Source organism: Clarias gariepinus, chromosome 9 (assembly GCF_024256425.1).
Source record: "Clarias gariepinus isolate MV-2021 ecotype Netherlands chromosome 9, CGAR_prim_01v2, whole genome shotgun sequence".
Lineage (NCBI taxonomy): Eukaryota > Metazoa > Chordata > Actinopteri > Siluriformes > Clariidae > Clarias > Clarias gariepinus.
Window position 1 is genome coordinate 13,262,501 of NC_071108.1, and position 258,857 is coordinate 13,521,357.

At 39.3% G+C, this 258,857-nt stretch overlaps 9 protein-coding genes across 22 annotated transcripts; 7 read left to right on the forward strand and 2 right to left on the reverse strand.

The window, feature by feature from the left end:
* Positions 1-15,837: 15,837 nt before the first annotated feature.
* Positions 15,838-49,323, forward strand: abl2 (c-abl oncogene 2, non-receptor tyrosine kinase). Of its 5 annotated transcripts, none has more exons than XM_053503981.1 (11): positions 15,838-16,334; positions 41,892-42,056; positions 42,810-43,105; positions 43,212-43,484; positions 43,582-43,666; positions 43,794-43,971; positions 44,251-44,435; positions 44,560-44,712; positions 44,901-44,990; positions 45,376-45,582; positions 46,984-49,323. In XM_053503981.1, the coding sequence occupies exons 1-11, from the start codon at positions 16,109-16,111 to the stop codon at positions 48,660-48,662; spliced, it is 3,537 nt and encodes a 1,178-aa protein (XP_053359956.1). In that variant the 5' UTR covers positions 15,838-16,108; the 3' UTR covers positions 48,663-49,323. The 5 variants fall into 5 exon arrangements, with proteins under 5 accessions (XP_053359956.1, XP_053359952.1, XP_053359954.1 ...); XM_053503977.1 differs by having other exon boundaries at positions 45,376-45,555; XM_053503979.1 differs by lacking the exon at positions 15,838-16,334 and adding an exon at positions 27,220-27,332 and having other exon boundaries at positions 45,376-45,555; positions 46,984-49,322.
* A 5,615-nt stretch (positions 49,324-54,938) lies between these two features.
* fnbp1l (formin binding protein 1-like) lies at positions 54,939-109,522 on the forward strand. 2 transcript variants are annotated; one of them, XM_053503922.1, is made up of 15 exons: positions 54,939-55,153; positions 83,471-83,586; positions 91,569-91,619; positions 92,952-93,099; positions 95,535-95,597; positions 96,679-96,783; positions 97,186-97,314; positions 97,424-97,570; positions 99,642-99,845; positions 104,713-104,822; positions 105,003-105,135; positions 105,918-106,012; positions 106,990-107,132; positions 107,262-107,420; positions 108,145-109,522. In XM_053503922.1, the coding sequence occupies exons 1-15, from the start codon at positions 55,130-55,132 to the stop codon at positions 108,150-108,152; spliced, it is 1,635 nt and encodes a 544-aa protein (XP_053359897.1). In that variant the 5' UTR covers positions 54,939-55,129; the 3' UTR covers positions 108,153-109,522. The 2 variants fall into 2 exon arrangements, with proteins under 2 accessions (XP_053359897.1, XP_053359896.1); XM_053503921.1 differs by having other exon boundaries at positions 107,262-109,522.
* A 1,950-nt stretch (positions 109,523-111,472) lies between these two features.
* bcar3 (BCAR3 adaptor protein, NSP family member) lies at positions 111,473-184,075 on the reverse strand. 6 transcript variants are annotated; one of them, XM_053503880.1, is made up of 13 exons: positions 183,944-184,075; positions 175,652-175,766; positions 152,557-152,881; positions 141,795-141,834; positions 120,972-121,100; positions 116,307-116,746; positions 115,760-115,860; positions 114,546-115,273; positions 113,316-113,431; positions 113,053-113,224; positions 112,797-112,908; positions 112,439-112,645; positions 111,473-111,951 (listed from the first exon to the last, which is right to left on the reverse strand). In XM_053503880.1, exons 1-13 carry the CDS (start codon positions 184,031-184,033, stop codon positions 111,776-111,778), a joined length of 2,751 nt encoding a protein of 916 aa, XP_053359855.1. In that variant the 5' UTR covers positions 184,034-184,075; the 3' UTR covers positions 111,473-111,775. The 6 variants fall into 6 exon arrangements, with proteins under 6 accessions (XP_053359855.1, XP_053359857.1, XP_053359856.1 ...); XM_053503882.1 differs by lacking the exons at positions 175,652-175,766; positions 183,944-184,075 and adding an exon at positions 167,394-167,572; XM_053503881.1 differs by lacking the exons at positions 175,652-175,766; positions 183,944-184,075 and adding an exon at positions 160,612-160,833.
* A 17,657-nt stretch (positions 184,076-201,732) lies between these two features.
* Positions 201,733-205,299, forward strand: paox1 (polyamine oxidase (exo-N4-amino) 1). Its single transcript, XM_053503648.1, has 8 exons — positions 201,733-201,832; positions 202,828-202,983; positions 203,090-203,513; positions 203,619-203,812; positions 204,121-204,370; positions 204,442-204,554; positions 204,663-204,820; positions 205,048-205,299. Exons 2-8 carry the CDS (start codon positions 202,830-202,832, stop codon positions 205,195-205,197), a joined length of 1,443 nt encoding a protein of 480 aa, XP_053359623.1. The 5' UTR covers positions 201,733-201,832; positions 202,828-202,829; the 3' UTR covers positions 205,198-205,299.
* Positions 205,300-206,871: 1,572 nt separating this feature from the next.
* Positions 206,872-210,681, forward strand: mrpl55 (mitochondrial ribosomal protein L55). Its single transcript, XM_053503651.1, has 3 exons — positions 206,872-207,052; positions 208,908-209,109; positions 210,415-210,681. Exons 1-3 carry the CDS (start codon positions 207,009-207,011, stop codon positions 210,565-210,567), a joined length of 399 nt encoding a protein of 132 aa, XP_053359626.1. The 5' UTR covers positions 206,872-207,008; the 3' UTR covers positions 210,568-210,681.
* Positions 210,682-211,406: 725 nt separating this feature from the next.
* On the forward strand, positions 211,407-220,929 carry slc5a9 (solute carrier family 5 member 9). Its single transcript, XM_053503647.1, has 13 exons — positions 211,407-211,535; positions 211,668-211,739; positions 212,069-212,173; positions 213,026-213,190; positions 214,559-214,664; positions 214,745-214,825; positions 215,393-215,598; positions 216,967-217,102; positions 217,213-217,320; positions 217,931-218,081; positions 218,992-219,160; positions 219,932-220,147; positions 220,292-220,929. Exons 1-13 carry the CDS (start codon positions 211,407-211,409, stop codon positions 220,619-220,621), a joined length of 1,974 nt encoding a protein of 657 aa, XP_053359622.1. The 3' UTR covers positions 220,622-220,929.
* Positions 220,930-222,235: 1,306 nt separating this feature from the next.
* On the forward strand, positions 222,236-232,220 carry gclm (glutamate-cysteine ligase, modifier subunit). Of its 2 annotated transcripts, none has more exons than XM_053503649.1 (7): positions 222,236-222,465; positions 223,884-223,949; positions 224,560-224,647; positions 224,757-224,813; positions 225,490-225,692; positions 229,910-230,024; positions 231,580-232,220. In XM_053503649.1, exons 1-7 carry the CDS (start codon positions 222,337-222,339, stop codon positions 231,747-231,749), a joined length of 828 nt encoding a protein of 275 aa, XP_053359624.1. In that variant the 5' UTR covers positions 222,236-222,336; the 3' UTR covers positions 231,750-232,220. The 2 variants fall into 2 exon arrangements, with proteins under 2 accessions (XP_053359624.1, XP_053359625.1); XM_053503650.1 differs by having other exon boundaries at positions 224,563-224,647.
* A 1,392-nt stretch (positions 232,221-233,612) lies between these two features.
* dnttip2 (deoxynucleotidyltransferase, terminal, interacting protein 2) lies at positions 233,613-239,488 on the forward strand. Of its 2 annotated transcripts, none has more exons than XM_053504109.1 (8): positions 233,613-233,705; positions 234,732-236,620; positions 236,717-236,855; positions 238,246-238,341; positions 238,444-238,608; positions 238,763-238,872; positions 239,064-239,164; positions 239,307-239,488. In XM_053504109.1, the coding sequence occupies exons 1-7, from the start codon at positions 233,631-233,633 to the stop codon at positions 239,161-239,163; spliced, it is 2,574 nt and encodes an 857-aa protein (XP_053360084.1). In that variant the 5' UTR covers positions 233,613-233,630; the 3' UTR covers position 239,164; positions 239,307-239,488. The 2 variants fall into 2 exon arrangements, with proteins under 2 accessions (XP_053360084.1, XP_053360083.1); XM_053504108.1 differs by having other exon boundaries at positions 239,390-239,488.
* Positions 239,489-239,609: 121 nt separating this feature from the next.
* Positions 239,610-258,431, reverse strand: spata6 (spermatogenesis associated 6). Of its 2 annotated transcripts, none has more exons than XM_053504112.1 (12): positions 258,329-258,431; positions 257,725-257,862; positions 256,726-256,774; positions 256,557-256,598; positions 256,103-256,224; positions 255,798-255,878; positions 250,287-250,523; positions 249,302-249,397; positions 246,888-247,054; positions 244,531-244,627; positions 243,400-243,476; positions 239,610-240,125 (listed from the first exon to the last, which is right to left on the reverse strand). In XM_053504112.1, exons 1-12 carry the CDS (start codon positions 258,416-258,418, stop codon positions 239,942-239,944), a joined length of 1,380 nt encoding a protein of 459 aa, XP_053360087.1. In that variant the 5' UTR covers positions 258,419-258,431; the 3' UTR covers positions 239,610-239,941. The 2 variants fall into 2 exon arrangements, with proteins under 2 accessions (XP_053360087.1, XP_053360085.1); XM_053504110.1 differs by having other exon boundaries at positions 256,103-256,227.
* Positions 258,432-258,857: the final 426 nt, after the last annotated feature.

Consider the following 258,857-nt stretch of genomic DNA (forward strand, 5'->3'; position numbering starts at 1 on the left):
TTTAGCTTTATGTTGTATTAGAGTATGGCTTTCAATATCCAAGTACAACAGACAATTTCAACCTGGAATGTTTCGTAATGATGAAATAGAGCATTTCACTTAACAAAGTAATAGTCATATCATCAATTATGTTATAGTACAGTTCAGATTACATTGCTGCTACAGAGCACCATGTTATAGGTCAATCCAAACAGCCTTTGGAGGTTAACTTAACAGCCAAACCACGGCATTAAATATCTAGTACTAAAATAGCTAGCACTTTTTTATGCAGTGAAGTCATCACGTTTTGCGTTAGTGTCGATGTTTATCTGTGTTAGTTCCCTTTATCGGGTGTGAGACTAGCCCTTGTTACCATAGTGACAAGCAGTGAAGTCATGAATGGGTAAGTGTGTTTGTGTGTCTCCTTAGAAAAGGAGACAGGGCAACTCTTTCACCCTGCAGCTGTATGTTATATCACACATTCTCTCGCCTTTGCTCTTTCACTGTTACTAACGTGTGCACACACACGCACACATTTGTCTTACTATACTGGTACGGTATAAATGTAAGGTATATATAATCAATCTAATCCTTACCTTAACTAGTGTAATCAAAAGCTAGTTTTGTCATGGAGACCAATCGGGAAGACCAAAGAGGAGATTTAAGGATGTAGTGAGAGAGGACATGAAGTTAGTTGGTGTGAGAGGAAAGGAAGCAGAGGATAGGATTGGATGGAGGCAGGTGATTCGCTGGGGCGACCCCTGAAAGGGAACAGCCAAAAGACAAAGAAGAAGACCAACTAGTTGTTGTTACATTGAAAAATATGCCAGATTTTGTGTATCCTTTTGAGGCCATGTGTCTTTTACATGCATATGTCTATACATGCAGAGCCAACAAGCATTTTCCTATTTAGACACTATTCATAGATCTTTATCATACATTTCTTCAATTTGCCCCAGACACACTTCACGAGTAAATAAGGCTTGAGCGAACCTGTTTGGAGTCTGCAGTGCCAATTTACGTCATTGTAGAAATTACTTTATACACGAAATATTTTAGCTTGCAAACAAAACATTACCAAAACAAACAAGCGAACATCTCAGTTTATCTCATGTGTTACTGGTATATGATGTATCATGGAGAGAAACATACTTTTAGGACCATTTCATTGTCTTTTCTTAGTGTATTTTGTGCATTCCGTTAACAGTGTATTTAAGAGTAGGTTGACTGATATTTCTATAAGAAATATTTAGTTTGTGACTGCTCCTATTATTAAAAGTTGCTATCATGTTTTTAAATGGTACATAGATGCAATTTTAATGACATGAGACCAACTTATCTTTTTTCAAATGTTTACAGTTGTATTTATAAAAAAAATAGGACAGAGGATCGTTTTAATGGTGTTGATATGCCTTTTTATGCAAGGGACGTTTTTGCAGCGTTATGGAAATAGCGCATATTAGATTTATTACTGTTTTGCAAAAACATTTAGTGAAGATGTATACTGCTTCCATCTAGTGGCCAAAAGATTTCAATGCAGCCTCTATTTCCGAACAACCAGTGTCAGTTTAGGCACAGCACTTTATTTCTCAAACTGTACAACACTTAACAAGCAATCATCATTATAGTTACAAAATAGTGGTATACATGCAGCAGATATATATGTACAGTACTGTGCAGGTCTTGAGCCACCCCATAGATTAGATTAAAGAAAGGGGGACAAATGCTTTACTGTGACAGACTGCAATGTGCCTAAAGATACTGTACAATATAAAAATGTATTTATGTAACGCAGCACTCTGATTTCCTCTCTCGTCTGTTCCAACCACTCAGCATTCAGCATCATCAGCATACTAATCACCGGCCTGAACATCTGTCATCATCTGCACTTGTTTTACACTGGTTCATAACTCTGAAACTTGTCATGTACAGGGACTGGACTAAAAATAAGAGCCAGAAAGTATTTCAGGAAGTCTGGAACTATTCTTACTTACTATGTAAGACTACAACAAAAATACATGAAAGCCTGGCTCTTCCGAAGCAAGTTATGGAGAAACAGAGGGGGCTCAATACTTTCGCAAAGTACTGCATATAACAAATGAATTAGTGCACACAAGTTCTTACTTAAGAAAAGCCCATGCATTTCCAATGTTAAATGATTTTTTTCTTGTCTTTCTATCAGTTGTCTTTTGTTTTCTGAATTCACTCTCAGTATATTTGCACTTTTTTAAGCGCATGCAATTATTAAGGTAAAAAAATTCAATAGAATAATTCAGTATAAAATATTTACTATCTTATTATTTTAAAAAAAATTGTGTTATGTGAACAAATAATAATTTATTTGGTTATGTAATTATTTTATTTAATTATCTTGTAATAACTTTGCATAAAAATGTTAAATTCAACTTTGCCCACACACTCCAGTTTCCAAACCTCAGCTGTTTAGCAAATAAATTGGAGCTTTTAGTGATGTCTTTACTGTTGAAAACACTGATTATGTTTTCTGATTAAGTATGCTTCTTCTAATGTTTGGTGAAATTCTGACATTTTAACAGCTGCACAATACTGCACAGAGAACTAACTCAGGTCTCTGTGACATTAGAATTGATTGTTGAAAACACTAAGGCTGAGTAATTTTGATACTAATACACAGTATAATGTTTCTCAGAAAAGTGGGTAAATTAAGATGGACCCATTAGACCGCACTCCTGACTGCTACATAAACTTGTCATTTTGTAAATAAAGTACGTTTTTCTCAAGTTACAAAGCTTAATATTTTTGTTATATGAAGAAGCACTTCCGCAAAAGAAGCTATACATAACAATTTGTTCTAAAGCAGTGGTTCTCAAGAGGGTCCCAGGAAGCATAGCCAGAGGGTCTGTAAATATTTTACACTGGCGAAAACCACAGGACACTCCAATAATTGGTTAGATCACCAATTTATATGTAAAAGATTCCTTGTGACCCCAGAACCACTCTTTGACAAGTTAAGTAAGAATTATTCCTATGGCATCAAAGAAAAAAAAATCAATTGGTGTGGCCAAGCATTGCCTGCAGACAGAGAGAGGCAGGTAAAGCCAAAAGACAAGGGCGATTCTAGAGTATGTTTAGCCCTAAGGCAAAGATTTGCAGAAAGACTCTCCAACCAGCATTCATCACTATTATGTAATGAATAATAAATACGTTTGTCAGCCCTTGGAGACCTCAAGCAGTGGTCTGTCTTGCCTGTTTACAAGCAGCGTCTCTGTTATACTTATTCGCATTGTCCTGTGTCAAAAAGTCAAAAGACTGAAAAATAAAATTTATTTCAGCTCTATTCGATATCTATATATACTCAGCAAAAAAAGAAACGTCCTCTGACTTTCAACTGTTTTTACTTTCAGTAAACTTAATGTGTAAATACTTGTATGAACACTAAAGGAGTCAACACCATAAGACATAAACTAAAAATGTTTCACAATGTGTCCCTGAATGAAGGGAGACTCAAAATCAAAAGTACCAGTCAGTATCTGGTCTGGTCACCAGCAGCTTGAGTACTGCAGTGCATCTCCTCCTCATGGACTGCCTATTGCGGACAGTCTGAGCACTGATGGAGGGATTGTGTGTTCCTGGTGTGACTCGGGCAGTTGTTGTGGCCATCCTGTACCTGTCATGCAGGTGTGATATTGGGATGTACCGATCCTGTGCAGGTGTTGTTACACCTGGTCTTCCGTGGTCTATGGTTAATTGAACATGCATAGAAAACATTGTTTAAACCCTTTACAATATTTTACAACATTATTGTTGAAATACACAGGCAAAACCTGGTCATTCAGTACCTTATGCTTGTCAGCTGACTTCATTTTATTACCACATAACATTGCTCAGTTGGTCAGGTCTTCAATTAAGTCTAGACCTGACCAACTGAAGCAAACCCTCCAGAGGCTTGTACAGTGGACACTATGCATGATGGGTGCATCACTCTGGAAATATGGTCAATCTGGACTCATCAGAAATGACCTTTTCCATTGCTTCAAAGTCCAATCTTTATTCTCCCTAGCAAACTGATTAGTCTCTCTGACAAGCAGTTTTCTTATGGCTACACAGCTGTTTATTCCCAAGTTTTTATTGTAGCATGTGTGGAGATGCTCTTTTTTTTTACAATTACATTTATGCTGCCAAATAAATAGTTCAACACTATCCTTCCAGGTTTTAATAATTCATCAGAAATAAGCAGGCCTTATTTATTTGAGTATAACATGTCTTGCCAATTGGTAGAGAGTTCATGAATAAAAATTTTTATGCTTTCAGTGAGTAGAGAAAATGTGAGCGGAGATATAAAACCGAATGGCATTTACAGAAGACATCAAGCACCCTATGGTGATAAGACTTTTTATCTTTAAAGAGCGTTCTTTAACTTTTTAAAGAAGGCTGTAAATCCATGAATGATGATCCCAAGGTGTTTTGGAGCACACTGCAGTCGTTTCCATGGACATTCAGTGAGATTTACATGATCCTTAAAAAATCCACTGTTAACTTGCACATTACAATTGCAAACATTACTTGCTCATTACATATTGCCACATCTCCGTACAGTGCTGACCTCGCTCCAATCGATTTCCACATGTTTGGCTCATTAAAGGAGTTCCTTGGAGGCCAGCATTTCAGATGTGAAGCAGGCTATCTGATCATGGCTCTGGCATACTGAGAAAACTTTTTACTTTGATGGTATCCAAGCACAAGTGAAACACTGGGATAAGTGTGTTATTGTAGCAGGGGATTATACAGAGAAATTGGAGGTGGCTGGGAATCAAACCTGGACCCTGGAGGTGCAAGGCAACAGTGCAAACCACTAAGCCACTGTGCCGCCCCTGAGGTGTTTCAAGCATTTTCAATGTATGTTACATAAAAGCAATCATCCTTTTTCAAGTTCAGTATGCAAGAGGAAAGTAATTTTTTAATTTAAAAACTGGGTTTTCTTTAAAGGACCAAATGTCCCCACAAGGCAGACATATCCTTCTGGAGACATTTGCATAAATAACATTAGTCACACTTTCATTGATCTAAATCAATCCCCTTATCCCCTCATTCTTTTACATCCCTTCACCCTAACCCCTCTAAACACAAACAAATTGAGTAAATCGGAGGAGTAATTTGGGCTTGATCAGTCCCATCTCTGGAGGAACACCACATTACAGCATGTAAATAAGGCATCACTGAAACAAGCAAGCCAAGATCTCAGTTGATTTACGACCATTTCATTGTGCTTTTCAATGTTACATTATCAAAAGTAGCACGTGTTTAAATCCTTAGATTCGCCTTTTTCTTTAAACTCTGTATGCAAAAGTCTGTCCCGGAACACGCATGTTAGAATTTGCACATGGCCGTCTGCTCACAATTGCACAACCCACACACAAGACTTGGGAGGAACTTGTGTTGTTAAAACATTGCTGTTTCTTTAAAATGCTACAGGTGGTTCACCCTGAACTATTCACAAACTGGCATCAAAGATGGTAGCAGTAAATTTTTCGCCAATTTTTTTTAATAGAAATAGCAATTGACAGATGACTCTTGGTTTTTAAGTGAGAAAATGAATATAAAGTACATTAATTACATTGTTGAATACAAGGGATAAAGATATAAAACTTTCAAATTATGAAAACCTTTTTAAAGAGTCTAGGTTTTAAAATTGTAACACAAAATGTAATATTGAACTGCAAAACGCAATATTAATTAAATAAGTGGTTAGCGTTGTCGCCTCGCACCTCCAGGGTTCGGGTTTGATTTACTGCCAGGTTAAATTTCCGTCCTTGTGTGGACAGAGTTTGCATGTTTCCCCTGTGCTTTTTGGGTTTCCTCCAGGTACTCCGGTTTCTTCCTACAGAATAGGCTAAATGCGTTCCCAAAATTGCCTGTAGTGTGTGAATGAGTGTGTGTATTTGTGTGGAGTGTGAGTAATGGACTGGCACCCTGTACTTGGGGTGTACCCTGCCTGAAGTCTCCAGGGATTGGCTTCAGGCCCCCGCGACCCTGTATACAGGATTAAGCGGTATAGACGACAAGACGAGACGAGACGAGACGAGATCTAGCTATCGTCATCAGGTGGTGATATCTGGTGGTGACTGGTCATTTCCATCCCTAGTCTCTATACTGTTTTTGAATTCCATATGTTTGTAAGACTGTAATGCAAGATTGGGCTGACTAACATATTTGTGTATCTAAAATGTTGTTAAATGATACACGTAGAGACAATTTCTAAAAAAAAAACTCTTCTTTTTTTCAAATGCTTACAGCTGAATCATTATAGTTGAAGAATATAGTTTTTTGGACTGAATAATGTTTCCATCTAGTGGTCAAAAGATGCCAATATTCTGTATTCTGTAGTTCTGTACAATCTAAACATCAGTTCAGGCACTGTCCCTTACTTACTTCATCCATATTCAGTTAAAAGACAATGTTCTGACCCTAAATATTTCATATACTGGTGGGAAAATAATAATGGAATAGTGCTTGTTAGCTGTATTTAGAGAAAGTGGGTTTGAGGATTGGGCTTACAGCATGTGTTTATGCATTCCATTTGTTTGTAAGTTGGATATGTTTGTAAGTTTCATATGTTTTCAGTGGATATTAGGTTGCTTATTTCATGGTATTGGTGCTAAAAAGTGTCTCACACAGGTGAAAAAAGAATTTTTAAATAGGATCATATGAACTCATTTTTTATAATACTTTTATACTAGATAAAAAGAGACACATTTGCTAAATGCAATGCCATGCCCTTTTATATAGTGTCCGTCACATTTTTAATTCAAATCTTTACATTTCTTAGCTGTCATTCAACTTGGCTGATTTATATTTCACATGTAAAGACATAAATCTGAAAAAGTATATTATTCTAAAATGCTAAATTGTTAAGACATTGCAACATGAATTTGACATGGTTACAGACACTAAAGATTTTTTTAAGCTTCTTCCAAAAACCAATTTATTTTTAAAGGTCATTTTTTACAGGTCATACGCTTCTAGAAGTTCAAACCAATTTTAGTGTCAATACTCCAAAAAATATGAATGTTTTGCATTTTTAAATATTATTGTTTGAAGCGAGACAATATAACACTGAAAAAATGTCCATTTTGGAACAAATGATTGGTCATATCCATGTTGCATAAACTTCAGAATTAGCTTCTTTGACACACACATTTTCTATATTATACATATAACATAAATAATACTACATAATATTATTAATACCATTATAATTAACACATAATAATAAAATTAATACCAGTACGATGGCTTAACCCACAGATCGGTAGCTTAGTGGTTAGCACCTCCAGGCTCTACTTGCACCTCCAGGGTCTGGGTTTGATTCCCGTCTCTGTGTGCATGGAGTTTGCTTGTTCTTCCTGTGCTTGGTGGGTTTCCTCCGGGTACTCTGGGTTTCTCCCACAGTCCAAAGATTAGGTAAATTGGCAGTATAGATGAGAAGTAAGTGAGTGAGAGACCAATTCTGCATTTTGACATTGAGACATGTGTATGTCTCATTCCTTTTGACTGTTTTTCACTAAATTGTAGAATTTCACCTCTGAGTTTGCCAAAGTTCCTTTTGAATTAAACACACAGCACTGTTTACGGCATCTTCAGGTGTTTTACTTTTTTTTTATTTGGCTAAAGTGGTTCACATTCACTTTCTGGCCACATTATGACAGTAATTCAAATTCAAATTCAAATTTTATTTGTCACATACACAGTCATACACAGTACGAAATGTAGTGAAATGCTTATACGACTGCCAGTGACCCTAAAAGAGAATTAAAGTTTACAATAAGAAATAAATATAAATAAAAGAAATACGATAGAAAAATTAAATAGAAAAATTTAATTAAACTAGGAAAAATAGAACTAAAAATAAAAATAGAAATATGCTAGGAAAAATAGAACTAAAAATAAAAATTGAAATATGATGTACATAAAAATAGAAATATACTGTACAAATTGAAATATACTGTACTGGGTGTGCAAATATGCATAGAACAAAGTGTCTTTGTGCAGAGGTTATTAAAGTGTCTTTGTGCACTGGTCCAGGATGTAGACGTAAACATGTTGTGTAGTTGTGAAGGTAGGTGTGCAAAGTTATTAAAGTGTCTTTGTGCAATGGTCCAGGATGTAGACGTACGACATGTAGTGTTGATATGAAGGAAGGTGTGCGTGTAATTGTCCATAGTGTCCATGGATGTAAAAAGATTGATTGATTGATCAATTATGAAAAGATTGTGTTAGTACTGGGTTGAACCTCCTTTTGCTTTCAAAACAGGCTTTATTTTGCTGCTGGAAACATTCCTTGGTCCATGTTGACATGATACCATCACGCAGATGCTGCAGATTTGTCGGCTGCACATTCATGATGCTAATCATGTCGTTCCACCACATGCCAAAGGTGCTCTGTTGGATTAAGATCTGGTGACTGTGGAGGGCTTTTGAGTATGGTGACCTCATTGTCATGCTCAAGAAACCAGTCTGAAATTACTGTGACTAGCAAAACTAAAATCATCTCAGACTGTAACTATGGACATGGTCAGAAATAACACTCAGGTAGGACTTGGCATTAAAACGATGCTCAGTTGGTACTAAGAGGACCAAAGTGTGTTAAGAAAATCCCCCCACACCATCAACACCAGCCTGAACCGTTGATTTAAAGCAGGATGAATCCATGCTTTCTTGTTTTTGTGATGGCAAATTCTGACTGAATGATTATGACCGAATCCGGATGCTGCAGCAGAAATCAAGACTAATTAGACCAAGTAATGTTTTTCCAATCTTCTATCTGTCCAACTTTGGTGAACCCATGTGAATTGTAGCCTCAGTTTCCTGTTCCTAGCTGACTGGAGTGGCATCTGGTGTGTTCTTTTGATACCTCATGGTTCGACATGTTGTGCATTCAGAGATGATCTTCATGATACCTTGGTTGTAATGAGGTGTTATGGGTTACTGTTGCCTTCCCATCCAACTGACCATTCTCCTCTGAACTCTGCAATCAATGAGGCATTTTCGGGCCATTGTCTCAGTCTCTTCAAATACTACAGTACACATCACTCTGGTTATGTACCTCATAGACATGCAGAAATGAAGTACTAAGTACTGTACTTCATTTGTTATAGGATGTTGTTGAGCAAAAGTGAAAAAAAGTATACACTAAGAAAATTACTTATGTAAAGTACAGATATGTAAAATATGTACTTAAGTACAGTAACTTAGTTAAATTCCACATATATATTCCAATCTATACACTGTGGATATCTTTTTATGAGACGCAGAAGTGTTTTTTGATATTCACCACCCTACTTCAACTAACCTCAGCATAGTTTGAATCCAGAGACAATTCCCATTATTTTCTGAAAGAATTACAAGTCCACCTTAGCCAATGCCTTAAGCAAATTACCAGAACTGGTCTGTGTGCATGGAGTTTGCAAGATCTCCTTATGCATGGTGGGTTTTCGCCAGGTACTCCAGTTCCCTCCTACAGTCCAAAGACTTTTTACTAAACCATTGGCTGCTGTCATGAGATGCAGCCTGGATTGTACCGATTGCAGGAATTAGCCGATGTGGGGGTACAATCACACCAGTCAGCCTATACCACACATCTTTGGACTGTGGGAGAAAACCAGAGTATGGGGAAAAAACTCATCAAACCATGAGGAGAAGATTCAAACTCCACACAATCAAAACACCCTTATCATTCATTCCAACGGGCTATATTATAAATATCTGTGATATATGTCTAGCTACAAGATTCTGACTCTAAATAGGAAAAACAATTAAATAATACCTTGGAAACTACTTGTCACTTTAGTATACAAGTATACAAATTACCTTTTCACATGAATGAAGAGTTTATGTAGAAATAGAAATAAAAGTGAGTATTTGGGTGAATAGTGTAGGCAATCTTATTAATATATATAATTATATATATAATTATATATATATATATATATATATATATATATATATATATATATATATATAAATGTAAAAAAAGAGATGTTTTTTTGGCGTCACAGGGGCTTAGTGGTTACCACTGTCGTCTGTCTGGGTTCGATTCCCACCTCTGTGTGCATGCAGTTTGCATGTTCTCTAGTACTTCAGTTACCTTCCACAGTCCAAAGATATGCCAATTAGGCTAACTGGTGTTCCCAAAAAGTAGTGTGAGTGTGTATGTGTGTGTGACCTGCAATGGATTGCCACCCTGTCCAGGGTGTAGCCCACCTTGTGCCCTAAGTCTCCTGGAATAGTCTCCAAGGCCCCGGTGATCCTGTATACAGTGATTGAGTATATATACATATAGTGAGTTTTTGCTAGCCAAAAGATTTTTCTCTTTTCAAAAGCCTTTCATGTGACGCACCTCAATGCAAAAATCCACTGTAACTATTTACACAGTAGTATTTTACAGTTGATGCAGAAGAATTATATAAAAAAGGGCTATGTATGGTGTATAGAGGTATACCATTTTATACAATTTTCTTAGTCTAATAAAAAGATAAAAAGTCAATTAAATAAGCTCCAATAACTGCAACACTAAATTTGCTTTTTTAAAGTCCTTCCTCCTAGTTTTCCCCAATAACATCTACAAAGGATGCTGTTGGGAAAAAGTAAAAAAATAAATAAATAAAAGTATCCACTAATAAATTTACTCAAGTAAAGTACAGATATGGGAAATATGTATTTAAGTACAGTAATGAAAGCTCATACAGTAATTTAAATGGATCCTGTAGATGATTGTGCAGCCTCTTTTGCTGCCAACAATTAAATAAAAGGGTATGAACAACTTTACCTAATTCTAAGCATGACCATGCACAAAATGTATAAATATTTTCCGTTTGGTTTTACTGTAATGCTGCTTGTCCAGTTCATCAGTTTGGAAGTTAATTCCCCAGTAAAGCCCTTATTTTGAGTGAGTGTCCTGCGTAACTTGCTATTACAGATCATTGATGACTGTAGAGTAATGGTAAGTGAGTGTGATTTGGCTATTATCTGATCATGCTTGGCTTTTACTTGGTCAAACGAGAATCGAAGACACTAATATCAGTTCCAAAAGGAAATTCCCAAAGGAAATCCCAACGGAGGCAAATGGGGGATGGTTCCCGTCCCCCTACTCCGAGGCACTGTAATGCATGAGCTGACAGTGATGTCCCTGGCACTGCCTCCCCTGCCAGAGTAGAATTATGCTGCCACGTGACATCATAGTTGGCCCCCACCCCCCACTCAAGGGCCATGTCATCCTTATACATTTGGCCCCAAAAATGCATCACAGATTTCTATGACTGTTTATACACAAAGGCTTACTTTGTCAAAACACTACACATAATTCACATAACTACAAACATGAATAGCAGAACACCTGATATACTTTGCAAAATGATGCTGAAGTTTAAAATTATTTATAAATACACAATTATGTTGCCATGCGGTTTATCGATCTAAGTCTAAAACAGTTTTTTACTTTCCAAATGGTAGTCTTGGTTTGTTGTTGGTGTTTCGGCTGCTCCCGGCAAGGGATTGCCACAGCAGACAATGTGGTATGCACATACAAGCATGGCACAGGTTTTTACGCCGGATACCATTCCTAACGCAACCGTCCCATATTATCTGGGTTTGGGACCATTACTGCATCCAGTGGCAGGGGTTTGGGCACTGGCTGATAATCGAACTTGGGCCTTCTGCAAGGCAGGCAAAACACCTACCACTGGGCCACCAGTGCCCAAATGGTAGTCTTGGTTTGATTTGCAGATATAATTAGAATAAGATTGACCAAACACACCAGTACGGCACATTGATGAGAATATTTATTCTACAACCATTAGTACATTCATGCATTTACAGAGGTTGATTTTGCTACAGTACTACAGTAGATCAGGTACTGTATCTCTACCTCCTCTCCTTCTACCTCTAACTGCAAAGTTGGTTTCCATACCTTCATATCTACCTTACTATACCTCCTAGAAATCACATAAAAGTGACATCATGTCATAATTTCTGTGTCTAACATGGCGTGTTTCATTTTTTTGGATAAGAATATGGGTTTAGTTGTGCCAATTAGGGCTGATGTTTTGCTCCTTGCATGTTAGGGTCCACTAACCTTGTAAAAGTAGATTTTTTTTGGGGAAAAAATAATAATATGGGCACCAGCAGATATTCACACAATCATGCACCTCTAAATGACCGGCCACCCCGATGCCCAAGTGGATGGCATTTGGGAATCTACCACTAAATGGATTCACATAGTTGTTCTGGCTAAAAAAAAACATGTGATAAACTAATCCACCAGACTGAGAATTCCTGCATCTCTGCCAGCATCCACCACAGATGGGGGTCATTGAGGTGCTTCACAAATATGAACTGCAGTGAACGTGTCACCAATATTCCTCATGAGTCTGTCTGACTTATTGCAGTTCTGCTTTCTTCAATTGCTTTCTTCACGCTCTGTTACTCTAGCTGTATATGCAACGGGAGCTCCTGGGTGGCAAATTTGGCTTTCTCTGACAGAAAGAGCAGGAGTCACAAAAACTGATGATATTGGGTCCAGGAACTGCTTAAGAATTGCTGGGTTATTGTGATGCTTTCAAATTGTAGCTGGTGTTCATGGCGCAGGTTGTGGATCATTTGGAGGTTGGAAATGATAATTCCATTAAGCGAAGGGATTTCCATCAGTATTTCATCAGTTATCATCACAATTGTGAAACCCTGCTTGTGTGAGTGTGTCTGAAAGAAGTACTTGGAAAGAAGTGTTGTTTATCATGTCTAACATAATCAGTTGAGTCATGCAAATGCAGGTCGAGACCTTCAATTAACGTTCACCTCAAACATTGAGTTGGAGGAAAAAAGATCTGGTAGTGGTTGGCAGATGAACTGGTTGAAATATTTCAGAAACAGCCGATCTCTGGATTTCCGTGTAATGAATAATACATAATAAAAAGTCCAATGAATCCGAACTAATAAACTCCTTAAAATATGTCTTTATAATAATATAATGTTTGTGCCACCAACCTGTCTGCCCTGTCTTTAAATTTTTTCAAACAAGGTTTAATTTAGATTTCAACCATTATGTCACCTCAAATCTGTGTGTATCAGCATAGCTTTCTACTGTCAGCAGTGGGGAATGTGAATTAACCACAATCACTTAATCACATACAAAATAGATTTTTTTGGAGCATACTTCTAAAAGATGTGTTTGGCATACAAACAAGACAGCTTACCATCCTAAGAACATAATACCCACTGTAAAGCATGGTGGTGGTAACATCACGCTATAGGAATGTTCTCTTTTGCGTGGACTGGGTTTATAGTCAAGATAAAGGGAATCATGAATTGCTCCAAATATTAATCCGTTATGGCACAAAACCTGTTAGACAGCTGAAGATTAGGGAAAATTACTCCTTTCAGGATGATAATGACTCAAGGCACAAATCCAATTCAACAAATGAATGGCTTCAGAAGAAGAATATTAATGCTTTGTAAAAGCCTATTCATAGCCCAGATATAAATCCTATCAGAAGCCTGTGGAATGATTTGAAGAGGGTTGTGCACAGAATATCCCTTTACAATATAAAATATTTGAGTCTTTATGGAAGGAAGAGAGGAACAAAATTGCCCAAACAAGATGTTCTACTCTTTTCTTTTTCCTTAAACCACTTTTATATGTTTTTCCCTTTAATTTTATTTGTTGCTATAGTACTGAAGACAAGAAAAACAACAACAAAAAAAACTAAAATGATTGATTTTTTTTTTTTTTTTTTTTTACATCATCTGCCATTTTAACAGGGGTTTTAACAGGGGTATGTTGATTTTTTTTATATTCTCTGTATAATACAAACATTTGTTTATTCTGAAGGAAGCACATGCAGATATTTTATATATATAAAACATACATGTTCTCAAAATGTCTGCATGGGGTTCCTTTAGAATTTTTTTTTTCCCAAAGAGACCCGAGCAAAAGTTAGTGGCCAGCACTGCTGCCTCGCACCTCCAGGGTTGAAGGTTTAAATTTCACCTCCTTCTGTATGCTTGGAGTTTGCATAATCTCCTGTGCTTGGAATGTTTCCTCCAGTTTCTTTGGTTTCCCCCACAGTGAAAAGACATGCATTGTAAGCTGACTGGCATTTCCAAATGGGTCCAAATTCCAATATATGCAAGCGTAAATTGCAAGAAAGCTGGGTCCTTACCAAAATATCCTTTACTTACAGCACATTTAATGCACTGATGACTTAAATGAATGGTAGTTTGGCAGCAAAACTTGTAAAAGGTACACTTGAACTTATAATTATTTCCACAATCTAAATTATTCCAAAATCTAGGATCATGTATCATCTAAACTACAGCCATAAGAGTGAAAATAAAAAAGTTAATTCAGAAATAAAGATTAAATTAACTAAATTGTGTGCTCGTATAAATGTTTGCCACTGTACAATAAATACTTATGTTTTATTCTTTCATATTTTGTGAAAGTCACTCGTCTAATCTCTCAGTCAGCTCTAGTCACACAGATATATTATAGTGCTTTAATATCATGGTAAAAATCCTAAATAGTATGTGATTACTGCTTGTGCACAGTATTTAGCCAATGACGCATTTACAGTATAGAGACACATGTCCTTATTATCACAAGGAGGAGAAAAGGTTAGTAATGGCTGTGTGAATAAATTAGGAAATAGGGTGGTGCTGTGTGTAACACAGACCCCCTCACAAGTTCCACTGATTGATCCTGAGCTCAGGTTACTGTTAGTGTGGAGTTTTGCATGTTCTCTTTGAGTTTTATTCAGGGTTTTTATACAAACATATGCTGGCAAGTGGGTTACGCGAATTTAAGATGAGTGACAGCAAGACTGGAGGTGCAAGACTATAGTGCTAACCACTAAGCCACCATGCAGCCTTTTGTAAGGTTGATGTCCTACAATTCTCCAGGGTGTTTACCAGACTTGTGTCCAGTGTTTTTCTCTTGGGCCCCAGAGCCACAAAGAGCCACAAAATAATAAAAACAGGAAGAGGCAGATAGTAAAAAGGAAAAAGTTTGGTAATGCATTACTTACTCACTCACTCATTGTCTATACTGCTTTATCCTGTATACAGGATCACGGAGGGGCTGGAGACTTAGAGCATGAGGCTCTGGACAGGGTGCCAATCCACACACTTATACACACACACTTACTGGGTAATTTAGGAACGCCAATTAGCCCAATCTGTATGCCTTTGGACTGTGAGAGGAAACCAGAGTACCCGGAAGAAACCCAACAAGAACTGGGAGAACATGCAAACTCCATGCACTCAGACCCGGAGGGGGAAATTGAACCCGGACCCTGGAGGCGCGTGGTGACAGTGCTACCACTACGTGCCGCTGTTTTTGGGTATGATGTTCTACAAAGGCATGTTGTCCCATCCTGGGTGTTTACTAGACTTGTGTCCATTGTTTCATGGTTAGGGCACCAGGGCCACCAAGAATTTAAGATAATGTTATAATAACTTTGGTAGCATATTCCTCTTTTGTTTTTTATTTAAGTTATTGACTATTTGAAACTTGCGATCTTACATTTTCATACATAGATAGTCTATTAATGATTTTTGATGTTTTTGGCTTTCCCTATGGAGTTTATATGATGTTTAAGAAATAGGACATCTCGGTTACCTTTGAATAAATGGGCGGGGCATGTTGCGCTTCATGCCTCCTGTTCATATATTGACCACGCCCTGTCATTAAGCCCCTCCCCATTCCCCCGGTCCAAACCGATTCATTGGCCTGTAAACTGCACGCCACTGATTCTGCGGTAAAGATGGCGGCGTCGGAGGGGGCGCGTAGTGGTTTGGGCAAAACACATCGACCCCCTATGGGTCTGTTTTAGATGGGAAAAAAACTCACCAGTATAAGAAATGATATCGAGTAGAGCCGTTAGAGTGAACCTAACTGACTGGTGACACATTGTGCACAGAAGAGGCGAGGTGGGTGGGATCAAACACACACACACACACACACACACAGACCGCTAGCTCCTGGGCTAGGCTATCGAGCAAAGAGGGGGTGAAGAGCACAGTCAATAGGCCGCTCCGCTGTTTCTCTGGAGGGGGGATGTGATCCAGGAGGACGGTGGTGTTTCCTTGCCTCGGTGAAATGGGACAGCAGGTAGGGCGAGTGGGAGAGGGGGCCTCGGCGGCGCTCCAGAGCCCACCGCACGGACACTCGCAGCAACCGCAGCCGCACCAGAGCAAAGCGAGCCGGGGGAGCAGCTCCGGGAGGAGACCGCGGGAAGCGAGCAACACCGGGACACCAGCGTGCAGGCTCGCCGTTACCGCCAACGCGTCCGACCCCGGGATTAACATATTCACTCAGCATTCAGGTAAAGCGCTCACACCGAGCCCTGTCCCGCTCACAGCTGGCTCGTTTCAGGGCTGTCAAATCAGTGCAAGGTCATTAAGGGAATACGAGGATCTCCAAAAAGATGAGTAAAGCTAGCGGAAATGCTGCTCGGAGTTACAGAGATTAGCTACAGAGTGAACAAGAGCTACAAGAGAAATCCTCAACAAACGCACATTTTAAACAAGTCACTCAGCCCGTTGTTGTGTTCAGCGCTTCCTGATGCGGGTGTGTGTTAATAATGTATAATGAATGGAGGGGTTTAGCTGTTAGCCGGACAGAGGCAGTGAGACTGGGTAAGACTTCCTCCATTTGGATTCAGAGAGAGGAAGCATGCTTTTCCTGGCTTGGACTTCTGGAGATTGTTAGAGCCAACCAATGTAATAAGGTAAAAAAAAAATAATGACCTGTGTGTGTGTGTTTGATCGGCCGCTGTGAAGGACTGATCTCTTATTAAGGGTTCATTTACTCCACTCCAGGACCAGACAGACTACTTACACCAAACTACTCAGTGTCCATCATTTCTTTTTCCTTGTAACAGAAACAAGATCTCATCCTTCCTGAATGGAACTGCAGTACGCCTTATTGTATCAGAATCCCTCTGCTTTCTCAAATTTCACACTTGCTGTTTTAAGAGAATCCGTTTCGGTTCACCCATGATTTTAAAGATATGATGATGCGGTGCGCTTATCGTCCTCACCGTCATAACCGCTCATGTTGTAATGATCGTAAACATGGTAGGAGTATCGTACCCAATCGATTGCTTTATTCCTTTTCCCCCCTAAAGTACTACTTTTCTCCCCTTTGGTTGTACATAGATTGCTTGATTTTATCACACTCGAGTCTATTTAAATCCCATTTCGTTGAAATGGGAGGAAACTGTCTCAGGGACGTCGCAGGATGTTATGCGTGTCGCCTCAAATGTACCGTACAAAAAGTCCAAAGATAGAAAGAATATCCTCTAACTAAAGGACTTCAAAGGCTAAATGTTGGTTGCGCAATAGTCAATTCACATGTCTCTTGAAGGCGGCGCACACTGCTTCCCTGGCTGGAACACTTTGAGGCTGGCTCTATCAATGTCCAGCCTGATATCTGAGGTGATGGTGATGGAAGGGAACAGAACAGACGCGTGGTCGAGAGTTTCTTTGCATCGCTCCTAGATCAGAATTATAGAAGGGCCTTTTACATCTTGGCCATGAACCCCTTCAGCTGGAAATGCTGACCCGCAAAGGGCATCACATCTGTTATTTTTACACTCTCATTTCCCGGAAATGTCAAGTGTCCTCCTGTCTTCCTTATAGTGTCTTTCAGGGTAATGGCATGGTATTTCTGTAAGTCTTTTGTGGCAGCAAAGGAATGTCCTTAGCATCATCTCTGAGTGTTATGTAATGAAGATATAAAAAAAAGACCCAGAAAGATTTCTTATAAGAGATAACGGGAGTTATTTGTTAATTTAAATATGTTTGCATTTAAAGTGGTAAAATTCCTCAATAATCCTACAGGTCAACTGTTCACATGTTGACAGACAGCACTATGTGGTAGGAGCAATTTTTTTTATTTGCTAAGCTCGTTTAAAATCGTAATCAATTTTATTGTATCCTAATGAATCAGGATATTTATAAAATCATATTCCTTACATACAGGCCATACTACCTAGGTATTGTGCCGTAATATCAAATTGATTGTTCCCTGGTAATTCCCATCCCTATTTTTTTAGTTTTAGCTTTGTGAGTTACTGACAGGGAGATTTGCCAATTTGTTGTTATTATTTAGGTTTATTAATCAGAACATTAATATTAAACATAATGAATATTTATAATGTAACATCCTATTAGGGGTGGACGAAAAATGTTTTTTTTTTTAATGTTTGTAAAGCTTTATAGATGATATTATCAGATTATCAGAATTGGTATTAAAAATTCACCACCTGTAACAAATATTGCAAACCCTTAGGGGCCACTTCAGTAGAACTTCCTTTATTTTATTCATTTATTTTCTGTCAGTTTTTTTTTTACGCCAGATGCAATCGTTTTGTTTGATCTGGGCTTGGGACTGGCACCACCAGCGCACTGACATGTGCATCACTATCAAGGATTCCACCCTTAAGGCACAAATGGCGCAAACAATGGTTCTATTAAACATGTATATATATATATATATTTTAACATTGTTTGCACTGTTTGTTTCAGATGGTGCTGTACTATTTAAGCACATCATAGTGAACTCTCTGACAGAGTTATCAAGGACCATGTTTTTTGGAACCTGAAACGCTACTGAAACAGAGAAGTCATCTAGGAGTATTCATCTTGGGTTCCTTCCCCTTTTATGGGGAAAATCAACATGACTGCACACAGGTTCAGAAATGAACAAACTAAAACTTCTATTCCAAATCCATAATAATGTGTATATATATAAATGTCAGCGTTAGCTTCCATTTGAACGTGGCAGTGCTAGTTTTCTCACTCTCTGTTCTTGGTTTGTATCTCAAATTGCGTAAAATAGAAAGCTGGTGCACTGAATAGGGAATAAATCCATGTAAGGATGCTTAGGATGTAATGCAGCATTATATTTTACATAAACTGTCCATTATGGTCCAGCCCACTTTGGCACGGCAAAAGAGACGTTAGTTATGCGATGCTGGCGCCAATACTGACCTACAAAAACGTTTACTTTCAGCAAGAAAACACATCTGATAACATTGTCATCTTAAACCTGACTTTTTCTCCTCAGTAACTGATTCTAAATTGTTTCTAAATACCTCTGAACCATCCGTGTTGACATGAGCTACAGCGCTATCTAGCGCTAAAGCTGAATCTTAAATCCTTCTCTAACCCCTGATCAAGGGTACTACTTGTTGTGTAAAATAAGTGAATTTATTTCCTATATAGTGCACAATCATTCTTTTTTTTATGCTATTTGGGATTCAACTCCAGAACAGTATTAGTTAAGGTTACCTTTTTGTAGCTTAAAGGACGCTATATTTCCTAACAATGTCTTATTTGAAACAGAAGTACTAAATGAGCTAACGCTAACAAACATCAGATCCAGGAGGAATCAAATATTTGTACGCTACAAAATACAGCTCGAATTGAATTATCAAGGAAAATGCATATTATCCTAATAATGGTTAAGGGTGTTTTTGCCGTCTGGTATTGCGACTAATGTACAAGGATAATCATGTGCATGCAAAAAGTCTATATGAAACGTTTTGTTATATGCATAATGATATTTGCGTGCTTACATATTTTTGATATCCATTATGCGGTTTGTGTAGTTTAAAAACTGTAGGTCTGTTTTTCGTGCTGAATGTTATGTGGTATTTCCCATGATGGTGTATAGTAAAGAGATTCTCCATGTAAGCAATTTCAGAATTCTACTCCAGGGAAATCAGTATGTGGGCAGTGGAGTTTGTTAGTGGTGTATGTTGGATTAATGAGTTAATGTTTTACCATGATGTTTAGTTTGTTTAAACCATGATTGCACATGTTTACATATTCTGTGCGTATTAGATATTATAAAATTTCGCAAGTTCCATGAAAAGCATTTTAATTTTCCCCCCAATACAAAGATTAAAAACCAATCTGCCAATATAGATGGGAATAATCTTGTCGCAAAGAAAGCTGGAAATATTACTTCAGAGATTTGGAGTTGGTGCGAGTTTGAATGGACAGTTAAACAAGTTTATGTACAACATAATGCTACATTTGACGTGCCTCATATTAGAGAATTCACTGGTTGAAATGACATCATTTTCCATCAGGGCACATTTGACTGACCATAAAAACGGACGCCCTGAATGTTTGTCTAACTATCATGAGCGATGTCCAGCGAGATGTATAGTCAGGAAGCGGCTTGCACGTGGCGTCACATCCTCTGCGCTACACGGAGAGAACTGTTACGGGGGTCAGGAAGTGACTTTCTGCATAGGGAGCACTATAACTAGCTCTCAGTGCATATGTTTGTGGTTGCTTGGATCAATTAAACAGAGAATCCACAAGATGCTTGTCATAACAGGAGGGTGGGGGGGTTTAATGCTTGTGATGGCTATAGATAATGCTTGTGATTGTCCAAAGACCACTTTGTTAAATGTAACAGCTTATCTGGCTATGTTTGTGTAGATATAAACTGTATTTCATGTAGGTCATCTGTATGGATCACTTTGATTGATGGCTAAACTGGCCAGTATGAGACGAAGGGAAGGGATAAGCCACACATCACGCCCATTCTGGCGTAGTGCCCATGAGGATGTTGTTACTAGGGATGGGAAATCACCAGGGACCCGTCGATAAAATTTTATTAAGATACCTAGGTGCTGATTTGTCTTGAATTAAAATTTATTATATTTAATTATACTTATATTTTATATTCAAGTTTGATTTTATAAATATCCATTAAATTTTTACGATATATATATATATATATATATATATATATATATATATATATATTTTTTTTTTACAATTCTAAACATAAACACAGGATGCAGTGCTGCTTGCCAGTGCAGTGCTCCACCTGTAGGATTATAGGGGATAGGGGGACTGCAACATTTTAGAAAAGGGATGTCGCGCATCATAATAGTCACATGATTGCAAACGACCTGCATATTAGATATAAAAAAGCAAATATGCCTGTATGTCAATTGATCTAAAACACATATACTTGAATATTTACGTAGCTGTGAAGTTGAGTTTTCTTTGGCTTTTACTAGTTGCAGGTTGGGAATTACCAGTCCTGACCTTAAGCTGAACACTGCTTTACCTGAAACACTTTTTAGTGCAGTCCCATTATTTGATGAGAAGAGCCCAAACAGAAAAAAACGATTGATGCGTTGGCATTTTATATCTTGAAAGACCTGGTCCTCATTTACTCTTTCCTGAAAGAGTGTTCGCGAAAACAGCAGCAGCACTATCCGTAGCGAACAAAGTGATGGGGAAAGAGGAGTTGATTTAAGTTTGTTTTTTTCTTTCCTTTCAAAATCCGTTCTAATAAATAAGAGAGAAAAAAAGCTTGGAATTTAATTGCATCATTTTTCAATCATTATATAAGGATAAAAACAAAGAAAGAAAGCATAAAAAAAACAAGATTAATTCTTTTAGCAGTATTCCCCAGCCCTAGTTAATAAACACCTCATCAGGATGCAGTCTATTTACAGCTTTGGATTTTTAAAAATATACTCATGGACTAAAAAAGCGTAATAAACACACAATTTATTTCTGTTAAATAAATAAAGTTGGCGGCACGTTGGCGTAGTGGTCAGACCTGTGTCCTCACACCTCCAGGATCGAGGGTTCGATACCCACAGTACCTTTGGTCTCTGTGTGTGTAGAGTTTGCGTATTCTCCCTGTGCTTGGTGGGTTTCATTTGGTAATGCGGTTTCCTCTCACAGTTGAAAGATATGCATATTAGACTAATTGGCATTTTCCAAGTTGCTTGTAGTGTTTAAGTATGTCTGTGCATGTGCCCTGCGATGGACTGGCACCCCATCTAGCATGGGGCCAGGGGTAGCTCAGTGGTTAAGGCATTGGACTATGGTTTGGAAGATCCCAGGTTCAAACCCCACAACCACCACGTTGGGCCCTTGAGCAAGGCCCTTAACCCTCAACTGCTCAGATGTATGATGAAATAAAAAATTTTTAAGTCGCTCTGGATAAGAGCAAATGCCTAAATGTAAATGTATCTTGCTCTGTGCCCCACATCCACTTGGTTAGGCTCCAGGCCTTCCGTGATCCTGTAAATCTGTGTGTCCATCAGCACCAGAAATATAAAATTCAGACGGTGTTCACAATGACGTAGAGTCAACCCTGGTCCACCTTATACGGCCTCCTTGCAGTCCAGCAAGTAAAGCTGCAGCCAAACATCATTGAATGAATAGAATGACTTCTGTCCTCGTCTTGCCGTTGTCACTCTTGGTCTTCCAGACCTTGTGCGATCAGCAGTGGAACCAATTCTTATAATCTGTTCCATAGCCTGGAAAATGATATTCCTGGCAACTCCAAACCGTCTGGCGATGTCTGCTTGCATTGCACCAAGTTGAAGCATTCCGATGGCCCTCTTTCTGTAACGGGGTATAAGAGTGAGAAGACCAAATTCACAGTCGGAATGTTTTCTTTACTTTTGATACCAAGACACGTCAGTTGGACATAATCACATGCGACCCCCTAAGATGTGAGTTCATGATAAGGTCATGCACAAAAGTACTGAGCATGACGGTAATCTTGTCTTACCTGTATTTTTAATGGAACAAGTCAAACATGGTTATGAATTTGATGTGAGGGGTTACAGTACAAATGTTTTGTGTGTGTGGATATAAAAAGAATTTCACAAATACCTGATAATGAGCTTTAAAAACATTATCACTTGTGAAAAGATTTAGCAATGTTACGATTGTGAAGAAAAAACTGTTTTTTTTTATGCATCGTTGCACACCTAGTTAGGATGCCATCTCTTAATGCAATAGCTGGTTACAGCAAGCATATGGGAAAACAAAGTTCTGTGTGAATGGCAGAATCTTTATCTTCATGGTCACTATATACAGTAGCTTTTATCCAGCTTCCTCTCTAGTCACCAGGCCACTTTAGCATCAGCTAGTATTACTTTTCATCTTTGTGATCTGTCTGTATCGGTGTATACAATAAAGAATGTCTGATTAATATCTATGCTATTTGGAATTACGTTTTATTTTAATGTACTCCCATGAAGCTAGCAAGCAGCACAGGTGGCTCATGTGTTGAATGTATTAGCAGATTAACTTTAGAGATGGCAAATCCACTACACAACATATCCAAGGAAAAAGATTTGGTGATATCCAGGTTTGGAAGGCAACTCTAATAACTCTAATAAAGTACACCAGGGGGCACAAGAGAGCCACATCATCGGATAACCGAACATCTCCCGAACCTGCTTTTCATCATACAGTGAGTGATATGAATGATCCTTGTCAGACTCGTCCATCCTCCCCCTTATCCTCCATTCATTATGCCATCCTGCTGTTCCCCAGAGCAGCTCCGCTCGACTCCCCTCATTGAAGTGCGGATTAGTGGGAGGAAAGGAAACGATTTGTCTCTGGTGGGGGGTGGTGATACAGGGAACGCCACTGGTTTGCATGAACCTGCTTCTGCATGTAAACAGTTTTGGGGGTTACAGAGGATAATTGCGTCTCTGTTTAGTACCAGGAACTTTCTCTGGTCCTGTTCCGGTAAAGATGCCTCTAGTATATATACACTGCTTCGGTTTACAGACGGTAATAAAGACATGACTGAGAGAAATGAGAGAGAATCCTTTTTTTTTATTTTCTTTTATCTATACCTTAAGTGTACCCTTTTTAAGGAGGAAAGAAACGTCCTTAGGCTATGTCTGACTTCTTTTTACATTCCAATGTGTCAAAAGACAAGGATCATAGATATAACTCATGGTCGTATTAGGTGGCTGAAGGCTGTATTGGTGTATTTATCTGATTATTTGTTATTCTGCTCTTCTTAGTCCCGCAAAAACATCAAACTAATTAGCCATGAAAATAAAAAGTTGATTACCAGCGAATAAGCTGCCCTGCTAGTGCACTCATGCCAGCGGCCAATGTTTTTGTGTGTTTTATTGGTGATTTGGTACACCCTGGTAATTATTTGTTCTCTTTCTGCGACTTGCCTAACAACGAACAAAACACCACGCACAAACAAAAGTCATACCTTCTCATATTTCATCAGCCTTTCCTTTGAGGCGGCAGAATATTCCTCATCGCTGTTGCTGCATGTAGCTCTAACGGCTGTTCAGGGATTGCGCAACCTTGGATAATCTTTGCCGTCTGCACTCTTTCTAAAATAATTAGCATTAAATGCCAGTCCACCATTGTCGTAACTGGGAACAGACCCAAAATTGTATCGTATAAAAATACGATTATTTGGTGTGTTGCATCATTTCGTATAAAATATGGGTACAGAAGATTAAGATTAGAGAAATCATCAGCAAGAGACTGATTCGTCAACAAGCCCAGGTCTGGCTCTGAACCATTCTCAAAACAGATTTTGACTCAGAAGCTTTCGTTTATAGTTATGAAATCGTTACCTGTACCTATATGTTTATTTAAAATATCAGGTGTCGAGGTACAGCGTTAAGTTTTTATTAGGGAAGGGAAGTGTTGTGGAATGCGTATTCCTGTAATTATGTGTTTATATAATGTAATGAGCACCATTGTGTAGTGTACCGGGTTAAGCCCGTGCACGCTGTGTTATGTACTCTGAGATTCAATAAAACATAGGCGCCCGCGAGGGAACACGACTGAACAGAGTTCTACCCCGAGGTCACCGTGATTCTGGTGTCTGTTTGACTTAACGGCTCTTCTATTCACGCATCACCGCACATTTTTATATGTTATTATTTAAAGTGGTAAAAGGATGCCGTTCCTCTATAATCCTGCATGTTGTGCGCTCTAAACTAATCACATACCACAGCGTTCTACAGTATGTGGTAGAAGGTAGAAGTCCAGTAAGTGCCGACTTGAGAACATTCAAGTTACGAATGTCCACAGATACGAACAGACCGCGATTACACGAACAATGATGGATTCGAACAAATTGCAGAAGTAGCTCACGTGTATTGTGCAAAAAAATTGTATATAATTAGTATAATTAGTAAATATTGTACGTGTGTTGGGGTGCGGGAGAAATGAGTTGGCACGGAAGAAACGGAAGCACGTAGATATAAAATGACTGTCCTGTAAAGCTGTCCCGATGGTGAAGAATCCTAATTTTGGAAATTTGTCAACGAAGTAGAATTCACAGTCCAATACAGCTCTGACACAAAATGCCATCCGTTCAAGCATGCAGTAAACACCATGTAAACAGTTGTGACTGTGACCATTTTTTTTTTAATGTTTTTGCTAAGTTTCTCGCCTACCATGCGGATTGCCTAGGTTCGATTCCCGGTCAATAACCAAACCCCGGCTACGGGATGCAGTGCTGGTCCCTAGCCCGGATAAAATGGGAGGGTTGTGTAAGCAAGGGCATCCAGTGTAAAACCTGTGCCAAGCAAACCGAAAGACTAACACCACCACTGTATTAGTGTCAAAGGTGTACAAGACTCACTTTGTCAGACTTGTGAATGAATCGGACTTACGAACGTGCTCCTAGAGTGGAACTTGTTTGTAAGTCAGGGACTTATTGTATGTTTAGAATGTAGCAAAATCTTACTCTCCCCCTCACTCCCTCATCATCTATACAGGTTTATCCTGTATGCAGGGTTGTTTGGGGGCGCCTGGAGCCTATCTCAGGAGACGTAATTCACGAGGATACCCTGGACAGGGTGCCAATCCATCTAAAAAAAAGTTTTATAGAATCGGGACATTTGTAAAACCATGATACTTACAGAATCGCTATACAAATCGACTCGGCACCTGGGCATCATGATATCGTATTGGGAGATCCCTGGATATTTCTATTCATTATTATTATTAATTAATGTATTTATTTTATTTCAGTAAGTGATGCAGCACTAAATTTAACCCTCCCTTGAGAGCCACTGCGTTAGCTTTGGTGTTTTTACAAGGTTAAGATTGGAGAACTGAGGTAGGAATAATTGCTTGTCAGTGTTGAGTGTGTGTTGGCTCTAACTCTAACAAAGTCCCTGCATGATGCAATTCAGGTGAGTAAAGCGCGCTGGTTGATGAATCTGTTTCCGGGAGGAATGAGCCTTCATCGACTCATCGTTAAAACCCAGCAGTGTTACAGTAGTGGGAAATCTGAGAGCACCTCAAATGCAGAGCCAAGTTATGACTGGAAAGGAAAGCTGTTAGAAGCGGATCGTCGTGGTGCAACAGATCACAAAACTTGCAGTTCGGATCATATCAGGTTTTTTTTTTGTTTGTTTTTGTTCATGTGTCAAATCATTTTTAACATTAGCAAAAAAAATTAATAGGTTATTTTGCTTTACATTTATTAATTATAGAACTTAAAGGACATTTTTAAAGGTAATTATCAGGGTTAAAATGCAGTTTTATTACAGCTTTATGTTGTTGCTTAGTTGAGTTACAACAAGAGATTCGTTAAGTACTAGTTAGTGGTCTCCCAAAAATGGGTTGCGTCGGGAAGGGCTTCCGGTGTGAAACCTGTGCCAAGCTGTTGTGCCGATTGATGGTCCGCTGTGGCGACCCCATTCATGGGAGCAGCTAAATGATTAACACCTACAACAACATATTCTAGCACAATATTAGCATGAAAGTTTCCGAAGTGAAATTAGATAACCATTAGGGTTACATATAATTCTCTTAACTAAGAGTTAAGTTGGGTAAAAACTACAGTATCAAGTATTTTGTGCCATCTGAACTGCAAGTCCGCCCTTTTTTTGGTATACTAGTTAATAAATACATGAGCTATGGAGAAATATTATGCAAAATAATTTCAAAATTCTGTCAGTTAAATTGTTGATGTTGGTCTTTCGGCTGCTCCGAGCAAAGCGTCGCCTCAGCGGACCATCCGGTTTGCACATACGAACTTGGCACAGGTTTTACGCTGAATGCCTTTCCAGACGCAACCCACCCATTTTTTTTTTTATCTGGGCCTGGGACCGGCTGTGGTTCAGGCACTGGCTGGGGATCAAACCCGGGCCTTCCGCATGGCAGGCGAAACCCGTACCACTGAGCCACTAGTGCCCTTATTTTCTTAACAGTAATTACTCGATTCATGGTTAATCCTTAAAATATGAAATGATCAAATGTTAATAATGCCTTAAACTGAAAATCAACTTCATTTGAATTTGCGCATGACCAAAGATCACATGTTCATGATAAAAGTTACTATGCAAATGGTTCAGGGTGGATTTAAATTTTTAAACACACCCACTACTACATGTGCACAGTCTCGATCAGAGAACGTATCGAGCAGTCTGTAATTACGACACAATGGCTGCTGGCACAAACGGAGTTAGATGAGAGAGGGTGCGCTGACTCTCGGTTGTGGACAATGAAAAGACTTTGGACAACCAACCGTGCAGGTACTGTATCAGTGAGAGAGATAAGTTTGTTGCTGGTATTAGTAGTATGCGTCTAATAGCTTTCTTGCCTAAAGAGACCAATGGAAGGAGTGAAAGTGAGGGGAAGTCAAATGTTCTGCTTTTCTAGAACATACAGGAATAAGGAATTTAATCGTGATTGCTTCTATTGATTAGTAGGTAAGATAACGCATGCTTTGTCATTGCCTACTGTTAGTATCTAACTGCATGCCAGTGCTCATGATGTATGAGAGACTCCGCTCTTAAACGAAGAATACACTGATTTTCTAACCAATTTCTCAAAGATATTCAATTCAGTTATAATAATTGCATCTTGTTCTGTTTATTACTTTCAATTAAGTGGTCTTTCTGTATGCATTGACATCATGTCTATAAAATAAAGCATAAAGAATCAGATTCTTAACAACTTAATGGAGCGATCTATTTCTGTCCTTGCATCGGGAAGTCTGCAACTGAAACTTGCTGATCCGCACTTATTTCTCCTAGTTTCCTCTTTCTCACATGACTGGCATCTTTCAGTTGAGTCATGGCAGTAAGGGGAACAGTATTATAATGCTGAGCACTCAGAATGCAAAGCTTCCCCTTAGCAACCATTTTTTTATTTTTTATTGTGTCCTTTGTTCCTGGTGAAGATGATGGAGAACTTTTTGAACAAGCAGATGCAAAACCGACAGCAAGATTATAGCTTACTGTTTTCCACACTTGTCCAGTCTTGGCATTAAGGCAGCAGCATTTGGTCGATTTGGTAGATGAATCAAGTAAATGTTAGGTTAGTTGCTGAACCGACTTGGATGTAAATCAGTGTATTTACGGAACACCATTTAAAGTTCCTCATTTAAATTCTACATTTTTTGACTAACTAACCAAATGCATGTAAGTTGCCATCTTTTAACAAAAATTTCAAGTGTTTTTGTAGATTTGTGTTCTCGCTTGATTGATTTGTTTTCCATTTTTTAAATTATGCCATGGGTGTTCAAGTTAAACCAGGACTCTTGATTGTGCAGAATAACAGTAAAAACTACCTTTATTTTTTTCCCATCCAATCCACTGCTACACTAATGCACTTGGCTTATTATTTCACATTACCATCAAGGGAGAAATCTTTCTTACTACGCCAAAGCCATGGTCAGACTGCCTGCTTCACGTCTATAACGCTGGCCTCCCAGGAATTCCTTTAATTTCCCAAACATGTAAAAATCACTTGGAGCAAGATCAGGACTGTACAAGTGATGTGGTAGTGACTCTCAGCAGAGTTCCTGTAATCTGCAAGTAGTGTTTGCGAATGTTGGCATCAAGTTATCTGTTAATTTTCGAGAATCAGGCGTTCTAATCACTGAATGTTCACAGGAATGACGGGAACAAATATTTTTAAAGAGCAAGATTAAGACTAGAGCTGTGTTTTTTATATATTTATAATAAATAATTAATATTTATAATAAATGTGTTTATTTATATATATATATATATATATATAAATAGTTTATATAAATAGTTTATATAATACTAATATTATAATACTAATAGTATTTTACAAAATATTACAATGATGTCTATTGGTTATTGTTTAAATGTCATGTCAAGTACAAAGTGATGATCTTTCTGTTCCAGCAGCACAATCCAGTTATTTGTGGCGGCCAGCCACAGTATCATCACCGACCTCCACATATTATCATTTATTTTTATGTAAAATAGGTACAGATTTATTTAATTTGGTACAGAGCATCGATTCACTCATGTTCTCTCTCTCTCTCACACACACACGGACTTGTCTGTGAACAGCCCCGTCCCTCCACACGCACACATCTGCTGTGCACATGAAGCACTCCTGAAACGTCTGTGAACACGCGACATTTTGTGCTGCTGAATGTTCAGTTTACTAAGCCTGTTTTTAGAACAACAGCGATGAGTTTTGTGACGGAGCTCTGTTTGAAAATAAAGATGCCGGGAGGGGAAGTGTATTGTAAGCAGGCTGACTCAATCCGGTGTTCATGAGAGGAAATGCGGAGACCCGACTTTCAAGCAAGTTATTAGCATGTAAGGAGCCTGTTTAGTCATCACAGCTAAGCTAATGAAGGTTTACAGCTGTGCTGTCGTTTACCATAAACAACCCTTATCTGTAAATACATTCGCAACGGAAACGTATTGATTAATCTTTCATCACTAAAATCTCCAGTGTCGACCTAATTTGGTTTCAGGGTTCACTTTCACGTTAGCTATGTGCCGACTTTCAACATTCGGCCATCTGTCTTGGACGCGATTTCTGGTTTATTCCCTGTAGGCCAAAGTCTGACCACAGTCGCTATTCTTCATCCAAGATGGATGAGGACGCTACGCTACAGGCACGCCTGAAGGAGGTTTCTCTCGGTTCGACCTTGACCTGGCACCATCTTCACCTCTGTTCTCAGCAGAAACCCAAAACTTGTCTGGGTCAGTCACCGCCAGCTGACAGGCGACGCCTCTACCAGGTTTCAAACCGCCTATGGCGGCCAATACTAAAACATATTGAATCCAGACGAAGTCTTGCATCCAAATGTGGATTGATTGTACGGTGCAAGCACACAATCCTGAGGCTCTAATAATGTAGCGCGAATCATCCTCATAAAATCTGTCTCTTGTGCCAGAGCGCAGGACCAAACAGTCGTCCCCATGCCTCCTGTGGTGACTCCAGCCTGGTTCTGTGTGCCTCTAATTACCCAGAACATGTTTGTATTGGCAAAGAATATGTTGAACTTTGTTGATTTTTAGTAAAATAGCTTGATGTAAAACAAATGCTGCCATTTTACACTTCGGGTAGCGAATCCCAAGAAGACCTCTGTTTCTCAAGATCCTGACTAAACGGAATGGGTTTGCATTTGCAAGCATTTCTAAGTGAAAAATCAATAAAGGAAATATTGGATGGTGCTTATCCTTATGGCAGTTGGAAGCTAGGCATGAGGAGAGGCTCATCCGGGGGTCCATTAAGCTGAGAATGTGAACATGTGGGACTCCTCATTAGTGCCCCTGATGATGTGGGATGTTCAGCTGTTATGAGAGAAGAGCTTGGGTAAATGGCTTTGGGTGCTCTTTCCCATTATATACCCCAGTGCATAACTAGTTGGCCTCCTTAGTCAAATTGATGAGCACTGAATGGCATCATGACCATGCATCCATTTAGCAAACCAAAAGAGGCTCACCACTTTCGGCTGTGCACTTCAGTGCCTTAGGGTTTCCTGACTTGTGTCGCTGGATTGTTTTTTGCAATTTGATCACCTCAGACAGTCCTACGTTTTTGCAAGACATGTAGCTCGTTCTTTCTAAAATATATATATATATATATAAAGCTTTTTCACATTCTTTTGAAGAATATACAGAGCAAGTGCATAGGAATTAAATTAAACTTGGTATGCTTTTTCCGAAAGGCATGTTATATCTTCAAGATAAATAGGGACACGTGAACGGTTTCCTGCTCCTCCGCCGTACCGAACATGTCACAGCTTTTTGGTTGCGCTTTGAAGGGTTAGTGGAAACTGGGTCAGAATGCAATTTGAAGCGTTAAGAGGAAAATCCATGGTGGCGTTTGCCTGCAGGAAAAAAGTTGCTCTGTTTTCTTCATGGAGAACCATAGCTTCGTTGGCACAAAGCAGGCTTTTTCCACTAATCATCTGTAGGTGGCATTAGGGATGTGGTGAATCGTGAATGTAGGTTTTTTTCGATACAGATGCAGAAATGAATAAAATCAAGCTTAGATTATTTGCCATGTATACCTTACAGCACAGTGAAAGAACTTTTTTCCCCTGCATATCCCAGTTAGGAAGCTGGTGTCAGGACGCAATGTCACGGTTAAAGGGCTCTACATTGGCGGCTTGGCAGTGTTTGAACTCCTGCCCTTCTGATCAGTAACCCAGAGCCGGGACTTGAACTACAGTACATACCTTCAGATTAGTGGTGTAGAGTTTAACCATTTCAGCCACTGTAAACTACTTACTATTAGGCAAAAAGAGGTGCTGCAATGCTGCTAGTAATAAACTCTTATTGAATTTTTCTTTTATGTTTAAAGGTAAAATAATCAATATTGTATATTCCTTATATTATTCCAAATAATGATAAGAATGATGTTGAAAGCTTAAAAAAGCAATTGTCTCAAAAGAAGTGTGTTAAGTAACATTTGGAATGTTATGGTAACTCTAGTTGAACCATTAATTTTAGGGTTGGAGTTTTCTGCTTGTTTAATGAGCAAGTCAAATCTCAAATCTTATCCCGTTCCACCCATTTAACCTTTAACCGACTATTCTTTGACAAATCTTACTTAATACACCCCTATGATACTTACTTACAAACGCTAAATGCTCAGAATTTGACTCGTTCCTTAAAAATAAAAACCGCTTCCATTTTCCGTTTCTGCTAATTCTTACTACTTTTGATTTTATGAGCGATTGGTGCCATACCGCCACCTACTGGACTGCAGTGTGGAGCAGAAAAATGGCAAGAAAGGGAAAGATTATCGCTTGATATGGGAAATGACGTTTCACCAATCAATAACGAGTAAAACAGCATTTAAATGCCTATTTAGATACTTTTAGTGGTTTTTAATACATGAAAACCTGTAAGAAACATAGCTGCTTAGTAAACGGCTGCTTACATAGTGAACATAAGTGATGTTAAAACGAATTAAATCAATGCCCCAAAATTAATTTCAATTAATGGTCTCTTTTCTTCCTATGATTCACAGCTCTGTTAGCAAGCTCGGTTATTAATAATAAGCATAAGTAATAATCCCAAACAATTTTGTCACTGTTTATTACTCATTTTGTTTTCCCTGTTAAAGATATGCTGCAAAGTATTATAGTGTAGAAAGATGCCGCACATCCTTTGTTTGATATTTTCCCGCTGCAGATTTTGCAATCTGCTTGGCTTTTGGTCGCCGTTTTCTTTTTTTGTTTCAAAATTGCTGTCATATTGTGTGTGACACCATAAAAATCAGAAGGCACGGATTTGTAACGGTACCCGATACAGTTGTATTTAACGATGCATCTTTAGACATTATATTAACCTTTGTTAGTTTAGTTGTGTGATCATGTGGTGTTTGTAGTGTAATTGTTTAGGCGGATTTGGCCGGTTCAGCAGCACTTAGACACAGAGACATAGCCCACATACCTGAGGCCGTGTCGTCACCCAGCTCAGCTGTTGCACAAGTGACGGTTACAAATGAAAAGAGCGTTTAGAGGGATGGTTTCTCAGACTGTGGGTCTAAAATGCCTGAAGTCATTATAAGACAGAGGAAATAGGTGTTGGGCATAAAAAGTTCTACCAAAAAAAAAAATCTTCAGTTTGAAAGTTTTTGACTGTATGTGACTTTTCCTGCTTTGTGATTTTCGGTGAATATATAGAGTGGGCTATCAGTAGTTTTATTAATAAATCCTGTCTCTTTTTGTTGGCTCTATGCATCGATCCAGCTGTGCATCATTCTAACAAACTAGCAAGCTCCTTCTAAACCATTCATGGGATTTTGACAAAACCTTTATTAGGATTTATAGAGGTTTGTCAGCTATTTTATAATGCTTACTGTAATCTTTCATATTAAACACCACTCAGATGTCTAAGATTCTAGGAGAGCAGCTGCAGAATGAGTTAGCAGGTAAGCAAGAGCTGTGCATTAGGATGTGTTTGACACAACACTCCTAGTTCCCTCCCTTGTGGTCGTATTTATTAATAAGGCATGAATAAGGTCCTTCAAGTGAACAGCGTCACTCTTCCACGGTGGACTTTCTCATCTGGCTCTATTGTCTAAGGGAATCATTGTTCGGTGCTTCCTCTGTAACGTCCCTGTGTGTTTGCAGTCTGGTTATTCAGAAGGTATTTAAGGCCAGATTGTTTATGTATTACTGCAAAGCTAAAAATACTTTGGCTGCATTGTGCTGGTCATGGCTGCATGTTCGGCTCAACACAGAGCACGGTTTTAGATAAAAAAGGCATGCGGACAGGATGTTTGCTTGTCATTATTCCGTACCTCAGCATCTCTTCAGTGCTCTGATAGTATAACATCCTCCCTTCTCACCTCCAAGATTTAGGAACACTTGTGTAATTGCTATAGAATTATAATATAATTGCTTGTGAATGGAATCATATTTTCCCCTTCATTGTGGCTGTTCTGTTTGGTCTGTGATGGACTAGCTTTAATTATACATTTTAACAAAATACGAGCGTGAGCCAAGAAATATCCGCTCTCTGGCTGTAGAATTGATTTTAATTACCTTTTAGAAAAAAACAAATACATCATTTTTGACATAACTTTCCTGCTTTCTTAATACACTTTGTCCATCTGTCAACAAGCTTTCGTATTTCCCTTATTAAAAATGTTTTAGGCTAAGTTACGAGCCACACTATGCACACACAATGCACCGCTGTCTTCATTTCTTTTTCAGAAATCGTCCTCATAGGGCAAAATTATGACGCCCTTGGATAGCAGTCCACTGCGTTTGTTTAACCTGGACTTTACGCTTCAGCATTTTAAAAAGCGTCTCACTGTAACGACCGCTGCTGATTGTTGAACGTTTACAATATTGGCCCAGAAAACTGTAACCATAAATTTTTCACCATTAAATTTTTTAATTATTTAATTATTTTTTTAAATAAAAATTTTCTCCTCTTGATTTTCTCCCTAATTTGGTCGTATCTAATTCCTCCCCGTCACTAGGGGGCTCCACATTAAGGCTACTTCGACTACTCAGTCTGGAGGGCCGCAGACTTTCACGTGTTTCCTCGGAACCACGTGACGTCACCGAATGCATCTTTTCAAACTTCCTCGCTGACACATGTGGGCACAGGGACGGTGTAACACACTCTGAGGACAGCACTATCCGATCCGCTACGCTTTTGTGAGCTCACATATGGCCCTGACTAGCGGTAGAGCTGTAATTAATGTAAGAGTGCCTCCCATCCTACCCCTCTGAGAGAGCCCAGACAATTTTGCTCTATCTAGGTCCTCGGGTGTGAGAGGCTACAGCATCATCTGGGGATCGAACCAGCAATCTCCAGGTGATCGGGCGAACACTTTACCACTGCACCACTAGGGGGCCCCTATGACGGATGACTTTTACATTTACAGACTCGTCGTGATGAGTCCATGTCTTATCACCAGTAATGATTCTCTTTAAGAAACTTTTACCTTCCGTAGAGTAATGGCCCAAATTGTGTTTGCAGATATCCAAACGCTTCCGAATTTTGTTTCTGCACCAGGTACTCCCACAGACCATAAACATACCGCTGGACGCTGCTCTTCTTTCTTAGCGAATCACAAGTGGGTCATCTATTTTTGCTCGCACTATAGTTACAAATGAACTGATGTAACACATTCACACCTACCCAACAGTGACTGGGGGGACAGTAGCCTTGAACAGAAAGCGCTAATATGGAGCGGTCAACAGAAGCTTTATTTATTTATTTATTTATTTATTTATTTATTTTTGTGGATTATTTTTGACTCGCCTTTGTATAAATTATTCAGTTATATCTTCCCCGCTCCCCTCCCCTCATATGATCAACTACAGTGTGTGTGTGTGGATGAGCACTACAATTCCAAATGACTGAACTGAGAAATGTGTCCTACTCTATCTGCACATAGATAATTTTCCCGACTGTAGAAAGATGAGGGCGCGGTAGGCCTTCATCCAACAGATGTACTAAAAATGTTCATAAACGTGCATCAAACTTTTCAACCCTTTTATACTTCTAACCTGCAGCGAGACTGCAATCCTGCAAGTTCTAACTAGAAAGCCTGTAGATGCAGGGTGTTTTTTTCCCCCTCATACGGGTTGTTGCAGAGAAAGAGAGAGCTGTGATGTTATCCTGTGTGATCATTCCATAAATGTCTGCTCTTAAAGGATTTTACTCATTCAAAGCTGGGACCCTCTCTGAAGTGGGTTGCAGGGCTGCCCTGACTTCAAGCACGCTTAGGATCTGTTGAAAGATCCCCCCCCCCTTTCATCAGTCAGTGGAATATGGAACAATACACACACAGCATAGTTTCCCAGCAGTCTTTACTGGTTAATTTGGTCTGGCTAAAGTCATCACGACTGCGGTTGCAATGTTTATGAGTACAGATGTGAGCTCCTACTCAGTAGTGGAGAATTCAGGGTTCGGTATATGTTAAAAAGTACTTAAGCTGTGTTGCTCACCATTTCATCATGCAGGGAAGCTCAGATTGCTGCATTTTGCAATGGTTTGGGCCATAGAAATTTACCTGAGTGTAGTGGTATAACATTTATAAAATGGGAAGCCTTGTGCATAGGGTACATCCAATTGACAACTGCACTATTAAATATTTGTCAAAGAGGTAGCACAGGCTATAGTGACGTCTTGAGTGGTGTGATTTAATCGATTGTGCAGTTTAAATCGATTTTTTTGTTCGATTCAGTTAATTGGATTCTTAGGTCAGATTTTGACTGAGAATCAACTCACTTTTAAAATGATTTCAGTAAACGTGAACGTGTTATATAGTGTGGTATTAACAAGGTCCGTCTTTTGCAAATACTCGCTTTTTGCAAGATTATCGCCGCTTCTTCATTTGAGTTGAGTTTTGGCGCAATACTGGCCATACTGAATTAGAGTGTGCGATTATGTACGGGACATGACATTTAAAAAATAAGCAAAACATATTATACAGCATTTCAGTGCTTATTCGATTTGTTTTTAATACTTTAACCTGCAAACCTGTAGGGAATTTAGCCGCTTGAGCCAAATCGGACAATAAACATTAAATTGAAAATCCAAAAAATTGAATCAAATCACCAGTCTACCCAAGATTAAAAGCTCAGTTGTGATACAGAGACTATGTAAAAATGTGCACGCTGTAGCAATTGGTGTTCTAGGTCCATACTTGGTAAGCTTTGCACTAGAATTTAAGTTGTTGTTGCCTTATTTCATAAAAGCCAATATTTTTTAAAGACAAATTGGGATGTTAAAAAATACCTGAAAAGTGTTCCTGCTTCTAAAAATGACCTTGAAATCAATATCCATATATACGAGGGGCCGTTCAAGTTGCGCTAATATTACCACGAAGCACAAGTAGGAGAAGGCCAGTATGCTCAGGTCTGAAAGAAACATCACTGTTGCTGTCAAAATTGCTAAAAGGTTTGTCTTAAGGCTTTTGTTTTGGTCTCGGGCATCTGGAAACATCTTGTATGAAAGGGATGTTTAAGTCAAACCAGGACTTTCTTGTGAATGAAGGTGTAAAACTGATTGACATTTATAGAAGACTTTAAGCACAGTACGATGAGAGACTCTACCTGCAGCAAAACATTTAAATGGTGCAAATGTTTTAAAGAAAACGATACATCAACGACATTCAGTGAGTGGAACATCTGATGCTTGAAAATCACTGGATAACTTGTCTCCAGTTTGTAGAAGAGACAAATCCTTGTCTGTATGATCTGTAAACACAATCATTTACAAACTTAACATGCACTTACAGTAACTTGGATTTCCCCCCTACACTGCTGACCTCGCTCCAAGCCACATGGTTTGGCCATTTAAGGAGTTCCTGGGGGGCCCAAGTCTGAATATTTTCTACATTGATCGTATTCAAGTACTTGTAAAGTGCTGGGATGAGTGTAGCAAGAGATCATAAGGGAATACAAATAGTTTTTATTCTCATAACTGTCTACCTGGTTTGACTTAAACACCCCTTGTAGTAGGGATGGCCAGCAGTAAGCGGTGTGAACATATTTTGTGACACCTTTGTCAGGTAAATTCACGGTGCATGCTCGTACTGTACAATGTTTTGCTTCTCTACCTTATGCAAGAATGTCTTTCTTAGACAGCAGGGCCCTGGGGTTATCTGATTGTAACAGGGAGTTGGAAATTCCTGGCTGGGAGCAAAACAAGTCTACTGGAAAAAGTTGGAAATAACCAGTAGGCAGAAGCGTCATTATACACATCAACTCTGCAGACATCTACATCATCTTGAAATGTTCAAAATCAAATAGAATAATAGTTAATACATCATTAATTTAAAAGAAATCTTCCACAGAGCAGAGTTTGATGTCTTGACTCCCTCCAGAGAAAAAAAAATACGGCTTTATGGACGCAAGCCTCAGCAGGGAGTCGGATTCCTCAGCCTCGGGGGCAACTAAATCTGAACTTTAAACTGGAAGACGCATCGTAAAATAAGTGAAAAGTCAAAAAGACACCCATCATCTGCCTACCATGCAGTGTTGACGGGTTTATCCTGGTGGTTTGACGCTATTCCGCATTTCCAGCCTGTGGTGTCACATGATATCTTATAGATATGAGTCAGTGAGGATTATCCCACTATGCAAAAGAGCTGATGAAGCCCCCCGGATGTGTGGTGAAACGTCTGCATGACTGGCTGAAACCTGTTAGTGTGACAAAATGTGTTGATTTTAATAAAGGGTTAAAATTGCGATCCTTAAAACGTTCCCATTTTTTTTAAGGGGGGGGGGGGGGGGGGGGGGGGGGGGCGCTGTGCATGACAAAGTCAGTCAAACATGATTCCGTCACACAGGAAGATGTCTGCATTCCTCAGGATGCTGATTCATTTGCATAAAACTTCAGGTGTATAGTGTGGATAGGCCTTGTTTATTAAGCTGCATACGACTTGTTTTTTTTTTTTTCAGTAAGTAAATTGTGGAGGCAGTTATGTAATCAATTTGGTACCAAAGTCTGCACAAAAGTTGATGTAAACCTCTTTAAACGTTTTTTAAATTGTATAAATTGAGCGTTATTTGCAGTGTTATTAAACTGACAATATATTGTGGTTTTTTTAGTTGCGTACAAATTCCATTCATTTTGGATCAATGGCATTTACTCAAGAAATGAAAGCAAGTCAACATTAATCCATATATTAAAACCAAGTCACACCGTTAGGGTTATTCACTGTCTGGCCCGTGTCATAAGGACACTTTGCTTTGGAGGTTAGGGTGTGGGGGTGAACATAGCAAATGTACTTGATGCGTGATGTACTTGGTATGCACAGTAAGTGTAAGGTACAGTAGATGGCACCTATAAACCAAACAATTTCTTTTTTACACAAATCCCAATTATTTCTTATTATTGACTAAAGACATCTAATATTATACTGTGTATATATACAGTATATATATATCCAAGCCAACAGAAATCCATAAATTAAGACAATCATTTATTTGCTTTGGGAGAGATTGGTAGAAATTGCGTTTTTCTGCATTATGTACTTCAAGTCCAAAATCACTTGGATACAATAGAAGGTTTTCTTTACGTTTTTCTTTGTTTTCATGTCAACAGGGCTGCATGATTTGATAAAAAAAAAAAGAAACATTAATTATTTTGACACACATTGCGGTTGAAATTAGATCTGTGATATTTAACTATTTAATGTACTATTTCAAACGTATAGGTCTAGGCTAATAGCAAATAATCTCAATAAGAGGATGTTTAATAATGTTTTAACTCCAGATATTTGCCCTTCAGTTTCTGTTTCACTGGGGAAATCTAGCGTTGGTATTCACTCGCTGTTCCAGCTGTGTGAGCTTGGCCTTTTATGGAGTTTTGTGGGTGTCACTAAAAGCAAACGTTTATGCCCTGGACATGACACAACAAGTGGATCACCTTTTATCAGCATAAGCATGTGAATCAGTGTTTCTGACACTCTTATCTATTCGAACTGCTGCATGTGCTGCATCACAGGGCTACGTGACACATTCATAGGAACGAGCTACAGTAACTGCTCTCTCCCACAGGGATGAGCTCACAGATTCCTGTGATATGGCTTGTGTCACTGTGATGGGCAGCGGAGAGAGAGTATGCCCTCCCTGCTACCTGGACATCATGGGTAGGTTAGAAATGAGAAGACATAAGAGACAGGAAAAACTGAAACTAACTAGCTATACCTGCCGCTCCACCATGCCGCCTTGCTCTATAGAATCACATTAAATCTAATCACGGCATTACTATGCCTACATTTGTGTTTTTGTCGCACTCTTAGTAATGTGTTATGGCATAGGAATGACAGCATGCCAGTGTCTGAAGGATTTACAGAGGTGCTGCTTCAGCTGTCCTGCCCCCAGCAGCTGTGCGAGGGGCTCAGATCAGGAAGGGGATCAATGTCCTCTTTCAGATCAACACTAGCCCCCCCAGCCCCCCCCCTGTCCCAGCTGTCCTGTGTGGCATCTCCTACATTATACCCCCACACATACAGAGAACATTTGCCGGCCAGTACGCTCGCTTGGCACACGTCCTGCCTCGTGTAAGGGTATTACATATATACTGTTTTACATCAATCCCTTACAGAAAAGCCCTTTTAGCAGGGAATAAAACTCATACGGCTTTGGAAATGCCTAATACATATACTGGAATGTGTTTTAAGATCTTTGGCCTTTGGTCAGTGCTGCTGATGTCATTCATCCTTCTTTGATCATAAAACAGTCCATTAGTTTGTTTTGTGAGCGTGTTCGTTATCCTCTCCCTGTTAGCTCTTCAATTATTTTCCATTTTAATCCCTCAGAGGTTTTTTCTTTCCGTACGGTAGGTCCTTTTAAGTTGTCTGGCTGCAGATGGTGTTAATAATTGAGAATCCTGTTCTAGTAAACGTCGGCTAATGTTCTAAGAGCCGGAGATTACAGGAAAACGCATGCTTTAATAAGTGGAAACCTCTTAACGTATTCGTAAATCACGATCAACTCACAAGCCATGGATCTATTCTCTGAGCTTATCCTCTCCCATGATCACGCTTCACACTTGCTCGTGCTCACTTGCTCTCCATTGTGTGTGTGGTTGGAGAAATGTAGACATCTGTCAAGGGCGAGTGTCAACCCCCCACCAGTCTGTGAAATGCATGCCCTTATGCACACTTTTCCTGTAGAGATCCCAAGCAAGACCCTTCATAAGAGCTTAGGTTTCTTCATGTTTGCACTGGAGCGGTCACTATGTAGACCCTGTAACCATCTGGCTTTAGCTTTAAAGGAACTTTGTTGGAAATTCTGAAGTCTGAGCCCCAACAAAGACCAGCGTGGTGCGTCAGGCTCCGAGCGATCTGTGGATTGGTTTTGGACTTTAATGGGACCATGTACTGGGAGCTCTGGCTGAGTCAGGTGAAGAGGAGGGGACTTCATTATGTGCTTCTCCAAAACAAAGGTGTGGTGAGCACTGGTGTGAGCTTGTTCTTGTAGTGCTGATAGATAATATGCACTTTGTCATAGACATATCATTTTTCCTGAAAACGCAGGTAACACGTTCCCAAAAATTTGCTACTTGAAGCTACTTGTGAAATCATTAGGAATTATTGTAAAAATTAAAGTCAGGCTGAAGGGACCTTGGTGCTGTTAAACTGCTTGTTAAGGACTGCATCGGCCTCAACATTATAGTTCATTAGTTTTGCTACTACGGCTAGCCAAAAAGGATATATTTACCTATAAGATGTTTGGTGTGTATGACGTATGTTTGTTTAGAATTGTAACAAAATCTAATTAAAAAAATATATATTAAATATAGATATTTATAAAATTCTAATTCTTATAGAGTTGCAATGCAAATGTAATCAGCACATACAGGTAGGTATCCTGATACGATTGTCTCAGGGGGACCCAGGTGATTCATGACCCTACCTACTAGAGATGGAAGGAAAAAACATATTTTGGTTCCTAATTTCTTCTTCTTTCTTCTTCCACATCTCTATGTTGTCCTTTTTTTCTTCTCCCTGCACTTGTATACACCGTGTCTATAGTGACGGGGCAGCTGCCTAGACATGCTTCCTGCGTGTGTACAGCCATGTGCCTGCATATGTGCGAGTGGCTGGCAAACAGCTGTGGAGAAAGGAGGAGTAAACCTAGGCATGCTGGAAGGGGTGTGGGCAACCGATTGTAGAAGCTCCACCACAGTGTTTTTCCAATCATGCATCCTCGACTCCTCCTTCCTTCAGCACCACGTTACATATATAAATCACCGGCTGAGCAAAAACTTTTTAGTCTCATGTGGCAGCTACGTACCGGAGGTATATGTACAGTGTGTGTGTGTATATGTATAGAAGAGAAGTTCTCAGAGCAGAGCGATGCCTGTGCGCACTTTACCATCTAGCAGCAGCTTCGAGGAAAACAGGAATAAACTGATCGCTACCCAACAGCGGAGCGTGGATTGGTACGATCTCGCAGGTATACTCTTTTATTCCAGAATACGTCAGGTTTAGGAATATTCTCCGTGAGCCATATTTTTATGTATCTTTGTTTACAGTTATCAGTTAATTTGCGAAAGGTTTTTAATTCTATTAGTAGACAAAATAAAATATTTTCTTTTATTGCGTAACTTTTTTTGCATTAAGTAACTCTCCACCCTTTGTTCCATTTATTTTAATCTCCCCCGCATATCTTCACACTCAGTCATTCGTAATCCCTGTTCTTTTTCCCTCCTCACTCCCTCTTATGTCTTTGTGACTCAGTCATCTTAAGCCCTTCCCTGAGGGCTTGGTGTTTGACGTCTTCTCTCCTTTCCACACCTTTTTCAATGAGCTTTTTTTCCCCCCTTACTGACGTCTCTCTTTTTTTCTTTCTTTCATGTTTTGCCTTCCTGGGACAGAAGCCCTGCACAGGCCTTTTGGATTGGACTCGTCTGCTCTGACCGAAGCTGTGCGTTGGAGCTCAAAGGAGAACCTGCTGGGAGCCGCCGAGAGTGACCCCAACCTGTTTGTCGCACTTTACGACTTTGTGGCCAGTGGTGACAACACACTGAGCATCACGAAAGGTACGAGGAATGCAGTCGCCCAGTCAAATTCTTGATCATATTATTAAAGCCTTCATTTTGATTTCAGATTTATTGCACTAAATGCAATCCCCGGACGAATGTCTGTCCTAATAATTACCCATTAACACCGCCTCCTCTTACCAAGCTGCTGTAAATAGGATTAACGTTTGTAGTGCAAGACAGCGGCCACTGCGGACTCTCCTGGTGAAACGCTAATGCCCGAGCATTTCGTAATCCTCCCAGTTGGCCCCATAGCAGGTGGGTAAACATAGAGTGGCGTAATCAGAGCGAGGGAATTAGTGCTTAGTGGATGCATTTTAATCTCTCTATATATTGGCTGTGATGTGGCACTGCCTGCCAGAGCCCTGATATTGTCTGGCTGTTCCTGACAAGGAGAAACAGGATCTGCTGGAGTTGGGTTTTCAAAACGGCCCACTGGAGCCACATAGTGCAATTTGCTGTTATGGAGCTTGAAAATATGGCATCTTAGTTTAACAGCGAAGTGAGATGCTCTCGGCTCCATCATCGGTGCTATAAAAGAGGAGAAAATGGATGCAGGCATAGCAGTGGGTTTGAGGAGCGATGGTAATGCTTTGTTAGAAGCTTTCCACTACCGCAACCATATGTCTTTAACTCAAACATAAGTGTTGTGTCCTTGCACAAAAAAAAAAAAAAGAACCCAAAAGTTTACACTGGTTTTTACCTCACTGAGGTTTGGTTTTAACCACTTCCCTGAATCCTTATGTGTCTCAGGAGAGAAGCTCAGGGTGCTGGGCTACAACCAGAATGGCGAGTGGAGTGAGGTCCGCTCTAAGAACGGTCAGGGCTGGGTTCCCAGTAACTACATCACGCCGGTGAACAGCCTGGAAAAGCACAGCTGGTATCATGGACCCGTGTCTCGCAGTGCGGCCGAGTATCTACTCAGCAGCCTGATCAACGGCAGCTTCCTCGTGAGAGAGAGCGAGAGCAGCCCGGGCCAGCTCTCCATCTCGCTGCGCTACGAGGGCCGAGTCTACCACTACCGCATCAATACTGCCTCCGATGGCAAGGTGGGACATTTCTATACTTCTTTTATTGAATAATTTTTTCACAATTATATCTACAAATATGATTTGCCGGGCACAGAAATGTTTACTTAATCTTTCTTTTCCGCAGGTCTACGTAACTTCTGAAAGCAGGTTCAGCACATTAGCCGAGTTGGTCCACCATCATTCCACTGTAGCGGACGGTTTGGTGACGACGCTGCACTATCCGGCCCCAAAATGCAACAAGCCCACTGTCTACGGAGTCTCACCCATCCATGACAAGTGGGAGATGGAGCGTACCGATATCACCATGAAGCACAAGCTAGGAGGAGGCCAGTATGGCGAGGTCTATGTGGGGGTCTGGAAGAAATACAACCTCACTGTTGCTGTCAAAACACTCAAGGTCTGTCTTAAGGCATTTATTTTCATCTCGTCTATCCGGAAGCATTTAATTAGTGGAGAATATTTACCGTTTTATTTTGTTGGATTTCATATGACAGGAAGACACTATGGAAGTGGAGGAATTTCTGAAAGAGGCCGCTGTCATGAAAGAGGTGAAACACCCCAATCTGGTGCAGCTGCTTGGTTAGTATTAATTCCGATTTAATTCGATTCATATGATGATGATGATGATGATGATGATATAATTCAGGCGTACGATCTCGGACTCAACGGCGTTTCTAACTGAATGGACATTTTCTTGCTTGTTCAGGTGTGTGCACACTGGAGCCTCCGTTTTACATAGTGACGGAGTACATGCCTCACGGCAACCTGCTGGACTACCTACGCGAGTGTGACCGCGAGGAGGTGAACGCTGTCGTGCTGCTCTATATGGCTACTCAGATCTCCTCCGCCATGGAATACCTGGAAAAGAAGAACTTTATTCACAGGTAGTAATCTGACATCACAAAATCAATTTAATAAAAATTAAATAAAGTGTTTTTTTTTTTTATATATATATAAATATAAGAATATAAAGAAGTTGTCCAGTAGGTTGTAGACTTGTCATAGAGAACGTGCCACAGTTCTGCAGACACTGGCTCGCACATCTGTTTCTCACAAGCTCTTGTGTAGCACTGTGACTATTAAATTGCATGTTGGACAAATTGACTTAGTTTTCAGGAAGACATAATAATATGTCTTTCTTTCCTTTACACTGTCTCTCTCAGGGACCTGGCTGCAAGAAACTGTCTAGTAGGGGAGAACCATGTGGTGAAGGTGGCTGATTTTGGCTTGAGTCGGCTGATGACAGGAGACACGTACACGGCCCACGCCGGCGCCAAGTTCCCCATCAAGTGGACCGCACCTGAGAGCCTGGCCTACAACACCTTTTCCATCAAATCAGACGTCTGGGGTCAGTTCTTTTTCCTGCATCCAGAGATTCACACTTTGGAGTAATTTGAGACTCAATGCTGTTTGTCCTGGATTCTCTTTATATTGATTTCTGGTTTCTTCTGGCGCCTGTGCATGTCCTTTAGCATTCGGAGTACTTCTGTGGGAGATCGCGACGTACGGTATGTCTCCGTACCCCGGTATTGACCTGTCTCAGGTTTATGACCTGCTGGAGAAGGGCTACCGCATGGAGCAGCCAGAAGGCTGTCCACCCAAAGTCTATGAACTCATGAGAGCATGTGAGTGCATTTTCATCCTGTCGCCTGTCGTTTGCATGGCTCTGTTAACAATCTGAATTTGGATAAACCTCATCGTAAACACATTATACATCACATCATGTTAAATCATGCTAAATTTAATTTTTTTGAATTCATGAGTTTTTAATTTATTTTTTACTTTGACATGTCTTTTGTCATGCTTTTTTCAGGTTGGCAGTGGAGTCCACTGGATAGACCCTCATTTGCAGAGACCCATCAGGCCTTTGAGACAATGTTCCATGACTCCAGCATATCGGAAGGTACATTTAAAATGATGATAATGATTATTATTATTATTCATATTATTATTTACGATATTTATAGTTCCAAAGGATACGATTCAATTTATCTGTCAATAAACTGATGGGTTCTATTGATTATTCTATTGCTCATACTTGTTGTACATTCATATCTAACAGCGCAATGTCCAAATGGTCATTTACTATTGGTGCAGTTACTTGGATAAATCCTGAGCCTAATGTGAAATAACATAAATATCAGTGTAGATTATTCAAAACAGGGCTGGCCATTAAAATAGAGGTTCTAAATGCCCTACCCTTAATGAGCGAGGCTAATTAATTAGTCTAAAATGATTTTCAGCTGGAATGAGTCACCAATCAAATGCTCACTTTCTTAACTTTGCAGAAGTGGCAGAGGAACTGTGCAAGACTGCCTCTTGTGGTAAGGGTGGGGTAGTGCATCCATTCAGTCACGATCAGCCCCTCGTGCCCTCGAAGTCACGGCAACCGAAGAAGCACTCGGACAATAAGGAGAACACGGAGGGTCTGGAGAGTCGGCACGAGCCTGGAGCTCACGGTCCTTCAGGTACACCAGCTGATGTCCACTTCACACGTCTCCAGCGCAGACTCAAGAGAATGGGAGTGGTGTTTCTCCTAGACTAAAGGAGACGCACTTCAATTGCACACCCACGCAGACACATACATGTCTTGTATAGATACGCACACGCAATATATCAGCAGTATTAGCGGGCACAGATTCTATTTCATTTTCTTATTTTTTCTTATTTCTTTTGTAAAAAGTTTGTAAATATTTTTCAATATACAACTTTAAATGGATATTTAAAATATTAACCATGACAATTATTCATATTATGCTTTAGTAAATTTGATAATATTTTTAGCATTCCAAGCATTTGATCACTACATATTATTCTTTATAAAATAACCTACAGTGTATTCTCTAATAATTCATTTGTTGATTATAATTCTGGAGATTTGTTTGTTTGTTAATGTCGATATGGTGTCATTTAATTGTTGTATTGTCCCCCTTTGTCGCCCATCACTTAACAAGTAACACACAAGCACCTAACAAACCAATACCCCATAAACACCTCAGCATGTCAACCTTATGTTTTAATTAAATGGAATCTAACCTGATTTGTGCAGCATTATTTATGTATAACATTGTACAAATTATTTATGTTTTTATTTATTTAAAGCATGTTTGTGTTTGCCAAAAGCTCATTAACACAATTATTTTTATTTTAAATAAACATTTTAAATATTTCATCCTTTACATGATCACCTTCATGTACACAGTTTTAGCTTGGCATCATTTTGTCCCCATTTCATCTTTATCTAGCAGCAGAGCATTTTAACTCCTACAGTAGTGGCTTCCAACAAAACACTACCACTGTTCTAATAATAATGTCACCCTGATGCATTTCCAGGTTAGGTTTAGAGTTTTCAAACAAACTGGAACGGTACTTTTAAAAAAAAATTTTAACTGCTTTCTTTCAAAAGCAGACTTGAAAGCATGCAGTTTAGGGACCATAATCTCATTCTCAGGCTGTTTGGTCCCTCTTTTTGGTTTCCTATAAATGCATAGGATCCGCATACTTTTCACATTATTGCACCATCACTCCCATTGCCCTAATGCCTGTTAAAGGATTAGAATATGAATAACACACAAAGGTACTGCCTTTCATTAAAGTCAAACTAGGTCATTTACCAATGTACCCAAGCTTTGTAATTAGAGATAAACACAAGGCTCCAGATATAATTAAGTAACTGGCTCTTATGTAATAGAACAAGTATATTTAAGTCAGGGTTTGGGCACTTTTGATTAACCATGCCTTCAAGCCAGAAAAACTTGAATGTGCCAGCTTCTGTCAGACGTGCCTTATTTCTTATTATAGGGAACAATTCAGTACAATTTAGATAGTGTTGGGTCCTTTCGAAGATTTTTCATTCACTAACTTGTGATATGTTTTCTTGTGTTTGGGCTTTTCAGTCACTCTGCTGGCAGGGGATGGTCGTTCCAGCAGCTCTCCGGCCCTGCCCCGGAAACAAAGAGACAAATCCTCAGGTGGCCTGCTTGATGACCCACTGGATGCCACTTTTAATCGTGACCGCAAAGCTGGCTTCTTCAGTTCCTTTATGAAGAAGAAGTCATCAACAACCGCCTCCAGCTCTCAGCCACAGCACAACCTCCCTGTGACCCCCAGCAGCTCCTTTCGTGAGATGGAGTCACAGCCCCAAAAGAAGTATGATCCCACAACTGCACTTGATGGTCCCCCTCCTCCATTGCCTCAGAATGATGGCCTTGGCTTCTCTCCTTCTCATGGTGAAGGAAACCATGTACAGTCACGGTGTTGTGGAGCCACGTTTGGGCAGAAGCTCTCTGGGTCAAACTCCTCCACGGCTACCCAGGTTGGCAGCAGCAGTAGTTGGGCGGGGCTTGCAGGCTTTTTCACACCACGCCTTATTAAAAAGACCCTGGGGTTGAGAACTGGGAAGTCTTCTGGGACTGATGAAGGAGGTGGGGGAGCCAGACCCTTTCCTCGTTCAAATTCTACTTCCTCCATGTCAGCTGGGCTGCCAGATTTGGACCGCATGGCACTAACTTTACCCAGGAATCGTAGCAAGCCACCACTGGAACGCACAGTGTCCACCACTTCACAGCCAGAGAATGGTGTCCCGAGACCAACAGATGCTCCTCCGCCTCGAAAGTTAGATGAGGGCACAGCGCAGATCCGAGACAGGCCCAAAGCTAAACTACTGCCGCGAGCGGTATCTGTGGGCACAGGAGCAGCAAGGGCACCAGGGGTCGGGGGCGAGGCCGAGTCTGATGCTCATACACAGGTTAGAGTGGGGCAGGATGACAGGCCAGTCTGGTCTTCTCCGTCTAAAACAGTAGTTGGCCCACACAATCATAAAGTTCCAGTCCTGATCTCTCCCACGTTGAAGTCCAGCACAGCTGATGCACACCTGGTTGGTGTAGACTCACAAGGCAACCGATTCAAACTGCTGGCTGACAGTGGCAGTGATAGGCCACGACTTATTAAGCCCAAGTGTGCCCCACCTCCTCCACCCACACTGCGTTCTCTTCAACACAGTTTTAGCACAGATGGTGCCGATGAGGGAATCAACATGGGCCCAGACCTGAATGGGGATGGGGTCAAAAGGTCGGGGAGAGGGTCAGGAGGAGCTCGACCGTGCATCCCGCCGCCTCAAGCACCTCCAACACCTGTTGCTTCTTCTGGTAACACAACAACAAGCAAGATGGCCAACGGTGGCACTAACTCTGGTTCATCAAAGCTGACTCTAAGAAGGACCCGGCAACAGGTCGAACGTATACCACTGGAAAAAGTCAGTAAAGAAGCTTTGCTGGAGTGTGCCGAGTGCCTGAGCCTTGCTCTTCACAACAGTACAGAGTCATGCTTCAGCAGCCAGGTCTTGGATGCTGGTCACCAGTTACTCGACTACTGTTCAGGCTATGTAGACTGCATCCCTCAAACTCGTAACAAGTTTGCCTTTCGTGAGGCTTTGGGGAAGCTGGAGCTCAGCCTCCAGGAACTGCGGGCTTCTTCTACGGGTGGTGGGGGTGGGTTAGGTGGAAGCGGGACGAGTCCCGCTCTGGACAACTTGCACTCATGCATTAAAGAGATCAGCGATGTGGTGCAAAGGTAGTTGATGGAGTCACATTAAACCCCACAAACCTAATAAGACTTTTTACAGGTTTTTAAGTATTGTTTTATAAAGGATTGGGGACAGAGGATATTCTCGCAAAAGTACCTCAGTAAAATCACTACAAGTGGTCGCTCCCCCTTGGTCATTGTTTACACTTAAAAAAAACGCCAGTAGGAAACAGAGCTCTAAACTTGTAAATAAGCTTGTTGTCCAAATCAAATCACATACAGTGTCTTTTGCCCAGGTTTGGCTACTTATATTATGATCTAAAGAGCCTACCTTTTAAATTAATAGAGACTAATCAATACAAATGAACCAGTTGTTTATTTATACAAGGATATTAGACAGATTATCGTAGTTGTTTCACAGATTACTTCTACTCACCATGGCTGGAGATGTAAACCATAGAAATAGATTAAGCATGTCTTGGTTGAGCTCTGCACACATTGTTCAATATTAGCAGTACTGAGCCCTCAGCACAGAGGACACATCATGCAGTCACTGTCACCTCTGGTTGATTTCGTACACCTATGTATAGACATTTCAGCATTTGATGGAAGGTCATGGTTCTGTAGCAGTGTAGGCTAATGCCGTTATCTGTATGGCCACTGTTCTTTGAGGACATAGTGCTATTTCATTGTGGCAAAGGAGCAACATACTGAACATGACGCGTCACAGGTGCTCTTTGGTGTCAGGATTTTTAGCTAATGTTAAATTTAATATTCAAGATTCCAGTTATTTGTCTATAAATATGAAATACCGTTTTACCCCCAAAAAACCCCATTCAAACCAAGCTAATTTAACAGGGACAATCATAAGATGCATGATAACAATAGCAGATTATTCCAGCTGATAAATATGCATAGCTTGTTTTTTTTTTTTTTTGGAGCATTGCTGAAAAGAGTTAATGGATAAAGGATAGGTTTATGTCTAGTAGTTACACCAGGCTCTGATATGTCACAAATCATACATGTCACTGTTTTACTGGTATTCCTATAGATATGTGAATATTGATTATAGGCTATGACGTGGAATGTTTTCAGAGGTTACAGGCAGGTTTGGCACCTCGACCCAGCAGTTGAATGTGCTGAATTGGACATAGATGGGCATTTGTTTATCTAGATGGGGCACGGGCACAAGTTTGGACACTGTGTTTTCCCACTGTGACTGTAGACACTTACTGCAGAATAGCGACTTAACTGCAATATTGCTAGATTCAAGTGACACAGCAAACTGCCATTTCTATAGCACATTAATTTGTACTTTTTTTTTTTTTTTTTTTAACTTCAGAATGTCTTCTAAACTTGAATTTTTAAATTATTTCTTATTAAAAAGCACAGGATTTCTTTCTTTTTTTAAATATAGTGAATAAATCATTGTGTCCTACACAAAGCGTTATTTCAAAGACCATCTTTATGTAGCTTTGAGTGGTTGTCTGATCAGAAGGATATCATTCCCTATTGACCTTTTGCATGTGACATTAAGACGTTTGTCTGTCATGGTACCACCTGATCCATCCTGGGTGGCAAAAGAGACGTTACTGTTTAGATGCCAATACCAAAACACATCAATAGGCACTGAAGCACTTTTAACAAGAAAACACAACTGATAATGTGATGTTGTCTTAAACTACACTGTTATCTTAGTAACTGCTTCTACGTTTTTCTGAAATGCCTCTGAACCGCTAAATATCTTGTAACATAAGGCTCAATCCAAATCCCTCTCTAACCCTTGATCAAGGGCATTACTTGTACATCCTGTGTAGTGTCCTACTTCTTTTTTTTTTTTTCTATATTTGGTATTCGACTTCAGAACAGTAAGAGTAGTTAGAATGCCAATATTGGTTAACTGTACCTGCACATCCATTTGTGAAGTGTAAAGCACAGCATATTCCATCCCGGAGTAATCAGATCGCGATGATAACTCAAACTAAACTGCAAATTAATACCCCTATTACCTTCTTCATACATTTTTACATGCTTGGTTCTCTTTTGAATAAGTTACAAAGCCCACCACTGCATACTGTATAGGAAAATAATCAGCGGGACAGAAGCTATCAGTTGCTCAATAGGTTACTTATCTTTGTTGCAGAGCATCAGGTGCTCATCTGATACACTTTATTTTTGGCTCTGGAATACACCTTGAACGAAAATGTGTAGTATTTAATGCCTAATTGTCGGTTAACGGTGTTTCTGCTATCCATAATTGTAATTTGACGTAATGGTGGTCACATGTCTGCAAAAGGTCAATAGAAAATATCGAAGGGTCTCCATCTGATCATCTATAACATGAATGTATCCATCTTGTCAAATGTTGCATGAATTCCTATGGCTTGACCAGATTCCAAAACAAAACAAAAAAATAGGGTGCAATTTCTTTTTCTTTTATTTAAAGCAATGATGTACTTTTTTTTTTTTTTAACACTGGATGCCATTTTAAAGCATAGAGGTTGATGGCCTAAAATCATCTATGCGATGTAGTTTGGAATTTTTTTATTGTCCTTATAATTCATCTCGAATTCATTTTGATTCCTTTCAACCAGAACAGAACGTACATTTCCGTGTATATGTCTACAGAGCAGTTTCGACGCTTGGTGGTTTTCTCTACCATAAGCCGTTTCCACAGTTTACACTGTGCCTTTTTTGGGAGATTTCATAGTCCTGATAGTCCTGATCATTTGGAGGATGCAAATGAGAAGCATTTCCTCTTTTCAATAAAGGTAAAATAATGCATCAGTTTCTACAGGATGTCTTACTTCAACAGAATGCTGCAAATGTGCAATGCTTTTGTCAGGACCGTTTAAATTTTGCTGGTGAGATCAAAATGTTTTGTTCCTTATTCTGAATAAAATGAATGCTAGAGATGGCTAAAAATGAGATGTTCTTTAAAGAGATGTTAAGATTTATTCAAACAGCAGAAAATCTAGTTATTCGAAATTTCAAATGTTTTACAGTTGCATAGCTTAGGGGAAAAGGTTCTGGAAGAAAGGGTTGAAAGGTTTTCCCTAGTGGGAGTGATTTTCAGGGATTTCTTTTTGTTTGTGTGTGATGGGAGAATTTGAAATGGCGAAGTGCTTATGGTTCATTGTCACTGTTAAATTGCAGATTCATGTGTCGAATTGATTTAATTTGCCCATGTAATAATGTGCTGTAGTGCATCATTATGCGTTTCATTAGGGTTTGCCTTTCTGTAATTTGGCCTTTTGTTTAGTTATACACGTTTGTTATGTATGTACCTGTGAAATGGAGAAGCGGTCTAGCAGATTTTCCTGTTCCTGCTCAAAGCCGTCTTACACACAGACATGATTTGCCAGTGCATACAACAAACAGTACAACAGTTAACCCTTTTTCACTCTGTATTTCTATTTTAACACACTGTCGTTTAATTTATTTTTTGGTTTTATTTATGTATTTTTTTAAGATATTGAGTCCTGGAAGTAACATGTTCTTTTGTATGATGAGGTTTCAAATTATGTTTTTTTTTTTTATGTAAAACTTCATTTCTATACCAAAGGCCACCTCTGCAGTCCTTTCAAGTGCAATGACAAATGGAACACTCTTAATTTTAAATATGTGAATTTTAAGAGGGATTTAAAAATGGCAGAGGTTGACAGAATAACAGTATTTTTCTGTTATGTAAAAAGTATATTTTGTGTGATTCTAATTTAAAGCTCACTTTTAATAGCATATTACTGTGAAGTGCTCCCTCAGTGTTACACTTGATGTAAATAATAATTAAAAAAGGATTGAAGCTTATGCTGGTGCACTGTTTGTTTTTTATTAAAGCGATTCTGAAACGATTTGTTCCTCGATGTTGAGACACATCTGGTGGTCCGTTGAAAACCGACGCATACTTGAACACCCTACGTGGTTGAACATTAGTCATCGCCTACTCAGTAAACCTTAAAGTCTAAGTACACATGAGGACAATTGCAGGATTGAATTGCAGAACATTTTTTAGCAAAAAGTCAATATGACCTTTTGCATTATTATTATTTTTATTAATGTTTCCTGGAGAATGTAAACATAGCATAAAGTATAATAACCATTTCAGTCATGCATGTTGCTTTGTACACTTGTACACAGTCATGTTGGAACTGGTGTGGGGTTGTTTTTAGGAGCTCCTTGTCCAACGTCGGTGTCGGACCTCACAAATGTGCTTCTTGGAAAATGGTCCAAAATTTCCATAAACACATTCCTAAACCTTGTGGAAAGCCTGCTTAGAGGAATTGAAGCTGTTATAGCTGCAAAGGGTGGGCCAACATCATATTAAACCATATGGATAAAGAATCAGATGTTACATGGTCGTGGTGTGTCTAAAGCCTACTCCAGGGGACAGGGGTGCCAATCCATCACAGGCCACACACACACTACAGGCAATTTAGGAACACCAATTAGCATAATCTGCATGTCGTTGGTTTGTGAGAGGAAACCGGAGTACCCAGAGGAAACCCACAAAGCACAGGGAGAACACGCAAACTCCACATACATAGACACGAGGCTGGGATTAAACCCCAACCCTGGAGGTGTGAGGCTACGGTGCCGGCATGAGAAAAATTTAGTCGCCAGCAAATAACGAGTACTTTCTTACTTCTTCATTGATGCAAGAACCTGTCTGGGGGTAATTACTTATTGTATTGCCTTGAACTTTCCACCTGTATATTATTGAACTGGTTCTGCTGACAGGGATGTTTAAGGTTTTGCTATGGCTCTGACATTTTCCAGTCAAGTGTTTTTTAATGTTATAATGTAATTAAAAAAATTTTTTCTTCACCTTGATTTGTTTTGTAAAATCTTCCTAACTATTGTATATAATTACATTACAGTTAATATTCACATCAAGCATCAATATGTGGGAAATGTGATCTCTATGACTTTAACTATGGCATATTTATTGGTCCCAGATGGGCTGATGCCTTGAGGAAGGTCTGCAGGCTGAAACACCTTGTTCCTGAGAGAGAAATCACCAGACTGGTTTGAGGTTTTAGTCTATACTTCCCTATACTCTACATATATAAGTCTATAGTGACACTAATACTCAGTCTTTACAACCATGGTAAGCAAAAAAGCATCTCGAGAACGCAAAAAACATCAAATCCTGAGGTGAATGGATTACAACAGCAGAAGACCGCATCAGGCTCCACCTAGCCACTAACAAGAATCTGAGCCATGAGTATAGAGTCACATAAACTGAAAGACTTTTTTTTTCCTTCTGAAGTTGATGTGCTGGAAGCAGAAAAAAATGATCAGAGCAATTCCAAAAGTAGAGCTCTTGTGGGATGCTCCTGGTCTGCAGTGGTCAGGACCTACCAAAGGTGATCCAAGGAAGGAAAACTGTGAACTGGCGACAGGGTTATAGGTGGCCAGGGCTTACTTGATGCACATGGGGAGTGATGGTTGGCCTGTGTTGTCCAATCCAGTAGAAGCGCTTGTGTAGATCAAATTGATGTACTGTATATAGTTGCAAGCGACAATGATTGGGCCCAAGCACCTGTGACATCGCCACCTAGGCGCATCAGAAAGACAAGGGGCACATTGGGCACATGCATTTAAAGGAGATATATCAATACCATTATGACAATTTTAGAATAAGTGTCTATTCTAAATATAATATTTTAAGATCTCCAAAAGTCCCTAGATGCTGGAAAAAAGCATCACACTATGATGTCATCCAGGAAATTATTAGCCACTTTTCAGCATAAGTGGCTAATAATTTTAAAGCGGGCTCTTCATGCATCATGGACACACTATGAGGTAATTTGACATCAGCCCTATTACCTCATCCACACACTATGAGGTAATAGAGCTGATGTCATAGTACTATTACCTCATCCACACACTATGAGGTAATAGAGCTGATGTCATAGTACTTTTGGCCCTAAAAGGTTATTAGTGGGTACTGTTATGGTAGCTGTTATGGTGGCTAAAGGATGGACCTACTTAATCAATATTAGGCAGCTGGTCTTAATGTTATGGCTGATAAAATCCATTAAAAACATAAGATCCTCTAAATTATTTGCATAAAAGTACTTTAATTAACAGAACCACCGACAAAACAAGCCGTGATTGATTGCATTCCGTCCTTGTGCGTGAACACGTGATGATCTGGCAACCTAAATTTTAAACTTTACCGGTGACGTCATAGCACAAACTCGGACTTGTTGTTCCAAACCGTGACCGGTAGAGTGTAGCATTGAGCTAACGTTCGGGCATTGTGAGCCCCCCCCCCCCCCCCTCTTCTTTTCTCACCAGGATCTTAATATCGTTACCGAGTCTCTGCATGCGTGTGTGTGCGCGTGCGTGTGGAGAAACGAGAGCGGTTAGTAGTCGTGCACTGTTCCTGGCTTCACGCGCTCTCGGTTCCACCGCGGCTGCGGCGAAGCGTCTCGCGTGGCTCGGAGTTCGGAACTACAAGCCCTTTAAGTGGACAGTGTGAGTGTGAGTGTGTCTTACCGCAGAGACAGAGAGATGAGTTGGGGAACGGATCTTTGGGTAAGACATTTCAGCTCTTCGGCTCTTTTGTGTGGCGTCGCGTTATTGTTTTAATTGAGGCTCGAGACGGTGCGGTCTCCGCCGGGTTTGTCTCCAGCGCCATTAATAGGACGCGATGTTACCTGGGTTGTTTATTGTTTGCATGTTTGTCTCGTACACACACACACACACACACACACTTGAAGCCTGTCTCAGACTGCCCAGTGTATTCCTCAATCCGGTTTTCACACCCTGTTTTTTCCCGACTGAAGCAGAGCAGAAACAGATTTTATCGCTCTTAAACACATTTAGTTTTTGTCTCCATCATTTTATCATGTGTGTGTTTTTTTATTTTATTTTATTTCTTCTTGCACCTAATTCCGACGCGGCCCTGCGCCGCCCTGTGCCGCTCTGGCAGTCGGTGTTGCTGGGTGCCGTTTGCTGAAACAATGCGGATCCGGTCAGAACTATTCATCAGTCAGATCTCTGTCTGGCCTTCTGCAGCTCTGTCTCTGTCTCAGCTCTGTCTCTGTCTCAGCCTCGACACACAGCCACCGGCTCGATCTCACCGCAGATTCCCGTCTTCCGCTTTAGACTTCTTTAGTCTTTTCCTTCTGTTTACTTTTCAGGTTAAGTGTTTAAACACGCCTTAAACCCACATAAGGCCTGGGTTGTGTCATGGTTTTAGCTTTCAGGTGTGTGTGTGTGTGTGTGTGTGTTTCTTTCTTCTCTCTCCTCCTTGTAACAAAAACAGTCCTGTTGGATCAAAATTTCTTAATAGTCTCGTCCTCAGTTTAGAAATAAGGACAATGAAGTCTGAGGACGAGGTCCCAGCTGAAGAAAGGGGTGTTGGCTGCGGGGTCCTAAAACATGACTCCCTAAACCCGAGCCATGGACGAGATAAGAGACTGAGCGAAGAATGGGACGGCGGACAGGATAAGGATCCTGGGGTTGGGGCAGGCATCAGGGAAAAGTAAAGGATATGATGGGGAATGGGCTGGACAAGGGACAGAGCAAAGGACATGACATGAGCCATGGATGAGACAGGAGACAGAGGAAAGGATGGGACAGGGGGCAGGGAAAATATCATGACAAGAGACAGAGGAAAGGCTGGGACAGGGGGCAGGGAAAAGATTATGGCAAGAGACAGAGGAAAGGATGGAACGGGGGCAGGGAAAAGATCAAGACAAGGAACAGGGTAAGGATCAGAGGATGGGATCGGCAGGGGTCAGGGCAATGTAAATGATTGAACAGGGGCCGGGGCGAAGGACAGGGCATGGGGCATGGGACAGAAAAAAAGGACCTGATGATAAGATTCAGAGGATGAGACAGGGGCCGGGTCAAAATAAATGATGGGGCAAATGACAGGGTAGGCCAAGGGACTGAGCAGGACAAATGACAGGGCAGTAGATAGAATAAGGGACAGGACGGGTCAAGGGAGAGGACAAGGGACAGGACACGTAACCAGCTTTCCGCACAAAATAATTTAAAAAAAAAAGCTCTCCACTACACCCAGTTTATGATGGTGTTTGAGCTTGATATTGAGTAAAAGTTGTGATTTGTTACTTTCCACATGACTTGACCAGTGTAAAGCTTTTAAAGGGTTAAGGCTGATTTCACTGTCGTCACCAGAATTCGCTTATCATAAGAGAAGACTTTGGTCCTGAGCCGAGTCTGGAGGTCTTGGAGCACATAGTGTCATTTCCTCGCTGGTGATTTAGTGCCATTGTGATCAGTGGCGAAAAAGGAATCACTAAGGACAACACGAAGCTCATATGGAGCAGCTAGAGATCTGATAGTGTCAAAAATGTAAACACAGGTTGAGGGACAGAAAGAACTAGGCCTGTAACCTGAAGCTTGCATAATCTTCTAGTCTAGATTGCGCTGATTAATGATGTAGGCAGTTGCTAGGTATTTTCTTTAATTACAGATGTGTTGTTTTATGATCAGCCCTGAAGAAGAGCACAAAACATCTTAAGAACGAGAGCGATTCTGTAAAGAATCTACCGAGTTCCTGAAGACTTCCTGTCGGCTTGTACAGCGAGTGAAAATCCTCAAACTACCCTGTCTGGCATGAACAAGCCTATGATGGTTAAAGGCACTGAGATCATTTTCCATTCTGATGTTTGTTGTCAACGCCACCAGATGTTTTTGGTTGGGTTAAAGGTTCAAGATTTATTTAAATTTTTTTTAAAGGAACTTTTTCTTAAAAAAAAAATTAATGCAATGCTTTGTTAGAGCTTTAGATATTTATCCAGAAGCATAAACTGAAGGCGATACATGGAGCCTCAGATATTGATTCTATATTTAAATCATTCATTACACTTGCCTTAGTTGTTGCTCGCACAGCCCTGGGTCATAGTTTTTTATTGTGCTGCTTGAACTCCTCACCCTCCTTTTCATTAAACGCCGCTATCCTGTCAGGGATAGAGAAAATTGCAAAACAGCGTAGTGTGGAGATATGGGCAACCTTTTGCCTCGTCACCTGCACGTCAGAGATTGGCTAAAGTGAAACTGGTTCACCTCGAAGCTTTTGTGCGTTTGTTTATCCTGGTTTTGTGCACGATGTGGGTGAAAGTACTCGGCCCATGAAACAGCTCGTGCCTGATAGTCTTTTGTGTAATCCTCATAAACCACGGGAAAACCGAATCTCGAGTTGCTGACTCCATGACGTTATTCAGGATCAGGACATTTTGTTCTCTAGTTTCTCTAAAATCCAGTAGATCTAGTTGCCAGTTGTGCGAATACTGCATTACATGCCTAGCCAAGCAATATGTTGGGGGGGGGGGGGGGGAGTATAGTGCAAGCTTCAGTTTCACTCCCAAATCTATACGTCTCTGTCTCACTCCCTCCTGCTAATCATTAACACTGATTTGGCTACATTTAGGAACCATGGTGCAGTCAGTTCTTGGTCATATTAATTGTTGAATGAATATAACTTTGCCTTTGAATGCGGTCACAACAATGTTATTAACTACATTTGTTTTAAACTATACCAGGCAACTGTAAACATATGTAATAACCGTGTATGTGGAATTACGGCCACTTTAGTCATGGACTCGAGTGATGTAGATGAGGTTGAGAAACTGTTGAAACCACTATGGCATTTCAACCTCTGTGGTTTTTAAGGGGGCTTCCGATTGCACGGTTTGTGGGACCGACTCAATATTAAACAGGTGGTCATAATGTCACGGCTGATCAGTGTGTATATCAGGTTTAGACTGCTCCCATCTTGGATTTAAATCTGAATACAGATAATGATATTTAAAGCACTAAACACAAATGTGTACGAAGGCGATGTTCCCAACACAAGCCACATTGTTCAATCCAATTTTTTTGGGGCTAGATGGGATTTGCATATCATGACGGTTCACATTCATAATTACACGTGAATTTCATCCGACCCCAGTGTGACTGTGTCTGTCCTCTGAAACGGCACGTATTTACACATCGAGACATCTTTGGTCACATTATCCTGGTTAAAACACTTTTTTGTGCGACTACTTATTAGTTACTCAGTCTACTACTTACTTAGTCAGTCAATGCAGTTTTAGCGAAAGTATGCTTCCAAGCAAAATTAAGGATTCCCCCCCCCCCCCCAAAAAAAACCTGTAGTGTCTGTAACCATGACAAATTCATGTTGCAATAACGTAATGATTTAAAATTTTTGATTGATACACTTTTTTAGCTTTATCTTATGTCATGTGAAATCTAAATAGGCCAAGTTTCATCTGAACGAAGATTAAGATCATTGAATTAAAAAAAAGTTACAGACACTACACCTTGGTGGGAGACTTTTGCCAACCAAAATCCAGCATGCACACACAGATACACACAACCAATCACACACTACAGGCGACACTAATCAACCTGCAGCGCTTGTCTTTGGGCTGTGTGGGGAAACCGGAATACCCAGAGGAAACCCACCAAGCACAGGAAGAACATGCCGACTCTGTGCACACAAAAGCCATATTTGAACCACTAACCCTGCAGGTTTAAGATCCCATGCTGCCTGTATTTACTGCATATTTGCGATGCACTAAGTTCACAGTTTAAGGACATTTTGTAAACTAGGATTCGACTTTGGTTTTGATATTTCAACAGCTTTGAGTTTTAGCTGCATCTTTGTGACTTTATACTTGCTATTGTTTCTAATAATAAATACATCTGTGTAAACTTGAGACTTAACATCCTTTTAAATGCACTGTTTTCTCACATGCCATAAAGGACACAAGAACTTGGAGAGTAAAATGTTTGTCCAGAGCGAGTTTAGGAAATCAATGCAGATTTTTAGAAAAGGTCTAGCAGGAGACATTGTGGCTTTTTCTTTTCTTTTCTTTTTTTTTTTTGCCCTGTGGGGGAGTTACAGAGACACATCCGTCGTTGTTATTAATGATCAGAAGCTGTGTGCGCAGATGGGTTTAATGCCTAGTTTAGAGAGTGTGTAATCCTGCAGGCGCTGAGTTCAGGAGTCAGAGTGTCTGTGTTCTCCCAGGGGTCTCCTGGAGCCGTGAAGGGGAAACGCGCCTAAGCTCCATCAAATCATACAGAACAAAGAAGTGATGAAAAAACACAATCAGTCGATCAGTTACAGTCAGGAAAAGGACATCGTCATTCTAGACAATCGCAAAGGACGTATGCGAACAGCAAGGTCGGCGTTGTGCATAACTCCTAGATGATCTTCGGTCATGTGTTTTTATTTACTGCCTTGTAACTTGTGTCGTTTCCAAGAAGCAGGTATCTGCCGTAATAATCCGTACTTCACCATAAACCTGTGCAAGGAGTAAAATGAGGTCAAACAGTTGAGGCCTTGAGTGAGTGGTGCTGGTGTAGCGAGGCAGGCCTGATTAGTCTGAAAGGTTTCCTCTGGCATAGACCTGACCGGTTACACCTGTTTAAAGAAATGCAGTGCGAGAAAAGATTTTGGTTCACTTACATGACATGTATGAGATGATAAACAATTAATAGTGTATTCAGGCAGTAAGTACACTCTGTTTTGTTTTAAAATAGCAAGGGCATGACTTCACAATAACAACAACTGCATATGTATTTTTCTATGAGCAAGCGTAGAACCACTCCTGATATTCTTCCATATTATTGGTATTATGGTCATAGAGTATCTTTGTATGGCAGATTGAAAAACACTATATTCTTAGTCTTAGTGGATCCAGAGCCAGTCCCATGACCACTGAATGATAGTAGTGATGGGAAGTTAGGATCATTTTAGTGACTCGGTTCTTTGAATCTTGTTTATCAGAATAAACTTTTTTTTTATTTTTTTATTCACATCTACATAGACGAATTTTGGCTAAAGTTCGAGTAATAAAAATATTACAATGTAGCTAAAGACATAATATTATAATTAACAGAATGAGTAGCTCACCTCTCATATCTTCTGATCCGAGTCGTTCGTTCTTTTGAATCTATCGCACTGCATAGCGTCTATGGGAGTCACTTGACAAAAGAATGAATGTCTCGGACTAGAAGACTTCTTGAGAAGAACCGCTCAATTCTGTTTCCTGTGTACTGCACTGCATAGTGTTTATAAGAGACACATAAGAACGATCAATTCGGACTAGAAGACTCAATGGTAACTAGTCATTTCTGTTTCCTGTCCCAGTAGAAAATGAACTTATCACTCTCTGAAACCACGCGTTCTTCTAAGTCACATCAAAGACTCATTTAAAAAGAAGAAATCGTTCATAAACGACCCATCACAAGGTAATGGAGCACAAGTTTTGGATGGGGAATCAGTCCTTCCCAGACCACCATTTACAAACACATACATTCACATCTTGTATTATAAGGGAAACTGGAGAACCCAGAGCAAACCCAGGCCCCACACAAACAGTCGGGTCAGGATCAAGCCCACGAGCTTCCTGCTGCACCACCGGGCCATCTGCTAGAACGGGCATCTAATCCAGTCACCCTGATCATGTTGTATTATTAGTGCGTACTGCATTGTGTTCATTTGGGTATCTAAACTCTTGCCATAAGTGTAGGTGAACTTTGCGCTGCCTTCAGTTAGCAATCATCTTCAGTCTCACTTCCTTCTTTCCTTCCTCTCTAAAGTTGCACATACACCAAATAAAATGTGTTTATAATAGGCCTGGGAAATATGAAGGTGTTATTGATGGAGAATTAACGCAGGGTTGTGCCAGTATGTTAGTAAACATGTGTCTGTCCGTCTTTCTGTCTATAGATAGATGGACCGATAGATTGATATAAAATGCAATTAAATCAATCTTTTGTTGGCCGATTATAAATTTAATCAATTGTTCAGTTTTCAATTCAGAATCGATTCATGCTTATGACCTTACTTAGGCCAAATTAGGAAAAAATTAGATGATCTAACATTAATGAATTACTTTAAAATAAACCACTATTGATTGCATCTTTAGCAAATACTTGCATTTTGGGAGAGTATCACTTGTTCATTTGAATTTATAGTGGTTCAGTGTGCAGCAGAGGATGGCAGGGGAAAACGGTTTATCGCTTTGTATGAGCAGTGTATCAACAACATAATTCACACAGCAATTCAATGCTTATTAGATACTCCTTATCATTTTTCATACTTCAAAACCTGTGAAATACAGCGTCTCGAAAAAATACAGACAGTAGTTCAACTTTAGTGTTATTGAATCGATTCAAATTGAAAATCATAATCTTCAAAAATCAAATCCACTCCACAGTATACCCATGATGCACAGATTTTCTGTTTCTATCTATCAGAATGTTTGAAGTACTGATTGGAATCTCTGTCCTCGTCTATCCGTCTTTTTGAAGCACCCACGTTGGCTTTGTTTAAGCGCCCAGGTTGAACAGGAGACGTAATCTCCAGTGCCTGTATTCTAAGCAGGTGATTTACCAAGTGTGATGTGTGCCAAGTCTAGAAGTACTGCCAAGTTAACACACACACACACATACAAACTATCCTGGGAAACACAAGTCAGGAACCAGCTTGTTTGAGCCCTAGTTATTCTTTGATTACATACAACAGAATCGTGCATGCCTGTATTGCTCGAACCACTTTTCTTTCACCTGTTGTTGCTGACCTGCTTTCATTCCACTCAATGCAGGTGGTTTCACAAAAGCGTTTTTCTCTTCAGTATGCCTTTCCTCATGCAGTAAATGATCCACCCAGCTATTTTATTTCTTCTGGAATTCCACATCGATGTCACGTTCGGAGCAGCACTACGTCTTCTAGCAGGGACGTTAACTGTAGTTTTGGCCTTTTTTTTGAAAAGCGACTACTTTTGTTTCGGGTCAGGGCACTCCTCGTCGCCAGCATTGAAGTGTTTATGGCGTTCCAGCTTCTCATACTGAGAGTCTTGTCTCTGTCAAACACAAGCGCTCGCTGTTGTGTCTCAGTTCCACACTGAGGCGCTTCACAAGCAGAGCTTTTGTAGTTCATAATCTTCTGTCTTGGCTGTCTGCATCGCTCGCTGGCACTCTGTAAAAGGCTAGCAGCTGGGCGTGAATGTGTGGCTGAATCGCACAACAGAGATTTATTCAGTTTAGATGTCAAAGTTTACATAGACAGAAATGTAGAGTTAAAAACGATGTACTAATTGGATAAATATTAGTGGCGGTTGTGCTGTGGGAGGCCACGCGGCTTTAATGCGCCGTAGCCGTCCGCGCTCTCGTCTGCGGAGAGCCACATGCAAGACGTTTGGTTTCGAATCGGATCGAAAGCATTATTACTCTAGACACAATTTAGAAAATCTAAACAAATTTATGATTCATTTCGAGGAATAAAATGTGATGTGATGCATGCTGGGAAAGGAAAACACTGAAAGACGGCATGGTGTGATAGCAAGCGGAGTTACTCTCAACAGCCTGAAGTTTATTCTTTTCATAACAGCATGTGTTTTATTTCTTTTTACATCACGTATAATTTGCCAGGGTTTATTATTATTGTTATTATTATTATTATTATTTTTTTTTTTTATTAACAACTTAATACAGTATAAACAATTAACACTTGAAAAGAAAGTGTCAAATTTGTAGATCCATGCATTACTTGTTAGTGTAGACATAATGACATAAGAAGAAGTGGAATAATATAAATTTTATTATATTAAGTTAATTCGATGCTGCTGTTGTATAAAATTAAAACTGAAAATTAAATTTCATGCGCACCACTTGCACATTACAGGACTTTAAATGGCAGTTATTTCCACATCCCTCATACAGTCCTGACCTCATTCCAAACAGTTTTCACATATTTAAGGCCAGTACAGGAGCTCCTGGGAGGCCAGTGTGTCAATACTGATCAAGCTTTTTACCATGATGGTTTCCAAGCACCGGTGAAACATAAGTACATTAATGTTGCAGAGGGTTATTTGGAGAAATAAAAGTAGTTTTGACTCTGAAACTGTATTGTTATTCTATAAATCACGGCTTGACTTGAGCACTCTTTATTTCTTGTAATAACAATTTTTTAATTACAATAATTTATTAATGAATGTCATCGTGATTATAGTTACACAAGATCAGATAATTATTTAAGCCTAAGGATAAGTGGATGTCATGGAAAAATTAAGCATTTAATGAAGCGTCTACAAAACGTGATTGTTCCAGTTATCGCGTCACTTGTGCAGCTATAAAGGGTCACTCCCAGTCCAGTCTTTTAATTTAACTGTCTTAATGCAAAACTAATCATGGTTTACTTCCAAGAAAGTTCTCTGTCCTGAAAATGTTCTCAAAGTTTTTCTCAATCAGGGTTTTACTCTGTCTGGAATATAACAAAAAATATATTATCATTGACTATTTAATATTAACCATATTTTATAATTGTTAATTTGTTTATTTTATTTATATTATACATTTATTTTCCCTATATAATCTCTATACAATGCTCTTATCACAGGGTTTCACTAATGCTTGGATACCACCAAGGTAGAAAGTTCTCTCAGTATGCCACGGCCATGATCGAACTGCATGCTTCATGTCTGAAACGCTGGCCTCCCGGGAACTCCTTTAATGGCCCAAACATGTGGAAATCACTTGACATGAGTTTCTGTAATGTGCAAGTGGTGCAAGTGGTGTTCTTGAAATGTGCCCACTGACAAAAGGACCTCTTGGGAAAGTTATCCGTCGATTTGAACGATCAGGCGTTCCACTCAGTGAATGTTCATGGGAGTGACTGCAGCGGGTTCCGAGTCATGAACGTACGGCCTTCTTTAAACTGCTTTCACGGTTCAAATAATTCTTATAATGGAATATCGAGAGAGAACAATACCAAGATGAGAAGGAGGTCAGTAAGCAGACAACCGATAAAGTTTTATTTTTGTTACTTGTATATAGTTTGGTATCAATAACCCGGTCCTTGATGTATTTTACAGATCGTCCTTTACCGTAGGGTCTGCTGGTGTAGGAAAATGTGGCAAAAAGATACCATGCAGCAACTAAAACCTTCAGCCACAAGGACAGCTTTTTTTTTTTTCTTCACATAAAATCCTTATGGGAATTCATAAGAAACCTGTGTGGGCGGCAGCGTGTTGTGTAACTCGCAAGAAAAGAAGAAAAAAAAAACAGCGGATGCTATCACAGGACTGACTCTGATACCTTCCAGGATGTCTTGTAGCCAGGGAATCTTTTTTTTATTTATTTATTATTATTATCATCATCTCTTTAATAATTCATCAGCTTAAGACCTAAGCATTCGCTTTTGCATGGTCCTCCTCTGAGGAATAGGAAAATGAATTCAGGCTGCGCTCAGGCGCTCGGGCTCTTTGGGAATTGGCTGGAGATGTGTGTAGAGGGGTAACGGAGTTCATTGTTCTCAGACTCCCCCCGTACACATTTACAGGGCCCCTCAACAGCCCTGACGGATCACTCAGCCCTGTTTACAGAGAGAGAGAGAGAGAGAGAGAAAAAACACGGAGAGCCGGACTGCACATTTTTTTTTTTTTTTTTTTTCCCTGCTTCACCTTTGTCCAGATGACATGCACAGCTTTGTTTACAGCCAGTGGAAATATTGCCAGAAGCATTTGGTGATTATTTTCTCCAAATGCACAGAATGCATCGAGGAATGCTCATTTATCCGTCTCAGAGGCAGTTTTACGTTTAGTTTTTTAGTTTTTTGTCTCGGTCTGGTAACCTTACAAGCATGAGAAAGTTCGAGCGTCTCTTCGTGACCTGCATATTAACATTTTAGATGTAGTTGTGTGTAAGATGTAGTGGCCTGTTGGTCTCCAGGCCTTCTCTCTACAATGCATATTATTTCTTTTATGCTGTTTTTTTGGTTTAAATGCTTGTCTCTTTCTATGAGGTTGTCTAGGCTCTGTGCTTTTGTAAGCCTGGTATATTTTATAGCCTGGCCTTAAAGTGTTACCTGGCTGCATGTGGAAGCGCCCCGCTGTTTTGGAACCGTTCGTTAAAAATGAGCACGCAAGCAATTTGTGTTCTGTTGTTCAAGACGTATTTATTTTAATTCTAAATCACAATAAAGGCATTTTTTTTTTTTTTTAGTTTTTAGCAGCATGGTGCACACATCACACCGCAAATGCATAACAACACTTTTTATTTATTACATTGTTATTTAAACGTCAGGAACAAGAGGAGTGAAGCCCTAAGAACTGGTGGTTGATGGATTGGCTGAGGAAATCCACATATGTAAACTGTATGGCAGAAAGCTTTGTGGACGCATAACCATTGCGATCACATGTGCTTCTTAGGCACGTCATTCCAGAGTTTGTCCCCAAATTTCTGCTGTTACAGCTTCCAGAGGCTTTATGCCGGATTCTTGAACGCAGCCTTGGGGATTTGCGGTCATTCAGCCACAAGTGTCATATATTGGTAATGGGTGAGGGGTCCTGGTGCAGTCCGCATTCCAGTTCATTCCAAAGGTGTTAGTCTGGGTTCTTCCACTTTTCCACATTGGCAAATCATGTCTTTATTGACCCCCAGTATCGTTATCCTGGAACAGGTTTGCATTTTTTGGTTCCAGTGGCGGTAAATTATTATGCAACAAACACTAGGGCAGCTGAGGCTCTGGGTTCCTGAATGGAGGGTCAGTGTTCCAAGCCCCACCACTACTGCTTTGCCACTGTTGGACTCTTTTGCAAGGCCTTTAACACTATACCCATACGAAATACCCAGTTACTGGAGATGGAGATGCAGATCTTCAGTGCCATTCTCAAGCCTGAAGGAATGGGTGGGTTGCTGCAAGAATCCCATCTGGCGTAAAATCTTTGCATGTAACAGAAAAAAAAAAGCTTGCATGCTTTTAGCTTGGTGGATACAGCTCACCGGTGTCCACATACTTTTGGCCATCATGTTTCTGTTTACCCTGCTAAATTAATGAAGTATGTTACATCTGTTTGTTAAAACCCAAACATTTTTACTCCTACACTCTTACACCACCACCCATTTTACCTGATTTGAAAGCTTGCACTGTTGCTGTAAAATGTAACCCATGTTCTGTTATTGATTATAAATCTGCCCCACACAACATAACAGGGATTTTGTATTCCATGCCGTCGCTGTGTTGCTTGTGCCGCACCACGTGCATACCACATCTGAGTTTCAGGATGTAATGGGAGAGGTTGCTTTCTAGTCCCCGGTCCCTTTAAACAGAGGTTAAATCAGTACAGGAAGGGGGGGGGTTAGTTGTCCCGGCCCCCTGCTTTCCCAGCTCTCCAAGCCGACACCAAGAGGCCGTCTAACGGCGCAAACTGCTGTTAATTAAACGGCCATCAGAGAAGAGTTACAGCAGCAGTGTCCTTCTGCTAGAACCTCTCCAGATGTTCCTAAATCAGCAAGATTGTTCAACTCCTTGGCCTCGCTAATGATTTCCAAATGAAGCCCCTCTCGGGGGTGGTGGTGGGGGGGATAGCACACAGCCTGTTGTTCCCGCGCTACCTGAGTGGGGGAAAAAAAAAACAAGCACAGCAATTTTCACGCAGCAATTTTCTCATTCAGACTGCTCTTATGTCACTGTTTAAGGAATATTAGTGCAACTAGTTCCCACATTAGTCACGGAAAAAAAGGACTCGGAATGTTTGTGTAATATTGAATTTTGGTGCATTGTAATGCCATTGCTACGGTAAAAGCGTAAACACAAAGAGCTTAATGGAATAATAATAAAAAAATTTAAAAACGACATGCAGGCAGGAATGAGCGCAGCACATGGCAGCTACGCCCCACTGAGTTAATACATATTCTCCTTGAAAGAGCCATTCCAGAGATTTAACAAAAAACTTTTTCACATAAAAAAATGTAAGAAAAAACACATGATCCTACTCTGCATTAGCTCTTTCTTTACTTTTAAGAATGTTCTCCATCAAGTAGTACTCGCTAGAGCTGATTTCATTCCTACTCTGCAGAAGGACATCTTTTTGCACGTACATTTGAAATACAAGAGATCACTAGTAATAACTCAGATGGTGGAGGTTAGGCTATAAATGTATTCGTCTTACTTTATAACATAATACATAGCCTTTTTATACAACATAAGAAAATTTTAATAAAGTGTAATAGTGAATTGGTGTTGATATCGTGATATCATATCAGATGGTCCCTGATGAGTTCCACTTTAAAAATGGCTTTATAAAACAACGATCAGCTGCTGGAAATAAAACTACTCGCCTTGTTTTATTTTTCTTTTTTTCTTTTGAGTCTTTATGCTGTGAATATAACCGAAATGTTGTGTATTGCTCTGCTAGCAAGTTTGCAACACATGGTGACTTTTTCCCCACAGAAATCACGCTTTAAAACCTGATAAGATGACCCCTAAACTTCACTTGCATTCAGTCATTCACACTAAAACCACAAATTCCGTGATAAGCCATCTCAGTGTGTGCTTTTAAGCAGCGTGCGTCTTTCAGGGCTCAGAGGAGGCATGACATTTAGCATGACCGCGTTGGCGTCTAGTGAAAGACGTATAACGCATGCACACAATATTGCTTTTAAAATAAAAAACGGGGGTCACATATTTTTTTAAGATGCACCGTGTATACACAGTAATGTAATGACCGACAAACAAACTGAATAACGTTGATTATTATTTATATAATCGATGCACCCAAGGCTTATCTACGTCTGTGGAAGAAGCAATGGCTGGTTCGCTAATGTAGCACAAAATTCACAAACCGATATATTCAAAACTAATGCTGGACATGATAGAACGGCACCAGAACACTCAGTGCATCACAGCCTGCCACGTTTGGGGCTTAGCAGGTAAAGAGTTGTCGAGGTTGTTGACTCGGCTTCCAAACTTGCCAAGCAAACCATGGAATGCAGTGGACAAACAAGTCTGATCCATCAAGGCCACACCCCACAACCTATAGCATCCAAAGGATCTGCCATTAAATTTCTGGTGCCAGACATACTGGTCTTGTAGAGTCTTGTGCCGAGGGACTAGGTCTGCTCTGGTAGCACAACAGGAACAATAGTGGGCTTAATTTTATTGTTCTGGCTGATCAGTGTAAGGTTTTATGATTGGAATGTATATACAGTATACAGTAATGCTTAGATCACGGTGAGAGTGGCGTAGCGACCTAATGGTTAGTGCGCCCAGCTTATTATTGTAAGGTTGCAAATTCGAAACTCGGTTAGCTCTTTCACCAGGCAGCATAATTTGGTACCAGTTTATACCACAATACATTCTACTGAAGGGTATGGAAACAAAGACCAATGGCGCAACACACTCGGAGGAAAGCAGTATCTGCCCTCTTGCGCATACTTGAGCTCACAGACGCCTACGATCGACGCGGATCTCTCTGATCGACAGGAGAATGATTTCTATCCCTCTCACCCACTGAGCGCGGCCCATTTAGCTCTCCAGAACTCCCAGGCACAAACGTCTGGGGATTCAGACTCTTCAGAACACAATGGATGCTTTTCTGTTGCACCAATCCGGAGCCACTTTTAGTGACTGCTTTTACCAAGGAAAGTCCAAATCATGATCTGCAGGCAGCTCAGAGCGGTGGGCAGAGTCAGTAGAAGCTTTGTTCCTTGTAAAATCCTTAGGATTAGCAAGTAGGAATAAATTTATATGACGGGTGATAATGACGGACTGTCTTCACACAAGACAAAAACCAAACCATGTTCATTTTCTTTTTTAGTCTTGCTTTCTCATCTGGAAAAAAGTAGCCCTCGCTGTTTGAATGAGTCACACAGACTTAGCGGGGAAGGTGATAATCAGAGCTGCTTCGCTGGCTACCTACTGTGTGGTACCACGTCTCTTAAAGAATAGCAATTAAGGCTAAGCATGTACTTCATTACTTATCCACTTAATGTCCTGGTGCAAACATGTTCATACGGATGATGTGATTGGGTGTTCATTATGCCTGGAATAAAATTAACAGTTAGCAGATTTTCATCATGGAAAATCAAGTCATAGATTTGCCCTTTAATTCCTCTGGCTAGCAATAAAAATCATTGTTAAAGTAATATCAAGATTAGGTTGAAGTTCAGTTTTCCTTACTGGGATCTGTCAAGGGAAATGTTGTTCTTGAGAAATCCGATTGGAGTTCCCTCCTCATGGCCATGTCTCCAGCGAGCTACGAAGCAAGCGAGGAAGGAAGCCTGTCCCTGCCTCGGCCCGCATGCCAGAGCCCTAATTGATCGCGGATGTTTGGAGCCCCTCCATTTCTTTCTCCTCACAGAGCAGGATCTGTAAATGCAACCCATGACTCTAGCCCGGAGTCATCTGTGCGGGATGCTGTGAGCACCGTGGGGCATTCGCTTAGTCACTTAGTATGTTTGACTAATATTTCCATCTTGGTGTAATGATTAACATTGAAGCCAAACACATACCTGCGTTAATCCCTGTTTAAATAGCACGTATTAGTTAGAAGAGTCATTTGGAAAGTCCCTGAGGAGAAGCGGGAGAAGGATGAGTCGGACGTGGCTCAGAATTTCAGAATGAGACGCCGGATTTGAAGTGAAGTGACTCGATGCTCGAGATGATGAGTGGAGTTTGAATATTAGCGTGCTGTATACTGCTTTCAGAGAGGATGTCCGACTTTAGACTCTGACTCTGGCTTTAGTCTCTCTTGAAAAGTCAGCAACATCCCAGAAGTTATCATTTATATGAAATTCAGAAGGTGCAATGTATGACACAGGATGAAATCAGACATGCTTCTGGAAATAAAATGAGAGTGCGTGAGTGAGTTGGATTTATTTATTTTTCCTCCTTTTGCTTTACCACTAACAAAAATTCATGAGTCCATGCACACAAACCAGCTTTCTTATTCCCACTGCTCTGACAGCATGCTCATCGCTCCAGATTTTATCTTGCGGCATTAGACCAAGGTTCTAAGGACGAATTGATCTTGATTTTAGAATTTTGTTTTTTTTTAAAATTGCTTGTTGCTGTTACAGGCTGTTCTGCTCTGAGACATAATGATACGATGGAGCAGCCAGCAGTCAAGTGGGAATTTAGCAAGACATGATGTAAAACCCCCACATTTGCATTTGAATCCGATGGTCATATACATCGTATACAGTGATGAGTAGGAGAGTCTGTTAAAGTAATTCAGGCTTTGAGGTCTTGGTCCAGTCCTAAACTCACTAAAGGGGATTACCCCTGAAAATTTAATTGATGGTTGAATCAAGCGGTCAGTTCTGTCAAAATCGATTAACCCTTTTTTTTTTTTTGACGAATCCCTTAAAAGTACAATAGATTTATCAGAAAGTACAAACCACTTCCATCTTCCACAATTACACATATTGTAGAAAAGTACGCCTGCGTTTTCTTATGAGTTAATTGGTGGTTTGGTGCAATACTGCCCCCTGCTGTGCTGGAGTGTGGAGCAGAAGGTCGGCAGGATAGATTGACCCTTGTTTGGTATTAGATGTTACATCTATGCGCCTGTACGCGTGTACGGACTGATGTGTACAAACAGGTGATCCCCTAACCAGTCGTCCCAGTGACACCCAAGATCCCAATGGAGAGCTTTCAGTTAGAGCCAGGATTATGTATAAACCTTGAAATAACTCGGCTGGTCACCAGAGCCGCAGGTGGAGAAGTGGAGCACTAACGCTCTCTGTGTAAACCATGTAACTCTGGCATTTAGCCTAAAGCTCATTGTGAAACCGGCCGCACCCGAGTGTGTTCAACGCTGCATTTCCACATTAGCGTTCACTCATATTACCGTTAATGTTGATCTTGGTCATGCGCCATCTTAACATAATGGCCCAGAAATGTAGAAATTGTTTTCTACTCTTAGACCTGCGTGTTTCGTTTGGTGTTAAATTAATTTGTGGGTTTTGTAATGACCGGTGGAATCATTTACAACTGACGTAGTAATCTGACTCCACTATCAGTGACGTGTGATCTGGCGTAGCTATGCGCCGCTCCTTCACTGTGTGGTCCTCCGTCTTTCCTAGCGCGTTCCGCTATCTTTACACAGGAAGATGATTGCCATGCACCCCCCGTCCCTAAGGTGGGTAAATGATTTAACTGTAGTAAATCAGTCTGTGCCTGTGCTGCCCTGTGCCTCAATTCCTCACGACTCCACGCCCTCGCGCTCCTCAGGACGAGGAACCCACGCTAGTCTCCGTCATGCTCTGGCTCTGCAGCAATCATGACCTCACCAGCTCCAGGACAGATGGTGTAAGGGGTCAGCCTCTCTCTGCTAAAGCTAAAGACCGCAAGCACTGCCAACCCGACCGTTTATAGGGCTAAAAACACAGCCCGAGCATATTCCTGCAATCTTCTTACTTTGCCATGCGGTAATTATAGACGTCGCCATGGCACTCGCATATCCACACTGTCTCTTTTTTTCCGTTTATCATAGGAGCTCAGGCTCTGTGCTGCCCTGTATATCAGATGGAACATTTCATTACTGATCACAGTTTAGGTTTTTAGTCAGCAAATAGATTTAGGAAAGAACAAGCCCGGCCGAGTTTATTTTCAGCGAAGGTTCCCTCACGTGGCACACCATCCGCCATCCTGCCAGAGTCGCAGGGTATCTAGATTATATCCCAGGAACATCAGAGGCAGAAATGCTCCCATTTAACATGTACAGAAACACTGGGAGAGATGATGATAACTCCATACTCTGCATACTGAGATCCACGTGTATTGTAGTAATAGTATTTATACTAGAGGTGTTTAAGCTCATCAGCTTTAATGTAATCAGTGATATTATTATTTCAGGTTAAAGCCCACTAGGAAATAACATTTTGTAAGGTTAAGTATCTTCCACCGCGTTTACACTAAGTTGTACTACTTCCTTCATCGCCAGCCAAATACACTCTGTTTAAAGTAGATTATTAAATCTGGCGCATGACTGTTAACATTTTTATCTCAACATTTTGATTTGAGCGGCTAACACTCCCAGTGCGATATTTTACACACCCTCACCTCGGATATGCGTTTTATCTCATAGTGGCGTTCCACATCACTTCTTCAATTCACACCACGGTTTCGCACAGTTCCCGCCTACTCAACATTTTGATTTAATTGATGGTGCAGATTTAACTTAAGGCAAATACTGAAGGACTGGCAAAGTTTCATTAAATTCTGCCCAGACAGTTTTGCGCAATGCTGAAATAAAATCATCTGGACAGACATATAGATATACAGACATACAGACACAATTTTCTTATTATTATTATTTCGCCTGTATGCATATCAGCTGTGCAGAAAACAACCAGCATAAAAATCTGTAACATGTCAGCTTATGACGATGAGTCTTGTAACCCCTGGAAACCTTCAATTAAGCTTTTTTTTTTTTTTTTTTTTTGAACAAAAGCACTTTTTTTTTGTCTTTTCCTGAATGTAGAAAGCGCGTCTTTGTTCTTAGAGTACATGTTGGAGGATGTGACGCTCTTATCACCACAAAACTGTCCTTGTTTTATGGCCCTTGTTGTCCTCAGTTGAATGGCCTCAGCAGACGTGTATGCTTTCCAAACATGCCCTATGACTATAAACACATCCGACGCTCCCGTTTCATCTCTGATTCATGGTTTTCCTCTGCACTCTACTCGTGCCAGCAGTTTCTCAATTTTGAGGTTGCTTAATTTATCAGCTGTGCTTTCATTTGCAAACTCGTTCTCAATCATGCCTTATGTTTCATTGCACAAATGACCGTCTTTTAGATAGCAAAGACCATTTCAAAGGCAGTTGTGTTGGTGCGACGCAGCTGGCTGTTCAGTTAAAGTCGGCACGGTCTGACTTGTAGCGTGCATGTGAGCGAGATGGTACTGGACGGTGATAACTCTCCCTTTCTCCCCCACCAGCTAAGACCACTGCTTGGAACGAAGCATGACAGACCACAAGGTAGTGTTTATCCACTCATCATGTCCTCCCGTGGTCCTCAAACCATTTCCTGTTTCTGATCGTCATCATTTTCAGCCTCAGGATTCCATACACAGGCCAGCTTCTGGAATCTTTTAGGGAGCTGAGTCAGTTTTGTCTTGCAGTGTGAATACTGTACATCACTTAATTCTCAGGCTTGTTAAGGGCTCTGGCTGGAAAACCAAATTCCTCGCCGTGTCGATTAACTTTTGAGAGGGGGGGGGGGAGGGGGGTTGAAAAATCAAACCAGAATTCCACACTGAAATCTTTATTATTTTTTTTATTTCTTGAATAAAGCAGACTGGATGGAAATGTAGTGTATTTTAACCTCAGGGCTGACTTGATGTACTTTATGGTGCCGTGGAATCTGAGCACTGTTAGTTCATGAGACTTCTGTAGCTTTGCAGCAATCGGTCGTAAACTCGACAGAATAGCGACGGGAAGTGACGCTGAATTTTTTTCCCGGAGTCGTTTAGTTAATTTCGTTCTTTTGATCAGAAATTAAATAAAAAGTTATATTTTCAATAAACAGACACCCAACACATCTACATACACACATTTTGGCTGTAGTTCCAGTACTGAAAATGTTACAATGCAGCTAAGGACATATTATGATAAACAGAATGAGCAGCTCACCACTCATATCTACTAGCCTGAATCATTCGTTCTTTTGTCACGTGACTCCCATAGACGCTATGCAGTGCGTTACACGACAAACAGAATTGAGCGGTTCATCTCACGAGTCTTCTAGTGCGAGTCGTTCATTCTTTTGTCATGTGACTCCCATTGATGCTATGCAGTGCATTAGATCCAAAAGTACAAATGACTCGGACTAGAAGGCTCGTTTAGAAGAACCGCTCAATTCTGTTTCCTGTGTACTGCACTGCATAGCGTCTGTGGGAGTCACGTGACAAAAGAACGACCGATTCGGACTGACAGACTCAAAGGTATTTAGTCAGTTCTGTTTCCTGTACATAACCTACTGAGGTGTTGCGATGCGTCTCGCATGCGCGCCCAGTAGAAAATGAACGAATCACTCCGAGACTACTCGTTCTAATGGGTCACGCTAGAGACTCAAAAAGAACGAATCGTTTATAAACAACCGATCACTCCAACAGAAGAAGAAGCGATACGCTCACAAAGTGCGAGTGTTTGTGGAAGATGAGCAGTTTGTATTTCCTGCTAAAGCTTTGGTATATTATATGCTTTTTTTTTATAATTGAAAAAGCAAGAATCCATTCTAAATGGAACAAAAAAACTGATTTGTTTTTGTTTAATTGAATTTACCAACTAAAGATGGATTAAATTGCCTAATCGATGAGATCACACAGCTGTGCTTTAGTCCAGGAGGGAGCAAAGAGGATGTTTTTAGGTCATTACACTGGAACAACCTGGCAAAAGCAACACTAGGAGGAAAGGACAAGCATCAAAGGAGTAATTCACAGTGTAGCCCAAAAGCCCAAGAAAGGATTTAACTACATAAAAACATGTAGAAATTTTGTTGAAAGTTCACAGCAAGGTGAAATGTTAACGTTAATGAGGAGTTGAAATCAATTCATTTATGTGTCGCGATTATGTGTTGCAAATCATGTATCGCCACACAGATTTTTAATTGATTTGTAATTTATCTATGTTTGCATTTAAATGTGGGAAATGTTGCTATTCCTCTATAATCCTGCAGGTGGTGTGCTCTAAACTGGTCCAGTTTTAGATTTGTTTTGGGATATGAAAAATGTATATATAGATATCTAATCAGGAGATTTCAACATTTTAAAATAGTTACTTACGGAATCACAATTCAACACAATACAATTCCCCTGATGACTCTCATCCCTAACTGCTGATAAACATGCTATTGATGCGAGAATGAAGCAGTGCTATGTATAGCTGGACTGACCCGTCACGTCCACATCATCTTTCATCAGGAATTGTCTCAGTGCATGGTGAAGGTTGAATTTTTTCCCCCCCAAAAAAACAAGCTTGACTTTCCCATGTTTAGGGAATCTTTTCTCTTTTAAGTCTTCACACATTGCATGCAGATAGATCCATTGTATTTATACGATTTACATAATCGATTACGTCGACGCCGTTCTATTTCAAGAAAAGCGAGCTTCTTCGTGTCCTAGTGTTTATACTTCCAGCATTATTGCTCTTGTGATCGTTTAGAGCAGAAAACATAAAGGGCAACCAAAGACTCTATTGTCTCAAGAAATAAAACCTGGTTTTCCTGTTTCTGTGCTGACATTTCAACATGCTGTGCTTTTCAACTCTGAAAATTATGGGATGTGTTTTATTAAACAGCTCTCACATGGAGATGTACTATATATCAAGAGAAATATGTAGCTGCTGCTTCCTTGTCACGAGCGAAGCCTGTCTTCGCTACATCACATATGGTGACTCGTCTTATTGATCGTGCTTTAAAATGGTTAGCATTAACAATGAGTGAAAATGAAATCCGAGCACTGTCTGTGGGCAAAGCGTTAACCAAGGGTTTTAATGCCAGGAACTGATCTTAATGATTTTTTTTTTTATTATACAGAAACTGAAAAATAATGCATGCATGCATGCATGCATGCTTGCTGCATTGCCTCATCAGCCTAACCCTAATAGCCCTCATCAGCCTGATTCAGGAACGTGTCCACAGGAATCACGTTAACATTTCATCTTGCCTCAGGCTCCTACATCAACGTTCCCACCAATTCTGACACGGTGACATTTCTCCCCCTGGCCCGTCCTGTGCTCACCAGCTGAGGCTTGTCTGTATGTCCGCTCATCCTAGTTCACCCTGATGTCACGACTATTGTGTCACGCCGATTACTGTTCTTCTCCTGAAGCCATCTGTGCAACTGCAGCCAGGACATCATGGCAATGCGGAAACCCGGATTGCATGTACCATCGTTCCCTTTGACCCTGCTGCTGAAGATTTGTACTAGACATGCACTGTCGTGACTCACTGTGTCCTTTGGCTTGAGTCATGTATGCTGATCTCAATAAGGCTTTGATGCTCCTACTCCTTGTTTGTTTTCACATCCTGTCATTATTCTGCTCGAGGATGTTATTTTTTTGTTTGGCCTTTTTTCAGGTTTTAATTTTAGCCTTCTAGTCACTTAATTCTTCTTTTTCTTCTATTTTAACATTAGATCAACTTTGTTACAGTGAAGGTCAGGTAAAGGATTGCAAATTTTATACCCGTTTCAATGAGCAAGTTAACACTCAATAATGAGTTAGTTATTTATGGTAATGATATGAACATTATTTTTGTGGTGTATTTAAATGTTTTGGCATAAGCCCCAAAAATGTTACCAAATTAAAAATGCTTAAACAGGATGAAATGAAAACCAGTGCATTTAAAAAAAAATACAGTGGCAAATATTGTGCACTGATTGAACCACAAGTGCACTTTCTTGGCATGTACAGGTTAATAGACATGTGATCTGCGAAGAAGTACTATGCAAAACAATCATTTATCAGCATTTATCAATTATATTTTAAACGCCTGTTAATTGATGGATAATGATGATTAATAGGGATGGGAACAACCAGTCATCTCTCAATACCATATAAGGACACTTAGGTAAAGTACGGTTTAATATTACATAAATTCCCTATTTATAATTTTTTTTTTTTTTTTTTTACAATTTTAAAAAAGTTTAATGAGCAATTACATGTAAACAATTTCTTATAACATTACGTTTTTCACTTATGAAAATGGACAGCATTTAGGCAATACAAAATAACCTAATACAAGAGTTCAACATTTAACTGTAGATCTCTGTCATTCGCTATAAACAAACAAATAATTCACTCCTACCTCCACAGGGTGAGAATCTGCAAATGGTTCAGCGTACATCATGTAGGATAGATCTCAAAACTCAACCCGTAACCCGACAGTAAACACGCGAGTGGGTGCCACTTCTAATTCAGGAACGCGGAGCTTCTAATGCACGCAGTTTCCAACTAATTTTGTTTGTGCTGCTTCGAGTCTTAAGTGTGTATAATGAGTGGGTTTGAGACTAATTTGTTCAGAGTCTGGAGGTAAAGGTCAATCAGAGGCCTTTAACGTGCGATTTTTTGATAATTAAATGGCATAAAAACGCGCTTCTGTTGCACCACTTGGAAGCAGCGCTCTGTACAGAATCCTTTAAATCTGATGCTGATCAGCAAACTGGAAACCACTTTTCATAACTTACCGGTTCATCTCTTTTATAAATGTAAAAAATAAATTATATATGAATTATTATTATTTTTTTAATCAATTTTGAAATCAGTGATCCGATACGATTATTTTCCCCTTTCTGTAATTGTTAGCATTGTTAACTGGGTATGATCTACATCTTAAAGAATTTTCCTATACATCTCAGTTATTGAAATGCACCAACTGCATCGTGCAGCGTTAAGGGAGGGACATAACACGCACACACAAAGGAAAGCACTATTCGATCCCTCCAGCTTATCTGAAATCACAGATGCTCACGATTTGATGATGATGATGATGATGATGATTGATGTGGGAGTAGGAGTGTGTCATCCCCCCCCTGAGAGTACAAGGTCAGTTCGCTCTCTCTTTCTCTCAGCTTTTCGTGGCTGCAGATGGCTGTAGCATCACCCGGGAATCAAACTTGCGATCTCCGCGGTCACACTTCCGCTGAACCGCACATTTTTCTAACCCATCTACAGGAGTCGAGTGCTTATAGTTTAAAGGAGAATTGTGGAAAAGTATTTTTTTTAAAAACAGTTTAGAAATTCATGATATCCGTATCACAGCTATATTAATCGAGAAATACATTCATCGCACATTGTCCTGCTTCTAAAATGGCGCTTTGCGAGCGGTATTGGTAGAGGAGCCTGGTTTATTTATTGTTGTTCCATTCACGTTGCAGCAGTTCAGCCCCGTTTGGTTTCCTGCATTTGTAAATTCAATCCCTGGAAAATGTATGACTAGGCAACACTATTTAATGCTGAGACACTACACTACTTTTTATAACTAGCTTTTTTTTTTGTCAGATCAATGCCATTCTGGTCGCTAATTTCAGCCCTCATGACCATATGTCTGATGATGGTTAGCGCTAAGCTAATGGATTTATACTTTGCCATCCTTACTGTAATTGCTGAATTAGCATTTCGAGGTTATTTTTTTTGCTAAGACTGGGGAATGTGCCTTTTTTTGGCGGACCGTTATAGAATTTAATGAGACTGTACTGTGGCAAACAATATCATATTTTTCTAGTCTGGGGAATTACCCAACATGGTGTAATCATGTTCTCCGTAATGTTTCTGAGCTTTGTAAGTGGAAATTGTGCCAAATAAGATTTAGTGTACAAACCTCAGGAATTATCCAACCAGAGCTCAACACAAGCAAACAGCTTCGCACGGTGACTCGATGAGGGAGAGACGAGGACGTCTGGAAAACTAGCAAACTAATAAATTTAAAGGGTCAGACACAATATCTCTCAGCAGAATATGGAAAATTCTCAAGAAGCCAAAAGAACTTTTTCTGCAGTCCAGAAGAAAAGAAAAAAACAACCCCGATATAATCTGCATTTCGTGGAGATCCTAGCCACTGAAATATGATCCTGTGCCTGGCTCTCACTTTTGTCTCAGAGAGTCAGTACAGCAGGGGGTCTATAGCACTCCACAATAGGATCCAGATCATGTGTCCGTAAGCTGAGATCCAGGCTAGTCCATGTCACCCAGCAACCATAAAAGTCAATCATCAAAGATGATACATGTCGTGTTGATCATTCTGAATGTCAGGCATTTGAAGAAAAAAGTGACATAAGAAATGGAACTGGAGACATGCTGAGAATGCCCATCTGCCCCTGGCTTCAAGAGTGAACCACGTGGCAAAATGGTGCCGGGGCAAAAGAGCGAAAAATGCATGCTTGGAATGGTTTGCTTCATTCATACGTACACGTCTCATGTGACATGTAGGATTGATGGAGAGCATTGGCGATTATAATAAATCTAGCTGTTCAGTCTTGCATCGCGTGAGAATCCCAGATTTGTGATTCCTCACATTTAACAAGTGTCAAAAGTAAAGTGGTTGTGATTATCCTCTGTAAGAAACTCGATTCAAGGCTTCAGACTTCAGACTCGTGGTCTGTCATCGTCGTGGATCGAGAGAATTCAGCCACAGACGGTCTCTTTGGGAGGAGCGCTGCCATTTCATGTGACTCACCGTAAAGATGTTCCTGGAAGTGTACTTTAATATATTCAGTCTTGCATCAAGATATTTTTAGAGTATGATGTTTCAGAGCCGATGGAGTCATTTCCACCAACACTCACTCACTCGCGTCACTCTTGTTGAGGTTGACGTCCTTGAGTGTTCGTCTTTCAGTTTATTTAGTCTTTGCCAGGCTGGAGATAATTAGCTGATGATAATAAAGAAATGTATCAATTCGAGGGGGAAAGCAGAGATTATTCAGAGTTTTTGTGATTTAGTTCTGTTGTGACGTTTTAACAAAACTCATTAATTTGCAGTCAGTATTGACATATAGTATGCATTGCACCAGTGATTATACATGATAAACTTCAGGATGCATGAGTGGTATCTCTTGAGCAGTGTGTCTGGTTAAAGGGCAGATGCCAGGCTGTGTGTAGATGATAAGAAAGCGATCCATTATGATGGAATTGAAATAAATAAATTGGATGTAGGATGCTGTGCTGCCTGCCAATGTGTGCGTAGTTTAGCCGCCTGTAGGATTGTAGAGGAACTGCAACCTTTTTCGCCACCTCAAATGTGAACATATATACATTTTAAATGATCGCAATACATTAATGATTGTTCCCCCCTATCTCTAACATCGAATGTAGGCAGAAAGAAATCATAGAATAAACAAATCATTAAATCTTAAGCTTCTCTTATGCTCAAGACCACGCTGCGTTCCACCTCACTCAGACGAGAACAGCATCTCGAAGCGTGGGCGCAGGCAGGCTTGATGAAACCGGACAGTTCCAGATTATAAAAACATGGCCTGGCTTTTGTTCCAGCAGGTATTCCTATGACCGTGGGCGGTGAGTGTGATCTGTTCTATATGATTCTCCGGACTAGTTTGTTGTCTTTAACCAGAGATCGCACACCTGGATCAGACGCACCTGAACCAGAAAACCAGACAATCCTTGACTGTCAGAGTAAGCTCGTTCTGCTTTGACTAAAGTTTCTTTTTCCCCTCAGAGTCACACTTTCCTTTATGTGAAATGTGTGGGTTCAGCTACATAGCAGGTAAATCAGCCTCTCAGGTCAACATAAACCTGAAACTCCGGCGTGTGAGCAGGTGCTTTACAGGGTGGAGCAATCGCAAGCCTTACGAGGTAATGTTGACTTGGGTGACGCAATGCATTAAGCGTGTGTGTGTGTGTGTGCGTGCACAATCACAAGTTAAATGATAGTTAAGTCTGTCCAGATGGCTGACAGAGAGCTGTTTTTCCACTTGACTGAATCACCAGTCTGCTGCTAAAGCGATTTCCGTTTGTCAGATGCAGTAGCTGCAAGGGCCATCACTTACCGCCTCCTCGGCTGAGAATAATGAACCGTCATGGTGTACACACACTGGTACATGTATGCACTTGTTGTCTTTATAATACCTGCACACACACTAGCACTGAGAATAAATCACCTGTCTACCCACCTCTGCAACACGGGATTTTAAAAATCCATGTTTTACACTATTAATTTATGTTTAGCAGATCTTGAAGCACAGTTAAAATGACAGGTTGCGAGCACTCACCCGAAAGGGTCTGACTCGTGAACTGGATCAGGTAGCTATAGCAAATCAAATGTGTTATCTGTTCACTGATACAGGGCTGATATGGAGCTCTCAACGTCTGAATAACGCGTAAAAGAACATAAAAGCATTCGCTAAAGGGTGGTAGTGGACAATCTACTCAGTTTTCTTATCATGGTCTCTTTGTCTTTGTGCCTAACCTGCCCTCTGTCGTACACTCGAGTCGAAAGCAAACAGCAGTACTTAAGCTTGAACTTGGTCAGTTGTTGGCCAGACTTTCATTTATGTACACTTGGATACAAGGTTTACAGAGAGTGGTTTACTGAAAACGAGAAAATATCCAACGAGTGGCGGCTCTTGCGTGAAAATGGCTTGTTGTTTCCAGAGGTCAGAGGAGACCGGTCCCGGCCAGGTTGGTTCGAGCTAATAGAAAGGCGACTCAAATAACATCTTGTTACAGTCGCGGTATTATTATTATTTTTTTATGCCACACTTGGTACAGTTGGGCATTGTTGAAAGTCTTATTATGCACAATAGTAAGCTATCCAATATGAACTTGAGGGCAAACGAAAATTCCTCCTCCTCTTCTCCTCCAATGGTCGGGAAATAAAAGTAAAGAGAGAAACTGGTTGGCCATACATTGTTTTTTCTTGCAGCCCACAGAATGACACGAGTAGGATCCAGATCAACCAGATTCAACTCCTATAGGTTGAACTTTGGTATATAATTTTTGGTACTGCTTTGGATTTCTAATCTTCAGAATGTAAGAGGAGACGTGACTCCCCAGAGGAAACCCAGTACGTGTTGGGAGAACATGCGAACGCTGCACATTCGGACCAAAGGCCGTGTTTGAAGCACCGTCGGCAGTGCCAATCACCAAGTCGTATCTTGGTTTAGAAGTCTGCATGAGCTGTGCTATCCTGAATAGGAAGTTTCAGGCGGAGAGAGTGTCCGAATCCTGAATGTTATTAAATAGATTATTAACATGCCTTTAAATAAAAAAAAACAAAACAAGCTGAAACATTTCCTGAGTGCCGTTTTAATTATTTATTCTAATCGATTTGAATTGAAAATGAAATGAACTTGTAAGGAATGTCACAGGACAAACCATTTAAGCTGCTGTCAATCATGACGCGCGGTGAGACGGATGTAACGGTCAGCGTTGGCTGAGCAATTCGTTCTTCCTGCTCGTCTCATCGTTGATTATCTGTCTTTATCTTTGACTGATATTGGTGTATTTTTCCATCTGTTTGTTGGAAAAGCTAATGTATTTAGTGTATATTTCTACTATAATCTAGTCACTGATCCAGTACACGATGTTCTGCTTCATTACTATGGTGATCCATGCTGCATTGAGGGGGAAAAAAGGCTGTTTTTCGTTATCTTGATGAGGAAATCTGCTGAATCTGTTCTGCCTCAGTGTGTTTCACAGATGCAGTGCCAGGACTGCAACGGAGGAGAGCTCGACCCTGTAGAGCGCACACTTCCTTTCTCTGCATCTCCCCTTTACTTTCCTGTCAACTCCCATCTCTCCTCTTCTCATCTCCGGAAACGGGCTCGCTCTTATGAATATATTTCCTAAAGACTTCTGTTTTTTTTTTTTTTTTTTTTTTCATTTTCTTTAGTCCATTCATCCTTTGTTTCCCTTCTGTATCGTTCCCCCCCCCTTACGTCCTCCCCTATGCTCCTCAGAAAGCGCAGACTTGCCTGTCCGAAGCTGGACGTAGGCCAGCACTCTGCGGCCTGTGGCTTCTTTTACTCGCGCTCGGGTTGCACGGACAGGTTTATAGACCACCGCTTCTCTTTTTTTTCTCTCTCTGACTGGCAGTACAGAAGGTTTTGCTGTAAATTCTTTTCTGGTTTAGTGTAAAAACAATTTGGCACACAGCTGTTTTTTCAAAGGCAGCGTCTGTTGCGTATGGGTTACCAGATTGGTCTTACCGAGGCTGACATCATCCTTCAGTTTTGGCACGTTAATGTAATCCTTGCTAAGGATAGCGCCGGCTTCTTAATGGGCAGATGGGAACCTGTTCATTTTCTGAAAATATCTCTCTAACCGTGTTATCAGGTGACATCATGAGACACCCATTAGACCAAGCTGGAGATTGTGTTAACATACATCATGACCTTGTGTCCGAATTACCTCTGACTTGCCTGTGAGTGGTTAATGTAAGCAAATGAAATTGAATTGGGTGTAACTTCCTTTTAGCTCAGATGTTGTTATATTGCAGTACAGTATTCTGCTCGTCAGTATTTAAGAGACACGTTGTCTTCACTTGAGAGAGACCGAGCTCCTTCGCCTCCTGCTCAGCACTCACCGCCCGTCTGTGAACTGTGTTCTCGTACTTCCTCCCACAGGACCAGTTCGAGAACCTCGACAAGCACACGCAGTGGGGCATCGACTTCCTGGAGCGCTATGCAAAGTTCGTGAAGGAAAGGCTGGAGATTGAGCAAAACTATGCAAAACAGTTGCGGTAAGTATTCAAATCATAATAACCCAGAATCAGCACACGCACACAGGGCCGGGGTGATTTTAATTAACGTTTGCATGCCCTGTTCCTTCAGTCTGTTTTAATTCTGATGATAATTTTTGTGACGACTAGTCATTATTATATCCCTGCAGTAATGTGATGTTCACAAAACTCTGATTTAAAATGCCAGTCAGCCACTTTCTTACAGGACACAGGGCAATATTTGATTCTCTTCTTCACATCCGTCTGGTACATATTTCAACACCGCCAGACGTTTTGTTTTGTGCATATGATTTTTTTTTTTATTAGAAATTTGGATGAACATATTGAAATTGGGGGAAAATGCACACAATTAAAAAAGCAAAAAACACAATATTCCTGAGCTGCTGTGAGTCGCTTTTGTGATAATAACTCGCTCATAGTAGCCTCACTTACACAAACAAGATTTCTTCAATCATTCTGATTAAAGATTTCAACTTAAATGTCTACATGGATGATGATCTGATAAGATGCGTTTGCATTTTTAAAGTAAATGGAAATGTAGCAGGTGTAACACACTCGGAGGACAGCGCTATCCGCTTCTTCCGCCCCTGATTGGCTGTAGAGCCATGATTAATGTGTATTTTTGGATAATTCCCCTTGAAAGACGTACTAAAAATTCTTTCTTTTAGATATTTTTCCTTCAGATATCTTGAAGTAATCAGCCATAAAAACTCGCACACGGATAGCTTAAAAACTAATGAAATGAAATGAAACTGCTTTCTGATTTCTTTATAAATGTACTATTGTATCATGCAGCCTTGGGATTTATCCGCTCGACTCGGGTTTTATTTGTAATGCCCCTCCAGCAAAAGACAAAGCAGCTTCATGGAAACCTGCTTAAGTGCCTAATGAGCAAGCCAGAGATGGTAATGGCAAGAAAAACCTCCCTGAGACGGCACGAGGAGCCGGACTCCAAAGGGAACCCATTCTCTTCTGTCTGACACAGGATACTGTGATTATATAATGTGCACCGTGTTGAGGAGTGCAGCACAGGATATGAAACCTTCAAGGAGCTTTCAGTAGCATCGTTCTATTCCGGAGGCTGAAATCTAGAAATCTTGCATTCAGCAGCTTTAACATTTGAATATTTGAAGGCCGGTGCATTCCCACAGCATGCTTGATGAGCATGATATTCTGCTAACAGAGGTTGTTTGTAGATCTCTGTAACACCTTTACTGCATAGGGAATAAGCTGTCCATGTAACTAAAAAAAAAAAATCAAAGAATCAATCACTTGCTGAAAATTGACTCCAGGAGCTGAGTAGAGCTGCAGCTGCGGCCTCTCCCGTCTCCTCCGTCTCCTCTCAGCCCTCTCCTCCTCTCTGCTTTGCTTTTAAGGAAGTCCGGCCTTCTGCCCTCCCTCTGGGATTTCTGCTGTTGCCTGGATACAGGAGCCGAGTGCCCCCTCAGCCCTGCTAAAGCCTAGGATGGGCAAACTATCACAAAACACACGCGTCATTATACGTGAGATCCGAGGCCTGTGCGGTGTGAAGATTTACACCTGTCGTTGGGACGCACCCAGCTGAGGGTTATTCTGAGAGGGGTGGGTTTTTTAAATGAATGGGAATTGCCATGGAATATTTATAATTTTGTCTCTTGAAGGTTATAGTATGGACCTGCAATGAATACCTGAACCCTCAAACTTTTCTACACAGTTTTATTAAGTCCACATATATACACACACACACACACACACACACACACAGGTGTAGGTGTTTACTGACCTACATCCCCACCATAAATATTCAGCAAGCAGCATTCCTTTGATCTGACACCGACTGGTTAAAGGGCACTTCACACAAACTACGCAATGAACGAGACGAGTTATTGTTTCTCACCGCACAAGGAAAGTGTGATCAGTACCGTCTGTGCAGTGATGGAAATTGTGTGTGTGTGTGATATCTTCTTTTTATTCATAACTTCCCTGCAAACAGGTGGGTTTAACAAACAACCAGAGAAGGAGGAAGTAAAAAAAAAAAAAAAAAAAGATTTCCTATTGGGTTTTGCAGACAAAGAGGTGTCACTTCTGCACTGGCTTGCAGCAGAACTCATTTTCTAGACTGACTAAGTTACCTGGTCAGACAACAGTCGGTCAGGATCAGGAATATGCAGATGATCATATGAAGTATAGCGGATCATGTGAAAGATAAAAAATGTGGCCGCAGGTTTGTAGACGCCTGGTGATGAGATCTGTATGATGATCCAATGAGGCAACAAATTTGGAGGCATATAATAGTATTGATGTTTCTTTCGCAGGAACTAAGCGACCCAAAAGTGTTCCAGCATCACAATGAGAGTTAAATTAAGGCATGAGATCGGTAATTTAATAGTGTTTTGTGTTGCACTGTTTAAATGCAACCGGTGACCTTGACTGATACAGCAATCTGGGATTGTTGTCAAGTAAATAAGTGAACTTGTGAATACTGCATGATCTGAATGCTGGGAAATACATGCAAGTTAATCACCTTCATTTAGAAATGAGATCGCATGTATGTATAAATCGAGATTGTCATTTTATTATTATTTTTTTTTTCTTTATAATTATTTTTTTTGTTTAATCGTAGCTCTATTACTGGTATTAGATACCAGTTCCTCAAACCAGGACTTGTGATGAATGAAAGTGTAGAACGGATTGATGTTTACAGAAGACTTCAAGTACAGTATGGTGATGAGACTCTTAGCCACAGTAAAACATTTAAATGGTGCAAACCGAGGTGGCTCGGAGCCCGCTGCAGTCGTTCCCATGAACATTCAGCATATGGAATGCCTGAGCCTTAAACATCAACAGATAACATGTCAACAACTTGCGGAAGAGACGCATCTGTCTGGGAACTGTACACACATTTATTCAGTCATGCACACTAGTTGCACGTTACAGAAACTTGGTTAGGAGTTATTGCCACAGTTATTGCCCCGCTCCAATCCTGACCTCACTCCTAGTGATTTCCACAAGTTTGGATCATTAAAGGGGTTCCTGGGAGGCCAGGAAACAGGCAGTCTAGGCATGACTTTACAGGACTGAGAAAACATCAAGTGGGGAAGGTTTTGAGGGACGCTGTGTGGAATGTCTATGAGCTGGTCTTCTCATTGCAGTCGAAGAGGGAACAAAAACATCAGTCGAAGAGGGAACAACTCTGTTCTTATTCTTTTTTATTGCGTGCACATTTAAGCATTCCGTCAAATTTATCTTTGTGGTCTTTTTGCATGTATTGCATCATATTGTAGTGGCATCAAGCATGATTAAGAATGGGGATGGCTACAGTTTTGCACCTTCAGCCCGACACACACGAGCCTCGTCTCTTGCCGTTTTAATAAGCATTCTGCGTGCTTATTGACTCACTGATGCTGATGATTCGTGGCTGTTGCAGTTTGGTACCAAATGTCGAGGCATGCTTTGCTACTCGATGGTGCTAGGCAATTTTGTCAGTGCCGTAAAAAGGTGTTGAAATTTAGCGCTCAGCCCTTTGCACAGAGACCTGACCTCAACCCTCAATTGACCACCCCTGGGATAAACTAAAAACGCTGACTGCACACCATACCTCCTTGTGCAACATCAATATCCGACCTTGCTAATGCTCTTGTGGTTAAATGAGCACAAATCCCCACAAGCGTGCTTCGACATCTAGTGGGAAACCTTCCCAGAAGAGTGGAGGATATTATACCAAAAAAGATGGAACAAAATCTGCAGCTCTGGAATATTGAAAATCAATAGATTACTTGTAGAAGAGATGGATTTGTCTGTGGGAACTGTACGTACAATCATTCCACTCACACACTACAGGAGCTCTGCTGGGAGTTATTCTCACCTCCCCCGTGTAGTCCTGACTTCACTCCAGGCCATTTCAACACGTTTGAGCCATTAAAGGAGTTGTTATTATCCCCTTAGAGATGGGACAAAATCTGGAGCACATACGAATGTGATGGTTCGATGTCCACAAACTTGTCGCCATATGATGGCACAACATGCAGTCAGATACATTTTGTTACAGATGTAGGTGGGAAAAGATGGTGAGTGGGGAAATGCTTGATAAGGCCCCCCCACTGGTGTTTCCGGTCCCTGCTTTTTGATTGACTAGATAAATGCACTTCTTTTGAAGGGGCATTCAGGGTCAAGTTAAAGCTATATGCATTGATGCTCTTTTTTTTTTTCCTTAACAAGGCTTAAATGTTGTAGGCCTCATGCTCTAAGCCAATAGGACGTTTAGAGTATGTGTTTAAGGTGTTGTTTATCATTTTATTCTCTATATAATATGTTTTATATGGTGTTTTTAATGTTCAATAATTAATGATGAGATTTAGTTTCTCTAAGACATGGTTAAAGGAATCAATTCCAAATCAATCTGTGGCTTTAATATACTTTCCTATAAATCATTCAGGAGGAACATTGGGAGAGGTGGGTTAATGATCTGTGCTGCAGATTATTTAAGGTATAATGTAATTCAGTGGAAGCAGCCTAGTGACACAGTATATGGGGCTGAAGGTTAGACTATAAAGACTTGCATAACATTATTAAATAATGATTTATAATAAATAGATTGGTGATTTTTAATAAGCGGTTACAGATCTCTTTGATACGAGTCAGATAATTAAAGGACCAACTAAGTCTAATCTTTCAACCACAAATAGATTAATTTGGGTTTTACTAATATTACAGAGTTTCTAGTTCAATATTATCATTTATTTGGCCTATTTGACCATCATGGGATGTTTGTGGTGAGAAAACTTAAACGATAAAGATTCTATAATCATATTACTACTGAATAATATTGAAAGTTATTTGTAAAAGTAAGCTGAATAATTATAATTATATTTCTGTCTAATCTATTATGATTGTTGTTGTTATTTAAGACTACTCAGGCATTGATTCATCTTCTACACTGCTTATCCTGTGCAGGGTCGCGGGGGGCCTAGAGCCTATCCTGGTAAACTCTGTGCATGAAGTGGGGTACATCCTGAACCACAGTCCCAATCCATTGCAGCGCACACACGCACGCACGCACACACGCGCGCACACACATATACACATACACCCTACGGGCAATCTGGTGATGCCATTTAACCTAATCTGCATGTCTTTGGACTATGGGGGGGAAATCGGAGGAAAATTTACCATGCACAGGGAGAACATGCAAATTCCACGTGAACACACCCCAGATGGGAATCAAACCTCGACCCGGGAGGTGCTAGGCCGCAGTGCTAACCACTACTCCACCATGCCACTATTAATTTTTGTTATTAGTATTATTATTATTAACAAGTGTTATTATTATATTCGTGCATCAGTCTCTCTCTTGTTGCACGCCTTCACTCAGTTCATTTCTGCACTGAGCTTAGTTTTTGTTTAGTTTTTTTCCTGAATTCCTAATTCTCTCCGAAAAATCAATCATACACTAATGCATTGTCTGAGTTGTATTTCAGCTGACACTTAATGAAGACTTAAAAAACTTATGCAAACTAGTTCAAAAAGGGGTATAATAACTAGTTAAAGTTTAGGATTTATCAGAATTATTTATCTGATGTATAAAATCTCTGTTTCCGCTGTGATTCTATACAAAGGGTCTATGCTGGTTAATGTTGATATAAAGAACGTGCCTTAATGTTGTGCGGAAATGCAGACACAAGTGTAAGCTGCGGCTGCTGCTCTGTATGTTCATGCACAGAGGAAACAGGACACGGCTGCAGAAAGAACACATACTATGTTGTGTTTCTTTGAAGTACCTGCATCCTCTCTGCATCTAAACTCTGTTTAAACAGTTTGCATGTGTTTTACTAAAAGCACTGACTCCTGTTACGTCTGGTGTAATAGCAAAAGGGGGGAAAAACTGTGCATAATTTAATTAAAGCTCATTTAAATATGACTTTTAAGAAGCAAGTTAAAACATTAAAGTTTTCCATGTCTATGTTTAGACTCATTAGGCATCACCTAGGACTGTATGCTTCTTAAACTGCGTATGCAGGCAATTTATCTTTTCGCACTTAATCCTTTTCCTCAAACCACAGTCTCCATATTAAAGCCAATAGATTCACTTTGTGAGAAAGCACTTAAGCTCAGTGTCCAACTTATTGTCTATCCTCGACTGCACTCGCATGCTTATACTCTACGACACATTTGGTTTGTAAGACGCTCATAGACGTAAAATGAAGAATAATAGGTCAACCTTCACACTGCGCCTAATGTAAGTGATGCTTTTTTTTTGGGGGGGGGAGGGAGAACCCTGTGTTTTTAGAGGATGAACAGTTCGGAGTGTTACTTTACACAAACATACTGAACTAGTCTGGTTTAAGCCCATGTCCTTAGTGTGAAAGCACCCTCAGAGTGAGTTCTGGCGTGGTAATGCATGACCTTCTGTTTCAGCTTTATTAAGCAAGCGTCTTCTAAGCTATATTTAATCATGTTAATTATTGAACAACCACTAAATAAAGATGCAAAAATAAATAATGTGGTTGGTTAAATGATTTTGCAGGAAGTTTATAAAAGCCCTGTGTTGTATGAGGTTGTGTTTATCACCAGTACAGCATTATAGGGGGTGTGGCCAGATGTGTGGCTAAAACTGAACAAGACAGCGACTGGCCAGTCAAAAGGCTCGGTATACGTTTCCACTTGTCCCAGGCCTTTCTATACATCAAACCATGCTGTTAGTCTTTCGGATGCTCCTGTTAAGGGGTCGCCACAGCGGACCAACTGATCCGCACACCAACTTGGCACAGGTTTTACGCCGGATGCCCTTCCTGACGCAACCCTTCCCATTTATCCAGGCTTGGAACCGGCACGGCGCTCCTGGGGTTTTGCGCATTGTCTGGGAATCGAACCTAGGCCTTCAACATGGTAGGCGAGAAACCTACCACTGAGCCATTCAATGCCCCTACTTATGTCAAACCCTGCTTATTTAATAAAATAAAAACCACTGTCCTCAATGGTGAGAGATATTGTTTACAGTGGGTATAGAAAAGGACTCCACCTCCTCCAAAATAATCACATTTTGTTGCTTTGCAGCTTGAAATGAAGACACACAGTTTTTGTTTTATCCAGCTGTATTTACTCAGTGCAACTTTTTCAACGAAATTGAAAAAACGGTCACTGCTTTGGAAAGGCTACTAAAAATGACTTAATCAGTGACACTAATTTGGTGAAACAAGCTTGTTTGGAATCATAATAATTTCGCTCTGAGCACTGCATCCTCGCACCTCGAGGGTTTGAATCCCGTCACGCGCCCGTGTCTTTGCACGTTCTCCCCATGCTCGGTGGGGTTGATGTTGTTGGTACATCCCGCAGTCCAAGGACATGTTTAAAAATTGCCCTTAGTGTGTTCACTTGGTGTGCCCTGCGATGGATTGGCACCCTGTCCAGGGTGTTCCCCTCCTCATGCCTCGAGATGAGCTACAGGATACAGTATGTGCTATAGAGAGTGAGCGAGTGAAAGAGATTCTGTTTTGCGCAGAATGCTTTCACACACATGATGCGTCATAAATCTATTCCATTACAATTGCGCTTTACCCAAAGAGGAAGTCACACGTTTGTCAGTTAGTCAATAATCCTAGGTGTGCTCTGTAGGGGAAGTGTTCGTTTTGACCTGTTTTATACGTGTGTGATTTAGAGGAAGTGAGATTTAATGGAAGTACTGTTGCACAGTACGCAGTTAGGCAGGTGGGAAGAGAACTCAGACGCAGACAAACGCACAAGCATCATCATGTCCCTCAATAGAGGAACGTCCCTAAACGCAGCAGACCCACTTGTCTCAAGAGCTCTTGTTTATCAGAACTCTATCGGGGTTTCTCCTCGCACTTTTATGAAGAAGTGGGACAGAGGGAGGAGAAATGAGCATAGTGTGGGGGTTTCCTCATCACTTTGACCTAGTTTAGCACTCACTGTTTACTCTCACTACTTTTCCTTTATGAGGTTTGTATATTTGTTGCTAAATACCCGTTGAATCTGTTGCCCCACAGGAGCCTGGTGAAGAAGTACTGCCCTAAGCGCTCCAAAGATGATGAGCCCAGGTATGTGTTTTTTGTTTTTTACCCTCACACATCCTCTATACTCCTACACTCACCATTAAAACATTAAATCATTATTTTAGCAGACACGCGCACACATTCCCCCCGGTAAAAAATGTTCCAGCTATTAAGGTCTTGGCTGTGACCGTCGTATTTTCTCTAAATAGAGATGTCAGTTTCTGTGCACAGCAATGTTGAGTTCCCCTGTTATACCCCTTGGTTACCTGTTTACCTCCAACGTAGTGTGCACGAAAGGCCTGTGACCGAGCCGTGTGCGAGAGCTCTGCGCTCAGCTGTAGACGGGGCAGGGAGTATCAGCTAGCCGTCGCCACAGAAGCCTCCCTTTCGCTCTAATGAATTCCTTTAGACGTGCATCATTAACCGTGGAGCGCTCCTGTCTTTTAGAACATTCCATCCCGAGCTACTGGAGCGAGAGAGAGATATGAAGAAGGCTCGATTCAGATGAAGCATACAAGAGCCCTCAGGAACGTTTTTTTTTTTTTCCTCCCTGCTGGACTGTATGTGTTTGTGTGTAGGAGGTTTAATAAAGTGAGCAGGTCACGCTAGTCTGTCTGGCGGTCAGTCAACAAATTTCAGTCCTTGAGAGCTTATGCTGCAGTAAACTGTGTGTGTGTGAATCTGTATGTCGGTGTATACTTCTGTCCGTACGTCTTTCTGATATCTCATCAGTGTGTGTCTAAGACTGCGTGCGCATCTTTCAGCATACAAGTCTGTGTCTGTGTGTCAGTCTGTTTGTCGCAGTATGTATGCATGTCATGTATGTTTTTATCAGTCTGTGTGAGAGCACGGCCATATGTGTTCTGTGTGTTGTGTCTATCTTTCTGCTGCATCGTCATTCTGTCTGTCTATGTTTTCGAGTCTGTGTTTCTTTGCATGTCCATCTGTGTGCTTGTGCGATGGTGTGTTCCGTCTAGCCGTGTGTCTGTGCGCACACATGCCCGTCTGTCTGTCTATGAAACCGGTCCCTGTCGGAGCATAAGGAATCTGCATCTGATTGTTAATGAGCATGTTGTGTGTAAGCCCTCATTAGTGAAGCGAGTGTGTGTGTCTACAGCAGGGTGTGGAGATTCTGCTTTTGGACGGTGAAAGAGTTCCTCTTATTGTTAGACGTGCGTTTACTGGAAAGCTCCCCGTGGTCTCCGCAGTCGTGTTGTAAAGAACTAACGTAACCCTCGTGCTCCTTTTAATACGCCTGATTGCTGGATAATAGAGAGCTATGTGCAGTGTGTAGTGAAACGCCACATGTTTTCAGTATCTTTTAAATAAAAAATGCTGAGTGTGTGTGACAGAGTGCGTGTGGTGACTGGTTTACAGGTTTACGTCATGCCTGTCGTTCTACTCCATCTTGAACGAGCTGAATGACTACGCGGGTCAGCGAGAGGTCGTTGCCGAGGAGATGGGCCACAGGGTGTACGGTGAGCTGCTGAGGTACTCGCAGGACCTGAAAGCCGAGAGGAAACACGTGAGTACTGTTAATTATGCTATCTAGCACAGGCTAGTGTGTTGCATATGCCATATTTGCTTTAGCTTATACACTCCAGCACTTCTATGTTGTCCGTGATGTCCGTGCTGTAGCAACATGGACCACACCAAGACATCTCAAAACATCAGTAGGCCTGATCAAATGTTCTTCTATTCCGTTGAAAACCCTGTTTTAACGCAGGTTTTAAAAAGCCAAAAAAAAAAAAAAAAGAACTTGTCCATGCTTTTCTACAGAATGATTTTAAAGAAGCACGCCGGAGGATGTGTGCACATTTAAAAGCTTTAAAAACAGGTAGTGACGCACTCATGGCCAGGAGGGAACTGGGAGGCTTCGAAATTCCCCGTACCCAGTAGTAAAGATTCTTTTGAACCGCTCTCCAATTAGTAATTCCTACTTGCAAGGTCAATTTTTTTTTTTTTTAATCTAATGTTTTAGAGTCACGAGTTGTGATTCTGCGACGTCACTTCAACATGGCGACACTCTTGGTGGTACAGTAAATGAGAAACACTAGTGTAAAGTCACATTTTAAACATCTTTTAAATTTATGCACTCTGTGTTAATCCCTTCGCCACAGCAGGTTATCCCATCCACATACTTGGCACAGGTCAGATTTCCTGACTATAGAATGTAGGAAAAGAACCAGATAAACCCATTATGATGTACCCGATAGGATTTATTTTTGAAGATCGGATTTAAAGCTCACTGGTCATCGCCATCATGGAAGGAGCTGACCGCCTAAAAGCATTAATGTGTAAATGGGAGGAACGGTGCGACTATTACAGAATAGCTGTGTGTGTGTGTGTGTGTGTGTGCGCATGTTTGTTTGTTGGAACAGGCCTATTAACCTCAGTTACAGGCTAACGTTAATTTATGTGCTACGGTTACTTTGCATTTGATTAAACTGTTATTATAACTCACCCTACGTGTCGTCCCACATCAACTCCTCTGTTTTTTGTGGTAATTTAAACTATAATACTTTCAGTTAGCTGGTTAAAAGTGATGCATAAAAGCTGGTTCAAGTGATGCATTCAACTGCATACAGCTAGCGGTTTGACGCCTGCAATGCAAATCGGCCACATCCCTTATTATAAATACTTTTATGGCTTATAATAATTGTATCTGATGAGTTTATATTTGTCATCCATGGTACTTAGGAGCTCATGACTCAACCCTGTTACTTGTACTAACCTGCGGCATGTTTATTTCTGTTGTAAAGTTGGACACTTCAGTATGGCGCTCTATGGGGATTTACTCAGTTTGGAAGCCAACTAGTTTGGAAACCATCACTATTGGGTTTATGAGGAACTGCATATTTTGGCGCTTTATGTTTCAGAACCGGAGGTTGCCCCTTGTTCCTGACACTTTTCAGGCTTAGGACTGGCACTGCATCCAGTGTCTTGGTTTGGGCATTGGCAGGGAATCAAACCCGGGCCTTTCGCATGGCAGACGAGAAGCCTAGCACTGAGCCACCGATGCGCAGATGGCTTCATGCTGTGTCAAGCTTGACATTGTTTCATGCAATTTTCAGTGCTGTTAGCAATGAATTGTGACATCTACCTTAAAAGTCAAAAGCAAGCAACTCTTAAAGTCCCAACAACAATTTTGTTGTTCCTGTTGATGCCTTTTTCCCCCCTTCTGCTAAACCATGTACAGGTTACTCACTGAATTTTAGACATCCATCTGCTTCAGAATGATTCCACCACATGTCTTTTTTGAGACATGTTGAAGGTTTACATGGTTACAAATCTTGTAATTAATAGATTATTAAAAAGATGATAACCCACCTATGTGGGCTACTTCAGTCGAAATGGCCTCAACTGGTTTATTCTCTTCTGGTTGAGGTGTTTACATAAACCTTTTATATATATACAGTCATGTCAATAATTTTGTCCAGCCTTTTTTTTGGGAATTTTGTGGGACATTATGTCATGTTATGCTTTTTTCCCCCTCCCTTTTTTTGTTTTGTTCCAATACACACACAGAGAATAAACATGTGTATAGCAAAACATGTTAATGCAATACTTTGCTGTGAGAAATACTTGATTTTCTGGAAAAATTTCAGGGGTGCCAACAATTTTGGTCATGAATGTATGTATACGCCATTTATAAACACACACACACATACATACATATATATATATATATATATATATATATATATATATATATATATATATAAACCAGTTGACCTATCGGACGTGTTACCAACAGATTCCTAGAGTGTAGTTTGCGTGCATTTCTTCCTTGTACCTTAGAGGTGTGTCAAGAAACAATTCAAAACCAAACGCTACTGTACAGTAGATACTACATTTTGAGTGCTTATTCTTGCACACTGTTTTGGTTGCTTTCCCTGCCGGATGAAGTCAAGGCTGCGTCGGTTTTAAACAGCGTGTTGTATGTGATGTGTTGTGCAGCACCTCCAGGAGGGACGGAAGGCGCAGCAGTATTTGGAGCAGTGCTGGAAGCAGATGGACAATGTGAGTATTACAGAATAGCTGTGTGCGTGTGTGTGTGTGTATATATGTCTGTCTGTCTGTCTATGTGTGACTAACCTGCAGATTGTCCACCAGCTGGAATGGGATGTCTCTCTCTCTCTCTCTCTCTCTCTCTCTCTCTCTCTCTCTCTCAAATTCATGCGTCTCAATGATTTAATTTAATTTTTTTTTTTTTTGAGAATAAAAACTTTTTTGTCTTTGTTAAGTCCAGTTATGATATTTTGTGTGCATTTTTAAACCAACTCACAGCATCCAGGAGTGACTTCCCTAACGCCATCCCTGACACATTCTCATACAGTGTGGAGAATCTGTGTATCCCACTTTCGGTGCCGTTAATGCTTAATATGTTAAACGCATCAATAAAAGCTCTGTGCACCTGATGAACCCTGCTTTCAGGCTGATTTAAATAATCACCAGGGTTTTCAGGTAAAGAAAAAAAGGAAGAATGATAAAAAAAAAAGTGCAGCATGTGTGCGTATTGAAACATATTTCAATTGAAAAGCGCATTATCATCTGTTTTTTTTTCCTCTTTTATTAGTTTTGCCAAAAAATATTAAATAAAGCCAGTGGTTTACTTCGCCGCTTGGTTTTATAATTAAGAAAACCTAATGAACGAATGCTAAACGGATAAGCGGAGCAGTTAATGTATGCTGTAGTCAAACTGGATTGTTTTAGTGCGAGTGCAAGCCAGCAGCAGCTGAATCTCACATCCAGTGTGACCATGTTGTAATGCCTTAGGTATTCTTCTGTTGTACTGTCACAAAATTAAACGCAGATGTTCTGACAAACTCCGAACATCTAATTTCTTTACCGCTTTTTCCTCCTGAGTGTTTACCGATGTCTTGTATATCTATCAAAGCGTTACCCTGGATTCTTGATTGCCGTCCTTCGAGAGGGAGAAGCTGCTGATGTGAAAAGCAGGGAGCTGACTGCAGGCATCAGTGAGCAGTGATTATTACTGCCTGTGGAATTGAATCACATTCACTAACCTGAAGGGTGTGTGTGTGTTTGTGTGTGTGTGTGTTTGTGTACGCATATGGATTGTCTGGGGTGAATGCGGCAGAGCAAGAAGAAGTTTGAGCGGGAGTGCAAAGAAGCGGAGAAATCCCAGATACTCTTTGAGAGGTTAGACAATGACATCAATGCCACAAAGTCGGAAGTGGAAAAGGTACGTCGCCTGTGCGATGTTTTTCTTAAACACTTTCTTGTTATCTCGCTAGTTGTAAAAATAGATTACAAGCATTTTGTTGTCCTTAAGTATTTTTGTACATTTTACAGGATCTACAGTATATTTATTTGTATTATTTTTCCAGCACAGTTTAAATGTCACAAATGTCTGTTTCCTGCATTCTGATTGGCTGGAAAAATGCACTTCCACAAAGGGATGTTGGGGGATTGTAGCTCATTTAAATTTTAGACTACTGAGAAAAACACAATTAATTTGAAAATGAGTAAAATTAAAGGAACTGCAGGGAGGCTGATTCATAATCCGAGTGATATTTTATCTGGAAACATTAAGAGACACATTTCAGACATTTATTTATGTTTTTTTTTTTTTCTTCCCCCCCAGGCCAAGTCCCAGCTATATATGCGAACCCACATGGCAGATGAGAGTAAGAATGAGTACGCAGCTCAACTGCAGAACTTCAACGCAGAACAGTGGAAGCACTTCAATGTGGCCATCCCACAGATCTTCAAGGTTAATTTCACTCTCCCGCTCTTAAAAGAAAAGAGTCGCTTGGGTGTTGTCGTTAGAATTTCCGACTAATTTCCGTATTAAGGTCTAACTTTTGCGCGTGCTTTTGCAGAGTCTACAGGACATGGACGAGCGCCGGACGGTGAAACTGGGAGAGACGTACCGGAGCTTTGCCGAGGTGGAACGGAAAGTCATCCCGATCATTTCCAAGTGCTTAGAGGGCATGGTGACCGCCGCCAAAAATGTTGACGAGCGCAAGGTGTGCAGTCACACACAAACGAAGAGATTTTTCTCTAGTTTAAAAGAGAAGACTCGGATATAACTGATTCAAACGACATTTTCAACAAATCCTGTTTATATTATACTTTATCCTGTGCACAGACTGAGCGTTACCAGTTTTACATAAACCAAAGACGAGCTGGAACATTTCAGGTTTTCTTTGCATGTTTATCCACAGTAGTGTACTGATCCTTCTCATCACATAGATGAGGATGAGTCATGGAATAATCCTGTTTTGTTCTTGTGCACGTAGGTGTGATGTAACTCTGTGGGGTTTAGGTTAATGTACTGTTTCTGTAATTTAATTGGATTTTATCTGCTCCAATCACATATATGTAGTGGCACCTATATAATATGTATTACATTTGAAGGTCTTGTACAGTACATGAGCACTGTGTGTGTGGTTGCAGTATATTATTTAAGCAGTATCACACTCAATTGATTTAGTCACAAGCACTATTTATTATTAATGGGTTATTTGTATCATTTCCACTAACACGTATTCTTTCTGCGCCTGGTGGAACTACCCAACCTCGACTGGCGGAGATGGCGACCAATACTATAACGGGGGGTGAAATGTAGTTTTAAATTCTTACCAGTACTAAGGTGAGCAGAATAAACCATGGAGTTGGTGGACAGTCCAGGGAAATATAGAAGATTTACTTGATTTTTACTTTGGAACATCAGCTAACTTCTGGGATCCAGGGTTGAATCCCAAATAGCTTTAAATTGAAAGCTAGGGCACTATGTAGGATACAAGTTAGAATCCCTTGTTCCACAAACCAAGTAGTGCCTCTGATCAGAAGTTAGAGAAGGATCTGTGATTTAGTCTTGTGTTAGAAGCTAGTTAGCTGTAAACAAAACAGTATGAATGTTATCAGATGTGTTTTCTTGCTGAAAGTGCTTCTGTGACTGGCTTGAACTTGAGTTTTGGCAGGCAGCTGCTCTCTTCTCAGTACTGCGGACCGTATCGACCTCATTTTACCCACACTGGCAACCAAGCATTAGTGTAATTGGAACACCACAAATGTGAAGTGATGCATATAGCTAGACTTCCCATGTCTATTAGTACCACCTGTGGAAAGCCTCTCGTCCAATCAGATTGCTCGGTTGGAACTACCTGTGACCATTGTATAAAATGGCATTATAGAATTGACAACTAAGAAGTCCATTTGTGATATCAGTAAGTGCCAGTAGAAAATTTTATATTCAGCTGTAGTACTGTATAATTTCAGTCACATGCATGACATTTAAATTGGTAGATAAGGATGTACATTAGAAAAAGAGTATGTCAGTAAAGTCAGCTCTAATTAACCTGCATATATTTAGACCTGTTTCTCTACCTAGAGTTAGGGTTTGTTAAAGGGTTTAAAAAACTCTTAGAACGATTGATCACTAGGGAAATAGTATGACAACTCGAACGGTAAAGTTCATAATGGCAGCCTCTTGATCGTTGCATCTTGAGTGGAAATGTGCTGTTATATCGTCTGTGGCATTTGCTTGTGTGTTTTAAATTGCTTAGAATCTTTCAACTTGCCCTGGGTCATTTCTGGGAAGGAGTAGTCTAGGTATGATAAACACCGTCAGAAACGGGGACGGGGTTAGAGAGGAAGCTCGGCATCGCAGCCAGGATTGCGCAATACTTCCCATGATGCTCCTTAAGCAGTCTTCAGTTGCTCGTTCTGTTTTTAATTGGCTCCGTTTTGCTCTGACTCTATACTTCCACCCACAGACTGGACTGCTTTCCCGCTGTCCACGGAGGCACGTTTGAGTAACGATGACGTGTTCGCCGTTCACATTTGTATTCGTGAGAGGAGCACGTCCTATCCCGAGGGCATTGTTTTTGTTCTTGAGAAGGGCCGCATAGATGATCATATCCATTTACAGAAAACCACACCTATGTGAATGTGCACATGTCCCAGGGACTAATAAACAGGCGTTTGTTCACACTGTTACATTATTATACATGAGTCATGTGTTATTATACACACTGATTGCAATTTCTGTCATCTCGAAACTTTTGTGTTTTTACCTTCATTTGTTTCACACAGGACTCATCAATTGTGGTTGAATCATTTAAGTCTGGGTTCGATCCACCGACAGACTTCCCCTTCGAGGACTTTAGTCAGAACATCCAGCGCACAGGGTCAGATGGCACCATCAGCACTCCCAAAACCGACCCGGGCAAACCTGACCCCAAACACTCAATGGGAAAAGCCAAGAACAAACTCTGGTTGTTTGGGAAAAAGCCCAAGGTGAGACTCTCTCTCTCACCCACACACACACACACACACATAAGCACTACACAGGATCACATGGGCATGCTACCATGCATACCTGGCTAACCTGGAAGATCACTAATGGCCATGCAGCTGTTGACATGATGTTTTAAATCAAGCGCACCTGTTTTCAAAGCATGTTGCGTAAGCAAAGTCTTACAAGCCAGGACAAGACTTTAACCTGCCAGGGCTATAAAAGGGTTTGACATGCAGTTAATCATTAACTTGCTATTTGTGCTATTAGGACTCACCCGTTAGCAGCAAGCCTTTTGTAGTTTCATTCAAATAAGTGTTATTGCGTGATCATGGTTTAATTTTATTTTCATGCTTTTATAAAAAAATAATTCATTTATTTATTTTCACTTACTTTCATAAACACTGATCATCAGTCAGGTTAACTCTAGTACATACAGCACAGTACTTACTTCTATTGCTGATCATCCATAAGACATTTTAAATTTGATTAATTTTTTATTAATTTTTTATTTGTTTGGTTGACAGTTGGTGTTTTTGTTGCCCTAGCTGCCCCCTCTTTCCCCTCCCCCTCCTATTCCTAGTTTGCTTGCTGGACATTTTCAATCTCCTAAATTCCCCACTGAGCAAATATCATACTGTCTCAATGAAATGAGAACAGCTATGTCAAAGATCCAAACATTCCGGGGTCTGAGGAGAGGGGTAAGAGGCGCTGGTTGTCTCTCTGTGTGTGTGTGTGCTTGTATGTGCATCTGTGTGTGTTTTCACAGCGCTTCTGATTGTTGATTATTCCCATTCCTAGGTTTCCTTTGTAGCACTATTACGCCTGCGAGTCGTGCATATTTGTGGCGAAGTCTTTGGTCCACTTATTTTCAGGCACTTGACACACTAAGCTGACTGATGGCTGTGAGATGTTTGTCACCTGACTGCTGTATGTAGTTCTCACAGGATCTCTCAGACCGCTGCCTGGCATGGATCGTCTTGCATCAACTCTGACTAAGTGTTGTGTTGACTGTAGAGTCTAGAAGTGCTGTAAAAGATAAATCAGTCAGGGAGCGCGTACTCTGCATTTCTGCTTGTTTGACGAAGCTACGTATATCTGCAGCATTTACATTATTTGAATGTTTAAGCACACTCACATTGGTGTGAGGATCCCGTAGCAGTTAGGCCTAGTTTTTTCGGTCGATTGTTTTTGTTACATTTTCAAACAAAACAGTTTGTTTGGAATATCCAGATTGGAATCAGTTTGCTTTCATGTAGTCTGAACAGTAAAACATCTGATCTGAACCACATCCAGAGGTGGTTTCGAGTGTGTCTCAGGCTGGATGCTCTACCTGCCGGAATCTGATTTCAAACTTGCAACCCAACGAGCCACACAATCACGTGGTATAGGACAAGGGTTCATGGTGAAAACTCGTTGAAAAATGAGTCTTTAGAGAAGATATACAAGACTGTATTTACAGCGTTTTCGGCCGGGTGGCTGGGTTAACCCTGCAGTTTGGAAATGGAGAACCGTAGTCCCTGGACGTCTGATTGAAGGATGTACTCAGCAAAACTAGAGGAAATGTACAGAAATGGAGAGACATAGGGGAAGAGCACACTTCATGTGATCCTCTGGTGTTGTTTCCACAGTAACCAATGCAGACAGGTCTACAATGCGTCAGAATTGGCCTGCCAGTCTGATCTGAGCCAAAACTCTTCTGATCATTTTTAAATAAAGTCCTAAAGAACAGATTTCTCTGCAGTCCATACAAAGCCCTAAATCACCAATCAATAACTTGCAGCACTATAGGTGTACCTAGTGTACGATTTGATACATTAGTGTTCTGTTTGTGAGTCTAGTTTAATTATTTATTTATTTTCTCCCCCTTGCGGTTTTTATTTCTTGGGCTATTTTTGGACTATTCGCTTCTGGTGAAGTACCTTCTATCGTGTGTGTTTCACAGAGGACATGAAGCAGTGGTAAGATGAAGGCAGGAAACGATTATCAGTCGACCTTGATCGTTCTTCAGTGTCGGCTTGGTGTGTCTGAGACCATTGAGAGTGTTGATATTAGATCTTTTGAAAGTTGATACTAGACCTGGGAGCAAGACATGGCTTAAGATGACGGTCTTGTATATTGGGCTTTGGCTGTTTTGTCCGTGCCTGCTTTCTTTTTTTAGTGCCAAAAGTCAAGTCACCTTTCATTTCTTTATATTTTGCTTTCAAAGAGCCAGACCTTTTTGTAATATTATTATTTTTTTTTTAGGATTTAGTATTTAAGGATTTTTTTTTTTTCTGTTTGATAATCCACACTGTGACCTACAGTATAAATAAGTGGTGGAAACAAACAAGAGGGGAAAGGAGGCTGCTGCCCAGGTTATTGCATAAACTACCAACTTTTAAATAATTATTATTTTTATTTTTAATGAAGGCACTTTGCAGCCTGTAGCTGTAAAATATTTGTTCCCATTTCTTTAATTTAATCTACATAATTTAATATGAAGCAATGAGGGTGGCTTACGACTTTTGCACACTACTTTATATTTGAAGATTGTTTTGCAGTGACACCTGGCTGCTAGTTATATTGTTGTCTGTAAACTAAATATAAATTCTTAATCATCTGTAGACACAGAGCATCAGCAGATTAGCAATTAGCATCCGGTTGCCGACAACAAACCGTCTTCATGACACCCTGCTTAGCTTTGCGCTTGCGTCATTTCCCGAAGCCTGCTGCTGCTTAAAGACGATTGATGAGGTCAATAAGGGTTTATGGACCAACGAGTGTGTACGGACTACTATTACAGTGCTAACAATACTGTTCTGTCCTTGCTGCGTTAACTCCATCTCACCCAGGGGAACCTTTAAGGCATGATGTTTGTGCTGGGTTTCAACCCTGGTCTGATGTATCAGCATGATGCAGTGCTGTTGGTTAAAGTCTAAAGCCCTTCGTGAAGCCACAGAATCGACCACCCACTTGTCATTGTGTGTTTTTGTGTATTTGTGAACGGCTCGGTCTAACCACGACTGCGCAGTGGTCAGTGATGCTGGTGAGTAAGGCAGAGCTTTAGTGTGGAGTGCTGTGGACGTAGCTGTGACTTGGCTTTCGAGCACTTCCAGTTCTTGGTTTCCTGTTTCTTTCAGATGTCCTTCTTAAAGTTTTTCGGTTTAATATAGGGCTGCACCTACCATTCATTAATTAATTAATTTATTTATTTCGCCTAATCTGTCAGTTATGTTTTTCAGTAAGTCGTTAAGTCAACGTGTTTATTTTTATAGTTAATCTAGCAATAATTTTTAGCCTGGATGGAATCATTTTATTAATATCCCTTTAAATAATAGCCATAACTTCAATGTTTAACCTTTTTAATGTTTCTTTCAATCATTTTTTTATGAAAGACAAAACGTTTTATATATATATATATATATTTATATATATATATATATATATATATATATATATATATATACACACTTACCTAAAGGATTATTAGGAACACCACTCATCTCCACTACAAATAGGAAAAAGAGGCTACAATTTGCACGAGCTCACCAAAATTGGACAGTTGAAGACTGAAAAAATGTTGCCTGGTCTGATGAGTCTCGCTTTCTGTTGAGACGTTCAAATGGTAGAGTCAGAATTTGACGTAAACAGAATGAGAACATGGATCCATCATGCCTTGTTACCACTGTGCAGGCTGGTGATGGTGGTGTAATGGTTTGGGGGATGTTTTCTTGGCACACTTTAGGCCCCTTAGTGCCAATTGGGCATCGTTTAAATGCCACGGGCTACCTGAGCATTGTTTTTGACCATGTCCATCCCTTTATGACCACCACGTACCCATCCTCTGATGGCTACTTCCAGCAGGAAGTATCCTATCAGTATGGGCCAACATTTCTAAAGAATGCTTTTAGCACCTTGTTGAATCAATGCCACGTAGAATAAAGGCAGTTCTGAAGGCGAAAGGGGGTCAAACACCGTATTAGTATGGTGTTCCTAATAATCCTTTAAGTGAGTATGTGTGTATATGTATGTATGTATGTATATATAATAAACACAGCTTTCCCTCTTCATGAGACCAAAAAAACCCCATGAAATAACTTTTTATAGTTTCCCCTTTAAATCTCTTATTTTAATCAGAAATCTACGTAGGAAGCATACATTTAAAACCTAAGCACTATGTCTCTTACTTTCAAAAGTCAATGCATGCATAAACAAGCATTTACAACTCACCAACACGCTGGGCAAATTTGTCAGTGTCTGCTCTGGAGAACCTTCCGCGGTGTTGTCTGAAACACAACTGATAAGATTGCATCGACTCCCAGACATCGACACTCAGCAACACTCGCTAAACTCACTCTAATACACACTCACTCTGCTGTCTCATCATTTTGAGGTTAGAGCGAACCGTGTTTTCTTTGGAGATGCTCGTGATGTGTGGGTGTGTGCACGCGCACGCTGTGATGAGACATTCCACTTCGAAACAGCACACAGAGCATCGTTTTATTAGGGCTTTCTTTAAAGACTTGTCCCACAATGTAGATCAGGTTTTTGGGGTGACGTAACGTGAAATAATTCCATCATGCGGCAGAAAAATTGAGGATGGAAGTAAACGCTGCGACGCATTGATGTACTCCACAAAAGTCAATGCATTTATGTAATCGATTAAGTCGACGCCTGGGTGCAGCCCTAGTTAAATACGATGCGTCTAAAGAGCGCAGCAATTATAAATGACAGACTGCTCCTTGAGGACCTGTAGAACTCTAACGAAGGACACCTCTTCTGGGATTTGTCTCCATCGCACAATGCTCGCCAAGCCGTACTTGCGTGAAGGTGTTTGATCACATGTCTAAACATGTAAAGCGGCTAACCACAGAGGTGTCTTCCTAGGCTCCAAACCTCGAGGATCTCAGCCACCTGCCTCCAGAACAGAGACGCAAGAAACTTCAACAAAGGATTGACGAGCTCAGCAGAGAGCTGCAGAAAGAAATGGACCAAAGGTAAGGCCTGCCAAATGAGCGAAAGGCAAGAGCATCTGCTTTCATACCAGACGCTTCCCTTAACGGTGTTCCTGTTTAGGATCTGTCCTTATCATGGCCTTCACAATAGTCAAGTGTTAATAAAAGACAGAGATCATTTTGTGTTGAGTAAATCATTTGTGTTAAAAATCTATCTCGCAGAGATGCATTAAATAAAATGAAGGATGTCTATGAGAAGAATCCTCAGATGGGTGACCCGGGGAGTCTCCAGCCCAAGATCTCCGAGACCATATGCAACATGGAGAAGCTGCGCTCCGAGATACACAAAAATGAGGTAATGTCCCCAGTGAACTGCATTGTTGCTGTGGTCATATAAGGAAATTCAGCATACAAAGGCACATCTGGAGAAGTATCACAGCGCTGGACAGCCCTATGTGCTAGTGACACCTGGTGGAGCAATACACTCAGTGCGTTTCGCCATGAAGTAACTCTGCACAATGTGCCTTGAGTGCCTTGAGGACTTCTAGTTAGCAGAACTTTGGTTTTTGAAGTTGAATACAGGGATATATAGCCGGTTCTATAGCCATATCTATGTTATCTAATTCCTTCCTAACGTTACTTATACAAGCATGGGTCATGTCTTGCAAATAACGCATGCATTGTATAAGCATTTATTTAGCGTTTTCTTGTTTAAAGTGGAGCTATTATGCAAAAATGATTTTTTAGTCATTTTCAGATGTTATCTCAAACAAGCCTATTAGTTATTCCATATCATATAATGACATCATATAAGAAGTTCCCCTCCCCTTGCTCAGCTTTGCTGTCCTTGTGTAGGGAGTGGCGTTTTGGAGGCGCTTTGAATAGGAATAGGGGAAATATGGGCCCTTTAAGACTATATTTTCTGTGTTTGTTTGAAGTGTAACCTGCTTGTTTTGTTTCGCATCATAAAATTGTTTATTTCCTCTGAAAGTACACACAGTTCCCTTTTTCAGATTACACGAGTGATATGCTTGTCAAGGTTGAACAGCACTCCTCGTACATCTGATTACATCGATTGTTCTGCTGCCCGAGCCTTTGTTCCAACGTGTTAATACGTGTTAATGTGTCCGTCTGTAGACATGGCTGGCAGAAGTGGAGGGGAAACAGAGCTCCCGTAGTGAACGGCGACCCAGTTCAGATGTGAATCACCACGCACCTCATGGCAGAGAAAGGTATGCATTTAAATCTCCACATAACCCCACACACAGATCTCATAACTAGCTTTTAATAGGATTGAGCACGTAGTAGTATTAAGTGTAATTTAAACGATCTACGAGGCCTATGAGTTAATTCCTTGTACATGTTGTTGGCCACAGTACTGGTGCTGATTAATTTTTTTTTCATGTTCTATGTATAACAGTATTATGCAACTTTGAAGTGAACAGTCTTGCTTCCCTAAAAATTTCAAGTTGCTAACTTCAGCTGTTTTGGAGATATTATGTTTTTGAACGGGCCCCAAATATTGCCATTTTTCAGCGTTATACTGTCTCGCTTTAAACAACAATTTAAAATGCACAGTTTCAGATTTTTTTGAGTATTGATACTAAAATTAGAGTAAGCTTCTAAAAGCATAACCCTAATCCCCCCAAAAATCTGTAGTGTCCGTAACCATGTCAAATTCATGTTGCAATATCTTTAAAATTTAGCATTTTAGAATAATATACTTTTTCACGTTTATGTCTTATGTCATGAAATTTAAATTGGACAAGTTCCATCTGAATGACAACTAAGATCACTGAAGATTTGAATTGATAAAAGGGCATGAAATTGTCTTCAGCAAATGTTTCTTCTTTTATCTGATAAAAAAATATGAATGTGTATGCCTATTTACAAAAAAATGGATCATGAGATAAGAAGTATGAAAAATGGTGTTAAAATTCACTTTTTCACCTTGGGTAAGACACTTGTTTTTTTTATACCTTTTTTTTTTAGCACCAATACAATGTTTTGTCTGTGTATTAGTAGGTATGCACAATGGGCCATCTGTCCATTAGTAGGTCATTGGAACAGTTTGAAGTAATGAAGCCGTATGCACAACGATCACTTGACTCTGAAGCTCTGTCGATAGAGGTGCAGTCAAATGAAAGACGTAAAGTCTGAGAATCGAGTTGAATCCGTAGGTCTCTGTATTTTTTTTTCTTTGTTTTAGTCCTGAAGGGAGCTACACCGATGATCCCAACCAGGAGCACCGGGCCCCCCCTCAACCGGACCAGCATGAGTTTGACGATGAATTTGAAGATGATGATCCCCTCCCTGCGATTGGGCACTGCAAAGCACTCTACTCTTTTGACGGTACACAACTACTAAAGATTGAACAGGAAGCACCTGCTCCCTGCACACACACAAACATCAATATAATGACAATGACTGTTTTTCTCTGTGTGTGTGTTTACATATCTGTGCTCGTTTGCGTGTTCGCAGGCTCTAACGAGGGCACATTAGTGATGAAGGAGGATGACGTGATGTACGTCATCGAGCAGGATAAGGGCGACGGATGGACGCGGGTCCGTAAGCAGAGCGGCGAGGAGGGTTACGTGCCCACGTCCTACGTCGAGATCACGATGGAGAAGCACAGCAAAGGTGCGGTCACCTACATTTGAGCTCATCTGAAGCATGGTCGCCCAGCCATGCATGTCATGTTGACTCTCAGCATTGGCAGCATCGCAGCCTGCATCATACCCTGTTCACTGTGTGAGCCCATGGACAAAACCATAAACGCACACACAGACACACACACTCACACACAGACACACACATACACTGGGTAAAAAGACCCTGACTATGTTTACTTCAGAGGCAGGTTACTTTCCTATTCACATTTCAGATTTTATTCGCTTTTTTGTAGCGTCTTTGTTCCTTGGATTATAGCTTTATCTGTCATTTTGAAGTGGCCTTTTTATGTCAGCAGTGCGGTAGGATAAAAAGATTTCATTCTTAACAAACAATACCTTATTCTCAGTTACTGAAAGGGACTCGTGAAGCCCGTTCCTGTAAGTCCAAATCATTGGAAGTAAAATTGTACATGTCGAGTACACAAACTTGGAGCTTTTTTATAGGCTGTTTAACCTACACCAGCTTTCTGGCTATGACTTCTCAGGCCTATCCTGTGATTTCCAGGCAAAATTTTTATCTATTTCACATTTATGTGCTGCATCACTAATCCTCAGATCATTATATGATACTGTACATCTCAGGACCTGCACTGTGTGTGTGTGTGTTCATCTCCACATGGGCCCTCAGTCCTCTCTAGCTACAGTATGTTGTGTGAGTGACGGTGCTCTCTTTCCTCTCTCTGTGGCTACAGGTTCCTGAGTGGATGAGTGGGGGCTCTGTGGTGTTGGTGGAAGGGACACGCTGCTCTGGGTCTGTTAGTAGGTAGTGCAAGGGGTTTCGGCTGAAAGAAACAGGAAGAGAGAGAGCAAGCAGATTGCATGTTTGCATGCTGACTCTCATTTTCCATTAACATCATTTCGATTCAGCAGAAGCTTGTGACGTAGATTGGGAGGGGTGTAGAAAAGGGAAGAGGAATAGCGTGGGGGGGGGGGATGTTAAGTGAGGAATCAGCTGCATGGTGTAGAATGAGTAGAAGGCCAAAGAGCTGATCTAACCTGACGCATTTATCCTAGACTGTGCCTGACCCTAACATAACTCCTTGTTGCACTCCATCCGAGCGCTGTCATGGGAATGTTTTCCTGTGCCATCCCTCTTGCTTGCCTTAACATGCATGACGTGAACATGTCACTCCCTCTCACGGGGCTGCCCTGTCAGCAGTACCTGATGATCACATATAACCACTTCTAATCCTTCATTACCCTATTTCTGTAATGCCTTGTTTTATACCATCATTGCATATTTCTTTTCTCCATTTTGACTGCATCCACCCAGAATAACACATCCATCATAAAAGTATAGCACGAATGAACCAGAGTATGCACAAGACTGGACCACAGCAGCCCTATCACCGATAACCAACATAATTAAGACTAACTGCCAGTTCTCCCGATGTGTGCTGCGGATACCACAAAATACCACCTGGGACCAACAGAGGGTGACACGTCGTCGTACAAAACGGACCGAAAGCCTGGATCTGTTAGAAATGCAGTGCAGTGAACACTCCAACCATCCTTTCAGCCAATCCTAACACCTTTTTATTCTCTTCCAGCTTTTAATATCATGCTCGAAGAACTCCGATAAGCGTCCTCATTATCCGAAAGCGCCTGCGTTATCTTTGTGTGCGTATGTTTGTGAACGTGTCATGCATATATTGAAACTATGTGTATGCATATGTATATACCTAGTTAGGTTTTATTACTGATTTCTAAGTATTAACAACTTTTAATTTCATAATGAATGTGTTTTTACCATGTCTTTTTATAGGGTTTTTTAATCGTACGAATGATTTTCACCTCTTTGACTCTCTACGTGCTGTTTTCTGTTTGTAATCAGTGCTTTTTTCATGTCTGAACACTATTCTGCATAGGACTCTGGTCTTAACCAATGCACTTTTCCTCCCCCGATTTCATTTAAATTTAAATTGAGTGAATGAATGAATGAATGAGTGATGTTGGCTCTGACTGCTACTTTTTTTGTATAAATATATTGTACAGTAAGACAACAGTGACCACTATCTCCTGGGGTATTTGATCAAGAGCAAACAGGAAATAAATGCTAAAGTCCCTTTGTCTCATTCTTTCTGTGTCTTTCTGTATAAAATGAGAGATTTTTAAAATATTTGTATGAGCAATAAAGACAGCTGATTTTTAATAGTCAATTCGATAACTGAGAATAATATGCTGACCAGGGATGAGCAGAATATTGTTATAAATGTAATTTATTTTACATGTATTTGACAACTGTTTTATAATGAGTACAAATCTGATCTGAAGCAGCTGACTGGAAATTTTTGTCTATGTAAGATGACCAATGCATAATAATATTGATGTTTAAATACTGGATCTTTAACCTGTTCAAATGTACAGTTGTTTTCTTTGAATATTTTTAATATAATATTTACTGTTTAAAAGTATAAAATTGAGTAGCTACACTGTCTGCTCAAAAAAGGCTTTTTAGATGTGAAAACACTGGCCTGCGCAAAAGCATCATCTCAGGCGATCTGAAATAACTTGAATTGGGTTCAGAAATGTTTAACCATTATTAAAACCTGAAAGTAAAAGTACTTGAGTAAGAGTAAAGATACCTAGGTCAAATGTTACTCAAGTAGAAGTTCTCTGTTCACGTTTCTATTTAAGTAAAAGTACAAAAGTGCATACCTAAGCTTGTATTATCGCTCAGTACCCATACAGTACTGTACATGTCATAAGTCTCTCTCTCTCACGCATAATAGTCAGCAGGTGGCGATGTTCCCGCTTCAAACAATTCTCACCACTGTCTTTAACACAACTCCATGCAGAAATGTATTGAAATACAAAGTACTGGTAATTGCTTTATGATGTAGTAGAGTGAAAGTAAATCGTACCCTGTAATAAAACTACTTGAGTAATGTACAGATGTGTGACTTATGTACAATAACAAAGTACGTGTACTTAGCGCAAGAAGTGAAAGGTAACTGAGCTGTCAACTTGATTTAAAAAAATCTGATAGGATTGGGACTGAACAGCTATATGTCCGTAAGAAAATCATTAGTTAGTGAGATGAATTAAAAAAGAAAAATCCATAAAGATTAGACTTTGGAGACAGGAATAGAGGTCATGTGTTCTAATGAGTTCTGTTTAACCCTATTGCAGAGAGGTGGGCGTGTCAGGCTAAGAAGGTAACTGCATGAAATGATGCATCCTTCATACGTATCAAATTTTCAGGACCCAAATTGAAAAAAAGATTTTTAAAAATATTTTCACACAGACAGTATCAGTGTTTTTGCGTGTGGTGGGACAGTGTACTGTATGTGCCAATAAAGGTTAAATCAGATGCAGGACATTTTTTAAAAACAATACATATCAGGCGATACAAATACAGGCAAACAAATTCGCATGATTAGTGTTCACTTGCATAAACAAATGCTTTATTAAGTCCAAAAAGCATGCTTATGTGAGTGTTCTAAACACAATATTACTAAAACACAACATGCCTTTAAGTTAGACATTTTATTTAGTCGTGTTTATCTACACATTTGCAACATTTTATAGAAAGATATTAAAGTTGTTTGAGTATTTACATGGCTGACAATTAGGAATAAAACTATATTACAGATCATCATTCACATGTTTACCTTCCTAGTAATGATATATACACTGTTTTGCAGATTAGCTTTTTTCATTTACATACTTGTTGAAATAACTTCTTTACAAGACAGTTCTTGACTAAAACCAACATCTGGACAACTGTTAATGTATAAATACGAATTACACTTTAACAACGTACACAAACAGCCAGAGTTCTCTCCTCCATGTGGTGGAATTCGCATCACCGTAGAACTTTGATTAATAGAGTTAACTGTTTAAATGTCTATCTTGTCAAAGACACTCGGATCCTTACTCTTGCCCATTTGTCCTGCTTCCAACACATCCACTTCAAGGTTTGACTGTTTACTTCCTGGCAGGTTCCATTGTAACGAGATGTAATGTCCATGTTATTCACTTGTTCATCACATCAACTGTCAGTGAGTTTAATTTTTTATTTTATTTTCAGTGTATAATCACTTCTTATGTTAGATGAATGAATCCTTTTCTTCTCTTGCTGTACCTTTGTCTCTTTGGGACACTATACACATGATACTGTCCATAGAGAAGAAAAATACCATCTTGTATTAGTTTGATTATTCCACGGTGTGTGTCGATAGTCTCTTAAGGGAGATACTTTGCACCAAAGCACTTGTAAAAAGCACCCGTTCTTCACAGCAGTTTTATTGCCCCATGTGTGTTCTGCACTTCGAGTATTTCCACATGGTGCTTTGAAGTGATCTGCGCCTCCTTTTCCTCTCAGAGTTCTGTGTGTTTAACCGGAGGCTCTAGTTTTCTGGACAGTGCCGTCAAGATAAGTTTGAACTTGTCGTGCCGTTCTGTCTGGTTTACCCCTGCTCCTCTGCTGCCCCAGAGTAGGCGTAACTGGAAGTCTGTCTTTAGGATCTCCAACATTTCACCATCAGGACAGAAGTCTAAAGACAAATGGAGAAAGATATACTAATTATTCGGAAGAAAATGACTTGGCGTCTGAAGACACCGCTGTCCCCAGTGGGTGGACTATACCAGGGGTCGTCAACTGTTGAGCTAGCAAGCATTCACGAAAGTACTGGAGTAGGACCCATTGTAGTTCAGTGGATATACGTTTGTAAACAATAAAATAGTTTGACTTTATCCAATCATATTTTTGTGTACTAGAGGTCAAGAGATTTCAAACTGGTATTGGTCATAAATAATCATAAAAAAAAAAAAACTGGCGTCCATGATGCTAGTCACAATAATTTTTAAGTACCACCGTTGTGTCTTCTTTTTAGCCTAAAATAACCTAATAATTAAAACTTAAAAACTAAAAAGTAACTGTTGTTGAGATACAGTCATGTTAATTGCTTGACCAGACCTCCATAACTAAAGACCTGCCCCATATAAGGTACATAAGGTATACTGTAACACCCTTGATCTTACCTTGTAGGACTCGCTTTGCATTATACGAGTAGGTGTCTGCATTGCGTGCAACGGCGCGGGCCTCCTCCAGGTGGCGCAGCATAATCTCACAGCCTTGGTCGTTGCTTTCCCAGATCTCCATGCCCTCAAATGCAACTGCTGGTCTTTCCATCAGGATAAGCAGAGGCATCAACAGCGGCACAGTGGCACTGCTCAGTGGAATCTCTGCTGCAGAGGCCAAAAAACACGGTTATTATTAACCTAGTACTACTAATCTCACCAACCAGCATCATGCTACACGGTATAGATGTAAACACACTTTAAAAATCTCAATTACAGGATAGACAAGATGATGTACAAAAATTGAACAGATACTCACCACTCCCGTCATACAGGCCTTTGTAGAACGGTTTGAGAGATTTCTCGTAAAGGATGGCAGTTTTTGTGTAATTCCTGCGCAAGTCAGTCCAGGTATGATCCAGTCTCGTGACCTGTGAGCAGAAAGAAGATTTGACAAGGTGTATTTCCTGTAGTTTGATTACATGATAACTCGAATGAACATAAAGGAATCTTTTATGTCCATTCAATGTTTAGCTTCTTTGAGATGCAGAGGCAGAGTCGAGTGGGTGACTGACCTGAGGCATGTCCAGTGCTTTCATGATGGATGAGAAGGCATAAAGGTCTCCCATGGAGTCTTTGAGCTCCTGGGCAACGAGAATGATTCGATTTAGAGTAGCTGATCTCTCCTCAAGACTCCCTGTACAGCCCAGGATGTCCACAGCCACACCGATTGCCATGGTGTTATGCCTATGTTGAATAAGCGATCAGATGGTTGTATGAAATTCCTAGCCTTTATTGTGTACGACATTAACATGTGGAGAAACATTGTAATGTTTACCTTTCCATGAGGTCCTGACGGAGTTGCCTCCCATGTGGTAAGGTTACCAGCTCCAGGCCGGAGGTCACGCCCATCTGACATTTCGTTTCGTCTGAGACATTTAGAATCCGGGCAACCTGGTAAATATACACACGACATTTACATGCTAGGTCCTGTTTCCTGTATATAAAATTAGAATTTATTTAAAAGTATACAAAGGAGCCTCGTCCCTAGTGCTCCTTAAAAACAAACCCACAAAAACTATTTATTTCTCCGTAATGAGTGGAAACCCATGCAAACACTTTTTTTAGTGCCATAGTAATTATATTCTTATTCTACACGTGTCACAACTGAACACTTCTGACTAAACTCCACCAGGCTGTCAGGAAGAACCGGTCTCTGAGGCTAATGTCTAAAGCACCAAAATGTCAAGTGGAAGTGCGGCTTATGAACCTGTCACTACTGATTGTGTTCAGGTTATGGGTGTGGATGGGTGGGGGTTAACCTTTGGCAGTTTATGGGTAGTCCATATAAAAATGGTTGGAAGTATGCCTGAGCTTCTCATTGAAAAAGTACAACCATTTCTTAATAGACATTAACGTCATTTGGCAGATGCCCTAATCCTGATCAACATAGGCTGCTTTCACGCTAGGCACGATATGCCTGGGTATGATCGCTAACCCCTCCCCACTCCCTCACTAGTCAGCGTTCAAGTAAATGCAAAATGTACCAATAAGGCTGCCAATAAACACAGAAAACACACAAGGACGTCAGCCTACATGCTATGACTAATAATGTTAATATTTCCGAGGATAAGATTGGTGCCTGTTGAATGCACACAGATTTTGGAGGAGGTGGATGTGTTGAAGATGTCAGGTTCTCAACATCAGTCTACTTCCGTGTTCAGTTATGGTTGCATATGGTTTGATTTAAGCCGTGTCCAAGATTGCCTTTTACAAGTGGTCTTCGTGTCTAGGCATGATATGGGGTGTTTACGTTACTCAAACACACCAACCTTAGAGGACAAGTGTGTCTCAGATCCAGGCCAGAGACTGCAATGTGAAAGCAGTTTCCACAAAATGGAGCAGTTGAAGGTTCAGGGCCTTGCTCAGTAGGTCAAGCATTGGCACCCTGGAAAGCCTGGGATTTTCTGGTCAATATGTCTTTACCAGAGACATGAGCTGTGGTACCACTGCTCCATACTGTTCTCAACATATATAATGCTTACATGCAGTACCGATGTAAGCTTACCTCACAGTCAGCCTGCAGGATGTGCTTGGCGATAGTTTTGGGATCCTGACTGACCAGCAGTTCTTTGGCTCTCTTCAGCACAGACATTTCCAGTGGCTTATTCTCTTGCGGCAGTAATCTGAACTCGACCTCCCCTGGCCTGAATGCCGATAGCATCTCAAACACAGGCCTCCGGAAACCTCTAGCCTTTTTTGCAACAGAGGGTCGGACTTGTCTCTCCTCTTCTTCCTGCTCTTTGTGTTCCTCCTCGCTGCTGTCCTGCAGGGCTTCGATGGCATGATGATAAGAGCTGCGATCCAGTTTTGTGCTCACATTGCTGAGTCTTTTCTCCTCCACTTTCAGCCTATCCACATAACCGTTAGCGGCGCTAATCCTTTCCCACTCAGCAGGACTACATGGACTAAGCTCACAGTAGCTCACGCCAGGGCTAACTGGGCTGACTGCCTGCTGTGGGGTAGAAGACCACTGTTTCTGTGGCTTCACTGGAGGTACCGGAGCTCCGAACGGTGAGTGAGGATGCCTCGTGGAGGGTACTTTGCTGGGTTTTGGGGGTGGTTTGGGGCAAAGCTGACTATCAGATCCACAGATAGCCTCGCCTGCTTGTGTCTCAAAGCCCATCTTGCGCGGGACCGTAGGGCTGAGGGCTGGCTCACTGCCTGTCCTGAATACAGGAGACTTTGGGCATGACTGGGCCTCCATATGGTGCGTCTGGGCCTGATGCCTTGATCCTGGAAGCAGGAAACAATACATGAATTATTTACGATATTGTATTATTTACATATTCATTATCTGGCAGCGTTAATGACAGATGGTTTGCACCAAAATGTGGAAAAAGCTGTTATTGATGTGCTCTCAGAAACTTGAATAGAAAAATTCAAAAGCGATTTTCTACTCTCCAACCCTGTCAGCTCAAATGAAATGAACATGAAATTAGAATGTGTATTTCCTGCATTCTAACTCACCCTGCACAAACTTCCTTCAGTTACTTAGCATTTTAATTATACATCTCACTTCACACGTTTGGCTCCTGACAACTGAAAGAGTTTCAAAGGCAGGACTCTGCTCTGACTTTGAAAACGTCTTTCGCTGTTGTTCAGCGAGAACCAGCTAGACGGGAAATGAGTAGTTTTCGAGGCTGTCAGAGCAGCGGACCATCAAATGTGAAGTGTGTCGTTGCATCAAACGAGGATGAAAGCAGAAGTGATCATGCTCACCGAGTGGAAGGAAACTCTCAGACTGATGGGTCTTCAACGGCCGTCTCCTCTCCTGAACGTGGTTTAGACAAGCTGGCTGGCTACCGCACTTCTCTCTGTTGCTGTGAAGGAGAAACATGGGTCATTTAGTCTCTCCCGTGTAGAAGCGTCATTGAGATTGTCCGCTGTGCGCAACATTGGAGAAGAATTTTATATGCTCGGTGTGTGTGTGTGGATTTCTGCAGCATAGAAGCTTGTAATTTTGCTCGGGTATTTTTTGTCATGGTTTGCCTTGGCATTTCACATCAAGCTGTTTCTTCTCTATTTAGCTACACATGTACATGCCTGGGTTATACCCTTCTTAGCCACAGGAAGGGTTTTCTTAGACGTGTACTTATCTTTGCTGGCTCCACATACTGTAAACTCACTGTTTCTGTAATAGATTTTAAACAGTCTATAAAGACTATATTCTACACTATGATCAGTGTAGTATTCTATATTTAGTATAGAGTTCTTTTGTCTGTGAATCATTCCGCAGGATTTAGTAAGAAGTAAGAAGATTGCTCACCTTAAAAGGTTTCCACGGCTAAGGGTGTGATCTGGGACGTGTCCATTCATGATATTCAAGCTCAGTCGTTTGGTGCTTTGGTTCTTCTTCTCTTTGTTGGCCGATTCCGCATGGACGGATCCGACTCCATACTTCTCCTCCAATGACCTTAGTGGCAGTGTTCTGTTGATGGGCTGGAAAATGATGGCACCCACGACCTCGGACACAGGCTCACGGTTACCCACATAGTATCTGACTAGGGCGGGGACGCTGTCAAAGCCGTCCTTTTCAAACAGGTACTGCACTCGCGAGTAGGCTTCATTCATTACCACCACTCTTTTGTTTATTTTGAAGTGCTGAGGGCTGTTTTTCCACTGGCACGTCAGGACGTAGTTTCCTGGACTCGACAGCGAGTCACGGATCAGGAAGTCACCGTCACGCTGGACCAGGTTCTCAGCCACCTAATGAACAGCAGCATAGGAAAGGATTTATTAAGCATTTTTAATATTTGTATTATAATTCATTATTAATTAAAATAATAATTATCATCATCATTTGATTTGATTCACCATTTATATATGTGTATCTGTGGGTCAGAAATGAAATTATTTCACACAAGTAAACATCTTCAAAAATACAGTACTATATGCCCTAACTTCGTGACATTGTTTTAAAGAAAAAAAGAAAAGAAAGTAAGTAAGAAAAGAGCAAAGTTTGAATGGGAATAAGTGTTAATCATTAATTTTTTTTTTTGTAAACTTTAATGATTTACTATTTTGAACCCTTTATAATAGAGAAATTCAAATAAATGGTTTTATAATGTAAAAAATGTAATTATTAGAGTGTAGAATTACTGCATTGTTATTTATTATTTTGATTAACAATTTGTAATTTAGGGCCTTCTGTCTCTCTCAATCTGTTATTTTGTTTGTGCAAAAACCTTTATGACAGGAGAAAAAGACAAGTTGTGCAGGAAATGTGTAGAACTGTCACTGCCTAATACATGCATATACAAAATCTTCTTAGAACAATAGATGGTGGGTTTCCTCCCACAATCGAAAGACATGCAGATTAGCCCGTAGTGTGTGAATTAGCATGTGAGTGTTTGTGTATGTACACTGCGTTGGATTGGCAACCCATCCAGGGTGTACCCCGCATCATGCCCTAAGTATCCTGGTATAGGCTCCAGGCCCCTGTATCCAGGATAAAGCGTGATAGAAGATGAGTACTGTAAGTGAGTTGGTAATAACTCTAATGTGAAACTACAGTTTCCACATTTTTTTTTTATCCTTGGGAGAGTGGGATGGTCAATGGTTAAAGCTCAGTGTTACTTATCAGAAGGTTGTGGGTTCGAGCCCCAGCGGGATGGTCAATGGTTAAGACTCATTGTTACAGTACTTATCAGAAGGTTGTGGGTTCGAGCCCCAGCGGGATGGTCAATGGTTAAAGCTCAGTGTTACAGTACTTATCAGAAGGTTGTGGGTTTGAGCCCTATTATTTAGCAGGCGTGCTGTATCATGGCTGTTTCTGCACTCTGACTCCAATTTTCTAACAAGCTGCTTGCTAAAATATGTGATACAAAATATTTTACTGTGCTATTCAGTGATTCAGGATATTAGAATGTGTACAGTAACTGTCCAATCATGAACAATAATACACTGCAGCATTTCCCCTATGGTAGTACGGACTTGGCTGGCTGCCATGCCACACAACAGGACATTTTTTTTTAAATCCTATACCATCCATTATATTGTAACAAAGGTCTGTAGCTACAGTGTAATACCAAATAACATCAGAAGGAGGCACTTCCTTTTTGTTTTGGTAGATTAGAGTTGACCGTGTGTACAGGAGAAGTTTTGCTAGGATAGCGCTCTAATTAGCTACCTCGCTGAACTTACTCTCCTCAGTACCGAGTGGTGCAGGGTGTGATTAATATATTCATAGACTTGGCCTCTCCAGATCAGCACCACTCTGTAGTATACTGTAAGAATACGGGAAATGAAAATTACCAGCCAAAAGTCTTGTGTTGTGCGAGAAATAAATAACCAAAAAAGTTAGCATGTGCTTTCAAAACCTCCATCATCCTCTTGCCACCCGACCTAAAAAATGTTCTAGAGGAAACACTAATATGTATAATAGATTTGATGGCTGTTTAACCACATTTTGACTACATATATCAAGTTTTATGCATAATTAATATGTATTCTGTGGGAAATCAAGAAAGCAGAAAATTGAGAAGTGATTTAAATTCTATTTTTATTATTATTATTATTCGATTAAGACTTGATTATTATTATTCGATTAAGACTCGATTAAGATTATTATTTTTATTGTTATTATTATTATTATTATTCGATTAAGACTCGATTAAGATTATTATTATTACTATTATTATTATTATTATTATTCCATTCTTTTGGACTGAACTTAGTTAAACTTAGTTATGAACAGCAGCTCCGTGTCTGAAATGAACTTGCAGGTAATAATCATGATAATTACAGCTCATATGCTAGAATTAGGGGGAAAGTTGTACACACTGTATGCATTGTCTAAATAGTAGTTTTTCGACGTTGTATAATAGTGTTTTTGTTGAAGAATTGCAGTTTGACTCACTCTGTTTGCATCACTGTTAAGTGTCTATCAAAGGAAGCAACCTGTTTGGTTGAACAGATTTATTTACACTACACTAGTTAGTTCACTTTTCCAGGGTGACTTGTACTACAGGTTAATACTTGCCCAGTGCTATCATAAACCTTGTTTCCTCTCCAGTATTAAGCTTTTATCATCCCTTCCAACAACCCACATCATCCCACACTTTCTGCACATTCCTGACAACAAGCAAAATCGATCACAAAAACTGAAACTGCTGGGGTTTTTTTTCTCTCTCTTTACAAATGGTGTCAGAATCAATCAGTGATTGGCCTCCCTTTCTGCTCATGTGTCATTTGTTTAATCGCCTTCAGTTGAGCAGGTCTGACTTGTTTCAGTTTAAGGCTGCCTAGCTGTCGTGGCTAAACATGATCTATGGGTATGTTCACATCACCAGTCAGATTTTTTTAACCCTAATGTGACACAAATCTGACTTTTAAGGGCTATGTGAATGCAAAAAAACTGTTGGTTTCAGATCGGATCTGGGTCATTTTCATGTCTGGTCCTAGATCTGATATAAAGCCGATACACATTGAATGACCTGAACGAGAGTAGTCAGAATCAGAATTCATGCGACTTTTTGAGTGGTTGCACAAAACTCACTATGTGTTTTAAATAGGATGAAACAGTCAAAAATGCACCAATATGCACAAGCGTGCTGTTTTAGAGGACAGACGCATCCCAAAAAAGTCATTTATAATTATGAATGTAAACCGTCAAGACATGCAAATTCAATTTGATCGAAAATTATCATTAAACAATGTGGCTTGAAATGTGAACACATCCTATGGTTTAGATTATTGGTCACCATATGAATAATCCATAACCTGATCCAGTAGGGTTAAATACCCTAGGTAAAATATTATTTAAGTAAAAGCAGAAGTCCTGCATTTACATGTATACTTGAGTAAAGGTAAAAAAAAAGTACTTATCTTCAAATTCACTTAAGTGTCAAAACTACTGAGCTTGGATTAACTCACAGTAACCTTCATATATTATAGGTAAAAAGTCTCACTATGCACCACCGTGGTTGTGTAATGCAACACCATGCAGAAATGTAGTGAGGCAAAAACTAAAGATTTTATTTCCAAGTTCCAAAATCCTAATTTTTTTAAATAAAGAAAAAAAATCCTGTATTAGAATTCCAAGAAGATTAATTTACTGCTGTGATTTGCTTCGCACCTATCAGAGTTGCACTGCTACTGTATATTTGACCAATCAGATTAGAGAATTCAACAGTGCTGTGGTATACAGTGAGATTATAAACTGACTCTAATGAAAACGCTGAATGACTGAATGTGGTAGTGAAACATGCTGCCAGACTGCTGCTGCAATTGATGCATGGTTGGATTTAAGTCTCTAGTGGACACACAGTGATGTTTAAACAGCATCTACAGTAGATTTAAGTCTAAGTTAAAAAAATACTTTAAAATGCATATTAGGTGGAATAATATTCGCTTCACTAGGTTTAAAGGACATGCTGTTCCGAACATGTTTGCACTTCGAACATGTGTGCTCTTTCCATTTTAAATGTGACTCTTCCAGTTCTAAGCAGGTTTGTCTCCTATGAACTGAGTAGACAATACAAACTTCTGTTACTAGCGTAACTCTGAAATAATCTTGTGACAACATGAACCAAACACTGGCCACTCACGTCAATGTACTATAGGTGTACTAAAATTATCAGCATGATTGAAGCATAACCAACGTCATAGTGTCGGTGCCACAGATTATTGCTGGACTAACCTTGTCCCAAGGATGAGCTTGGGCAAACATTTCATTATCGTGTTTCACAAAGATACTGAATGATCCTCTGACTGAGATCAGACATGTCTCACTTCACACAAACAGCAAAATACGTTTAGCTGAGCTCAGCTAAAGTGGCAGAAAAGTGAGTGCTACAGTACCTTTCAACAATACTGATATGAAGCTCTGATCTCCCCTAGTTAAATTACTCCTACAATTTCAGCACAAAGTCAAAAAACACGTGTAAAGGTCGACCCTGCATTCGCCTCATCTTTGTGTGTGTGAGTTTACCTGTCTTGGAATGGCGCCATGGTACCACGCGTGGCTGCGCGGCTCCTCGCCAGACTGTTTCAGCTCTTCCTCCAGCTCCCTGCGGATCTTCTCCTGAGTTCCATCAATGATATGCTTGTCCCTGGAGAACTGCACATAAATAGGAACAACAAGGTCTTTGAGTGTCCTCAAATCCATGACTGGACCATACACACCACATGTGTGGTTGTGCCACGGAGCAACCTTCACACTTAACTCCCTCCCTTAGTTCAGGCTTTTTTTGTTTTTGTTTTTGTAACCGTGCCACTGTCACTCTCAGTATGAACCTGCTTTACTGATGAATCTGCTGGTGATTTCCATGACTCAACGTTCCCTCCCTTTTTTCTGTACCCTAAACTGATAGGCTCTGGAGCGTGCCCTACCCTTACCTGTATGTGCACGCACACACACACACACACACAAAAACCCTGCTTATTCCTGTTCTTCTGTATGACTCACACTTTTCTGTCAAAGTTTCATTTAGAAGAAACCAGTAGTGAGCTGAGTAATTAACCTGAGTGGGGAATTAGCTTTTTTATAGTATAATATATAGTTTAAAAATTCTGATGTTTCCAGAGCAGATAAAACTCCTTTTCTTGGTCTGTAGAAAACATTACATTAGTGAATTCTACTGGCAAAACCATACTTGAGTGCATATTCATTTAAGTGTTTTAATGAATTAGGTGACTTGTTATTTGGTAACAATCGTATTGGGTAATCATTTATACCAGACAGTCAAATAGAAAATCTCACCCACGTACACAACGTCCACGCGTGGGCAAGATCTAACCTGTAGAGTTACAACAATAGAAACATTTCTGAGTTTCCTTATCCTTTGTGGTTAAACAAGCGTGAAAGACTCGCTTTCCTTTCAGACCTGGAAAACACACACTGCTTTTTATCCAGTGCTTAATCCAAACACGCCAGTACTGTATACCTCCTGTACCCATAGTATAATGTATGTTTTACTTAGCATAGTATTTGAATTAGTTTTCCGGGTATAACTAGCATCTTCATTCACACCTTGGTATATTTGAAGAACAAGACTACATGCCAGTTAACCTACTAGTTTGTTATTTTAATATGTACACACACACACACACACACACACACACACATTTGTAGCACATACACGTGATAGTATAGTTATAAAACTTATTGAATGTGCTTAAAATTCATGTCTAGTTATATCTATTTATGTACACATTAAGGGTCCCATATTATAATTTTTTTTTAAATAAGTTAAAAATATATCTCAGAACTCGGCGGTCGTGCTAAAGCAACTATTGAGTGCAAAGAGGTTGAACATTTCTGTATTGTAAATGCGTTTTTAATCGATCTTAGGAAATATTCTAATATTTTAAGATTTAAGTTTTGATTTAGATTTTTTTTTATAACTTGTAAGATGTAATAATTGAAATGAATACTAAAAAGGCTTGAAATATTTCACTTTACATGTAATGAATGTAGAATTTCTGAGTTTCACTTTTGCGATACAATTAAATCTTCTGTAAAAATATGGTTTCCACAATATGTTATTTTTTTTAGATAGACTTGTAGTCAGAAAAGTCTTTTTAAATTGTAGTTAAAAAAGGCTTTTTTAAAAAGGCTTAAAAAAGCCCCCCCAAAAAAGACCTGAAGATCTGGCTTCTAAATCCTGGCTCACACACAGGAAGGGTGGGATTCCTTTCCTCTCTTTCTATTTTTCTTCCCCCATGTTCTCTTCGATTCAATTTGGTCACCTGCCAATACCGAGCCACCAGCCAGCTCTCTCCAACAGCGACAAACCAAGAAAAGTGAAATCTAAGATGAGCCAGCGAGCTACTGCTCATGTTGCATCACAGGATGCCATAACACACACACACACACACACACACACACAGAGGAAAGGGCTCTAAACTCTTCCACAATCATAAACTTATAATCGCCTGGTGTCACTGAGATTAAAAAGGGGGTGAAGGTATGGCATCATGGTGATATAATGAGCATCAAAGCTGAAAGGTCAGGGGCTTTAATTCACCGTCCATCACTGTCTGTTCTTCCTCAATTTCTTCTTTTCTTTCTTGTGCATAAAACAAACAAACTACATTCATTCTTTCACTTACTCTCTATACCATTTATCCTGTACTGGGTTGTGGAAAGCCTGGAATCAATCCCAAGAGACTTGTGGGCACGATGAGGAGTACACCCTGGACGGGGAGCCACTCCATCGCAGGGCACACAAGCACACACACACCTATGGGCAATTTGGGAATGCTAATTAGCCTAATCTGCATGTCGTTGGAGAGTGGGAGGAAACCAGAGTACATGGAGGAAACCCATTAAGTATAGGGAGAACATGCGAACTCCATACACAGACACAAAGCCAGGACTCGAACCCTTAACCCTGGAGTTGCGAGGCCACAGGATCAGTGATTGCAATGATCTGACTGCAGGGGGGCAAAAATTTGCAGGACATTTAAACAAACATCCCAGCTTCTTCATCCTGTTAGCTGAACATTTGGAATGCTTGCTATGTGTCTTACCCAACCTCAGAGCCTTAAAAGTACTAGCCTCATGCCCAACACTGTAGTTGTATGTCCTGCGGCTTCTTCATGTGGTGGTGCTTCAGCCCTTAACCTCAGGCTAAATCTGGCCATATGGAAAGGGCCTTTCCACCACTTCACATTTTACCGTAACCCCGTGTGTTATATGGGATATAAAACTGGTGCAGAATTTCAGGAAATTAGAAGTGAAGCTGTATGCTCTGTTAGCTTTGTGTAGTGGAAACACAAACTGATACGGCAACGACCGCTTGTTTCAGCAGACGCTTAATGAACCGAGGGGCGGCTTGCTTATTTACACACACACGCACACACTTAGACGCAGCCACATCTTCTCCAGCAGCCTGTTTCATTAGCGTGGCTCATTTAAAAGAGTGTGTCCCCTTAGCCCTTTCGATTCTAATAGTTTTTTATGGCTTGATAAACTGCTACTCGGCTGGGTCTCGTTGTGTATCTGTGTAGTCGAGAGGCATCCGTGGTGATGTCATTGACGAAACTAGACAAAGCATACACAAAAATAGTTGGTGTGTCAAAAACATTAACGCTACTTAGAGGCAGGAAGGCCTCGAGTCATGTCCAAATAGAATGTTATCGTACAAAGATGCTTTCATTTCTGATTCTTTGCTGTCCCATAATCCAGTCAACCTGCTTGTAAAAACGTTGACGGCAGAAACCCCAGGGAAAGAGGAAGCGATTTGTGGAGGAATAAGTGACTTGAAGCTATTTTCTGAATTCAAGAGTTTGTTTCTAGTTCCACATGGTCGTGTGGTTTTAGAACGTTTGGTCTATTTTTTCAACAGTACTTTGATCTAATGAACTTTATCCTTAGAGACTGCTGGTCAGTGCCAGTAACTGTGCAGATCGGTCACGTAAGCTGCTTTTGAAGCTTATCACAAAACAATACCTTATTAAAGATACCTGACCTATTAGACACTGCATCAGTTATCAAGGCAGCTGCATTCGGAGTCTCTCATTAATCCACTTAACATACGAACATGGTCCAAAATTTATTCTAGAGGATTTTTTTCACTAACTATGATTTTTTTTTTTTTTGTAGGGTAAATATTCCCATTGTACTACACTACCAGTCAAAAGTTTGGACACACCTTCTAATTACATGTTCTTTCCTGATTTTTATTTCTTTTATATGCAGTAATCTCCTTTAAACAGTTGGTATTGAGATGCGTCTGCTACTTATGCTCTGTAAAGCCTTCATAACGACTCTAATCTGCGTTCATGTTAATTGGTGATTTTTAAGACTGGTAACTTCTCCTCTACAGCAGAGGAAGGTCTTGGTCTTTTATTCCCTAGATGGTCTTCAGTTCAATACTGTTCTTGCAAGAACTATTTCAGAACAGCTGACCATCATGCCTTAAAATAACAATTAATGGTTTTTGTGCCTTTGTTTCTTAATTACATAATTTTGAAATGTCCATTATTGTTCTAAAATGTACATAAACAAATAAGTAAAAAAATCACTGAAAGTGTAAAAAGTACACTTAAAAAGTAAATAAATCACACACAAAAAAATGAGTCGTTGATTTCGATGGTGTGTCCAAACTTTTGACTGGTCCTGCACTGTTGTACACACTCTCATTGGTATCCTGTATAGGGTGGTGGACGGTGTGGAGTCTATCCCAGGAGACTCGGGGCACTAGGAGGAGTTTATGGGGTGCCAATCCATCACAGGACACACAAGCACACACACTCTCACTCACACACACTACAGGAAAATTGGGAGACACCAATTAGCCCAATATACAATTCAATTTAAATTTATTTCTATACCGCTTTTAACAATTGTCATTGTCACAAAGCAGCTGTACACAATCCAAAGAAAACTATGGAGATTTGTATGAAATGTGAAAAATGTGTATGAATCAAAATGATCAGATTGTCCAAGGAAAAAAAATCCTGAGATGGAAATAGGAAGAAAACCCTGAAGGACGAACCAGACCCAACAGGGAACCCTTCCTCATTTGGGTATTAGCAGGGATTTATATTCATGTCTTTGGACTGAGGGAGGAAACGCAAACTCCACCCACACAGACCCCAGGTGGATCTCTACCTTCATGTTCTTCTTACTCTTTACTTATTCTTTCTTCTCTTCCTTCCTTCTTTCCGTTCTACCTTTTCCCCACCGTGCTTCCATCATTCATTCCTTCACCCAGCTCCTTGTAGGCCCTTCAAGGAAATGCAAATTTACTTGATGTACTCCAATCCCAATCTCAGCAATGGAGACTCGTTACTCATGTTTACTCTTGAGCGTGGACAGCCCCCGAGCCTCATGCTAGACCACATAAAAGGTTTAGAACCGTAACGCAACAGTCAGGAAGTGGCGGCTTTTGAACTGTGATGTTCTTTGGTTGACGATGGAGTGTTTAGTAGAAGCACAATGGCTTGTTAAATGTTTTTTTGTATTTATTGGCATGTGCTGAAAACAGCTGTCAAACCAGAAAGTCTGGGTGTGACACTTCACTTGTTTTGCCTCTGTTGTGGTCTTTTGGAGTCAAACAGATGTAGACAGGTTTCTGATGCAAACTCGCACATCTATCGTGATATCGTCCTATTCAAATATTTACAAGAGGTGGCTTAGATTGGCAAAGCCCGATAAGAGCTGTATTGTGTTCCTTGGATTTACATTCTGTGAGAATAACAGGGATGTCACGTTATTGTTAGATAAAGCACACTGCGTGTAAAGGGCTTTGAATTAATTGGAACGTTTTACACGATCAGGCTCTGAAAGCTGACTGTATTTACTCTGGGGAATAGGGCAAAGCCACTAGAGATAAAAAAAAAAAAACATTTCGTAAAATTGTAATAGTGTACAATAAATAATGTAAATCTAATTAAACATGGATTTAATCATCTCTAGAAAGTCGTGCACAACAACTGGCAGCTCTGCCCTTTGAGTCAGATGATCTCCTTGCTTAGCATCTCCATGCTTATAATTTTTTTTATAGCAAATATAGGCTCGACAAGCCCATGACTAAAATAACTCTAGATGCCACTGGTATTGTAGCAAGAGACGGGCGGTGCTCTCTCACAATTCAGTCAACAGCGGGCTGAGCCATCAACCCACAAGCCGCAAATTACAGCCACCAAACGACACACAGTCTTCAATTGGCTGGAGAATTTATTGGAAAGTGGTTGTTTTGTCCTTCTTTTCTTTTTAATCATCACAGTATTAGGCAATGTGGAGCAGATGAAGAAATGAAACACCCAAAATCCAACTAAATAATTAAATAAAAGAAGAGAAAAATAAAAGGCAATGGACTAATTTACACTTTATATGTATTCTCATAGCTTTCAGGCTGACTTGGCATGTTTTATATATTTCACAGCAAAATATGTGATTTTTGTGCCAGTTGCTGTAGGCTTTCCTGGCATCTCAGGAGCATTTATTCTTCCGTATGCCATCTCATCATAGCTCAGAGTTATGAGTGTGAACTCAGAAGCATTTTAAGGTGCGCTGAAGCCATAAACTTTTTAAAATAGCTAAAGCCCGGATGTATGAGGTCAGGACCGTGTCATTGTGACTTTCTTTAAGCTGTGACGTTATTGCAGTATTTTTGCATCAATTAAATTCCCAGCATGCTTCGGCTTTTAATAACAATTTAAATATACACGCAATGATGTGTCAGTAAGTGAATTCAGAGATGCTTGTTTGATTTTCCCTCTCTTTGATTTATAAGTGAATTATTAAATTCTAAATGACCTAACTGACTAATTCTGTATTCTATATTTGGGTAGATAAATCGTCAGATTAAATTATGCCACCCTTCATTTCTTAATATTTTGCTTTTAAAGAGCCAGACTTTCTGGTGTTTTTGATGCAGTCTTGAGGAATAGTTCTCCAGGCTTCCTGAAGGACTTTGTTTGGCTCTCATAATTTGTCCCGTTTTGTCTCTTATTTTCCTGTACCTGACCAGTTTCTGAGTAATGTTTTTATTTGTTAAGCTTTACAGTAACCTATGAATCATTCAAGCATAAAAACATCTAATGTAAGGCATGAACCAGTGAAACAGGTGCAGATAATGACAGATGATCAGGCCAGTGATTAGTATACTAGTGATGCCTAATACTCAGTGCTTGAAATGGACGAGAGGGGAAACAAGGTTGCTGCTCAGGTTGGTACATAAGCAACAGTTTTTTTGTTGGGTCTTTTGGGACTTTGCAGCCTGAGAGAGAGAGAGAGAATATTTTTTCTAAAGCTGTTGAAAGTATTATGAGATGTCATGTAAATATAGATGACCTTAAATATATTTAATATGAAGCAACTGGCTGAATTCCCACCATGGTACCATGCTTTGCCCCTCACAACTTCCTGTGAGACCACAAAGATAAACATAGGATGAAGATACCAGGTCTCTCCAAAGGTTTTCGGGGCAATTAGTGAGCAGTAGTAGAGGTCTCATGTGCCCTCATGTACAGTCTCACCCTTCCTGAGCTAAAGTAAACTAAGAGCCCCACATATATAAGTGGTCCATCTGAGCCTTTAGTCCCCTGGGATTCAAAAACCACAAGCTTCTATCCATATCACCCCATTTACCCTGTCCCGGCCTGCTTCTTGTCCAAAAGGCCAGCACTGCGTCCATGCCTGCCCTATACAGTCTCAGGCAACACAATGCCCAGGGGAACAGAGGAAGAGAGATCAGAGAATGGGCGGGTGGTGGATGCCTGCTGAGGATTTATGACCCTTTTAAAGTGATTACAAGAGTGTGTTTCTTTTTCTTTCTTTCTTTCTTTCTTTTTTTTATATCTACGGCACAGCATGTTCTATTTAAAATATCTCCGACTGTCTAATACATCCATATTTGGCAGATCTGTCTATATTGTTTGGCTGAAGTGTATTATTCTGGAGTCGCAAGTCAATTGAATTAGACTCCCTATTTTTCTTTTCTCTTTTAAATTCCACCATTCGTGCAAATTATGCCTCGATTTTTGTTGTCTATTTGTATTTGTATGATGTCTGTTTCAGTTTCCGTTTTATCTACGTTATGCGGCAAGTATGAAAGACGAGTATGAAAGGCAAGATTTTAAATATGTGAGTTATATATTTTACATCAGATAAATCAAGGATTGACGTTCCAGAATTTTAGCCTATGCCATTTCTTCTCCCAGCCCTTAGTTTGCTCTTAAATCAGTCTAATTCAGTCATGTCTGAGCTCTTAAGGAGGGTGTGTGGAGTGGGAATTGGGGCCTGGGGCAACTGTGTTGGATCACTCCAAAGCATGCAGTCTTTACAGTATTTTCCTTTGCACACTGCATTTGTCGTACAGTTGGAGAGACTTTACAGTTCAGCGTCTCATGTATCAGTGTAGATGACCTGTTATTTTAAACATAGCTGTAACTGATAAAACACTGACGACCATGCTGATGAAGTACAGAGTCAGTCAGCGTTGTATGACTATAGAGATTGGCACAGACAAACAATCCTGGCTGCCTAAGAAGTAAAGAACGTTCCAGCGATATGAAAAAAAAATACAGAGCTAAAATAGGACTGTAGTGTTCGTTCAAAACGTGATTTATATCCTAAAGAGTGAACCTGTCGTACATATAAAACTTGGATTGGTTTGGTATTATTGATTATGTAGTGCCATAATAAGTTACCAGACTTTCATGTGAAAGTGACCACACAGACAATGCGCGTCACGTGGTAATGATCTAGACCTCTAACGCCGCGTCATACAGAAGGTGATGTCTGAGTGGATCTGCGCTGCTAACCACAGTTGGTCTTGATGATAAATGGGAGATCGCCAGGCTTTGTCAGCAGCTCAGGGGGCTTCCCACGGTCCCCTATCTGCTGACCTCACACTTCTGTCACACTCATGATCCCTATGCCAGCTCACACTCACAGTGCATGACAAGGACATTACAGCGTGTTAACATACCCTCTACATTAATATAGCAGTCCGTTAAGCCTGCTTATTTAAAACCGTGCTATCACCTTCTGTGTCAGCTGTCCTGTACGTGTATCCTGGCCCTCACATTCACACCAAAAATAAAGTATTGGTAAAACGTTTGATGTCACCCGGAAGAAATGAACTTCATCGTCACCCAGCAGGATAGCGAGCTGATTCCTCTTCCAGCTGTGCTGTCCAGTCAGAATAAAGAAGCCATGCAGCCAACATGAACACTGCCCACTGTGTTTCTCTCGTTTTCACTGACCCGAAAAAAACAGGCCATTGCCACACCACATGTCGGAAGTGCTATATTTAGGAACAATCTTTCTTACAAAAAAAAAAAAAAAAAAGCATCAGCTGGAATGTCGGAGCAGATCTTTAGGGTCCTTCCAGGGTCCAGTTAGCTGCCAGGCCAGACTTAGCAATAACAACAGCCAACTACTTTTTGTTCCAGTGATTTTTAGGACTTCTTTACTAGGATTGTAATTTTTTGTCCCAGGAATAACTCGATACGGTAGACAGCCCAGATATCGAGGCTCTAACAATGTGTTACATCAATATAGTAATTGCCGCTAAAAGGCACAACAAAAGTGTTTCAGGAGAAATTGTGGTTTTACTTAGACTTACTTAGACATGTAATCAATTATCTGCCTCTGAAATGCCTCTGGTAAACCCCCCCCCCCCCCAACTCATGCTATATATAATCAATTTATTTTTTCACCTCCTCATGACAAATCGGACAGTCTTACATTACAGGGTGGCATCATGTCTGTATAATCACATAAGGTGCAAAAATAGGTTCAGTAATGGAATAGCAGCAAATACCCTTCTTTCATCTTTCATTCAACACACTCAACAGAACTACAAAGCCAATTTCTTGTTCACATTTATAAGCTTTGTGAAAAGAATAAACATTAATACATTTTTTTATAAACTAATTCAATATTATATATATAGATATATATATATATATATATATAGCATCATGTCTGTATATTCACATATGGTGCAAAAAGAGGTCCAACTATACATACACTATACAAACACACACACACTATATATATATATATATATATATATAATACACATGTATGATCTATACTTTTCACAAAGCCTGTACAGCTGTGAACAAGTCATCAGCTACACACATACAGAATGAGACAAAAATATATACACACCTCAGGAAAAGAAAAATAGTATGGTCTATATTATATTTATATAATATTAATAATATTATCATATATATCAATATATAACGTATGCCAATAAATTTTGTATTAAAATAATTATACAAGTTTTTCTTTTCCTGAAGTGTGTATACATTTTTTGCCTGACTCTATACAGTATATATACACACATTCACACATATACAGTACATACAAAAATATACCCAGATAGATAGATAGTTAGATAGATGAGACACCAACACTCTCCAGTAAGTGGATGACAAGGAGGCATACACTAGATGATGTCAGACACTGTCACTTATTGTAATGAATACTGCAATTGATCTTCAGAGCCTGAGCAAAGACTAGCCCAATATCCTGCTTTTTACAACGTCTATATATCTTCTCACATCTCTATCTTCACACTCCTCTGAGTGCAGCACTAACACTGGACAAGAGCTCACGTGCCTGATGTGTAACTGCTTTCACTTCCAGTCTGTTTGGAAATACAGGGCAGATCTGTACTACATGTTGGTCCTAGTACGACAGTTATATTTTAGAAATCATTATCTACTCTGTCTGAATAATCGAGGACAATGGAATGCAGTGTGTTCAGTTAAAAAGTCCGAATGAGTGCGTTTGTCACTCACCTTGGCCCTCATGACCGAGTTCTTCTGGTAGAAACAGCACAAGGCTGCGGTGATGGTCCTCAAAATACTGCATCTCTCAGACATTTCTGTCCCTCAATAACTCCTCAGTGTTAGAAAACAAGTGATCAGTACCTCCAGTTCACCTCCAAAGACTCACAAATTCGCCACTTCTACATGACTCTCATGTTTGGCAACATGCTCACTTCTCCCACTGTGTGTATCTGTGGCAGTCACTCGGCTTAAGGCAGGGAGTCTGTGACTGTGTGTGTGTGTGTGTGTGTGTGTGTAACACCAGTATTGCCCATGCCTCTCCATGCCGTTTCTCTAAGCCCCGCTCGGTCCATGTATGGAGGTGGGCTTTTCCCATGTGACCCCAGCATTCAGCCAATCAAATTAAAGCCATTTGCAGCCACAACATCCTCCTTAGCAGAGACAGGAGGGGGAAAGTGGTAGTGGAGAAGCAACGAGGGGATGAGGGAGGGGGAAAGGTGAGTTTATCTTCTGTGTGTGTGTGTGTGTGTGTGTACGGCATTATAGGGAGTAAAAAAAAGACCCGAGAGATGGAGTTAAAATGGGAGGGGAGAGTAAGCAGCAGAAAGGTTTGACAGAGGCTGTTTCTGTACCCCATTACCAAAAAAAACTGAGCCTGAGTCAAATTCAATAGCTCCTTGTGAGGTTTCTAAAAGCAGATCTATTCTACTTACGAAATTTACGGCCAATAATAATCAAACCCTGTCTCTAGGTTCATGTCTGGTAATCCTCCGAGCACAAGGTTTCCTTTGCCATTTCAACAGTCACTATTATGTGCAGACTTTCCACAGGTACAGATCAATGCTTTTTTTTTTCTTTTTCTTTTTTTGCATTTCATGTTCATTCATTTTACTTAAAATCCATTTACACTTGAATGTAATTTGGCTAGAGATTAGTATACATAAAAAAATGAGGTGTCGTAGCTACAGTACAGTATGTTTACTTGAACTATGTTTCCTCAATCATTTTGAAATCATCCTGATTAAAGTTACCAACTTAACTGTTTACATGGACGCTGATCCCAGTAATATGTTAATTTACATGCACAAAGCATTTCATCAGAATTTACACTGATCAGTCTAAACACTGACACCACAAAACTTTTTTTAGGTTTAGGTAAGGGCTTTTTATCTTTCTTTTTATCTTTACTGATAAATTCCTAATTTTAAATTTAATATATACGAAACATTTAATACATTTATATAGAGCCTTTAACTATGGTCATTGTCGCAAAGCAGCTTTAGAGAATCAAAAGAAAATTATTAAAATTAATATGAAATGTGTCGGGAAATATCTAAAAAATTTGAGCTGTCAATATTAAAGTGGTAATGCTTGTGATTAATCTAGACGCAAATTAATCACATGACCAAGTTTGACCCGAATGACTTCCCCTTGATTACTCGCCGTTACTCGGCTGTGTGTGATAATGGAACATTTAGCACGGATAATATTCCATTATAAAAAGCTTCTAGGTGAAAGTTTGGATAAAACCAAAGTTGTGTGCTTGAGCTATTGAGATATTATAAAACTGCATAATCTGTTTCCTCTAACCAGTTTGTCATGCTTTTCTTTATCTCACCATTGCATGTTTATTCTGAGTATTCTTTTTGAAATTGTGATTAATTGTGATGATTATGACTGTAATATTAAATGTTTTAATCAATTGCACTAGTGTATATCAAAATGATCAGATGGTCCTTGATGAGCAAGCCAAGGGTGACGGTGGCAAGGAAAAACTCCCTGAGACGGCAATAGGAAGAAACCCTGAGAGGAACCAGACTCAACAGGGCACTCGTCCTCATTTGCATGATAATGGATAGCAGATTAAATTTCATCTATGATTGGTTAAATGCTTTACTGCACATGCGATATAAGCCAATTAGTGCCTCTTTCTCAGCCAAAGATGCAGTAAATGAAAGTCTGAAGTAAAGACAGATAGAAGCGAGTTGTTCTTATGAAGCTTACTGATCAGGGATGGAAACTTAATTTCCATCAAGTCATGGAGCAGACATGCACAGATATATAATCAAATAATCAGATCAAGTGTGTACATGGCTAATATTTATCATTGAACAGATTTTTAAAGGTCTACACCACCACAATTGAAAATTCATTCCGTTGAGCCGGATCGGATCAGACTGCTCCAACTGAGGTGTTTAAATGATACGTGTTTTACAAGTCCATTTAAACACACATCGTGATTTCGATTCACTTAAATAGCTTCAGGAACTCTAAGATAAATGTCTATAAACACTTCTTTTTCACAAAGCAACTGAAACATCACACATTTTAAAATAACTTCTTTGTGTATGACTACTATAGTTGGAAATTCTGAGTAACTGTAGATTAACAGGCATCTTTAGTGAAGCAATCATCTTTTACATACAACTACTAGAAAAGAGGAATTGTACAGGAAGTGGAAAAGTTATGAGCAAGTTTTGAGTTGATCTTGTTACTAGGGAAAAATGTTCAATGCTTGCAAGTTTAGGAACAAGGCATGTGCAATGAGCAGATGGAAACAGGGTCGCTGACACCCCTTAAACAAATGAATCATCTCAAGGTCACTTTGGGCCTATATAGAAGAAATGGTAAGTGTTTGTGTGTGTGTGTTCATTTCTTTCAACAGCCTATTTTTACACACACAACTGTCACATAAAAATGATTAGTGGTAGTTATGATAAAACCGATGCATGCATTTTGTAGTGATCTGGCAAATTTTTCCGTTTAACCTCAACTCTTAAGCTGATTTCGCAAAAAAAAAAAGAAAGAAAGAAAGAAAGAAAGAAATAATAATAAAAAAAAATCTAATCTTTAATTCATACAAGACTTCATATATAGAAAATAATCAGCAGTGTTGTGGCGAAATGGGTGCCAACGAAAAGCATACTGCAAAGCTGATTACACTTTAACACCCTAAAATGAATTCTTTTGCTTTAACTGCACATCCTGAAGTGCTAACTCCTCTTATACAACAGCAGTTAATATTAGACTTATCCTAAGCTGTTACTATAGGAGCTGCTGTATAGCATATTAGAAAGAGTGTCTTAATATAAATTGCTGAACTGAACAATCACGTTCGAGAAGCATTAAGCTTAATTGTTATTATGATCTATATTTATGTGAGTGTTTTTTTTTTTTAGTTCATGCATAGGATCAAACATTTTCGAAATTCCTACTATTACTATATGACAGGAGATATTTATAGACCAGCCAGAGCTGCTCCTGTGCTGCATTAATATGATAGAGAGTGGAAGCATTGTGATCATAACTGACAGCTCAGTGTCCAGGGAGCTGCATGGTGGTGTCCTGTTTCAGTATGCACTCGGCTCAAGTGGGGCAGGAGGGGGCTTATGGATAAAAACATTACCCAGCGGGGGTCACTCTCCTCCACCAGACTGTTCTGTCACCCAGATGCTCTGATCCTCTGCAGGGTTCCCCAAAAGCACACACCGCTCCCTATGGGGCTGTAAACACCAGCCACTCACTTACTGACTTAACACAACACTTAGTGTCATTACACTAGCCAGCTAACTCGATGGGACTTTCTAGAAAGTATTAAGGGCAGACGGGGACTTTCTCTAGATTAGCTATTTGAGCATTAGGATATTAGGAAATCATTTATGACATGATTAGAGAAGAAAATCTTTATGCAGTCATGTACACATTTAGTACCTCTATTTTATTATTATAATTTTTTTTATTATTAAAACATTATAAAAAAAATCATCATGGATTGTAGCGGGTCTCAGTATTAATCAGACGAACAACAACATTTAATCACGTCATTATTTGTTTAACAAAAATGCATTCAAAAAGAAAAAACAATCCTAACTACCCCTTACGGCTTGCACAGGATTGAAAATGCCGCCAGGTGCTGCTAATCATCACCCCTGATGTAACTGATCAGCAACAGGTAAAAGCGAACGTTTTGGCAGGTTGTTGTTTTTGAGCATTCAGGTGTGTGTTAACGCTTCTGTTTATAAAGAACATGGAAACGTGACCGAGCTTCGCAAAACTGCTTCTAAACAAACAGGCAACTGGAACAATGTCCTCTAAACAAAAGAGACAAAAGTGGAGTTGTTTGGCCTTAATGTCCAGCGCCATGACAGGAACACCTCATACCCGCTCTCAAGCAGGGCAGTTAGAGGGGCGAGGATCTGGGCTTGTCCACAGAACCTGGGCCACCTGGCAGTTACTGAGTTGACCATGAACTCCTAAACATTTGAAGCGAATAATCAATGACCGCAACGAACTGAAGCAATGTTGTACAAAAGACGAGACCAATATGCCTGCACATGACTGTTTTTGTATTACCTCTACAAACGATGGAACCATGTGGGTACTTACAGTAGTATCGCCCACATGTTTTTTGTTTCCTTCTTGGCTTCATTTTTGTTACATAAATAATGGCATGGTGAAAACATCTTAGATGTTCTGAGGTTATATTTGCCTAATACTGAGACCCGATACAATCAGATTAATTTTTTTTTTATTTCACACACACACACACACACACACACACACACACACAATAAAAAAGGGGGTACTAACGTTTGAACCCGACTGTATTCATACACAAATACTTTTTATAGGACAACAAACATCCAAGAACATTTAATGACTATACAGCTTTATGAAGTCCACTTTAGTAGACTTTGGAGAGCAGTTGCAATCTGTGTACCGTTACTAGCTTTAATTGCGTCAGAATTATTTTGGGATATAAACGGTTGGATTTCTATCAGCAACGGCTTGTTCTTTTCCCCCCTATTACTTATAAGAGGTAAACAAAGACATTATGAGTGCCTGGCACTCCCTAAGAACCGTTCAGGAATGTTCTCCCAGAGGATCAGCTCCTAAACTAGCTAATTAAGCTCAATAAAGTTTCAGAGTCCTGCAAGAAAATACATTTTTACATGGCTCAGTGGGAAATGGAATCTGCTTGGTGTTTTTTTTTTTTTTTTTATTCATGAGAGAGAAAATGAGTGGTTTAAAACTAGAACTTAGGGAATGGAATGCATTTAGGGAGAAAACGTCTATCCAACCTTCAGGAACGACTTATAGTTGGATACTCATTTAATCGCTTTTTAAATCATAGACTTATGACAGAAATTCACTTTTGTCCTCTACTAAGGAAAACGTTGAATGTAATTATGCAAGAGGTCCCATGGTTCTGAGCTGCCTGCTAATAAATAACTTCATAAAGTACGAGTGTTATGGATACAATGATTCATACGATCTGAGGCGAGATATCAGGAGCTGAGAACACAGCAAAGGGCAAAGTTGTTCCTGTTTCACAGATTAGTCAGTATGGGAACAGGATGCTATAACAGTGTACACACAACAGTACACCCTCTCTATGTTAGATATGCACATGTATATTCACATCACATAACATAAATGATGTCCCTATCAACAATGGAAATATGACGTTCCCTTGCAGTACACATACAGGTATCAACATACTGTATAATATTAAAATAGCAGATTCGTCACAAGCTGTCCAGCAGAAATAACTGCCTTGGCTGCTGTCCTACGGCGAAGCACGCTGTAACAGTCAGTAAGATTTCTTCTATGGAAGACACAGTTTATTCTTCCATATACTAAGCATTTTCAGCTTTCTTGTTTCTCTAAACCAGAGGAGGCTGGAAATGAAGAAACTACTTTTTTTCATAGCTTTAATAACATAACGGACATTCCACCGCATGAAAAACTTTAAAGACTATTTAAAATATTTAAAAGTATGATGTGTCATTCTATAATGAATAAATTGACAAATTGCTGGGTTGCTGATATTAAAAAAATAATCAACCTCGAACCATGTTATCATTAATAGTAAAAACTATTTCAAAATTTCAACTAGTGCACATATTTTGCATCAGTGACTATAAGGAGTGTATGCGCACAGGGGTTAACTATTTCTTTGACTGAATTAATTTTTTACATCTGTAATATAAATACCATTGCTCTATGAGGTAGTACTGTATGAACCTGTTATAAATAATTCATGTTATTTGCTGTGTAATAAACATATATCACCACTAGAGGGCAATATTTGTCATTTGTTCTCTATAAAGGAATAACTTCTACATTATATTAATCATTGTGCATGAAGTATTTATTTACTGGCTCGGTGCGCCTTATGGTGCGCACATGAGAATCATAGAAATACAGTGGATACACAGTTCTAGTGGTGATGAGTGCAGGCTTTGTTTTGGGCCAGGTGTATTTAACAGCAGCTGATTGATGGGGTTGGCGTCGGTCCTAAACCGAAGACCTTTGGAGCCAAAATCAGTTGGGATTTTATTGCACTCAGTGCTACCATGTTGGCTGTGCAGAGAGAATGAGACAGACATCGAATCTTCGTAAATTGTGTAGAACACCTTTAAACGAGCTCTGCTGCTTTTTCCTATTGATCCACTCTGTAAATGTTTGTAATGGCTAAACATATTTCTCATTGTTTAATGAAAAATCTTTCTTGTTCTTAATTGGAACAATAATAAAAAAAAATCCATTTATAGGCCTGTACTTTTTCGGAGCCCAGTTTTAGCGATTAGTCTCTGTTAAAGTGTCTGTAAGGCTGATAGATGGTCAGGCTCAATAAGGATCATTTGTCCTCAGACGCTGATTTTCAGGCCAGCTGATCTCTTAACTGTCCACGTTGTGATTATTCTCTGCTGGAAGGCGTTACAGAACTGACCTGAGATCTGTGCTGAGAATGCTCAGAGCACAGCAGATCTCAAAGTGGGAACACAAGTGCATTGTTCAAGCTAAGCTCTTTCATGAGCTCTTAGTAGATTACTGTGTAACTAGCTGTGTGTTTCTGAGAATTAACTGCTCTGACTAGAGCAGCGCATTGAGGTCAGCTGTTTGTTAAGCCTTCTTTTTTTTATTTCAATTGTCTCTTACCTCCTTCTCTACTTGGCAGTTGATCATAATGACCGTTTCATGTGATCTAGCCAACACCAGTCGGTAACTCAGACACAATGTCTCTTGATTGGTGCAGGCTCTATCTGGTTTCATCTAAGAGGAGTGTAATTCTCCTACTGTAATTTATGATGCTGCCGATCCAATCTCTAAAGCATCTTCAACCCCCTGGGGTAAGAGTGCATTCCCCACCCAGTGAAAAACTGATATTTTTAGACACTCTCCTCCAAGCAGCTCAAAGCCTCCCTCCTTCCTTTCAAATCGGCTTTGATGATAATATCCATGTAACATAAGAAAAAGGCGATCTCCGGTTTGCATGCAACACAAGCCCGACCAATGACTGACGTCATAGAAACCTGAGGACATGATGGTACAGTGTGTGTCACTTTCACTTAATCATTCCATGCTATATGTGGAGATAACTCGTTTTTGAAAGGTATACGTAATCTAAATAAAAAGATCAGTTTTGGTTTTGTCCTTTGTACTGGTTGGGGTTAATTCAAGGAAAAGCCAAGGTTTTTCGAAAGAAAATCAAATAAGATTGAAGAATTATGGGCGAATGATGGTTGGTTTAAGGTGATTGTGCAGAATAACAGAACAGTAAAAACTACCTTTATTTCTTTATATAATCCCTTGCTATGCTAATGCACTTATCTCAGTAATTCACTAATGCTTAAATACTGTCACGGTAGAACGCTTTCTCAGTAGGCCAGAGCCACGATCAGACTGCCTGCTTTAAATCTGAAACACTGGCCTCCCTGGAACTCCTTTAATGGCCCAAACATGTGGAAATTACAGACAAACATTCAATTTAATAGGGAACTATTATGAACGATGTTGCCAAGCTGAGCTTTAATGAGTGTGATACTTAGGGGATGTGTAATAGTTGTATGTTTATGATAAGACCTTGTGTTATAAGGCTCAATCAGTGAATTACTATTTTTATAGCCATTCTATTGAATTCCATTCCCAGCAGTCACTAATGACATTGACTTTCTAATCCCCGATTTAACCTAAGACAAAAAGAAGTGAACTAGCACACAAATCAAGCCACGGGAAGGGGCAGAAGTACACTTGCACTTTGATGGTTCTTCATAATTGTTGTGTTCAAATGACTAACTTCCTGTTAAACATTATCAGCAGTGTCTAAAGCAGGCCAGCAGATGAGACAGGAAGTAAAACAATGACTGAACTGAATACAGAAGCAGCAATTTTCTTCTAAGCAATTCGGGAAATTAAATGAAACACACAGTTCAAAGCCAATTTGCCAGTTCATATCGTCATATACTATATAAGTATGAGAACAAGACAAACGGATTCATACCGTAGCAGCTAAATTAACCTACACATAGTCTACTGTGTGTTCTGAGTTTCATCCCATTGAGATGTTTTAGTTAGAGTGAGAGACATATCCTTCCTTCCTCAGGTTGCCCATGTGGCCCGTGTAATAAATGATCTGTCACCGTAGTGTCAGTTTTAGCAGATCACAGGAAATCCTACAGCAACTACTGACACCAAGCCAAGGTGCACTTTCATCAGGGAGATCTGAAGGACATGTGGTTTGCCGGGACATACAGTACTGTATCACAGTAGGACATACTGACGTGAGATAGTGGAAAATGAGCGAAGCTCTTAAATCTAAGCCTTTAATAGGAGGAAAATGACTTTAGGAAGCATTACATTTAGAAGACACCCTTATCCAGAGCGAGTTACATTTTTATCTCATTATACATCTGAGCGGTTAAGGGCCTTGCTCAAGGAGCCAACAGTGGTAACTTGATTGTGTGTTCATTGGGTTTGAACCTGAGACCTTTTCGAGACCTAGAAACAAAATGACACACACCCTGACCCTGATAAAACCTTGACCCTTAGGACTTCTGATGGTCTAGTATGCGTATATACTCTACAGGTTTCCCAAAGCATTGCATACCCATGTCTTACACTCTTACTTCACTGGATTGTTACCTGGATATTACAGATATAACCTGCTCATTAGGGATCTAAATCTACATCTGTATTTCTGTGATATTCTATGTTATGCAAATAAGATTGTATTAAATCGAATAAGACACTCATTTCCACCTTGATCTTGCTGATGTTATCTGATGCTGCATAATCCCTCTGGATGATCAGTCCATTTCTACTTCCATTTAAAGCAGGTTTTGCTGCTCTTGCCTTTATACATTAATCAGAAAAAAAAAAACTATATATTTTTTACATGAATTCCGTATGCGCCTCGGATTGCCGTCCTTTCGACACGAGATATACAGTTTTGTTTTGACTGAAAGCTTATAATATGTGGGTTATCATGTTACCTCCTATCAAGTTGCGTTTCACAATGAGATTCAGATTCTACTCTATTCAGTCATCATTCTGACTCACCGTGCACCTCATCAAATGGAATGCTCCAGCATTATAAGTGCTGGTGAATGAAATTCAGCCTCTGACTAAGTGTGTGTGTGTGTGTGTGTGCGCATGCTGTTTGCTTTACTCTGTACTGTATGCCTGAGGTGGGCCGGTCAGGAGTTTACTCTTCACAAAGACCTGCAAGGCCTTAGATGATCAGGGCTTTTTGTGTGTGTAAGAAGGATGGCATCTCAGCTGCCCGAGAGAGCCGGATGTGTGGTGACAGAGGGAACTGACAGACCTCATCAGATAATGCAGACTGAAAAACATGATTCAGGCAGTACACATTGTGAGAAATAAACAGCCCTCTAGGTATACCTTTAGAACAAGATTATGTGTGATGATGATGATGATGATGATGATGATGATGACGACCGACGATGACTTATAAGAACTGGATTAGATAATATTCCTCGGTTTTATAACCTTCTAATGACAAGCTATCATTGTGCGTGCTCAGTGACACTACAGTGTGTGAATTTAGTTATCTGTTAATCTGCAAAGTTCTGAGTCGTAATACCTTTAATGATAAGTTATGGCATGATTGTACATGATGCGCTCTAAATGTTCTCTCAGAGCCGATCTGATGATGCTCATGTAAACTCTTGCTCTAGTATTTCCTGTGTTTCAGTAGCAGCTCTCCAGGGATCAGGGGTCCTCGACTCTTCTTACCAAAGCACCACTTTAAATAAGATACAGTAAACTTAAATATCTTAAATCACACGAAAAAAAAAATGAAGACGAATGGACAGACTAGAGAAGTTTAAGTTAGAGGAATATAACTGTAGTGGAGCATCATTAAGGTACATACTGTATTTAGACCTTTAAGGTATATTTACAACCGTTTCTACCTTGCATAAATTATAATGTATAATTAAAAGGACGTTTTTATCTTTTTTATATGTTGAAAATCTCTTTAACTAATCCAATCACAATATATACGCTGTATATTCACAGAGTGTATCTAATCAGTGTTCTCCATATCTTCATCTCTCAACATTCCTAACATGCTAATTTGCAATCACTTATTACAGGACATATACAGACACTACACATGAAACACCATACACAGTCAGCTAAAACACTTCGGAAAACACTATTACAAAGCATTTTACATTAGTATGCACGGACAACGGCCTTCAAACAGAAACACACACACATGCAGAAGGAAAGCTCTTACCTTGACATAATCCATGGTGGGATCCATGCCAACAGCGTCCCTGCGACACAAAGACAGAACTCTCTTAAGTGAACACATTCACTTGCATTCAGCTTGTCCCTTTCCCTGTTCCTGAGTGTCAGTCTACAGTCTGTGTGCTTGAGGAAGACTGGCCACTGACCACTAATCACTGACCACTTCACACAGTCGTGCAAGTCCAAACCCTCCCCAACATATACACACACACGCACAGTACTACAGATAACAGATCATATCAATCCAAATACTGTACAAGAGGAAATACCTTATGAAGCACGATATGAGAGCGGAGAATATAAGGGAAAATTCTGAGATTAGTCGCAAAGGCTTAAGATTTGGTTGTAATCCCCCCACCCCCCACCCCCCACTGTCTGAAATTCTGTTGGATTATGGTCAGACCAATATTTTCCGATGTACAGTATGCAAGATATTCATGCAATAAAACAAAACATCAACATATAAGACAGCAAAGTTCAGTATAGTCAGCGCAAATAGAATTGAGTTTAAAATAAATCGTATCCCTGCCTGTGGAATTTAGATGGTAATCCACATCTGGCGTACACTACCTGTAGTAATGACCCCTGCTCGGTTCTCTCATGCTCTGCATTATTCTCCGAATGTGGAACGCAGGAAATGTGCTGGTAAAAGCCGAAAAGAGTTTCGTCCCAGCACATTGTTAGTTAAAGTGGTGAGGCATGCTGCTCGACTTTTTCTGCATTTAGCTCCGTCTCCACCACCACCACACCGGCCATGACCTGGCCTGCCCCCAGCTAACCACCTTTCATCTGGGCTTACATTAAAAAAAAAAAACAGCCTTCTTTCTTTCTCTCCGTTCTTTATGACGCCCTCTCTGCTCTCTTTCTTCTTTCTGTCTTGATTTCCAGCAGGCAGTATGATTGGGTGTCTTGCACCCTCGGGGGAATAAAGGCTTCTGTTCAGGATCTGTTGCCGAGTCTAGGATCTTATAAAACATTTGACAGTAACATGTAGGTGTAGGTTGCCCTGGAGACACAACTCCCTCTCTTTCTTTATCTATCTATCAATCTATCTATCTATCTATCTATTTATCTATCTATTCAAACTAAAATCCGTTAGAATAAGAATGACATCATGTTTTATATATATAAGAAAACATGATGTCATTCTAATTCGAACAAATTTTAGTTCGAAAGTGGTTCTGCGATGTGGGATTACTTCCATGGCCAAATTAAAGGTTACAAAGGTATATGTGTTATTTTCTGCTGCTGACATTAAGCATCCCAGCTTTGCGATATTAAAAAAATAAAGACCTTTTTTATGACAATATAAAAATACCTCTGCAAATAGAGTCCATTTTGTTGGACGCTGCATTGCATGCATGTTTAATACATTTCTGTTCAAAAAGCAATTAAAGGTTTATTTTTGGTACAGCGAGCCCCATTTCTCCTCTATTTTTTTTTAGTTGATGCAAAAAAGCTACCGGAAATATTAGTGAATAACAACCACCATCACACCATAGCAGCAGACACTCTGGCATTTAGTGAAAACCTTATTGGATTAATAATCACTGTGTGATTGGAGTCACAGTGCATATTGATAATAATATTAATAATTATGATATATACTGTATATGATGTAACATACTGTGCCTTGTTATACTTTACAACTTGTGAAATAGTTAGTATTTGTAATAACTACCCATGTGAAAGTAAAAACCATCTGCCTACTAACTGTTTTTTTTTTTTTTTGTCCTGTTGCACACATTTAACCGGCACAATGCTGCTCTGAGCACTCAGATCCTTTCTTCTTCTTTTTTTTTACATATATATTTTCAGACCGACTCTGACATTTGGACACGAAGCATCATGTTTTCCGAAAGAGTGATTTCTGTATTCAAATACCGGCCACTTAAACAGCTAACCGTGTCCTAGAGACCTGTGTACACTGTTTTAGGGCTTTTGTTAGGATTTGGGCTTGTCAGAACCACCCCATTTGGTCTCCATCCCACCGAGAGCCTTTCAGAGACACCCATCCATCTCTCTTCCCTTTCTCCTGTACCTCTGCCAAGACGCAGCTGCATTGTGTCTCAAAGTAGTGATTTTTACCCGGTTGAGCTGTTGAGTTTCTCCCAAACTCTCAGGTCATGAGAAGGACACACAGAGAGAGGCTGTTTTTGGATTTCGGGAACATCTCAAACATTTTATTTAAGATCGTGTACACATATAGTTATACTGTACGCTTGACCTGATCTCTCTCTCTCTCTCTTTCTAGCTCTTTAATTTCATTGCTGTCATGACCGTCTTTTCCACCAGATATGTCTACATTTACGCTATTATTGGAACAGAACATGAGTGTGTGTGTATCTGTGTGTGCACTCGCTTGCATATGTAAGGACTACAGACATGATTACAAGACAATCCAACACAAACCTGATAGTTAAAAATGTTTGTTGACACTCACAGTAAAAGGAAATCCCTTTAAGCCCCTGCTAGATGGCGCAGGAGACAAGAATAATTATCTAGAAGCGAACTTGAAAAACAGAGCCATGAGCCAGACATGAGTTCTAAAAAAAACTGTTTCCAGAGCCTGTCTGATTGCTGATGAATAAAAGATAAAAGTCTTATAGTGTGATTTATGGGGCTGTATTGTGCTTCAGGCTGCTGGACATATAACAGCTGTTTGGGGACGATGATGACAAGGTGAGAAAAAACGAGTCGTTCCGGGAAGCGAAGGGCTTCACGATGACGCAGGTGCAGAAAGCAATCCAGGCTCTATCAACAGTTAGAACCTAGCGGATGTTTAATCAGCTTTCGTCTGCCTTTAGTGTGCCTGAGCCTAACAGAAAACACATACACACAATCAACAGTGTGGCAGCTATTAGATGCTCGAGAGGAAATGTTGGTATCAGATCCTGTGTAGTGTGTGTCCCTCATACGGCAAGCTTTCATCTCTACAATTACACCCCCATACCCACAGTCGTTTTCATACCATGCGGTTTTGTTATCTTTTATTTGTTTTTATGGATATACTTTCATGCTCATAAGGCTACATGACGCACACTTAATTTCCTCATGAAGCAACTTTATGCAAAGTAACGTCCGTCCAAGTCCAAATCATATTTTCCATAAAATATTCCATGAAAAACACGTCCATGTGTAAACAAAATGGGGTGTAAGCTTGTAGTACACTGTGTAGGGAGCTTTTGATTTTGCCTGAAGATTTTTCTAATGTGCAAAGTCCAATAAAGTAGAGCACAGATGGAATCCCAAAGGATGCACTATGGCACGGGAGTAAACAAGCACATGACTCCCAATAATGCAACTTGCTCCCTTAATACCACTAGTACTATAATACCCCCAATAGTAGTAGTTACTAGTGGTAGTCGTATTCCTAGTTGTACTGGCATTGCCAGTAATAGTACTTCTACTACTACTAATAGTAATACTAGTAGTGTGGATTCTTGGATTGCAAGCATAATTCGTTCCAAAACACTTGTAAATCAAAGCCAATTTTACCCTAAGAAATAAAGGAAACTCAAATTATCCGTTCCACAGCTCAAAAAAAAGAAATACATAAAAATTATTAATATGAAATATGAAGTAATAATAAAACAAAAATTACCCTGCACTTAACCTTAAAAAAAAAGAAAATAAATCGAGACAGATAAGTGTGTGTGTGTGTTGTGTGTGCGTGTGTGTGTGTGTGTGTGTCTGTCTGTCTGTCTGTCTGTTTGTGTGTGTGTGTAAAGCTAAAGTAAGGGGAGAGGAGGAATGAGACCCTCCCCTCTCTCTCTTCTCATCATACACAGTAACTCTTCCTCCTCTTTTATTAAGTTTCACACACACACACACACACACACACACACACACACACACACACTAGGGATGGGAAGCCTTTCAATTCTTGTTCATTAAAATGAACTAATCTTTTTTTGAGTCATTTAGTTCATTTCGTTCTTTTGATCAGAAATAAAATAAAATGTTGCATTATTCATAAAAAGACCCCCAATACGTCTACATACACAAATTTTGGCTATAGATTAAGTAATGAAAATATTACAATGCAGCTAAGGACGTATTATAATAAACAGAATAAGTAGCTCACCTGTCATATCTTATCTGAATCGATCGTTCTTTTGAATCTATCGCACCGCATATCGACTATGGGAGTCACGTGACAAAGAAATGAACGAATCGGGACTTGAAGATTCATTGAGAACCGTTCAATTCTGCTTCCTGTGTACTGCACTGCATAGCGTCTATGGGAGTCACATGACAAAAGAACGAACGACTCAGGACCAAAAAGACTCAAAGGTAATTACTCATTTCTGTTTCCTGTATATAACATATGGAGCTTTTGTGATGCTTTGCGCATGCGTGCCCAATAGTAAATGAACAAATCATGTCAAATCTGACACACAGAACGAGAGAAAATGGATCATTAACCTTTCTTATGCTTTTCCATTTCACGTGTACGCACACGTGAGTTATAATAAACAGTACAATTTTTTATTTCATTTTATTTAGAATTTTTGCTTGTCTTGCGGAACGCACACAAACTGGGTTACTCACAATCCGAGGTTCCACTGTAGTAGTATTTCAAATGTATTTTTTTGTTCTTAGATATAACTATAATAACCTACTAAACCCACACACTAATAGCCAGATCTGCTCTTTATCATCTCTACAACACTTTTTATCCCTTTATAACAATATTCTTACTCATACAACAAACATACATACTGCCTTTCCATGATCCCCTCCATCTCTCTCCCACAATCAGTTCTCTTACATTCTCATTCAAAGCCTGATCAAGTCAAGCACATCCATAACTTTCTCTTCATTATCTACAGTATGTGTCTCAGTAAATCCAGTACAGATAAACTGTTATAGTAGATTTCCTGCACTGGTTTACAACCATTCACTATCCAGTGATAGGATCGTAGGAGGCAGGGCTTCTCATAGTCACTCACCTGAACTTCTACTGTACACACTCTACTGCTCCCAGTTCCCAGTGACAGACCAAATCACGTCTCCTGAATGCCGGTTCAACTCCTGAGCACGTCTCTATTAAATCCACATCTATACAGTAAAACTGGAAGTGAACAGGAAGAAATGCCAGGAAGCGTTTGATCCTGATCCTACTCTGCTTTACTCGGTTTCTGTGTACCTTCCTTCCTGTTCCACTTTCCACTCTGGCTTTATCTTTCTCTGAGTCTATCACAAACACAGCCTTCATCACCTCTTCCGCATGTCATGCAGACTTGCAACCAGGTGTTGTTATGGTGATGAGAGGTCGTTGCTAGCTGCCCAGTCGGCGGCGCTCTTTAGTGCACAACAGCCATTTTTCACCTTTCCTGTCCTCAGTGGCAGTAAAATAACAGACCAGTGTTAGGTAACCTTCGAAATGTCAGCTAACACATGGTTTTGTCTTCGCGGTAAGCCAAACACACTGCTAACACACACACACACACACATACACACACTGGATTGTATCCAAAGGTTGTATTTGTATAGCAAAACACTAGTGGAGTAAAAATTCATGTCTAGACTACCTTCTCATTCTGCCCTGTAATGTGAGTAACTATTATCGCAGAATTTAATATCATCTTTCAGCAAACATGTCTCTTATTTCTATGCTGTCTGAGGTCATGAGAGATTTTAGGTTTATACCACAGTGCAGTTGAGATCTTGATGCTGATTGATCAGTAGGTGTTAATTAATTTTCTATAACTATAATGCACTGTTCTAAAAGTTCTGCTCTAATACTTAGTTATTTTGAATGTATAGTTATTGAGGGGGTAAAGTTAGGTAAAGTTACTTTAGTCACAATTATTTTGTTCACCACTGTACGCAACAGTGTTTTTATAATTACATACTTTGTATACTTTGGCCATTATTTGTGTACAGTAAGGGGGGCAGTGGTGTTACTTTGATGTGGCTTGGAAAGGAATAATTACCATAATAAGTATTACCTATACCAAGCAGTTTTGCCATATCTTGGCATCTCAGTGTGGCGTGATATTGTGATACATAATAAAGGATAAATATATGTAGTTTTATATTAGTGTCTTGCTTGATTTAGAAAAAAAAACTTTTAATGGCTGCTGAATTCAGATTTAAAACAGTTGTTAGAACCAATGACATTACCAAGAATCTCCACCATTTTATCCAGTGGCAATGCGCTATTTCATCTGTATGAGTAAGAAAAATCTATATAATATGAAGAATGAAGTAAGTAAGTTAATATTAAGCTTAAAGCATTAAGGTTTCCCTCATGCTTGCTGTTTTTCAAGCCTGTTCCATGAATGTTTTCTAGTTTGGTCAAGTGTATTTGCTGCCCTGACCAGGTCTCCTGTTGTGAGTGAGAGATGTTATCAGAGAAAGTCGACCTGGTTAACCAGCGGACAAGTGGAAACAGTAAGGCTTTGTTGGTGCGTCGTGATGATATCAGTGGAGACGAGACTCACAAGTCTAAAGGTGTAGCACTCAGTCAGAGACGGGAGGAAAGAGACATAGCAAGATGAAAAAGGAATAAATACAGGGTCAAAAAGAAATACTAAAGAGAAGACTGACACGGATTTTTTTTATAGCAAAGAGTGAAGACATAAGAAAAAAAAAAGCAATTTCCCTTTGGGATTAATAAAGTTTTTTGAATCTTGAATCTTACTGCAACTACTACTTATAATAATAATAATAATAATAATAATATAAATAATAATAATAATAATAATAATAATAATAAAATTAATAAAATTAATAATAATAATAATAATAATAATAATAATAATAATAATAAATTGTTATTTTTTTGTTTGTTTAACCCAAAGAGTCATTTACAAAGTCATTTAAGAAACTTTTTACATTTTAAACGACTTGATGATGATGATTATGATGATAATGAGGATGATATCTTTGTTGTTGGTAACTGACAGAAGTATAATGCCCAGACAAAAAAAGATAAATAAAAAATTATTGAACTGCATCAGACAAATAAAACAATAAAGGAGATTTAAAAAGTCTTGAATTGGTTAAGAACTGTCTAACACATTATTAAAAGGATCATGCTGACTTGTTAACTCCATAAATCAAATGGAGTAAAAGAAGATCAGAGATCATTTAAATACTCGGTGAAGCTGCATAGTAAAATGAAAAAGAAAAAAAAGGGGGTATAAATTCCAGTGTGACAAGAAATTACAAGATTGGGACTAAGATGTGAGGCCATAAACACCTAGGAAGCATACATTTTTTGTAAATTTTTTAAGCGATGGAAAAATCTCATGTGTTCTTTTGAGTTCACATTGACCCTGTTCCAGGGGGATGGATGTGACAGGGTTAAAAGCTCATGAAACGACACGCCATCATGAATGGTGGCCACTGTATAGACCTCTGGAGACAGTGTTATGATCTGGGCTTTAATTGCTCAGGTCTAGTCTCAGCATTTTGTTATGTAGCAAAAATGAAGTCCATGGTTGACCAGGTTATCACATCCATGGATTTTATCTTCCTTGATAAAAATGCGTACATGCGTATTCCAGGGGTTTGGGGAGCAGAAGGAATCTTTTTTCCCACATGAACTGGCTGCCATACTGTATGCCATAATCCAAGCTAAAGGTGGTGGAAATATCAGAGTGTGGAACTTTTTTGTCTGGGCAGTGGACAAATTGGTAAAGTAAAAATACAAACCCCTTTAATGACCAACACTTATTCCCAGCCTTTATACTCCTCACTCTTATGTATAGTTACTCAATAATGCACATACTTGCATCTGAGTAACAAACAACATAAACAAAATGTAACAACTGAAAAATAAAGTGAAATATTACGTTTTTAATATCAAGGAAAAAATTATAAAAAAAAAAGGGAAAAAGTTTTTGAAGAACTCTAAGGTTTTTAATCTAAACAATTCCAAAACTCATCATTTATTGTGATTGTTGCATGAATGTTTATTTCCTAAGCAGTTATCTAAACCAGCTGCCCCGTTAGTACAGTGGGTGTATTTAAGCCTGTCTCTTAGGGGGACTAAGGTCCAATTCACTGATAAGGAAACCCAGCTAACAGGGTGCACAAGTCAGTGCAGTCTCAGTGCCAGTGCCGAACCCAGATAAAATGGGGAGGGTTATGTCAGGAAGGGCATGTGGCATAAAACCTGTACAAAAATTATTGTGACAAACGGATGATCCGCTGTGGTGTCCCCTAACGGAAGCACCCGAAAGTATACTCAGCAAAAAAAGAAACTTTTTTCAGTAAACTTAATGTGTAAATATTTGTATGAATACTAAGAGAGTCAACACCATAAGACATAAGACAAACTAAAAATGTTTCACAATGTCTCCCTGAATGAAGGGAGGCTCAAAATCAAAAGTACCAGTCAGTATCTGGTGTGGCCACCAGCTGCTTGAAGTACTGCAGTGCATCTCCTCCTCATGGACTGCCTATTGCGGACAGTCTGAGCACTGACTGAGGGATTGTGTGTTCCTGGTGTGACTCGGGCAGTTGTTGTGGCCATCCTGTACCCGTCACGCAGGTGTGATATTCGGATGTACCGATCCTGTGCAGGTGTTATTACACGTGGTCTTCCACTGCGAGGATGATCAGCTGTCCTTCCTGTCTCTCTGTAGCGCTGTCTTAGGCGTCTCACAGTGCGGACATGGCGATTTATTGCCCTAGCCACATCAGCTGTCCTCATGCCTCCCTGCAGCATGCCTAATGCACATTCACGCAGATGAGCAGGGACCCTGGGCATCTTTTCTTTGGGTGTTTTTCACAGTCGGTAGACAAGTCTCTTTAGTGTCCTGCGTTTTTAGAACTGTGACCTTAAATGCCTAGTTTCTGTAAGCTGTTAAGGTCTTAACGACCATTCCACAGGTGCATGTTAATTAATTGATTATGGTTAATTGAACATGCATGGAAAACATTGTTTAAACCCTTTACAATGAAGATCTGTTAAGTTATTTGGATTACATTAACATGATGGAACATTATTGTTGAAATACACCGTCCTGAAAAAGGGACGTTTCTTTTTTTGCTGAGTATATAAACAGTTATCTGAGCCAGCTGTATGTCAGTGTTTAAACTGATGTGTCAGGAATGCATTCTTGGAGCAGCATTTCAGTGGTGAAGGGGAGGATGTGTCAAACATAATTACATAGTAAGGCAGGCTGAAGAGGTTGGCCCACTCTGACACCACAATGTGTCATTCACTTGGATTTATTTCTGTAACGGGAAGAGCAGCAGCTGGAAGAGGTGGCAGGTTCGAGTTCATGCTCTCTGTTTGCAATGTAGTTTTGGCATCATTACGGCAGGAATTTAGGAAAGTCCTGAATTCTACAGTAGTAGCACATTAAACACCAACCAGGTATATATCACCATACCCAATTACACTCACTCACTCTGACTTATCTTCTACACCGCTTTATCCTGTATTCAGGGTTGCAGGGACCTGGAGCCTATTCCAGGAGACTTAGGGTGTGAGGCAGGGTACACCCTGGACAGGATGCCAATCCATTGCAGGGCACACACACACATACACACACTTACACACCCATTCACACACTACAGGCAATTTGATCTGGCCAATTAGCCTAACCTGCATATCTTTAGACTGTTGGAGGAAACCAGAGTACCCAGAGGAAACCCATGGGAGAACATGCAAACTCCATACACACAGAGCCAGGAATTGAACCCGGACCCTGGAGGTGCAAGGCGACAGGGCTAACCACTACACCACCATGCTGCTTACCCAATTACAATAAAGAGCAATTAAGACAATGCAATACATTTCCTACTTTCTCATATTAAAAATGTTCACATCTAAAGCAGCTCATGATTTTGTATGTTTACGTGGAGCCAGTAGTGCTGTTATGACTATAGAATTTACTTTTGCACTACACAAAGACAATGACACTTCCTACTACAGCCCAAATCCTTGTAATCTATGACTTTTACTTATGTCTTGCTAATTGAGACCATGCTTGTGTTACATTGCAGAATTGGGACTGGAAAGCATGTAAATCCTACAGCCTGCCAACTCCCATGCACTGTTGCATTTAGCTCCCTTAGGCCTCTATTTGTGAACAGGGGCAAGCAAATGTAGTGGCATAACACAGGCACGGTTCTAATTTGCTTGGGTTTTCCCCAATCTCTTCTAGGTGTAATTTATGTTGTGGAGTAGCACTTAGACTTAAACTTGGGACATGTCTTAAAAATATGCTGTCGAGGTGGTATTTTGCTCTTAAAACCTATTTTGGTCCAAAACTGCTAGTGCTTATTAAGACTAGTTAGTTCAAACACTGACATTTTTTCCTTACTTCAAACACAGGTTTAAAAGACGTGTGACTTCCTACAGCTCGTTTTTATAAATAAAGACAATTATTTTTGTCACTCAGTACAACATAAATAGGCTCAGTTACTGTACCGGAGGGATAAACACCACTCCTCTATAGAAACCTCCCTTGGTTGGTGTTTTAATGGTGGTGGTAGAGAAAGTGTCCAACATGTCACTCGAAAATCTCTCAAATGTATTCACTTGGATTCGAGGCCATGGCATAAAATTTATATTATCACTCAAACCTTTTAGTAAACCCTTGTGTCCTGTTGCTGATGCCAGCAAAACAGTAATTACCTTTCACAGGGAAACACAGGTCCTTACATTGTGTTTGTGTTTGTGATGTAATGAAACTTGAGCATCATACACATCATATTTCTGAAAGACACAATATGGATGAATGGATGGATAACTTTCTGTTGTCATGTGTTGCTGATACCTGGGCACCGTGTAGTCCTCCCTCCATGTTTGAAAAGGCTGGTTCTCCTCTATGATGTTGTGAATGAGTGGTGAAGAGGGCAGGCGGCTACGCATGGGGTGTTGCAGTGACCCGCACATCTCCCATTTCCTAGAATGACCAGCAGCTCCTCCTTTCTTATTTCGAGGCAGAGTGCCATGAATAGAGATTCCCTGGTAGCTGGTAGAAGGCACTTCTGTCATGCCAGAGCTCAGCAGGTCCATGGAGGAGGCCAAAGTGCACTGGCGGCCCACATGCAGGTTCCTGGGAAGGCTGGCAAACTTCCCTTCGGCCATCATTTTCAGTTCTGTGAAGGACATTGAAGAGAACAATACATCACATATGGCCATGAGTGCACCATTATGCCATTCAGGCTTAGACATGTGTCATTCTGCACCCATAAGCAGATGCGTCTGGTTTAGATTTCATGCATGGATTGGAGTGTAATGGGTTAAGTGTGGTGTTTGTGGTTCTGTTGGAAAAACATGACTGAGCTGTCTCAGTGTTGGGTGTAATTTCGACTGGTGTTAAGCAGAAAGTAGTACAGTGATGATGGATAAGAACATATCACGATAAGACACACTGGTGCTGTGTTTTGTTCACCAAAAGAAAAAACAAGGAGGTGGTTACACAAATTATTCTTTACTCCTATTACAGAGGATAAAGAATATGTCTAGTTCTAGAAGGGGTTTTTCAGACCACATGAACAGCACATTTTCTTTCAAAATCTGTTTACCTCAGCATTCCACGGCCTGCCTGCGGGACCACTAATTGGACATAAAAGTGAGGCCTCTTTGCGCTTAACATTACACACGAGACACATTTACTTGCAGATTCACAGTCACTCTCTGATAACATCTCTGCACTTGTTCTCACACGTCTAACCCCAAACGTCTTACTCACATATGCATTAACTAGGCTTCACAAAACACACTCTAGGTTCGTTTGCCATCTTGTAAAAAAATATAGCCGAGCTAATCCGAACAGATTCATGTCGTTCACTTAAGTGCTTACGGTTAAAATTGCGATCTCTGTACATTTGGTGCATAAACATCTTATTTCAAATCATATTTGCCAAATGTTGGCATAGAGAAGGAGTGTGTTTGCAAAGTTTAAAAATACACATTATTTATTTCTCCCCAGCTGATGTCACCCTATTTCCATATATTTTTCAGTACATGTTGCAAGTCTATATAAATAAGGCCAAATACATTTAATTTATTCCATTAAAACAAAAGTGCATACACAGTGGGGGCTAAAACAGGGAAAAAACATTTGATTTTAAAGATGAAATCTTCGTGCACTTTAAAAAAAAAAAAATTACAGTCGCATTTTGGACTGCAAAACAATAAGTATTTTGCTTAAACTTTTTGTACAATTTGATTAGAAATAAGTTGATAAGTTAATCTTATATTTGGTTTGAAAGTGGCATAAGAAAGTATAGATATGTTTAACTGTAAGATATTTTCATCAGTTTTTTGCAAAGGGGTAACTTCCATGTGATTTGTATCCCAGTTAGGAAGCTGGGGTCAGAGTGCAGGGCCAGCCAGGATACAGCACCCCCTGGAGCAGGCAAGGTTAAGGGCTCCACAGTGGCAACTTGGTGGTGCTTGGGGTCAAACCCCTGGCCTTCCGAACAGTAATCCAGTAATCCACAGCCTTAACCGATTAAGCCATTCTTATTTTTGTTCAATTTTATGTAAAATAAATGTGCCCTTGTAAGTTTTACTTATTTATATGTTGGAAAAATCTTTATCTTTTTAAAATTTGAAATTTTAAAAGAAATTTCTGTATTAAAATAAGTTCCCTATAAAGTTACATGGTTCTTTGAGTGTCTACGGTAAGATTTTTCCAAAACATGTACAAATATTTGAACACAAGTTTTCAAAATTTTAGAACAATACTGGACATTTAAAAACTATAAAATAACAAATATACCATTAGATAATTAATTAACAATAAGAACAGTCAGGTGTTATTTTACGTTGTGAAGGTCAGCTCTGGAATAGATCCTAAAAGAGCAGTATTGTCAAGTGCATTCATGAAACCCATACTGTAGGCTCCATGATGGAACTGGTTCTGATGGAGACCATCCAAGGAGAGCAAGACCAAAACAACCTCTGTTGCATGGGGGAAGATCATTTAGAAATACCAGTCAAAAATCACCAATTAACAGCACCTCAGATTAGAGCCGTTAGGAAGACTTTACAGAGCAGAAAGAGGAGACACATCTCAATATTAACTGTTCAAAGGAGATTTTACATTCCTTCCGCATTGTTACACATTGAATATTCAAGATATTCAACTTTTTACTTTATTTCTCTTGAATGTTGTCAAATTCTAAAATATTTAGTCTAGTTCCCAAATTTTAATGTGGTCTCTGGCTTTTGGTCCATTCTGCATATACAAACCTTACACTAATGCCTATAATAGTAATATAACTTACCGGGCATTTAATAGTGGGCCAGCATGACAGGGAATTGAAAGGCCTTGTTAATACTGGAGTGAATGCAGTTCATTTGCATTAAGTGAAAATTGTAGGTTTTGTGATTTCACTTCACAAATTGATCCTTTGTGCATATTGACTACATTCCAGTGCCCTGCTCCGTCTATACACACGAACACATAGTTGAGATCATGCTGCCAGATGACCCTTTGTCCCTTTGTGATGTGTCTACTGTATGTATATGTGTTTGAAACCCAATCTCAGACCATGACAGTTTCTCTCTTAAAGCTCTGATGTTAAGTCATGATCTCATCGCAACCAAAGGCAGATTCCAGCCTGAGATTTCACCAGTTCAATTCCACCTGTGCTGTTATTCACCTTTCATCATACTGCCTATTATCATAAATCTAATATAATTATTGTTAACAAGAAATCAAACAGGAAGAACGAATTAACTCTTTTGTCTGAACCTGCACGCTAAATATCTGATGAGCCTCCTGAAGCTCTTCCTGTTCTGCACTGAAGCTCATGTTTATCCTATCCTATGTATAATCACCAAATCCTCACCGGAGGTCTTGAGTCTAATCAGAGACCCTACACACATTCTCCGGACACAAGCTGTGTGATTACACAGCACACCTCCACACCTGAAGCACCTGGAGTGTCCGGAGCCCTGAAACGCAACACCCCATTCACTCCTAGTGCTTTTCATGTGGTGTGGCTCAGGTAGCATATGGTAACTTCCACAGGTCCCTGTGAGTGATCCCTGAGTGATGATTATGCCTGGTTAGAAATCCCCTGCAGTATTATTTCCAATTTTTTCCATGCATGCACTGTCAAGCAGCTGAGCAAAAGTCATGTAGGCTCAGGCGCTATCCTCATCATCAGCTAGCATTAAAGAAGAAATGCCTGCTGCATGAGTGTTTAGTTAAAAAAAAACACATATTGAACGAAAGAATCATAAACTGTGACTCAATTTTGCAATAGCAGCAAGATAGTAGCAGCAAAACAATTTCATATCTATGCGTACCTGGATATGATGGCGCAATGAGTCAGAGCCATGCTATATTACTCACTTACTCCCGTATGATTAGGATTGTGCAAAAGGATAGTTCACTTCCTAACAACTACTTATCGTCAGGTATCATCTCAGTGTGAATGAAACGCCATGGCAGTGTTCATCAACAGCGAGTAGCAGTTCTTAAGCTTTATCCCAATTGCTGCCCTACCTGCTTGAGCAACCCATTCCAGTTGCAAGCAGCACACACCGAGTCCCCTGCATGCCTGAAATGTACAGTAATTAAGCCTCTTTTTTCCCCACTGGAATGCAGTGTGGGTCAAGCACCATGCTTTATATAACCACAGGCTGGTATCTGAGATGGCGCTGCCCAGAGGACCTCTTCGCTGTGTGTGGTAGAGAGACAGCTGTTGGCTGAATAGGAATGCAGCTCCGAATTATAACAGCTAATCAGTTAACTAGGTCTGAGAGCATGGTACTGTACTTTTGACGTTTGGTCATTTTCATCACACATTAGTCACGACTGATGTCTTCCAGCAAAACTTACTAAAAGCAGTTCAAGATTTTGTAGGGAAAAAAATACGTGCCAATTGTTTTTATGTCTTATCTTTATCCATTTTGACTTTAAACAAATTCTGTGTCATTAGAATATTTTTACATCAGTAAAAATATATTATAGGGGGTTTAAAAGTACAAGTTAGCTCTTAGACTGAAAGCTCACCAGGTGAGTAAGAAATGTCTCTATTGATCAGGAATCATAAATAAAGCAAAATAATGGACAAATACATTTTCAGTTAAGATCTTTACCCACTCAACACCCAACATCTTTAATAATCATCCAAACAGATACACATCAAAGTCATTTGCTTTTGAAATGAATCTCTATCCTTCCTTATTCTTCCTCTGGCTCTTTTTTGCTCTCACTTTTCAGTCTTTCAAAACCACCTGTTTGTTCCTGACGTCATCCTCTACGCTATTTTTAAACCTCTATACAGTTTTGTACCTGAGCCCCTTTACATAATATGTGGCAGGGGGTAATGGAAGATCCCAGGTTCAAATCCCTGCTGTCACCTTTGGGCCTTTCAGCTAGGCCCTTACTGCTCAAAGGTATAATGAGGTAACAATCACTTTGTAAAAGGGCATCTACCAAATTCTAACAATAGTAATGGTATAATTTACTATATATCTGAGCACCTTTCCTGCTACACTGGTCTCGTGGGTGGCAAATTCGCAAAGTGACATTTTGCACTGTCCTGCGGTCTCCCTCACGGTTGCTATGTGATGCCATGGGCGCAGTCAGCGCGAATGTGCTACATCTGTAAACGCATTTATTTAGAGCCCTGGAAACCAGCATGAGGCAATCTGTTCAAACATTAGGTAGCACCAGGTTTGAGAGCACGTTGCTCCGGTATAGGGCCAAAGATTAAGATCAAGATCAAGACAAAGACCCAGTCAAGACCAAGTCAAGTCAAATGCAAGAAGCAGCATCCCATAGGAAAGAGAAAGAGTGGCACAAAGCATGATTAGCGTGCGCTTTCCGTTTTAACTAAAGAGTTAAAAAGAACCTAAATAAAACACAAGCCCGTAAAGGGGATAACCTCATCCAGAGTGGACAAGAGAGCTTTATTTTTTAGTTTTCAAAGCCCTGTCCTATTGAGGAGACAAAGGAGCTTTGTTTGTTTTGTGTTTTCAGTTTTCTTTAGTTTACTTTTTGGTTTCCAATTAATAATGCCACGTTTTCTCCAAACTGGAAGGTCTTCCCATGCGTTTCATAAGCACTCTCAAAACACTCCTATTTCACGAAACATTATTTCATCTCGTGGCCTGGCTGCCAAACAAATACTGTATCTTAGACACCTTTTCCATTACACTGAACTTGCAGATGAATTCCTGCTATCTGATATCACCCAAATGAGGATGGGCTCCCTGTTGAGTCTTTTAAGGTCTCTTTCTATAGTCATCTCAGGGAGTCTTTTCTTTGCCACCGGCACCTTTGACTTGCTCATCAGTGACAATCTGATAGTTATGATTTATACATATTTTCTCAACCTGCTTATTTACGGTTCACTGTTCAAATGACCCTGTGTGTTGACTGACCTCTTCTAACAATTCCATTCCAAGGTTTCTTATAAAGATTAGTTGGAAACAAGTATACTAGTATGATCTGCTTATGTGGGGATTGGATTAGCAACAATAACAGACCATGACTATAGGTCACATTATGTACTTCACAAAGCTCAGAAATGCCTTTACAGTATAAACGGCTTTTAGAGAACACAGAGACATTGACAAACACTGAGGCGCATACACCAAAAGGTTAAATACATGAAAAAGTGAAATATTCAGTGTATTTCAAAACAACAATCCCACCATTCTCAATCTCGGTGCTCTCACGACCCATCTACCCCCCACGGGAGCTGGTGGGAATCTCGTGAATAATGCAGATCTCCTTTAATTAATTCAAACCTGTTCACCAGAACAAAAGCCTGGGTGAGTGTGTGGGTTTAAAGAGCTCTCAGGGCAAAGCCATGCATCAAGTAGGACAGCATGAAAAAGTAAAACAGTGGAGTTAAGATGGAACGAACAGAACATCAAATCCTTCTCAAAAGTTAATCCTTCTCACTGGTGGATCATTCTATCACGACAGATATTACCATAGACACTGCTATAAAAATGAGCATAGATGTTACAATATATCTCAAAATCGACATTGCTATAGACGTCGCAATAGATCTCTCACCATAGACAGTGACATTGGCACTATCTGTGTCTGGTCTATGAAGATCTATGAGGATATCAATGTCGCCTTAGACTGTGAGATTGGCAATGATATCACAGATCATAGATCTCCAAAGACCATAGAAAGAATTATAGACATAACTATAGACAGCACATTTACATTCACAGCATTTGGCAGGAACCCATCCCAAGCAGATTTTTATCTTATTATACATCTGAGAAATTAAGGGGTTAAGGTCAATGCTCAAGGGCTTGACAGTGGTAATTTGATGGTGGTGGTATGGCGACCAATGGAATTCAACATAGATATTGGCATATATATATCACCATAATGCTCACCTTAGAAATTGCTCTACAAAGCACTATAGACCTCAACATAGTTATTACTATAGAAATCACTAAAACATATCGCCATCTTTTTCACCATAATTTTCTTCCGGCTGTTTCCATCTGACCTGCAGACAACTTGACACAGGGTTTACGACGCAACCCTCCCATTTTTTTAACCAGGCTTAGGACCGGCACTGCATGCGGTGGCAGGGTAGAATGGGCTGTGGCAAACCTGGATCCTCGAATCTGGATCCTCAGTTCCTTACATCAACAACTTGGAGTTTCCTTAGTCACCTGACCCACCACTACTCAAAATACATTTCACCCCAGACCTCACCAAAAATGCTGCTGTAGCCCTCACTGTAAGTTCTCAGTAGAGACCTCACCATAGACCTTACCATAGGAATGAAATCTATAAATCCTAAATTCCTCAACGGCTCAAAATCAACAGAACAGAATGTTCTCAGTGTCCACTATAGGGCAGGCCACTGTTCCTCTTCACACACACAGAACTGGCCATATGGGCAGCAATACATCAACCAGCGTCCTCCACCCCAGTCACGACACTTTCTCCATTCAGCTTTTCTGGCCTTTAATACAGAGACACAAGTGCCGATGGCTACAAATCACAGCTTAATGTCCTTATGGTCTGCTCCTGCAGAGTTTTTGTCCACTTCCTCTTATTAGTTGAGGAAGTTCAAGAATACAAGCAGGGCTATGAACAAATCACACTTCCCTTGCCAAAAGTAGTCATTTAGCTCACTGAAATCATATGCCTGTTTGCTCATCAAACAATTGCCTGGGATTGACTATAATAGTGCCAAAGCAAGCAGACACCCCCCCACACCCCCTTTCCTTTGACATAATTCCCAAGTCCTCAACAGCAAGTTTTGACAAGTTACTGCCATTTGTAAACACTGCATTGTGTTTGGAGTCTTCACCGCTAAATGACACGGAACATACAATTCATGAAATCTTCCTTTTGTTGAGAAGTGTTTCGCAGGTTTTTGTGAGAGGATATGGGCACCTCCAAACCACACACACACACACACACACACACACACACACACATGTACACGCCCTCCCCCCCTCCTGCAACGATGCGTCCCACCGTGTTGCATTCAAGGCATGAGCGGAGCCAAGAGATGGGAGGCATATCCGTCACAAAGTTATTAAAACGCTCAGCGGTGTCTGCCAGTCTGGTTGTCTGGAGTACACACACACACACACACAAACAAGAACACACACACTCCAGCCACTGATTCTTATAAATCCATACGCAGATACAAACAGGTCATTACAACACAGCAACCGTCAGAAGTCTGTTTTAGGTTTTATAACTGTCTAGAGTTAATCCACATGTAACTGAGTTGTAATTATTTCTTTGTCTTGCATTCAATCATGGGCACAATTTCCCTAAAAAAAAAAACCTAAAACTATTTTCTTGCCTCTAAAATGTAACCAAAATCCCCCAAATCATTTGATTTGAAACTTTTAAGCTTACCTGTCTAAGAGTAAATTGAAGTATCCCAAGAGAACAGACAGATGTGTATTCGTCCCCCCGTCACAGCTCTATAGCAAGCATGATGAACTAGTGCAAAACTCCCACTGATAAGACGAATGAAGACAGCAAACAGCTTTCACCTTCCTCACAAACACTCCTGTTCTGTGGCCACTGGCCTCACACTGTGAGCTCTGCCAGCTATTTTTCTCTTCAGGAGTCTTACGATCTCTCTCTCTCTCTCTCTCTCTCCCTGTGTTCCCCCTCAGGGGAGTGATTTAGGATTTCCCAGACACACCCTCTACGCTGGGCAGAACTTGAAGAGTCGTCTCTCACGCCCAGTCAGCTTGGCCAGCCCCTCTAAGCACCCCCCCCCCCCCCTCAACCCCCCGCAGCCGCTATCACTCTCTGTGTGTGTGTGTGTGTGTGTGTGTGTGTATCATCACATCGGTGGGGTCAAACATAACCTTCAGTTGTGCGTAACAGTGGCGTCATTGCAGGACAGCTGATTAATGAATTGCTTAATTTCTATTTCTATTTCAAGCCAAAGTGCCCAAGTAACTCAGTGTGCAGCAGTAAAGCGCAGGAGTAGTGGGGGGAGCAGATTGTGTTCTGTTGTTGTCTGTGTAAAGCACACTTTCCCCCGTCTTTGTCCTCAGATTCCTCCTCATTGTCTCTGAGATGATAACAAACAGAGCTACAAGCAGTCCTTCCTGCCTATAGTCGTCTGAATGAGACGAGAGGACAGAAGGAGAAGCAGGTTCTCTACTTCTCACTTTCCTAGCTGGAGATTTGTTATGTATAGTTTCATTAACATTCTGCTTGAGGAACACAGGATTAACTAGAAAAGATATTAATCGCATTATACGTAGATTAATAATAAATTAATAATATCTCCGGGTATTTGTTAGACTTGTACTTGTACTATAACATTACCCACCTATCCTTTCTTGCTATTCCATAAAAATACATTTACTATGATTGCGTTACTTACTGCACCACTAGCGTTAGGACCCATCGCTGACGGGAATGAGTTTTGTAGAAATAGTTTAAAGGTTAACACTAAAAATAAGCTGATCATCTTTAATTCAGTGATATTATTATTATTTCAGGTTGAAGTGTAAGTATCTTACGCCTTGTTGTCTTACGCTTCTTTCATCAACCGCCAAATACACTCCCTGTTTGGTAATCTGAGAGTGAATCGAAGATGAAAAATCAAAAAAGTAGATCAGATAAAGTTTTTTCAAGTTTTGTCTTAAAACGACTCCAGCGCTGTAAAATTCACTTATACCACTTCAGTGCTAATATTTCAGCCATGCTGTGTTGCGCTTTTGTTTCTGTTTCTTAAGAATTTTGGTGGCTTGTAGGTGCATTACGGTTGTTTTTGTGTCTTCCACATAATCTGTGTTCCTGGTAAATTATCATGTCGATTGGCTCTGTTAAATGCGTATATCCACGCCCACCTTAAGGGGAAAGCCCCTGTTAAATTCTATGACATACAGTAATCTGGCACACAGCTGCTCATAACTTCACTGCTACTCCATGTTTTGATTTTATTTATGGCACAGATTTAACGTCAGACAAATATCTAACTACTGCCAAAATTTCATTAAATTCTGTCATGCCAATTTTGCGTGATGCTGTGACAAAATCAGACTGGACAGACATACAGACATACAGACAGACAGACAGAACTTTTTTCTGAGACTGGTTTCTGGTCCTCCAATGTATGAAACATACAGTTAAAATATCAAGAGCAAATTCGGAACAATGTACAGACAAAACCTTTCTTTTATTGATAGATATCAGCATCTCTAATATTTAAACACTGAAAGTGGAATTTGGTATTTATTTAGCTGAGGTGATACATTTCCCTTTAGACCTTGTGTTCATAAGTCTAAAGGAGAGTTAGGAGGCAAAAAATCACTTTGCTTCACCTTGGTGGTCTAAAACAGAGGTTTCTACCCACCAGGCCATGCGGTTATTTGCTATCTGCACACATTAGGTTTCTCACAAAGGGGGTAAAGACTCAGTGTTTACCAATGTCAAGCAAAAACATGTTGAGTGAGCCATCTGGGCAACGCACACAAAAAACAAAGACAAACTTGCACGCTTGCTTTGAAACATATCCTAGCTGCCTGCATTGTAGTGCGTCAGTGTAACACCATCAAGATCATATCTCCTTATTGGTAACCAATGTGTTGTGTTGCCTATTCTACATAGGACAACATTTAAGGGGAAAAAACAAAGGTCACTTCTAGTTTTATACCTTTTTTTTACATAGTAAAAGGACAGGTGATGTATGACTATCCTTATCTCCACCAATAAGTCATATCATCAATCAATCATATTATCACAGTAATTGTGGCTGCGTTCACAAATTCACCTATGACCCTGATCCTGCGCCCCAACCCCCCTTATCTCTACCTCCCACACACTGCTCTGATTTAGGCTGCACACATGTTGGGAATTTCTGATCTATGAAATGCGCATTTTTGTTTACTGAGATAATAATAATAATAATAATAATAATAATAATTACAAATAATAATAATAATTCATGTTGCGCTTGAATTTAGCTAGTAGTTTAGCTTGAAGGTAGCTATTGTTATACAGTAAGTCCCAGAATTATCACATTCAAGCTACGAATTTCCACAGATACAAACAGACCGCGGATAATAGACACTGCATTGCATCAGATACCAAAAATTACAATTACATACAATATTTTCAGTGTGTAAGTCAATGTATAAACACACTGCAGATCAATCCATGCTATTTGTTATCACCCAAATGAGGATAGGTTTCCTGTTGAGTCTGGTTCCTCTCAAGGTTTCTTTCTAGTTTCATCTCAGGGAGTTTTTCCTTGCCACCGTCGCCCTTAGCTTAGTCACCAGGGACAATCTGACTATTTTGATTCATACACATTCACATTTCATACAAACTTCCATAATTTCTTTTGATTGCGTAAAGCTGCTTTGCGACAATGAGAATTGTTAAAAGCGCTATATAATTAAACTTGAATTGAATTGAGTCAAAATGTCCAAAGTCGGATAAATTGAATGTGCGTGCGTATACAAGTAAATGAGAAATGAATCAGCTGCACCCGTTTTAATGAATCAGTCCGGGAGCATGATGATAGAAAATGGATGTCCTGTAAAGTTTTCCCGATGGGGAATAATCCTAATTTCAGAAATCCTCAACTAGACAGCGTTCTTAGTCCAATACAGGGCTCAGACAAAATGGCGTCCATTTTGCGCAGTAAACACCATGTAGCATTGTCCTCACCCAACATCTTCCCAAGTTCCCTTTAAACAAGGTCAGCTAACCTTACTGCCTTACCGGGATTCCTCTCACGATTTGGAGACGCAATCTTGGGAGAGTATAATGCAGAACCAAAACAACAAACCTGTGTGTTTGTTTTTTTATGCTTTACATTGTATATTTGTGTCAAACATGTATAAGACTCACTTTGTCTGACTTACGAACGAATCCAACATACAAATGTTCTCCTAGGACCAAACTTGTTCGTAAGTCAGGCACTTACTGTATACAGTAGTTAGTGATTATAGATCTTGATACAAACTAATTTAGTTTAAATTGTCCTTGGTCACTGGTCTCTTTCACTAAACTTAAATAGCCTATAAATAGTGTCAGTGTGGACATAATACTGAATGTCACTAAAAAAGTTTCAGAAATACAAATGCTATTGCACTTATTTATTTAATTGTCAGCACAGTGACTTTTTATTAGCTTGTATGGTCAACTTGCATCTCCAGGCTTGTGGGGTGAATTTCAGCTCCATTCTGTGCATGAAGTTTACATGTTCTCCACATGCTCAGTGGGTTTCTTCCAGCTACTCTGGTTTCCTTTAAATGCATTCCAAAAACAAACTGGGTTGTTTTTGTTTTTTGTTTTTGTTTGTGAATGTGTGTTTATGCCCTGTAAATGGGTTGGCATCCCAGACAAATTGTACCACGTCTTGTGCCCTAAGTTCCCTGGGATAGGCTTCAGGCCCCCTGTGACCCTACACAGGATAAGCAGATATAGATAAAGGATGGTTGTTTATGTAATTTATTTTACAGTTAAACGAGTCCCTGGCTACCAAACCATGAGAATCCCCTCCTGAGACATAACAGTAGCACCAAACACACTCATTACTAGATGTAGATGTACATAGCAGGCAACGTCAGACTGAAAACAACATCTGGACGCAGACATGTCTTCTTATGTTACTGCACACAGCGTCCTCGACTCCATGAAGTCCCATAACTCATTTTCACCAGCCAGGTGGAGACACGTTCATGAGAATAGAGATTAGTATCTGATACAGACGCCACTGAAGCCACAGCAAAGCAATGATAATATCAATCTAGTGCTGTGACTGCATGCATTTAAAACAAAAAGCTTCTGAACCTTTTTTTAAACCTGAAATAAATCTTCACCATATATTAATGCATTGTCCCGGTCTAAGAAAATATGAATATCTCAATTTATATGAAAAAAAAAGTGTCCAATGAAATCTTATAGAACTCCAAGAGACAATTTCTACTATGACAAATCCAATGATGGATGAATATCATAAACAAAAAAGAGAGATGTGATGAGTCAGTCACTGTGGCTACTATCCTCTTGCTCCCTGTCTGTCTTTCTCTCTCTCTCTCTCTCTCATCAATCTGATAAACTGCATCCCCTCAGGCACCTGAACCCAGAGCCAGACGCCTGGCCGGTCCACCTGTAAGCCCCTTGGCAACATATTCCAGCATGAGGGAGGGAACGGGACACTGCCCTCGCTCTGTCCTCACTAAAAATTCCAAACACAGTGGTAAATATATTTAAAGGAATCTGTGGCAGATCCACTTGCAAACATAATTGCTGTGCATTGGTTTATGTAATAAGGGCAAACAAATCAAGACTCTTCTTACATTACTTTCACACTGCTTAACATGTATATTTAAAACTGATGATTAAATACTGTTACAACCCTAAGCATTAATAGAATTTCTATAGTCATTTATTTTGATGTAATTTGTATTATTACATTTGTTGAAGCGGCTATGAGTAGCTACTCCCTCAGTAATCTCTTATTCTTACTTTCTCAAAGTTAAAACAAAATAAAACTAAACAAAATGTCCCTTTTTACTAAGAAAGCCCACAATGCAAAGTCGTCCATCCTGAGGTCTCTGATGGAAAGCCGAAGCTGTGAAGAAGCACTGACACTCAAGAGTCCTTCAATTGTTGTTCTTTCAGCTGTTCCCACGAGGGACTGCCACAGCGGTATCATCCAATCCACATATTTGATTTGGCACTAGTTTTATGCCGGATGCCCCTTCCTGACAACCCTCCCATGTTATCTGAAATTCCACTAAGTTTTCTATGATAAAGACGCATAAAGATGCTTCCACTGCACCGGCTGGGCACTCAACAGTCCTTTAAATAAGCCATGCTGTTATTGAAAATGAATCAACGCATTCTGAACGGTTAGATTTGAGAATTTAACAGAGCTGAGCTGCTTTAATAAAAGCCAGTACAGTAAGTCCCCTTGTTGGTAAGTCCAATTAGTTCAGAAAATTCAACAGACGTTGTCTAGGTACTAGGATACGAGGCTATACACAGTATTTAAGTAACACGTTCCATGATCTTGTCCTTGTTCTTTAGAATCGTGCTGATTGTTGAACAATTCCTGTTAAAAGAATGAGTAACGTCTAACGGATTTCACTTCGCTCCATTCTCTTGATTATTTTTTACTTTGTCTTCATCGTTATTGCTTGGCACTTCTTAGCAGTACCTCTGCTTTTATACTCACTGTTACAACACATGCACAGGACACCTTGTGTAATTGAACATGCCTCAACGCTTGTTCCTATCTTCGAAAGTTCGTATGTAGGGGACTTACTGAATTTATCTCAAGGGCCTTACTGGATTTCTTAATATAGCGTATCCTAATGACATTTCAATCTAACATTATCACTGTGACACAATGAAAACCAATTACAGTTTAATCTGTAATGACAGTAAATTGCTACACTGGGGCTGTGGGTTTCGGAAAAAAAAAAAATACTGGACCCAACATTTAACAAACTTGTTTGTCTAGCTACACAATACATTTTCAAACGAATCCCCATAAAGTATAAGACTGTAACTGATTTTTGCATACAGTATGTTCCCCAGGTCACTACAGTAAAGTAATATTATATATATTTTTTACAGTGATTGAGTACTCGCTCACTCTCACTCATGTTCTATACTCATCTTTATCCTGTATTCAGGGTGGCAGTGACCTGGAGCCTATCCCAGGAGACTTAGGCCACGAGGCGGGGTACACCCTGGACAGGGTGCCAATCTATCGCAGGGCAAACACACATTCATACACTACGGCCAATTTGGGAATGCCGATTAAACTAACCTACATGTCTTTGGACTGTGGGAGGAAACCGGAGTACCCAGAGGAAACCCACCAAGCATGTGGAGAACATGCAAACTCCATGCACACAGAGACGGGAATCGAGCCTGGCCGGGAATCAAACCCAGACCCTGGAGGTGCAAGGAGACCAAGGTGCTAACCACTACACCTCCGTGTGACTGTGATTAAGTACATTGTAAGCAAAAGTTGCTTTATAGTATCATATAAGGTGTGTGCACACACTGAGAAATGAAATTAAAGCACATCAATAGCTCTTGCCTTTTTAGTGCTATAATTCCGTCGGACTCTGAAGCTATCATTATGTTTAAGCATTTTAAGTAAACCACACCTCTGGTCCCTAATTAGCACCAAGTTCTGTTACCTGCTCTGGATTACTCATTTCTGCTGTCAAAGCACAATTTCATTGTCAATCAAGAGTAAGAGTGGAAGTCGGTTTCTCCTCCGCACGCCCTTCTGTGATGTCTCTCAACATCTCCTTCTGCGTGTTTTCATTCCAGGGAGGAAACTCACAGTTTGTGCTTGTCTCCTGTGCCCTGCCCAAGGCTAAAGGAAAGAGGAATTTATCAGTTCACTCAATGTAAACTGTACTCATATTTTATGAGAAATGCCACATTCCACAATTTGAAATCATCAGTGAGATAGACATTATCTTCAGCTGAAAGTCATTCCCATTTCCTTGTAAAAAAACAAAACAGTATTTTAGAGCTCAGAATGTACTAAAAGGGAACCATTACTGCAATCAGGTTGATTAAATTTAAAGAATGTAAATTAATTTTGGTCATTATAATAATGGTCATGAATTAGTTTTAAATTAAAAGTTTATTTTATTTAGTCTGGGTAAACAAGCAAAATATGCCCCTTGGGTAAAAATCCACAAAGTTGCTCGACTATTTATACTTTGTGTCTTGCGGTGATAGAGTGTGTAACAGGCTCCTCGTGGATAGGCTTTTCCACAGGAAACGAATGACAGCTCAGATGACTAACATACCTGAACATCATCCTCCCTCTAAAATTACCACTATGCTGTCAGCAGGTTTATGTCTAGCTATCATTCATACATGGTGTCCATGGTGATGGACAGAAAAGCCATCAACATGAAAATGCTTCCAGTAAAGCTCACGTTCAGAGCTGATACATGGGCAGAGTGAGATCAGCTGTTCCTACATACTCGGAGGTCATGCTGATCTAGAAACAGGATAACTATGACCCGGAATTCTTAAGGAACAGTTGAAATGATGGATGTCAGTGTAAGTGACGGTGATATCAGTTGGCATGTTATGTATCCAAGTCTACATACTGCACATGGCCTTGGGTAATCCATGACTTATCTATGTTTTTAAAGATTAATAACATACACACTTTTAATACCATACACACTCAAGTGTCCTTTACAAGAGGATAGAAAGCTTATCAATACCGTATCAATAATAGCATGAGTTTATTAAGGGGAACGAGTATTAAAACATCAAGCTTTCAGTGGTTCATCTTCCGCTAGACAAGGGTGGATATATAAACTAATGCAGGAGTGTCAGGGATACAACACCACAACTTCACAGGGCTCCACTTACGTATATATACTTTCTCACATTTGTCCACACCTAGGAGACTTTTATAGTACCTAGTGATTTTTGGACAAAACCCAAAGATCCTGTAACAAACCCACATGAGTGCTGAGAGAATCTACCCATTACCTCCACAGTGTATGATCGGACAGGAGACCCAGGGGCGATGAGGTAACAAGCCTGTGTCATCGAATTATATGGTTAGGAAACTCATTTATTTGTTAGGGTTTTATGTAAACATATTGTAATCTAGAAAACATGCCCAGAATACATGGTGTTCCTTTGTATTTAAAAACTGTTTTTCTGTTATTCAAATTCATATCAGTTTGAACTATACAGTTATTATACTATTCGGCCGAAAGCTTTTATTTAACTGTGTAATATGGATAATAAATTTGATATAAATCTATATGTATCTATATCATCATCTATATCTATAATCATGACCATAACCTAAAGTAAAAAAATGTAATATTGTAATAAAAATAAAAAAAACATTTTTTTCCCCCATAATTTAAGTTTTTGGTTGAGCTAAGGAAATCTTCTAGTATTTTTATGAGTTGCAAGTCATGTTCATTTAAATGGAAATAAAAAAGTCATGAAATATTTCACTTTACATGTAAGACATCTCGACTATATGTTTGACTTTTAAATTACTACAGAAAATTGACTTTTTCATGATATTTAATTTATTATTATTATTATTATTAGAGAGAAATTATTAATAAGCATGGCTATAGCCTATAATATTAAACATTCACTCATCGTCTATACTGTTTTATCCTTATACAGTACTGTATATGGTCGCGGAGGGCCTGGAGTCTATCCCAGGAGAGCTGTCCAGGAGGCAGGGTGCCAATCCATCACAGGCGACACACAGACATGGACACACCCACATACACACACACACATACTCATTCACACACTACAGGCAACTTGGAAATGCCAATAAGCCTAATCTGCATGTCTTTGGACTGTTGGAGGAAACCAAAGTGCCCGGAGGAAACCCACCAAGCACTGGGAGGACATGCAAACTCCATGCACACAGATCCGAGGTGGGAATTAAACCTGGACTCTGAAGGTTCAAGGTGCAACCACTAAGCCAAGCTGTGTTGCTAAAATAAATTTCAATGATATAAACAGGGTTTGTCTTTATAATGTCTTAAAAGTCAAAGCATGGTGTGTCTTCCTTAGCCTTAGTACCAAACATATGTTCGAAATTCAAACTATTATTCAGAGTAAAGTAACAAAAAGGGGAACGAGGCTGGAAGTGGCAGAGGACACTTACAACCTCACACCCAGCGTGCCAGTAAAGAAGAGAGGAAACTGCACGCCCAGAAAACATCCCGTACAATGAGAGAGAGAGAGAGAGAGTGTTTTAGACTGGTCTTCGTTTAAGATGATATCTGTGACTAAACAAATTAATAATAAAATTAGACAAAAAAATTAAGATATACACAAAAACTCTAAATGAAAACCACAAAATTGATGCTGTAATATCCAGTTATTTGACCTCAAGGCCACTAGTTTGTAATGATACAAAATGCAACACAGCTTTAGAGCACTTAAGGCTTAACAGCGGCTCTGTGATCATCCAGTCATTAGCGCGGCACCTCGAGTGCTGAGCAACTATTACTTCACATTACCAAATTAAACACTGCATCCATTTCTTTGCTTGTAATGGCTATGTTTTTGACCTTCTAGCCCATTTGTCTAGGTCGGGAATACTTCTGCACAAGACGGGGCAGTGAAAAATAGCAGCCACTTTAGCTTACAAAGCTGCAAGCGGCAAAACAGATAACAGGCTAGGTGCCATACCGAGTGCTTATTTATGGGTACGTCTGTATTGCTAATGTCTAAATGCTAATTAGTGCATGCAAGGAACACTTACAGCTATGTGCCGAAGATTTTAAATCAAGAAAAGATACTTGGCCAAGCTGTTTATTTAAATAACCTTTCTGTATTTGATAAAACAGTCTCACACTTTAATAATTAAAAAAAATGCATTTTAGAGCTAATTTATGAATGTGTTTAAAATGTATTATAAACTGTCATTTTTTTAAACTGTCATTAATATACACAGGTCTTAGCATGTGGATAAAATTCGAAACCATTGGGGGAAAAAAAACTCCAAACTATGCTTGAAATGAAAATGCAGTAGTCGTCGTTAACCTTGAATGGAGAAACAGTCACAACAGTGCCATTATCATTTGTTTTGGAAGGAAGTCGCCTCAGAGACCACGCTGACCTTTGATTGTCCATCCAGAGACACCTGGGAAGCTCCAGGGGCTGTTTGTTTTTGTGGTAATAGCGTTAGCATTTTCTTACAGGATGTGAGGCTAGGTGGAGCAGCACTCAGAATGAGCTGTTAAAGGTGTTGAAGCTCGTATGCTCAGACCTCCTGTTGACTCCTCAAACACCCCAAACAATTTTCAGAAGAAAAAAAAACAATAGCACTTGTAACATTGTAAGGAATTCACTAAAAACCAGCACAGCGTGTGGGAGTTCTCTATCTGTAGAGGATTATAAATGTTAAAAGGTCATATACTGTATAATTTTCAAGCAAATGTGTCTCCTAAGTTGTGAGAATGAAAATTATGCATTTTTAATATATTCTTGTAATATGCTTTTAACCTGGCTCTAAAATTCACTCACACCTAGTGTATTACTCATTAATATTCACAGCAGAGATTACCTGATGCTCATTAATATTCATTAGCTTGCCTTGTGTCAGGCATCTTCTGTCAAATCAATTGCTGTTTTCTGTTTTGAGTGTTCTGATTGACTATTTATCCTGACCCCCATGGTATAGCGACTGGAAATTTTTGCAGTGAAACCAACTCGGCTGCCTGAAAGAAATATGAGAAAGATGTTTCTTTTTTCACTTTGCAACATTTCTCACTATAGAGTGATACAATACTCCGGTTTCCTCCCACAGTCCAAAGACATGCAGACTAGGTTAATTGGCGTTCCCAAATTGCCCATAGTCTGTGAATGAGTTTGAGTGTGCGTGTGTGTGTAAGTGCCCTACGATGGATTGGCACTCTGTCTAGGGTGTACCCTGCCTCGTGCACTAAGCCTCCTGGGACAGGCTCCAGGGCCCCCGCGACCCTGAATACAGGAGAGTGACACAGTGACACAAGCATCCATACCATTAAAACCCCCCAAATTATGCCCAATATTGTGTAGGGTCCTGTGGTGGGGTGCGGCCAGGACAGCTCTGGTCCCTTGGGAAATGACACAACAAGACCTCTGGAATATCTGCAGGAATATTGCAGGACTATCTGGCACCTGGACATTAGCAGTGGATCCACTGGGTGCTGTGGTCATCCATGACTTGGACTTGCTTTTCTGGAGCATTCCCTGGAAGGTAGGTTGGATTGAGATCTCTTTGCCTGCTAAGCACTATCCGCGGCAGGCTGTGATGCACTAACTGTTCGGATACATTTCTATCATAGCCGGTATAAATGTTTTTTTCAGCAATTTGTGCTACATGGCTTTTCTATGAGACCAAACCTAGCCTGTGGGACCAACAGCCATAGATGAGCCTTGGGTGCCCACGGTCCTGTCATAAGTTTACTGGTATATAATTTCTAATAAATTTTATTATCATGATATTATCCTCGCATGGTGGTGTAGTGGTTGGCACGGTTGCCTCGCACCTCCAGGGTCTGGGTTCAATTCCGGCCAGGCTCGATTCATGACTCTGTGTGCATAGAGTTTGCATGTTCTACCCGTGCTTGGTGGGTTTCCTCCAGGTACTCCGGTTTCCCCCCACAGTCCAAAGATCTGCAGATTAGGCTAATTGTGTAAATAAGTAAGTATATGTGTCTGTGCCCTGCACACTGTCCAGGGTGTACCCTGCCTCGTGCCCTAAGCCTCGTAGGATTGGCTCCAGGGCCCGCGACCCTAAATACAGCATAAAGTGGTATAGAAAGTGATTGAGTGAGAGTGAGTGATTTTATACACTTTGGGACACTTTGAGCCTGTAAGATCAATTAAGTGAGTTCCAAATCCATGAGAAACCACATCAGTTCCAATTTTCTAAGGGCCTGGAGCCTATCCCAGGAGGCTTAGGGCACAAGGCAGGGTACACCCGGGACAGGGTGCCAATCCATTGCAGGGCAAAAATGTGATAGTATTGCTTTAAAACTTATTACAAGTCAGTTGTGGGAATTCTGTACACAAATAGTGTGCAAAAATGAAAACTAAAAGGAAGATAAAAAATCTTTGTGCTGATCCAACACATCCGTAAAACAACAAGTGTGTTCCTGTTGATGCTAGAGCAAAAAATGTGGAGATTTTAACACAGGCAAACAAGCTGCAGCCTGTCATCCCACTCTGTGTGTGTGTGTGTGTGTGTGTGTGTGTGTGTATAAGACTTAATTACACACAGAGAACATTAGCCGGTAGACTGCAGTAACTGTAGGGGACAGGAGTTTAAATTCTACAAACGTGTGCCTGCTCCTACTGCATGCCCCTTAACTAACAGCTATTCATGTGTGTTTGTGCGTGTTAATGCTATGTATACACACAGGGCGGAAACAAGCCCCTGCATGACACCCCATCCGTGTTGACAGTAAACTCATCAGTGTAGCGTTACTGTGTGTTCTCCGGGCAGTGATGCCAGCTTGCCTTCTGTCTGATCTTAATTCCAGCATGGTGCATAATTCCACACTCGTATCTCTTTCATGCAGCTCCGTCCTGAAATCTTAGCATAACACCTAATTACTCTTTTCTCTGAAGAGAACCTCCGAGCAGGCTAAGCTGGCGTCAAGGGAAATATGCAGGCACACATACTCGCGCGCACACACACATGCACACACGTCCTCTCTACAATCCACTGGTTAGTTTTCTTAACTAAACTCTGTTGATACAACCCCATATCCTTTATCCCTCCTCAAGGCCACAAAGTGGGAAGATGGTCTGTTGGTAGGAAAAGGCCTGATGTTGTGTCCCAAACCACACAGACACGCTGTCTCTGCTCTTCAAGCTAAGTTAATGCAGCCACTACACACTAGATAGTCATAGGCTGCCCAAGACAAACAAATAAAGACGGAAAGAGATTGTAGGAATGACAAAGACATGGAGAGGTGAATCAGTGACACATCCCAACCGGCAAAGATATGCTAACTCCTGCTTTTGTTTATTCAGCCTGTGATTTTTGGGATGGAGCTTGTTTGAGTAGCAATGGGAAGGACTGTGATTGTGTCTATGTGCGTCCCAGGTCATTCAAGAGACTGCTATCCAGTAAAGTGCAAGGAAAGATCTGGAAAAAAAGGAAGGATGTTTCTAATAGATTCTTGTTTTTTTTTTTTGTTTTTTTTTATTTTATGCTACACACATTGAACCAAGATTAAGTAAAAGTCTATCATGTGACACATAATCATAATCATATGACTCAGACTGGCTCGTGGACCTTGCTCGTGGATGGTAAAAATGTAGAATCGATTTTGTCCCTCAATTGGTTAACCAGCCAATTCCTACCCACTATCATTATCATACAGCTACCAACCAGGGAGGTTGAATGCTAACACATGCTTCCTCCGACACATATGAAGCCAGACAAATGCATCTTTTTAAAAACTGCTATAACCCAAGGCAGCGTTACACACACAGTGTTTTACACTCTTCATATACAGTACGGTAAATCACAGACACCCAAAATAGGCTTATTGCTCTCCGGCTAATAGGGGAGAGATGATACAAGATAGAACATTCAAAAGGCTTTATTTGTCACATGGTTGTACAGAAGACATCAGTAGTGAAATAACAAGTGCAACAGTACAGAATGTAAAAATTTAAAAAGGAGCATTAAAAACATTATTATCATACTGTATTGTAGCAGCCCGGAAACAGTCTAACGGTATATAAGACACATTTAAAAAAATAGCCTGTACTGTATGTGTGAGTGATCATTATGCCGTAGTATTAGAAAGTATGGCCTGGGGGATGAAGCTTTTACTCAATCTCACAGGAGTTTTGCCACGAGTGTCAGAGCAGAGTGCAGGGTTTATGGTTAGGATGGTGGAAGACTTTGATAATCCACTGAGCCCTAGACCTGCATCATCTGATATATATCTGGAGATCAGGCAATCGGTCCTAGTTATACGTTTGGGCCACCGGATCACTATTCACGTTCGTTCTGTCCAGGATGCTCCTGGAGACAAAAGACTGTAAGGTAGTGTAGAAGGCCTTTAGTAGTGTAGAGATTTTGTATTTCCTTAGTTGTCTCAAATAATACAAGCATTGACTAGCCTTCTTCACCAGTGTGGAGATACTGTATGAGTCAACCAGGACAAGTTCTCAGAGATAAGAACTCCTAGGTACTTGAGGCTGCACACCCTCTCCACAGCCATCCTGAAGTTCTTGAGTGCCACATATTGAGACAACTGCTTCTCTTTCCCAGAATCCACCACCTTATCCTCGGTTTTTCAGACATTCAAGTCCATTGACCAAGTCCATTCAAGATTGTCTTTGCACCATGAAGATAGTACTGCCAACATCATGTTGTTGTGGATCAGGCCCACCACCACTGTGTCGTCAACAGAAGCATGCCAAGTATAAACCAGAAAGCACGGTAATCTCCAGATCAGGACATATTCCACAGAGATATTTTTATTTTCTCTCAATGGAACAGAAACTACTGGGGTTTAGCTTGTCAAGCCATCCATTGCTAATTGGTTACACCAATTTGTCAAATCTTCATAGCTGAGTTGCAATTATTAAGTGACTCAAACTGGACAATGGTTATGTCATTTCAGCTGATATGCCACAAAGATAACTAATATAAAACCTGGGATAAACACTGGTCATATGAAGGATTATCCTTTCTGATACTTGTTTCTAACCACAAAGCAAAGTCCAAGACATCTCCGCCCCATCTACCCCAGTAGATTGTAGTAAGCGAACCAATCCCCCCCCACTCAAATAACTGTTCCTAAAGGTCCTGATGTTCCTTTAAATTGACTACATTGGAAACACACACATTGTACAGTATATCCGTACTTTTCTAGGCGGATATCAAAAAATGTGTTGGTCTGATGGTGACACTGACCTCTTTTGGTCTCCCTCTCCTGCAAAACCTGGATGCTTGAGAGAATGTGGATGCGATGGAGCCGACTGTAAACCCCCAGCTCCAGCAAGTCCATCTCTGTTAAGTGCAACAGGTCCTACAGGGAAAAGATAGATGTTGTTATTGAAGTCTACCTGGCACCATGCACCACTTCTACCTGATAACGGTTATTGACACTGCTAAATGAGCAAGTACAGCCATTAGTCTGTCATTACTTCCACATGTCCTGTTTCTCTGACTTTGGTTGAGATCCAACAGTATATTCTTGCTGCTCTGCTTAAGAAATGTTCTGACTAAATTCAAATATCAACTGTACTAGTTTCATGAATCTATTTAACACAAAAGACTTTATTTTACTCTAATGCCACCCCCAAAGAGTCTTATTGTACTTATTGATTCATTTCTACACCATATCGTTATGGGTACAAACACTTGCACTAGGTCCCACGCTGTCTTCCTAGGTTTTGCCACAGCAAAATGGTGCAGTGAGCTGTAGGAGCTGTTGATCTTATGCTGGAGCAACAGCTTTCTGCTGCATTAACCTCATTGTGCATCTTATCTCACAAGCCCCATGAGTCCCATCACAGCCCAGCTGAATCTTTGCCATCAACAACTATTCTCCCGATTTTTTCCCCTCTTTCATCATGTTTTGTTTTTCAAGTTTGTTTGGAAAAAAAGAAAGACAGAAGGAGCAGATATTGTGCCATGCTGGTAAGGGTCCACTGTGTTTCAGCTTTCTTCTGAGATCAGAGCGAAGTTTGAAACGATGATTAAAACCATAGTCAATCCAACATACAACTTTCATGAAAGACCCTTCAAAAGCGTTTGAAAAGAAATGTACCTGTTTACAGCCTTTGAATATACAATATAAAATTTAAAAGTCAACTTGATTGGTTGACTTTTAATTTGAACAATTCTATAATTTCAATATTGCTGTTTTTTTTTTCCTGCATAAATAGTTGTACAAATTTATACTTAATCATTATATATGGGTCATTAAAGTAAAACCAGTACTTTTGGACCAGAATCAAGAAACAGAACACAGTTATGAGAGTAAAAACGCTCTTTAAAATATAATCCCCTGCAACACTAATGCACCAATCTCAGCATTTCACTAGTGCTTGAATTACCCCTAAGGTATCTCCGACCATGATCAGACTGCCTGATTCACGTTCGAAACATAGCCTCCCAGGAACTCCTTTAATGGCCCAAACATGTGGAAATGTTAGAGAGCGAGGTCAGGACTATGCAGGGGATGCAGGAATAACTCCCAGCTCACGTCCTATAATGTACAAATAGTTTGTGTAATGATTGTATGTACAGTTTCCACTGACAGATGCTGTCTGTTCAAGATGCTTAGTCAGATCGAACATTTCACCATGTTCCCAAAGTTTGATACTTCCCAGTTAGTGTTTAGCTAATTAGCAGCAGTAAGACAGCTCTCATTATCATTAGACTTATCACAGGCCAAGCTACGACCTTGTCATAATCAGTCTTTACTCTAAATTGCTTTTTCAGATTCCATAACCTAAACAGGGCATTGATAATACATTAGCTTAGCGTTATCACTTTCAGTTTGCTATCAAGAAGTAGTGGAATGTCATTAATCTTACTAGGGCTTCTCCCTCTTCTCTTAACCACCCAGTAGCTGAAGCACATGTTGCTCCTGGCTACACTGGCCGCTTAGAACAGTTTCACCAAGCAGTAACCAAAAGGTTTGAGAATAACACAAATATGAGTTTTCACAAAGTTTCCCGCTTTAGTGTTTTCAGATCTTTTTGTCAAATGTTACTATGATAAATTGCAGTATATTTACAAGTATTTCACAAGTGCCAAAAGCTTTTATTGATAATTGCATTAACTTTATGTAAGGACTCAAAATGTTTAGCTTTTACCCTTCTTTTTTAAGACCTTTGCAATTCACCCTGGCATGCTTTCAACCTTTGGGCCACATCCTGACTGATGGCAACCCATTCTTGCATAAGTTATGTTTGGAGTGTGTCAGAATTTGTGGGTTTTTGTTTGTCCAGCACATCTCTTGAGGTTTGACCACAAGTTCCCAATAGGATTAAGTTCTGGGGAGTGTCCTGGCCAAAATTGTAATGTTTTGTTACCTGAGTCACTTGGTTATTACATTTGCTTTATGGCAAGTTGCACCATTTGATGGAAAAGGGATTATTCATCATCAAACTGTTCTTGGGTGGTTGGGAGAAGTTGCTGTTTTTGTACCATTCTTTATTCATGGCTGTGTTCTTAGGAGACTTGCACCTCGGGGGTCTCTGTTGGATTCCCGACCAGGTTTAATTCCTGTCTCTGTGTGCATGGAGTTTGCATGTTCTCCCTGGGCTTGGTTGGTTTCCTCAAGGTACTCCAGTTTCCTTCCACAGTGCAAGATCATGCAGATTAGGCTAATTGTTTTTCCCAAATTGCCCAGTGTGTGCCCTGCGATGGATTGGCACCCTGTCCAGGGTATACCCCACCTTGTGGCCTAAGGCTCCAGGCCCCCCATGACCCTGTATACAGAATAAATCAGTCTAGACAATGAGTGAGTGTTCTTAGGCTAAATCGTGAGTCAGCTCTTGACTGAGAAGCAACCCCACACAAGAATAGTCTCAGGATGCTTTACTGTTGGCATGACACGGGACTGATGGTAGTGCTCACCTTTTCTGCTCCAGTATAAGCTGTTCTCCAGATGCCTCAAAAAAAGCCTTTCCTAGAAAGAAATGGCTTCTTTGTTGCCCTTCTTGAAATGATTAAAGGTGAGCGCTACCATCAATGCTGTGTTATGCCAACAGTAAAGCATCCTGAGACCTTTCACAACAAGGCAGCAGACTTTGTGAATATAATATTTGTGTCATTCTCAAAACTTTTGGCCGTGGCCATATACAGTATATACCAGTACAACGTAGTACTGTATTTCTGCAACACTGAATTACTGCTGGCTAGTGTACTAGAATTATGGGTCATGTTCTCTCTCTCTCTCTCTCTCTCTCTCTCTCCTGGTGGATTTCCTTGGGGTACTCTGATTTCCATATACATATAGAGTGGAGTAAGTGAGGTTTCCCTGTAGTGTGACAGATTGTGTACAGGGTGTACCCCACCTAGTGCCCCTACTGCAACACTGTACAGGGTAAGAGGTTTAGCGAATGAATGAGTGAGTGAATTTACTGTTAGATGTGTTTTTAAAATGTTCCCTTTGAAGCTGTAAATGTCTCTGTGGACAAAATGTGGTGAGGACAGTTACTCAGAGAGTTTACTGTAAATTGTTGAAGCATGATTTATTTTAATGAGGGCATTGTGCACAGGCCACCTGGTCCTCAGGGGAAATATGGATGCGTGTGTGTGTGTATTGGTGTGTGTGTGTGTGTGTGTGTGTGTGTGTGTGTTTCTGTTTATGTGTGTGTGATGGCCAGGTGGTACAACTTAATTCATCATAGATCAACTGCTTAACTCTCCTAATTTAATTTTATCCACCTGGAAGATGTAATGCAACTTTCAGTAAAAAAAAGTGTCATTTGTTAAATATGATAGTAAAGTAAAGGTACAATGTGGGTTGTATTGACTAGAGTGAATGACTAACTGCAACACAGACAGCAGCTGACAGACACTACCTCTTCTCCTAAAAGTAGCCCTTTGATTCAGACACAGAGGAACCAAAAGTACCGACTGAGTCACCTTGCAGTATTGCCTTGGAATAAAAATAGAGGGGGAAAAGGGGAAAAAAAGCTTTTTGTTTGGACCATATTTTTTACCAGCATGCCAGTATTGACATATCCTGCCTGCTTTCACAATTGCACTTTATTTCTTTATGTGTGTTCATTTGCATCGTGAAACTAATTGACTAAAAATGATGCAGGCTGATGTGTGATACAACAACAAGTCATTCATTCATCTTCTATACTTCTTATCCTGTACACGGGGGCCTGAAGCCTATCTCAGGAGACTTTATACACCCTGCACAGGGTGCCAATCCATCGCAGGGCACACACACACACACACGCACACACACACACACACACACACACTACGGGCAATTTGGGAACACTAGTTAACCTAATTAACTAGTTCTTGAACTGTGGGAGGAAACCACTACCAATAAAGCATGGAGAGAACATACGAACTCCACACACACACAGACCTGAGCAGGGATCCCTCAGCCCTGGAGGTGCGAGGCCACAGTGCTAACCACTACGTCACCATGCTGCACCAAGTTCTACAAATGATTATGTCTTTTGAATGTGTAGAATCCTGACCATTTGGGTTAGTCTTAATAAAAATTTTGGATTTTAACCTAAAATTGGAAAGTGCACGGCGGTATAAATACATTTATCTAGCATATGTGATTTTGAAACCAACATAATTACTAATTATTTACTAAGTATCCATTTTTGCTGTTTGATAGATTCCACATTAAAATGCATTGTGCTAACTATTGCAATTTATCAGACTAAACATTATACATTAGTGGTAGTATTCGTATTAATTCAATTAATCCAGGAACCAGGTGCGGATGATAACAGATGATCAGGCCGGTGATTAGTATACTGGTGATGTTTGGAACAGACGAGAGGGAAATGAGGTTGCTGCTAAGACTAATTTGCATGGTGGTGTAGTGGTTAGCACTGTCGCCTTGCACCTCTAGGGTCCGAGTTCGATTCCCACCCAGGCTCGATTCCCGTCTCTGTGTGCATGGAGTTTGCATGTTCTCCCCGTGCTTGGTGGGTTTCCTTCGGGTACTCCGGTTTCCTCCCACAGTCCAAAGACCTGATGATTCCCCACATAGAAAGAACCTATATGAGGATATATGCGCATATATGAAGCCTATATGCAGTATATATGCATATATATGATAATATATATGCTGCATATAGGCAAAATTGAGGTGCATATATGTGCATATACAGGCCATATATATCTCCTGTATCTCCTGTATTGCTTCTTTATATCCACATATAAGCCCTATATGTACATACAAGATATGTCTCCTATATAGCTCATGGCAGGATCTGGTCATTTTAGCTCATATCTCACTTTGGCAACTAATTAGAGTTTCCAAATTGCCCCTAGTGTGTCACTGTGTGTATGAGTGTGCCATGCGGTGGATTGGCACCCAGTCCAGGGTGTATCCCGCCTCATGACCTAAGCCTCTTGGGATAAGGGCCCAGGCCCATCCGACCCTGAATAAAGGATAAAGCGGTATAGGCGATGAGGTATACTGCTTTATGTGAGCCGGATGAGGTTAAATTTTTAGCAACAAATCTGCATACAAGTCGAAACGACATGTAAAATCTATCAACTTTTTGATACAAATTCATTTGTGTGAAAATACCCCTGCAATCATGATGCCCTTCCAGAAGTATGCACTCAGGATTTCTCTCCAAGTGTGGAAAAGCAACAGCATACAATTTTCTTCCGCGTCAACGTAACAGCAATTATCCCTTCACTATAAATCTCCCTCTTGGGCCTGAGCACGAACATCTCCTCCTACTTCTAGCCCTGACACAGCCAAGACAAACAAACCCACCGAACTCAAACACTTGCGCTTTTGTCTCAATTATGGCTTGGTGGAATGAGCTCTTAACACGGTGAGTGCCAAAACACAGCAGTCAAGCACGTGTTTGTGTGTGTTTGTGTGTGCACGCACGAGATGAGGTTGGCTACTGCTGCTTGCTTCTGTTTACGATCTCTGGACGGCTCCATCATCACAACAGCGCATTCCAACAGTGAGGGAGAGTTCACTTTACAGGTTAAGCTCAGGACTATGGCGGGATGAATGAAGATTAAACAGACAGGCATAAAAGCAGTCAAAATATGTCTGTCAGTCTTAAGTGGTGGTTGCTGATAGACTTAATGACGGCGAACAAATACTTGCTGCCAGATTTCATTCATGGTGGAGTAAGATAGTTGTAAGCTCTCTATAGATAGCATAGAAGTCGAGCTAGCCCACTGCAGGGTCTGGTAGTAAACAGAAGACCCTCGAAAAGATATGTGTGTGTGTGTGTGTGTGTGTGTGTGCATAAGTTGGACGGAGAGATAAGACCTTTCATCTCATTTGTGTGAAGCCTGCTAGAGTTAATGATCTCTGGATAACTCTGTTTGAACTCAAATCTGATGTATTTAGGTACAAAATAAATAGTGAGGGTGGGTGTAAAATGTCACACTTAGAGACCGTTATAGGAATCATACATTGTTGTGATGTAAAACCAGAAAGTAGGATAAACAGCTTTTAGTCTTATGTGACACTGAAATCAACAAAATACCAATAAATAAATAAAAAACTCTATTTGTGAAAACCTATTACAAAATCTTTCCCACTCTTGCTGCTTAACTGAACTGTCCAGCCCTAGTAATAAATTTACAATAGCACCTTTGTATTTATTACAGTTACTTTGTATACCCGGAAACTTTATCCTGCTATTTCTTGCAAAATCAAAAACATAACATTTTCTCTTTCACATTGCCAAGCAATCTCATCTGCATAGCTCTCCCTGAGTCATCCCACTGGTTCTCTATGAGATTGATGTCTAAGCTCTGGGTCATTCGAAGACTTTGATCTTCCTTTGCCTGAAACTATTCCTTGGCTGTGGTTTGGGTCGTTATCGTGTTGTAAGGTGAAATCCTTCTTTGTATGGTTTTTTGGACATTGCAGTACATTCTCTACCAGAATACAGTAGCTTGTCATTATTCTATCAACATGGACTAGAATCCCAAAGCACATTGTTGCCATGACGATGCTAAGCAGTAGGTATGGTAGTCTTTGGATGGTGAGCTATATTGTCTTTTTGCCAAACATATCTTTTAGGCCACTTTCACACGCCATTAATATGAATCTTGGGTGATCGGGTTGTTAGTGGTCAGTGTGGGTGTGGCTTGAGGACAGAGGTGGCTCTGGGTTACTGATCAGAAGGTCAGGGGTTCAGGCCCCAGCACTGCCAAGTTTCCACTGTTGAGCCCTTGACTGTAGTGTGAATCTGACAGCATATTTATTCATCCCTGACAGCTTAAAATGTTTCATCGTTACAAGAGAGAGTAATCCCTCAATTATTCACTCATTGTCTGTACTATTTTATCCTGCATACAGGGTCGCAGGGGGCCTGGAGTCTATCCCAGGAGACTTAGGGCACAAGGCGGGGTACTTACAATCCATCGCAGGGCGCACACACACACACACACACACACTCATTTCCACACTACAGGAAATTCTGGGAACGCCGATTAGCCACATTTGCATGTCTTTGGCCTACTGAAGTACCTGCAGAAAACCCCAGCATAGGGAGAACATGCAAACTCTATGCATACAGACCCTGGAGGTGCAGCGCTCTAACAGTAGAACTAAAAACAGCTGCTTTTTATAGCTTATTTCAGCATATTATTCCCTCTTCATTTATAGGTTTTGTTAGTACACTATGCCAGCAAATTCTTTTTCAATAGTCCATAAAGGTAAAAGATAAAAAAGATTCATGGGACGTTTCTGCCTGTAAATAAAAGGCTGCAAAAGCAAAAGTCTGGTGTCATAAATGTGCCCGAAACCCATTCTTCTGCAAATCCAAACACAAGTAGTTACATATTTTAGGGCCAGGTGTGAACAGCTATTTGTCTCAGCTGTCCACCTACTGTATGATCAAATTTTGTTTTATCAGACAGTCCAAAAATACTGTTTAAAACTAGGCTAGGATGTTCTTTTTTTGGGGGAAGAAACTGCTACCCTCTCAATACCCTACTCCATAAGCCCAAACATGGGACAGAATAATAAGAGACTGATGTCTCATGCAAGGACTAGATACCATGTGCAAGAAATTCCTTAACTTCTTTAATGTATGTAGCCTCCCTGACATGTTTTCTTCTTGTCCTGTCATGTCGATGTGGTGGCACATCTTCCGCATATCAATTAAAGTCTTTGCAGTTCTCCATGTTTTATCCTACACCTTTGATCATTTTTGTGTGACGTACAGTCGAGGATAACTCTGAACACAGCTGTAACCTTCATTTGCTTTACTCTTGAATTCTGTTATTATGGTATTATGTATGGTGTCTGGCTTTGCATTACGAAACCCACCATTCCAATAAGAATGTGTATACTTGCATACTGTATTTCCACTGTAAATTGGAATATCATGTGTATTTTGTATGGCATGGTTTTCTTCAGGTCAGAATTAAGCTGTCGACTGGATTCGTATGAGTTAATATGACATTTTCCAGTCCACCCCAGTATAATCTACATAAAGTTTGCACAGAATGTGTATACCTGTGTACATGTAGCTTTGAGCATCTCACCTCCACTCCATCATATTCCTCATCAAACAGCGAGCAGTACTGTGGTAGACCAAGCTGCCTTAGCCATTTAGAGATAGACAGGTGCTTCATGGTGGATCCTCCACCACACACCCTGCTTCTTCACACAGCTTGTAGCCTAGTCTAAGAAAGGGTTAGAATGTTAAAAAAAACTATGTTAAAAGCTGTATGGGTGAAAAAGAATGGTGTTTTATTTACTAGATGTCAGGTGGTTATTAATATTGATACAGAAAGTGCAGAAGGGGTAAAGTACAAAAAAAAAAAGTGGGAATTGGGTAGCTCTGGGGTTAAGGTTTCGGACTACTGATAGGACGGTCCCAAGCTCAAACCCCAGCACTACTTATCTGCCACTGAGGGCCCTTGAGCAAGGCCCTTAACCCTCAACTGCTTATATGTGTAATTAGATCAAATGTAAGTTGCTCTAGATAAGCACATCTACAAAGTGGGAGTTTTATCTGCTGTGTAGACAGGAGAGATATTTAAAGGTGGCAAGAAAGAATATAAAGTTAAAGATTTTTTCACTTTCTGTTCCCATTTAGGCAACCTGGCCTATAAATGTACACTTAAATGCAAATGCAAGAGAAACTAGGATTGTTTTGAAGGCCAACTGTACCTCTAACTGTAAAGTCAACATCTACAGTAGTATATGAGGTTATTTAGCTACTGTTAATTAAAATCATTAATAATATCAGGCTATTTTAGGTATGGTAGTCTTTGGATGATAAGCTATACTGTATTGTCTTTTTGCCACACATATCATTTAGGCCACTTTTGCACCAGCCATTAATATGAATCTTGGGTGATCAGGTTGTTAGTAGTCAGTGTGGGTGTGAATGGGGTCAAACATGGCTTGAGGACAGTGGTGGCTCCAACTGGTTAAGGCTCTGGGTTACTGATCAGAAAGTCAGGCGTTCAAGCCCCGGCACTGCCAAGTTTCCACAACTGTTTCTCCCAAAAATCATGAGCTATTAATGGCACCTGAATGCTAATTCAAGAGAAACTCTGGTCTGCGCAGTGCAGAGGACATTCTGTAAAATTGAAATGTTTCATTTTAGATTCACTTGCCTATGCACATTGGGCAACGATGTGCCAGCTTAACGCCTGATTACGTATATCTGAACGACTGAGGGTGAAGGAGCTGCCTCAAGAGACCAACAATGGTGCTTGGGCTTGAAGCGGGGACCCTCAAATCTGCAGTCCAACACCTTAACCATCAGGCTGTTGCCTGATAACACTTCATTTGTAGAAATCAAGAGATAAGAAAATTGGAAAACTTTTACTCATAAGGATACCATTTAGGTATGTTTAGAAGGCATAGCTATATTGGGGTGGGTGTGGTAGGGATCCCGCCTGTACCTCTAACTGTAAAGTCCACATCTAGTCAGTGAGGTAATATAATTATTATCAATTTTAATAATTAATCAATAATACAGTGCATCCGGAAAGTATCTCGGAGGTCTACAGACAATTCCTTTGACTTCATGCTTGGTTTGTGCTCTGACATAAACTGTCAACTGTGGGACTTTATATACACAGGTGTGTGCCTTTCCAAGTCATGTCCATTAAACTGAATTTACCGCAGGTGGACTCCAATTAAGCTGCAGAAACATCTCAAGGATGATCAGGGGAAACAGGATGATCAGGGGAAACAGGATGCGTCTGAGCTCAATTTTGAGCTTCATGGCAAAGGCTGTGAATACTTATGTACATGTGCTTACTCAATTTTTTTTTTTAAATAAATTTGTGAAAATCTCAAGTAAACGTCTTTCATGTTGTCATAATGGGGTGTTGTGTGTAGAATTCTGAGGGAAAAAAATGAATTAAATCCATTTTAGAATAAGACTGTGACATAAAATGTGGAAAAAGTGATTGACAGTGCTGTGAATACTTTCCGGATGCGCTGTATTAAGCTATTTCAGGGTTGAAATCACAAAGATGGAGCTTACAGACATAATGAACAATATACACCATTAAATAGAAGAAAACAAGCCTTTGGTTTTAAAATGTGTCTTGACTCATCCAGGGTGGTGATATGAATATTCTTAAAACCCACACAGACACACAGGCAAAGCTATCAGTCGCGTTTTAACATCATCTACTAAGACCACATGATTATGATAAGAGGCCTAAGATCCAGCCATGATATGTGTTTGTGTGTTCCTGAATCTTCATGTGCAGGTATGCGTGTGGGCGTCCTCTGGCAGCATTTAAATTACAGATTGATACTGTAGTGTTTAGCTAGACACTAATCGCTTTACAAACTATCTTTTGTCCATCTAATGGATGGCTTCTGACATGTTTGCATTTGTGCTTTGTCTCTCTTTCGCACTCCAGGCAATCAGCTGTCACATTAACAGAACGTTTCTTTTACATAAGACATATTACTGTATGTCTGGAACTGTTCGTTTGTAGGCCAAAGAAATAAAGCTTCCATTTTCCAACCGTCCGCTTCACCTGAGACAAATCGCTTTTAACACAAGCACCAAAAATGCTGAGGAACCACCGCATTAAAAATGAGATGAAGTTGCAGAATGTCCTATACCTTGGCAGGATGTGCAAGGTGGCCATTATGGTTATTAAATATGCGTGCGTGTGTGTGTGTGTGTGCGGACACTAGTGGACCATTTCACCTTGTCAGCCAGAAATACTTCATCCAATGTTCTTGCTATTTTAAAAAGACAATTTCATAATCCATCATATGCTTGGGTAAGATGCAGAGATTTTAATGACGTGATCATCTGAAACCCATTAGGTAACTAGTTAACCTTTAACAAGTCACACCAAGGAAAACTCAAAACAGAGCATTGAGTGGGGTCACTAGGAACATCAGGTCTAAAAGTGACATTTACGTAGTTAGCAGCAGATTAGAGTTTGGATATATTATCTTTTTCCAACACACTCTTCACTGCTACTTGTTTTACTCATGTGAGCTCCATGCAGTAATAGGCATATAAAAAAAAGCATACCTGTATGTAAATATGGTAGATGTGTGAAAACCTGTAAACTATGTGTCAGTAGTTCATTTAGTGTCTAATATGGTATAACATTGTACCTTGTTAATGTAATGTAATTACTTTCATTCATTCATTCATTCACTTTTTACGTCCCCGTCAATAAGTGTTGAATCCTGGCCAGGGTCACAGGAGGTAATGCATTATATTTTAAACTCTTGTAATCACATAACCTACAGCATAAAAACTATTAATTCATGTCAAATCAAGAATCAATCCATGAAACCATTTCTTCAGGCCACAATTAATTTCGAAAATTGACTTTTTAATAAAAAAATTAAGTTAAAAAAGTCTCTTTTCCAATCTTCTAACTCTGTCTTCTGGATATCATAATACAGTATATCCGGATGTTATCTATGCTGAATTTAAAGTACTGCTGTCTGACTGGATCTTCTGCACATACTGACCCCTTGTCAGGTTCCTCCTATCTCCTAAATACATGACAGCTGATTGGCTGTGGGAACTTGCCACTAGGCCTCACTGTGTTCCATTTTACAGTGTACTTTTAAAGTGTACTCTCTGAGTCCTGATTCCGGCTAAGGGAATGTTGGTTACGGGAACCTCCCTCGACAAAATTCCTCCATCGTCTGCTAAAACTGCTGGAGAAGCTTGTCTTAACCAAAGCCTTGACTATGCTGCTTTATATGGAGAGTTAGGGATTTTGGAAATACGCATGAAATAAATCATACGCATGATCCATAGATCCATCTGAGTAACAAATAAACCAATATAGGATTGTTAAGACATTAAATTAATATATAAGAATATTTCTTTTATTAATTGTCTTATTTATTTGATCTTATTTTGTCTAGTTTAAATCTATCTTGACTAATATTTAAAAAAAAGAGGACATGAAAAGAAAATGAAAAGAACTAGAAAAAGAACAAAGAACTTATTTGCACACTCATTTTCTCTCAAATGTTTCATGTTTAATAACTAGGAAATTAATTTGGTGACCCTATAAGCACCCCATAAGCCAGCAGTGCACCATCTCTAATTTGGGGAAACTCTCTACTCTAACACACCTGAGTAAAACCCATTAGAACATCATCAGATTTAAAGTGTCTGTTCAACAACATTTGCTCTGGTCCCGTGAGTCAGCACTGCTTTACAAAATCAGACATAACAAGACACTTGTGCATGACTACAAAACCACTTAGAATATCTACATTCTACATTCTCATCACAATGTGACGAGAACTGATTGGAGTGGGATTGGGAAACAGCTGCGTGGCCATAAAAAATAAAAATAAAAATTGTCAGTGAGGCTAATTAGAAAACATAGGCTTTAATTTGCTAAGTAGCATAAAGATTGGATATGGAGCAATGGAAAAAGGTCATGGACTACATGTTGAGTCCAGGTTGAACCTATTACAGAGTGATGGGTTCATCGGGGTAAGACGGAAAGTGCATGAAGCGGTGCACCCATCATGCATAGTGGCCACTGTACAAGCCTCTAAAGGCAGTGGGGTTGTATGGGGTTGCTTCAGTTGGTCAGGTCTAGGCTCAGCAACGTTACATGGCAATAAAAGTACATCAACTGACTACATGAATGTACTCTATGACCAGGTTATCAGATCAATGGATTTTTGTCTTCCCTGATGCCAGAGGCATACAATGTTGCAGGACTCAACATGTGAAAAGGTCGTCTGGAGTATAAGGAATCATTTTCATACAAAAAAACGCCACCATATTTTGTGATAAAATTATTAAATCTGTTTAGAATCAACCATTTCATGTCCAGAGTGACTTGTTAATCATGTGACATTTGCATATGAAATCATAATAGTAAGGTTTACTAAGTAAACCTGAAAGATCATACTACAATACAGTTTTTGCAGCTTATTACAATTAAATATTAATTCCTTTCTCTCATATCTACCTATTACATATTGCAAACAAAAATACTATACAGGTTCCTTATGTGAATCTTTCAACGTTAGAACCTTTCAATGTGCAACACTTCACCCACCACTCGCCAGTTATCCCTAATCCTTACATGATAAAGGTGATGATAATGAAAATAATGAAAACTAATGGACAGTATGTGTGCGCGTGTATTCGATCCAATTCTCCTAAAAGCTGCATTTTGCATTTCTTGCCAGGATCAGCTTCTGTACATTAATCACATTTAGGTCACACATCCATATGACATTGCTTATACATATATCCTTGCCTAAGGCTCACACACATCCACATGAATACATAAAGCAATGTCTTCTGTATACATGCATCATTACTATAAAGCCCTGGCCAAGCTTATTCTAGAAAACGTATTCAGTTCCACTCTTTAATCAATTACAGACTTCATATCGCTGCTTAGTCCTATTTAACAAAGAAAAGAAAAAAAACTCCTGTATTTGCAGTTGTAGAGTCTCAGGTGATTTCCTGAAAGTGCTTAATGAGTTTTCATTAACAACATTTATGTATTTTGAAAAGAACATGCAGTTCTTACAGTGTACATTTAAAGTGTACTCTCTGATCTCTGATTCCGCTTTAGGGAATGTCCATTACGGGAACCTCCTTCGACAAAGTTCCTACACCACCCTGCAATGTCACCAACATAGACATCACTTCCTCCATCACCACTGATGATTTCTGTGTTAATCTACTACCTAGGTATGTTACATTGGGGGACGTTACTTTTTAAAGTAACTAATAACATTACAAAACTACTGTCATTTAAAAGTAATCAGTTACATTCCAGCATTACTTTCGGATAAAAGTAACTAGTTAGAGAAATGAAAACTCCTTTGTGATTCCTCATGTATGTTGTTTTAGTCAAGACCTTTATAATTATTCTACCATCATCACTCAGCGAAGTTTGGCCCATAATCTGTTAACTACTAATACCCCATCTCACCTACGCGGGTTCGTGCGGTGGCCGTAAGTACGGTTCATCATGATTCACCACGAGTTTTGCCGCTGTGATTAGGTTTCCATCTTTCCGTGTGTCAATCCTTGCGGACCTTACTCGCAGCGACTCACAGAGCCTAACACTGCTTCTCATTTCAAGTCAAACCGCATAGGTGAGATAGGGGAGAATAACAGAGGGGGCGGGTTATCGGGGGCGGGGCTTGTAGGACAACTTTTACACACACACACGCACACTAACGGAATCAATGCTATCTGGCTCAGGGATTACATAAATTGTCTGAATAATGGATTATGAAATATAACTAAATAACTGAGTACTTGTAATGGCGGACCTAACGTGTGGTATCCCAACACTGGTAGGGATAGAAAACTTTGGACCCAACCACTCTGCTGAATGCTGGTCTCTGATTGGTTGGTAGGTGCTGAATGAATGTATAAAATCATTTCTACAGTGTAATGATACAGAGGGATGTATAGTGGATGGTCCAAATAAACTAATTATTACAGTAAATATGGTAAAGTATTCTTTAAAGAGCTTTCTTTTTTCTAATTATTATAGCATTTTTGAAAGGAGTCTTCAGTACCAAAAGTAAAGATATAATTTGACAAGTCAAAGTTCGAATGCATTGTTATAAATAACTTTAAGGTTAACTTTTATGGACATTCCAATGCATTAATCATAATTATATCTGTAAAATATGTGATATGCTTTTGGTAATCTACTGCACAATAAGTAAAATATTTGCCTTATGTTGCCAGAATAAGAAAATGGTGAACTTGGCTTGGTAATGCACTGAGCACCATCACACTAGCCCAACTTATATGGTATCGATACCAAGTTGTAGTAGTGATGTATTTAAATATAAAAATAAGCACACACCAACAGAAACATTTAAGGATATTAAGAATACATAAATTGTATATGGATTATAAACAGGCAGGTAAAAGTTACTTTTAAGAAGTACATATTTTTGTTCCACAAGCACTCCTACACTAGCTTAAAAGATATTTGATCCATGCGTCGACATCTGGGAGCTGCAGAGGAGACAGGCACCACTCTCTCTCTCTCCTCTCCCTCTGTGATTCTTTTGCAATGAGACAGATAACAGCACTGCTACGACAACTACAGCTACAGAGTAAAGGTCATGACAGCACAGATGATTTCCAGGTAAAGATGAGGTAATTAAAGGTATAAAAGAAGCATATCGACCTGTGACTTAAGGTGATCTCGCCCACAAAGTAGATCAATAGTGGCTGAGACAGTTCCCTAATTAGGTGATGACTAAATGGATAATGAATAGTGATGCAATCCCTCCTGAATGCCACAATACTAATTCTCCATTCTTCTTGTTGCAACTATTTCTTAAAAAAAAAAAAAAAAGTGTCAGTTTCTCTTGTTAACTGTAGTTAATAACGTGGGAGAGGAATGTTTTTCTTCTTTTAAAATCTGCCTGCAAGGCTTACACTGGGGCAAACAGCCCAGGCCTCTATCACATTTTCTGTGGCAGCTGTTGGCTCATCCTCACAAACATGCTGTCAGATTCCTTTGCCATTGCAGCTGTCCAGGTTACAATAAACACTGGCATGAGGCCCCGGGTCCAAAGGATGCGTGGAGGGTGGAGAATTTGGAGCATGTTACATGTGTAACATACAGGAAATGTTGTGCGTGAGATTCTTCTGCCTTGGTAGATCATATACATTACAGGGCAATTACGGCTTCTGTACAGATGTCAGTATTCTGTCTCCAAGAAAATACTTACCTAACAGTTTATAACAAGAATATGCATGTGTGATGGTTAGTTCTATTAAAAGTGCAAGTTAGAGAAATGGTAGATGCAATTTGTAGAGGGAAGTAAAGTAAAGTAAACCAGGTAACCCTGAGGAAACACATGCAGCTCAGGGAAAGGTATAATAAGCACGACACAGACAGCATTTCCAGCTCAGGGGCTTTAAGCCTTGAATGCTGTTTACTCCATCACAGAACTACTTCAATATAATAATTTTAATCAAATTCTTCAATAGAACCAATATATAATTAATACTAAACTTCTAAATGCTAGCTCATGAGATGTCCTTTCATCTTCACTTTCCTGATTGTTTAAAGTGAAGATGAGCTCATACAGTGGCTTGGACTGCAGTGATCATAGAGGCTGTATGAAGCTGATAAGCCCAGTTGCCCCGGCAAGATGCTATTTAACCCAATAGCTCTGGGTCAGTTTATAGGCATCAGTGCATGTACATATTCTGGTGGGCCTGGCAGGGGGGCAGACGTCTTCTAAATCCCTTGAAGTTAAGCCTGAGGCTGTTAGGTATTCAGTTTACCAATTTACCTAATGTGTCACCATTAGGAGGCAGTGCATAGGCCTTGTCTACCCTATGCAGACGAGGCTTACACACTCGGCTAATTTTTACTCTAGGCTAGTCAGCTGTGGAGATTAAAAGTGGAGGGTGACAAGCACACAACACAACACACAGCACACCACACTAGAAGCATCAATAGTCCATTGATAGACCCATCAGATTCACCTGATTGTTCAACCATCTAATTACCCTGCTAAGCACCAGATCTCTGGCTGGGACTTAACTTTAGGGCAATATCCAAAGTTTGTTTTCTGTTTATTTAGCATGTTTTCTGCCAGCACACAGTAAAACATGACCTCCAAATATTGTATCTTGTGAGTGTGCCCAACGTTAGTAATATAAACATGCTGAGGGCATAGCATGCAATGTTCACTGTTCCAGGGAAGACAGACAGGCACACATACAAAAACAGAGCAATCACTACCTCTTGTATTGATTATTACCTCATGCCAAAATAGTGCACCATCAATATTTTAAATTGAATTCAGATAAGACTATCAATTGGACTGTCCAACCAGCCAATTGCTGATTCTATCTGTCTGTCAGTTAAGTATAACTAAAAGTAATGTAACATTTATAGCTGTTTGTATAGTAAAATAATAAATTAAGTCATTTTGTATTCTGCATCTGCGGTGAATTGTCACCCCGTCCAGGGTGTACCCTGCCTCGTGGCCTAAGTCTATTGAGATCGACCCTATACACGGTATAGACAGGTGAGAGTGAGTAGTGTATTCTGCATTGTTGCCATTTTTTCCCCACCTGCTAAAAACATAAAAGCAGGTAGCATGGAAGTTAAAAAGAAGCATCTGGCTTCCTCATATGGTGCGAGTGTACAAATATGTCTGCACATGCTAATGGAATGCAATAGGCTGGCATCCCATCCTTGCACAGTTGTCCTAAATTAGGCTCTGGATTCACCTTATTCCAGGACCAAGATAAAATAAGGCAAAGGTAAATTATCAAATCAAAACTTAAAGTATTAGTGATGACAATTAAAAAACAAAAACACACAATAGGGTGTATTAATGTTCCCACACTACTGCAGTCTTTTGTTCTCTACCCAATATCACTCAATAGGAAACACTGTATCAAGACCTGCTAATCCTGTGATTGCAGATTGGGTGTGCGTGCCTCTGCTCAGTTTTTTGCATGATGATAGAGACCAAATGTGAACACTACCAGGATGCATTTTGCATTTTATGGTAAGACTAAATACTGCCAGAGTTCCCCATGTCTCAGTCATATCTCTACCTCGCCACAGCATCATAACCCCAAATTGCAACCAAGTACATTAAATGTGTCTCTATCTATCTGCAAAGCACATGCTCCTCAGAAAATGAAAGTCAGATTAAATTGATCTCGGATCAAGTTCAAAAAGTTTCGGTTACTTAGCCAGACAGATTGTCATTTCTTTAATGGACGCTTTTTACAGCAATTGGGGCATTACTGCAGTCAAGATCTAGTGCCAAAACTTTGATCAAGGGAACATGGGGTTGCTCCAAGGAGTTCTGTCAAAAACAAAACAAAACAAAAAACATTTTTTTTAATTATTTTAGTTGCTATTTTAGTTATAGGACATGAGTTAAGTAGCCATTTCCTGTTATTCTGAAAGTGCATTAATGGGCGGTGATTACTTTACTGAGTACACAGTAATTCCAATTTGCATTAAATTTGTAACAGGCACAATGCACTGTAATAAATACAGAATACAGGTATGCAGAAATTTCAAGTCTAGTCATGCACTGTAGATATTAAGGCAAATTGTATTACATTTCTCTTTCATTACTTATTACTTGGTATGAACATGTTTCTTGCATGAATCAAGCAGTGAATTATGTCAGTTAGTGCTATTCTGTGCTTAAAAGTTTACATTTTTAGACTTTAGGTTAAACTTTAAATATAGTGCATCAAACACTAATATGCAATTTTCTCAGATGTCTTAATATGCAACACTTATTCCATACCTTTAAAGTTTGAATGTTGATATGCGATGCAATCATTACTGACATGTAGACAAAGTGAAATTTATTAAAGTTGTTAACGCTGATGTTCAATGTAGTCATGCTTTAAATTTCACTGTTAACATAGAATGCAATTATGATATATAATGCCGGTACTACTGGTTTAAACCGTTTGAGATACTGAGATATGCAGTAAACTGGGTCCACATTTATGGAATGAGGTCAAAGAAAGGGTTTATACATATTAAGAGATTGCAGTAAAACAGAAAGTGAGTTTTGGCTGGACTTACTGTGATGCTCGCCGATACTGACAGCTCCGATTGGATACAATGTATTACAATGTGTAACAAAGTATACACCTGTGATCTTCCAGAGCGCGCGCGCGGTGCAGAAACAGCACGTGTACTAGGCTCTCCTTTGCCGCAGTCAGTCATCCAGTTTCCACAGCAGCGGTGGGTCTGATAGTCGGTGCGGTGCGGATGCTCGCTTATTCCTCTCCTTCACTGGAATAGAGGAGAGCGGAGATGCTGCACGTGCGTTCCTTCATAGCACCGCCCGCGACCTTTCCTTTCAAGCACGCGCGCACGCAGCCAATTCCAGAACTATTAGAAGTATTGCATCCAAGAAAATTGGCACACGAGGATGCTGTGTGCTTTCATTTTAAAACATTTCTTCTCAAAAAAATTCTGTTAAAAATTACTGTATGTTATCCATTAAATTATTGCCAAATATGTTTTTTTTCTTTAAAAAAAAAAAAGGGGGCTGTAAAATGACTGAAGACTGACTAATTTTAAATAATTGAAAGGTGCCAGATATTGTAAGGCTAACTCTTAACATTAATCAATAAAGCTGATCTAGTAATAGCATTTCACAAAGCAATGCCTAATCTCATATACAGTATAGTTACATGAATGCATGTGCTTTGCCCCTCTCTCAGTTCTCTGTATAATCAGGAGCACAATTACTTTCAATGTAATCAGGCCATGAGGCAGCTAATGCTTGCTCAGCTATGTTGCTCTGACCTTCGGCTGTCATATTATCTTTTGTCTGATTAATCTCTTTGTAATATAAAAAAAAAATAGCACTGAAAAAAGAGAATAATACTTCAATGATTCAATTCAATTCCGGTTCATCTATATAGCGATTCTAACAATGGTCATTGTCACAAAGCAGAAAAATAATTATAATGAAAAGTAATAGATTATAATTATCTGATTATCTCTGGGTGGCATGGTGGCTTTATGCTTAGCCCTGTCACCTGGCACCTCCAGGGTCAGGGTTTGATTCCAGCCTCAGGTCTATGTGCACGGAGTTTACATGTTCTCCCCGTGCTTGGTGGGTTTCCTCCAGGTACTCCGGTTTCCTCCTACAGTCCAAAGACATACAGATTAGGCTAATTGGCGTTCCAAAATTGCCTTTAGCATGTAAGCAGGCATCTGTGTGTGTATGTGCGCTGCAATGGATTGGCACCCTGTCCAGGAAGTTTCATCCCCCCATGCCCTAAGTATTCTGGGATAGGTTCCAGGCCCCATGACCATGAACTCAGGATAAAGTGATATAGACCATGAGTGAAAATGAGATTGTCCCTGATCTGTAAGCAGATAGTGACTGTGGCAAGAAAAAAAAATCCTGAGAAAGAAATAGAAAGAAACCTTAAGAGGAACCAGACTCAACAGGGAACAGTCCGTTGGAAATGGATGCAATACCATTATATACATATACATACATAGACAGAGTCACATTTGCAAATTGTTTTTACAAGGTGGAAGAAAACCAAAGTATCCAGAGGAAACCCACATGGAGAACACTTGAAACTCTGCACAGATGATATGATCAGGAAGTTTGGATTTACATGCTCTTGGCACTACTGAAAGTGGGAGATGATGAGAGTGAGTAGTGGGGTAGCTCTGGATTCCTAGCACTCACACACAGCTTCACAGAACACAATAACTTTATGAGGAGCACACAAGCAGGCCTTTCTTTATAGCATGCCCTAATTGGAGCTGCAAATATTGATGCACTGTAGCAGATGACATGAGCGGCAAAGCTGTCTCCACTCTGTGTGTGTGTGTGTGTGTGTGTGTGTGTGAGGAGATGATAGAGTGTGCAAATAGCCTTACAATGGATCCAGTGAGATGTAACACAAATGTCGTATTGTTGCTGGTACATTTTTTTGTGTACTGGAGTAGGAGAGACGAGCACCCACTTACTGCGCGGGACCTGCTATAATTTCTGCTTTTCACTTCAGTCACTTGCGATTTGTAAGTGATGTTAAAGGTGCACAGAAACCTTTCTGCAGGAACATTATATAGTAGTGTAAGAGCTCGCTACGAAGAAAAAAAAAGCGTAGCATTCATGTCAAATTGTCTGTTGCCTTAATGCTATTTGTGTATGTGTGTGTGTAGTTGCCTGAGGACAGTCCTACCCTGACAAGCTTCTAGTGAAATGGTGCACCATGAGAAAGCAGCACTGTTCCTCAAAATGCAGATTTCTCCTCTTAAACATATCAGTGCCACTGGTACATTACTGATTTTTTAAATATATATATCTGTTGAGATTTTCTTTTAGTATGACAAATTAAACAGCTTGTTTGTGTTGTTTCTGAAATGTCATTCACATAAGACAAGGGCTCACTTCATAAGTCATATTGCAAAATGTGAAAAAAAAAAAAAACCTTCAAGTTTAGTTCCTTCCCTTGTCTCTCTGTTCTATGTCCACCAGCTGTGGGTTACAGTCCGAGTCTCTTTTCCCCTACAGCCATCATTTATCACATGCACTCACCTGCCTGATGGCCAAGCCTCTCTAAACCCCCGCTGCCAAAACCCACTGAAACTGAGACTGCACACAATACCACAGAACAATGATAAATTATCCTGATGACAAATGGAAGGCACCGTAAGGTCACAGATTCAATCAAATCTGGCTTCACAGAAAGCCGACTTGAGCCATGACAAAAGAGAAACGGTCATCAAAAGTCAATCTGCATCTTCTTTATTACTCCACACTGAAATTATGTTCGTGTCTCCTGAAACTGATTAAAAAGAGGTTTTGCATTTGAAAACTCTGAGCTATAATGTGCATTTTACTGCTTGCATGTGAAACACACAGGTATGAGGCAACAAATGTGTTTTGTGTGCAGTGTTTGAGTACTGTAATACATAAAACGAGACTCTTTGCAGACTTTGGAACACTCATGGTTTTTAACATTCATAGTAGAGATTCTATCTGTGATCATTAATGGCCGTTACGCCCTCTAGTGAGCAATTGAAAGAAAGAGTAAACATTTTGCAGCAAGAAACTTTCAGTTCTAACATGCATAAAGTTAGCAAAAATCACAATATCAAAGTCAAATATAAGCATATTATCTGATTATATTATTTATGAAAACTGATGACTGTGGTGGGACCTCCAGTCAACATTCACGTACAACCAGTTAGAGAACGGCAATAAGCCTAATGTGCATGTCTTTAAAATGTGGGAGGAAACCGAAGCACCAGGAGGAAACCCACCATGCAGACTCCATGCACACAGACCTCGATTCGGGAATCGAACCCAGACCCTTGGGGTGCCAGGTGACAGTGCTAACCACTACACCACTGTGCCGCAAAAATAAATAATGAATAACAAATATTAAATATTAAGTATTAAATAAGGATGTGTCTTCTGATGGACTGGAACTTTTTAGGTGTGTCTGCTTTTCTTCTTTTGAGATCGAGGTAGGATCACTGTCAAGAGCAAGTCGCATCATACATCACATTGACTGCCTGTAATAAGAGTACCGTCTGTTGACTTAACTGAGGTAAGTTCTGCTAAGATAAGTTTTTCATTTATGCTGTTTAAAATGGTGTAATACCAGAATGTAATATATCTAATATGTAATTTAGATACTCTGCCCAGCCAAAAGAAGGTTTATTATATTTCTTCACAACAACGCCTAGGCCCCTCTGCTCCTGCCCCTGAGCACTGTGCAAGACGGGTGTTTCTCTAGACCACATTTCCTTCACAAATTTTACAGTCATCAATATCCTTACAGGTTTTAGTAACACGTTGGACAGTTATTAACCCATTACCAGTAATTTCAACAGTTTCCTTAGTTGTTTTCTTTGCATAAGTCAGGCCAATAATTTGACCCTTCTGAAACTTAGGAGGACATTTTATATATGCAGAATACGTGTTCTTACATGGTTGTTTAAGGATTGAGCGGCGACTCATTGCATCAGCAGGGATTAAATAACTGTTGGAATTTCTAATCAGATTTTTCAGAATCATTGTAAGAAATTTATTAGTTTAGCCAAAATACCAATAGGTCATTTATAATGAGGGTCTTGACATTATGCATTCATTATACTTTTTCTTGTTATAAGAAATTATTATCATTATTATTATTATCTTTCTGATTCAGATTCAGATTCTTCTTCTTCTTCTTCTTCTTCTTATTATTATTATTATTATTATATTAGAAATAGTAGTAGTAGTAAGTCTTTGTATTTGTTGTTTCAGTAATGCAGGAGGTGCGACAGCCCCGTATCGTGGTGGTGGGTGCCGGTGCAGCTGGACTCAATGCAGCCTCCAGGCTAAATTAGCTGGGCTTTATTTAATAACACTGTTTTGGAAAAACGTCAACTGATTGGAGGCAGAATGGCAAAAGCCCAATTAGGTGTTTGTTTTATCTTCTACTGATTGCTTAAAGAGGAAATTATTGATCATTATTGATTCGTTTTATTCAGATACATGAAGAGTGCATTTAATATTGCTTTGTTTTGCACAGAAAACGTCCGGGATGACCCTGATAATGCTATGATAACTTGTTATGATAAGCTTTGTGCATAGGGGCGTTGTCATGCTGGAACATACTCAAGATAACTTTTTGTACAGTAATAATAAAAATAAGTGAAGCATAGAAGACATGCATATCTTGTATAATAAAAAAGTATACAGTGCACACACCTTTAAAAAAAAAAAAAAACGTAAATTTCTTTCTTCTAACAGGCTATCTCAAAGCTCAAGTGACCACATTGTTCAATCCGAGTCTCCACGCAGGAAAGCGGGAGGCGATTGCTAAACTTGGTTTCTGGAATATGAAAAAGCATTCTGGGAGAATGATGTCATGCATATAATTTTTATTTTGGGAAATCCACATGTTCCTCCACCCAAGACAGTTCTGTCCACACACTGGAAAAGTAACTGCTTCATATGTGATGTTTTTTTCCCTCATGTTGTACAGTAGATGCACTGGTCATGGACGTTCTGGCACAGCCTTTAGTGGGCAAAAATAACCCAAGCAAGGTAAAAAGCTGCATCATATCAGTAAAGAGGGTCTACCTTACTTAATGCTTAATGTTTAAAAACTCCTTAAAATGGTTGTAAGGATAAAAAATTTAATTCTTAATCAGATGGTATTAATTTTTTTGTATGATTAATTATTTTAATAAAATATGTTAAAGCTCAAAATACACTCACCTAAAGGATTATTAGGAACACCTGTTGAATTTCTCATTAATGCAATTATCTAATCAACCAATCACATGGCAGTTGCTTCAATGCATTTAGGGGTGTGGTCCTGGTCAGACAATCTCCTAAACTCCAAATTGAATGTTAGAATGGGAAAGAAATGTGATTTAAGCAATTTTGAGCTTGACATGGTTGTTGGTGCCAGACGGGCCGGTCTGAGTATTTCACAATCTGCTTAGTTACTGGGATTTTCAACCATTTCTAGGGTTTACAAAGAATGGTGTGAAAAGGGAAAAACATCCAGTATGCTGCAGTCCTGTGGGCGAAAATGCCTTGTTGATGCTAGAGGTCAGAGGAGAATGGGCCGACTGATTCAAGCTGATAGAAGAGCAACTTTGACTGAATAACCACTCGTTACAACCGACATATGCAGCAAAGCATTTGTGAAGCCACAACACGCACAACCCTGAGGCAGATGGTCCACAAGCAGAAGACCCCACCGGGTACCACTCATCTCCACTACAAATAGGAAAAAGAGGTTACAATTTGCACGAGCTCACCAAAATTGGACAGTTGAAGCCTGGAAAAATGTTGCCTGGTCTGATGAGTCTCGATTTCTGTTAAGACATTCAAATCAGAAGTCAGTAAACAGAATAAGAAACATGGATCCATCATGCCTTGTTACCACTGTGCAGGCTGGTGGTGGTGGTGTAATGGTATGGGGGATGTTTTCTTGGCACACTTTAGGCCCCTTAGTGCCAATTGGGCATCGTTTAAATGCCACGGGCTACCTGAGCATTGTTTCTGACCATGTCCATCCCTTTATGACCACCATGTACCCATCCTCTGATGGCTACTTCCAGCAGGATAATGCACCATGTCACAAAGCTCGAATAATTTCAAATTGCTTTCTTGAACATGACAATGAGGTCACTGTACTAAAATGGCCCCCACAGTCACCAGATCCCAACCCAATAGAGCATCTTTGGGATGTGGTGGAACGGGAGCTTCGTGCCCTGGATGTGCATCCCACAAATCTCCATCAACTGCAAGATGCTATCCTATCAATATGGGCCAACATTTCTAAAGAATGCTTTCAGCACCTTGTTGAATCAATGCCACGTAGAATTAAGGCAGTTCTAAGGGCGAAAGGGGGTGAAACACCGTATTAGTATGGTGTTCCTAATAATCCTTTAGGTGAGTGTATAATGCATTTATATGATATTCAATTTGTCTATTAATATCTGCCCGTAGATCACGAATTTTGAGCTTAGTTGTGTATTATTTGCATTAGATTTATAGAATCACTAAATCAAAAAATATATAATAAACATTTCAAAGAGTATGATTTAACTAACATTTCTATTTCTGTAATATAAGCACAGTGTAACATGCACACTGAAATGATGTTTGTGCCCTCTGAAATTAATTGAAAAAAAGGTTTCATATTTGAAAACTTTAAACTACAGTATAATGTGAATTTTATTGTCTTATTGTGCTTGCATGTGTAACAAATGTGTTTGGTGTATGGTGTTTAAGTAAAAGTTATGTTAATCAGTTAAGACTCGTTCATGGAGATTCTTTTGACATTAACTATTTTAACATTGATAATAGACTATTGGTTTCATTGTGTGATCATTAATGGTCATTGCGCCCTCTAGTGGGCAATTTGAAGAAAGAGGAAACTTTTGCAGCCAGAAACTTCCAGTTCCAACACGCCACTGGCATAAACCTTGGAAAAAATAACAAACCTGATTTAATAATAATAATAATAATAATAATAATAATAATAATAATAATAAAAATGATAAAGTGTAAGGCAAATCATATTTAAATTTAATTATTATTTATGAAAACTGGTTGTCAATTCTAGAACTAAAATCCTTGGAAAATAGACTTTATCTCATCCAACTGGATCAGTTTGTAGCCCTGAGCATAGGTGTAACCCTAAACATCGAAATTTCTAATAGAAAAGTGTGTGTGAACACAAAAAACCCCTCTCATGTCAAAAACACTAAAATAAATCAAACTGATATTATAAATAGGGGCTGTGCCTATAAAGTCTTTAAGGCTAAAAAAGGGGTGTTTGCTGATAGGTAGGATCACTGTCCACAGTCACATCACACAATCGCCTCCCTGACAAGTAAATAAAAAAACGTCTAAATAATTGTTCAATTTTTTTGTGTGTGTTCGCAAGCCAGATCACTGAGGTAAGTGCTGTTAAGACATGTTTTTCATTTATGATTTTTGAAGGTGTATTTTTAGAATGTAATATCTCTGTTCATTTTTTTTTTTTATTGCTTCATTTGCTTTGATAGACGACCGCTAGTCCAGTAAATCTGGACTCTCCAGATAACATGATGTTTCTTCCATTGATTCAATCTTTATACTGTCTAACAAATTTCAGCCTGCTTTTCTGATTAGTCTCACTAATAGGTGGTTTTTCTATGATCACACAGCTGTTTAGTCTCAATCCTGTGAGTTCTCATCACATTGTGCATTTGTGTAATTCTTGTTTTCTTACTATTACATATGGCTGTGTTTTTTTTATTTTAAAAATGCAACTACACCAAGCCTTTAAGTGATCTCGCATCAGGGTCAATCATAATTTCTTTTTTGACGTTCAGAAGGTTTTAATAATGCATTGGACAGTTTTGGACCCATTTCCAGTAATTTAATCTCTTTAGATATTTTCTTTGCATTGATCAGACTCATAATTTGAGCCTCCTGAAATAAAGTACTATTTTTTTCATGACAACATGATACATCTTATGACAGTTGTTTAAGAAATGAGTAGCTACTTATTGCATTAGCAAGGGTTAAAATAATTGTTGCTAACTGTAAAATAGTAATCACTGCAGTAATCACCCAATTAAAGGTACTTTGCGATGTAAATTCAAATGAAGACTTCAGGTCAGGCTGTGTGCAAACTTTCAAGAAGATCCAAGTTATTAAAATATACTCTTGTGCTGAGTATGTGTCTCTGTAAATAGTATATTAGTTAAGCCAAAATGCTAATGGGCAGTTAATATTATTATTATTAGTAGTAGTAGTAGTAGTAGTAGTAGAAGAAGTAGTAGTTATAGTAGTGGTGTTAGTAGTAGTAGTAGTAACAATTTAAGCAATTTCCCTCTGGGATTAATAAAGTTATTTGAATCTTTGAATCCTAAATCTTGAACATGTCCTTTCGTATTTGTTGTCTCAGTAATGCAGGAGGTGCGACAGCCCCGTATCGTGGTGGTGGGTGCCGGTGCAGCTGGACTCGGTGCAGCCGCCAAGCTAAATCAGCTGGGCTTTACTGATGTCACTCTGTTGGAAGCAAGTCAACAGGTTGGAGGCAGAATAGCAAAAGCCCAATTAGGTGCTTGTTTTATCCTCTACTGATTGGTTCAAAGGGAAATTATTGATTTATTAGTTTTATTCAGATACACGAAGCCTGCATTTAATATTCCTTTTTTTTTGCACAGGAAATGTCTGGGTTGACACTGGGGCTCAGTATATTCATGGTGCATCTGACAAAAACCCAGTCTACCGTCTATTAGCCCAATCTGGCCGCCTCAGCCAAGTACCTAAAGAAAGCAAAAGCATATTTTACAGATGCAATGGATGCAAAGTCGAAGAAGATTTCAGCGAATATGTGTATGAGGCTGGAGAAAGATTATTAAGGTATTTTTGTAGTAGTATTGAAAAAAGCATAGGAGAACACTATGCAGAGAAAGCTCAGGAGTTCATTGAGACGCATCGAGCTGATGAGAAGATGGTAGTGCAGAGCATTCTTTCCTTAGTTGGAAAACAGTTTCTGGTTGACATTGGTGGTTCAGACCTTCATGATATTTCTTTGGCTTCATGGGAATATTATGTCAACATGGGACAAGACCTCAATGTGGAAGGGTATGTTATATGTTTACTGATCAGTTCACAACAGTTTTTGTTAATTCAAAAACCTAATAACTTTATTTGTATAATGCATATTGTCACTATTTGTCCCTATCCCAGGCATATGTTTCATATAGTGGACAGGTTAATGGAGGACATCCCTAAGGGGAGTTTGCTCCAGAATAAAGCAGTGAGCAAGATTAAATGGGACAGCTCTTTTACTGGTGAAGAAGGCCGGGAGTACCCTGTGTGTGTGGTGTGTGAAGACGGTGATGAGATTTTGGCAGATCATGTAATTATCACCATATCTCTTGGTGAGTAGCTCATTTTAAGGTTATGCCTCTGCGAGTTCTTTTTTTTTTTTTATCATGATGCTATGATAACTTGTGCATAGGGGCGTTGTTATGCTGGAATATATTTGGGCCGCTGGTTCCAGTTCTGTACTCAAAATATATTTTTGTAAATTAATAATAAAAGCAAGTGAAGCATGCCTTCAAGCCTAATTCAAGCTCCTTTAAGCCTAATTTTATCTTAAATGGCAAATAATGTTTGCAAAAATTAAAAAAAGGGTATACAGTGTACATACCCCTTTAAAAAGATTTACATTTCTTTCTTTGAACAGGCTGCCTCAAAGCTCAAGCAACTGAATTGTTCGATCCAAGTCTCCCAGCAGGAAAGCTGGAGGCGATTACTAAACTCGGTTTTGGCAATATTGGAAAGATCTTTCTGGAATATGAGAATGCATTCTGGGAAAATGATGTCAGTAATATTAATTTTATTTGGGATGATGACTGCGTTAGATCTGTGCGCACCGATCAAGCTCAGTGGTTGAAACATCTTCAACTGTTCACTGTGATGAGACCTCAAGAAAAGTATGATTAACATCCAATTATGCGGGTATTAGAATATACAGAAAAGTTATAATACATGTTTTGGTTTTTAGGTTTGGAAATGTTTTAATTGCTTGGTGTCCTTCGGATGTAGCTGACCTGATTGAGACCATGTCAGAGCTAGAGTTATCCAGTGGCATCACTGAACATATCAGGATGTTTACTGGTAGTATTACATCATATTATGTTCATGTTAATGTCAGAGCCATTATGTTAATATATGAAAGTGAAGCTTTATGAAAGGGATATGATTATTCTGTTTCTCACTCTCTAGGAAATCAACATATTCCTCCACCCAAGACAGTTCTGTGCACACAGTGGCGTAGTAACTGCTTTATATGTGGTGTTTGTAGTTTCATCCCTGTTGGTGTAGATGCAGTGGTCATGGATACCCTGGCACAACCTTTAGTGGGCAAAAATAACTCAAGCAAGGTAAAAAGCCACCTAATATCAGTAAAGAATGTCTGTCTTAATATTTGGTATAAATATTCTCAATTCCTTTATTACAGTTATCCTGAACGACTGTAAAGTTAAATTTAGCATTAGGCAAAAGGAGCACTTAATTTGCATTTGCAAATATAAACTGGAAAGAGTGTGTGAAAATGTCTTTAAGCCTAAAAGGTAATAACTGAAGTTTAATTCTGCTATTTTGCTTACAGGATCTTCAAGTTTTGTTTGCTGGAGAAGCAACTATGAAGTCTCTGTATGGTACAGTGCAGGGAGCTCTGATCTCTGGACACAGAGAAGCAGAGAGACTGCTGCAATATTACAAAGAAAGCTTGCTCACTACTGTTTCCTCTGCCACTTAAAGAGAATATCAAATATGCTGCACTTAAGTCATTCATTTCATGCCGCAATGTGTCTTCACATACCAGAATGTCATGCTTGAATATCGCCCATTGTAATTATGAAAAGGAAAGAAAGGAGGAAAGTGTTCCTTTAAACTTTTTTTTTATTTGGTTTAAATAAAAGAAAAAAGTTTTGATCTACATACCACATACAGAGGGTTTTAAAAAAATAATCACTCTTCTTTAAAACAATCACATTTTGTTGTTTGCAGCCTGAAACGAAGACAGATACATTATTTTTTTTATCCAGCTGTATTTACTCAGTGCAACTTTATACAAGTGTAAGATATAACACCAACATGTCAGAAAAACTTGAAAAAACAAACAAAAAAAAATTGGTTGAATGATTTGGAGGAGGACCACTCCTCCTGTCACATGCACACAATGACCACTCTGCGTTACAAAATCATGCAACTGCTTCAGAGTTGCTGTAGGCCTTTTGGTAGCCTCTCTGTCCAGCTTTCTATTAGCTCTTTCATCCAGTTTGGAGTGACACTCTCTGATCCTTCCTGATCCTCATACCTTCTACTTCTTAATAATAGACTCCACTGTGCTTATAGGCATGATAAAGCTTTTGAATGAGTGGTCAGATATTGCAAAGATCTGTGTGCTTAGATTTGTGATTAGCTCAGCTGATTGAGTTTGCAAGTCATTTTAGGAGGGGTGATCCTTTTCCAAATCAGTTTTTCTGTTTTTTAGGGTTTTTTTTACTGACATGTTAATGTTATACTGTATCTTACTCTTGAATGTTAAAAGTTGCACTGAGCAAATACAGCTGGATAAAAAAAAATTAATCAGTTTTCCTTTCAAGCTACAAAGCAACAAAATGTGATTGTTATAAAGGAGGGTGATTCTTTTTTATTCCCACTATATGGGTTATGGGGATCAAAATCATTTTCAAAATCAAACGTTTCAAGGATATGTTGTTACATCTTTCTCTTGGATGTTAAAGTGCACTGAGTAAATACAGCCGGATAAAAGAAAAACTGTGTCTGTCTTTATTTCAGGCTGGAAAGCAACAAAATCTGTACCCACTGTAACACATATATGTATATGCTATCCGTAGCATATCTAGTCAAATAGTGAAATATGTAATAATAAATTGGTCCAAAAATGATCCAGCGCATGCAAGTGGTGACAGTGTTACTAAAGAGTTTGTCAGGTTGTGCATTATAAAAGAAAGTAGGCCTGTAGGCTAAATACACTACTTGTTTATCAAGTGATGATACAATATACTGATTACTATGTTTTAAAATTCCACAAATACACATAGCTTTAACAATTTTTGGCACCCTTCATGAAAGTGTGCAAAAACAATGTGATCAAAATGCTTAATATCCTCAAAAAAACTTAACTGGAAAATGACTGTAAGGATATAAAAATGCAATTCTTAAACATACAGTATTAATATTCTATAACATTTGTTATTTTAAAAGATATGTTTTTATTCTTAAATCATGATACATTTTATATGACATTTAATTCATTAATTTCTGCTAAGGGGCCACACATTTTAAACTTATTAGTTCACTATTTGATTTACATAAATCATTGCAGGTTTTAATAGGTACATTAAAAGTGGTATAAATGAAATCCAACGTGCACGGTGATGTGGGAACCATGTTGTTTTGTCACTTGTTTCTGCACGGCAGTAATACCCCGAACACCGCATGTGCACTTGTGTGTTGACCTTTTTCTCCATTCTCTGTAAAGATTTCTCACTGTTTTGCGTGTATGTAGAAGATATTAAATCTCATGTTTAAAGTATAAATATGGCTCTGAATAAACTACACATCTATCACCGGAGTATGTTCAGGTGAGTATTATAACAAATGACGCCGCCGTTAGTCGGATTATTTTAGCATAGGCGCGCTAACAAGCCCAGAGTCATTCTGTAGTGTAGGCTACTTTTCTTGTTAAAACAAACAAAGTACAAAAACAAAGGTAAGACAAATAGTGGTTTAAGTTAGTAAATTTCTAGCTTATTTTGTAACCTCCTGGGGAACATAGTGTCAGTGCTAGGAAGAGTTTAACATCATATTTGAACAAATAATTTAATAAAAGTCATAAAGAATCTGTATGGTGTACGTATAATAGTTAACAGTCAATTAATAAACTTATGTGACTATGAGCTATTACTAGAGCTGCTTAATTCTGCCTAAAAAATTTGAATCAGGATTTTTCTCCATAGGAGTTAACGGTTTTCATTGTTTAAACCAAAACCTTTATTGCAGTCAAGTAAAAAAAAAAAAGGATAGATAGATAGCTCTTCTACAACAAGCAAGAATTGCAGTAAATTTAAAAGAAAAACACAATTTAAGGTATTGTAAAAACAGTGTCAAATAATACGAATATACTGTTGTACACGTGCATGATGATTGTATAAACAGATATGAATGAAACTACATAAGATGCACCATTAAGTTATTAAATAGTGCCATTAAATAGTAATAGAGAAAAAGAACCAGCAAGTTGAATCATTAATAAAAGAGAGGATAAAATAAATGGAGGTGACCATAGTGCAACGAAGCTTCGAATTCAATTTAAAAAACACTTGCAAATCTCTGTTTGTTAAGTAATTTATTTTCTACATTCTGCAAGAATACTGGGGATTTCAAAACTATGCAATAACACGTATGGTATTAGGTAGTTATGTAACAACAGCAACAGTCAGTTGTTATTTTAAGACATGGGGGTCAGCCTTTCTGCTATAGTTCTTGAAGAACAGTATTATCAAGTGCATTTGCAAAACCCATCATGCACCATAATCAAATTGGCTCTCATGAAGGCCATCCCAGGAAAGCAAGACCAAAACTTAAGTCTGCTATAAGTCTATAGAGGAGAAGCACCTCGGATTAGAGCCATTATGAAGGCTTTATAGATTATGAGTAGCAGATACATCTCAACATTAACTGTTCAGAGGAGGTTGTTGCATATTTTGGACGCCTTCAGTATTGCTTTACAGTGTAGAAAGAAATAAAAATCAGGAACGACCAGGGAGTTAGAAAGTGATCCCAAACTTTTGAGCGGTAATGTGTGTATGTGTGTATATTAGAGGTAAATAGGTAAAGGAAAGTCTTTAGGATAGGGCTTTCTGCAGTTTTACCAAATAATAATAAAAATAGTCTCATTTATAATTTTTTTTATTTTTTAATTAATTAATTATTTTGTTTTTGGGCGTGGAGGGGTGTGTTACCACTGACAGTTGACAACAAAAAGGTCATTTAAACTAATATTAACTAATAATAATGTACACTGTGTCTTTTGTTTAAAATATTCTTTTGGGGAAATTGCTTTGGTGTAGGAGAAATTAAATTACTTTTAGATGTTTTGTTATTTCCAAGACTTACTTATAATAATTACAACAGCATAAATAATAATAATAATCATGATTAATTACTTAAATACTTAATTACTTCATCTTTGATTTGATACTTATCCTTTTAGGTAGTAGGGCTACAGGTCTAATTCTTCAGACTAAAATATCTGTCTTAGATTATTTTGTACACAAAAACTCTAACTGCATCCACACATAGGCTGCTATTTTTAAATGAATGGCTTTGTATTACTGTAAGATTATACTTCCATACATCTCTGATTTAATAACACAGAGGTCACATTTCACTTTCTCTGTATGTTTGTGTCTAATTGTGATATTTTCTTCACTTTAGGTGTCTCCAGGATGTAATGCCCCAGAGATGTTTACTTGCTGTGTCATCGTTTCACACTACAACCACTCAGTCAAACTCCAACAGATGCTCTGTGGTTCGCTGTAGCAGACAGAAATATGAGCGCATGTACCCAGTTTTGCTTGTGCGCCCGGACGGCTCCACCATTAACATCAGATACAAAGAACCTCGGAGAATTATAATGGTTAGTTCAGTGGTGTGTTTAGGTGAATTATTATAAGGGAGATGAATGGTTTCTTGCTAAAACTCCCACTAAATGGCAGTACTAACTGGCCCAGACATTATTCCAGTTATGCTTAATTAGTAGTTTATTAAAATGTTCAAAAGTTTGTCACCTTCACCATGCATTATATACTGTAGTTCATATATTAAATGCTTCATTAAAGTGTCAGACTTAAATTCAAATCAAGAGAAAGTGCAATTGCATGAACTAAAACAGAGACTATTGATCTTTGGTATTTTAACTGCCAGAGAAATGTACACAAAACAAACATTAGAAGTCATTTAAATTTAGGATAAACGTCTGTTTTATACGAGAGTGAGCCCCAAATGATCCGCACTTTGGTGGAGTTTACTTTAATGAAATTTCACAAGAGACAAGCACATCATTTTTTTTTACATAATCTCCTTGCTTTTTAATACACTTTGTCCATCTGTCAACAAGTTTTTGTAATGTCTCATTAAAAAAAATTATTAGGCTGAGTTGTGAGCTACAAGTGCTCCATTGTCTTCACTTTTTCATCAGAATGATTACACACTGCTGCTCTTTCATGCAAATCATGAGTGGAGCATCAATTTTTGCCCACACAGCAGTTACAAATGAACTGATGTAACACATTCACACCCGCACAGCAGTGACTGGGTAGACAGTAGCCTTGAATGGAAAGCACTGATAGAAAAGTGTGGCCAACAGAAGTTTTAATATAATTGGAGTGTGGATCATTTTTGACTCACCCTCATATTATGTGTACTGTTATGTAAACTGTTTCATTATTAGTAGCTCATTAAATTCTGTTAACAAATAAAATGCATTTTTATTAACACCTTATTATTTGACAATTTATTTTAGTCATAATAAGGTATACAGTGGGGTAAAAACGTATTTAGTCAGCCACCAATTGTGCAAGTTCTCCCACTTAAAAAGATGAGAGAGGCCTGTAATTTTCATCATAGGTATACCTCAACTATGAGGAACAAACTTTAAAAAAAAATCCTCTCTCATCCTTATCTTTTTAAGTGGGAGAACGTGCACAATTGGTGGCTGGCTAAATACTTTTTTTGCCCCACTGTGTTAAATGTCTGATTGTTTTTGATGAAAAAGATAAACAAGGTATACCGTACATTTAAATGCCATTTAGTTTCACATCTTATTCTATAGTAGTGTCTACAGTATAAAGACAACCCAAAACCATTTGAAACCAGTTTTTAATCTGTTTCTTTTGTTTCGTTTGTTGGTTTCTCTCTCTCTCTCTCTCTCTCTCTCTCTCAGATGCCTGTGGATATTACAAGTCTGTCAGAGGAGGAGAGAAAGGCCAGGATGCGAAAGAGGGATCCTAAAAAGGAAGTGTCTAAACGAAAAGATGATGAGTTTGAGGACGACTTCAAAGTTGAGGATTACAGCAAGTTCTGGAAGAAAATATGAACAGACTGGTTTATGTATTTATGTTGTTTCAAGTGTACTGGACTTCCAATGTGACCATTTTTTTCTTTATTCTTTATTTTTTCTCATTAAATCAATAAAGATTTACTAGCTTAAGATCTCTGTGGTTTTATTTAAAAAATGATTATAAAAAGAGAGTATGTTCATTTTTAAATGTAAATTTGACTCAAAAGGCACTAGAAAAGAGCACAAATAAATTAATTGGGTTACTTGGGTAACATGCTGTAATAGCAGTACAGTAGACTGTACCACATACTGCTTTTTTCTGATATAATCATAAGACTAAGTCTTAATTTAGACTTATCTAACTCATTTTGTTGTCTAGTTTATATTTGCTAAAAATAAAATGGTTGATTCAATATATATATATAAAACACACTGTATGTTATCCAGTAATGTATATTAAATACTATTGTTTGTATGTAGGGGGCAGCAGAGTGGCTTTGTGGGTAGAATATTGACGTGCAGCTCCAGGATTGATCCAGAGCATAATCTACCTGTGTCTTTGTGGGTTTTATCTGGGTTCTTTGGTTTCCTCCTTCCTTTCAAAGCCACATGTTCTGGTATAGATTCTTGATGGGACATTAAAATTACAGAAAGTCTGGCTGTTTCAAAGTAAACTATGAAGAAAGGAGGTGGCTCAAGAGTTCTACACAATACAGCATATCCTCATGTGAGGGTTTTCTCACCTGCGCTTCTGGTTTATATATTACTAATACGCTGAGTTCTCAACATTTTTTGATAACAGCATGATTAATCATTCACTGGATCAGCACTAGCCTCAAAGTTCACACTCTGTCTATAGCTATAGCATTTTTAAAATGACATCTGCACCTGAGCTGGTGTCTGCCACAGCCGAGCCGGAAAAGAATGGAAAGTTTACGCTGGAGATCGCCGATATCGTTGTCGTGGTGGTCTACTTTATATTTGTCCTAGCAGTGGGAATATGGGTACGTTTAAAGTTTATGGTCTTTTTCTTGTGGTGTGCAATTAAGTATATATACGTGTCTTTTTTTCCAAACATTGTCTTGCAGTGATGATGATGATGTAGGACTTAATGAGTTTGATTCATTTTATTTAAGTCATCTGTCAGGGCCAACAGAGGAACTATTGGCGGGTACTTCTTAGCAGGAAGATCCATGACGTGGTGGCCAGTGAGTTTTTTCATTTTTTGGGGCAATTTGAGTCCTTTATATAGTATGTGCAGGAGAAAGTGTTTCTGGTGGTATTGTGCTGAATCTGACATGACCGTCTGAAAGTAAGTTATAAATAAAAGCAGAGATACTGTAAAATCTCTTTATGACAGGTTTAACATTGATGAGAGGCACTTCAGAAAAACCCTAGAGAAATAATATAGCAAAGCTATAATATATATATATATATATATATATATATATATATATATATATATATATATATATATATATATATATATATATACATTTTTAAAATATATTACTTTTGTCTGTTTTATTTCTGATAGATCGGAGCTTCTTTGATGTCCAGTAATGTTGGCAGTGGCTTGTTCATTGGATTAGCAGGCACTGGGGCAGCAGGGGGAATCGCTGTGGGTGGATTTGAGTGGAATGTAAGTCCTGACTATTTTCACTTTAAAGTAGATGACCTGAGACGTCATAAAATATTCTAAAATATATCTAAAATATTTCTTTCATTTGCACTTATCTCAACCATTTTCTTTTGTAATCTGGTTACCGTGGGAATGAAAAGTAAGTTTTATTTGAAGTTTCTTTTCTGACTGTGGCAAGGAAGCATCATGTACAGGATGGTACAGACGGTGTCTGATTACACGGACTGAACTTAAATTGGTTTTTCTTCATTTTCTTATGGTGTATAGCTAAGCAACAACTTTATCAAAGCACAATAATGAATAAATGTGAGTCAGTGATACTTAGCTAACAAGGTTTTAGTCATGTGACCTTTGAAAATAACAGAAAGGCAAACAAAAATGATAATAATCTGGCATCTGCAGTACTATGATGTCACTCGCTTGATTCATGCCTGCTTGGTTGCTTTCTAAAGATCCCACACAGAAGACAGTCTTGACTGCTGCTGTCTTCTCCCCCATTGTCCAACAGTTTTAAATTATCTTGAGGTGAACCAGGCCATGGCTCCAGAGGCTAAATACTATAATCACAACCAGTTTTTTCACTAGTTTTAGAATAAATTAGCACACTCTTCAGCCCTATCGGCTATAATTATTAGTAAAATGACCTGTTTTGTGCACAGATAGCACTATACTACACGTTACATGTTGTCTTAATACTTTTGACCACCACTGTATGTATATATATACTGTAAATGTACATTTTAAGTTGAGGTGTTTTCTGCAATCACTATAAAGCCGTAAACACTTCAGCCATACTTAATACCCAACAATCTCATGTGCAGTGTGTGGAAAATGTTGTGCTGTTTATTGTAGGCAGCATGGGTCCTCATTGCTTTGGGCTGGATCTTTGTGCCCGTGTATATTTCTGCTGGAGTCGTCACCATGCCTGAATATCTCAGAAAGAGGTTTGGAGGCCAGCGCATTCGGATCTACATGAGTGTTCTGTCTCTCATTCTTTACATCTTCACCAAGATATCAGTAAGAAACCCGAAGCTTGTCTTGAACTTAAAGCAAAAATGATTTACACTTTATTTATTTGCAGCTTTTAGCAGATGGCCTAACATGAAATGTGATGTAGTCCGCATCAAACATATGTTCCCATATTACTACAGTTAGGTCATATGGGGAATGCTATCAAGATAAAACCCTTTGATTTCACATTAGTACAGCAGCAAAAACTACACTGAACAAAAATATAAACACCACACTTTGTTTAAAGAGGAGTGAACCAATATTCCACTGCCTACAATCAACAACCTGATCAACTCTATGCGACGAGATGTAAAATACGAGATGTAAAATAGTGACAAATAGTAAAATAGTGGCCACACCAGATACTGACTGTTTTTTTTTTTTTTTTTTTTTTAACCCCCCCCCCCCCCCCCCCCCCCCTCCCCCCCAGTAAGGCAAAACTGCAGTGTGGCCTTTTATTGTGGGCAGTCTAAGACACACCTGTGCAATATTCATGCTGTCTAATCAGCACCTTGATATGCCACACCTGTGAGGTGGGATGGATTATCTCGGCAAAGGAGAAGTGCTCACTAACACAGATTTAGACAGATTTGTGAATAATATTTGAGAATAATGGGTCTTTTGTGTATGTAGAAAATGTTACAGAGTTCAGCTCATGAAAAATGGGAGCAAAAATAAAAGTGTTGCATTTATATTTTTGTTCAGCGTATGTACACCTAAACCTTGGATTGTAAGCATAATTTATTCCGGAAACATGCTTGTATATTAAAGCACTGCTTTATCAAAATGAATTTCTCCATAAGAAATAACAAAACTTGTTTTAAAGCCCTAAAATATCCATATGGAAATAGTTGATAGAAAATATGAACTAAAAATAAAACAAATTAACCTGCACTTTATCTTTGCAGACATTGCATTGCATTTAAACTTTTTTTTGTGTAAAACACTTACAGACCAAGTTACTCGCAATCAAAGGTTCCACTGTATATGCTGATTTTTTTTGTTGTTGTTGCCAATTGCTAATTAGTATTATATTAGGGACTTCCAGACTTTGTTTGTTATGTGGTATGCATAAGGATGCTTATACACTGATCAACCATAAGATTAAAACCATCTAGGTTTTGGGTGTCCATTGTGCCACCTGGGCAGCTCTGCCTTCTCGGGCATGACTCCAAAAGACCACTGGGGTGTGCCTGCTAGCCAATTCGTCTGGCTGTGGTCTTAATGTTATGGCTGATCAGTGTATGCTGTACAGTACCATGTATGCCTTATAATAATGAATCTATTTTACATGACCATAAATGAGTGTTAAGACTTTAGTACTAGATGACACTTGCACAATGCACCCTGACTTCTTCACTTTGCTCTTGCCAGACAGACATTTTCTCTGGAGCACTGTTCATTCAAGTGTCACTGGGATGGGACTTGTACCTGTCTACTGTAGTGCTGCTCGCAGTCACAGCACTCTATACTATTGCTGGTAATAAATACCACATTATGCTCTAACCGAATTCCTTTTCTGCACCTGATTGCTGATTGATGGCTGATGTTTTATTGTAGGTGGATTGACAGCAGTGATTTACACCGACGCACTGCAAACTGTCATCATGGTAGTTGGAGCGTTTGTTCTAATGTTCATAGGTAAAACTTATTCAGTTTTGTATAACTAGTGGAATAATATGTTGATTTTCTAATTGTTTTTTCCCAGTGTCAGTGCTTTGTAACAGTGCATATATCTGTGTGCTTGAAGAATGTTCTCCCCACGTTCGGTTGGTTTTTTCCGGCTTTTCCGATTTCCTCCCACAGTCCAAAGATATGCATATTAGGCTAATTGGAATTCCCAAATTGCCCATAGTGTGTAAAATTACTGGTGAAGGCTAAATGATTTTGTGACAATGCACCACCTTAATAATTTAATGACCTAACTTAACTTCATTTCCACATTTACAGATTCAATATTTTATAGTTTTTACTTACTTAAGTATAAAACTATGAGCTCCAGCTTGGTTGCTTTCATGGTCCATGGAAATTAAAATACAATAGTAAAGTAACATGAATAATGCAACTTAATTTTAAATCATGTTTCTAGGTTAGCTAAGAATTGGTGACATTAATGAGACATATGAAAAAAATATTTTCAGTGATGAAGGTTAGTTTGCATCATCCACATTTCCTCATTTCTGTGCCTGTACATTCTTTTCCTCCCAGCGTTTGATAAAGTGGGCTGGTATCAGGGCTTGCTGGAGCAGTATGAGAAAGCCGTACCTGCACTCACTGTCCCTAACACCACTTGTCACTTCCCTCGCCCTGATGCCTTCCACATCTTCAGAGACCCGGTCAGTGGTGATCTGCCGTGGCCTGGTCTGCTCTTCGGGCTCACTGTGCTGGCTACATGGGTGTGGTGCACTGACCAGGTAAATCTGTCACTATCAGTTAAAACTGATTGATAAATCTGTCACTATCAATTAAAACTAATCAATAGATCTGTCACTATTAGTTAAAACTGATTAATGGATCTGTCACTAATAGTTAAAATTGATTTATGTTTAACAATCATAAATTTGTGTTATAAATAGGCCTAATAAGCTTATATTTGGTTTGTTTTCATCTATACATATAATTAAACTGTAAAATTGGTGTGTTTGTACATTGTAGGTATATGTAAAAAAATTATTTGGGGAGGCTTAAGATCAATAATTGAACACATCAAGATGGTTTTTGAAATTTTTGTCTGTCTGTCTGTTTGTTTGTGCACACATCACGTAAAAACTACTGAATGAATTTTAATGGGGTTTTCACAGGTGTATTTGACCGAGCTTGAGGTAACATATAGGCTGTGTTTCATGGCAATCGGCCCATAAGAAGAGAAGATATGCTGCTTTGGAATTTAAATGAAAACGGCCTTATGTCATAAAAAAAAAATGACCTTGAAAAAAGTCTTTAGTTTATTTAAAAATTCAACAGATGGGGCAGTACTTTTTTTATACGCGCTTATGAAGGTGCAGGATTTTAAGTACTTGGGGTCAACGGTCCAGAGCAACGGAGAGTGTGGAAAGGAGGTGAAGAGGCGGGTACAGGCAGGTTGGAATGGGTGGAGAAAAGTGTCAGGTGTGTTGTGCGATAAAAGAGTATCAGCGAGAATGAAAGGAAAGGTGTACAAGACAGTGGTGAGACCGGCGATGCTCTACGGCTTAGAGACAGTGGCACTAAAGAAAAGACAGGAGGCAGAGTTGGAGGTAGCAGAGCTAAAGATGTTGAGGTTCTCTTTGGGAGTGACAAGGATGGATAGGATTAAGAATGAGTTCATCAGAGGGACAACCCATGTTAGATGTTTTGGAGATAAAGTCAGAGAGGCCAGATTGAGGTGGTTTGGACATGTTCAAAGGAGAGATTGTGAATATATCGGTAGAAGGATGCTGAGGTTGGAACTGCCAGGCAGGAGGTCTAGAGGAAGACCAAAGAGGAGATTTATGGATGCAGTGAGAGAGGACATGAAGTTAGTTGGTGTAAGAGAAGAGGATGCAGAGGATAGGGTTAGATGGAGGCAGATGATTCGCTGTGGCGACCCCTGAAAGGGAACAGCCGAAAGACAAAGAAAAGAAGAAGATGAGTGTGCGATCAAAATCTACTTAATAAACATGATTTCACACCTTAATTCACAGTAACACACTTTGTAACGTAAAAATTTTATTTACTTCTAAAATTCAACAGATGGCGTTGTACATTTTTTAAAACTTGCTTATAAGTGTGAAATTAAATTCCACACGTTTGGTCATTTGTAGGTGATAGTGCAGAGGTCCCTCTCAGCAAAAAACTTGTCACATGCTAAAGGAGGCTCGGTGCTGGGTGGCTACCTGAAGATCCTCCCCATGTTCTTCATTGTCATGCCTGGAATGATCAGCAGAGCACTCTACCCAGGCAGGTCAAATCATTTCAAACACATTAAGTCGATTTTCCTCTTAATAAGATCATCTGGAATTTCTGATATATTCTTCTAAACTTACATGTGGTGCATTTGTATGAAACAGATGAAGTGGGATGTGTGGACCCTGAGGAGTGTTTTAAGATATGTGGAGCTACTGTGGGGTGTTCTAACATCGCTTATCCTAAACTGGTGGTGGAGTTAATGCCAGTGGGTATGGCTGCTGTTCCCTCTTAACCTTCTTTAAAATTGATCAGTGCATTTCAAGTTGTAGATGTTTAATAATATTAAAGTTTTGGTCAAAAATATTGAGAACAAAGTGAAATGTCAATGTTTTAATGACACTCATTTTGTCATTAAAATAATGACAAGATTATATTAATAAGTCGTTTTTTGTTATGCAATGCAATTGCTGTACAACAATTAATATTTAGTCTTTTAATTTTTTTAAAACCTGCTTAATCTGGCTGGCCATATAGTCAGAAATATGTCTGCAGTACTGTGGTCACTTGCTTAATCCATGTCGCTTGATTGCTTCCTGCGTCCATCCATACCTTCTTCATCACTCTCCAACAGTATTCTATTAGTTTAGCTCTGGAAATGACACATTACATGGATACAGACACTGAATACTTTGGTTCTATATCCAGTTGTTCACTAGCTTTTCAGTTCTTAGCACAAACCTTAAGCCAGGTCACCTTTTTTGTGCACAGGGAGAACTACACTATCAGTCAAAAGTTTGCACAAAAAAACAACAACAACTTGAAACTCTTTATAAATACGAGCTAAGGTCTGCATAATATATATCTCTTTCTTTTCTGCAGGTATGCGAGGCCTGATGATTGCAGTGATGATGGCGGCTCTCATGTCCTCCCTCACCTCTATATTTAACAGCAGTAGCACCCTCTTCACTATGGACATTTGGCTGCGCATAAGACGGCAGGCATCTGAGAGAGAGCTCATGGTTGTGGGCAGGTACAATCACTCCCTTATGGCAGCTTTGCTTTGTTATTGTACATTTTTATTAGAAAAAGAACATGTGCAGTTTTATATAATATTCTATATTATGTCTGAAATTTTAATAATTATATCCTGGATTCTGGTTAAGTAAGTATTAATTTTATATAGGTTGGAAACAGTAAGTTCTAAAATGATTCACTTTTAGGATTATTTACATAAAACATTTAGTAATACTGGCATAAAACAATGTTAAATTCAGTAATTCATGTATTTCACACTGCCTGGATAAAAAAAGGGGGTGTTTCACTCACTCTCTCTCTCTCTCTCTCTCACACACACACACACACACACACACTTTCACTCATCTTCTATACTGCTTTATCATGTATTCAGGGTTGCAGCGGTGGGTGTTTCAGAAAAGTCAAATTATTGACATGCAAAGAAAACAACTAAGGAGATTTAAAATATCTAGCATTGGGTGAAAAACTGGTCAACATATTTTTTTAAATAAAATGTCTATTAACATACACTCATTTGCCTAATGCCTGTACACAAGGCAACTTACAACTGAGATAATACACACCTGAGCAGTTGAGAGTTAACGGTCGTGCTCATAGGCCCAACAGTGCACTGAACCATCAACTTTGTGGAAAAAATGTGTCTGGAAAAAATACTCAACGTAAGCGAAGAAAGAGCTGTCCTATAATAGCATGAGGAATCATTTCCACACCTAAATAAGCCACCACATTGCATACTTTAATTAACGCTTCGGGGGTTCAACAAAATATTAGAGCATGCATTTTTTTTTTTTGGGGGGTGGGGGGGGGGGGGCGGACAGTGTACATAGGTATGTTATGATACTTGGCCAAGATCCAGATAAAACATGCTTATTATTTTAACAGTTTGTTCTGACTTGCATCCGCAGGGTATTTATTTTATTCTTGGTGGTCCTGAGCATCTTATGGATTCCAATAATTCAGTCAGCCAACAGTGGCCAGCTGTTCGACTACATTCAGTCAATTACCAGTTACTTGGCTCCTCCGATTACAGCTGTCTTCCTGATGGCCATCTTCTGGAGTCGAGTGAATGAACAAGTGGGAATCCCTCAGTATTACTGAACTTTATTAGTGTTGTATTTGGTCTATATTTGATTTATCATACTGTAAGGCACTTTAATGTTAAATCATTTCTGAAATTTCTTACACAGTTGTTATCCTGAGATTAAATCTGCAACAGTACAGGTTTCTTTGTTTGTCTCACTCAGAGAACACTTATATGATTTGAGTAATGTTAAATTCACAATTTATGATTTAAAACAGCCTTTCTCCCGTAAATATAGTGATTGGGAAACAAATTCATTTTTGAATAAAATTAAATATGTTTTCTACAGTACAGCAATATGAATGATTGCATATTACTACCTCCTGTTATTTTTTTAAAATAAAAGGTTTATTTACATACACTCATTTGCCTAATGCCCAAAGCAACTTACAACCGAGATAATATACACCTGAGCAGTTGAGAGTTAAGGGTTGTGCTCATGAGCCCAACAGTGCAGTGACTAGAACGACACTTTCATTTGGTTTGGGTGGATACCAGACAGTAGTAGGATATAATGAATTTATTATTTCTTTGAATCATCATCTATTCTGCCAAATAAATAATGTTGCCGTACAAAATCTTTATATCAATTCCATTAAAAAGTGGTCACTAAAGGTTTTTGAGGCAGTTAAACATGACTGTGGATTGGACTATGGATACATTGTTTCAGCTTCTGTAAACAGATTATCATTTAGTGTGGTTTAAACCTTCTGACTCAGGGTGAATTTTGCTTGTTAATTACAGTTGTCTGTTTAACTTTTCAGGGAGCATTCTGGGGGCTGATGGTGGGTTTGGTCGTCGGCCTTGTACGTATGGTGATGGAGTTTGTCTACGGTACTCCTTCCTGTGGAGAGGAGGACGTGAGACCCCCCGTGCTGAAGGATGTGCATTACCTGTATTTTGCTCTTATACTGCTTGCCCTGACAGCACTGGTTATTACTGCAGTCAGCCTCTGCACTTCTCCTATTCCAGAGCAGCATGTAAAGAACTCACTTATACGCATACACACATTCGTCTTTCTGCACTTGTGTTTTATAATTTGTGCCCATAAAATTCATGTTAATGTTCTTTTGTAATATTTATCAACTAACATTACATTTATATGTACACCTGGATCTCTGCAGCTTATCCGTCTAACATGGTGGACAAGACACAGCAAGAAGGAACGTGTAGATCTGCAGGACCTGTGGGCAACCTCATCAACATCAGGACACTCTCACCCTGCTTCTGATCCGGAGCTGAGAGCAGAAAGTCCTGGGTGGTGTAGACGAGTGGGAATGTGGCTGTGTGGATTGTCTGAAGCTCCCAAACCGGAGCTAAGCAGAGAGGAACAGCTAGCTATGGAGAAAAAGCTGACGAGCATTGAAGAGCAACCCATCTGGAGAAATGTTTGCAATATCAATGCCATCCTTTTACTCACTGCCAATGTATTTCTTTGGGGCTACTTTGCTTAATAAGAATTTTTTCTGTAATTTTACAAAGGAAAGTTCTTCACATATGACATTCATATAAAAAAGTTAAAACTATGTACTGAATAACTTGAATTTGAAAATAATTAGTTGCTGCGTATAGGGAAAATGCACTAGAAGAATAAAAATTAAAGTAAAAACAAAATTTCCAAACAAAAATACAATTAAATTAAAAAAGGGGGACGGAATATACACATTTACAAATTTACAAAAGGTACAAATACAATAGAATTTAAATAAAGATAAATATAAAAATATAAATTACGTATGTGCAAAGTGTACTTGTAAATTGAGAGTATAAAGTACTGTAAAAATATACAAGGGTAGAGATCTGGTGTGTGGGTATGACAGCAGCGGTTTGAGTGAAACATGAAGTATGAAATGAGGTATGTGTCAGCAGCAGTATTATTTTCCATGTTCCAAATACAGTACTGTACATATAAATAAAACTCTCCAATAATTAAAAGGAGTCTCAAATGAAAACCCATTCAGTAATGAATGTGATCTACATAAGCAACAAACACAGAAAAACACAAATGGGTGTTGAAATTTAATTAAGTTCTCTGGTGCCCTGAAAAGTTTTTGCCCACTTCCTAATTTTTTTTCATAGAAAAAGCTTGGTAACCCTTTTCAGCCTGTTACATGTCAATTACTTTGTTTTTAGTTTGTCAGACAGGTTATGTTTAAGTGATTTTTTAAAATTTAACAGGTCTGGGTGTGGCAAGTGAAATGTAGCTCAACTTTCCAAAAATCACAGTTTATTCATAATTTAGCACTTATGAATTACTTTTTTAAATAGGGCAAGTTTAAATTTTTTTATTCCCTTAATAAATAAAATCATTATTTAAAACAACATTTTGTATTTACTTTGGTCATATTTGTGCAAACAAAAATTTGTTTGACGATCTTAATCATTTATGTGTCATAAATATTCAAAATATATTTGAAAAAATTAGGAATGGGTCAAATACTTCATCTTGGCACTGTAAATATTTTTGCTTTAAAAATTGGGCAAAGTTGTTTTAAACAAATCCAATTTAAATTTATTGATTGTTTTGATCAAACCTGCTGTAAATAATTGTTTAGTTGTAACTATACAAAAAAAAAATCAAACATTTTGAAAGAGTTTTAATAAATATACAGTGAATTCCAGTTTGGTTACATGGGGGTTGTATTGCTGTAAGTTATTAGACATTTATTACATTTATAGTAATGTATAATAAAATCTATAATATTCTTTACATGGAGTTACTTTTATGAACTTATTATTTATATCTAGTTACATTTTGCAACTTCATGCTCATTCTGCAAAATGTGACACACCCATCAAAAGTTGTACAAGCTCCCTCTTTTATCAGTTTTAAATTTTTTTATGATCCACACCGGGTTTTCCCCTTGAACTGTAACAATGATCCATTCCAGACTTTCAATTACTTTTCCATCTGATCCACTTCAGGTTTTTCCCGTCATGTTCTAGACTGTTCCATTCCAGCTTTTAAGCTGAGTCAGTGCGTGATCCAGTCCGGGTTTTCCCGCGCGCGCCGCACGTTCTCTGAATGAACTCAACGCTGGCAACAAACGCAAAGTCATACCAAACATCGCAGCCGTGGTGACTGGAGTTACAGAGGCATTATTAATAGTCTGAAGGCAATCCCACAGTCATATTTTTTTAAAACCTGAGGCAATCTAGGTTGTTAGAAATGGAGGCCAGTACCAGCGCGAAGTTGTTTCTTGATCACGCCACGAGCCTGAAGCTGCACACGGGGAACTTGTTAATCGTGAATCGCTGTCGCCTCAAGAATAAATGTCCGTCTTCGCCGAGTGAGGAGGTAAACTGTGTTCTTTATGAGATATTAAAGACTTCTAAACGGTTAGAACTCATCTCTCTTTCGGCTTATACACGGTGCGAGCTGTTGTTTTGGTCATTCACTCGCTAGCACGCTGAATGTTCGAGCCGCTTTGCACTGTTGTCGCCCGTTTCCCCTGATGACGTCACTACGCCTCACAGCATCCGCAGGTCTTCTTCATCTGTAGAGTCGCTATATGTAAAATATTACCGGTGTTATTATACATCCAACTCTGTAACGGCTGTTTTATTTTTTATTTTTTTTAGATAATTTTGTAGTGCCTGTGTAGGCATTGTATAAACATCTAATATGTAGTCAACTTATCTAACATACTTGTAAAAAATTGGTTTGGTTTGGTTGGAATATATTCCAGAGAGTGATCTAATCTCAGGATGGCTTTGTGGCTAGCATTGTGGCCTCTCGCATCCAGGGTCGAGGGTTCGATTCCCACCTTGGGACCGTATGTTTCGAGTTTGCATGTTCTCGCCGTGCTTGGTAGGTTTCCTCCCATAGTATGTGTGTGCGTACTAAGTATCCTGGGATAGGCTTCAGGCCCCCACACTACCCTGTACACAGGAGAAGCAGTATAGAAGATGGATGAATGAATCTTCTAATCTCCATAATCCCCCTTCATCAAAAAATGTTTAGGAAGAAGCAGAAACACCTTTTGTGAGCAGAAACGCCTTCTTGTTCAGAAAGATTAGAGGAGACTGGACAAGCAGGAATCAGCTCGGCTTTAACAAGTGTGTCGTGCAGAAAAACAGTACATCACACATCAAGCTTGAGGTGGCCGGGCCACGACAGTAAGAGATGACCACTCTGGTCAGCTGTGAAGCCACAGTGGGTACAGGCTCACCCAAATTGGACATGAAAACAGAAAAAAAAGACTTTGCCCATGGGAATCACCAGTCACCTCCTGATAGGATTTTATTATGATACCTAGATGCCGATTCAAATACAAGTGTTTGACATTTATATCTAGATTTTTTACTAATTAGCACTCCCTGAGATTTGTTTGAAGAAACAGACAGATACACAAAAGAATCGTGATTCATATCTGAATCGAACCATCTTTATTGCCCATATAACTACTGCTCACTTAAGGGTTTTTTTTTGCATAATTTTTTTTTGCAGAAATATGTGTGAAAATCCCAGGCAATCAGGAGTATCTAAAATACTCAACCACCCCCATAGACCTAATTTAACCACTTAATTTTATTGTCCTACTTATATGACTTTAATACTACTGCTACTACTACTACTAATAATAATAAGGTGCTTTTATTTCAACTAGTTCTCACACACCTATAAAAACCTATAATATATATTTATATAAATAATACAACTTTAAAATAGGGATGTGGTCTTGTAGTTATGGTCTTATATTATTTACTCCTTAGCTTCAAGACTGCATAAGAGGAACACTAAGTGAGTGGTTTGCAACGTTACCGGAAACACCTGAACAAGTAAGTGCACTTTACACACACTGACTGTAAACACACCCTACATATGACCTGAAAGTCTAGTCTTGCTGTGTAGCCAGTAGGGGCAGTTTAAATTAAAACTGACTTATGTTCTGCATTGTCGTTGCATGTCAGGGGGCTATGCCAGCTATCCATTGAAGAACAAAGCAGAGCTTGGTTAAACATTCTGAAACTTGAAAAGATACCATACTTAAAGCTTAAATCCTACCTATAGTAGGCAGCCTAAAAATGTCACAAAGCCCCATATTGGAGGTGATAAATGATCACTAAACTGAACCAAATAGTGAGTCATGTGTGGACGAAGTGTGTTTGCTCCACACGCAGCGACTCCATCATGCAGCGCTCAGCAGATCTGCCTTAGGGGGCTTGACAAAAAAAATTGTAATGGTCTTAAGCCACATAAAGCTAAGGCTTAATGAGACATTCCTCTCTTACAGCCTGTTGACAGAATTACTTGTTTGCACATGTATAAAAGATCATAGACCAGATTTATTTGTTACACACACAAAAAAAAATCTTTTTTAATGATTAACTCGGGACATTATTGAGGAAATTACAGAGGACTTGGACTTTTTGGACTGTTTCTCTCGAGCAGGATTTACCCAGCACTCTGGACTGCACAATTCCACAGTATACAGAACCAATCATAGCAGAGGAGAGAGAAGAACTGCGGGTGTCTGGTGAGAACAATTTATCCTTGCTTGATGGAAGAACAAACATTGCAGTTGCAAATGGTCTGTGGCCCAGTAGTGCTTTGTCATCACATGCTGCTATCTCTTTTTTTCTCAGTCAAGCTCTTTCTCACCGAGTCTGATTCGTCATCTATAAAAAATGCAGTTGACATGGGTAAGTGCCTGCTAAAAAGCCACTGTTATTATAATTCAGGGTTTTTTATTTATTTTTTTTGTTCTGGGAATCTACAATTCATAGCTAATGAGCTGAAAAATGTGCTCGCTAACAATTTTTCCTCAGAAATTTCCTCGACTGGAATTTTACCCATTTGCTTATTGGTGATTTAAATATATTTTTACAGTACTAAGTACAGTCGGGAATATTCACGTTATAACAAGCAACATTTAGTGTGTTAGGTTTTACAGATTTTCCATCATCACAAAAAATTAAATAAAAATAACAGAAGCAAACAGCTTTTCACAAACATTTACTGAATGATTTTATGCTTTCTTTTGTAGTATTTTGAACTAGAAAAACCCACTTTTTAGTTTTAACATTTCTGTAATTCTGGTTTACCTTCCATCAATATTTTAAACAAAGACAAACAACAACATAAATACAACAACTTGCAAAATGCTTTTATATCAGTTAATGTCAGTGACGCTTTATGTGCAAATATTTGATGTTTATGTGGTGTTAAATCGAGGTGAAGTTTGCTTAGAAATTTGGCCAATGCATGGGGACCAAAGACAAACAAATGAAAAAAAAAAAACACTGTGTGTGCCAGTAGTTGTCTTATTTCCATGATGCAGGGTTTAACATGATTTGGCACTTTTTCTGTGTTGCATAGCGTGTGCGTCATTAGGTATGTCTCAGCTGGATTCAGTCATCATTGCTCCTCCTCCCCTGCCCGAAAGTGAAGCTCTGACTCTGGTTCACCTACAGCCACTCTGGACCGAGCTGGAACAGATTGTTCAGAGCCAAAAGGCTGCTTCAATCGGCACCTCAGACCTGGACAAGACTCAGCTTGAGGAGTTGTACAACTGGGCACAGGTAAGAGAGAGTACATTTAGGCGTCTACAATATATTAAATAATGACGTGTGTAATCATGTAATAGATTCAGGTCGCTTCGGCTATTTTGTGACCTGTCAATAGATATTATATATAAGGGCTGAAACGATTTCTCGAGTAACTCAAGTAAATAGATTACAAAAAATGGTTCAGGCAAAATCTTCTTCCTCAAAGCTTCTTTTAAATAATTTTAAAAGCTTGCGTTATGTTTTCGCACAATTATTTGTTTGGCATGACAGGGCGGTTCTGAATGCAAGCCGCCACTAAACACCGAAGAAGAAGAAGCGCTTACATCACCCACAAAGCGGAAGGAGACGAAAACAGTTAGCTGTGTATTGATTTGAGGGAGTGTTCTGTTGTGGGCTGCAAAATGGAAGGGAGCGATAAAAATATCAGCGAGCCAAGAAAAGAAGAAACCAGCAAGAGAAAACGACAGAAATTGTCAGTAAAGGCTTATGTTATGTCTGAGCTGTAAAGTTTTAGTTCTGGAAGTTAAGTTGCACAACTTAGTGTTTTTGTATAATTATTTGTTTTATTGTGTGTGTTATGCGCTAAAATGCCCCCCTGCCATGGATTGCCCCCCCCCCTACTTAATCTCTATCAAATATATTAGGACACCACAATAATCAAAAATTCATATTATTATTATCAAATATATTATATTATTATTATCAAATATATAATTACTATTATAATTTAATCAGGCCCGTGACAAATTAATACACTAAAATTAAGACACGTAATACAAATTCTTATATAATGTTTATTTTGTGGCACATTTATTTTGCAGGGGTTTGTCATATAAAACAAAACTGTTTCCACTAAATAAATATTGTTTATAATGAAAAATTACACAAAAATGATTTTTATTATAAAATAAGCAATATGAAAATATACATGTTGTATATGAAAAAATATATAATTTATATATTTTTTGTCTTCTTTTTTATATTGCTTATTTTATAATCAAATTTGTTTGGTGCAATTTGTAATTTGTAAATCATAAACCTATGAGTTTATGTTCTAATATAATATTTGATAGACATTGTGTGTGGGGGGGGTGTCGATTAATCGATTACATTTTTGGTAGAATACTCAATTACTAAAATAGGGCTACAGCCCTATTATATTTTATCTTTCTCATATATTACCACTAATGTTTCTAATGTGTCACTGCTGCAGTGGTTTCCAGCCCTAGTGCTGAAGCCAGCGTTTTTTCTTACATCTTCAGACAAATCGCAGCATGAATGAACATTAAACAAAAAGTATGGAATAGTCAACGAATTGGTAAACTAAGTTTTGGATAATTGTGATAACTTATGAATAGTTGAACATCAATTTATGAGGGTCCATGGTTTCCTATGAAGAGATCTGCAATAGCTGACGAAGTGCTACAGGTGGTGTGTTCATAGTGGATATAAAAAGTTTTTTTCTGACATTTACTTAGTTACATCTTACGGCAAAAGATCAGCTAAGAGCTTACAAAGGAATCTCATTGTTGAAGGATATCAGTCAGGTGATCAGGTCAAGTATATGAAAGAATTTCCAAGCCATTTAATATATCATAAAACACTGTCTGACTGCCCGGAAAATTTTGCACAACAGTGACATTACCAAGAATGGGATGTCCCTCCACCATTGATGAAAAGACAAGAAGGGAACTGGTCAGGGAGGCTGCCAAGAGGCCTGCAGCAAAAGTAAAGGACTTGCAGGAATTTCTGGCAAGTACTGTGTACTACATGTAAAAAACATCTCCAGTATTTTTATTCATATGTCTGGGTTATGGGGTTGGGTGGCCTTTTCTCAAGAAGAAAAACATCATAGCCTGGGTAAAGTTAACAAAAAACTACATTAGGTCTCCCAGAACCATGTGGAAACATTTTATAAGGTCTGATGAGACCATGATAAAAGGTTTTGTCCATAATTTTAAAGGGAATGTTTGCTTCAAGAACAGCAAGAGCAAGCCAACATGTGACATGGAGCCACTATGGCTGTCTACAACTGAACCATACAGTGGACCTGAGGAAGACCACACCTGGTCATAAAAAGCCAATAGCTTTAGCACAATTATTATTATGGATTTGTTTTATTATATTTTTGCGCATATTACCCATGTTGAGGATGACTCTTGATCACGCTGTGGGAACACCCAGGGGATCACTGCTGCTCACACTGTACTTTTTTTTTATAAAGTATAGTTCACTGATTAATATGAATATTGCTCAAACTATGGACTTTGTGAGCTACAATTTAAAGTCTTACTGGGAGACACAGTCAAAACAAGCCACATTTATACAGAGCGCTTATGCTGTTTTAGTGTTTGTCACTATCGTGACAAGCTGCACTAGTGTAGAAGAAAAATTTATAAATACAACAAAGTCCCTGTCCTACCTACAGTACCAGTCAAAGATTTGGACATACCTTCTAATTGAATGTTTTTGTTTTTTTTACATTTTAGAACAATACTGGCGATTACAAGAAAACTGGAAAATAACACGTATAAAACACATATACACATTATGTAATTAAGCAACAACAAAAGCAGTTTTAAAACAAGCTGTTTTAGAATAGCTCCTGCTAAGAACAGTATTGTTCAGTCCATATGCAAAACCAGTCAAGCACCAAAGACATACCTCAGGACCTCGCATGTTGTTATAAAGGCTTTACAGCTGTTATAAAGGCTTTACAAAGCATCGGTAGCAGGCACATCTCAATATTAACTGTTCAAAGGAGATTATTGCATATCTTGGATGCCTTTGTATGCATACAGTATGTATAAGCTGAAAAAAGCTGAATAGTTTTTCTCTTGCTACAGTATACACAAATACAGGGTTGCCCTCATTTGGATATTTAAAAAACATCTCTAGGCATTTAACTTCAGTTTCAATGCTAACATTTCTGTAAGTGTCATGTAGAATGCCTTGTAAACTCATTTTTAGAACAACTGATCCTGCAAATGGAACTAACCCCATTTTTTTGGTCCTGTATGCCTACATACTGACCATGGTGTACAAGAACATAGATGCATGAAGTCTTGTGACACAATAACACAACAGATAGGAACTGAAAGTTAAAATCAACACTATTGTACTGCTCGTGTAGTGCTGAGTTTTCATCTTCAGAGTAACTGCTTACATGCTTTGTAGTGCAAATGGGTTTAAATGATCAAACCGTGTGCAGATTTGGAGACCTTTATTTCCATTGTATGTCTATAGTGCGTTCAGTCTTTGTGGCAAGAGTTAAGGGAGGATCATGTCAGCTGTCCCCAAACATTTGAAAGTATAGTGTATTTATAATGTGGTGTAAATCTCATAGTTGGTTTGGTATTTCCAATTTATGGCCTGGTTTCTCTGCTAGCACTCAAAAACAAAAGTCCTTCTTTTCTCAAACACCACTTTTCAGCTACATTTAGTGTCATATTCATGATAAAGGCAATATACAGCACGGAATTTAATGTTAGTTATGAGGGATGTTAAAATCAAACCGGGACTTGTGATTAAATTTCTTGTAAATAAAGGTGTAAAAATTACTGGATTTTTCAGACAACTTTGCTTCATGAAAGATTTGAATGGTGCAGATGTATTAAAGAAGTCTGTACGACCGTGAATGCCGACCCCAAACAAGGTGGCTTGGAGCCCACTACAGTCATTCCTGTAAACAATCAGCGAGTGGGCACCTAATCTTTAATAACTTTTCGCCAACTTGTGAAAGAGGGACATCCATCCGTGGAAACTGTACACGCAATCATTTAAGAAAACCACCCGCATGCTACGGGAACTTGGCCGAGAGTTATTGCCAGGCAATTTCAAAACGTTTGGTCCATTAAAGAAGTCCCTGGGAGGCCAGTATTTCAAATGTGAAAGAACTATTTTTTTATTTTTACCTTGTTGATATATAAGCACTAGTAATATGGGATAGGATCATTAGTGTAAAGAGATTTTTAACCCTCATACTGTAACTGTGATCTGTTTTTCTGCACAGTCAAAAGTCTCTCATGTGTCCCAAATATAAAGGTTAATATTTAAGTTGCTCTGGATCATAACGATGCTTTTTGTATTCGATAAATTGATGTGGCTCTGGCTATAATTTTTCTGTCAGCCCTTCGCAAGGACTTTTTCCTCCTCACTAATATTTCCGTTGTCTATTTTTATAGTGTTATGTCTAAATGTTTGCGCGTTTTTCCTGTGTTGTGGTTTAGGTAAAACCGAGCAGTAACCAGGTAAATCTGGCCTCCTGCTGTGTGATGCCTCCTGACCTCACTGCTTTTGCTAAAGAGTTCGACATCCAGCTGCTGACACACAATGACTCCAAAGGTAGCACCCATTTCTTGCCTCTCTTTTCTCCTGCTTGTAATAGAACATGGCTTAGATAAGAATGTGTGTTTTAAGATAGGACACAATAGCACTGCATGCTTTGGCAGGTCATGGAATCAAATTTTAATCACTACACATTTACATGGCTGTAAATCGTATTGTTGGCTTTTTTTTTTCTTTTCTTTTTTTTTTTTTTTTTTTTAGAAATGTCTTTATTAGGTTTCCTTTAAGACATGTACTATTTTGGATCTAGGCATGCAATGATACACTGTTGGTTATGTGCGTATGTTGTGCGTAAACATGCTCTGTAAACAACATCCCAATCCTGGTTATACTATGTGACGTGAGTTTACTGTATACTGCCACATAAATGGAATAGACACATATGAGAATAATTTAGAGATAAAAAAAAGATAAATAATGGCAAACAAAAAAGTTCAGCACAAGGTTGCAATACGTCCCAGTTAGGAGAGAGAAAATGTCTACAGGCAGGTTGAGCTGAGTAAAATTAACCGCACTTGCTTAGAATAATGTTTCTGATTATCAGCCACTATCAGTGACAATGAGGGATTCGCATGCAGTGAAAACAAAAATTTATTTTATGCAACCCTACTAGTGCTAGTTAAGGGCTAGTTAAACTAGTTCGCAACCATGTGTGCATTTTTCGTGATCACTGTGTAAATCAGGTATGTTGAACTGGATCCAGAAAAGGCCGCTGTGCCTGCAGGCTCTCATTCCAGCCATTAAAGAAGCCACACCTTATTCCACCTGTTTAATTAGTCTTTCCAGGCTTTCAATAGACTTCAATATCAGGTGTGGCTTCTGCTTGGTTGGAATGTACCCTGCACCCACATTGGCTCTTTCTGAATCCAGCGTGACACCAATCATTAAAAAAGTTCTGTGACAGCCTTAATAAATAATAAATAGTAAGGCTGGGTGATGTGGATGATCAGTCAATATTAATAATTATTGATCATTTTAATGCCAATGCTATATCTTTTAAATAAACTCCACTCCACTCTCCATCTCCTACTTAGTTTAATTAAAAATAAATAAATGTACTGGAATGGTCTTACATTAAATCAAACAATGAAAGCAAAATAAATCAACTGGTATATTGACCCAACACCAATAAGAGGCAATAAATATTAGAAATTAGGGGTGCAACGGTTAATCGACTAAAATGAATAAAAGAAAATAGTTGGCGACACATTTAAATGTTGAATAGTTGATGATGATGTCGCAGTTGCTACTCACGCAAAAAATTGTTAGTTGTATTAATGATTTTTTAACTACTTTTGATCCAAACTACTGTTGTACACAATTTATACACACCTGTGCTCTGATCTCAGTCAGAGCACGAAATACCGCCGTACTGACGAGCTAACCCGTCCTTTTTTTTTTTTTATTGACGATGTGGCCCCTGAATTGAGACACACCAGTGGTGCATTGTTTTTAACCATGTATCCTATTTGAGTCTTTACTCAATCCCTATGCTTTTATTGTCCTTTATTTTTATATAACGCTAACCAAGGTCATTCCTGTCTGTGTGTAGAGCTTCTCAGTTCGGCAGGCTTTCAGGAGGCCATGCAGGAGAGCTGCAAGGACCTGCATGTGACGGACTGGCGGCTCGAGTGGGTCTTGCGCTACTCCATCATTGTCAAAACTCGTGGCATCATCAAAGCCAAAGGATACCTCCTTTATGCACGGAAGAGCACAAAATAGCACCTTCTGATTGTACTGCATTTCCAAAATGCATAGATTTTTAGCTTGCTATTAAATTCATTAATGAAATGTATATGTGATTCACATTTCCTCATAAGTGAAGGCTGAAATTCAGCTGACCTCAGTCATGCTGTGAATTTTTATTTGTCAAGTGCTTAATTGCTTGCTTAATTTTTAAATCTGATCTGTTCAACCTTTGTATCATACACTTCTGCAGCCTGCACTATGTTAATGATTTTATGTTATGTAGATAACTAACTAACAGGGTTGATGTATCTTGCTTGTGTTTGTACACCTCAGACTTTAAGTAATGTTTTGGTTTCTTTTCAGGCAATAATGCAAAAAAAAAATGCTGTAAAGAGATTTAGCAAAATTATAGGGTGGGATCTAAATTATGGAATATAGACTCATGAAAAGATCTATTTTTATGTTTAGGAAAACAGTTTTACACTGATGTAAAGATAACTCAATGCAGTTTTCTCATGCATTTGACCTGGTAGCTAAGGGTAATGCTGTGATACTTAGACTGGGTTTTTATGATCGTATTTAGTTTGTCCTTTTCTAGTGTGTCATCTCTAGTGTGAAACCCTGGCATTTAAACATGTATTACATGTGACTACCTGTCATTTCCTTATTCTGAAATTCAAATGTTGGATCAGTTTTGTGCAAGAGTTTTACATATATGAAAACCAGCATGTGTTTACTGTATATGAAGAAAGGGCACCACACTTAAATATTCTTTAAATATTATATTGAACCAATCTGTTTATCTGTGACAGACACATGAGGGTCCAGTAATTGGCTACTGTACATGTCATCATGTTTGTAAAATGTTTTAATTTGGATTCATAAATCATTCATTCAAAGCCTGGCTTTCAGTGTATTCCTTCCATACTGCACTAAAGAAGTGAACTTTATGGGATTTTTATTGTACAGTACATTAAAAGACAAATTAAACTTTCATGTTAATCTTTCAGTATTCAGCATTGTACAATATTTATTCTGTAAAGATGCTCTGAGACTAAAACGTCTGTTTTGACAACACACTGTGTGCATGTTGATCCATGGCGCCAGCAGGATTTAGGTGGCACAGAGGGCTTAGTGGGTTAGAATAATTGTCTCATGCCTTTGGGTGGGGGTTTGAAATTCATCTCTAGAGCATGGAGTTTGCATGTTCTTCTGGTTGCTTTAATGAAATTCTGCGTGAAAATATTCTGCAAGTTTACGTCGATTCTGCAGTGAGTCGTTTGAGACGTTTTGAGTGGCAGACACATCACTGGGAGATGACAAGATATCAGGAAGACCTTCGATGAGAGAATGGCCGTAAACTTGCAGAATCATGTTAATTGTCTCCGTGGCAGATTTGCCCAGTGGACAAATCTTGTCCCCAGGAGCAGGAGGAACATCTTGGGTTTACCCCTTTGTGTGTACGTGTGTGTGTGTGTGTGTACCTGAAGATTGGGGTCATGAGCAGCGTAACCTCCCCTGACGGCAATGACCAATGGCCTGAAGCATCCTTCTGCTGATGGATAGATAAACTGAATGAAGTGGGGTTTATTCTTCATCTCTACCTAAAGACCAGAATGCAGCAGCACTTTACATTACAGCTCTCTCACCAGACTCACTCAGGACTTCACACATTTTAATAGCAGCACATTTACTGTATCGTTTTATGGTAGTTTTTTTCTTTTTTCTTTACATAACATCACGTGACTGGGGAGATACGGTAATAATTATAGTGCACTAACACGTTTTTGTCGGTTAAGTCTGGATAATGTGGAATGGATGTTTCAGCTGATCGATTGGTCATGCCTCAGTGCCCTGCGGGCGGGGTCACGTGATCAAACCGGAAGTGCGCGAGAGCATGTGCAGCGGCAAAAGATGGTGGCCACCAGGAGAGGAACGCGCGTGAGCTCGCCGGAGAAAAACACAAACGATGAAGTCACGGAAACGCCGGTGTGTTATCAGTTTTTATTTCATTTCGACTTTGAGCTTTTCAGTAATAACATTGTGCGTTAGATTGTATTGCTTCTCCGACTCGCATGAAATGGCCACATCACACCTCACTGTTTGCTAGCTAACAAACTTCTCGTGACTAGCTGAGAGCATGTTGGCTGCAGTCAGGCAACAGTGCAGCTACAGACTGCTAATGAAACCAGTGTATAATCACTAGAAGTTTAGAACTTTTATATTAAATCTTGGGCATTCAGAGTGACTTACAAAAGTGAAGTCTTGAAGTTTTCTTCTTAGGTTAGATCCTTACCCTGGTTACTAGGTTTCTAACTGTAAGTAACATCACTCAAACAGTTTTTTGTTTGTTTGTTTGTTTGTTTGTTTTATTAACAAACTTAACTGTTTGTTATGCAGTTCAGGGTAACTTTAGGGCCTTAAGCATGATTCATCCTGATGATGCTCAGTCAAGAACTTGATCACTTAGCCTATATGACTTTGGGAAGACTTGGTGTAGAAAACCATCTCTCCATAGACTTGTAGAGGACAAATAATAGACAACTTAGTGTGGGATTTAAACCTGGGACCTTCCGAACTGTAGTTCAATGCCTTAACCACTGTGCTACTCTTAAACTTTCCTGATGTTTTCTTTTTTTTGTATGGTTTATAGTTTTAGGTTTATACAGAATTAATATCTACTAAAACTGAAACCCTTGCTGTAGGCTTACTGGAAGGACAAACCAAAAGCGATTGCACCTTATTTATTTATTTATTTAAATATAGTGAGCAAGTGATAAAACGAAGGTTTTAGAAGTGTTCAACTGTTTTGAAGTTTCCCGGGGTTCCTTAATGGTTAAGGTATTTTATGCCTAATCAGCAGGCCCAGGGTTTAACCCCCCCAGCCCCAACCACCTCGCCACCAAGTTGCCACTGTTCGGTTCTTTCTGATCTCTATAAATGTTAAATGTCGCTTGGTGATGCACACATTTTAGCACTAATAAGGAATTGTTTGATTTTGTTTTTTTTTATCAGGGATCCACCATCAGAAGAACGAGAAGTAGAACGGTGATTGTCCCAACACCGTCCCAATCCGAACACACCAGTGACTCCCAGCAGGATGAAGCAGAAGAGAAGGACATGTCTTTAGATAAACCAGCCATTTTACCAAAAAAGGAAACTAAAAGTTCTAAACGTCGTCCCACAAACAAACAGCCAGAATCCACACATGAAGCAGATGTGTCTGAATCCGAATCTTGCTGTTCCGTGACATCGGATGTCCACCCGACCTCTAGAATCACAAGAAGGGCAACCAGAGCGGAACCTACAACTGTGGAGGAACAGAAGGCATCTAAAGCAGAATCTAGTTCTTCTTCGTTGGGTAAAACGCCACGCAGGTCCACAAGAGGTCAGAACAAACCTGTTCCTGTTTTAGAGTCTACCACTTCACAGGAAGATGAGCACTCTGAGGCTGAGTCCTGCAGCTCTGTGGTGTCTCTGTCCAGAAGGCTTACTCGGAGCCACGTGAAGCGTACTGTTGCTCCTACAGATACGGCCCACTCAGAGGCTGATTCTTGCTCTTCTGTAGTTTCTGGACCACAGGGTTCCACTGTCCGTAGGTCCACACGCAGCAGAGTCAAGGTCACTGAGCCAATCCCTATCAATTTGGAGCACAGTGAAACTACAGAGGCTTCTGCTGCTCTTGAGCCCAGGAGGACCAGGGGGCAGAGAGGCAAAGCAAAGTCTGCTGAGAAAGACCAGGCAGATGACTCTGACGGATGTCACTCTGGACCTAGCTTGAGTCCCAAAAGAACCACTCGAAGTCGGGTAGCTGATTCAGATTCAGAATCAGTATCGACTGCGTACACGTCTCTTGACAGTCCTTGTTCTCCACAGGGCAGGGGAACCCCTTGCAGTAGCCGAACTGGCTCAGCTAGCAGCAACCGTGCTCTTCGAGTTTCTAGATCCAAAAGTGTCAGAACGACATCAAATGTGCATTGTATGTCCTCACTGGTCTCCAAAAGTGTCAAAAAGGACAGTGAAAAGAATGAACCTGAGAGAGACCAGGTTGAAACTACAGAGGATGTTTCTTTTGTACCTAAAAGTGGAACGACATCTGATGTGGAGGATGTAGAGGAGGAGGGTGATGAGGAAGACACAAATAACAAAACGGTTATTGCTGCAGATCAAGATTGTTTCGTTTCTGAAGATAATAATGGGAATGTTACTCTAACCCTGGATGAAACTGAAGCTCAAGTGGGTAAATCTGAGAGCAGACGAGACATTTCTTCTGACGCTAAGAAAGATGTAAAAGAATCCCTGAAAGTTGCAGGCAAGCCCATGGAAACACATGGGGCTGGTTCTATAGAGGAACTCGAAGCCATTGAAGAGGAATCAAGTTGTGTATCAGTGATGCCCCAAGAGAGTTTTCCAGGGGCTGATCAGTCAAAACTTGCAAAGGAACAAGATACTGACGTCCAGCAAAGAACTAACACTGAAGGACCGTCATCAAGCTCAGAAGTGACGAAGACAAGTATTGAGAAGACCAAGCCTGTGAAGGAATTGGTCAGCTTGCTGGACAGCAGCGAGGATGAGGGGAGTGATGATGATGATGTACTCTCTGTGGATGGAGGTAGTGATGAGGCTGTAGACTTAGACAGCGAGGATGGAATGTGTTGTTCTGAGGATCAGCCAGGCCCCTCCGGTGCACCAGACTCGCTCACGGGTGACGAGCTGTTTGTCATTGATGCACGTCCTGGATATCAGCCTAGCCAGAAATACTACATTGATGCTACAAAGTCCGAAATCGACGATTCCAAAGCTACTGAGGAAGAAGAGGATTTTGTTGATGAGGAGGGGGAGGATGAGGATGAGGAGGAGGATGAAGACTCAAAAGTTCTTTTTACTACAAGGAAGCCAGCACTGTAAAAATTTAACTTTCTTTGCATTTATATAGTTACAACTTTTAAAAAAATATATATTTATTCAGTGCACTGAAACTCTGTCGTCTTTATTTTCAGGACTGATTTATCAAGTTCTATTGACCCAGGGCTAAAAGTAAAGGCTCTTGGAGGATTATATATTAACTTTGATGGGAGTAAATCCAGATCTGTCTCCAACACCCTGAAGAAGCTGAAGGAGCAGAAGAACCAGGATGAGGTATTCAATCATTTCTGTTACCGAAATAAGATAAGTACGATGTTAAAGTGGCGACCCCAAAGGGTGTATAAATAAACATCTTCATTATAAAAAAAAAATCAGTGTGAGTGCTATTGACTATTAATACTTTACAGTAGAAAAGCATCTCTTAGCTTATGAGTAATTTTTGCCCCTGCCAGCAGATCAAGCTCAAAATTTAAGAAATCTAGGTATGGTCTTGGGTTAAACTGTTCCTGAAGGTTTTTGTTTTGTGGTTTTATTTATTTTTTTTGGATGGTTTATAGTTTTAGAATTATTCAGAATTTAGTGCTTGAAATATCTACCAAAAGTGAGACCCCTTGCTATAGGCTTGGACAATCCAAGAACAATTGTACTTTTTAAAAGGTGCAAAAAAACGTGCAAGCAAGTGACAAAATAAAGTGATTCTTCCAGTTGTTTCTAAGAGTTTCCTCCCGTTTCCTCAATAGTTAAGGTATTCAACCACTTATCAGAAGGTCCAGGGTTCAAACCCCTCACCGCCACCAAGTTGCCACTGTTAGACCCTTGAGCAAGGCCCTCAACCCTAAGCTATTCAGGGGTTTCATAAGATAAAAATGTAAGTTGCTTTGGACAAGGGTGTCTGCCAAATGCTGTAAATGTAAGAGCAGATCTGTCTCTAAAGGTTTTAGCAAGCTGCACCCTAGTGACATCTGGTGCTTAAAATATAAACCTGCAAGTCACATTACAATGCTTTAACACCGCTGTGTAAAATAGTGAGCCTATAAAGTACGTCTACAACAGTTTACAGCTTACAATGCCCTTGCTGATTTTACCTTGTTGCTCACTGTTTCCATATTAAGGATTAAATTTACTAAGCAAAATTTTAAGCAATAATGTGGTAAGTGGGACTGGGGGTACTTTTTTTTTTTTTTTAAAGGACTTTTTAGTGTGAATCAGAAATTTCTGCTTGATGTGTAGCTGGTGTGTTATAGCACTGTTTGTGGGCAAACATCAGTTTTTAAAGTAAAATGCTCATCTTCTGTGCCGAGTTAACAGACCTCCACTCCAAAGCTCGTTGTAAGCACACTTTTCTATTTTAAGTGCTTGTCAAGGTGTTGAGGGACGCTTACAAGTCAAGTTGGTTTGATCTTTTGTTTGGTCAACACTGTTATAAATGACTGAAGCCCTATATATGTCTTGTTGACTGTTCCCTCTATTCTTTGTCAGCGAATTGTTTTTAAAAAAAGGTTTTTATGAAAAATCGCTTTCTGCCTACTTGATACATGAATTTTGTGATTGGCAAAGTAACAATACATGCAGACTCGCAGGTCAGCAAATGCTTATTTTCATTTGATAAGCATGTTTTTATTTAAAAAAATTATAAAACTGATCGCTCATGTTGCTTTTGCAGTTGCTAAAGAAGAGTGTGATTGTTGCAGACTTTGAAAAGAAAGACACTGTACCACCATACAAGGAATCCAAACATGCTGCTAAATTAAAACGCAAGGTAAGTAAACCTTGCAAAAAGTTCCCCAGTAATGTATTTTTATTTAAGGATACAGAAAAATATTTTTTTTTGCCTTTTTCCCCTCCCGAATGCAATGTGCAGGAGGAGAGAGCCAAGACCACAGGAGATGGCTGGTTCAACATGAGAGCTCCTGAATTAACAGAGGAACTGAAGAACGATCTCAAGGCTTTACAGATGCGTTCAGCCATGGACCCAAAGCGCTTTTACAAGAAGAATGACCGAGAAGCGCTTCCCAAATACTTTCAAGTTAGGATGCAGTTTATGCATTATTTCCTAATCTATTTAGCTAATACATTTTCCAATGTAGTCAATGTGTAAGGTAAAGTCCGTATCTTTTATCAGATGTGGTGAGTACTTGGTTAAGGGAGTTTTTATATTTTTTAAATGTGCTCCTCTGCAGATTGGAACAGTGGTTGATAACCCAATAGACTTCTACCATTCCCGAATTCCTAAGAAAGAGAGGAAGAGAACTATTGTGGAGGAATTGCTTGCTGATGCTGAGTTCAGAAGGTACTGGAAATGGGGTGCATTTTAAAATGTAGTTTTTCTTGTTGTACTACTCTAATATGCATGCTATTGTATTAAGTTAGCTATTAATAAATGTGGTGTATGTGATTTTTAAAGCATGGATTTTTTTGTTGTTTGATTTACTTTGTTTTTTTATTATTGTTGACACTGGCTTTCTCTTTCACCTTTTTCAGTTTTAACAAGAGAAAGTATAGAGAGATCATTGCAGAAAAAGCAGCAGCAGCAGCTGGAAGAATGAATAAAAAGAGGCATAAATTGCATAAAAAGAAATAATGTAAGCTATAGTCATTTTTACCTTTTATACATGTTCTGTTAAAATAAATACTAACAAGATTGTTGCAGTTTTACTACTGCTGCTGTTTTACCTTTTAAAATGGTACTTTTAGAATTGTATGTAATTGTAAAATTTTTTTAAGTGTGAAGAAAAACCTGTAAAACGGAGCTAAGCATGGTTAAGCCTGTTAACAACTGTGGCTGTTTTTTGTTTTCCTGACTGAAGAAGCTTGATTGTGCCACCAGTTTGGAGGATTGGACAAAATGACCGTTCTTCCATTAAGACCTCTCACAGACTGATCAGCAATAAATCATGTAAACCAGCTGACTGTGTAGCTCTTTTTTCTCTGTTTGGAAACAGCACTTGTGTAATTACCACGTGGGGAACTGATTGATCATGATTATACCACAGCACCATTAAAGGTGTTTGGCTAATTTTGATTAGCAGCATGGTTAAATTTCTGAAGGTGTGTAGTATTGTTACAGGGGTTCCAGCTGTAACATAAATTGTGTACAGTTTTTGCAGTTAGTAACAATGCGACATAAAACAAAATGACAAGTTTTTAAGAAGCTTGTTCCTACAAAGGCATCACATCATCCTCTTATCATAGCACACCTGCTTTTTTTGTTCTTTATTTAAATAATTGGCACATATAACCAAGATCTACATTACTATGCATTTCTTGAGAAAATTAGCTCAGAAACTTTAGTTTGGATTATGATGAAATAAATAACTCATAACTGACTTAAAACAAAACTAGGCATCCTGGAGAGATGGCTATGTCCAGGTGCTTTGTGAGTCATGGTGTGTGGGACTTGAAGCTTTTCTGTACAGGTTCTTGTAGATTTTGCCAAGGCTGTCCTCAAACGCTGCTCTGTGGGACTTCCCGGTGTATTTGGCAGCTTCGTTGGTCCAGAATGTTCCGTTATCTAAAGGAACAGATGGCTGACCAGAAATAACCCTGCAACATGGAAGCAGACAACTTAGAAATTGCTTCACCAGAGTAATTATTTTTTAAGATAACATTAGACAAAGTTAGGTGTTTGAATATTTGATGGATTTATGATTTCCACATTAACTTCAGCAGCATCGTGGCTTAGTTCTTTTGCACTGTTGCCTTGAGAGTTTAAATCTCCCTCAGGTCTGTGTGCACGTTCTTCCTCTGCTTGGCCAGTTTCTTCCCACACACCATAAACATGCAGTGTAGGTTGATTGGCATTTCCAATCTGATGGGGTTGTGTGACTTCCCTTGGTTCCTAGGTTTCCTGGGATAGGTGTGTTGTATAGATGATAAATAAATAGAGACACTATGGAAACCAACAGGCCCTCTATCCAGTTCATAAGAAAAGAGTAGATAACCTCCATTTCCCATGCTACAGAAACATTAGCAGAGATTGTACCAAGTATTTATTTATAAAAAAAATGAATTAAAGCGTACACAGTTTTCTATGATTAGACCGTTTGCTAATGCATAAGAACCTCTGCTCATTCCTGCATGATCATATATAGTGTGTACATCGATCAGCCATATCATTGGAAAGCTAAACATGAAGCCCAATATGTGGGTTCCGGGTGTGCTGCTGGGGCAGAAGCTTTGGGTGCTGTGGGTTGCAGGGTGGGGCCTCCGTGGATTAAACTTATTTGTTTAGCACATTCCATGGATGGTAGGTCAGCTTGGGATTTGGGAATTTTGGTGGCCAGATCAATATCCTTGAACTCATTGCCTGCAAAGCCCCATACATGGCCGACTGTGATGTACTGGGTGAATGAAGCTCACAAATTTAATTATGCAACTATTTTGTTATTTAGTTTTTTATTTATTGATTACAAATCACATTTGATTTATATCTTTAACTAGAAAACCTAATTTCACTTTCCCAACTGTAAATAATGCACATCTCTCAGTCTTTTTATGGCTACACCATTTTCTTTAAAAAGTGTAAGATTAAATATAACTCAGTCTGTGCCTGGCTTCTCACTTCCGAAAGTTATGCTTCGACAAAATTATGCAGCGACAACGCCACTGTGTAAGTTTTAGCATGTGCCTGTGATAAATTACTGGTGATAAATATCGCACCCACAAGTGTGAATATCATAAGGTATAAATGTGTCGAGCTTCACCAAAAGTTCGCAGTGCTTATAAACTATTCACACCCTTCCACTTTCCTTGCACATCTTCATCAACGGGATTTCTTCTAATCCATTTTATGTAATAGCAAGCATGAGATAAAAAAAAACAAACACCAACTCACTGTAACAAGAAAGAAAGAAACATCAGAGGAATTTTCTTGGGCAGGCTTTGCCAGGTCTTTGGCTATTGTACTGTACACAAATCTTTGAATGCGGCACCAAATGTTCTCCTACAGTAACTATCTAGGCCACTCAAAGATTTTCAGCTTTTTTTTTGCTGAACAACTGAGCTGCATTTTGAAGAGGCATCGCTGTGATACCACATCATTTGCTTATATTTATAGTTTTTGCCTCCATGCGACGAGATCTCCAACCAGAGTCATTGCTGAGGGGGTCTGGAGGATGGTATATAGTTAAAGGCACTTTAATGTTAAAAAAAAGGGTCTTTATAATGCGAATAAACTGTACGTAAGGTTTCAAGGCAGCAGATATTCACATCAAATGTGACATGAATATGCGAGTACACATTTTAAAAAGTCACACTACAAATAACGATATCCTTTCCACCTGCCTGACCACTCCTTACCTCACCTTCCTCTCTCTTCTTCCTCATATAGGTATTTCTCAGATTTGCCCACAGCTCAACTACAACACACAAGAACAATAACTATATTGCACTTAAGTACTCTAATAAATATAATGACAGAGCTTCTCTCTGTTTCAGCAGGATAGTTTCAAGATAGAAATGTGATGTCACGATTCTCAGATACGCTGTAACAAACTTATGCTTTACAAAAGCAATAAAAACTTCTGAGTCGGGAATAAAAACACTGTTGTCATAAAACTCTTCAGCTCTTCTTTCACACCTTCTCCTTTTACTCATTGGTTATGTAATTCTTTTTTTTTCCCCCCGACACCAGCGATAATGTCTAAAATCAATCAGGGGGATAAAAAAAAATTCTATTCCATTGATGTAAAAAGTTGTAATGGATTAAAAAAAAAACCTAATATGTGAGAATAAATAAATAAAAATAAACAAATTGCCTGGAAATTTGCCTCTCTGAAATAAACATCAATCCTAATACCTTGATGCCCCTGATCTTTAAGACTCCAGTTTTTTCCTTGGTGTCTCTTCTAAGCAGGACAAGTATTAGTTAAATGTTTTATGAAACTAATTTTCATTACAAGTTAAATATGTGAAATATAGCCGATAATAAACACTGTATACATTTCTATAAATTAATCAAACAAGAATCATCGTATCATTGATATTTACGTGTTTTGGTTTCATGGGTGATTCTGTTTATAGTAATATTCTTTACTAGGAATTTTTTTTAGAGATGATAAAACTGCTTTTTCCATATCTGATACTGAAACATTGTTTGAATTATATTGACAGATAGTGATGCTCAGCAGTTTTTTCAATAACTACCAGGGTCTATTTTAATAGAAGCGCTGTTACTGTACACTAAAATACACAAATTTTATTATTTTATTTTATTTTATTATTATTATTATTATTATTATTAATAATAATAATAATAATAATAATAATAATAGAACTTATACAGTAAAATTAATTCTATTAAAAACATAATCCTATAGTGGTCTCTCTACCTAACTTTTTTTATGGTTCCAAAACAATCTATTCCATCCTCTACAGAATCAGATACCTGATCCACTTTTTTTGTTGACCACTGATGCAATCTCTATATTAAACATGCTAAATTCTACAGTAATTTTATCCATTTTGTTATACAATTTTTACTTAATCAGTGAACTGTAGTGCTAAATTAACAATTAAACCGCTAAAAAAAACTTGTAATAATTTTTTTTTACATCATATTAGCTCATGTGTCTATTAACTTGAAATGAAAAGAATCAAAATTAAAGTGCACTTGCAGTTTGGGCAGTGAGCAACACCGGAGTTATTATTTTTAGCAGCTCGAAAGCCTTACTTGGTTAAGCATTGTTTAAATTAAGAGTAATGGTTTCTCCCTCGTGCGCATGTTTATTTCTGTGTGTGTGTGTGTGTGTGTGCGTGTGTGTGTGTATGTGGGTGTATGTGTGTGTGTGTGTGTGTGTGTGTGTGTGTGTATACACACCTGTTTGCTTGTTGCTGGTAGTCATTGGAGGGACCAGGTTCATTCTGACCAGATCCTTCGTCTTCACTCTGCTCCTCCTATGTGCGGACACAGACACACAGTCGCAGGCCTGAGTCAGAGGAGACTTTGGGCATGATATGTGTTACAACTTGAATAGGGTGCTAATCCATCGCAGGGCATATATACACAGGAAATTTGGAAACACCAGTTAGCCTAATCTGCATGTCACTGGACCCAAGCACGGGGAGAATATGCAAACTCCATGTACACAGACCCAGTGTGGGAATCAAACCCTTGACCCTGGGATGTAAGGCCCAATGCTAATCTCTACACCACTGTGCCGCCTATCAGAATTTAGTTGAATTTAATAAAAAAAAAAAAAAAAAACTTGATCACGATTATAATACGCACTCTTTTTGTCTCTTTAGTTTGGAATGTGTTACATATTTACTCGCTTATCTTGGCAACACCAATTTCTCCAACCTTAAGTATTTGAAAAGACAAGCCTTAAAAGACAATATTCCAACTGCAGAGTCCTTGAGAGTGAAGACACCCTCACACACACACACACACACACACACACAATATGTTTTTTAAAATAAAAGGAGGGGTTACAGAATAATTACCACGTTTTTGCTTTGATTTTGTCACCAATGTTGCGGTTACTGGAATGTGGGAGGTATTTTAACAACACTTCTCAAGCCACAGTGGAGATTCTGGGTACAAGTACATGAACACATCAATGGCTGTCTCAAACAATTACTAGATTCATTTATGAGGAAAATGTTCATTGTTCTTCTCTCATTAATTGCTTGGCCAAACCGGAATTTTATTTTTTTTTAAATTAGGTATTGACGCTTACATTTTGACAGAAAGATCTTCCATAATGAGGCACATTCACTACAGCAGCTGTTATATAAATGAGCACATTCTTAAGTAAATTAAAATTATTCAGGCATTTATACTATTTATTTGTGTTATTGAATAATGATAATAATAATAACGATAATAATAATAATAATAATAATAATAAGAAGAAGAAGAAGAAGAAGAATCCTTCTGCTTTATTTATACTGCCATGGTGAACACACAACAGGTTTAGCTTACTTGGTGATCTTATGCGATACTTACAAAGCGGAGCTTGCGGGGAGTGGCATGAGAGCGTAAAATCTTCTGAACTCGTCTGTGGATTTCTTCACATTGTGAGGGACTAGATGGGCTCAGAAACCTGTACAGAACAGAGATGTGCACTGAATTTTCTGTCATCATCTGCAAGGCAGTTAAACAGTTCAGGGTGCTTAAGCACAAACTCACAAAAAGAGGTAGAGGACTTTTTTTTTTTAAACATGATTTTTTTCCCCATGTAATAGTAAGTACAAATATTGTTTATTTCTGGCATTTTATTTAATAGGAAATTTGATTTGAAAAAGAAATGATTACAGATTTAATGTAAGATACCAGTGCAAGTAATCCTCAGTGTCCGTTCTCTATAGTAGATAGAGGGCAATACCATGTTCGAACACTAGTCTGTGCTGTGTCCCTTAGAGTGGGCCAAAATTGATAAAAACCACAACACAAGACGCATCTGCAACACCAAGCCTAGCCCAGTAAAGACCTATGAAGTACATATGCATAAAATATAACATTTAAGTGAGCAACATTAAAAAAGCCGGATGCACAAGTGGGTAAGAGGTAACGTTAGAAAAACAAACCCCACAGTGTCTCACCACTAAGACGGAGTAAAAAAAAAAAAAAAAAATGAGTAAAACTAAATTTGAGGCGACTATCAAAGATATCAAAGACTTTTCAGGGCAGGAGATTTGAATGATTTAAGTTTTAAGCATAGGTAAGAGGGATTGGAAAGAAAGAAAGCTGAACAGACAAAAAAGTCAGAAAAAAGAAAAACAAATAGACAGAAAGATTAATAAACGGAAATATAAATACAAATTGAAAGAAAAACAAAAGAAAGACAAAGAAAAAGTCAAAACGAAAGTAAGAAGTGCACAGAAAAAGCCAATGACTCACTATAAAAATTGTAAAAAGTGATTAAAGATAATAATAGTTGAATGAAAGACAGAATGAATGACAGAAAGATTAACAGACAAACTGAAAGAGAAAAAGAAGAGACATACCAAAAGAAAACAAAAAACTAAGACAAATGGACAGACAGAATGATATAAAGATTAACATACAGAAAGATAGACAGCCAATTCCAAAAAGGGCGAGAGAGAGAGAAAAAAATGAGTTAAATAGAAAAACCAAAAGCTAAAGCAGAATAAGTATGATGTACATAAAGAAATACAACGAATAGCAATAGAAACTGTAGACAGATTGAAGAGGGTAAGTAAACAATGCCACATATCAAAAGAAAAGCGGACAGACATACAGAAAAAGAAAGAAAGACACGTAGGAGAGGTGGTACAGATGAGAGGTTGTGGTTAATGAACCTAATGCGGACTGTGCTTCAGACGGTTAGCTTGGCCAAATGATTAGCACACGAGGAGCCAACTGCTGCAGTGAGGACAGACCGAACTTCACAAAGCATCATTTCATTTCCCATCAAAGACATCCAAAAGACGTGCTTGCTCTCTTATTGTCTGAATCTCCCGAATCAGCCTTAATCTGCAGCCTTCCGACTCTGGTCATGCTTTCAATCTAGACAAAAGTATCATACATTTCCTAATATTTACTCTACAATTTACTTTGCGCTTTAAAATTGTCTATTGATTTAAAATGTTTGCCCCCGTCTCTGCAGGATTAAAAAAAAAAAAAAGTGGTTGAGACAGGCAAGCAAACAAACATTTGACGGTTTAGCAGGCTGTTGTTCAGATCAATGACAAGGGTCTCTCAGAATTTATTAAACTGTGCGTCGGGTCAGAAGCATTAGATCTCGCTGAAATACAATCAATACCCTTTCCCTTTGTTTTCTCAGGAATATTTGTCTTTTGCTTTTAAGTAATGAACAAACACAAACGGACATCAGATTTTATCATTTGATGGTGGAGGAGTGGATTCATCTCGCATATGGGCCAAGATTACAATATAGATTGCTCCATTTGTGTATTTTTAAGCTCCACGTTTTGTCAATAGCACACTATCGCACCATTTAAAATTCACAGTGGAGACACTATAGGGTTGACCATTTAGTATATTTTACGTGCATGTAAACAAAAGAAAAGAACAAAAAAAAAAGTATTAAAAAAGCAAAAATCTAAATAAATAAAATCTGATAAATCAATATCTGTATTAGATTGCATGTATTATCACTATTATAACTGTAAAATAATCAATGAGATTGGAATAATTAACTAATGAGTAAACTCAGTCTAAAACTAACTGATTAGTCACCAAATCTATCGAAACTACTCAAAACTATTTAGAGACTGAAACTATGTTATGCACTGATGTAAAAAAAGTACAAATGTCAGATTCAGTCCTGAGGAGCGTTGGAAGCCTGTAGTTAAGTGAAAACCAGACTTTCCTCTCACCTTTCTCTGAGTGTAGATCGGCTGAGCAGTGGACTCTGGTCCCTTAGGCTGCTGGACACAGGCGTGGACTGATAAGCATGGTTTCTTCTGTGAAAGGGACTGCTGAGGCACGGTGTGGACTTCTCCCCAGGGGATACATGACACACACCCGGAGAATGACTTCTTGCCTAAAAGCATGGAGAGTTTCATCGAGCATATACACTCACCAGCCACTTCATTAGGTGCACCTTGCCAATACTGGGTCAGAACTGCCTAAATTCTCTGTGGCATAGATTCAACAAGGTGCCAAAAACATTCCTTACAGACTGTGGTCCATAGTGACATGATGGCATCACACAGTTGCTGCAGATTGGTCAGTTGCAAATCCCAAAGTTGCTCTTTTGGTTGGTTTGGCTGGTGACTGCGAAGGCCATTTGAGTACAGTGTACGGTCAAATTACTGTCACGTTCAAGAAGCCAGTCTGGGATGATTTTAGCTTTGTGACAATGTGCGGGATCCTGTGTTTAATTAAGGGATGGACATGATCAGCAACAATACTCAGGTATGCTTTGGCATTAACACTCCCCAGTTAATACTAAAAGGCTCAAAGTGTGCCAAGAAAATACCCCCCCAAATTATGATCCCACTTCCCAAATGTAGCCGCAGAAATCAAGATTCCTAAGACCAGGCAAAGTATTTTCAAGGTTCTATTGTCCAATCTTGGTGAGCGCATGTGACTTATAGCATCAGTTTCCTGCTTTTGTGTCACCTGTTTTGGGCTTCTGTTGCTGTAGCCAATCTGCTTTGAGGTTCGACATGTGTGTTCAGAGATGCTCTTCAGCCATCCATGGTTGTAATGAGATTCTATTTGAGTTACTGTATTCTTTCTATCAACTCAAAACATTCTCTCCCTTCGACCTCAGAATTTAACAAGGCATTTTTACCCACAGAACTGCTACTGACTGGATATTTTCTATTTTTCAGATCATTCTCTCTAAACCCTAGAGATAGTTCTGTGTAAAAATCCCAAAGATCAGCAGTTTTAAAAAATCCTCAGACCTGCAACCAGGCCACATTCAAAGTCTCTTACAGTAAATCACCTTTCTTCTACATTCTAATGCTATGTTTAAACTTCAGATTATAGCAAGCATGTCTTCATGCCTAACTGTATTGAGTTGCTGAATAGATATTAGTGTTAAGCAGTTGAACAGGTGTATCTAATAAAGTGGCCATTATTTATATACTGTACAGGCAGGGTGGAAATTAACTAGGCAATATTTAATGGCCATAGAACTTGGAGCATCACTGGAGCAACACCTCATGGCGCTCTTCCTGTGTGTGCGAGGTTATTAATGTCTCCAAGAAGTCCAGATCTCACTCGATATATTTTTTATACGTGTACAAAAAGGAGGCGTATAGGACAAAGCCTTGCACACTGGAGGAATTGGAGACACAGATTCGGGAGGTTCTCAGCAATATCTTAAATGACATCCTTTAGAAGATGCGTTTCATCCCTTACCATTTGAAAAAACTGCTTGACAACACAGGTGCCTAAATTGAAATTTAAAAATTTGCTTACATTTTCCTATACAAGATAGATAATACATGTACAATTAGTTTAAATAAATTTTTATCAGAGATATGGACTTTATTGCCAATTTTTATTGCCTAGTTACTTTTTCCACCCACTCTGTATACTGTATATAGTTACATACTTTAAAGAGTCAATTGCTTACTTGTAACTTACTCAAAGAGGTTTTGATCTGAAGTTTCCATAAGGAGCAGCATAGAAAAAAGAAATCTCTTATGATCAACAATGCAAAACTAATACTTAGAAGAATAAATGCACAAAAAAGAAAAGATGAATACCATAATACAGTTGCTCCTTGGACTAATGATGATCTTCCATCCCAATAAAACCATTATTAAAAAAATATATATTTTTAAAGTCAAACAAGTTAAAAATACATTTAATAGACTTAACCTACTAAACATCTGGAATTTTTTTCAGGATCAATAATGAATGAATGTATGGAATGTATTGTATTTATGGAATGTATTGTTTTGTATGGTATATATGCATAGATGCACACATGCATATATCTATCTATCTATCTATCCATCCATCGTAGCTCAACCTAGCCTACCTTAAAGCAACTCAGAACACTTATAGTGGCCTAGAGTTCATAAAGTATCCCACCACACATCACTCGCCCAGGAAAAGATCAAAATTCTAAAATCTTGGTATGGTTTCTACTAAATGCATTTTGCTTTCACACCATCGTAAAGGTAAAAAATTGTGAAAAAAAGGTGAAAAACCCAAACTGTAGTAAGTCTGAGACCGTCTGCACATAAAAATAAGATGTTTTAAAAACACAATACAAACACCATGCTGTAGTCGAGAGAAACTGTTCTACACAGCGTGTGAGACTCACAGATGCCTGCTGGAAGGAGTCTCTCTTAGGTGAAGATTGCAGAACTAAAGATCTTGTTGGAGATTCAATTAGTGAAGAGTTGGGACTACAAGGAACCTGCGAACACAGAATGCAATCAGGTAATCTTTCACTTCTTCACAAGACAAGCAATTCATAGACTTAGTATGACAGCACAAAAAAGACAGTGTAATTATTTATTCAGTTGAATTTGCCTTTTATTTAAGAAGTATTGACTTTTTTTCGGAAAGGTTAATGCAGGGAGAAAAACTCTCAATTAGTTCATTTCATTCAGCTGACTTTATCCTGTTGCCTTCGTGCGTCTTTACCTAGCAGAGATACTGCAATTAATCAGCTATATGATAATTCAGACTTTCATAGAATCAAGTATTGTGACTTAAAAAAAAAAAAAAAACACATTTGTTAACTATTATTTTTTTAATTAATCATGGTTAGAAACCTAAGTTACTTAGGGTAATTGTTGCCCCAGGATTTACTCAGTAAATGCTCGGCACTTTATTTTCAAAGGTTCAAGAATGGAAAATGCCATGTTGATATGACATGTCATAGATCCGAATCTCGCCTTTCATAGCATGACAGCTTTGATATTTACACCTCAGGACTTGTTTGTGTAGTGGAAACACTCTGAAGAAAACAGGAGGGGAGCTTTTCCTGCACTTTACTCATAAAAGAGGCTGGCGGACTGAGCCAGGGACGTGGTCGAGACCGCAATTTAAATTACGCAGCAGCACTTCTCTTTAAACTTTGACAGATTAATCATAAGTTACATTCCAAAAAATAATTTGAGTCCAACACATAATTAAGGTTACAAGAGGCAAGTTAAAATACGAGTTGCATAAGTGTCTATAAAAGTACAAAAGTACATTAAAGAATGTGTGAAGGTCACGGGGGAAAAAAATAAAGATAAACCTGCTGAAATTAACTTAAAAAAAAATTAAAGGGTTGAAGAATATCTTGTATTCCTCACCACAAAAGGCGGCTGAGGGGCCGTGTCTTTCTTAAAGGTGTATGGTCCTAGCTGAAGGTGGCGGAGGCGCTGTGTGGCATCATCAGTGAGCTGGCACATTCTACGGTGAGTGTACGGTGATGGGCAGCGGCTCTGTGATGCTACTGTAGGTCTCTGGTAACCATATGGTCCTGCTGCACTTGCATTTGACTTGCTTGATCGTGCATGGCAGGCCTTAGAGTTAGAAGCTCCACGTGGCTAGAAAGAAAAAAAAAAACTTTTCTGTTAACTGTTTAATGCCAAAGCAGTGTTAAATTTTTGAATCTAACTGGTCAGATATTCATTAATCTTCTGTAAGATATTGATTAATATTATGTAACAGCAGTGCAGACAGTAGTTCTGGCGGCAGTTTAAAACCTGGGCACGGCAAATAACCTTTCAAAGTTTTTTGATAAATGTAATAAAAACTGTTTTTTTATTTAACACATGCACAATCACTGAAATGGCAAAGCTTTATTAAGTAAATGTTTATGTATGACATTTATGGAAGTCTATGGACGTCTCCAGTGTCAGTGCAAGTCTTCTGTACGACAAGTTGTACTTTTTTTTTTGTTTGAGAGAAGGAAAAAAGCCTGGTGAGGAAATAACTGTTTAAAGATGTTATAATGAAAAAGCTTAAAGAAAAATAGAATTAGCTGGTTTAGGAAAAACATTTTTTCAATTGTGACACTTACAAACTGTAATCTTTGTGGAGGAATAAAGACAGAAAAAAAGAAATCTCCTTTAAATAGGCGATCATAGGAAAAAATAATCAACTTCAATATTGTAACAGCATCAAACCATTCTGGAACTGATTATTTTCAAGTTTAGTGGCATAGATCACTGTGCTTCTTTCCATACATAAAGAAACACTCTGTTACACTTACTATGTAAATTGAATTGTACATTAAAATGTATCATTGATTATTAAAAAGCCAAAGGGAAATACATTTTCTTGTTTTGCAATATTGACTGTCAAAGCTGTTTGACCATTGTACAAATTACATGTTGATAACGCATCAAAACACAACATCCAGCTCAATCCAAACACCTAACATAAACCTTCTCTTGCTACCAATCTCACCTTTGCAGGCAAATTACTTCAATAACGTTAATCTCAGCTAACATAATTCTGAGCTCCAATAACTGGCTTCCTGTGGGCGCTGCTTAGATAAATACGTTTTTAAAAATGTTAATTGCATTTGATGGTCGGTTTCAGACTAATATGATAATTACATTACATGGATTTAAAAAAAAAAAAAGAAAAAAAAGAAAAGAAAGAAACAAAAGATAATTTAAATGCTAATTGGAACATCCTGGCATATTAAGTCATTTTTAAAAAGCAGAGAAAAAATAAATCCTGACAGAGATTTCTATTTGAAGAGAACTGATCTAATGGAATTAAAGTTGCCTTTTCCCCCCACATAGGAATAGGAGCTGTATTCTCCCTCTGTTCTTTCTTGTTTCGTCTCTCTTCTGTTGGTGGAGGCACAAAGAGCTCGTTTTAAAGCGAGAGCCGTGCTTGTCTGATGTGATTAGTGGCTTTGCTGGTGTTGGTAACAGAAGATAAAGCCGGATGTCCTTGAAACAACAAAGCAAGCACCAAGAGTAGCTTATTAAAGCAGAAACAAGCTCTGTTCAAATGAACTGCATGCAAATCGCAGAAAAAGCCCAGTTAAGAGCATGCCATTTCAAGTCCAAACCAGAAGCGTCCACAAAAGGAACACTTGCACATAAATGGATCCAGACAACATGACAACAGTAGAACTTGACTAGACAATAGAATTTAATGGACAGGAAATGAGAATAGGTGTCGGTTATGATCATGGTCTAGAGTATTGGCAGCATGAGAGGAGTCAGGAAAGAAAAAACTTAAAAAGCTAGTCGAAAACTTCAGAGAAAAAAAGTACACACATCCATATATACACACACAGAGGAAAACAATGCTAGTGGAAACACACACACCTACAAACACACTTTTTTTTTTTTTTTTTTTTTTTTTACATTTTATGTCCCATATATATTTCACCAGTCAATCCATTTACAAGGCGAGTTTAAATTTATTTTCTACAATCTAGAATAAAACTGGACATTTCAAAACTATGAAGTGACACATATGCCATTAAGTAATTATGCAACAGCAGCAGTAGTCAGTTGTTATTTTAAGACACGATGGCCAGCTGTTCTGGAATACTTCTTGAAATAACAGTATTGTCAGGTGCATTTGCAAAACCCACCAAGCACCATGATGAAACTGGCTCTCATGAAAACCATCGCAGGACAGCAAGACCAAAACTCTGCTGCAGAGGAGAAGTTCATTTAGATTTACCAGCCTCAAAAATCACCAATTAACAGCACCTTAGATTAGAGCCGTTATGAAAGCTTTACAGAGTACAAGTAGCAGACACATCTCAATATCTACTGTTCAAAGAAGATTACATATTTTAGATGAATTCAGCATTGTTTTAAAATGTCAAAAGAAACAAAAAGCAAGAAAGACCACTTAATTAGAAGGCATGTGCAAACTTTTGACTGGTAGCATATATCTATGAAATGCAAGTACACTAAATGTCTCCACTGAATGAAACCATACATTTCTTTTCTGGTGAATGAGCATCTCATCTGTGATGCCATATCCCAAAAGCACTGCTGAAGGATACACATATTGCAACCCACTACAATCAGAGAAATTAAAAGCATTACAAATACATTTGTAACATTAAAATACAAGTGGGTTCATGGTGCCTTTTAGTAGGCGCTGTTATTTATAAAAAATAAATAAATAAATAATTAAATAATAATAATTTTAAAAAACACACAGGAATTTAGACCACTTAAAAAAAACTTAGCAAATAAAAGAGGGGGTATAAGGATCCATAAATCAGTTTCATCAGTGTAGCTCTCTGTTATTATCTTCACAGGAAAAGCCCTTCCTTAAAAGTGCTTTTAAAACCATTGAGATGTCAGGAGCCAGAGATGAAATATATATGGGGCCAAATAATTAGTTGATTGACAGAGCTATTCCATGTGTGTCACACCATGCAATTCTGTAAATGTCTTTTAAAAGCCACTTTTCTTTTTCCTCTCTTTTGGCATTGCACGTTAAATAGAACATGTTTACAACAACGACTGTGAGCATCACCCGAGTATGATGCATTCTTTTCATGTTTACATGTCTCACAAAAACTATAAATATTGTTCCTGTCATTACGTAGAGATGTAATTTATTTTCTGCAATGCACATGATTAGAGATTAAGTGTTACAAGATTAGCTTTATGTTGACAAAATCCCGCAACACATGAGTCAAAAGCTACAGTACCATGTGAGCCAAATCCAGCAATCTGAATACAATTATTTGCCACTGGGCTTCTGAGCACAAGCAACAGAAAGGAGATGCCCAAAGAACGCGAGACTGAATCCCAATAATGTCATAACCATAATTAGTTAAAATTAGTTGAGAGAAACAACAAAAAAAGTTGTTTTTCAAAATGTATGCTAGAATGCATGAATGTGTTGGAATTCATTATTCCTTTAACTTTTAGGCTGCTGATGCTGAGATAAAACGGTTGCTTTGTTCTTAGCACTGTACGAGTTCAGGAAAGCGGTTTTCTCACACATCTAAGGCATGGAACAAAAAAAATTATAAAAATGTGGTGCTTTTATAAATTGAATGATTTTATGCTATTCAACTGCCCTATGTCTCACTCTTAAAATTAATGCAAAAACAAACAAACAAATAAATAAATAAACAAACTCCTGGGGGTGCACATTGTACTCATACACCGGCTGTGTTAAACCTTTGAATTAAAGCGACCCCAGATCAAACACTGTACAGTGGGCACTATGCATGATGGGTGAATTTCTCTTCCCTTCCTACCCTGACATATGCATTACTGTAGAATATGGTAAATCTGGACAGTTCAGACCACATGACCTTTTTGCATTGCTTCAAAGTCCAATCGTTCTGCTCCTCAGCAAAAAAAAAATCTGATTAGTTTCACTAACAAGTGGTTTCTTATGGCCACAAACCTGTTTAACTAGGTATGAATTTTATGTCCCAAGGAGCACCACAGTAATTGCCTTGACTGCCCTACAAATAGCAGACACCAAGGTATTTTTGTGGCAGTGAAACAACTTGGAAATTGTGCCTAAAGGCAGGGAGGCATTTTTATTACATCGTGACATCATGACGTCTGTCTGCCATAGTCCCAACCACTTCTAAATGCCAAGAGGGATGTTACATATTGGCTGCCAGTGCCAAACTGACATACAAAACCAGTCACAGAAGCACTTTAATTTAAACAGCACTTCTTAAACAACACTCTGTGTCCTCAGTAACCGCTTTAATGTTGTTTTCTAATGCTTCTGAACCATGCCATTTGTGTTTCACAGCTAACCAGCTTCTAACACAAGGCTGAATTCCAAATCCCTGTCTAACCGCTGATCAAGGAAATGAAGCACCAGCTTCCCATTTTATGCTATTTGGGATTCAATAAGTTAGTTAGCTCAAAACTAGAAAGCCTAAAATGTCAGGATTGGTTAACTTTACCAGCACATTGTTTTAAGAAGCATAAAGCCCACCACAACATACTGCATATGAAAAATAATCAGCAAAACAAAAGCTATCAATTGCTAGGTTACCCGTTTATCTGTGTAACAAAGCATCAGATAATGCAGAAGGTCATCATGTATTAAAAGGTAATCTTTCAGTTATTTTATTGGCTCGAAGTACAACTCAAACTTAATTATCAATGATGGTAATCAGCCTAATGGTAGTCACATGTCTGCAAACGATTAGTATTGCCAGCTATTGGATCTTTCCTGAAGTTGCAGCAAAGTGGGATACCTTTGTCCCATTCAGACCACAATATGCAACCAGCTCAAAATCAATTTGACACAACAGAAAAACATCACCACTGCCATCAGTGAATGCCAACTTATTAGCCGATAGGCCGATGGCAGTTAACAAGGCAAATATCGCCTGAGTATAATCAGCAATCGCTTAATTGTTTTAAGTGATTTTAGTGAATAATATATTTTTATTTACAGGTGAAATATAAAAACCAAGGAACTTGCATAATTTATATTCGTTTAGCCCTGCCCCTTTCTCAACAATATTGTGTCTAGTGTTTTCAGGCATTATGACCCATTAGATTAACAGAATAAACTACAATACCAAAATGCTTCGGTTTAAATTACAAGCAGCAGGGAATTGTACAAATAGGCTATTCAAATATTTATTGTATTTGATCTTTGTTAGAGACGTAGTCAATTAGCTTTGAATAAATCGGGCCTGTGACTAGACCTAATTTATAACCCTGCTCCATAACATTAGCATCATATACAGTAAAATGTGATTATAATGTGGCACATTACCTGAACTTGTGCACTGGCATAAGTGGAGAATTCTTTCTCTTATAATTCTAGTAAATGTAATATTGTCCATTTTCTTAGCGGAATTTTTAAAAAATGAAGATGAAAACACAACTCACCGAGATGGCTGTCTGGCTACTTTTCATATCACACTCCTCAATGACAGACATGGTTGAAAATTCCACTTTGGGTGAAATCCCCTGAGGGGATGAGATGAAAGACAAAAAAAGGAGAGACAGAAAGAAAGAAAAATCAGAAACTTTAAAAATCATGAAAAGACAGTCAGCAGAGGAAGATAATGACACTCTTGGCAGATCAATTTGCCCAAACAATCTATGTCCTGAAGCAAATAGCAGGAAAATGGCACTGGCTTTTTATGATGCGTCAGAGATATCACAGCATAGTGAGGGAATGAGATACACACCGGGAATGAGGCGGATTTCTTCATGAATACTTCTCTCTCTGAACCTGGGGTTTGGGGAATCAGGCTTATTCCTGGATAAAGGAAATCTCTGGTGTTCTCCATAAATGTGGCCAGAATTTCACCTTCTGTGTCATCAGGAGAGAGAGAGAGAGAGAGAGAGAAAGAGAGACAGTTCCCACCTTAGTAAAAGAAACACTTCCATGATGGCTTTTTACTGAAGCAAGAGGAGAAAAAAACAGCCTTTTCATGTTAACTTTTTCTAATGCTGAGTTTTTTTCCCCACTTATTGTAGATAAAGTAACCAGCAACAAGGCTTAACAAAGAAAAGGAAAACAAAAACACACTATTACACCAACAAAGGCTTTAATGCTTTACATTAAGCAGTCTGTTTAAAATTAGGATGAAGCAACAAATCTGATGTGTAACTGTCAATCTGGAAATAAATGTTTCCTACCTGGGGGAACAAGCTGGATGAGCTCCAAACAAGTTGTATCATCTTTAGAAAAAAGCAACAACAAAAAAAAGCATGTGTGAGTGTTTATTAGTTTATTGATCTTGTGTACATGAGAGAAAGCGGTGGAGGGAAGGGTAGGGTACTGAACACGGCCCCATATGGCTCTTACTCTGCAGATGATCAGCTACATCACCAGGGTCAAATACTCTTGAGAATGTCTGATAAAGAGAGAGAGACACAGAAAGAAATCATTCAGTTGGAATTCAGTGGCCTGTTTCATTTATTTTGAAATTTTAATTCTGAATGCGCTTTTAGTTTTAGACTTTTTTCCTGCGTTACCCATAATTCTGCATGACTACATGGTGATGGTGGCATCAGTGGGATTTCAAGCTGCTACAACCTGTACATCAGATTTCTCATTTTTACAGCATTGAAAGTCTCTGGAACATGGCCAGTGATAAAATAATCTTATGTCTTTTTTTGTTTTTCTGAGGCAAAAAGAAAATCCTGACTGTTTTGACCCTTTTTTAAACATTATTGCTTCTTATAAAAGAAATGCCATTGTATCTGTGCTGTCTTTGTGTAAAGTCAGAGCAGAAGACTTTTACTTAGACTTTTCTTTAAAGGTCAATTGAATAAAACAAAAAGTACAATTATACAGCTGGTCACATAAACTTGCATTCTTTACAGCTCAGTTAAATATACATCATCCAAACTCCAAACATGAATGTTCATGTACTGTAAGTGTTTTTTAAGCGATGGAATCTCCAAAGATCAGTCAGATACGATATCCTCACAATACCTAGTTACCGATTCAATTTGTATTTGTACCGATTCAATTTGTATTTCGCTTATGGTAGTATCATGATTTTATAAATATCCTGAATTGATATTATTTTTAAAAAAGATTTTGTTACAATTCTAAAACGTAGCGAATAATTCGCTCCAATCACACAGGACAATGTGGTACCTGTCAAAGTGTGAATAGTTTAGAGTGTAGCCCGTGTAGAATCAATAGAGAAACGGCAATGTTACCACCACAAATGTAAATATACTCTATAAACATTATAACAAAATAACTTTGGCGAAACATGAATCGCCACATAAAAGAATCTTGAATATACCTGAGTAAATGTATTTTGTCCCCCATCTCTATGATTCACCTCACCTTGGTAAACACCATGTTCTCATGCAGCAGAAGAGGGAAGGCATAGGGGACACACTTTGTTTTGAGGTATTGTCCCATCATCCGGACGCTCAAGTAGATGTCCTCATGGGACGGTAAGAGGACACTTGGACAAGTGATCTAAAGAAAGAAAGAGAGAGAGAGAGAGAGAGAGAGAGAGTCCTAATTTTCTCCCTGCTTCCACAACTAGTCAGGTTGTTCCTGAGTTCAAGTGGGTGTGTTAAAGCAAGGAAACACCAAATGTGCAGGACAGTGTGAGAGCACTCCAAGACACTGTGCTAGATCCAGCAAAAGATTATGTTATCTTGTTAGAAACCATTTATCAAAAAAAAAAGCACAGTAACAACTCAAGCTTACAGCTAACTATTTTTTTTTTTGTTTACGATCCCTGAAAAACCGAATACAGTAGTTAGGCTTAAACTAGGTGACCACTGTGCACTGTGTAATTCTGCCTACTTAGCAACAAAGCTAATGCTACGTTAGCTAACTAGCATTTGCTGCACTCAACAAAGAACCACAAAAAAACTGACCAAAAGTATGAAGTTAATTAAACGTAAATTTAATTTGAGCGTATGTGTAAACTTACACCATGGACTTTCAGCTCTACAGTACATTTCAGAGCTTTTCTCCGTGCTCTCGGTTGTGAAGATTTCCCGGGTGGTGTCAGTCCGCCCATCTTTAACACACTGTTGTCATGGCTGCAGCGGACGCACGCGCTTTCAAAGTTGCTTGTTGGAAACAGGAACTCGGTCACGTGACCTCCTGTTGCACCCCTCTCTCTTTCTCTGCGCGGATTCGAGTTCCGGCTTTTTTCGCCCCCCTTCATTGAGTCAGATTATGACGCTTATGTATGTACACGAGGTGGCCAAAAGTTTGTGGACACCTGACCCGTATGTGGTCAATCTAAAATCATGGGCATTACCACAGTGTTAGCATACTAGCCCTCATGGCTGTGTTTCCTTCTGGCTCTTTCCTTTAGTAATGCTGTTATAGTTAGTCTGGCCAGGATCCCTGCTTTAACTCTGCACCAAATATACATTCACCTTACACATGTAACTCTGACTCTCTCTGTTTAGCTACACACACTGCTAGTGACTGACCCGTCCTGGGTCAGA

Bases quoted from the DNA above. Each gene is read 5' to 3' on its own strand.
- abl2 (XM_053503981.1), top strand. From the start codon at position 16,109: ATGGGACAGCAGGTAGGGCGAGTGGGAGAGGGGGCCTCGGCGGCGCTC. The intron at 43,667-43,793 runs GTTAGTATTAAT...TTGCTTGTTCAG, and splicing joins CAATCTGGTGCAGCTGCTTG to GTGTGTGCACACTGGAGCCT. The intron at 45,583-46,983 runs GTCTCCAGCGCA...TGGGCTTTTCAG, and splicing joins AGCTGATGTCCACTTCACAC to TCACTCTGCTGGCAGGGGAT.
- fnbp1l (XM_053503921.1), top strand. From the start codon at position 55,130: ATGAGTTGGGGAACGGATCTTTGG. The intron at 83,587-91,568 runs GTAAGTATTCAA...GTTGCCCCACAG, and splicing joins AACTATGCAAAACAGTTGCG to GAGCCTGGTGAAGAAGTACT. The intron at 96,784-97,185 runs GTACGTCGCCTG...CTTCCCCCCCAG, and splicing joins CAAAGTCGGAAGTGGAAAAG to GCCAAGTCCCAGCTATATAT.
- bcar3 (XM_053503880.1), bottom strand. From the start codon at position 184,033: ATGAAGCACCTGTCTATCTCTAAATGGCTAAGGCAGCTTGGTCTACCA. The intron at 115,274-115,759 runs GTGAGCATGATC...TCCTGCTTCCAG, and splicing joins TGAGAGTTTCCTTCCACTCG to GATCAAGGCATCAGGCCCAG. The intron at 112,909-113,052 runs GTCAGTCACCCA...TTCTGCTCACAG, and splicing joins AAGCACTGGACATGCCTCAG to GTCACGAGACTGGATCATAC.
- paox1 (XM_053503648.1), top strand. From the start codon at position 202,830: ATGCAGGAGGTGCGACAGCCCCGTATCGTGGTGGTGGGTGCCGGTGCA. The intron at 204,555-204,662 runs GTAGTATTACAT...CTCACTCTCTAG, and splicing joins ACATATCAGGATGTTTACTG to GAAATCAACATATTCCTCCA. The intron at 204,821-205,047 runs GTAAAAAGCCAC...TTTTGCTTACAG, and splicing joins GCAAAAATAACTCAAGCAAG to GATCTTCAAGTTTTGTTTGC.
- mrpl55 (XM_053503651.1), top strand. From the start codon at position 207,009: ATGGCTCTGAATAAACTACACATCTATCACCGGAGTATGTTCAG. The intron at 207,053-208,907 runs GTGAGTATTATA...TCTTCACTTTAG, and splicing joins TATCACCGGAGTATGTTCAG to GTGTCTCCAGGATGTAATGC. The intron at 209,110-210,414 runs GTTAGTTCAGTG...TCTCTCTCTCAG, and splicing joins AACCTCGGAGAATTATAATG to ATGCCTGTGGATATTACAAG.
- slc5a9 (XM_053503647.1), top strand. From the start codon at position 211,407: ATGACATCTGCACCTGAGCTGGTGTCTGCCACAGCCGAGCCGGAAAAG. The intron at 211,536-211,667 runs GTACGTTTAAAG...ATTTTATTTAAG, and splicing joins TCCTAGCAGTGGGAATATGG to TCATCTGTCAGGGCCAACAG. The intron at 213,191-214,558 runs GTAAGAAACCCG...TGCTCTTGCCAG, and splicing joins ACATCTTCACCAAGATATCA to ACAGACATTTTCTCTGGAGC.
- gclm (XM_053503649.1), top strand. From the start codon at position 222,337: ATGGAGGCCAGTACCAGCGCGAAGTTGTTTCTTGATCACGCCACGAGC. The intron at 225,693-229,909 runs GTAAGAGAGAGT...GTTGTGGTTTAG, and splicing joins AGTTGTACAACTGGGCACAG to GTAAAACCGAGCAGTAACCA. The intron at 230,025-231,579 runs GTAGCACCCATT...GTCTGTGTGTAG, and splicing joins GACACACAATGACTCCAAAG to AGCTTCTCAGTTCGGCAGGC.
- dnttip2 (XM_053504109.1), top strand. From the start codon at position 233,631: ATGGTGGCCACCAGGAGAGGAACGCGCGTGAGCTCGCCGGAGAAAAAC. The intron at 238,342-238,443 runs GTAAGTAAACCT...TGCAATGTGCAG, and splicing joins CTGCTAAATTAAAACGCAAG to GAGGAGAGAGCCAAGACCAC. The intron at 238,873-239,063 runs GTACTGGAAATG...CACCTTTTTCAG, and splicing joins GCTGATGCTGAGTTCAGAAG to TTTTAACAAGAGAAAGTATA.
- spata6 (XM_053504110.1), bottom strand. From the start codon at position 258,418: ATGGGCGGACTGACACCACCCGGGAAATCTTCACAACCGAGAGCACGG. The intron at 256,228-256,556 runs GTAGGAAACATT...CTGATGACACAG, and splicing joins CATCCAGCTTGTTCCCCCAG to AAGGTGAAATTCTGGCCACA. The intron at 243,477-244,530 runs GTAAGTATCGCA...GTCCGCACATAG, and splicing joins CTCCCCGCAAGCTCCGCTTT to GAGGAGCAGAGTGAAGACGA.